The 288358-nt window shown below is 44.0% G+C and overlaps 2 protein-coding genes across 3 annotated transcripts in view; one reads left to right on the forward strand and one right to left on the reverse strand.

The window, feature by feature from the left end:
- Positions 1–3986: 3986 nt before the first annotated feature.
- Positions 3987–162288, forward strand: ADAM10 (ADAM metallopeptidase domain 10). Of its 2 annotated transcripts, XM_008143193.3 has the most exons (16): positions 3987–4296; positions 37637–37787; positions 66335–66453; positions 68576–68734; positions 88393–88493; positions 95468–95623; positions 99467–99559; positions 103718–103901; positions 112878–113041; positions 125303–125486; positions 132466–132616; positions 134314–134497; positions 135760–135868; positions 137015–137235; positions 156463–156589; positions 158636–162288. In XM_008143193.3, the coding sequence occupies exons 1-16, from the start codon at positions 4242–4244 to the stop codon at positions 158728–158730; spliced, it is 2253 nt and encodes a 750-aa protein (XP_008141415.1). In that variant the 5' UTR covers positions 3987–4241; the 3' UTR covers positions 158731–162288. The 2 variants fall into 2 exon arrangements, with proteins under 2 accessions (XP_008141415.1, XP_054572171.1); XM_054716196.1 differs by lacking the exon at positions 156463–156589 and having other exon boundaries at positions 158636–158717.
- A 28755-nt stretch (positions 162289–191043) lies between these two features.
- LIPC (lipase C, hepatic type) overlaps positions 191044–288358 on the reverse strand; it is a 115868-nt gene continuing 18553 nt past the window's right edge. The window contains exons 2-9 of the mRNA XM_008143192.3: positions 218624–218811; positions 216038–216220; positions 215430–215547; positions 212758–212991; positions 210347–210592; positions 199475–199592; positions 197751–197969; positions 191044–191155 (exon numbers count right to left, since the gene is read on the reverse strand). Coding sequence (XP_008141414.2) covers positions 191044–191155; positions 197751–197969; positions 199475–199592; positions 210347–210592; positions 212758–212991; positions 215430–215547; positions 216038–216220; positions 218624–218811 — 1418 coding nt within the window. The remainder of the gene's footprint in view (positions 191156–197750; positions 197970–199474; positions 199593–210346; positions 210593–212757; positions 212992–215429; positions 215548–216037; positions 216221–218623; positions 218812–288358) is intronic.

Here is a 288358-nt window from a genome sequence, read left to right on the forward strand (position 1 = left end):
CCCCTTTTTACACAGAAAAGTTTTATGAGTTTATTGAGTAAAAATTGATTAAAATCAGGCAGTATCCAATTTAGCAGTTAGAAAGGAGACACATTGGCCATGGCTAAGGGCTAAAATGATATATTTTTTTAAAAAAGATCACTCTGACTCTAACCGGGTAGGTCAGTTGGTTGGCGCATCCTCCCATTCACTGAAGGGTTGTGGGCTGGATTCCCCGTTGGGGCAGGTGTAGGGGTGCAGGAGGTGGGGAGTGGCTGATAGTGTTTCTCACATCAATGTTTCTCTCTCTCTCTCTCTCTCTCTCTCTCTCTCTCACGTTCTCTTGTTCTCTTTCTCTCTCTAAAGTTAATGTACTATCCTCAGGTAAGAATAAAAAAAATCATTCTGGCAGCAGTGGTGGCAAAATGTCAGGGAGTGGGTATTGCAAGACAAGGAGATCAGAGCTTGGGCTGTGGCAGTAGAGGTAGGCGGGGAAACTTCGTAGGATGGAGATAAAAGCTGACTTAATGACCTACTGGGATGGGGCAGCAGTTTAGGTAATTGCACGGATGGTGTTGCCACTAAACAAAATAGAAAATGTAGGAAGAAAGAAATGATTTGGGTAGATTGGTGTAGGGGCTTGTTCAGTTTGGGACATATTGAATTTGGTGTGGCTGTGTAACTTCAGGGAGGAGTTAGCTAGTAAATGTTGGATATGTAAGGATAACAACACCTAAAATTTTATAATGCTTACTATGTACCATATAGTATTCGAAGTACTTTACATCTCTTAATTTATTTAACTTTCACAGCAACCCTCTGAGATAGGTATTACTATTTTCCCCACTGTAGAGACTAGGAAACTGGCACAGGAACCTTAATGTAGTCAAGGTCACACAGCTAGTAAATGGTGCAACTAGGATACAGGTCCGAGGCTTGGAGCACAGGTCCAGGAAAAGTGCTGAATATCTGTGAGGCAATGGGGTAGAATTTGGGACAAGACACACCCAGGCTTTGTTTCCAAGGAGTTTTTTAGCTTAGCGAGTCATAGACTCTTGGGGGTAGTAAAAATATAATCATGCAAGTGAAGAATGAGAAGATAAGAAAGCCAAAGATAAAATCCCAAGGAACAGCTATATTTAAAAAATAAAGGGAAGAAAAAGGCCCAGGGAAAAGATGCAGTTAAGAAGTAAGGAAGAAAATCAGGAGACGGCAAGGTTTTGGGTAATATTGGAAAAGGGAATTTTGAGGAAAGAGTGTTAATTGACCAAGAGATCGAGTTACATAAGGAGTGAAGGAGTACAGTGGCATTAATAACTAACGGATCTTTTTTTAAAAAAAATATTTTATTGATTTTTTACAGAGAGGAAGGGAGAGGGATAGAGAGTTAGAAACATAGATGAGAGAGAAACATTGATCAGCTGCCTCCTGCACACCCCCCACTGAGGTTATGCCCGCAACCAAGATACATGCTCTTGACCGGAATCGAACCTGGGACCCCTCAGTCTGCAGGCCGATGCTCCATCCACTGAGCCCAACCGGCCAGGGTTAACAGATCTTTGAAGGCCTTACAAAGAGTAACTTCTTGGGAATGATGGGAATGTAAGTAAAGTGCAGTGGCTTGAGGTGGGGTTTGAAAGCATGTGGACCAGAGACTGGAGTGAGAGAGGCTGTAGCAGTTTAAGCAAGAGAAAATAATTGTGTAAACCAGAGACAGTAGTAGAAAGAGAAAGGTTACAGGCACAAGAAAGACAATTTCAGGGAATAATTAATATTTGGTGACTGGTTATGAGTCAACAAGAGAATCAGAGAAGAGTCCAAGATGATTCTACTCTCCACCAAGGTTACTGGTGCCATTATTAGAGATAAGAAGTTAAATATGTTGAGTTTGGCATGACAGTGAGACATCCAGCAAGCAGTTAGTTTATTAGTAGTTGTAAGTTTAAAATGTAATTGTTGAAACATTTGCTGGACTCTGGCCAGTTTGGCTCAGTGGGTAGAGCGTTGACCTTCTGACTGAAGGGTCCCGGGTTCGATTCCGGCCAAGGGTACATGCCTGGCTTGTGGGCTCGATCCCCAGTGTATGGCGTGCAGGAGGCAGTCAGTCAATGATTCTCTCTCATCATTGATGTTTCTGTCTCTCCTCCTCCCTTCCTCTTTGAAGTCAATAAAAAACAAAACAAAACAAAACAAAACAAAAAAACCCCGAAACATTTACTGGATTGGTTTCAAGTTGTGCAACAAGCTTTTTTTCTGTAGTATTAGTTGTATAATATACTTTACACGGCCAGACTTATTTGCTGAACTTCTCATTATTAAAACTTGAGGAGCACATTTATTATACTGGTAAGGAAACAATGCTATTAATTACTCTTTTTTAATGGATGTTTGAGTGTTCATGGAAGGACCAAGGTATTTCTATTATTATTATTATTTTTTGCTTAACAACCACTTATTGCCTGCCAGGCACTGTTCTAATCACTTTATAAAGGTTAACTAATTTAATTATCAAAACAATTCCATGAGCCCTGGCAGGTGGGGCTCAGTTGGTTGGGCATCATCTGGTGCACCTGGGGGTTGCTGGTTGCTTCCCAGTCAGAGCACAGGCCCAGGTTGCAGGCTTGATCCCCAGTAGAGGGCGTGCCTCTATATCGTTTTCTGTATTGGCTGTACCACTTTCCATTCCCACCAACCACCGTGCACAGGGTTCTCTTTTATCCACATCCTTTACAACACTTGTCTTTTTGGTCAGAGCCATTCTGACGGTGAGATGATACATCTTATTGTGGTTTTGATTTGTGTTTCCCTGATCATTAGTGGTGTTGAGCATCTTTTCATGTACTTATTGGTCATTTGAATATCTTTGGGAATACGTCTATTCAGTTCCTCTGCCCATTTTAAAATTGGATTGTTTGCTTCTGTGCTATTGAGTTGTAAAAATTCTTTATATATTTTGGATATTAACCCTTCATCAGATATCCGACTTGGACATATTTTTCCTCATTCAAAGGTTTTAATTTTCTTGTTTCCTTTGCTGTGCATAACCTTTTTGGTTTGATGTAGTCCCACTTATTTAGTTTTGCTTTCATTGCTTGTGCTTTTGATGTCATATCCAAAAAAATCATTGCCAAGACCAACCTCAAGTACCTTCCTTCCTTCCTTCCTTCCTTCCATTTTATTTTAAAGTTCTCTAGTTTTAGGTCTTCTGCTTCCATCTGTCGTCCATGAAATACGAGTTTTAAGAACCAAAGTGAGTTACTAAGAAACAAAATATAAACTTTAAATAAGTTAGGAAGTTGAGATGAGGGAGATTTGAGAGTTCTTTCAGAGATGGGACAGAGAAAGTGTTAAAGAGGACATTTTTGGGGGGCTGGAGATTTAGGACCTTTGTGGTTTAGGCTGAAGGCTTTTAGAACGGCTAAGGCCAGGGCTGTGACACAAATCTGTAAAGAGCTCAGAAAAATATGCCTTAGGCTGTGCCTTTCCTCTCTGATGCTTGAAGGTGTTTACATTTGTGTTCTGATCGCCGGTGACTGTCGCCAGTATAATTACCGCTTGCTGGTACCTTGCTTTTTGTTTACTTATTAGCTGTAGTGCATCACCAGAAGCCGAAAAAGAAACAAAAATCTCCGTTCCTTGTTAAGAAGTGGAAAGCGGCCCCTTAACCTCCTTCATTCTCCCATTTTTACCCCAATTGACAGTTCTTAGCAGCTGTAAGAACTAGCGGAGCTCGATCCGCGAAGACGCGCTCCCGCTGGGGGGCGGGACCAGAGGGAACCCCGCCTCCCAAGCCCAATCCCAGCTCTCCGCCGGCGGACAGGAAGCGGCGGCGGGCCCGGCCGCCCGAGAACCGGCCTCCGCGCGCATGCGCGCGTCCCTGGGACGCCTCGGGGAGGGGGAGGGGCGGGAGGAAGGGGCGCGGCTCTGCGTGCCCGTTGGGCGCCCGTGCATCACGTGGTGAGGAAGGAGGCGGAGGTCCCGGGCTTGGGGGAGGGAGATAGGGAAGAGGAAAGGAGCGAGGGAAGGAAAGCGGGGAAGGGAGGAAGGAAACGAACGAGCGGGAGGGAGGTCCCTGTTTTGGAGGAGCTGGGAGCCTGTCGGGCCCCTGAAGTGGAGCGAGAGGGAGGTGCTTCGCCGCTTCTCCGGTCGGCGGGAGGTCCCGGCTTCCCGTGGAGTCTCCGGACCAAGCCCCTTCAGCTTCTCCCTCCGGATCGATGTGCTGCTGTTAACCCGTGAGGAGGCGGCGGCGGCGGCAGCGGAAGATGGTGTTGCTGAGAGTGTTAATTCTGCTCCTCTCCTGGGCGGCGGGGCTGGGAGGTGAGGCACGACCCGGAGTGTCGGGGGCGCCGTGACCCCCGCGGACCGCGCGGCGGCAGCGGCGGCCCGGCCGAGCGGAGCCCGGTGGTGCCGCGCGGCGGGCGCGTCAGTCAGCCCGACCGGCCGGCGGCGCCACTCAGGCGCGCAGCGCTCCCCGCTCCCTATTGTCCCTCGTACCCCGACCGCGTTCCCTTCCGTGGTGGGCCGAGGAGGCTCCGAGCCTCCGGCGAGGCCTTCCCCGCCCTCCACAGCCCCGGTGGCAGGGGATGTGGGGGTCGCCTCCCAGAGAAGCAAAGTTGGGAGATCCGGGTCTCCGGGAGAGAGCCGTGGAGCCCAGGCCAGTGGCTCCATCACTCCAGCCCGCTTGCCTGGCTCCGGGGCAGCCGCCGCGGGCCGGCGGTCTTTGCCGTCCTGGCAGCGCGCTCACCCTCTCCCGCACCCTTCCGCCCTCATCCCCTGCCCGGCGGCGGATTCCGGAGTCTGCCCCGCGGCGCAGGCTCGTGGGAAGTTGCGGGATCTGTGCGGCGGGGCTGGTGAATTGTTCTTCACCGGGGGTGGCGGTCCAGACCGACCCGGTTCTACTGAGGGGCCGCGGGCGGCGGGGTACCCGTGGTCTCCTGGTTGTCTGAGCCGAGTGGCTTCCGCTTTGCCCTGCCTCTGCCCGAGTGTTGGGAGAGGGTTCGCCGGAGGGTGTGTTGACGTTCAGTGAAAACATTCTGTTGCCCAGGGGAAAGGGTTTGGTGGGGAGGAGGTGAGCCGTTTCGGGATGTTCTTTTACCTTGTAGGCTGGATTGGGTCTCTCAGAGCGACGGTCGGTGGGTGGCCCAACTTTTGAAGAGTTTTCTTCAACTCCCAGGTGGAACGGACAGGGTAGCTGTCAAGACAGAGGCAACCCCCTGACCCCCAAGTGGGAGTTATAGTTACTAAAAGCACATAACACTCTTGATTACATGGGTTTTTGAAGATTTTTGTTTCTGTTGTATCCTAGGACCAGCTGCATCATTTTGTTGTGTAAATGCTTTATTTTAGGTAGGCTTAAAAAGTATACTTAAAAACTCGAATGTATTTTTTTAAAGCATTGAATTGAAAAAATTTCCGGAATGCTTTGGATGCGTATAACCTAATTTGATAATTAAAAAAAGTATCTGAATATTTCATGTAGTATATATAGTTTCTGTTCTTTTTGTCTGTCACTTTGACTTATGATTGGAGAGCCAAGCATATTTTTGTCCTGTATTCTACTTAGTCCGAGGTCGATAACTTTGTAGGTAAACTTTGGCTGTAGTTTGTGGTGTTCATTTATTAGATAATACATTTTAGATTAAGAGCTTCTAGTAGATGTTTAGTGTATCATGTGCTAGAGACCCTCTATAAGAGCCTTTTCATTTAACGTTTGTATATACCTTCTAAATGGGGCTTCCAGTAAATCACTTTTCTGTCAGTTTTCACTTTTTGTGATTATAAGGCGTTTGTGATTTATATGAGGTAGTAAACAGTAAGACAAACACCTGAGATACTTTAAACTACTGATGTGGTATATAAACTGTCCTTTATTTTTAAAGATTTAAACAGTAAGAATAAAAACTGGGGTAGTCTGAGGGTTAAAAAAAAGAAAGTAACAGCATAATCTTTGTGGGTTAAGACTCTTGTTACACATTTTCTTTTTTTTTTAACAGTAACTTTTTAAAAATTTTTATTTACTATGAGAGAGAGAGAGAGAGAGAGAGAGAGAGAGAGAGAGGAACATTGATTTGTTGTTCCAATTATTCATGCATTTCATTGGTTGATTCTTGTTATGTGCCCTGACCCGGGATAGAACCCGAAACCTTTAACCAACTGAGCTACCTGGCCAGGGCAGATACACGGACATTTTCTAAATTCAGAACTCTGAAATCATTTATAAACTGTCATTTTGCATTACACAGTGGTTAAAAGGTTACACTTTTTAACATTTGTTTTAAGCAGAACTTTAAAAAACAACATAAGTATTTGATTTTAAAATCTGCATCAAGATTGTAGCTTTTGGGTACATGGAGATATTTGTAATTTGATGGTAATACAGTTTTTTCATCTGTTCTGAGATATTTATGATCAAGTTTGTAAGAAGTTTAAATGATGAGATATGTAGAATAAAATATATTAAAATGAAATTCCATATTTGTCTTAATGTGTGAGAGAATGATTATGATTGTGCAGGTTAGGAGAATTAGTAGTGGAAATATGGGTTTAACTTTAAAGTGTAAATAATTTTTAGGTACTTAATAAAACCTTTTAATTGCTTCCCCCTTTCTGACTTATCAATCACTGTTTTGTTTTAATTATTTTTCCTCCTAATATGATGGAAGCTGGAAGAGATAAAGTGTTTGAAATGATAAAATTTAAACTTTTCTAATGTTGTCTGTTTCTAGCACATATCCCAGCCTATGCTATATTTGTAGGAAGGTAGTGTAAAATTTCTAGAGTTCAGTGTCTATGTAGACATATACTCAAATACATACATAAAATGCTTTTTAAAATTATTTGTAACTACGTTAGAAATTTATTGGACCTATTTTTATTAAATATAGCCCAAAGAATTTTTATGTATATGTGAATATTACTTTTTAACACAGATATGTTGCAAGTTGATGTCTTTTCTTTTTAAAAAAATTAAGTAGTTTGTTTGAGAGGTCCAAAGGTGTTTTAGCTGTAGCAGTACATGTTTTGGTTTCATGAAATTAGACATAAAATGAACTGTACAGTATGACATTTTTAATATTTAAAAATCTGGTGTATATGCTTTGCTTTGTACCATGGATTCTATAGAAATAAGTCTTCTGGAAGTTTGGCCCAAAGTATTAAAAGTATAAACTATTTCTTCCATTTCTACCAGCAAGTAAAGGTCTATGAAATTAATTAAAGAGACAGACACTTAGTCTTTTTTTTTTTTTTTTTTTTTTTGGTCTTTTCTTTAAGGAGCTCTGATTCTTTATCTTTTTAACTGGAGATTGACAATCTAGTTAGCTGTAGCACTTTAAGAAGGCCCATTTCAAGCCATCCCCTAAGTGAGCGATTTTCAACCAGAATGCCACAGGATTTTAGTAATTAGTTTATGTGTGCTATGAGATGAAAAAGCTGGAAATTGCTGCCCTAAGTTAACAGTATCTTCTCTGTATTTCTACAAGACTTCTCTGAGTAGCAGGGGATTGAGAGCAATGGACATGGCAGGCACCTCTGTTTTCTGATGTCCTTTTTATAACTTTTAAGGTCTTTAAGGGTGTTATTATCTGATATATTTAAAATTTTCCTAAGGACTTGCAGGGTTAAGTAGGAAGAGTAAGAGCTATTTCTGTAATGTGTGTTGTGTATCTGGAATTGTTTTAGGAGTTTTTCATCATTAATGAGAGAGTGGTGATATATACAGTTGAAGAAACAGGCTTGAAGAAATAATTTTTTAGCATCATTCATTCAAACACAAGCCTGTTTGACCTCAAAGCTTGAATTTTTTACTCATTACCCTCTCATACTTTTATGAAAGCAGTTTTCACACATTAGTTTAGAAGTGCCCTCTGGACTGAACCATCCTATAGATGTGTTTTCTTTGATTTGCAGTATTTGTAAGTTTCAGCTAGTGATCGACATTGAAAAATTGGGAAATTTCTCAATAAAATTCATGGATTTCTTGATTTTTGGGAAGACTTGAACATCCAGGCATTACTTAGCTGCATTCCTATTGTCTGCAGAGTAGTAGAACAGTAGCTGCCCTCTTTAGACTGGGAATGTGCTTACCAGTCAATGCAGTTTCCATCATTTCTGTGGGTAATAGAAATGGCCTATTTCACTCATTTTCGTTACCTGCCTGGATCCTGTAGGAATGATATTCACAACTTTGCCTTGACTTCATCTTTCATAAACTTTAAAAAATGCTTATTTTTTTACTGTAACCTCTTATCCAGCTTTTAATATATAGGGTGTCCCAAAAAATGTATACACAGTTTGAATGATTATAAAGTTAGTGTTTATTAACATACAGTTCATTTTTAAAATTTGAAAGAATCTACAGAAATAAAATTTTTGTGTGTGTGTGTGATTGCCTGTTTTCAAACTGATGACCGTTCTGGTCCAGGCATTGCTGATACCATGAAGCAATGGAATGGCAAACATCAAGAATCATTTTGTTCAGTATTTGTGTGTCTTCAATTTGTCAACTGTTGCTGATTTTGTACTGTAAACTTCATTTTTTATGTATCCCCATAAAAAAGTCTGGTGGATGAATTTTCTTTGTTCAAAGCTTAGTCTGGCTTCACCCATTATTTCAAATCAGTTAAACCTGAAAAGAAGTGAAAATTAAGTGAGTTATCAGCTGTTAAAAATGTTCACTAGTATTCATTTTTTTGGGGACATCCTGTGTGTCTCTCCCCCTACCCTCCAAAAAAATGTATACTCAGAGTAATTTATAAAGGCATTGTTTGTACTTCAACTGCATTTTCAAACAGTAGCATTTTAGGATGAATTTCCTTTGTTCAAAGCTTAGTCTGGTCCAGCCGGTGGGGCTCAGTGGTTGAGCGTTGACCTCTTGCATGGTCAAGGCACAGGTTGCTGGTACAATCCCCAGTAGGGGGCATGCAGGAAGCAGCCCATTGATATTTCTTCTCTCCCTCTCCCTTTCTCTCTAAAATCAATTAAAATATATTTTTTTAAAAAAGAAGAAAGCTTAGTGTGGTTGAAAAGAAAGAAATAGCAATTGAATTGTCAGCTGTTAAAGTGTGTATACATGTTTTTGGGACACCCTGTATATTTTTTGTAATTTATTTTTTCATAGTCTTAAAAATTTGTTAATAAAAACTGTACTGTGACATATGATTTTATCTAGCATTAGGTTATCAGATATTTAAAATTCCTGTTTTCATAATACCAACAATTTGAAGATCTTAAAGAATGGTTAGTTTTTCTAAATATCTTGATCTCAGTTAGCAAATATTATTAAATAATAAATCATTTCTTTTCCTACCGAGATAAGACTTAGAAAATTGATTGAGGGTCATATCAATAAAAACTAACTTAGGGCCCTGTGGGCTTGGGTCAGTGGTTGAGCTGTGAACCTATGAACCAGGAGGTCATGGTTCAGTTCCCTGTCAGGGTACGTGGCCCAGGTTGTGGACTCGATCCCCAGCCAATCATTGAATCTCTATCGTCATTGATGTTTCTATCTCTCCCTTCCTTCCTTAAATCAATTAAAAAAACAACCCCAAAACCAACCAAACAAAAACCAGAAAACAAAACCCAACTAAGGCTTTTTTTTCCTTGAAGAATGGGTTATAAATATAAACTATGCTTTTGAAATAAAGAACATTGAAATGAAGCAATAAATTCAACAAGTTACATTTTTCTTAAAATGTTGGGAGATGACAGGTTCAGATATGAGAAGATTCCCATATAACAAATCTGGGACCAGGCTTAAAATTGTGGCTGTTTTTTTTATTTATTCATATGGAAATTTCCCTAAGATGTACACATTTACTGTATTTAATACTGAATTTAATATTTTCTTAAATGATTGAGGTTTAGTCTAAGTGCAACTGCTATTGTTCTGGGTTCTGTTGTAGTTGCTATTTTTTATTTTTTCAGAAACAATTGAAATGGGCATTCTTGGTGATGGTATTTTTCATTCCTGTAGCTAGTGTTAACCTTTTGCACTCGGATGTCGAGTGTGACTCGACACGGTTAGCATCGGTAGCAGCTCATATGTCGAGCCACACTCGACACGTAGTTTCACCGCGGCGGGGGGAAGGGGGATTTTTGTCTATTTTTCCAGTATCTTTTCTTGTTTTCATTAGCATGAAAGGACAAGTAAAATGTAAATGCCGTCTCAACTGATGCCAAAAAATAAAAAAATGAAAAACCGATAACGCATGTGAAATTTATTAGGAAACTAGTACATGATCTTGTTGGAGAATTCAGAGATGGTACACTAACTTCCAGGGGTAGATTATTATCCACTAACTTAGAGCAACATTTAGATGGAAAGCTCCATATAATCACACCTCACCCTAACAAAAAACACAAAGATTGTATTGTTTGTTCTAACAGAAAAATCAAAGGAGGAAGAAGAGAGACGATTTATATTTGCGAAACATATGAATGTAAACCAGGTCTTCATGTGGGTGAATGTTTCAAAAAATATCACACCATGAGAAATTATAGAGATTAAAATTACTCTTTGAATGTATCAATAATTTGAGATATAAAAAAATCCAAATAAATAAGTTTGTATGAAAAGAAACTTCAGTTTTTTATTCTACTGCCGCGCTTTGTAAAATCTGGGGTATTTAAAAAATTAAATCCCGAGTAGAATAAAGGAATCGAGAAAAAAGCAAGCGAGTACAAAGGGTTAATAGTATTTCCAACTTTTGGGTTAGATTTCCTGGCTTTCTTGCAAACCTTGAGTATATCACCTTTTAATTTATTCTATCTAATATATTTTCTGTGGGGAAACTATAATCATGCTTGATACATTTGTATGTAAAGTGGAATACTTGAGCTTTAGATAAGTTGTTTTTTTTTAATGTATATGTTTTGGCTTTATAGAGTTTAGTATTGAGATTGCCCTATTCTTACATTCTGAACACCTGGGATCATGATGTATTGTTTTGCTACTTAAAGTGAGGCAAGGTAGAATGGAGAGAAGAAATTGATAAATAACCAGGAAGACACAGCAAATGAAGTGCACAATCATTTGGTTGCCTGTAGATCATTTTCTAGATTTGAATCTTAAGTACTCTGATCTGAATCTAATATATTAGATTATTGATATTAAACATACCCTAAGATGTGCAATTGTAATATTCTCTACAGGATGTAAGTTGTAAGTTAAGAAGTATTCTCTGTATTTAAAGGAAAGATTAGGTGAAAGTTAGATGACAAAGGTTGCTGATACTGTGTTTTATTGTTAGTTTGCAGTAAGTAGCTGTTGTGTGTTACAGTTGGTGACTTTATGATTTGTATAAATTTAAATTTCTAGTCTGTCTTGAATTGTATCACATTCTAATAGAAAAATTTTGCCAAAGTTGGAGGTATAGTTTCGGGACGGTTTAGCTTAAAATATAGTCTACTAGAGGCCCAGTGCACGAAATTCGTGCATGGATTTGTGTATTAGCCTTTTATATATATAGATGTAGAACACCAAAAATGGAGTTTGTGTGTGTGGAGAGGTTTGGGTGCAGGAAAGGGGAATCATTGAACATAGTTGCTAACATGAAGTTTCAATGAGGGGCCTATGTGGCCACTAATTGGGGAGACAAATTATAGATATGAAAGGCTGTGGACAGAAAACACACAGAAATTTCCAGTTCGAGCCCCAAGTCACAAGGGCAGACACTAAAATTGTAGGAATTGATTTGCATTTGATCTATTTTCACATAGGCATCTCAATGTGACATGCTTGGGTAAAGAGTGCCAGGTTTTTCTGTTGTTTTTGTTTGTGTGTATTTTTTTAAAGGAGGAGTTGATTTATTTAATGTTAGTGATTCTTCCAAGCAACTTAAAAAAAAAAAAGTCTGATTATTCTGAATAAAAATACAGTAGTGGTAATTCTGATTGTTTAGCTGTCAATTTTTATACTGGGAAAAGGAAGCAATGTTAAGGATAAATGGAAAAACTAATATTCTTATTAGTTAGATTCTTATGAGGGTAGTAACATTGCTATCAGGAGTTTGAAGGCTTTTCCTTAGTACTGGTGGGGATAGTTCTGTCCTAGCTAGGTTGCAGGAAATAGCAGTGCTGGGAACAGTTCTTAGGAATTTAGACTCCCTTTGATATTGGGTGAATTTATTCTGAAGCTACTACAATTCCAACTAAACAATGTGAGAATGTATAGCGAGAACATACTCTTTAGTCATCAGAGTTTATTGTATGTCTGCAGCTAGTAGGAGTCATGAAGCCACATAGTTCTAGTTCTATTTATGTATTGTAATTGCAGTTGAAATGAGGATTTATTAAGCTGGAGGGACATCAGCCAGTTGGGGAAAGCTTTTTAGAGATATAAGGGAATGGCTTATAGTATAACTAGAGGCCCAGTGCATGATTGAATCATGCGCGTGTAGGGTCCCCTACACGCTTTCCCTTTCGATCACGGGGAGCTGGGTGCCTGTCTGCTGGTGCACCAGGCGCCAGAGGCTTCTGAAAGGCTTGGTGCCTGAGTGGACAGGCACCCAGCTCCCACGCTTTTGCTTTTGATCACGGGGAGCTGGGTCCCTGTCCGCTGGTGCACCAGGCCTTTCAGAAGCCTCCGGCGCCGCGGAGGCTTCTGAAAGGCCTGCTGCCTGAGCGGACAGGCACTCAGCTCCCCCGCTTTTGATGCTCCGCGCGGCGGGACGTCAGCTCGCTGCACCAGAGGCCCCTTCTGTGCTGCAGCACAGCCATGGCGCAGACGCTGAGCTCGTGCCGCTGCTGGCGACGCAGCTCAGCGTCCCACCGGCCCAATCAGCTACCCCGGCCATCCCAAGTCCTGCCCCCCCCCCGCGCCTCCTGGCCAATCATGGGCATAGCGAAGGTACAGTCAATTTGCATATTTGTCTCTTATTAGGTAGGAAGGATAAGATGCTTGTAAGTTTACTTGCTTGGAATGGAGAGTCCATGCAGGAAATAAAGGGAAATTCTAACTGGGCCAGGATAACCAGGATTCTAATTATTAATATTTTAGATCATAATAACTGTGACATAGAGTATTATGGAATGTTGGTTGGAGTTCATGTTGAGGAGTTGGGATATGATACAGTAAGGAATAAATAAGCTGCTTGATGAACTGGGTGATTGAGTCTTGCATTAGGTAGTGATTGTAGAAATAAATTAGGATAGAACAAATGACATGGAAGAAAAATTGGTAAAATTTGGCAAATGTTTAATGTAAAGATAAAATTTATTGAGGGCTTACTCGGTTGTTGAATTTAGATCTTATATGCTGTTGCATTGGAAGATGTGGCTTAATAAAACTTTGAGGACTTCAGTATCTGAAGTTGAAAATATCTAAGGTTTTGAATTTAGATAGAAGGTTATAGGTTGGGATATGTGTTACGAGTCTGGGATATTTTCCTGCTTACATGCTTATACTTTTGTTGGGGACTGATTAAAACTTTGTACAGCCCTTCAGTAATCCTTGACTAGTCATTTGGGAAGCACTGCTCCAGATAGTTGGGAGATAGAAGTTTGGTGAATTTGGAGTGGAGGGGAGAAGTTAGATTTAATATATTAACAAGTATATTCTTACTTACAAATATATATTTACTGTCCTTAAGTTTGAATTATACTCTTTAGTTCAAGAATATGCTTGATACTCTTGATGACATGTGAATTGTGAACTTTCTATTTCAGAGTAAAAAAGAATGTGATCTTAAGCTAAATGTACATATAACAATTTGTGGAGCAGAATTTCTTTCCATTGATCTTTGTTTCTATTGATGATGGCAAAGGGTATACACACATTTTGAGCTATAAACTTTGGATTTTTTTTTCCAAAGAATACAGATAGAATCCTACACTTACGTGTTGAGTGAGATATTAATTTGCTCTCTCATTTCCTAAGAGTTAAATGGGATGCTGAAGAGACTGTAAACTGCTATACAAATATTATCATAACTATGATGTTTCCAGGCCTACTTTTGTTTGCAGTCTATTAGTTGCAAAATATAGATGGATAAAATGTATTTTACAAAGTTGAAGTACCAGAACATCATTAACAAACATCATAAAATAGAATTTAAGAAAATCCGTAATTCTTTCTCCACAATTTTATCACATTTTAATATTAATCGTTCAATCTTTTAAAATGCCTATTATTATGAACTTACATCATAGTGTTTATGCAGTTTTGTGTCCTGTAAAAAATTAACATGTAATTGCCTTACCTGGTTTGGCTCAGTGGATAGAGCATTGGCCTGTGGACTGAAGGGTTCTGGGTTCGATTCCAGTCAAGGGCACATGCCCAGGTTGTGGGCTCGATCCCCAGCAGGGGGCATGCAGGAGGCAGCCTGTTATCATTGATGTTTCTATCTCTTTCTCTCCCTCTCCCTTCCTCTCTGCAATCAATAAAAAATATATGTATATTTAAAAAAGAAATTAGCATAGTTAAAATGTATACATAAAGCAGATACTAAAATATTCATAAGTAGTCTAGAGAAAGTTTTGATTGTCACAACTGGAGGGATGCTACTAATAAAAGAGTAATAATCTAATTAGACCTGATAGACCAGACGTATTCTGGATGTTCTTCTGGATGTCCTTCTGTACAAAGCCATGGTAGCTGGTGCCGAGGCAGAGGTGGTTAGGGGCGATCAGGCAGGCAGGCAGAGGTGGTTAGGGGTTATCAGGCAGGCAGGCAGAGGCAATAGGGGTGATCAGGCAGGCAGGCAGGCAGAGGCAGTTAGGGGTGATCAGGCAGGCAGGCAGGTGAGCGGTTAGGAGCCAGCAGTTCCGGATTGCTAGAGGGATGTCCGAGGGGTCCCAGATTGGAGAGGGTGCACCCCCTCGTGCACGAATTTTGTGCACCAAGCCTCTAGTCCATAATAACCTATAATAATAAAAGCATAATATGCTAATTAGACCAGACAGCCAAACAACCTTCCGGATATCCTTCCGGATGAACTTAATCTAGACGAAGCCGGGGCTGCAAGGGCCGAGCCCCTTGCATGAATTTTATGCATTGGGCCTCTAGTTATCAATAACACTAAACAATTGGCAGAATTGTTTTATTTGCACATCCAGATTTCTGGAAGGAGGCAGAGGCAGATGGTTTGGAATATAATATGGGAGAAGGATGAAGTAATAAGAGTGGGTTTAGGATGAAATGCAGGGTCTGGGGTAGATAAGGTGATGGATGGCTGGATCCAGTGTGTGTGTGTGTGTGTGTGTGTGTGTGTGTGTGTGTGTGTTTAGGTAGGGTGAATGTAACAGCCTTTTCTATGGGTTACTGTCTGTACTTGTGTCTACACTTTTTGAAATGGTATAAAGGCATTTCAAATTCGCATAGAAATCTATGTACACATTTCTACTTTTGGATTTTTAAGTTGTACATAAGTCAGTGGTAGAAATTTAACACATTTAATATGTTTTAATCATTGATGTTTTGTGTTCTTTGTGATTGATTTAGTTTATAATTAAAAAAACTACTTTCACTTCAAAGTCACCTAGCTTTATTTTTAGTTCTTAGGGACTAGCTTATCTTGAAAAGTTGGTGTGTTGAAATATGCTTTTAATTATAGACACACCCTCTTATCTTGAACTTTTCCTTGTAACTGTTAGGTATAGATATTCACTTGTAGAAAATTATTTGACTGGTTTCTAGTGAAGAAATGGATACTGTGGCTTAACCTTTTGCACTTGGATGTCGAGTGTGACTCAACACGGTTAGCATTAGAATAAAGGAATCGAGAAAAAAGCAAGCGAGTGCAAAGGGTTAAGTTTGAGGTCATGTTGTAGAAGTAGTGTTTCTAAGATTGCAGTAAAGGCACTTAAGTATATTACTGAAATATACTTAAGAACATGTATATAACATATAGAACATGTTAGTTCTTGGAAGCCTACCTTTGTCATATGAGAGAACAATTTTGTTAATGGTATACGGACTTCAAGATCATAGTGAATACATATCCTGTCTAATAAAGAGGTAATATGCAAATTGACCATCACTCCAACACAAAAGATGGCCACCCTTATGTGGTCAAAGATGGCCACCACAAGATGACCAGCAGGGGAGGGCAGTTGTGGGCGATCAGGCCTGCAGGGGAGGGCAGTTAGGGGTGACCGGGCCAGCAGAGGAGGGCAGTTAGGGGTGACCAGGCCTGCAGGGGAGGACAGTTGGGTGAGGGACCCAGTCCTGCAGGGGAGGGTAGTTGGGGGGGGACCAGGCCTGCAGGGGAGGGCAGTTGCGGGGGACCGGGCTTGCATGGGAGGGCTGTTGGGGGCAACCAGGCCTGCAGGGGAGAGCAGTTGGGGGGGACCAGGTCGGCAGGGGAGGACAGTTAGGGGTGACCGGGCTGGCAGGGGAGGGCATTTAGGGGCAATCGGGCTGGCAGGGGAGGGCAGTTATGGGTGACCAGGCCTGCAGGGGAGGGCACTTGCGGGCAACCAGGCCGGCAGGGGAGGGCAGTTGGGGGCAATCGAGCTGGCAGGGGAGCAGTTAGGCGTTGATCAGGCTGGCAGGGGAGTGGTTAGGGGGTGATCAGGCTGGCAGGCAGGAGCGGTTAGGGACAATCAGGCAGGCAGGCAGGCAGGTGAGCGGTTGGGAGCCAGTAGTCCTGGATTGTGAGAGGGATCCCAGATTGGAGAGCGTGCAGGCTGGGCTGAGGGACACCCCTCCCCCTGCACAAATTTTGTGCACCGGGCCTCTAGTCAAATATAAGAACCATTGGTCAACACTGTGTGATGCTTAAGACAGTTGGTAACTAAGTTCCTTAGGAAGGAAATACACTTTTCTTAAAAATACTTTTTAAAATTGATTTTTAGAGAAAGAGCAAGGGCGAAAGAGAGATAAACATTTATATGAAAAATGAAACTTTAGATTGGCTTCCTGCATGCCATGTCATCTACTAAGGATTGGGTGGCAACCCAAGCATGTACCCTGACCGGGAATCAAACTGGCAACCTGGCAACCTTTTGGTACATGAGATGATGCCTAACCAACTGAGCCACACTTGCTAGGGAAGGAAGGAAATACTATACACTTTTATATTGGGGTAAAATGCTCTTGGTGCCTAATTTTAAAATTATAGAAGTGAAACATCTGTTGAAAACAGCTTGATCATAAGGAGTTTTTCTGAGGAATGAAAATGTGCCAGCCTTATTACACATCCTCTCATTTATTGTAATTAAGTTTTTCCATAAATAAGGAGATCTATAATGTCAAACATTTTTACAGATTTTTCTCTCCTATTCTTAAGATTGTAGAATCAACTTTCCCTTTTTTAAAATATATATTTTATTGATTTTAGAGAGAAAGGGAGAGGGAGAGAGGTAGAAACATCAGTGATGAGAGAGAATCATTGATAGGCTACCTCCTGCACTCCCCCTTCTGGGGATGGAGCCTGCAACCTGGGCGTGTGCCCCTGACTGGAATCAAAACTGGGACCCTTTAGTGTGCAGGCTGATGCTCTATCCAGTGAGCCAAACCAGCTAGGGCAGAATCAACTTTCTTTGACATAGAGAAAAAAATTAAGCTTATCCTATATAATAAAAGCTTAATATGCTAAGTATCCCAACTGTTCGTTTGACCGACCAGTCGCTATGATGTGCACTGACCACAAGGGGGCAGACGCTCTGACTGGTAGGTTAGCTTGCTGCTGGGCTCCGGCTGATCGGGACTGGGCGAGATGGTCTGGACACGCCCTGGAGCCCTCCCATGGTCCCTCCCCGCCTCCGCTCATGCACCGGTGGGGTCCCTTGGCCTGGCCTGTGCCCTCTTGCAATCTGGGACCCCTTGGGAGGTATCGGAGAGCCAGTTTTGGCCTGATCCCTGCAGGCCAGGATTTGTGCACATAATATTTTGTATTCCACATAATATTTTGTTATATAATATTTTGTTATATAATATTTTGTATTCCACATAAAGATGGTGACATTGGCCCATCATCAGGAAGCTATTCTCTGATTGTATTATTCCCCTGATGTTAATGTAATTTTCATTCTGTTTTGCCCTATTTTTATTTTCAATTTAGATTGGAATGAAGATTGTAGGTTTTGGATTCAGGAGTTTTTTTGCAAGTGTTCCTGGGAGGTAAGATGCTACCTACCCATGGAATATGGAAAATAATCATTAATAGCTTGCACTTATAGGATACTTATGTGCCAGGCACTGTTCTTAGGGGATTTTGTGTACTAACTCAATATTTTTTGCAACATCTCTATAAGATAGGTTCTGTTATACTTATTTTACAAATAAGGGAGCAGGTTCAGGGATGGTAACTTATTCAAGGTCAGAAAAGTCATATAGCTATTAATTGGGGAAGCCAGGATTTGAAAATAGCCTGCTCCAGAATTCATGCTCTTAAACACTATACTACCTCTTAGAAACATATCCTATGCTTTAAAAAGTATAATGAGATTGTCACATTCTGTCATTGTATGAAATATTGGATCATTTTACCAAGAGCAGAATTAGGTTTTTTGTACTGATAGTATTTGAGCCATTTGACTTTTGGTTAGTCAAGTTCTTACAAGCTATTTTTGTTTTTTGACATTAGAAAATGTTTATAATCAAGTGGGGGAAGTACATTATAATAGTAGAACATTTATGCACAATATCATTTCAGTTTGGTAATAGGTAAATTTACATATTCATTTTTAAAAAATTGAGGATAGTTACTAAATTTCTGGATGGTGAGGTGTAAGGTATATATCTTTATAGTAATCACTTTTGTAATCAGGAAAAATAATTTTCTTTTAAGGCAGATTATTGTTAGTAAATGGTGACTTTGAAAAGTTACTGGAAATAAAAATATGGTTGGCCCTGTATATCTGTAGGTTTAGCATCTGCAAATTCAACCAACTGCAGATTGAAAATATTCAGGGGAAAAAAATCTTAAGTTCTAAAACTTGAATTTGCCATGTATTGAGCACTATGCTGAATCCATGCAAATGAAGTGATGTGTAGCCATTCCCTTCTGTAGCTTCTATGCAAATATACGTTATATGCAAATACTGTGCCATTTTATGTAACATCTGTGGATTTTGTTTTTTTGCAGGGTCTTGGAACCAATCCCCTATGGAAACTGAGGGACAACTATACTGTTTTTAGTTGTAAAAAGGGAGAAATCTCCTAAGCTCTCTTAGGTTACATTTTTTTCTACTTCTTACACCTGCTGGTCATATTAGACTCTTTGTGTGTAGGTGATTTTTTGGTATTGCATTACTCCCCTCCCCTGGTTTTTCTTCTAAAATTTTAAATCTATTTTCTCCATCTTATAGATCCAGTGCAGTTATTATTCTACTAGTTTTATACATAGACATTTGCTTGATATACACTGTTACACTTTCTTTTTTCTTTTTTTTAAATATATTTTATTGATTTTTTTACAGAGAGGAAGAGAGAGGGATAGAGAGTTAGAAACATCGATGAGAGAGAAACATCGATCAGCTGCCTCCTGCACACCCCCCACTGGGGATGTGCCCACAACCAAGGTACATGCCCTTGACCGGAATCGAACCTGGGACCCTCCAGTCCGCAGGCCGACGCTCTATCCACTGAGCCAAACCGGTTTCGGCACACTGTTACACTTTCTGAAAGATTAGCAGTATGTATAGTTCAACTAACATTTGTACACCTTTCATTTAAATTTGTTAATGGTTATCTTTTGCCGTATTTGCTTTCTCTCTCTAATATGCTCAACACCCCCCACCCCCAACCATTTGAAAGTAAGTTGTACCCCTAATACTTCAGTTTAGTATGCATCTCATAAAGTTAAGGACATTGTCTTATATAAACAAGAAGATTATTTTCTCTTTTAAGTTTGGAGATGTTTAAATAGTCCATGAAGTTTGTAAGTACTAGGTATAATGTAAATTTGTTGTGTGCTCTGTGAAGGCCAGATTTCTGGCAACTACAACTAAGGACTAGAATGTAAATGCTGTTGGTATGCATTATGTATAGGTATAATAAAGTAATAGTCGAGGAATAACTTAATAATATTTGAAATAACTGGCCAAATAACCACACTGCAGGATGGAGCTATGACACGCACTGGCACCAGGCCAGCCAAGGCTGGTGTGATGTGATTGGTCGGGGGTGGGGGGCTTGCCATCACCCCACGATTGCCCCACAGAGGGAGGCTCAGGCTACCGGCCGGCGGGGCAATCGGTCGGGGGGGATCCGCGATGGATTGCCCCAAAGAGGGAGGCCCGCTGTGGAGGGTGGGCAGGGCCTCCCTCTGCAGGGCGATTGATTGTGGGGCTTCTGGACTGCGGGCAATGGCACAATCTTCTATATATATAAAAGCCTAAGCAACTGTTAACACCCAATGACGGGAACGACCGTTAGGGCAGAAGCTCAATGCAGGAGCTGCCCCCTGGTGGTCAGTGCTCCCACAGGGGGAGCGCCCCTCAGCCACAAGCCAGGCTGACAGCTGGTGAGCGCAGTGGTGGTGGCGCGAGCCTATCCCACCTCTGCGACAGCGCTAAGGATGTCAGACTGCAGCTTAGGCCCGCTCCCTGGACATCCCCCGAGGGCTCCCAGATTGCTAAAGGGTGCAGGCTGGGCTGAGGGACAGCCCTCCCCAACAATGTCATGTACTGGGCCTCTAGTAACATATAATAGTATAGAGGTTATCACATCAGTATGACCTCTTAGGATTAAGATGTTAATAAGGATGAGCCTAGCTCAAGAAGGTGATAAGGTAGAGGAAAAAAAATCAATGTTTCAAATGGAAAGATATTTGGCACATAGATAAACTTCAGTTATCTAGAAATTTTTCTCAGTGGAAGCTGTCATTTTCCACTGATGTCAGATTACTAACATCATACTGTACTCTCTACAGCAGCGGTTCTCAACCTGTAGGTCGCGACCCACAGGTTGAGAACCGCTAGCACGGTCACCTAAGACCATTGGAAAACACAGATATTTACATTACGATTCATAACAGTAGCAAAATTACAGTTATGAAGTAGCAACGAAAATAATTTTATGGTTGGGGGTCACCACAGCATGAGGAACTGTATTAAAGGGTCGCGGCATTAGAAAGGTTGAGAACCACTGCTGTAGAGTAAATTGAGCCAATTTCAGTCACTGGCTCTGGAAATCAAGGGTATGCATACATACATATATTTTTGATCTATAAACATTCTTTGGTATTTCTTTACATGTTTTTCCACATTTTAGGTAGATGTCAGTTTAGGTTTTGAAAGGTCCCTGCCATGTGCTGTGTTTGATAATTTTTTCCTTTTCAGTTTTTTGTAGTCACATCAGAAGTGTGAATGGTGACTTACCTTGCTTATGATAAGGGTAATAGAATTATTTTAGCAAAATCACAAAGTCATTGAAACCAAAATAATCTCCTTGGTATTGTCTCTTATTTGCTCTGTGACCTTGGGCTTTTTATATATCTCTCAAACCTCAGTTTTCTTTAAAATGGATTGATAGTTCTTACTTTAGGGTAGATTAAATGAAAATGTGGAATACTGGGCTTGGCAGATAGAATGTGCTCAATAAAGTTATTACATCCAATTTATAAATATCATTTAATACTTTAAAAAGTTTATCGAGTCAGGATATTTTTTATACATAAGCTATCAATGTACATTTTGAAAAAGAAGGAATACATTTTAAAAAAGGCATATGTAGTTTTGGGTTTTTAATTTTTCATTTAAAGATGTGAAGCTTTTTAAAAAAAACAAAAATAAATGTCTTTTAGCCAGATTTTCATGTGAATTTTAAAATATTAGATTTCTAAGAAATGGGAAGAAACAACCTTAACATAATATTATGAATATGTTATATGGTGAAAAACTAAAGATATTCTTATTAAAGTTAGGAACAAAGTGAAAAAGTCCTCACTTATAGTTATTCAGCATAGTTTGGAGGTTAGTGTAGTAGGTTAAAAAAAGATAGAATTATAAATAGATGAACAAACTATTTAAATATGAAAAGCAGAATCAACAAAGTGCCAGCCACAAACACACACACACACACAACAAAGAATATTCGTAGAAATTTGTATGCAAAATCAAGGGGCTCATGAATCCCCTGCAACAGAATATGGATCTTAGGTTAGAGCTGTTGCAGAGGAGAAAAAGATGGGTTATAATCAGTCAATACTAATGAAACTAAATGCTTAAGTGATTTCCTGAAGATTTGATACCTATTTTGCAGTGCTCTGCCCATTCAATTCTGACGTTTTAGTATGAAAGCAGTGATAGAAAATAGTTAAATGAATGAGCAAATAGCTATGTTACAAAAACAGTTGGCCAGCTGAAATAGGCCTATGGGTTATAGTTTGCCTATCTCAGTTATATATTATTTGGGAACTTTTTCTAATCAGTACATTACCTGTGACATTAGTTAAGGTATTTTTTGCTTAAATGGTAGCACCAGTGGTAACTAGCCCTGTTAATATGCTGTTAAAACCTTAGAGTAAAGCAAGCATGTAGAAAAAGAAGGAAATAGCTTCTGGTAGAAGTGAAGGAATTTCTGTATACAGAAAAGTTGCAGAGCTTCTCAAACTTGAATGTGTATACATATCACTCTGGGAATCAGGTAGGTCTGGGTAGAGCCTGAGTCACTTTGGGGGATCAGTAGATTGGAGGGGAAGGAGCCCAAGATTCTGCATTGCCAATAATTTTCCAGGATATGCCCATATAACTCATTCCTCAGAGTTTGAATAGCAAGGTGTCAGGAAAACACAAAATGCTGTACATAGAAAAATATTTAATTGGGTAAGGGCTGAAACATTAACAAACAAATTCCCACTCTCAGTGGGAATATATAATGAATGAATTTGTTATTTGAACATGTGGTGTGGATCCCAGGTTTTCTTAGCTTTTTAGTTTAGTAGAGTTGGGACCTTCAGTACTGCTAAGAAGTTCTTGAAATGGTGTAGTTGTCACTGCCTCAAGTGATGTTTTTCCTTGATGCTTGGTTTCTCTAAATGTTTTTCTTTTTGTACCTGTGATCACTGGTTGTCATTTATTTTTTTATTTATTTCCTTCATCTCATACTACATATGTCCTATTAACAAAGATATAGTTATTTATGAATAATGAGTCATTACAGGATGGTTTAATTCTTGGAGCGAAGTAGACTGTTGATTTCATTTATTTTACTGAAAGAAGACAAGTTGGAATGTTTAGAATTGTCTTTGATTTTGGACTTTTATTTTGAAAAGTTTTATAAATTAGGGAAAAGTAAAAAAAAAAAAAAAGGTTAAATACTTAATACCCCAAAAATGTTGACTCAACATTTTTCTTTTAAAAAATTTAGTTAGCTTTACTGAGGTCTGAATTCAATAAATTAAAATTCAACAATTAATTTTGAGAAATGGATATAGTCATATAACCACTATCATAATCATAATATAGAACATTTACATCAACCCTTAACGTTCCCTCATGCTTATTGCAGTCAATTCAAAACACTTTCAGATTTTCCTTTTTTGGTATGTTTTTATTTATTTATTTTTTATTGATTTTAGAGAGAGGAAGGGAGAGACTGAGAGAGGGAAAGAGACACATCCTACATAATAAAGAGGTAATATGCATATTGACCATCACCCCAACACACAAGATGGCCACCCCCATGTGGACACAAGATGGCCGCCACAAGATGGCCAGTAGGGGAGGGCAGTTGTGGGTGATCAAGCCAGCAGGAGAGGGCAGTTGGGAGGGACCAGGCCTGCAAAGGAGGGCAGTTGGGGGCGATCAGGCCTGCAGGGGAGGGCAGTTAGGGGCAACCAGGCCTGCAGGGGAGGACAGTTGGGGAGGACCCAGGCCTGCAGGGGAGGGCAGTTGGGAGGGACTCAGGCCTGAAGGGGAGGGCATTTGTGTGGGGGGCCAGGTCTGCAGGGGAGGGCAGTTGGGAGCCACCAGGCCTGCAGGGGAGGGCAGTTAGGGGTGACTAGGCCTGCAGGGGAGGACAGTTGCGGGCGACCAGGCCTGCAGGGGAGGACAGTTAGGGGCAACTAGGCCTGCAGGGGAGGGCAATTAAGGGTGACTGGTCCGGCAGGGCAGGGCAGTTAGGGGCAACCGGGCCTACAGGGGAGGGCAGTTGGGGGTGACCAGGCCTGCAGGGGAGGGCAGTTGGGGGTGACCAGGCTATCAGGGGAGGGCAGTTAGAGGCGACCAGGCTGGCAAGGGAAGGCAGTTAGGGGTGACTGGGCCAGCAGGGGAAGGACAGTTGGGGATGATCAGGCCTGCAGGGGAGGATAGTTAGGGGCAACCAGGCCAGCAGGGGAGGGCAGTTAGGGGTGACCAGGCCGTCAGGGGAGGGCACTTAGGGGCAATTGGGCTGTCAGGGGAGCAGTTAGGCGTCAATCAAGCTGGCAGGGGAGTGGTTAGGGGGTGATCAGGCTGGCAGGCAGAAGTGGTTAGGGGCAATCAGACAGGCAGTCGGACATCCCTCGAGGGGTCCCAGATTGGTGAGCGTGCAGGCTGGGCTGAGGGACACACAAACACCCCCCATGCATGAATTTCGTGCACCGGGTGACTAGTTCATATGAAAGAGAAACATGGGTCAGTTATCTCCTGCTGGGGATTGAATTCGCAACCTGGGTATGTGCCCTGACTGGGAATTGAACCCACCACTTTTTGGCATACAGGACAATATTCCAACCAAGTGAACCACACCAACCGGGACTTTGATTTTCCTTTTGATTTCTTTAATTCACGGTTTGTTTAGGAGTGTATTAAGTTCCTAATGTTTGAGGATGTTTTCAAATACCTCTAACTGATTTAGTGGCATTATAGTCAGAAAACATACTCTATGATTTCTACCTTTTAAAATTTATGGAGAAAGGAGAGGATCCAATGGAGAAGTGGAAGTTACACTCACCTCCTGCTAGGATCATATCAAAATTACAGCAAAATTATAGAACAGTGAACCTGGGTAACCATCTGAAGACTAGCTGAACTGAAGTGTTACAACTAAGGATATACAGAAGAAGCCACATTGAGACTGGTAGGAAAGGCAGAGACACGAAAAGGGCTGGCACTGCACCTACATGTGGGGATCGAGAATCTGGAGGTTTATTTCAGCTGTAGAGGTCCCCCCCTGAGGAGCATGGGTCTCAGCCCCATACTGGCTCCCTAGCCTGTAACAACAGTGCTGAGAAGAGGAGTCCATATAACATCTGGCTGTGAAAATCATCGGGGATTCCATGTGCCAGGTGAAACAGGATACTGCTGGAATCCCAGATACCCTATTAAAGGGCCAGCCCACAAAAATCTCTCTTGCAGGCACTCACCTGGGCTCAGGAAGAGTGATGGTGGCTCACGGGACTGGAGCCATACAGGGAGAGATTGGGTTGTATGCTTTTAGTGAAAGTGCTGGAGGTGAATGTGCTTGTTCTGAGTCCTTTTCCCACACTGCTCACAGATGCTATCTTTCCTGGGTCCAGCACTGCCTTCCACATGGCATCAACCTGGGGAGATTCAATAGCCATATATTTCTGACTTTGAGGCCCCATCCTAGCCAGGCTTGCACCCTGCAGAGGAATCTGTTGGCTGCAGCCAGCCTGGGTCCATGTTGCAGTCCTTGAAAAATTCTTGAGGAAATCTGGGCAAACTCAAGGATTTCAGAGACTGAGTTATGTAACTTTAGGATGAGGGCCATTTTCCCTGAGTGCCCCCCACTGATGCTATTGTTTCTGTTTTGGTACTCCCCCCACCCCAATGGCATTAGCCTGGGGAGATGCACTAGCCCCACCCTGCCAACTCTCTGAGGCCCTGCCCCATCATCAAGGTGTGCAGACTCCAGGAAGATGGCGGTTGCCATTGGTGTACACTGAGACTTTGTTTGGCCTTAGATGCAGTACTGGTGCCAAGTTTGAATCTGCATCAATCTGGGGAACACCACTCACTCCTACCTGGTGACTCACTGAGAACTTGCTTCATGCAGCTCACATACTGCCAGAGGCTATTTCAGTGGCTGAGCCTAATAGGTAGCTGGCAGGCAAAGGCAGATTTTGGGATGTCTTGGTCATTTTGTAGACCTGTCCCAGGCATGGTACTGGTGGAAGTTGGCTTTGGTCTGCAGCTTGACCCCTTCCACAGGGACCCAGGCCCAGCAGACGCAGCCACCAATGTGAATCACTTAGTAGCTGCTAACAAGAAGTTCAGGGCTGGTCACATGCAGTGTTTGATGTGGACCTGTGCAGGAGTCTCTCCCAAGGGGCTCTAGAACCAACACAGTGGCTGGCTTCAGACCACATCAGATCATGGACCAATTAGCACCACAAGTGGCACAACTTAAGGGAGGTCACAGCAGGCATCAGAACCTGCAGGGGGGAATTCACTTCGTGGGGTCAGCCCCTGCAGAGCAACTCAATACACTGTGGTCAGGATCAATCTTCCCAGTCAGCCAACCTGAGGGTCAGCACCAAGAGCCATCAATTTCAACTACAACAGGGTAGCTCACATACCCCACACAAGGACACTGTTAGTGATAGGGTGACAGCACCAATGAGCGCCACAGGATACCTATTATATAATCCCACCCTACCAAGGCTGGGAGACATAATAGATCTATCTAATACATAGAAACAAATACAGCCTAAATGGGGAGACAAAAATACACCCCAAATGAAAGAACAGAGGACATCTCCAGAAAAACAACTAAATACAATGGAAGTGAGCAATCTAGATTCAGACTTAGAAACTGGTTCTAAGGATGCTCTAGGACCCTAGGGGAAGAATGGATGAACTTAGAACGCTAACAGATAGTAAGTATAAGAAAGGATATTGAAATAATAAAAAAGAACTAGTCAGAAATGAAGAATACAATATCTGAAATCAGTGGTTTGGAAGACTAGGTAGCAGGAAGCACCCAATCAGAGGAGCAGAAAGAAAAAGAATGAAAAAAATGAGGATAGTATAAGGGTCTTCTGGGATAACATCAAACATAACATTCACATCATGGGGTTACCAGAAGGAGAAGAAAGAAAGCAAGGTATTGAAAATCTATTTGAAGAGACAATGACTGAAAGCTCCCCTAATTTGGTGAAGGAAAAAGATGCACAAGACCAGGAAGCGCAGAATCCCAAACAAGATGAATTCAAAGAAATGGCAGAGTTTGAAGACAAAGAGAGAAACTTAAAAATAACAGGAGAAAGGCCATTCGTACTATTGAAGTTGTCTCAGAGTTACCAGTTGATTTCTCAATAGAAGCATTTTATTTTATATTTTTTATTATTTAAATCTTACTGTTGAGCGTATTACAGATGTTCTCCTCCTTTTCCCTCCATTGTCCTCCATCACCAAGCTCTTGCCCCACCCCAGGCCTTCACCACCTATTGTTTGTGTCCATAGGTAATGCATGTATGCATGTAAGTTCTTTGGTTAATCTCTTCCTGCCCCTCCCCTGTCCCTCTGAGATTTGTTAATCTGATTCATGTTCCCATGCCTATGTTTCTATTTTATTCATCAGTTTATTTTGTTCATTAGATTCCTTTTTCATTTATTTTGATTTTTAGGTTCAATTGTTAATAGATATGTATTTATTGCCATTTTATTGTTCATATTCTTAATCTTTTTTTCTTTCCCCCCTCTCCTCCTCCTTGTTCTCCTCCCTCTTCTCCTCCTATTCTTCCCTCCTCCCTCTTCTCCACCTCCACCTTCCTCTCCCCCTTCCCTTTCCTCTCTTTCTCCTCCTTCTTCTCCCTTCAATATTTCCTGTAATACTGGTTTGGTGATGATGAACTCCTTTAGTTTTTTCTTGTCTGGGAAGCTTTTTTATCTGACCTTCAATTCTAAACGATAGCTTTGCTGTGTAGAGTAATCTTGGTTGCAGGTTTTTGCTTTTCATCACTTTGAATATTTCTTGCCATTCCCTTCTGGCTTGCGTAGTTTCTGTTGAGAAATCAGCCGACAGTCACATGGGTGCTCCCTTGTAGGTGACTGACTAACTGCTTTTCTCTTGCTGCTTTTAAGATCCTCTCTTTGTCTTTAACCTTTGACATTTTAATTATGATATGTCGGTGTGGGCCTCTTTGGGTTCGTCTTGTTTGGGACTTTCTGTGCTATCTGGACTTGTAAGTCTATTTCTTTCACTAGGTAGGGGAAGTTTTCTTTTTTTTTTTAAAAAATATATTTTATTGATTTTTTTACAGAGAGAGGAAGGTAGAGGGATAGAGAGTTAGAAACATTGATGAGAGAGGAACATTAATCAGCTGCCTCCTGCACACCCCCTACAGGGGATGTGCCCGCAACCAACATACATGCCCTTGACTGGATTCAAACCCGGGACCTTTCAGTCCGCAGGCCGGCGCTGTATCCACTGAGCCAAACCAGTCTGGGCAGAAGTTTTCTTTAATGATTTTGTTTGTTTGTTTGTTTGCTGTTTGAATTGTTGATTTGAATCTTGGCGTCCTCTACTCTATTGTTGATTCCCTGTAAATTATTCTTCATTTCAGTTAGTGTATCCTTAATTTCTGAGTGGTCCTTTTCATGTCTTTGATGTTCTCATTAAGACCCTTGAAATTCTCACTAAGTCCCTTGAAGCTCTCATTAAGTTCCTTGAGCAACCGCATAACCATTGTTTTGAACTCTGTATCTAGTAGTTTCCTTGTTTCCATTTCATTTAGTTCTTTTCCTGGAGATTTCTTCAGTTCTTTCACTTGTGACATGTTTCTTTGTCTCTGTATTTTGACTGCTTCCCTGTGTCTGTTTCTATGTATTAGGTAGAGCTGTATGTTTCCTGGAATTGGTAGAGTGGCCTTGTATAGTAGGTGTCCTGTAGGGCCCTGTGGCTCAGCCTCCCCAGTCACCTGAGCTGGGCACTCTAGGTGCATCCCTGTGTGGGCTATGTGCTCAGTTTGTAGTTGAGCCTAGATAGCTGTTGGCGTCACGGGTGGGATTGACCCCCAGACCAATTGGCTGTGAGGACCTGCTGTGATTACAGCAGAAGAGCTGCTGTGCAGGAGGCACCCCTATGGGACAGGACTTGCTTTAGTGGGGCTTTGGTGCTCACCGAGTCTGCCCCTTGAGTGTGTTACTAGTGGATGTGGAGAGTTGTAATCTGGTGTGGTCTGAAGCTGTCCATAGGATGTACTTGTTCTGGGGCCTCCTGTAAGGTGCAAAGTCAGCCACAGCCTGTACCTTGTCTGGGGCCACCCAGCACAAGCTACAGAGCAATTTGCAGATGGCTGCTACTTGAGTTGGGCTTGGAGGTGCCCAGGAGAGGCCAAACTGTGAACCAAGGCAGGCTGCTGTAGTGCCTGACCTGGGACTGCTTATCGAGAGCTATAGGATGTGCTGAGGTCAGATGCTGCTTATTTGAGAAATTTTAGGCAAGTCTAAAACCTGAAACAGGACAGGCCATTTATATGGAAAAGCCAGTGCAAACAGCTTGGGTGGGGTAGGGTCTTGAAATTACCAGGGCAGGGCAAACAGTGTGAGCAGGGTTGATGTAGACACCTGCCAGTCAGCTGTGTGGTGGGGGAGGTTTCAGTATTCAGAAGGAACAATGACCTCTGTCAACCCTTTTGTCTGGGAGAGAGCTGCCCCTGAGTTTTTGCCCTGATGCCAGACAATTTAGTTTTCCCCATATGTCCCTGGATCCTTTCAAGCTGCTGCCCCAGAACTGGAGCTCAGAGGGAGTTACTCTGAGTAAGTCCCTACACTGGTCCTTTAACCCTTTGCACTCGCTTGCTTTTTTCTCGATTCCTTTATTCTAATGCTAACCGTGTTGAGTCACACTCGACATCTGAGTGCAAAAGGTTAAGCGGAACTGTCTGGTTCTCTAGTAGCCTTTGTGTCACTCACCTACAATCTCCACTGTTTTTTATAGCATGAAATTACAGGACTTCTCTTCCCAGCACTGGAACCCACCCTGGGTTGAAGGGTTTGGTGTGGGGCTGGAACCTCTTGTTCCTCACGGGCCGCCTCTGCAGCCTAGATATCCCTCCCAATTAAAAGAAAGTGACACACATGGGTTTTGGACCAGTTTGTTTTGCACCTCCACTCCTGCCAGTTTTAGTGTGCTTTCTTCTTTAATTCTCTGGTTGTAGGACTTCCATTCAGCCACATTTCAGGTGGTTCTGAATGATGGTTTTTCTGTATTTTAGTTGCAATTTTGATGTAGTTGTGGGAGGATGCGATTACTGTATGTACTTACACCACCATCTTGGTTACTCAATGGGAACATTTTAGGGTAGAAGGGATTGGTGTGTAATAATCAAAGGGATTAAAAGCAAGGACCTACAATTAAGACTACTCTATCCAGCAAAACTACCATTTAAAATTGAAGGAGAAATAAAGAGCTTCTCAGATGAGAAAAAGCTAAAGGAGTTCATCACCACCAAATCAGTATTTAAAAAAAATATTTATTTTACTTAATTTTTTCTTTTTTTACAGAGAGAGTGAGGGAGAGAGAGATAGAAACATGATGAGAGAGAAACATCAACCTGCTGCCTCCTGCATGGCCCCCTACTGGGGATTGAGCCCACAATCCGGGCATGTGCCCTGACCAGGAATCGAACCAATGACCTCTTGGTATGGGTCAACCCTCAACAAGTGAGCAATACCGGCCATGCTCAAATGAGTATTTAAAATTATTTATTGATTTTTTTTTTTGGGGGGGGGGAGAGGGAGAGAGAAACATCAATTTGTTGTTCCACTTATTTATGTATTCATTGATTGCTTCTTGTATTTGTTGGCACTGGAAATCAAACCCTGCAACCTTGGTGAATTGGGACAATGCTCTAACCAACTGAGCTATCCATCCAGGACACCACCAAACCAGTATTATAAGAAATGTTAAAGGGGCTAATTTAAAAGAAAAGAAAAAAAAGTGGGGAACATAAATATGCAAAAAGGGGAAAGATAAATTTCTATACTAATAAAAGGGTAATATGCTAATTAGACCAGACATCTTCCAGACAAAGCCACAATGGTGGGGCCAGGCAGAGGTGATTAAGAGTGATCAGGCCAGCAGGGGAGAGCAGTTAGGGGCGATCAGGCTGGCAGGAGAGGGCAGTTAGGGGGCCATCAGGCCAGCAGGGGGGGTGGGGGCAGTTAGGAAGTAGTCAGGCTGGCAGGGGAGGGCAGTTAGGGGGCGATCAGGATGGCAGGGGAGGGTGATCAGGTTGGCAGGGGAGGGCAGTTAGGGGCTCAGGCCGGCAGGCAGAGGTGGTTAGGGGCGATCAGGCAGGCAGGCAGGCAGGCAGGCAAGCAGTTAGGAGCCAGCGGTCTTGGATTGCGAGAGGGATGTCTGACTGCCAATTTAGACCTGATCCCGCAGGGATCTCTGTGGGATCGGGCCTAAACTAGCAGTCGGACATCCCCCGAGGGGTCCTGGATTGGAGAGGGTGCAGGCTGGGCTGAGGGACAACCCCCATGCACGAACTTCACGCACCAGGCCTCTAGTGTAGAAATAAAAAAGGAAGAGATTCGTGCAACTGTAAGTCTATATGTGGCATGGTCAGACCTCTGCTTACCTGTCTTTAGCACATAAAGAATATATGACATATAGGCTTTGAAGTCCTGGGCTACAAACAAGGTCAGGGAGTTGTGAAAAGAAACATTGAACTAGTTTTCCAGACTAGAGCAGCTGGTGTGACAACCTACACTAAATATTTCATATTTGAATACTTATAGGCTCCACCTGCCTACACCCTTTTACACAGACTTTACATTTAGTTTTATACTACATCATTTAAAAATATTTATTGATCCCGGCTGGTGTGGCCATTGAGCATTGGCCTATGAACCAGGTGGTCACGGTTCAATTCTCAGTCAGGGCACGTGCCCAGGTTATGGGCTTGATTCCCAGTGTGGGGTGTGCAGGAGGCAGCAAATCGATGATTTTCATCATTGATGTTTCTATCTTTTTGTTCCTCTCTCTACCTCTCTGAAATAAATTTTTAAAAAGCCAGTCTGTTTAAAAGTAAAAATATTTATTGACTACAAAGATATGCCAGATATTTGAGGAAAACCTGTAATGTGAAAGAGACCAAGATGAACATTTTTAAAATGACTATAAAGAGTAGAGATAATTTAACAAACAGAAAAAATATTTTAACCCCCCTGTAGCCTTTACTCGCCCCCCCCCAACTGTCCTCATCCATTGGTGTATGGTTTTTGTCCAGACTCTTCCCACACCACCCACACCCCTTTCGCCCAGAGAATTGTCAGTCCACTCCATTTCTATGCCCCTGATCCTACTATATTCACCAGTTTATTCTGTTCACAAGATTTTTTTTTATTGACTTGATTTTTGGATTCACTTGTTGATCGATATGTATTTGTTGTCACTTTGTTGTTCATAATTTTTATCTTTACCTTTTTCTTCTTCCTCTTCTTAAAGAATACCCTTCAGCATTTTATATAATCCTGGTTTGGTGGTGATGAACTCCTTTAGCTTTTTCTTGTCTGTGAAGTTCTTTATCTGACCTTCAATTCTGAATGATAGCTTTGCAGGGTAGAGTAATCTTGGTTGTAGGTTCTTGCTGTTCATTACTTTGAATATTTCTTGCCACTCCCTTCTGGCCTGCATAGTTTCTGTTGAGAAATCAGCTGACAGTTGTATGGGTACTCCCTTGTAGGTAACTAACTGTTTTTCTCTTGCTTCTTTTAATATTCTCTCTTTGTCTTTTGGTCTTGGCATTTTAATTATGATGTGTCTTGGTGTGATCCTCTTTGGATTCCTTTTGTTTGGTGTTCTCTGCATTTCCTTGACTTGTAAGTTTATTTCTTTCACCAGGTAGGGGAAGTTTTCTGTCATTATTTCTTCAAATAGGTTTTCAATATCTTGTTCTCTCTCTTGTTCTGGCACCTCCACAATTTGGATGTTGGTACATTTAAAGTTGTCTCATAGGCTCCTTACACTATCTTCATATTTTTGAATTCTTTTTTCTTTTTGTTTTTCTGGTTCGGTGTTTTTTGCTTCTTTGTATTTCAAATCTTTGACTTGATTATTGTGATCCTCTAGTCTACTGTTGGATCTCTGTATATTGTTCTTTATTTCAGTCAGTGTATGCTTAATTTCTAGTTGGTTCTTTTTCATATCCTCGAGGGTCTCACTAAGTTTATCGGCAGTTTCTAGAAGATTCTTGAGTAACCTTATAACCATGGTTTTGAACTCTATATACAGTAGTTTGCTTTCCTCCATTTCTGTCATTTGTGACCTGTTTCTTTGTCTCCGCATTTGGCTGCTTCCCTGTGTTGTTGGAGTGGCTTTGTGTGCTAGGTGTCCTATAGGGCCCAGTGGGTCGGCCTCCCCAATCACCTGAGTTGGACACTCTTGGTGAACCCCTTTGTGGGCTGGGTGCACAGTCTTGTTGTAGTTAAGCCTTGATTGCTGTTGGTACACTGGGAGGAATTGACCTCCAGGCCAATTGGCTGTGAGGATCAGCTGTGTCTATAATGTAAGAACTGCTGTGCTGGAGACACCCTTATGGGGTAGGACTTGCTTCATTGGATCTTTGGTGCTCACTGAGTCTGCCTCTTGAGTGTGTCGCTTATGGATGTGAAGAGTTGAAATCTGGTGTCGTCTCACACTGACCATTAGGTACACTGGCTCCTGCATCTTCAAGGAGGTGCAAGTCAGCTCCTGTCTGAGGTCACCCAGCAGGAGCTACAGCAAGATCGGCAGATTTCTCCTCTTTGCTTGGGATTTGGAAGTTTTGGAGCGGACCCAGCTGCAGTTTGTTAGGTTAAGCTGCGATAGGGCAGGCCATTCATATGCAAAAGCTGCTGCGTACAGTTTGGGTGGGTTTGTAAATTTTGCAGGGCGTGGTCTCAGGGACTCACTAGGGTGTGGCAAACAGTGATGGCTGTGAGTCAGCCTTCTCTGCGTCTCTGCATTTCTGTGTCCCCTTGTCCCGCTCCCCAGCACAGTAAACAATGATTCCTGCGAGCACCTCTGTGAGAAAGCCACCCTCACTTTCCAACCCGATGCCAGACAGTCCAGTTTCTCCCTGTAGGAGTCTGGGTCCCCAGAGTCTCGCTGGAAACTGGAGTTCAGAGCAGTCGGGAGCTTGTGTCTCCCTCCCGCTTGAAAACGACAACCGCGTCCTCAGTTGCCAGCCCTCTCCACGCGCGCCTCCGTACCTCTGCTTTTTCCCGGCTCTGCACCTCCTACACAGTCTCAATGCGCTTTTTTCTTTCTAGTTGTAGAACTTCCACTCAGCCAGCTTTCCCGTGGTTCTGGGTGATAGTCGTTTTGTCTATTAGTTGTAGTTTTGGTGTGGTTGTGAGAGGCAGCACGTACATGTGTATACCTATGCCACCATCTTGGTTTTTCTTGGATGAATTTATTTTGTAAAATGATTCTATTTCATTTCTGCAATTGGCTTATCTGATATACTTGTTTGTTATACTTTTTTAGAGGTTGTTCCTGGGCTGTACAATACACATCTATAACTTATTGTATGCCTTCAAATAATATAGTAAGCCATTTCATTTATAGTATAAGTATACTTTCATTTCTCCTATTCTCCATTTTGCTTCTATTATCATACATTTTTATTCTATACATGTTGTAAATGTCAAAATACATTTTTTAAAATATAGCCTGGCTAGTGTGGGTCAGTGGTTGAGCATTGACCTAGGACCAGGAGGTCACAGTTTGATTCCCAGTCAGGTCACATGCCTGGGTTGTAGGTTCAATCCCCATTGTGGGCTGTCCAGGAGGCAGCCGATCAATGATTCTCTCTCTTCCTTGATGTTTTTATTTCTCCCGCTCCCTTCCTCTCTGGGAAAAAAATAAATAAGTAAAAATTTAAAAAAATGTAGTCACTTAACTTTTTAAGAGATTGAACATTGAGAGAAGAAATCATTTTTTTTTCTCACATATTTATTAATTCTGGCACTAGTCTTTGTGTGAATACAGATTGTCTTCTGGTTTCATTCATTCTGCGTCAAAAAGCTTACTTTAACATTTCTTGTAATGCAGGTCTAGCAATGAATTGTTAGCTTTGTTGTTTGAAAAAGGGCTCATTTCCTCTCCCCCCGTTTTATCCTCATTTGTGAAAGATATTTTTACTGGATATGGAAACTTAGATTGAGAATTTTTCTTATACTTTAAAAATGTTGTTGTATTGTCTTCTGACTTACATAGAGTTATGCTGTCATTTGTACGTTTGTCCCTCCATATGTAATGTGTCTTTTTCTAACCCACCCACAGCTGATTTTCAGCCATTAATTTATGATTTGCCTCAGTGTGGTTTACTTTTATATTTATTCTTCTTAGTATCTGTTGAGTTTCTTGGATCTCTAGATTTATAGTTTTATCTTTCCCTCTCCCCCCCCCAATATGTTTCTTTTCTTGTATGTTCTGTAAAACATGGAACATATTTATAATAGCTGTTTTAACCTCTTTGTATGCTAATTCCATTATCTGTAATTTCTGTTTCTAATGTCTGATTTTTTTTCTCAGTTATGGTTGAAAAATACATACTTTTCTGATTTTTTTATATACATGGTAGTTTTTGATAAGATGTAGAGCATTCTGATTTTTACTTTTTTTTGTGTTTGATTTTTGTCTTTAAACACTGTTAGACTATTTTGTTGTACAGTTAAGCTACTTGGAATCAATTAAATTCTTTGGATGATTGCCTTTAAGCTTTTGTCAGGTTAGCTCCAGAGCACCCTTTACTTAATCTGTGGTTAATTTTACCCCTATGAATACACTGCTTTTTTCCTGAGGGCTATACCCAAAGCTTTATATATTATAGGTCTTTCTTCTTTGGATGGTAGGAATTCCTTAATATCACCTAAGACTGATTCCAGTTTATTCAGGATTGTTTCCAAATGTTTTTTTTGTTTCTCAATTGGGTTCTCTTTTGTTTTGTTTTTATTGTTTCTTTCATTGTTTTTGTTCTAGTATGTTTGGACAGTATTATTTTCATGGTTGTGTGGCTCTTTTCTGTCCTGTTCTTTTTGCTGTGATATAATGTGGCAACTCCTTTTTTCCTTGTCTCTGAGCCAGCGTATTTTTTTTCCTTCAAGTCATAGTTTGAGGGATTGTTTATTTTGTATTTTACCATTTTCTACAGTCATGGGACCATGATTATATACAACATTTTTGAGAATTCCAGAACTTTGTTCTCTTTGGGAATTTTTAAAAAGTGAATTGTATGACTTCTGAGGGTTAGGGGCAGCATCAGAAGTCCTGTGTGCTAAGCTTTTCCACTTTCTCATTATAGTAGACTGTATATTTCCTTGGCTGCTTGTTTGAGAGATTATACCATCAGGTTTTAGCCAGTGTTGTATTAGTACACTGGCTCTCTTGAAAAAAAGAAAAACATTTTCTGATTTGTAACCTTTTTTCATTTTAGTGGTGTAAATACTCCTCCCATTGCTGATTTCAAACTGTCAACATAATGCCACTGAACAGAGTTGGGAATAGAATTGGAATTTATGAGCCTGTTTCAGCTCCATAAACACTGGTTATATCCTTTTCTTCTGTAGTTTTAATTCTTGAGGATATTTCTTAAGTGAAAGACTAGACTGCTTTTTATAGTTTCTTTGTTTTCATGATTCCCCCTTCGTTTTACTAAGTATTGGGTGAGAAAAGTTATGTAATACAGTTTTAATACATGATCTTATCTTCAGTGTGTTTTTTTTTTAACATTACTGGAATTATAAACACTGATATTTAGGCATAGTTAGCATAGGAACATAGATCTTTTATAGAAGATAATAATGAAGTATACTTGATAACTCTATGTCCCTGGGTAACATTTTAAACTTTCCCAATTAAGCCCTGTGAAATATGTTCTGTTTCAGTTATAAAGATTCAGAAATCATTACTCAGGTCCTTTGCCAGTAAAAGTAAACATTATGTTGCTTTATAAATTTCTTTGTGTGTGGGACAGAGAAAAGATGACTTTGTTTAATAACTCTCCCAGTTTTGTTCCATCCATGCAAATAATTGAGCTTTTATCACACGTGCTTCAATGGCACAGCAGTAGTTATTGTTCTAAGTTATCAGAAATGGCAAAATACTTTATCTGAACTGTGAGAGTGGCAAAATACTTACAAACTCACAACCTTTTTCGTGTATGGGACAATGCTCCAACCAACTGAGCCACCCAGCAGGGGCCCCAACTCATTTTTTACTCTGATATCAAAACTTGACAAATACAGCAAGTACAAGAAAACTATAACCACTGTCTCTCATGAACATAGATAAAAATTCTAAACAGAATTATAGCAAATTGAATTCCCATGACTATGTGGGATTTATTTCACTAATGCAAGATTGGTTTAGCATTATAAAATTAGTCAATTTGCTATATTAATAAGCTAAAAAGAAAAAACACATTAATAAAATCATCTTAATTGATACTGAAAGAACAGGTGACAAAAGTCAACATTTGTTCCTGATAGTTTTTATCAGCAAAATATGAAGAGAAGAGACCATTCTCAATCTGATAAAAGACATCTAAACTTATAACTAACATACAAACTTGTGTATGGTTGAATTTCCATTACAATGAGTTTTTAAAAAATGTACATACATCTAAGATAGACCTATGGCTAACATCCATATTTTTGTGTATGGTTGAAATTCCCATTACAACAAGTTTAAAAAAATATGTGAAAGTAAAGTATTAGGATTAGTGAGAAAATTATTTTATACATATTTGTAGATTTGAATCATGGAATCATAATAGAACTAGAATGAGCCTTCAAGAGGATTCTAATTCAAAGTGTTTATTTTTCATAGGTCAGTACGGAAATCCTTTAACTAAATATATTAGACATTATGAAGGATTATCTTATGATGTGGATTCATTGCACCAAAAACACCAGCGTGCCAAAAGAGCAGTTTCACACGAGGACCAGTTTTTACGTCTAGATTTCCATGCCCATGGAAGGTGAGTAAATTAACTGCTGACTGTGTTTGAATTTCACCTATATTCAATCTAAGTTAAAAGAAGAAATTTATAGCCTTAATTTACCTTTTCTAATGGAAAGGTCCTTATTTAGAAATTTGGCCTACACTGGAATTTGGTATATACATTAAAAAATGTTTTCTTATAAAATATATTGCCCTTTTTATATTGTTAAGGAAACAGTTATTTAAATACTTTTATATTTATGAATTAGATCCTCTATTGTGTTATTAGAGGATATGTCTTTAAAGAAGAATTTATGGTAGGATTATGCCAGAATGATTTCTTTTTTATATGCAAAATGTTTTTTTACTAGGAGATGGGATAAATTCTTGGTGCCATTTAAAAAAAGAAAAGATTTTATGTTCATAGTTTTCCACTACTTTTTATGTGTTTTATGGTCAGTATATCTGTCTCTGGTACGAATAGTGAAGGCATCTGGTTGTATGCCATTGAATAAGTCATTTAATATCTCACAAACTCAATTTCATCAGCTCTAAAATGACAACTTGTGGATAGATTGTTTACATATTGCTCAATTCTCAGATAGAATTGTTAAGGGATAAAGAACAGGGAGCCAAGGGGGAGAGGTAAAAATCAGTTATTAGTGTTTGTTGTGTTCCAGGTGCATAGATACCTTATATGCATTTTCTTATTTAATCCTCTCAGCACCCAAACATGGTAAATATCTTTTTATATCCGAGGAAACTAAGGCTCAAAGAAGTTTAACTTCTTTAAAATTACACAGCACAGATTTGGCCCAGACCTGGCTGACTTAAACACCAATTTTTTTTTTCTTTCTGCCTGTCAGGGGTACTTAGATACAAAATTTTTGAATATTCTTGTCAGACTCTCTTACTTGCCTGCTGTAATTAGTAAATTTACTCTTTTTGTACTTTTTTTTATTGGTGTAATCTTGATTTATTACTCACCTCTTAATAGGTTTCTCCACTTCCACTCCATTTATCATTTAAACTACATGCTATGAGATGACACTTCCTTAAACGCTTCCTTTTTCATGCTAGCTTATTGCTTTGAAGTCTTCAATTTACAATTATTAGCCAGATTTCTTAATTTGTCTTTCAGTATTCTCTGTAAATTAAATCTAGTCTAATATTCTAAACTTACTCCACTTCCCAACATTGTCTGTTTCACCCAGAATGATCTTCTGATTGCTTTTTAAACCAGGTACAATTTATTCTGTGTCATTTATCTTAAATAATTTTAACCATCTTTTTTTTTTAAAAAAAATATTTTATTGATTTTCTACAGAGAGGAAGAGAGAGGATCAGAGAGTTAGAAACATCGATGAGAGAGAAACATCGATCAGCTGCCTCTTGCACACCCCCTACTGGGGATGTGTCCGCAACCAAAGTACATGCCCCTGACCGGAATCGAACCCGGGACCCTTGAGTCCGCAGGCCGACGCTCTATCCACTGAGCCAAACCGGCCTCGGCAATTTTCACCATCTTTTAATGTGCAGTTCAAGTTTTACTTCTTTGAAGTTTACCTACACCTTCCTTGGAACTTTTAAATTACTTCTCTGTATTACTCACATTATATTCGTTATCTCTTTCTTTTCATGTATGTATTTCTTGTTTATTTTTCTATGACTGTGTTTTTATTCCTCACAGGCAAAGAACCTGGCTAATATTTAATGTGTCATTGTTTACACTTATAGTAAGATGCTTAAGAAGTATTTTAATGGATGAAAAGGCAGATAATAAGAAATACTATGAAACAAAGTATTTTGTACATGGAAATAAATGTATTACTGAAAATAACTTATTTTCTATATTGCAATGTAATGATCATTGTAGGGAAAAGTATTTAAGTTATAAAATCTCCTACTTTGATTTGAAGGAGGGAAAAATGATTCAATTCAGGGTCTGTTTATTTTCTAGGTAAAAATTTTCGTGGCAGCATTTCATTTAAGTTTTTATGACCCTTAACTTCAGATATTTTAAAATTACTTATTCTTTTTTAGTACCATGAAATAATATGCAAGCATTAAGCCTCCCTAAGTTTTTAGCCACCACCTCAAAATAAATTTAATACTATATTCCAAATATAGTGGGAATGCCAAAAGGAAAAGTTGAGATTCTAGCTGCTTTTGATTTGCATACTGCATTCCTGTTACATGACTAGATTTTTATTAGATCTATCACATAATTCATATTGAGTATGTGGAGAAACCAATTCCCGACCTCCTTTTGTATTTTTGCCTGTGTATGTGTGTATGTGTGTTGTGTGTGTGTGTGTATGTGTGTTGTGTGTGTGTGAGAGAGAGAGAGAGAGAGATTGAGGAATGTTAGAGAGAGACATCGGTTGTTTTCCTCCCACACATGTCCCAGCTAGCACCGGGGGATGAACCGGCAACTCAGGTACATGCCCTTGACTGGGAATCGAAACCGTAACCCTTTGCTGCATGGGCTGATGCTCTAACCTTTGAGAAAACTGATTTTTAATTTCTCAGCAAAGCTAAGATGTGTTTTTATCTTAGTATTTATTATCAAGAATGTGGTCGATAACCTGTAAAAGGCATAAAAATTTCCTTTGATGGTTCCTGACTGGAGTTGGGTTAGTCTGGAAGTGTCTTGGGCTTTATTTATTTATATGATTATTATTACTATTAAATTTTTTTAAAAATATGTTTTTATTGATTTTAGAGAGAGAGGAATCTAACCTCTTGTTGTATGGGTTGATGCTCAATCACTGAGCAACATTGGCTGGGCTATATTATTATTTTTTAATCTTCACCCAAGGACATGTTTCTATTGTTTTTAGAGAGAGATGAAGAGAGAGAGGGAGAGAGAGAAAGAGTAACATCCATGTTAGAGAGAAACACTGATCAGTTTCCTCCCACACTTGCCCCTACTGGAGATCAAACTCGAAACCTGGGTATGTGTCCCAACTAGGAATTGAACCTGCAACCCTTCCATGCATGGGATGATACTCTAACCAAGTTACAGTGGCCAGGGCTATTTTTGTTGTATAATGAATGGGGTAGCAGAAACCTAGGATACTTTTTAAAAAAAATATATATTTTATTGATTTTTTACAGAGAGGAAGGGAGAGGGATAGAGAGTTAGAAACATCGATCAGCTGCCTCCTACACACCCCCTACTGGGGATGTGCCCGCAACCAAGGTACATGCCCTTGACTGGAATTGAACCTGGGACCCTTCAGTCCGCAGGCCGATGCTCTAGCCACTGAGCCAAATGGGTCAGGGCGACCTAGGATACTTTTAACTCTGTAGACAGACCAGCAGACTTTGAGAAGCAGAAGTAGTTTAGGGAGCACAAATGGATGCCAGCTCATAAAGAAGAGCAATAGAAAACATTTGAACTCTATAAAAATACTATTGTTAAAGATGTGGCAAGACAAAATTTTGAAAAATATTGACTTGGTACTTAAATCTTTCCCAACAAAATTTGAGCATGTTTGAGCAAAATTTCCTAAAGGAAATGCTATTTATTTAGTACTAGTTTATGTCCGGTACAGTGCCTATTAGCATATATTATTAGTTTAAGTATATTTCACACTGCTCTTTGTCTCAGCAGTGAATCTTCTAGGTTGTGATTTTTTTTATTCTTTAAAAAAATTAAAAAATATGTTTTTATTGATTTTAGAGAGAGAAAGGCAGAGGGAAAGAGAGATAGAAACATCCATGAGAGAGAAACATCATTTGGCCGCCTGCCTCCGGCATGTCCTCTACTGGGGATTATGCTCGAAACCCCTGGCATGTTCCCTGACTGGAAATCTAACTGTGGACCCCCTGGTACATGGGAGGACGCTTAACCAACTGAGCCACACTGGCCAGGCATGATATTTTTTATTCTTGCTTGATTCCTCTTACATAGAAATTAAAAGCCTATAAATATGTTTTTAAAAATTCTGAAAGGACACTGGCTAAATGAATTACTTACTGAATCATAAGAAAAAACAAGAGCTGAGTTGTATTCATGTTAATTTTGTATTTAAGAAGCTAATTAAGAGCTGATTATTGTTCTGAGTTTAGCTTCTTAGATATGATTTCAACAAAAAACATTTTTATTTTACAGGTTTTTAATCATTAACTAGGCTTTATGTGGAAGATATTCAATGAGTTGTAAGAAAAACTTAAATGGAGCTTCCTCCTATTTTTAAAAGGGAAGGGAAGAGTATAAAAATGTTTTTCTGACTTTTTAATTCTTTGGGTATATCATTTGCTCTAAATGTTGGTCTAAAGCAGGCTGCGTCTGATAGAATATTTAATGTCAGAGTTTCTAGATTGGTGACTTAGACAGTAAATGTCAGAAATTAGGTATATGTCTAGTAGAAAAGCCCATCTATCATTTTCTTTAATTGTAAATTATATTGCATACTAAAATGTGGCATATGCATTTGGGTCTTCTGTGAGATAAGCACTTTAGCTCAGGTGTAATTAGGATTCATAGCTTTTTTTTTTGTTTGTTTATTGTTTCTTTCTTGTTTTCCAAGTGATTAGGCTCCAGGTAAGTTGCTGCACTATTTTTTAAAAGTGTAGTAAGGATTTTACATGACTAAAGGTTATTTAAATATTTATCCTGTTTCATTATACTGAAAATTCTTTATATAATTGTTTTGAATGAATATTTTTAGTTTATCAGTTTTATAATATTCTTGTTTGGATTTTCTATTAAGCATCAGTGAAATCTCCTTATATAATAGCGTGAAATTTTTAAACTGATAAAATATGTTAAAAATTCACATCTACAGTTTTTTCTTTTTCTTTTTATACTCACCAATGGATATGTTTATTGATCTTAGAGAAAGGAAGGGAGAGAGAGAGAGGGAGAGAGAAACATTGATTAGTGGCTTCCAGAGAAACATGGATTGGTTGCTTCCCATATGTTCCCCACTGGGGATCAAACCTACAAACCGAGGTGTGTGCCTTGACTGGGAATCAAACTCACCACCTTTTTTTCCCCCTTTAAATTTATTTTTATTGATTTCAGAGAGGAAGGGAGAAGAGATAGAAATGACAATGATGAGAGAGAATCATTGATTGGCTGCCTCCTGCATGCCCTCCACTGGGGATTGAACCCGAAAGCTGGGCATGTGCCCTGACCAGGAATCGAACCGTGACCTCCTGGTTCATAGGTTGATGCTCAACCACTGAGCCATGCTGGTCGGGCAAACCTGCCACCTTTTTGGTGTATGGAACAACATTCTAACCAACTGAGTTACCCAGCCAGGGTTACAATTTTTTCTTGAAATAGTTTCTGAACGTTGATTCCTTGCTTGATTGTATCATAACCTCTTATACAACTTACTAGAGCTTTTTTCTTCTCCTTTGGGTTGCCAGATATTTTTGATATTTGTACAGAGGGATAAAATTAAGTTGTTAATTTGTGCTTGGTTCTGAAATCTTAAATTATATTTAAACAGTTTGTACTGGGAGAGTGATACTGAACCAACAAATCAAATATAAAGACAAAAATCTAACATATCAAACTTAGAGGGCAAAGATATGATGGTGTGGAACAAATTGTTGTGTTATGTAGCAGCAGTAACTTTTTTTAAGAAACCTAAACCACAAATTTAGTTAAATGGAATTTTGATCTTTGGATGGAATGAGCAAATGTGTTGTGTATTTCCTTTTGTTTAAGTTTGTTTGAGCTATAGGAGATGTTTCTATAGTTTTAACATGCCATAATTTAAGTCCAATTTCATGTTTTAATTGGTTTTAAGCCTCTTATTGTTTTATGTATTTATTAAGTATCTACTGTATTCCAGTCATTTTAGTAGTCACTAGGATCGGAATAGCTGAACAGGACAGGCTCTTGCTGTTAATGGAACTTATGGATTCATGAGAAAGACAGGTATTGAATTAGGAATGAGAATGTGATAACTGTTAAGAAAGGAATGTTCAGAAGATTGCTGTGGGAACACAGGGGGATGCCAACTTGTCTGGAGGTCTGGGAAGACCACACTTAGGAGATGGCATTTAAATTGGTCCTGGAAGGATGACTAAAGGAGGTGGTTAGGCAAAGAAGGGAAGGAGATGTGTTCTAGACAGAGGAAAGAGTATGTGCAAAGATACTGAGATGAATGAGAAGTGGCATGCTGATGGAATTGCCTTGTGCTTAAAATGTGAGGGAGAAAGGTTTCAAATGAGGCTGTGCATGTAAGCAGGAGCCAGATCTTTGAGAGTTTATGGTGACAAGTTTTACCTAGCCATGGGAAGTTTTTAATAGTAAGTAATTTTATATACTTTAAAAAAGTTCAGTCTGGCTGCAAATGAAGACTAAATGCATTGAGATTAGGTTGGAGGCTGTTGCACTGGTCCTCATGGGAATGGTAGCCTGGATTAAGGTGGCACAAGAGGTAATGAAGGAGAGTGAGTAGATTTGAAAAATATTTTGAAGGTAGACTATATTAGACTTAATTGACATGTAGTGAGGTATAAAGAGAAGGAGTCAATTATGACTGACTGACCACTGGATTGAGCAACTGAGGGGCTACTGGGACCATTTACTGACATAGGAAATACTGGAATAGATATGTTTGAGGTGAAATCATAAGTTCAGTTTTGAATATGTTATGTGAAGTATATGAGGAGGACCTAGGAGAGAGAAAGCCCTGCTAAATGCCAACATTTTCAGGGAGAGGTGGAGGAGAGGATGCAAAGACTTAAGAAAGGTAAGAATAGTAGAAGAAAGGCTGGGAGCATGGTATACTGGAAGGCACGGGACAAGTGTTTCAAGGAAGTGTTGCTGCTTGCTCTTATCATGCTGAACATTAGCAGTATTCTTTGTCCATGTTATTCATCCTTTGAATTTCTTTAGTTCTGTTTGATCTTGCTGGATCTAATTACACAGAATAGTCCAGATTTGTATACATGATAGTTATGTATAAGGGTAAAGAAATAACATTTTTGGTTTGAATTTTGAATGATTCATGATAATTGCTAATACATTTTGGTTACAAGAGCATATTGGCCCACTATCTTCGAAAGACAGGTATTGGATTAGGAATCCATCCCTCCCTCTTCTGTGGTGATTGACTATAAGGACCCAGTTATCTTTTGAGTATAGCTTGGCTAATTTTTCCCTAAATGTATGAAGTACAAACACATTTGCTCATAGTCAAGCTGTTCTGGCCATATACTTAACTCCCGAAATGTGTATTTTTTTTAAACTGACCTTTTTTATTTTTTAAAATTTTATTTTTCAATTACAGCTTACATCCATAACTATTTTTAGTTCCAAAATCTCTTTATTTTTCATTTTGACAAATAGTTTAGTCTTACCTGTCAAACTGAGTGAGCCTTTCACATAGTTTATCTTTTCTATTTTTATTAAAAACTAGAGGCTGGGTGCACGAAATTTGTGCACGGGGGTGTGTGTACCTTAGCCCAGCTTGCACCCTCTCCAATCTGGGACATCCCTCTCACAATTCAGGACTGCTGGCTCCCAACTGCTTGCCTGCCTGCCTTCCTGATTGCCCCTAACCGCTTCTGCCTGCCAGCCTGATCACCCCATAACCACTCCCCTGCCAGCCTGATTGATGCCTAACTGCTCCCCTGCAAGCCTGTTTGACCCTAACTGCCCTTCCCTGCAGGCCTTGTAACCCCTAACTGCCCTCCCCTGCAGGCCTGGTCCCCCCAACTGCCCTTCCCTGCAGGCCTGGTCACCCCCAACTTCCCTCCTCTGCCGGCCTGGTCACCCCTAACTGCCCTCCCCTTCAGGCTTGATCACCCCCAACTGCCCTCCCTTGCAGGCCTGGCCCCTCCCAACTGCCCTCCCCTGCTGGCCTGATCACCCACAACTGCCCTCCATTGCAGGCCTGGTTCCTCCCAACTGCCCTCCCTTGCTGGCCATCTTGTGGTGGCCATCTTGTGTCCACATGGGGGCATGATCTTTGACCACATGGGGGCAGCCATCTTGTGTGTTGGAGTGATGGTCAATCTGTATATTACTCTTGTATTAGATAGGATAGAGGCCTGGTGCATGGGTGGGGGCCAGCTGGTTTGCCTTGAAAGGTGTCCCGGATCAGGGTGGGGGTTCCCTTGGGGCGTGGGGCGGCCTGGGGGACAGGCCTGTGGTGGTTTGCAGGCCGGCCACGCCCCCTGGCAACCCAAGCTGAGGCCCTGGTATCTGTGATTTATTTATCTTCTATAATTGAAACTTTGTAGCCTTAAGCGGAGGCCAAGGCAGGCCAGGGCTGCAGAAGCTTGGCTTCCTCCATCGCCAGGGGCAACCCTAGCCTCCTGCTCTCTCCAGCTCTGTGGCTGCTGTCATTTTTGTTGGGATTTATTTATCTTCTGTTATTGAAACTTTGTAGCATTGAGTGGAGGCCTGGGTGGGCAAGGGCAGGCAGAAAGCTTGGCTTCCTCCATCGCTGGGGAAACCCAAGCCTCCCTCCTGCTCTCCGCGGCTGCAGCCATCTTGGTTGGGTTTATTTGCATATTCAATCCTGATTGGCTGGTGGGCGTGGCTGGTGGATGTAGCGGAGGTACGGTCAATTTGCATATTACTCTTTTATTAGCTAGTATTTTCTTTAAATATGTTTTTATTGATTTCAGAGAGGGAGATAGAAACATCAGTGATGAGAGAGAATCATTGCTTGGCTGCCTCCTGTATGCCCCCTACTGGGGATTGAGCCTGCAACCCAGGCATGTGCCCTGACTGGGAATTGAACCGTGATCTCCTGGTTCATAGGTGGATGGTCAATCACTGAGCGATGCTGGCTGGGCTCACATTGTTTATCTTGAGACTTTAAAGGTCACTTTATACAACTTAACCCTTTGCACTCGCTTGCTTTTTTCTCGATTCCTTTATTCTAATGCTAACCGTGTAGAGTCACACTCGACATCTGAGTGTAAAGGGTTAATATTGAATGAAGTTTTTGAGACTGGGTCATTCAACTTCACTTGTATGTGTTGAAAGTCCCCAAATAGGAGATTTTATTTAACTATGTTTTCTGTGAACATTTAAGATTCTGCTTTACTAAAACAATTGCTATTATATGCTGTTTTTTTCTTTTCTTGTTTTATTAAACTTTAAAGTATAGGATGACAGTTGTTTCTTCTCCCTAAGTTCTTATCACTTCATCATCAACCATAAATATTTATAGTTTACCAGTATTAGATGTAGAGTAGAAGTTTCCATCATTGTGTTCTTTTTCTTCTGGAGGTTGGACTTATCACAAGACAAATAAAAAGCTATCTATGCCGAAACCGGTTTGGCTCAGTGGATAGAGCGTTGGCCTGCGGACTCAAGGGTCCGAGGTTCGATTCCGGTCAAGGGCATGTACCTTGGTTGCGGGCACATCCCCAGTAGGGGGTGTGCAAGAGGCAGCTGATAGATGTTTCTCTCTCATCGATGTTTCTAACTCTCTATTCCTCTCTCTTCCTCTCTGTAAAAAATCAATAAAATATTAAAAAAAAAAGCTATCAAACACTTTGCTATAGCAGAGCAACAGTGCCTCTGCTTCTTCAGAAACTTTAGGTGGGAGGGAGACTGAAGATGAAAAGTGAATATTGTACCCACTTATCCACAGGAAAGGTGACCAGAGCTACTTTATTTAACTATAGTTCGATGGGTGGAGCTTGGGAGCAGAGCTTAGAGGAGTGATCCTCAGGCCTCCTGGATGTGGAAAAGTAATAAGGGCAGGAAAATATGGATGGGAATGAATAATTGGGGAGTTTAGGGAGAGATGATAGGTTTTATCTTTAAAAAGGAGAGATCGGAAATGATGAAAATGGCAAGAGGGCATTACCATTCCTAACAAAAATTCCCAAAGGGGAATAGGGAATATTGTAGCTTGAAGTGATATAATCACAGAGATGTTTTAGAGAGTTTGCCACATAAAGAATAACCTGCTAGCTGCCCACACACATCTTCATTAATTCAACAAGGTTTTGGAGTCCCTTCTGTGTGCCAGATTCTATTCTTCTATCTTATTTCCTCTCTTTTCTCTCTTTATACCACTGTAGGCCTAGGGATTTTTCTTCAACACACAATACATTCCTTTGCACCTGTAGTTCCTCTCTGCCTGAAACCCTTCCCCATCTCTACTCTGTAGTCACATGGTTCTTGCTCCTTCACTGAATTCAGGTCTCTGTTCAGATGTCATTTATTCAGAGAAATCTTTCCAACCACCTTCTGTAAGATAGCATCCTTCTTCCACTCTGTTATTTTATCCTGCTTTGTTTTTCATCATAGTGTTCATTACTGTGAGACCATCTTCCTTTTTTCTTCCCTCTAATTGATTTACATTAAATATCTGAATAAAGTCTCACTCTACTGTTAAAATCCTGTCATTGTTTCATTGTTTTATATACAGTAGTTTTGCTTGCTAATTGTGTAGTTACAGTTACTTAAGGTCAGAAAGTATTTACAGAAAGCTTTTTTTCCCTCTCTAATTGATAAATGTACTTATTCTGTAATCAGCGATAATGCATGTAATCATGTGCTGTTATCACATTATTATGGCAGATTTTCCTCCTTGGCTCTTCTGGTTAGGAGAAAGCCTCACACTGATGATCTGCTTGTCTTCTTACACAGATTAAAGTTACTCATTTTAGCTTAAGTTTTACTTTTATTTTCCTTGTGTACTCTTGAGGATTTTTGTTTATGTATTTTTGCTTATTTGAGGTAACTTGTCTACCTCAGATCCATTAGTTAAACCTGCAACTAATGTTTTTCAAACTGTTGAGCACTAGAATTTCTGTGGAGGATATTTCAGGTGCTGCTCATTGGGGTACACATGGGCTGATTCTGCTCTTTCCCCTCTGCCAACCTGTTATACTCTTCCCCCCCCCTTAACACTGGCTTCTTTATGATAATTTGAGGAGACTTTTCTGTTTCAAAAAGTGAACTAATGGAAATAAACTAGGTATTTGACTCAGCGATATTTGATACTAATATTGGCAATTTGTCTTACAATAATTTGAATGTGAGTTTCTCTCAAGCATCTTTATTAAGAGGAGGTGAAGGAAATGGACATCTAAAGATGCCAGGAATACCCTATTAAGTTCAGTTTTTTTCTAGGAATCACTATCTTAGATCTGCCATTGACGTGTTCCATTTAGACATGATAGACTTCTGTTCATGAAGACAGTCTTGGTGTCTGGGACTGCTGGATTACACTCACATGGTTTTTGCTGTCAGGTTTCTTCCCTTCGTTACCAAGGTACTTCCATCAGTTGAGGGCCTTGGTATTAATATGACTTCAGTTTGAGGTATGCACCTTAAGCCGTTGCTCTGTTTTCTTCTGAGAATCACAGCCATACCATCTTTAGCCAAAATAACAATCATATAAGGAAAGGCAACTTTTTGCTCTCTATTCTTACGGTTCTAACTGTTCTAGAGTATAGAAAGGTACCTTTTTACATAAAGATGTATAAAGTACATGACCTTCCAGAACTTATAGAATCTCATCCTAGCATAATTTATTTTCTTCTGCACCAAAGATGGTCTGGTACCTCTGTTATTTGTTTTCTTGAGATGTAGAGTGCTTTTCTAAAGCCTAAAAAAGGAAAGCAGCTATTTTCACCACCGGGTACAACTGCATCTTCATATCACTGAGGCTGGAAAATTGGAATCTGGTGTATTTTTTCAAATTGCTGTCGTTTGTTAACTGATTGTGTCCTCCTATAATCACTCCATTCTTTATAACATTACTACAGTTCCACTGAGGGAAAAAAGGAATTATAATAGAACTACTATAATCAAGATAAGAGATGAATACTATTGATCCTTAGAATCAATATAATGGTTAAATCTATAGGTAGAAAAACATTTCCAGTGCAGATAGTGTTATTTATATAGGAAATTTAAAGTTTAATGATAGTACAGTATATTATAATAATAAAAAGAATGAAATCTGATGAATGAAACATAGTGAAGTGGAACAGAGTTTAGCCTTAATCCTAAATGTGGATCAGGCATTAATAACTAAAGAGAATTTCTTTCCTTTTTTTTTGTTAATCTTCACCTGAGGATATTTTTTTCCATTGATTTTTAGAGATAATGGAAAGGATGGACCGAGGGAGGAAGGGAGGGAGAAAAAGAAAGAGTGAGAGAGATATCAATGTGAGAGAGACACATTGATTGGTTGCTTCCCACACCCACCTCGACTGGGGCCAGAGATCAAACCTGCAACCCAGGTACATGCCTTTGATCAGAAATCAAACCTGAGACCCTTTGATCAGTGGGCTGATGCTCTAACCACTGGGAAACACCAGCCAGGGTTCAAATAGAATTTCTTATGGTGGTGTTGCAAAGTACAATTTTCAGTGAAAGTCAGATAAGGTTAAATTTTGGTTTCTTTTTTTTTCTTTATTCATTAAGGTATTACATATATGTCCTTATCTCCCCATTACCCGCCCCCCCCCCCCCCCCCACCTTAACTCCCCTCACTTATGCCCTCATCCCCCTGGTGTCTGTGTCCATTCATACAAGTCCTTTGGATGATCTCTCCCCCTTACCCCCACCAAATTTTTGTTTCTGAATCTTACTTGCATTTGTGTAGATTTTAAAATAGGTAATTTGTTGGTAGAGACTGATAATATTACATTAAAGCTACTATAACACTCAGCATTTGTGGCATGGTAGAAAGAATAATATGCAGCAATAACCCAGTACTGCGATTCTATTCCTAATTTTAGTCTTGTGACCTTGTGACCCTTTGATAAAATTATGCATCATGCCGTTTTTGCAGTGTTACTGTGAGGATGAAATGCAATAATATATGTAAAAATGCTATAACATAAAAATTTATAAACCTATATAAATTTATATATAATTTCATCATTCTCAATATAATACCACTACCTTAATCAAATCTCTTTGAACTTTTACCACTAAGAAAGGTATGGCTAGCAACATAATTTTATTTTATATTGCATCTTTTTGGAATACAGTGATTTAAAAAATGTATTTGTTTATTTCTATTGTGGTAAAAATAGCTTGTAACTTATTATTTTAACCCTTTTTAAGTGTATAATTCATTGACATTAAGTACATTCTCAGTGTTGTACAGTTATCGCCACTATGCATTTCTAGAGTTTTTTCATCATCCCAAACAGAAACTATATATACCCATTAAATAGGAATTCCCCATCTTGCCCTTCCACCAGTCCCTGATTACCTCTGTTCTACTTTCCATCTTTATGAATTTGCCTAGTCTAAGTACCTCATATAAGTGGAATCATAAAGTATTTGTCCTTTTATGTTAGACTTACTTAGTGTAATGTTTTTAAGGTTCATCCGTGTTGTAGCGTGAATCAGAATTTTGTTCCTTTTTAAGGCTGAATAATCCATTGTATGTGTTTACCACATACTAGTATATAGGTTTTTATCCATCTGTTGATGGACATTTGGGTTGTTTCCATCTTTTGGCTATTATGAACAATATTGCTATAAATATTGGTGTACAAGTATCTCTTTGGGTCCCTGATTTCAGTTTCTTTGGGTATATACCTAGAATAAGAACTGCTGGATCATATGATAATTTTGTGTTTAACTCCCTGAGGAACCACCAAACTGTTTTCTCAGAATACAATTTTTTAAAAATCTTTGTTGTTGAAAGTATTACATATGTCCCTTTTGTCCCCCCATTGACCCCTTATAACATGCCCCTGCCCCTGCCCCAGCCCTTTCCCACCCTATTGTCTGTGTCCATGGGTTATGCATATATGCATACAAGTTCTTTGTTTGATCTCTTTCCACCCACCCAACCTCCCCTGTCTTCCCTCTGAGGTTCGACAGTCTGTTCCTTGCTTCTATGTCTCTGGATCTATTTTGTTCATCAGTTTATTTTTGTTCATTAGATTCCATATATGAGTGAGGTCATGTGATACTTATCTTTCTCTGACTGGCTTATTTCGCTTAGCATAATACTCTCTAGGTCCATCCATGCTGTTGCAAATGGTAAGAGTTTCTTCTTTTTACAGTTGTGTAGTATTCCATTGTGTAATTATACCACAGTTCTTTAATCCACTTATCTACTGATGAGCACTTGGGCTGTTTCCAGATTTTAGCTATTGTAAATTGTGCTGCTATGAACATAGGGGTGCATACATTCTTTCTGATTGGTGCTTTGAGTTTCTTAGGACATACTCCCAGAAGTGGGATCACTGGGTCAAATGGCAGTTCCATATTTAATTTTTTGAGGAAACTCCATACTGTTTTCCTTAATGGTTGCACCAGTCTTTATTCCTACCAGCAATGTACTAGGGTTCCTTTTTCTTTATATCCTGGTCAGCACTTGTCATTTGTTGATTTGTTAATGGTAGCCATTCTGACAGGTGTGAGGTGATACCTCATTGTCGTTTCAATTTGCATCTCTCTGATGATCAGTGACTTTGAGCATTTTTTTTCATGTTTGTTGGCCTTATGTATGTCCTTTTTGGAGAACTCTCCGTTCAGGTCCTTTGCCCATTTTTAATTGGATTGTCTTCCTTTTGTTAAGTTGTATGAGTTTCCTATATATATAATAGAGATTAACCTGTTATCGCATGTATCATTGGCAAATATGTTTGCCTATGCAGTGGGCTCTTTTGTTATTTTGTTGATAGTTTCTTTTGTTGTGCAGAAGCTTTTCATTTTGATGAAGTTCCATTTGTTTATTTTCTCCTTAGTTTCCATTATTTTCTTCTTAGGAGATGTATCGGTAAACATATTGCTACGAGAGATGTCTGAGATTTTGCTGCCTATGGTTTCTTCTAAGATTTTTATGGTTTCACGTCTTACATGTAAGTCTTTTATCCATTTTGAGTTTATTCTTGTGTATAGTGTAGGTTGGTGGTCTAGTTTAATTTTTTTGCATCTATCTGTCCAATTTTCCCAACACCATTTATTGAAGAGACTGTCGTTACACCATTGTATGCTCTTGCCTCCTTTGTCCAATATTAACTGAGTGTAATCGCTTGGCTCAATTTCGGGGTTCTCTGTTCTGTTCCATTGATCTATATGCCTGTTCTTCTGCCAGTACTAGGCTGTTTGGAGCACAGTGGCTTTGTAGTATTGATATCTGGTATTGTAATTCCTCCAACTGTGTTCTTTCTCAAGATTGCTGCAGCTTTTTGGGGTCTTTTTAGGTTCCATATAAATTTTTGGAGTGTTTATTCTAGGGACTGGTTTTTTTTTATGAGGCAGTGTTCACTGCAGTTTTTATGACCTTTGGGCCAAAAGTTTAAACAATTAAAGAAAGAATCAGGTTATGTTTTCAGACTTTTTATTTAAGGTTTGTTGAGAAAGAGGGAAGGCAGAATGTTGTTAGCTAGTTATTATTTTATAATATGTCATCCAATAGGAATATTGAAAAAAAATAACATGTAGATATTAAAATAGTATAAAGATATGACCTATCAAATGGATGGTAGTGGAATCAAAATTAGGGAATTGGAATTTAGTGGCTTAGTTAATAGAATTCATAGATTATTAATTTATAGTTTTTCTTATCTATTTCCTAGATTGTGACAGACTTAATTCAGTCTGGCTTTTTTCTACCATTTCTAGGCTCAGTCCTGTTTCATTCCCTCATTTGTTGATACATGTTTTAGTTGCAAATTTATTTTGATATAATTAATAAAAAAAGTTCATTTTGGGGGTATGGTCAATTTATCTATTTATTTATCTTATTTGCTACTTCACTCTGCATGGATCATTGAGATCTGATTTTATATATGGTTTTAATGCAATTTAAGTCAATACTAAGAGTAATGTTCTGTAAATATGAAACAGTTTTCTTTTTTTTTTAAAATTTCTTTATTGATTAAGGTGTCACATATTTGTCCTCATCCCCCCATTCCCATCCCACACCCCTCCCCACGGATGCCCCAACCCCCTGTTGAACTTAACCGTTGGATAGGCTCATATGCATGCACATAAGTCCTTTGGTTGATCTCTCCCCCCTCCCCCCAACCTTCCCTATCCTCCCTTTGAGGCCCGATAGTCCGATCGATGCCTCCTTGTTTCTGGTTCTGTTCTTGTTCATCAGTCTATGTTGTTCAACATTTCCCCTAGATGAGCGAGATCATGTGTCCCTAGAGATATACTTATAAGAACTGAATGTGAGACGAGCAATAATAGTTATGCTGACAGGCAAATGAATCAGTCTGTAGTGAGTTTCTTTCTGGACCAACAGTTCTTTAGAGACCCAATTTCAATGTCCACCAGTTCCTTATGTGTACATGTCAGCACTGACCCCTCAGCTCTGGATGGTGGAGAAATGGTGGTAACGGAGGTCCGACTCCCTCTGGTTTGGTCTCAGCTGGACCCAGGGGCACGGCTTCACCTGGACTCAGGGGCATGTGGCCTCACCCAGACCCAGGGGCGCGTGGCGTCACCCAGACCTAGGTGCGCGAGACCTCACCCGGATCCAGGGACACATGGCCTCACCCAGACCCGGGGGCGCGTGGCCTCTCCCAGACCCAGGGGCGCGTGGCCTCACCCGGAGCCAGGTGCGCGAGGCCTCACTCGGACCCGGGACCCAGCCTCACCCGGATCCAGGGACACATGGCCTCACCTGGACCCGGGGGCGGGTGGCCTCTCCCAGACCCAGGGGCGCGTGGCCTCACCCGGACCTAGGTGCGCGAGGCCTCACCCGGACCCAGGGACACATGGCATCACCCGGACCCAGGGGCGCGTGGCCTCTCCCAGACCCAGGGGCGCGTGGCCTCACTCGGAGCTAGGTGCGCGAGGCCTCACCCGGACCCGGGACCCAGCCTCACCCGGATCCAGGGACACATGGCCTCACCTGGACCCGGGGGTGGGTGGCCTCTCCCAGACCCAGGGGCGCGTGGCCTCACCCGGACCTAGGTGCGCGAGGCCTCACCCGGATCCAGGGACACATGGCACCACCCGGACCCAGGGGCGCGTGGCCTCTCCCAGACCCAGGGGCACGTGGCCTCACCCGGAGCTAGGTGCGCGAGGCCTCACCCGGACCCGGGACCCAGCCTCACCCGGATCCAGGGACACATGGCCTCACCTGGACCCGGGGACGCATGGCCTCTCCCAGACCCAGGGGTGCGTGGCCTCACCCGGACCTAGGTGCGCGAGGCCTCACCTGGATCCAGGGACACATGGCCTCACCCGGACCGAGGGGCGCGTGGCCTCTCCCGGACCCAAGGGCGCGTGGCCTCACTCGGACCTAGGTGTGCAAGGCCTCACCCGGACCCGGGACCCAGCCTCACCCGGATCCAGGGACACATGGCCTCACCCAGACCCAGGGGCTCCAGGCCTCACCCAGACCCAGGTGCGCGTGGCCTCACCCGGATCCAGGGACACATGGCCTCACCCAGACCCGGGGGCCAGTGGCCTCTCCCGGATCCAGGGACACATGGCCTCACCCGGACCCGGGACCGCGAGGCCTCACCCGGACCCAGGGACCCATGGCCTCACCCGGACCCAGGGACTCATGGCCTCACCTGGACCCAAGGGCGCGTGGCCTCTCCCAGACCCAGGGGTGCGAGGCCTCACCCGGACCCGGGTGCCAGCCTCACCTGGATCCAGGGACACATGGCCTCACCCGGACCCGGGCGCCAGCCTCACCCAGACCCAGGGGCGCGTGGCCTCACTCGGACCCAGGGGTGCATGGCCTCCCCCGGACCCGGGACCCAGCCTCACCCGGATCCAGGGGCACATGGCCTCACCCGGACCCGGGCTCCAGCTTCACCCAGACCCAGGGGCACGTGGCCTCACCCGGACCCAGGGGCACATGGCCTCTCCCAGGCCCGGGTCCCAGCCTCACCCGGATCCAGGGGCGCACGGCCTCACCCGGACCCGGGACCCAGCCTTACCCGGATCCAGGGGCACACGACCTCACCCGGACCCAGGATTCAGCTTCACCCAGACCCAGGGGCGCATGGCCTCACCCGAACCCGGAATCCGGCTTCTCCTGGACCCAGGGGCGCGTGGCCTCACCCAGATCCAGGGGCATGAGGCCTCACCTAGACCCAAGGGCGTATGACCACACCTGAGCCCAGAGGCTCGCAGCCTCGCCTGGACCCGGGTCTCAGCGGGGTTTCGTCTTCTTGATCCCAATTCCTGTTGGTCAATTCCCTCTCAGCAATTTCTTCGGTCATTTTCTCAGAGCTCCAGGGCGGCTGCTGCAGAGCTCGTTGGGCGGCGGGCTCGGCGAAGCTCCGGTATGCCCGGTGTGCGGCGGCGGGCTGGTCCGGTGTCGCTGCGTCGGCCCTTGGGTCTGCAGCGGTGGCCGGTCGCCGAGCGTGCGCACCTGGCCGCTTCCGGGGCGTTGAGATTCTTGAAGGACTCGGAGGTCAGCAAGCGTGGAGTCTCCCACCCCATGTCTGCCAGGGGCTCGTCTGTCCGTGCTCGGCAGCGAGTGGAGCCATCCCCTCAGCCAGAGACCGCCGGGGGAACTGCGCCGAGCACGTTCCAGGCCGCCATTGTGTCGCCTGAGCCGTAGTTCTTAAAGTGTGGACTTTGGGTCACCGGCGTCAGCATCATCCCACGTACCCCTCTCTTTTATTCTAGTTGTAGAGTATCTGCTCAGCCAGCCCTCCGGTGGTTCTGGATGGTGTCTGCTCTGCTCTCCCATCGTAGTCTCAAAATTCTTGTGGTAGGCAACGATCAGGCTTCCGCCCTATGCCTCCATCTTGGTCCTCCTTTGTACAGTTAAGTCTTGATTGTTGTTGGGGTCACTGGGAGGAATTGTCCTCCAGGCCAATTGGCCATGAGGACCCTCTTTGTCTATATAGGAAGAGTTGCTGTGCAGGAGACATGTTTATGGGCCGGGTCTTGATGCAGCAATGCTTTGGCGCTCACTGAGTCTGCCTCCTGAATGTGTCCCTTGTGCGCGTGGTTGAAATCTGGTGTCATCTCACACCGACCACTAGATGCCCTCGTTTCTGGGTCTCCAATGTAGTGTAGGTCAGCTACTGCCTGAGGCACTCAGCAGGGAAAAGCCTCTGCTCAGCTTGGATGGGGCGGAGCTACAGGGTGGAGCCTACAACCTTGGCTTCCTGTCAGCCCCGCCCTATGAGGTTCCTGTGTCTGTGTCCCTCTGTACTCCTTGCAAACACCTCTGAGAGAAACGCGCCCTGGAGTTTTGCCCGCTGCCAAACAGTCTAGTCTCTCCCCTAATGAATCTGGATTCCCAGATTCTCGCCTGGATCTGGGTTTCAGTGTAGTTGGAACTGGGTCTCAGCGCAGTCTGGCGCTTCAGCAGCACAGGCAACCTTCCCTCCTCTGCGCACCTTCCCGTGCGCGCCTCTGGAGCTCTGCCTTCCGCCGCTCCTCTGTGCCTGCGCCCCACAGCCCAGATTCATTCCCCCAGCGTGCGCCTGGCTTCCCAGGGTTTTGCCCGGAACTGGGGTTCAGTGCAGTCGGAGCTGGTGTTCAGCGCAATCTGGAGCCCCTATCTCCTTCCTGCTAGTGAACGCCGGCCAGGCCGTCAGCCGCCCCTTCCTCTCCGGATCCGTTCTCCCTGCACGCGCGCTTGCTCGTGTCTCCGCCCGTGTCTCCATACCTCAGGCTTTTACGGCTCCTCTGATTATCCTTGTGGTTTTCTCTTTCCTTCTAGTTGTGGGCATTTCAGTCCGCCATCTTTCCTGTGGTTCTGGATGATGTCCGTTTTGACTTTTAGTTGTATTTTTGAAATTGTTGTGCCCAGCTGTAGGTTAGGTGTTTAACCTATGCCGCCATCTTGGTTTCTCCTGATCTTTATTATTTCCTTCCTTCTGCTTACCCTGGGCTTTTCTTGTTGCTCTCTTTCTAATTCTTTGAGTTGTAGGTTTAGGTCAGTGGTCGGCAAACTCATTAATCAACAGAGCCAAATATCAACAGTACAACGATTGAAATTTCTTTTGAGAGCCAAATTTTTTAAACTTAAACTTCTTTTAATGCCACTTCTTCAAAATAGACTCGCCCAGGCCGTGGTATTCTGTGGAAGAGCCACACTCAAGGGACCAAAGAGCTGCATGTGGCTTGTGAGCCACAGTTTTGCCGACCACGGGGTTAGGTAATTTATTACCATTGTTTCTTGTTTTTTGCAGTAGGCTTGCAGAGCTATGAACTTCCCTCTCAAGACTGCTTTCGCTATGTCCCATAGAATTTGGATTGTTGTGTTTTCATTGTCGTTTGTTGCCATGATGTTTTTTATTTCTTCTTTGATCTCTCTGGTAACCCAATCATTGTTTAATAGCATGCTATTTAGTCTCCATGTGTTTAATTTTTTTGGATTGTTTTTATTGTGGTTGATTTCCAGTTTTATGCCACTGGGATCTGAGAAGATGCTTGATATGATTTATATCTTCTTGAATTTGAAGAGACTTTGCCTGTGACCCAATATATGGTCTATCTTTGAAAATGACCCATGTGCACTTGAGAAGAATGTATATTCTGTGGCTTTGGGGTGAAATGTTCTGAAGATGTCAATTCTATCTGGTCTAGTGAGTCATTTAGGATTGATGTTTCTTTGCTGATTTTTTTGTTTAGAGGATTTGTCCAGTGGTGATAGTGGGGTATTAAAGTCTCCTACTACGATTGTATTGCTGTCTTTCTCTCCCTTGATATCCTCCAGGAGGTTTTTTTATGTATTTGGGTGCTCCTGTATTGGGTGTGTATATGTTTACCAGAATTATTTCTTCTTGTTGGATTGCTCCCTTTAGCATTATGAAGTGGCCTTCATTATCTCTTTTTATGTCCTTCATTTTGAGATCTAATTTTTTAGAAATAAGTATTGCTACCCCAGCTTTTTTTTTTTTCATTTCCATTCGCCTGAAAAACCTTTTTCTATCCCTTCACCATTAGTCTATGTGTGTCTTTTTTCTGAGGTGGGTTTCTTGTAGACAGCAGATATATGGGTCATGTTTTCTTATCCAATCCATTACCCTTTGTCTTTTGATTGGGGCATTTAATCTATTTACATTTAAAGTTATTATTGATAGGTACTTGTTTGTCGCCATTTTTATTCTTTCCCCCTGTGTTCCTTCTTTGATTCCTATTTCTTTTCTTTCTTTTTTTTTTTTTACATTAGACCCTTTAGCATTTCTTGCATTGCTGGTTTGGTGGTGATAAATTCCCTTAGTTTTTTTTTTTTTTTGTCTGTGAAGCTCCTGATTTCACCTTCAATTTTGATTGATAGCCTTGCTGGGTACAGTATTCTTGGATTCAGACCCTTCCTTTGCATGACTTTGTATATTTCATTCCATTCCCTTCTGGCCTGATGTGTTTCTGTTGAGAAATCAGTCGCTGGTCTGATGAGGGATCCTTTGTAGGTAACTTTCTGTCTCTCTCTGGCTGCTTTTAAGATTCGTACTTTGTCGTTTGTGTTTGCCAGTTTAATTATAATGTGCCTTGGTGTCGGTCTTTTGGGGTTCATTTTGCTTGGGATTCTGTGAGCTTCTTGGATTTGTGTGGGTTTTTTCTTCCCTATATCTGGGAAGTTTTCTTTCATTATTTCTTCAAACTAGGTTTTCTATTCCTTGCTCAATTTCCTCTCCTTCTGGCACCCCTGTTATGCGGATGTTGTTTTGTTTCGTGTTGTCCCAAAGTTCCCTTAGGCTCTCCTCCTGCTTTTTAATTTTGTTTTCTAGAAGCTGCTCTACTTGGGTATTTTCCCCCACCTTGTCTTCTAGCTCACTGATGCGGTCTCTGCTTCTTCTAGTCTACTCTTGATGCTTTCTATTGAGTTCTTTAGAGTAGCAATCTTACTTTTTATTTCTTCTTGATTCTTCTTCATTTCCTCTTGGTTCTTACACATATTGTCGAATTTGTCTTCCATTCTTTTCAGCCACCTTATGACCATTTCTCTGAATTCTTTCTCTGACAGGTTGCTTGCCTCCATTTCGTTTACTTCCTTTTCTGGTGATGCCTGCTTTTCTTTTATATGCAGGCTATTTCTTTGTCTCCCCATGTTCTCTCTTCTCCGCATGTCTGGTTATATAGTTCTCTCTCTCCTTTCCGTGGTGAAGTGTAGAGCTCCTCTGAATCCGCGTGCTTGTGCCACTTGGGAACCGGTGTTCTCGGGTTTGCAGCTCTTCGATGGGTGCCGTAGTTGCAGATTTAAGAATTTTCTATATTTGGCAGAAGTAATTTTATGAAAAGATAGAATGTACCACAAGAATTCAGGCAGGATTCCTATTTATTCAGGATAGGCTATTTTTAAATTTGTGAAGTTTTCATTTAGATGTGTTTGACTTAGTTGATTATTTGCTCAAATAGATTGTAATGTTAATGCTCTGAGGAGGCCTTTCTTAGCCTAGAGTCTTTGTCACAGCTCCTGGGAAGCCCTAGCAATTTTTTGGTAAGAGTTTTTGGGCAAGTAAAATGTGAGTACATCCTCAGAATAAAAGGATGCCAAGATTGATGAAATTAGGGAAAATATAAAATAGACATTGTTGAAAAAGGAACACACTTTCTGAACTCAATCAGTATGTCCTGTTGACTTCTATTCACTTGAAAAATTAGTTGTTTTTTTTTTTTTGTTTAAAATCAACTTTATTGAAGTATCTATATTCTAGAGGCCCAGTGCACGAAATTTGTGCATGGGTAGGGTCCCAAGTGGTTGCTGACCCCTGGCCAGGGCCTCCTTTCCCTGGCTGCTGGCTGTGGCCTTCCTTCATTGCTTGCACCCCCCCCCCACGGTGGTCAGTGCATGTGATAGCGAGTGATCTAACTCCTGATCGGTCGAACCCCCGAGGGGACACTTTGCATATTGGGCTTTTATGTATATATAAGAGGCCCAGTGCACGAAATTTGTATACTGGTAGGTCCCAAGCAGCTGCTGGTTGCCAGTCAGGTACTCTCTCCCTACCCACTGCTGCCGCTGTGGGCCGGGGCCTCCCTCCCTTCCCCCGGCCACCTGCCACTGCTGCTGGCCAGGGCCTGCCTCCCTTCCCCTGGCTGCCTGCCAGTGCCAAGGCCTCCCTCCCTTCCCTTGGCCACCTGCTGCCACCGCTGGCCAGGACCTCCTTCCCTTCCTCCGGTCACATGCCGCCTCTGCCAGCCGGGGCATCCTTCCCTTCCCCTGGCCACTCATCCCCAATTTGAACTCCTGGAGGAACTCTGGTTGAGGGGGCAATTTGCATACTACGCTTTTATTATATAGGATAGATATAAAAGCATAATACGCAAATTGACTAGATCGTGGAACAACCAGTCACTATGATGTGCACTGACCATCAGGGGGCAGACGCTCAATGCAGAAGCTTCCCCCAGCCTGCAGGCCCCGATCGTCTTATCGGGGCCTACGGGCCAACCTCTCGGTCCCTCCCCCCGGCTGGCAGGCTTCGATTGCCCATTGGAGAATGGGGAACTGGGGGTGGGTGGCAGAGGATGCGGGCAGCGTCAGGCCAAGGCAAGTGCAAGTGAGCAGGGCCCTGATTGCCCCGCTGGCCGTCCCACACACTGAGGGCAACCAGCAGTGGGGGGAGGGGCCAGCCAGTGGCAGGAATGGCCAACCTCTTGGTTTTTCTCCCCGGCCGGCATTCTCTGATTGCCTGATGGGGAACAGGGAACCAGGGGTGGGTGGCGGTATATGTGAGTGGTGCCAACCCAAGGGGGGTGCGATCGAGTGGGGCCCTGATCACCCCACTGGTCACCCCACACACAGGGCAACCGATATTGGTGGTGGTGGATGGGGCTGGCTGCCAGCAGCTGGGGAAGATGGTCCCTGATAGCAGGCCATGCCTGGGGATTCTACCTGTGCACAAATTTTGTGCGCCGGGCCTCTAGTCCTTTATATAATAAAAGGCTAATATGCAAATTGACAGAACGGTGGAATGACTGGTCGTTATGACGTGCACTGACCATCAGGGGGCAGATGCTCAATGCAGGAGCTGCCCCCCTGGTGGTCAGCGCGCTCCCACAGGGGGAGCGCTGCTCAGTCAGAAGCCCTGAGCCGGGGTCATGGCTGGCTAGTGCAGTGGTGGCAGTGGCGGGAGCCCCTCCTGCCTCTGTGGCATTGCTAAGGTTGTCCAACTGACATTTGGACATCCCCCTAGGGCTCCTGGACTGTGAGAGGGTGCAGGCCGGGCTGAGAGACACCCCCCTCCCTTCCGAGTGCACAAATTTCGTGCACCATGTCTCTAGTAATTTACATAAAATAAAATATACTCATTTTAAGTGTGTTGTTTGACAAATTTATACACTTTTGTAACCACCATTTAAATCAACATACAGAAACTAGAGGCCTGGTGCACAAAATTTGTGCACGGGGTGGGGGTGGGGATCCCCCTTAGCCCAGCCTGCACCCTTTCCAATCGAGGACCCCTTGGGGGAGGTCCGACTGCCAGTTTAGGCCCCATTCACAGGGCAGCAACAGTTAGACATCCTTCTCGCAATCCGGGACTGCTGGCTCCTAATTGCTTGCCTGCCTGCTGGCCTAATCGCTATCTAACTGCTCCACTGATGGCCCCCAATTGTCCTGCCCTGCTGGCCTGATGGCCCCCAACTGTCCTGCCCTGCTGGCCTGATGGCCCCCAACTGCCCTCCCCTGCCCACCTGATTGCCCCTAACCACCTCTGCCTCAGCCCCCACCACCGTGGCTTTGTCTGGAAGGAAGTTGGATGTCCAGAAGATGTCTGGTCACCTAGTCTAATTAGCATATTACCCTTTTATTAGTATGGATGGTTACTGAGCAGTCCATTCTGGGGAACATGGGGAAGTGGCCTTATGACTCAGAGACCAGGGACTCGACAGGAAGCTGGGAGGTCTGGTCTCACTCAGCAGAGGATGGGCCTGGGATCATGGGTGAGGCCTGGACTGTGTTTAGCTCCGAGGAGCTTCCCTTCTCCAGGCACCACTTGCTCAGTGGCCTCCCACACACACCCCGACATGGGTTCAAACACGCAACCTTTCAATGTACAGGACGAAGCTCCAACCAATGAAGCCACCTGGGCCAGGGCAGTTATTCTTAGCTTTTATTTTATTTTTATTTTTTACTCTTTTTTTATTAAATCTTTATTGTTGAAAGGTTTACATAGGTCCCCTTTGCCCCCACTAATCTTTTCCAGCCTACAACCCCCTCTAGGCCCTCACCACCCCATTGTCTGTGTCCAGGGATGTTGCATATATGTACGCAGATCATTGGTTGATCTCTTCCCACCCACCCACCATCCCCCACCTTCCTTCTGAGGTTCCACAGTCTATTCATGCATCTGTGTCTCTTTTTGTTCATCAGTGTATTTGGCTCATTAGGTGTTAAAAGTGCTCTGGTTGTGATCACTTGGGTTTTCTAAAGATGCAGTCATATCATGTAGAAATCTTTTTTCTTTTTCCAAATTTACTTGTGGACACATTGGGAATATAGATACCAGAAACAGAAGTCTGTGAATAAGTTGGGAATAGGATGCTTTTTCTTTCGTTACGTTGTGTATGTGATTCTGTGCTCCCGCCGTGTTGAGAACACTGAGTACTCTGGCTGCAGGGAAGCTCTCATTGGCAACTCATCCACATAGAGCCATAGCCTCCCTCTCCATCAGCCCTAGCTCCCAGGACAGACGCATGCACCCCTCAGCAGAGGTGGGGGCACTTGGCCACCTCCTGCAGGCTTGCCCCCTATCATCACCCGGTTGGGGCCCACCTTCTGCATATCACCCTCTTGTTCCTACTCCCAGGCCATTCCATGCACTTCCTCTCAACCAGCCCCCTCTCTCCTCCCATCATGTCCGGAGCCCCAGGTGCTGTCCCTGCGAGGTCTGTGACACTCCCTACCAAACCATTTCATCTCATTCTTTCATGGTGTCCAGTGTTTTTTCTGCCTTGTTAACTTGGTTTGAATCTGAACGGAAATGGCTCCATCTTCTATTCCATTTGTGTCCTTTCCACCCCTAAGTTAATGCCGTGTCCTTAGTATGTGGCTATGAGATGTCTCTATGACTGAGCTAGGAAACCTTTCATGTTTCTCTTTCCTTTTCTTTCATCTCAGGATAACTGAGCTCTGTAGTTTGTGTGGGACCAAAGGCTCTGGGAATACAATGCTGAGCCCTCTGAACTCATTTTATTCTTTATTGTATTATTTAATTCCTGGGGTTGAATTAAACATGAAAATAGAAGAAAATATACCCTTAGATATACAATCTGAGTTATTACCCGGAGATTTCTGCGGGAGCTGACACTGAGTTATGAGACCCATGTGTTTATTGGTCAGTTTCCTCACCTATGGAACGAAGGTTGAACCTGCCCCTCGGATCCTTTGGAGGTTGGATATGATGCATCCAGAGGGATTAACTGGCGGCTCGGAGAGTAAGATCAGAAGTCAACAGACACTTGTTTCCTTTACCTGGACAGAGTTAGAAAAACACAACTCTTTATCATAACACCTGGAAGGGCTATGCCTGTGGGAGAAGGTGCAGGGAACCGGGGCTTCCCCCTTGCTCCTGCCCCGCCCTTCCTCCCTCCATCCCTGCACTGGCCCAGCCGCCATCAGGGAGGAGCATGCGCAGTTTCTTGCAGACACTGAAGCAGCTGGGGAGTAGGGAGGTGGTGGTTTTTCCCCCCTGAGGAGGCGCTGAAGTCCTTGGTTGAAGTCTCTGCTCTGGAGCCTCTCACAGCTGTGAGTCCTCGTCCAGGAAGGCTGTGCAGTGGAGGCTCCATGTGCCTTTCAGAAGAATGTCAGCTGGGGGAGGGTGCAGGAGGTCTGCCTTGCGCCCGCTCGCCAATCCCCAGCCCCACTTCACTGCCACCCAGCCCGGTTCCCTATGGCTCTCCATTGGCCATCCAGCCTGATGGGAGCCTGTGGGCCAGGGGTGGGGGAAGTGGAGGGGAGGGACCAAGAGGTGCTCCATGCACTTCCTGGTTACCGGTAGGCCTTTCTGGTCGTGATGACCCTAGGCTTTTGGCCTGGAGCCGGGTGTCAGCGGCAGCCCCCCTCAGCGGCCGAGGATCCGGCCGTTGAGAGGTGCGGAGGGCGGGACTCCCGCCCCCCGCCCCCGCGCCTCTCAATGGCTGGATAGGCCACCCCGAGTCCCGCCCCCCAGCCTGCCGCTGCCCAATCGTGGGCGTAGCGGAGTGATGGTAATTTACATATTACTCTATTATTAGATAGGATTACTCTATTATTAGATAGGATTTCCATTGTAGCAATAAGTCCCTTCATACTTTGCTCTTCTTATCTCTTTACTTGTTGATAGACATTTAGGTTATTTCCAGTTTGGGATGGTTTTAAATAAAGCTGCTATGGACATTTGTGTCCAATTGTTTGGACATATGTTTTATTTCTTTTAGAGTGGGATTTTGAGTCATAGGATTTTTGTATATTTAACTTTATTAAAAAATCTTCCAGTTTTCCAAAGTAATTGTACCACTTGGTACTTTCAACAGCGATGTATGAGAGTTCCAATACTTCACATCCTGTTAACATTTGGAGGTTGGCTAATTGAAAACTGGGTTAGGTAACTGATAGAAATTGTGTTATGTCTAGACTTTTATAGAAATTATAACAGATACTTGATATACTTAGTAAAAGTTTAGTAATGATGGCTCATTTGGTACCATTTATTGTATATCTCCTATATGTCAGAAAGTGTGTTAATGATTTTACATACATTATAATCTCTAATCCTTAAAACAATTCCATAAGATAGAATATATTATCTTTATTTCACAGACAGGAATCCTGGACTAGTAATATTAGGCTTAAGATTTGATTTCAAGTTTGCTTCCAAACTCTAGTTTCTTTACTTAATTTCACTTCAACATTTTGGTCCTTCCCTCTCTTTTATAGAGCTAGAATGAGTATGATTTCAGTTAATATCATGGTCTTTTAGGGTTCCCAAATTGAATTGAGGAAGATCCAAAGATAATTATAAGAATTAGGACCCCCCAGGAAAAATAAAGGATTGAAATGTGTGTATGTGTGTTTTCAAACGAAAGAGCATGTATCTCTCAGATGTTAAGCATCTAATATAGATGCCATTTTCCCATGTATTATCATAATTTGAGTTGTGAAAAGAAGGGGAAAATGTCAAAGCTTCAGAATTACTATAGAGGGAAGATAGGTAGTGGTAATAGTGTGTTTATTATCTCCAAGCTAAGTAGTTGTTCTTGGAATGATCTTGTTTTACCATGTAGGAATCAGCCTATTGGCATTTACTTTTAAACTAGAGACCCGATGCACGAAATTTGTGCAAGAGTAGGCCTTCCTTCCTCCAGCTGCCGGCACCAGCTTCCCTCTGGTACCTGGGACCTGGGCTTCCCTCTGGCAGGTACCCAGGACCCGGACTGGCTTCCCTATGGCCACCGGCAGGGACCTGGGACCTGGCCTTCCCTCGAAGCCCCGGTTTCGTCCGGAAGGACATCTGGAAGGTCGTTCGGCTATCTGGTCTAGTTAGCATATTATGCTTTTATTATATAGGATATATTCTAGACAATTACTATTTAATTTTCTATAACTAGAATTGTGTCACAGCTACTAGATTGAATTTTAGAGCAGAATTTTTATAAGAAAAGTTTGGTCAATATATTTCTCACATAGACAGGTTGAAGTGAAACAGTCCACATTTTGCAAACTTTTCTATTTAAAAAGATAATTGTTTAACATTTGGATCCTTTAAATTTAATTTTCCTTTTCCCATCTCATTTTGCAGACATTTCAACCTACGAATGAAGAGGGACACTTCACTTTTTAGTGATGAATTTAAAGTAGAAACGTCAAATAAAGTACTGGATTATGATACCTCTCATATTTACACTGGACATATTTATGGTAAGTTGAATCTTTAAGAACCCTTTCTTTAATTTTTTTCTACACAGGAAATACGTTGAATCAGAGGCAGATATTTCAGAAAAGATGGGATAAATTCCGAGGAGGTTTGAATATATATCATGAAGAGTATAATTGTCTTTGAAGAATGAAGTAATCTTTGGATCTATGTTTGCATGTTTGTTTAATGTTGAACTATGCAGTGTCTGGCTTCTGAAAGTTTTGAATTTTTGACTCTCCCAATACCTTCAAACTTAGATTTAAAAGTTTTTTAATGACTTCTATAATTTCTTGATCATCCAAACAAGAAATAAAGCAGTAACTTTGCTATGTTTTATAACAAGAGGAAAATCTAAAAGGAAACTGTAAAGATCATCTAACAGCCAAAAATAATGTGACAGTCATTGATAGAAAAATCCTCCTAAGGCCTTCATCTTTACTTACAATGTATTTGCTTTTGTTTACAATTCTAACAAATCTCTCTTACTACATACACCAGATTATAAAGGTATTGGAGGGGTGGGGAACACACACATTGTTTTAATTTATTTTTTGACACACACATTTAACCCAATAGAAAGTTATATTTGACAGCTTAGTAGTTTGAGGAAGAACACAATAATTGTAGAAGTCATAAAAAAGCTTAAAAAGTAAGTCAGTCTTCTTGATGTATTAGAGAAGGGCAAAATATCATTGTGTTATAACTCTGTGCATTAATAAATCTCAAGGTGATTCTCAGATTTTAAGACAAAGTTAACTGAAAGTAAATTTTATTTCTATATATTAGATTTCCAATCAAAATTACATGAAAAATTAAGTGCTTAAAAAAAGTGTTTATTTTTTCATTATGCCAGATACATGAGGCATTTCTATGCTTAAAGTTTCTCACTTTTAGAGTAAACCTAAACTATTTAATAAAAATATTTTTGTATTCTTACTATTTTTTTTAAATATTTTTTTTTTCAGAGGGGAAAGGAGAGGGAGAGATAGAAACATCAATGATGGTAATCATTGATAAGCTGCCTTCTGCACACCCGCTACCAGGGATTGAGCCACTACCAGGGCATGTGCCCCAACTTGGTATTGAACCGGCAACCTTTTGGCACAAAGCATGATGCTCAAAACAACTGAGCCACACAGGCAGGGCTAAGTTTTTAATGTTAGACTACAGTTTTCTATTATTTTTATTATTTATCTTTCTGGACAAGTAACTTATAGTCTCTGCTTTTTATTTGCTAGGCACTGGTCGAGAAAAGTATGACAGCTTGCAGATAAAAACCTTGCCATTTAAAATACCAGTGTCTTGGGCTCTTACCTATAGTTCATGATTTTTTCAGAGGTTAGCTAATTAATTTTAATCTATAACTTAGAAATTGTAGAAAGCCTGATTTTTGTTTTAATGAGAAAATTTTAAGTAAACTCAACTTTTAAAGCTCCCTCCTTCTACCTTGCATTTCTTCAAATATTTGATGGTTAGTGCTCATCTTTTCTTTGTGACTGACTATATTAAGAACTAAAAATATCTTTTTTTCTGTTTTGTTCTTTCAGTAGGGAAGTATAATTGATGGGACAGAATTATAAATCTTTGTCCAGTATCATAAAAGAAATTGTTGGTATACTTCTGTTCAGATTGCTTTTGAAGTATTTGACAATATCTTATTTAAGAAATATATTTATAAAAGCTAAAGGTGGTAAGGAAGCCACATGGCTCATGCAGAATATATCAGATTGGAAAAGAGCTTTTTTCTTATAGTAATTAGAGCCAAATTTCATAAGAAACTTTAATATCTTTATTTTGAAAGTGTTTATTTTGTCCGTGGGTCTATTTAAGTTAATTTAGCAATTATTCATTGATTAATTACTACTGCATACATGCCAGGTACCGTGCTAGGTGCTGGGAATGTGATTTATTTCATTGTTGTTACTAATAATTGTGTACATTTTAATAAATACTAGTTGCTATTCACATCTCAAACTCAGTTTGATATATTTTATGTTAAAATTAATTTTACCAGTGAATTTATATTAGGTTTTAAAATATATATAAGAATAGCGTTTTAAAGAAAAATGAATTTAACATTCTAGGCAAATTAAATTTTCAAGAGTTTGTTGCTTTCATTAATAGGTGAAGAAGGAAGTTTTAGCCATGGGTCTGTTATTGATGGAAGATTTGAAGGATTCATTCAGACTCATGGTGGCACATTTTATGTTGAGCCAGCAGAGAGATATATTAAAGACCGAACTCTACCTTTTCACTCTGTCATTTATCATGAAGATGATATTAGTAAGTACTTAACTTTTATCAAGTAGCCTTTTGCAAAAAGACATATAAATAAAGCTATGTGGAGACAAGTGAAGCTTGTTGTTTTCTTTCCTTAGCTTATTAATCAGACTAGAAAGTAGTTCACAACCAAAGTTTCAATTTAATGAATAACAGATCTATAGTACAGTGATGCAATTTCCTTACCAATCCATGCCAGTCCTACCCTGTTGATATGATGCAATCACTTCTATTTGAACTGTAAGTTAACCAATTGTGATTGAACTGGAAATCCTATATTCTAATATCAGCGAGTCATTTAATGTTATAATGCCTTTGTGTCTGTATCCTATTCAAGCATCATTATCTTCTTATGTAAATTTCAGTGTGGCTATTTGTAGTGATTAAGAAATATTTTAGGTATTTTTAAAATTTTCTAAGTCCTTTGAGATTTTCTTTTTGGAATCTTGAAATAATGACTTCAGTTTGGTAAGATTCCAGATATATCATTATGAATTTTGTCCTCTACCATGGTCTTTTATATGATGGTGATTTGTTGGGAAAGTTCTTTTTCTGTGTGTTAAGAGTAGAAAATGTATTTAAACTTCATCTTTTAATTTCCACCACTGTCTATGAATCCATAGTCATCTAATCATGAGGACACTTTAATGAAATACCACAGAAATTCATTCCTCTGATTATATGCCTCTTAAGTAAGTTTTATTTTTGACTGTAATTAGACTAGTCTCTCAATTTTTGCCTGTTTTTAAAATTTGGCAGCTTCCTTCTAGTTTCATTTTCCTTTTTATAGCCAGGAATTTATTGTCAATAATAATATTCTCATTCCTAGTAATGTACTGGAAAGCCTTAACCATTTTGACTTTTTGTTCCATCAGCTATTCTTGCTTTTTTTCTGATCCTCTATTTCTACAGAAACTAGCATAATTATTCTAGATGGGATACATTTATGATTTTAGCTGCTTGCTAAATCTCAAATTTATTAATGCTACTTACCCACATTTTTTTAAATCCTCATCCAAGGATATGTTTTAAAAAAAATTGATTTCAGAGAGGAAGAGAGAGATAGAAACATCAGTGATGAGAGAGGATCATTGATTGGGTGCCTCCTGCATGCCCCCTGCTGGGGATTGAGCCTGCAACCCAGGCATGCACCCTTGACTGGAATGAATCCGCAATCCTTCAGTCTGCAGGCCAATGCTTTATACACTGAGCCAAAACGGCTAGGGCCAAGGATATGTTTTTTAATTGATTTCAGAGAGCGAGGAAGGGAGAGCAAGGGAGAATATTGATCTGAGAGAGAAACATCAATTGGGTGCCCCCTGTACATGTACAGGAAGCAAACCCATGACCCTTCAGTGCATGGGACAATGCTCCCACCAACTTAGCCATACCAGCCAGGGCTTATTTGCCCACATTTTTACTCATCTTTATTTGATTCACTTTCCAACTTCCTCTCCTTTATTTCAAACTCTCCTCAATCTCTAAGCTATAGTCCTCCTTCACAAATTGGATTATGAATTCCTTTGTTTTCTTTATTTCTGCCAACAGGATTATTACCTATTTGATTTATATGTTACTTTGTAATTTTCTTAGTAATTTAATATATATATATTTAATTTTAATCCTCACCCGAGGATATTTTTTCATTGATTTTAGAGAGAGGGCAAGAGAGAGGGGAAGACAGAGAGAAATATTGATGTGAGAGAAACACATCTATCGGTTGCCTCCTGCACGAGCCCCGACCAGGGCCTGGGCCGGGAAGGAGCCTGTAACCGGGGTGTACGTGCCCTTGACCGGAATTGAACCTGGGTCCCTGCGGTCCACTGGCCGATGCTCTAGTAATTGAATCGTTTTGCAGAGTTACCTTTTCTGTCCAGTGTATGTAAGTTCTCCAACTGCAGTTTCTGGTGTTTTTTTTCTTCTTCTTTTTCTTTAACATTACAAACATTATTTATGTTTGGAGCAGGTTCTTCACAGACACATAATGAAATCTTGAAACATTTTCCCTACAATGTTTTCTCAAAATTAAACACACCGTTTGGGAAAGGAAGGAGAGGAAAAGAGTAATATAAAAGATTTTAAACTCAGCTTTATCCTCCCATCATATTGTAATCAAACTTTTTTTCCCTTTGCTTTATACTTCCCACAAGTGCCCTCCACTATGTTTGTTCTATCCTTTATAATTTATTTTATTACATCTTCTCTCTCTTGTTTCTCTCATCTAGTTTTATATATAGTAGTTTAAGCATAATCTGTTCTTTTTTTCCACTTTTATTTCTTCCTCATCATATAATTGTATTTGATCACTTTGCATTTTACTGTCTTTCAACTAGTCTCCTTTATGTCAAACCCTCCCCCCCCCCCCCCCCCTTAAGATAATGAGTTAGCTTGGAGGATCAGTGACATTGGATGCAACTTTCTGTCTATTCCTTTTGGCATTTAACTTTACCATTGACTTTAGCTCTTTAATTTTTATTTGTCTAAGTAAATACATATTCAAAGAAAGGAGGCTTTTTCACATTCTTTTTATTATTACATGCCAATTGTGGTTTTAGAGCTTAAAAATAGTAATGTTTAGAGTGATTTTATTTGTAACTTTTTCTGGTAAATGGAAATGTAACTATATGAGGATGAGAGTATGGGAAGGAATTGCTTTTAAACAGAGTTTTTAATGCTTACAAATTAAGATGATTACCTTTGTGAAACTATCTGAAAATCAGTAAGATACCCATGGTTTAAGAAAACTATTTGGCCTGGTGGTGTTGCTCATTTGTTTAGCATTGACCTATAAACCAGGAGGTCACAGATTTGACTCCTGGTCAGGGAACATGACCTGGTTGGGGACTTGATCCCCAGTAGGGAGTGTGTAGGAGGCAGCTGATCAATGAATCTCTCATTATTGATGTTTCCCTCTCCCTCTCTGAAATTAGTATATATATAAAAGCATCCATGTGTTAACCTTTTAGTTTCTAAATAGTTGCTGTATTCTAAATTCTAGACCAAGGGCTGGCAAACCTTTGCTGTAAAGGGCCAGATATTAAGTATTTTTGGTTTTCTGGGCCATATGAGCTCAGTTGCAACTCAGTTTTATCATTGTAATGTGAAAACAACCTTAGACAATATGTATATGAATGAGTGTGGCAGTGTTCCAGTAAAACCTTAATACTTAAATTTGAATTTCATATAATTTTACATTACACAAATATTATTTATTTTTTAACCATTTAAAAATGTAAAAGCTATCCTTAATTTGCACACCAAACACAAGGATTCACTTGTCCAGCATACTAGTTTGCCTACCCCTTTTCTAGACCATAAAGTCAACAATTGATTCTGAAAAACAAAATAAATGAACAAGCAGAACAGAAACAGACTCATATATACAGAGAACATTTTTATGGTTGCCAAATAGGAGGGGTATTGCAGTGGTGGTGAAAAAGGTTAAGGGATTAAGAAGGAATTGGGAGTTATAGAATAGTCAGGGGGATGTAAAATATAGCATGGGGAGTATAGTCAGTGATCCTATTTAATAAAAGGTCAGGGACCATAAGCGCAACGACTGGAACGACTGCTTGACTAGTCGCCATGAGGTTCATTGACCACCTCTCGGTCCCTCCCCTGCCCCACTTACCCCACCCCCACTCCTGCCCACAGGTGAACGGGGAACCATGGGGAAGCAGGTGGGTGGCGGTGGGGTGGGAGTGGGGACTGGCGAGTGGGTGGACTGGCTGATCTCTTGATCCCTCCCCCACCCCCCAGTCCGCAGGCTCCAATGGATCAGCAATGGTGGAATGGGGCAACCGGCGTGGGTGGTGGTAGGACCAGGCTGGCTGTCAGGCCGTTGGGATCTCCAGCTCATCCCCAGCTGCTCGGGGGCTCAGGCTGGTGGGAAAGCAGGCACCAGCGACTTCAACTCCATGCGTGTGCGCTGGACCGGCCGCTGATGGAATGTGCTGCTCGCTTGGGGCCGCTCACACGGGCGCCGCCGCTGCCGCCGCTGCTGCCGCTGCTGCCACTGCTGCTGGGGCTTGTGGTGCTGATGGAAGCTGCAGGGTGCGCCTGCGACCTATCCGCCCTGGCGGCGGAGGCGGCCTTGGGACTGGCGAACAGGCAGAAGATGGCCCTGATCGCAGGCTAGGCCTAGGGACCCTACCTGCACCATTTTGTGCACTGGGCCTCTAGTCTATATATATAAAAGCCAAGTGACCGGAACGCCGGAATGACCAGAACGATTGGTCGCTGTGATGTGCACTGTGGCTGGCCGTAGCCGGAATGGGGGCAGGGCCGGCCAGCCAACCTCCCTTAGCTCCGTCCCCCAACTGGCTCTGCCCCTAGTTGGCTCCCCCCCCCCCCCCACTCCAATCAAGGGCAGGGCCGACCAGCCAACCTCCCCTGGCCCCTCCCCCTTACCCAGCCGGCCCAGTCCCTGATTTCCCCCCCAACCCCCTGATTGGGGGGCGGAACCAGTCGGCCAACTGCCTGTGGCACCTCCCACCAGCCGGTCCTGACTATGATCAGCCCCCTCCCTGATCAGGGGTGGGTTTGGCTGGCCGGCCGAGCCGACCTCCTGGGGCCCCTCTCCCCCACGACCCCTTCCCCTGGCTGGGCCGATCCTGATTGGCCCCCATCAGGGTGGGCCGCCCAGACCGCACCCATGCATGAATTCTAGTATTCAAATAGTTAGGTATGGTGTCAGATGGGTACGAGATTTATCAGGATGATCACTTAGTAAGTTATGTAATGTCTAATCACTGGGGTATACACCTGAAACTAATATAATAATGTATGTTAACTATAATTGGAAAATGAAAAATGATTTAAAAAAATAAAAGCTGACATGAAAAGAATATCTGTTATACAGTCTGTAAGCATATTTCTCCAGTTGCTCTAAAAAGGCTCTTTAAGAAAAAAAAAAAAGGTTCCCACATTGTATTTGGTTATCTCTAGTTAGTATTTCTTTTAAATAGCTTTATTGAGGAAAAATTGACACAATAAATTGCTCAGATGTAAAGTATACAATTTGATAATTTTTAACATGTATATAGCTGTGAAATTATCACCATAATCAAGATAGTGTTATGTATCTATCACCCCCAAAAGCTTCTTCCTGCTCAGTGTACTTTTCTTCTTCCCAACTCCTCTTTCCTCAGGCACTAATCTGCAGGTTAGTTTGCATTTTCTAGAATTTCATGTAAATGCAATTACATAGTATGTACTCTTTATTTACTTATTTTATTTTTTGTTATTCCTCACCTGAAGATATTTTCCATTGATATTTTTTGAGAAAGTGGAAGGGAGGGGGGAGAGACACAGAGAGAGAAACATCCATGTGTGAGAGACACATCAATTGGTTGCCTCCCGAATATGCCCTGACCAGGGCCAGGGATTGAGCCTGCAACCGAGGTATGTGCCCTTGATTGGAATTAAACCCATGACCCTACAGTCCTTGGGCCAACACTCTATCCACTGAGCCAAACTGGCTAGGACATTTTAAAAAGTATATGTTTTTTATTTCAGAGAGAGGAGGGGAGAGGATCAGAGAGATAGAAACATCAATGATTAGAGAATCATCGATTGGCTGCCTCCTACATGCCCCCCTATTGGGTCTTGAGCCCGAAACCTGGGCATGTTCCCTGACTGGGAATTGAACCGTGACCTCCTGGTTCATGGGTTGCCGTTTAACCAGTGAGCCATACTGGTCGGGCTACTTATATTTTTTATATATATGTTATATACACACATTTTTAAAAATACATATTTTTATTGATTTCAGAGAGGAAGGGAGAAGGGAGAGAGAGAGATAGAGAAACATCAATGATGATAGAGAATTGTTGATTAGCTGCCTCCTGCGTATCCCCTACTGGGGATCAAGCCTTCAATGTGGGCATGAGCCCTTGACTGGAATTGTACCTGGGACCCTTCAGTCCACAAGCCGACGCTCTATCCACTGAGCCAAACCAGCTGGGGCTATTTTTTATATTTTTGACTAGCTGATTTTTGCAAGGCTTCAAAAGAAATTCATTCAGTGGAGGAAGAATAGACACTTTTATAAAAGGGTGCTGGACCAACTGGGTATCTGTGACCAAAAAATTATCCATCTAAGCCACATACTTTGTATATAGATTAATTCAAATGGATCATAAGTAGATCTAAACATAAAATATGTTTTTATTGATTTTAGAGAAATTGAGGAAGGGAGAGGGAGAGAGAAACATCGGCTAGAGAGAACCACTCATTGGCTGCCTCCTGCAAACCCTGGGAATTGAGCCTGAAACCCAGGCATGTGCCCTGACCAGGAATCGAACTGGCTACCTCTTAGTGCATGGGATGGGCTCAATCAACTGAGCCACACTGGCCAGGATACACTATGTACTCTTTAAAATCAGGCTTCTAAGCATAATTGTTTTGAGATTTATTTATGTTACATAGTTTTATTTATAGATTTATTTATGTTATATAGTTTATTCCTTTTTATTGATGAAATAGAGGCCCGGTGCATGAATCATGTATGGGTGGGGTCAGGCCAGCCAGCCCCGATCGAGGTGCGGGGGGGGGGGGTGGGAGGGCGAGCAGGGGCGGGGCTGGCCCGGGGGAGGTTGTAGGGGGCCGATTGGTCCCTGATGTGGCTGGTTGGCTGGCTGCCGCAGTGCGCATCATCTCAATTAGTTGTTCCGGTTGTTCCGTCTTTCCAGTTGTTGGGCTTTTATATATATAGATTAGTATAATAATATTTGGGTTATTTGATTGGATTTGGTGATTCATCGGGTGTTATTTGAGTGATTACACCAAGTTTTGACTGTTAGAGAGTCATCTCATAAGCAAGGCCTTGGGCTTTGCAGTCAAATTCTTAACCTGTCAGTCAAATAGAGGGAAGGTTGCCTTGCTGAAAGTAATGAAGATGCAAAGTCTACTCTAGTTAGTATGGAGTGAGATGTGGGTGTTTTATGCATGGTTCTGTTGGGGAGAAAATCTGAACTGTAAATGTTCCCCCTTCTTGGAGTTGAGAGTTAACTAGAGCTATTTCCTGCTTGAGGCCATATAACAATATATGTATTATTTATATTTGCACCTCCTACAACAAGACAAAAAGCAAGAGGCTAGCATGCAAAGGAACTGGAAGAAAGGCAGTAGATTTAAAGCTGATCTTTGTTTTGAATAGGCCTACTATTCTACACCAATGACTCACTCTTTGTGAAAGAATATGCTGTTTGGCCTTTGCAGGGGAGCTAAAGTGCATCCTATGATTTAGCAGCTCAATGAGGGTTTATTCATTAGTTGAACAAAAGCTTTTCTAGAAATGGGATTATATTGTCAGTAATTTTAAAGGGAAAATGCCATTTAACATGATGACCAGGGAAAATAGGCTGTTTTAGAAAAGTTTTTAAAGTACTGTATATAGGAAAAGTTTTATGCATGATCTTTTTTTTTGTTCTTTCTATTGGGAGAGTTTTATGCTGACAATTTGATGCATATATAAATACTGCTTTGTTGCTTTGGAAATTTTTTATCCTAAATATCAAGCTTTCAAAAGTAATATATGTATTTAATTTATAATATATAAAATACAATTTACAAAGAATAAAACACTCTAATTTTTCTTTTTGAATATTCTAATTCTTGATGTTTCTAATTAGAATTTTTTTAGTGATTGATTTTTTTCTTTTAAGAGAGAGAGAGAATGAGAAACGTTGATCTGTTATTCCACTTATTCATGCATTCATTGGTTGATTGTTGTATATGCCTTGATCAGGGATTGAACCTTCAACCTTGGCATATGTGCATGACACTCTAACCAACTGAGCTACTAGTCCTGGGCTTCTAATGTTTTAAATTACAGTGTATGATATAGCTTTAGTATTTTTTATTTTCCTATATATTTAAACAGTATAAGAGAATTTTAGTATTTTGATAAAAAATTTTAAAGGTCATGGAACAATTTTAATTTCTCCCATTCATAGTTTCAGCTTGTATGGTTAATTTTATTGCCTCTAGTACTGTAGCTAAGTGAGGACTGCTAGTGGTTAACTAGGTATGTAGGATTGAGAATGGACTCTGAAAATAGAGTAATCATTGTCAGGTAGCATAAATGAACTGGTTTAGGTTATAGATTATGATTTTTGAGTGAGGGTAGTCATATTACCAGTTTTTCCCCAGCTTTATTCAGCTGGAGCAATATAGGTAGAGAGTTGAATTTAAACAGGATTTGGTTGAGGGTTGGGAGATGGGTGTCAAGGGAGATTAAAGCAAATGCAGTGGAGTAATTATAGTAATAATTCACTATGGGATTTAAGGTGAATAAGGAAAAGAAAGAGAATATTCAGTGATGGACAGTTGAACGAGGTGCTAGTATTGGTAGATTGAAGGGTCTTAGTGGTGTTGAAGGATTGTTGGAGTTTAGAGGGAATGTTCTGAAAAGATAAGTTGTAGAAAGAAAGTATGATTTAGCCAAAACCAGTTTGGCTCAGTGGATAGAGCGTCAGCCTGCGGACTGAAAGGTCCCAGGTTCGATTCCAGTCAAGGGCATGTACCTTGGTTGCGGGCACATCCCCAGTAGGGGGTGTGCAGGAAGCAGCTGATGGATGTTTCTAGCTCTCTATCTCTCTCCCTCCCTCTGTAAAAAATCAATAAAATACATTAAAAAAAAAAAAAGAAAGTATGATTTAGCAGTTGAGATGATGAAGAGGTTTCAGTTATCAGTAATGACAGGTTCAAAAGTATGACCATATAAGTGAAAAGTTGAAGTAGGAGAAGACTGGTGGTATGAGTGTATTGGAAGGATCATCAACATGAATATTGTAATCACTAAGAATTATGGGTAGCGTCAGAAAGAGTAACAATGAGTTAGGAGCTAAAAATAAGAAAATAGAGGGAAATAGGGATTTGTGTAGGCAGCAAATACCTATAATAAGTTGAAGTAGTTGGTGGTTTAGTCTCCTGCATCTGAAAGCCAGGCCACAGTGAGAACAGTCCTGATGGTCCCAAGGCAGATAGTGGTAAATAGCTGTGAGTGTTTAGTGAAGTGAGGGGCAGGGGAATTTCTTGTAAGAACAGGAAGAGTTCTGGGGTTCCCCTTTGATTCCTGCTACAGTCCTCCTGATGGAGGTGAGGAATGCTACAGAAGGATTCTCTTTATCCCTGCCAGATGATGGATTAGAAAAGGTGATTTTCTGAAATATAGGTACTCTCTTCTTGATTCCAGCCAAATGCTACCTATTGGGGTGGGATAGGTGCAGGGAATCTTATTATTGAATCTAGGCCATCTTTTCACCCTGGGGACTGATGGCATGCTAGGTTGTGGTTCTGTTCTTAAGTTTCTGATAGTCTGCTGGCTTCCTTTCGATTTCAGATTATATTAGCCTATAGGCAGTGTGGTATTGCACTGATACTTATTTGCCTTCTAACTGTGTGGAGGAGTGGTAGAAAGAAATCCACACATTGTGTATATATCAGTTACATGTATGATACAAACATATATGTGTATATATCTATATATTTGTTCAACTTTATATATTTTATCAAGTAGATTAGACACTCATTAGACACTGTGTTTGATTATCTTAATTTTAGGGAAGTAAAATTTGCTACCCCAAATGTGTCTCTTTGGCATATGAATTATTTAGACTGATTATTTATTTATTTATTTATTCATCTCCCAAGGATATGTTTATTGATTTTGAGAGACACAGAGAGAGAAACATAGATGTGAGAGAAACACTGATTAGTTGCCTGCCATATGTGCCCCAACCGGGGATTGAACGTGAAACCTATGTATATACCCTGACCCAGAATGGAATCCCCAATCTTTTTAGTGTATGGGATGACACTCCAAACGAGTCACTCAGCTGGAGCTAGGCTGATTATTATTATTTTTTAAAATATATTTGTATTGATTTCAGGAAGGAAGGGAGAGGAAGAGAGAGATAGAAACATCAGTGATGAGAGCGAATCATTGATTGGCTGCCTCCTGCATGCCTCCTACTGAGGATTGAGCCCGCAACCCAGAGATGTGCCCTTAACCAGAATCGAACCCGGGACCCTTCATTCTGCAGGCTGACACTCTATCCACTGAGCCAAACCAGCTAGGGCTAGGCTGATTATTTTTAAGAAACAGAAGATTTAGGAAATTTTTCTTTGGCCTCCCCCTTAAGTGCTTAAAAGAATTTAGATAGAGGGCTTATTCCAGGAAGGGAATTATCATCAGACATAACTACAAAGAATTTGAGCAAAGTGTGATGGTGTTATTGACGAAGTTGGGGTATCCCCTTCCCTACTGAGTGCTGGGGGTGGAGTCCTTACGATATCTCTAGAAAAAAATTTTCTGAGACCTGCGAAGGAGGATGAGTGATATTTATTTGCATGAAATTATATCCTTGGGTTTCCAAGGTCCCATTTCCCTTAATCCAGTTACAGAAAAAGTATAGTGGGGCTTCAGTAGAGCTAAAATCAGAACCAGTGTCCAGAGTTTTCGTTCCATATTGCAGTCAGGTCCAGTTCAGCATCAGACTAGTTACAGTCCATTAGTCCATTGTGTCCATATAGCCATGGGCCATGTAGGCAAATGCCAGGAAGCAGGGGTGAGAGCCCCATAAGCCAGGAGTCATGCGTACCATGCCAAGAACCAAGAGTACAAGAGGAACCACGAGAGCGAACTCCTTTGCTCAGGGGATTAAATAACCCAAATTTTCTTGCCCGTGCAGTGGCCACGCCTATTCTGGTCAATGATCTGTTCCTAGGTGTGACTGACAGACAAGTACCTTCCCATTGTCACCCCAATTTTACTGGGCATGCATCTATTTCCCCTCCATTGGACCTCTGGGGAGTGTAAAGTTGTACCTTCCTGGAGAAGTTGCCCAAATGATATACCTATAATATTTGGCCTTTCCTTTGCTTCTGTCCTGTTATTAATAACTAGGTTACACGATATCAGTGGTGGAGGTGGTGGGGGATTAGCAAGGCCTGTTTGTTCACATGACTCTCTGTGTTCTTTTGCCTCTATGTGGCCTGGCAAACATTTATTCTTTTTTTGTTGTTGTTAATCCTCACCTAAGGATATTTTTCCATTGATTTTTTTTCTTTTTTTTTTTTTTAGAGAGAGAGAGGAAGGGAAGTGGAGAGACAGAGAGAAAGAAATGGTGATATGAGAGAGACACACCTATTGGTTGCCTCCTGCACATGCCCTGACCACGGCTGGGGTGGAGCCTGCAACTGAGGTGTGTGCCCTTGACCAGAATCAAACCTGCGACTCTTGGGTCCACAGGCTGACACTCTGTCCAAACCGGTTAGGGCTAAACCTTTATTCTTTTATTTCCCTTGAATGTCTTCTTCCTCTTTGAAGACCCAGAACACTCCCCTCTTTCCCTTAGCCTCAGATGTTACATGGCTGCTCTTTGGGCCTCATATTCTTATGGAGCTCCTGTATGTAGAAAATTAAATTTGATTTTTTTTCTGTTAATGTATCTCATGTCAATTTAATTCCTATTCCAGTCAGAAGAACCCAGAAGGGTAGAGGAAAAAAATTTCCTTCCTGACATGTTCAAATGCCCAGCATCAGTGCCAATTATTGAATGCATAGAGTGTCATTGTATTTAGTATTATTAAAAACTGGAAAATATATTTTATTAAGATACTATACAGTAGGGATTGCAAATTATATATAAATCAGACATGTATACTCTTACATTAAAGAAAATAATGTTATACTGGTAATTGTTTACAATAAGGATTTTTTTGTTCTGTTCTTGAATTTAGTAAGATGTTCAGTTAAATGCCTTACATGGGGTTGGAAGCTATAAAATTCTCTCTTCCAGAATACTTTGCAGCATGTCTTTTGTGCCTGTGTAGGAGCAGATTCAAAATGTATTTCATAATATGCTTTTAATGAAGGTGAATTCTAATTTCTGTCATGATCAGCTTATGATATTTATTCTTTCTCAAATTTGAATAAAATCAGGCATATTGACTAACTTATGGAGGGCTTAAAACTTGATTGCTAATGAATCTCACAGCTTTTTGCTCTGAAACTGAAAATCTTGCATGGAGTAAACCCTTTTTTGAGAAACTGTTTGAAAATGATAACAGTACTTATTTCTCTAAGCATGCAATATATTTAATCTGGGTATTATAGAGTCTATTAGCTTCCATCTTTAGTTAAAAGATGGATTTAATTACTATACTCTGCCAGTCTTCAACTTAAGTGTATGATTGATTTTTTAGCAAAAGTTGTATTTTTTAGGATGAATGAAAACTAGTATAAATGAAAACATTTAGAAAACCATAACAAATAACACTGCTAAAAAAAAACTTCTGACATGCTAGAGCAAGATTATTTTGTTATTGTCTGTGATAAAAAATTTACCAGATCACTAGTGGAGAGCAGATATAAAATAAGTTCTGTTCTTGACAAAAGTTTTCACTGTGTATTAAGGTAATGCTAACTATAGTACCAAACAGCCCCCAATTCAGTGGCTAAGTGCACTAAAGCTCATTTCTCACTAAGTAACAGTTTAATGTGAGTATTCCTTAACAGGCAGCTTTTCTTCACCAGGTTATTTTATGCTATACTGTACTATAATGCTGTTCCCAGTTGTCTCCTACCGCCATTCAGAAGGGAAAAAGAGCATATAGGACGCCGGCTGGTGCACTTCCCTACTGCTCGTATTTCTTTATTTAAAAAATAAAATTTTTTATTGATTTTTTACAGAGAGGAAGGGAGAGGGATAGAGAGTTAGAAACATCGATGAGAGAGAAATATCGATCAGCCGCCTCCTGCACACTCCCTACTGGGGATGTGCCTGCTACCAAGGTACATGCCCTTGACCGGAATCGAACCTGGGACCCATCAGTCCGCAGGCCGACGCTCTATCCACTGAGCCAAACCGGTTAGGGCTGCTCATATTTCTTAAACTAAAAACTAGGTTATGTACACTTAGCTTGGATGGGAGGCTGGGAAACTTAGTCTGGATTTGTTCAGGATAGTGAGGAACCTGTTTGGTCAATGACTGCCAAACCTTGCCAATAATGAAATTCTTTCTTCAAATAAAATCTTTGAACATTTTAAAACATTTTTAAAAGTGGTTACGTGATTGATATACTTTTAGGAGGGGTTTTGGGGAAGATTGTATATTTTGTAAACAGATTATTCCTTAACTCCATATACTTTTTTTTTTTTTTTTTTAAATATTTGGTAGTGGTGAAGCATGTGGGATGGGGAGCCCAGATATGATAGACATTTAGGGGAAGTCATCTGAAAACAGGCTGTAATGATGTAACCACAAGGTTTTTCTTTTGAAAGGCTAAGCTAAATAGTCTTTTTTTATTTGGGAGTGAGGCCATGATGCCATGCTCTTGTATCTGTGTTCATGTTCGTGTGTGAAAGACAGCAATTTGGTTATGGAGGTTATTAAGATAATTTTATGAAACTTCATGATAAGTTAGAACTGTAGTTTAAATAGGCCTTTTTTAATATGTTGGGAGATGTCTAATTCAACTCTAAGAATTTCATCAAATGTTAAATACATGTTTATTTCATTGAACTTAAATTAGTATAAGATAAATGGTAAAATAGATTATTAACTTAACTGTTATCTTAATAAACAATCTAAATAAGGCACCACAAACTGATCCATAAAGGAAAAATAAGAACATAACATACTAATTGAATCATAAGTTAGTTGCTTATCACATTGGAACAGAAATTAAAATAAGCTTTTGAAATGTATTACTTAGTATTATTCATTTCCTGTGGCCAAATATTTTGTATATCAGTACTCTTAGAGCATGTTTTACTTATCTGCTTAGTTGCTGCCAGAGTCAGCAGAAGGATTCCTCCTCATTCACCTTGTTATCTTGTAATAAAAAGATAAATTATGTTCTTATTCATGATTTAACCCTTTGCACTCGCTTGCTTTTTTCTCGATTCTTTTATTCTATTCAGGATTTAATGCTAACTGTGTCGAGTCACACTCGACATCAGAGTGCAAAAGGTTAAGGGAAAAACTAGCCAGAGAATCTGGCCACATTTTTAGTTGCTGGATACTGGACTATCCCAATGTTGGGTAAAATAGCACAAAATAATATCAAACTATGAACTTGATTTTATATGATAACTAGAGGCCTGGTGTATGAATTTCATGTGGGGGGGGGGTCCCTCAGCCCAGCCTGCACACTCTCGCTATCCAGAACCCCTTGGGGGATATCTGACTGCCAGTGTAGGCCTGATTGGGCCTAAGCCGGCAGTTGGACATCCCTCTTGCAATCCGGGACTGCTGGCTCCTAACTGCTCACCTGCCTTCCTGCCTGATTGCCCCTAACTGCTTGTCTGCCTGCCTGATTGCCCCTAATCACTCACCTGCCTTTCTCATCGCCCCTAACCACCTCTGCCTGCCTGCCTGGCTGATTTCCCCTAACTGCTCGCATGCCTGCCTGATCACCACTAACCCCCTCTGCTTCGGCCGCCGCTGCCCCGGCTTCGTCCGGAATGACGTCTGGAAGGTCGTTCGGCTGTCAGGTCTAATTAGCATATTACACTTTTATTATTATACATTAAAACAATTAGGAAAATTCCAAGAGATCTAATGTCTGTTAACTGAATAAAGAACTTAAGTGCATATGTACACTTGTCTATGAGTTCGCTTTTGCATTGTGTTCTTTTTTAAAAAAAAATCTTTATTGTTCAGATTATTACAGTTGTTCCTCTTTTTCCCCCCCATAGCTCCCCTCCACCTGGTTCCCACCCCACCCTCGGCCCTTACCCCCCCCCCCCCGCCCACTGTCCTCATCCATAGGTGTACGATTTTTGTCCAGTCTCTTCCCGCACCCCTCACACCCCTTTCCCCCTGAAAATTGTCAGTTCACTCCCTTTCTATGCCCCTGATTCTATTATATTCACCAGTTTATTCTGTTCATCAGATTTTTTTATTCACTTGATTTTTAGAATCACTTATTGATATATATATATATATATATATTTGTTGTTCATAGTTTTTATCTTTACTTTTTCTTCTTCTTCCTCTTCTTAAAGAATACCCTTTAGCATTTCATATAATACTGGTTTGGCGGTGATGAACTCCTTTAGCTTTTTCTTATCTGTGAAGCTCTTTATCTGACCTTCAATTCTGAATGATAACTTTGCTGGGTAGAGTAATCTTGGTTGTAGGTTCTTGCTATTCATCACTTTGAATATTTCATGCCAGTCCCTTCTGGCCTGCATAGTTTCTGTTGAGAAATCAGCTGACAATCATATATGTGCTCACTTGTAGGTGACTAACAGTTTTTCTCTTGCTGCTTTTAATATTCTCTCTTTGTCTTTTGCTCTTGGCATTTTAATTATGATGTGTCTTGGTGTGGTCCTCTTTGGATTCCTTTTGTTTGGGGTTCTCTGCGCTTCCTGGACTTGTAAGTCTATTTCTTTCACCAGGTAGGGGAAGTTTTCTGTCATTATTTCTTCAAATAGGTTTTCAGTATCTTGCTCTCTCTCTTCTTCTGGCACCCCCATAATTCTTATGTTGGTATGCTTGAAGTTGTCCCAGAGGCTTCTTACACTATCTTCATACTTTTGGATTCTTTTTTCTTTTTGCTTTTCCGGTTGGGTGCTTTTTGCTTCTTTGTATTTCAAATATTTGACTTGATTCTTGCGATCCTCTAGTCTGCTGTTGGATCTCTGTATATTATTTTTAATTTCTGTCAGTGTATGCTTAATTTCTAGTTGGTCCTTTTTTATATCCTCGAGGGTCTTGCTAAATTTATCCGCCTTTTCTAGAAAATTCTTGAAAAACATTATAGCTGTGGTTTTGAACTCTATATCCAGTAATTTGCTTTCCTCCATTTCTGTCATTTGTGACCTGTTTCTTTGTCTCCACATTTTGGCTGCTTTCCTGAGTTGATAGAGTGGCTTTGTGTGATAGGTGTCCTATAGGGCCCAGTGTCTCAGCCTCCCCAGTTACCTGAAGTGGACACTCTTGGTGCACCCTTTTGTGGGCTGTGTGCACAGTCTTATTGTAGTTAGCTTTGATTGTTGTTGGTATCACTGGGAGGAATTGGCCTACAGGCCAATTGGCAGTGAGAATCAGCTGTGTCTATGCTGGGAGAACTTCTGTGCTGGAGACACCCTTATGAAACAAGACTTCCCAAAGCCTCTGTGCTCAGCTTGGATGGGGCGGAGTCTCAGGGCGGAGCAGACAGCAATGGCTTACTGTCAGCCCTGCCCTAAGAGGCCCCTGAGTCTCAGTGTCCCGCGGTAATCGCTTACGCACCTCTGAGAGAAAGCCGCCCTCGAGTTTTGCCTGCTGCCAGAAAGTCCAGTTTCTCCCCAAATGAGTCTGGGTCCCCAGAGTTTCACCTGGAACTGGAGTTCAGAGCTGTCGGGAGCTTTTGTCTCCCTCCCAGTTGAGAAAGCCAGCCGCGCACTCAGTTGCCAGTCCTCTCCACACGCGTGCCTCGATACCTCTGCCTTCTGTAGCTCCTCTGAGTCTTAGTGTGCTTTTCTCTTTCCTTCTAGTTGTAGAATTTCCACTCAGCCAGCCTTCCTGTGGTTCTGGATGGTGTCCATTTTGTCTTTTAGTTGTAGTTTTGAAATTGTGCGAGGCAGCAGTTTAGGTGTTTACCTATGCAGCCATATTGGTTTCTCCTCTATATTGTGTTCTTGACATAGAGGAACTTAAATGGTGGGCCAGGCAAGCTAGGTTCCATTAAGAATCTGGGAAAGGCTCATTGGGACATTTTCAGGTTAAAATTATAGTAGGAAGAGAAGGTAGAGTGGTGATAATACCCCAAATTAACTAAATGGTGAGAAAAACTTGGCATATTATACTGTAAGACTTTCCAGCCTTTGTGGTAGAGTCTTTTTTTAGAGAGAAAGGGAGAGGGTTAGAGAGTTAGAAACATCGATGAGAGAGAAACATTGATCATCTGCCTTCTGCACACCCCCTCCTGGGGATGTACCCGCAACCAAAGTACATGCCCTTGACTGGAATAGAACCTAGGACCCTTCAGTCCACAGTCCGATGCTCTATCCACTGAGCCAAACTGGTCAGGGCTGTGGTAGATTCTTATTAAATATATGTGGGATGGTACTATATCTTCACTTTGCTAAAATGCGCTTTTGAAATGATAAAGTAATAAAATGTATGAGTGTTTTTTCTTCTTTTAAATATATATGTATTTTTTTAAAATTGATTTTAGAGAGGAAGGGAGAGGGAGAGAGAAATAGAAAGATCAATGATGGGAGAGGATCATTGATTGGCTTCCTCCTGCACACCTCACACTGGGTATTGAGCCCACAACCTGGGCATATGCCCTGATGGGGAATCAAACCATGACCTCCTGGTTCATAGGTCGACGCTCAAGCACTGAGCCATGCCAGCCAGGCATGTTCATCATTTCAGTTGTGTTATTTTTCCACTTCAAAATAATTTAAACTTGTTCTACTGATATTGCAGGTTTTTAATTCTAGTTTAATTTTGAAAATTTCAAACGTAAAAAAAAAAGTTTAAAGAATTATACAGGAACACATACATCCTTCTCCCTAGTTTACCATTTTTAAAAACATGTTATACTTCCCTCAACACATTTTTTTGGGAACCATTTGAAGGTAGGCTGCAGACTGCATGTGCCACCACTGCTAAATACTGCAGCTCACATCTCCTAAGAATACATACATTTTTCTAAATAACAATAATAATGTTCCATCCCCTAAAAATGAACATTAATATCATTTACTCTACAGACTAAAATGAAATTTATCCAGTTCTAAAAATATTTTCTTTTTTTGGCATTTATTGTATCTCTTTTAAGTGTCTTAACTTCCAGGCTCCTCTACCCCCCAGTTCTCAGTTTTTTCTGTTTTTTTAAATTTTACTTATTTTTTATTTTTATTTGTTAATTCTCACCTGAGGATATTTTTTTCAGAGTAGAATAGAGGGTGGGAGAGGGGAGGGAGAAAGGGAGGGAAAGGAAGGATAGAGAGAGAAAGAGAAGCGTCAGTGTGTTGCACATGGACTGGTTGTCTACTGCACATGCCCTAACGGGGGTGGGGAGGTGGGGAGCAAGTCCACAACTTAGGTACATGCCCCTGACCAGGAATCTAACCGAGACCCTTCAAATCACTAGCAACACGAGCCAGGGCAACTTTTTCTGTTTCTTTAAATGACATTACCTTTTTTCAGATGTCTAAGGCAGTGACTTATAGAATGTTTCACATTCTTGGTGTGTCTGATTGTTTATTCGTGATTAGGTTCAGTTAACACATTTTGGCAAGAATATTGCATTCAGGTGAAGCTGAATGTTTCTTAACTGCATCACAGTAGGAGGGACATAATATCAAGTTGTCCTATTGGTAATGCTTAATTTGATCACTTGGTAGATGAAGTGGTAATTATTATATCGCTTTGATGTAAAGGTACATTTTTCCTTTATAATTATTAAGTAATCTGTGGGGTTATGCTCTAAGAGACTATGAATATCCTGTTACCTCCCATCTTTCACTCAGTGGTTTTAGCACCCATTGATGATTTTTGGCTTCATTAACTAATATACTAGTATGTCGGCTTGGAAGTAGTAACTTTTAAGTCTATCATTTCTTTCACATTGATTGATTAGAATTTTACAGCTGTTGTAGTCTTGACCCTTGGTAAAAACTAATTTAAAATGTAAAATCAGAGCTGTTTATCAGTTATAGATAGGTTGTTGGTAATACCTAGCTTCTACATGCCAGTTTAGATTTGTATAGTAGTATTTAATTTATATTTTCAATGAAATAGGTTACTAGTATGCACTTTAGGTTCTAGATTTTTCTTAATTAACTACCTGCAGTGTTTCTAATTACAATTCTGTGGATTGCTTCTGTAAGCTACTTAAGGATTTTTCAGTGCTTCCCCTTTCACTCATATCTTGGTATTTTATTTTGAAAATTCTCTTAATTATGGTTACTAGATTGAATTATAAAATATGTTCATGAACTAAGGAAGACCTTAACAATGGAGAAGTATGTGAACTTTGAGAGAGTGGAGTAAACTTTTAAATGACTAAACTAAATTGAACAGCTATCTGGAAATAGACCCAACTCATTTAAGAATAAATTAATCATTGCTTATGAATGAAGAAAAATGGTGATAAAATAGTTATTCATTTATAAAGTATTTGCTTGAAGTATACATTGAATAAATTTAAACTGTCTGCTTTTACTGTGCCATAGAGCTTGTTTCTGAGGCCATATGGGAGGAATTCAAGCCAAATATAACATTATATTAGCTTAATTGTAGTTCAGATTGAGGTGGTTTTGTGCTTTGCAGCATAGGAATTTAATTTGTTTGAAGGGAAAGTTACACACTACAAAATAAAGTAAATTGCAGTATTAAGATGCTCTGTATATCCAAGGTGGGAAAGGTGGGGAAACTTCAACTCAGAATAAACAATGATTATTGTTTATAGAATTAACAAATTATATGATAAAGTTCTAGAGAATTAACAAATTATCTGTATGATAAAGTTCTAGAGACCAGTGATATTTTATTGAGGGAGAACTTGGGAATGTACCAGGTTTAAAAATTAGAATGCCTAGCATAATTCTTTTCCTATATTACTTATGACAGTTAAATTTTCATTTATAAGATAATTCATAGTACCTAAATATATGACAAAAAATAATATTTTTCTTTGTGTTTTAGACTACCCCCATAAATATGGTCCACAGGGGGGCTGTGCAGATCATTCAGTATTTGAAAGGATGAGGAAGTACCAGATGACTGGTGTAGAGGAAGTAACACAGGTAAGGATTTTAGTACTAGCTTGCATTTAAGAAATAAAAATGAACTTGGGCATGTGTTCCTGCATTAAATATGTTTGTTCTAGAATTTCTGAAATATTTATAACACTGGAGAAATATTGATATTTTTTAATGCTTAAAGAAGCCAGTTAACTTGCCTATAATAAAGACATAGTGGTGAGATTTGAAAACAAATCTGTGTGTCTCATTAACATTACACTATATGTCCGAAACATAGTGAGTCTTAATTTAAAAAAACAGTCAGTTTGAACTTGTGTTTTTTATAAATGTAACTATTTGTATTAGTATAAAAATTAGACTGGTTAACTTCCCCTTGTTTGCCTGGGACTTTCCAGTTTAACATTGAAAGTCATGTGTCTTTAAACAAACTGAGACCATTAGCCACCCTAATAATAATCACAGTGCTGTTGATATTTTAATTGTAAGATTTTTTGCCATTTGACTGTTGTTCTTTTATTCTTTTTTTTTTAATCTCCTTTTTCCTGTGATAAGGGATAGGTTTATAGTTATTTAAAACATAAGTTTAGTCCTGTCCAGTGTGGCTCAGTTGGTTGGAACGTCGTCCCTTACCACAAGGGCATTTGCTCAGATTTTCGGGTTTGTGCTGCATTGGGGTGCATGCAGAAGGCATCCGATCCATGTTTCTCTTTCACGTCAATGTTTCTCCCTCTCCCTCCCCCACCCTTCTCTCCCTCTCTTCCTCTCTCCCTCTCTTCCTTCCTTCCTCCCTCCCTTCTTTCCTCCATCCCTCCCTCCCTCTCTTTCTTCCACTTTCTCTCTCTTAAAAAAAAATTCAAAGCAAGTTTAAAATAAAAAAAAATTTTTATGGTAAAACATTTATCATGTAGTTTAGACATCCTTCCTAAAAGTAATAGGCTAGAGTAATGTTTCTTGAGCTACTTGAGTTACAAATGCAGATTTGTGTGTTTCTTGATCTGCAACATGCACAAACCTGTTTCAGGTGGGACTTTCAAGTATAAGAGATTTTCTTCATTCATTGAAAAACTATGTGTTGATCTGTCATATTGTCAGAGACTGCTGGTTCTAGGAATATATGGAGATTAAGACCAAAAATGTATCCTCAAAAGTTTATAATTTGCTTGGAGACACAGAGAAACAATTGAGGGTAAGGGATAGAAGAGGATTAAGTATAGAATGATGCTCTATACGTAGGAGGAATTGTTAATCTAAACTGAGAAGTAATTGAGGACAGTAGTCATAAACTAAAAGAATAAGTAAGAGTTAGGTTGGGCATGAATAGATGGAAAGGCAGGATACAGGCATACCTTGTTTTATTGCACTTCACAGATGTTGTTTTTTACCAAATGAAGGCAAGACCCTCCACCAACAAAAAGATTATGACTCGCTTTATTGCTGTACTCACTTTATTGATGGTGGTCTGGACCCGAACCTGTAATATCTCTGAGGTATGTCTATATACCTCAGAGGTATTAGAGATATTAAAGGCCAGAGAGATAGTAAGCCTGGTGGATAATTTTTAACCCTAGGGTGAGGTGTAAGATTAGAGACTAGGAGACTAATTAGAAGTTATTGCAGTTATTCAGCAGAAAAGTGGTTTGTACTAAGGTATCAGAAGTGTGGAGAGGACAAGACTACAGATTGCTAGATAGAGCAGAGTTTAACAGTGGCTAGATATAAAGTTAACATACAAAAATAGGTCACATTTCTCTTTTTTTGTTGTTTGTTTTTTAAATATATTTTTATTGACTTCAGAGAGGAAGGGAGAGGGAGAGAGACAATTATTGATTGGCTGCCTCCTGCACACCCCCTACTAGGGATTGAGCCCACAACTGGGGCATGTGCCTTTGACCAGAATCGAACCTGGGACCCTTCAGTCTGCAGGCCAGCACTCTATCCACTGAGCCAGACCACCTAGGGCTAGGTCATATTACTTTATATCCAGTAATAGACTATCAGAAATGTAACAAAAGAGAAGACATTGTTAATAGTATTAAGAATATCATGTATTGAAGAATAAATGTGACAAAGAATTATAAGACCTAATTAAGAAAAATTATGAAACTAAATAAGATATGTCAAGATTACTTTTATTTATTTAAAATATATTATTTTTATTTTTAAATATATTCTTATTGAGGAAGGGAGGAAGGGAGAGAGAGAGATAGAAGCATCAGTGATGAGAGAATCATTGATGGGCTGTCTCCTGCACGCCCCCACTGAGGATTGAACCGTCAACCTGGGCATGACCAGGAATGGAATCATGAGCTTCTCAACCACTGAGCCACTGTGGCCAAGCAAGATTAATTTTAAATAAATGGAGAGACATACCTTGTTAATGGAAAGTAACATATCATAAAAATATTAATTTTTCTATGTTGATTAATAGGTTAAATATAATTTTGATACAAATTACAAAAGGGTTATTCACAGCACTTAGATGGGTCTAAAATGTTATTCAGAAAAGTAAGCACTAAGAAGAAGTAGGGCCAATCTAAGGTGATGAGCAGGCGAGAGGGATTTGCCCTAGAAGGGATTAAAATTTATTATACTAATTGAGAGTGTGATCTTAACATAGAGATGAAAACAATACAGATATGAAACTTTGTTATGTGGTAGAGTTAGAATCTCAAATCGGTGAGGAAAGTAAAGATGGTTGAATAGTTGAATAAATGGAACCAGAAATGAGTGTTTAACCATTTAGAAAAAGATGAAGTTGGATCTCTTACCTCTTACCATATTTAAAACAAAACAAAACTTCGGATAGATTAAAGTATTAAATGTCTAAAATGAAAACATTGAAACTTTTAGTAAAAATATTAAGTAAAGATTTCTCTTTTCAGCTGTGATAGAATAATGGGTATGCACCTAGCTTTCTTGTAGAAAACAACACGAAAACTAAACAAAACATATGAAACAGTTGTTTTCAAACATTGGAAGCAGGCAGTACAGGATGTGATGTTGAGAGGGAAAAATAAATATCTCTGTGATTTTCCTGACTTCATGACTGGAGGCAAAACTTCAGGTGTGGCACAGGGAAGGGGATCTCAAGAAGAGCAAAAAGTGCACAGCAGTCTTACTGAGTTGAAGAGACAGGTCAAAGTTCAAGAAGGCAGAGTTTGACAGGAGATAGCTACATGGAGAAAAAGCTCCAGATATCTGCATAAGTGTTTCCTTTAGTTTTAGATGAATACTAAGCTATACATGCGTAGGGTGAAATTCTATGAGGAAATTACCAGAGAAAGAAAAACTACTGTGGAATCAATGTACTATTAGAAATTATACTTTGTAGAGGTCCCAAGCCATATTAAGAGGAAGGCTAATTTCACCCTTGAGTTAAAGGCTACTGGAGACCTGCCCTAACTAAGTGGAGAAACCAAACTCCAAAAAGATCAAGTTGACTTTCAGGTAAATTAACTGTCTGTCAGAACAAAGTTCAATAATACTTGTTAAAAGAGTACATAGCTCTGGCCAGTTTTGAACATTGGTTAGAATGCTGGCCCAAGCACTGAAGGATTGTGGATTTGATTTTCCCGGTCAAGGACATGTACCTACGTTATGGGTTTGATCCCTGGCCCCGGTTGGGGCATGTGCAGGAGGCGATCGATCGATGTGTCTTTCACATCAATGTTTCTCTCTCTCTTTCCTCCTCCCTGCCTCCTTTCCACTTTCTCTAAAAATCAATGGGAAAAGAATATTTTAGGGTGAGGATTAGCAATGAAAAAAGAGTACACAGAATGTAGATACTCAATAATCTAACATTAACAGTGTCCAGCATTCACAAAATATTACTAGATGACAAAAAGGTAAAAAATGTGATCTATAATCCGGAGAAAAACCACTCAGATAAAAACAGAACCAGAAATTACAGGCATTAGCATAGAAGGACTTAAGATAATGGTTATAAATACACTCAAAGAATAACAGAAAAATATGAAAACAAAGAGGAGATAATAGAAATTATAATAAAAACTAAATGTAACTTGTAGAACTGAAAAGTACATTTTCTTAATTGAAATTTAATGGATAGGCTTAAGAGCAAATTATTTACTACAGAAGGCAACATGGGCAAATAAAGGACAGTAAAAAATAGAAACTATCCAGATCTAAGCACAAAGAGAAAATAATTGGGGTCTTGGGACAGCGGATACAGGAAACATATTTGAAATGTCTCCAAATATTTAATGTCTCCAAAATTTATGGCCCAAGAATCTCAATGAAACCCAGGTAGGATAAACACAAGGAAAACTGTATTAGTAGGACATACTACAGTCAAATTATTGAAAACCACTGAAAATGAGAAAACCATAAATAAAAGCAGTTAGAGAAAAGAAGATACATTTATATCCAGGGGAACAATTGTAAGAATAACTTCTGGCTTCTCATTACACAGTGCAAACTGAAGATTACATAATGACATATTCAAAGTGTGCTGGGAAAAAAACTACCAAACTAGGATTCTATATTTTGTGAAAATAATTTTCAAAAATGAGGGCTAATTAAAGATCTGTTTTACACAAACAGGCTGAGAGAATTTGTAAGAGATTTACACTGCAAAAATTGTTAAAGGAAGTTCTTCAGGTAGAAAAGGAATAGAGATAGAAATATAGATCTATGCAAAGAAGTGAAGAGCATAACATTGCAAATATGTAGGTAAATATAAAAGACATTTTTTTCTCATTTAAAAATTTTATTTAGAAGGAGTGAATAAAGATAATTTATGTAAGTGGAAAGGGGGAAATGCTGGGGTAGCAATACTTACATCTGACAAAATACTTTAAAACAAAGGCTATAGTAGGAGACAAAAAAAGGACACTACATAATGATAAAGGGAGCAATCTAAAAAGAGGATATAACACTTGTAAACATTTACGCACTCAACATAGAAGTACCTAAATATGTAAAGCAAATCTTGATGGACATAAAGGGAGAGATTGACAGTAATAAACTCACAGGGGATTTTAATACCCCATTGACTGGATAGATCTATACAAAAATCAACAAGGAAATAGTGGCCTTAAATGATACATTAGGTCATTTGTATCATTAATTGATATTTTCAGAGCATTTCCCCCCAGAGCAGCAGAATATACATTCTTTTCAAGTGCTCATGGAACATTTTCTAGGATAGATCACATGTTATGACACAAAACACATTTCAATAAATTTAAGAAAATTGAAGTCATATCAGGCATCTTCTCTGACCATAATGGTATGAAAATAGAACTTAATAATCACAAGGAAAAAACTGAAAAAACACACAAAGACATGGAGGCTAAATAACATGTTACTAAACAATGAATGGGTTAACAGTGAGATCAAGGAAGAAATCAAAAGTGACCTGAAAACATACAACAACTAAAAATCTATGGTACACAGGATAGCAGTCCTAAGAGGGAAATTCATAGCATTACAAGCCTATCTCAAGAATTTAATTTGAATTCTCTATTACTGTTTCATCAAAATTCATTTAAAATGGTTCTTTTACATGTGAACAACTGTTTAAGTACTTGGACTTAATTGCAGTGGTAATTCTTTAAACAAATACTACTGATTTGAGCATTCATTTTGCCTGCCAAGTGTGTGTTAGGTGAGAACAATCTATCTATATAAAAGCCGTGTGTGTGTGTGTGTGTGTGTGTGTGTGTGTGTGTGTGTGTGTTGTATACACACACACACACATATATATATATATATATATATATATATATATATATATATATATATATATATATATAAAAGCTAAGCAACTGGAACAACGGAATGACCGGGATGACTGGTTGCTATGATGCGCACTGCGGCAGCCAACTGGCCTGATTGGCTCCCTCCCAACCCTGATTGGGGAAGGGGCCAGTGGCCAACCTCCCGTGTCCCCTCCTCCCTGCTGGCCTGGCCCGATCAGTCCCCATTGGGGATGGCCGGCAGGACCCCACCCATGCATGAATTCCTGCACTGGGCCTCTAGTATAGTGATAAGCAAACAGAGATAAGTGTCTTTTTTCTAGAACTCATGAAGTAATAGGTGTGGCCTGGGGACAGAAATTAATCAAATAACCATACAATAAATTGTAAGATTACTCTATGTAAGAACATGGGTGCATGGTTTTATGAGGTGGTATAATGGATGAATTGACCTTCGCTAAGTCTGAAAGAAGATGTTAGATCAGGAGAGGTAGCATCAGCATGTGCAAGGACTAGCAGAAGCCAGACTGTGTGTTGGAGGATTGGAAAGAGGGCTAGAGTTGGGTAATGCAGTAGGGTGTCTCTGAAATAATATGGAATGGGAAGGAACTGGACAGGTAATTAGAGTTTGCAGTACTGATTTGATGGCATATACAGAATTTAGGACTTTATCCTTAAAGCAATGGGAAGTCATTGAAATATAGAGATGAGTAATATTTTCGAGTTTGCATTTTGAAAAGATTACAGTATAGAGAATAGATTAAAGGCTAATAGTGGCTGTGGATAGATTACATTGTTCTTATTCTAGTACTCTAGATAATAAGTGATGGTAGTTTGGACTAATGTGATGGAGACAGGTTTCTTAAGTATTTAGGAGACAAATTTGACAGGGATAGGTAATACATTGGGTTTATAGAAGTGAGGTGGAAGAAGGATATCAAAGTATTATAAACTATAAGACGCTTTATATTCAAATGATTACATATTAAAAGGTATGTTTTGAAAATATGTAAAAGTGAAAGAATCTCTTAAATAAGTAATCTCTGCAATAGATGTTAGGCTGAAAGTGATGTTTATGAAGAATTTTTAATGGCATGGGGAAATGTCTATGGTGTTACAATAATAAAGCAGGATATGAAATATTTTATAATGTGTACTCTTGTTTATAATATGAAATTTTTTATAATGTCTACTCATAATAAAGCAGAATATGAAATTGTTTATAATGTGTACTATGTAAAATTATATTAGTGAAGCATGCTAATGATTAGAAATGACTCTCTTTTTGACATACAGACACCTAAAGAAGAACATGCTGTTGTTAATAATGGTCCAGAACTCTTGAGGAAAAAACGTACAACTGTAGCTGAAAAAAATACTTGTCAACTTTATATTCAGACTGATCATCTATTCTTTAAATATTATGGTACACGAGAAGCTGTGATTGCTCAGGTACTTATAATTTTCCTACTATTTTAGGAGCTCTTGTATTCTAATAGCTATATTTTCCCTCTAAAATTAAAGTTAGCACATATCTCATTTTGGAAAAATAAAAAGTATGTATTTTCAATTATGATATGATGAAATATGTAAGATAACTATACAAATAACTGAAAGACCAGTTAGGATATTTCAGTGTCATTCAAAAGAGAGGTGTAAGAAAATGATTTCATGAAGGAGATGACACTGGAGCTTAGCTTTCAAAAGAGGATTGAATTTCATTCGTGGTCTTAATAGAGGGAAAGATAGAGGAATTGTTTCAACAAGAAGTATTTCATTTCTGTTCTGTATACCCATTGTACTTAGCACTTTCTAAGTTACATTATTATTTGCATTTGTGTCTTAATCCTTTTCAAAGTATAAAGTATTTAGATATACCCTTCAATATGTTCTCATGTTGAAGGTATCCAGTGAGAGTTTGATGAATGCATTTTGACTTTAAGGATTTGAGACTGAGAGGATGAATGTGCCATTGTGTAACTGGTGAATTCATTTTGGTGGTGGTGATGAGCTTAATTTTAGATATGTCTAAAAGCCAGGTGGTCATTCCATTAGAATATTGAAAATGGGATACTGGAACTTGAGAGAGGTTTGAGCTTTTTGCATGGAATTTCTTGGTATAAAAGAGATATAGGCAATACATTAAAAGGAGAGAGAATGAAAGGGGGAGAATGAAATCAAAAGGGAAGAAACTGGGAAAGAAAATCTGTATATAGTGAATAAAATGAGGAAGAGAAGCAATGGGCTAAAACAAAATAGTTAAAGAGGTAGTATTAAATAATTAGCCAAGTTAGAAACAAAGTTTCAAAGCAAAATGCACAGACAATAGTGTCATCTTACAGAGATATCAAAGAGAATGGTTAAATGTGTTAGATTGGCAGGAATTCTCAATGTACACATATATCAAGATATTTAAATATCTTACAGTTTTATTTAATTATACCTCAGTAATGGTGGAAAAAAGTAGAATTACTTTTGTAAGAAGATGGTATATAGATGTTTGAGCTGAGCTGAGTCTGAAGGATGATACCCTAGGCATAAGAGAACAGGTACAAAAGATAGTTGATTTTCAGTTACTAGAGATTATTGATGAGCTTTAGGCAAGCTCTCAATGGAATTGTGAAGGTGAAAACATTGCAAACCAGTAAGGAATGGGTTGGCAGTGAGATTCTAAGAAATGTGAAAAATAGAAAAAAATATGGTGGCCTACAATAATATAAAATATTTGGGAGTGAAAGGGAAGTAGGGATTACAAGAGAAGTTTGTTGGAAGAGGAATATAATCCAGTAGGGAAGCAGTGTTAAGATATAAGAGAAAGAAAAATTGATGTGAAAATGATCTTGAAGATCCAGTAAGAACTGAAGTCAGGAATAAAGAGACATTACTCTTTAAGGAAGGCATAAGTGAATAAAGATGGGACATCAGTAAAGTGTCCTATCTAATAAAAGAATAATATGCAAATTGACCATACCTCCATTACACTCACAAGCCACTCCCACCAGCCAATCAGGAGCAAGTGTGCAAATTAACCCAGTCAAGATGGCTGCGGCCACGGAGCGAGCAGGAGGCTTGGGTTTCCCCGGCAATGGAGGAAGCCAAGCTTTCTACACACCCTGGCCAGCCCTGGACTCCACTCAAGGCTACAAGTTTCAATTATAGAAGATAAATAAATTCCAACAAAAATGGTGGCAGCCACAGAGCTGGAGAGAGCAAGAGGCTTGAGTTGCCCCCAGTGATGGAGGAAGCCAAGCTTCCGCAGCCCTGGCCTGCCTTGGCCTCCCCTCAAGGCTACAAAGTTTCAATGATAGAAGATAAATAAATCCCAACAGAAATGGCTGCGGCCATGGAGCAAGCAGGAGGCTTGGCTCCGCTCAAGCCTACAAAGTTTCAATTATAGAAGATAAATAAATCCCAGATACCAGGGCCTCCACTTGGGTCACCAGGGGGCGTGGCCAGCCTGCAAACCACCACAGGCCCATCGCCCAGGCCACCTCACGCCCCAAGGGAACCCCCACCCTGATCCAGGACACCCTTCAGGGCAAACCAGCTGCCCCCCACCCGTGCACCAGGCCTCTATCCTATCTAATAAAAGAGCAATATGCAAATTGACCACCACTCCAACACACAAGATGGCTGCCCTCATGTGGTCAAAGATGGATGCCCCGATGTGGACACAAGATGGCCGCCACAAGATGGCCAGCAGGGGAGGGCAGTTGGGAGGGACCAGGCCTGCAAGGGGGGGCAGTTGGGGGGGACCCAGGCCTGTAGGGGAGGGCAGTTAGGGGCAAACAGGCTGGCAGGGGAGCAGTTAGTCATCAATCAGGCTGGCAGGCGAGTGGTTAGGGGGTGATCAGGTTGGCAGACAGAAGCTGTTAGGGGCAATCAGGAAGGCAGGCAGGCAGGCGAGCATTTGGGAGCCAGCAGTCCTGGATTGTGAGAGGGATGTCTGACTGCCCATTTAGGCCCAATCCTACTGGGATAGGGCCTAAATGGGCAGTTGGACATCCCTCGAGGGGTCCCAGATTGGAGAGGGTGCAGGCTGGGCTGAGGACCCCCCCCCCCCCCCCCGCCCCATGCATGAATTTTGTGCACCGGGCCTCTAGTGAAATATAATAACCTCTGGAGAAATGTTTGAACCACCACTGTTGAGAATGGAATAGACTCAGAAGATTGCTAGGCCAAACTGAGATTAGACAGCATGACTTTTTAATGTAATCTGTCAGCACTGTTATGATTTTCTTTATCAATGTTTGACTACTTTTGAAATCATCATTGTTAATGCTTCTTCTTGACTATTGCTTGTTTATATAATTTATTTGAAAATAGTATATATACAGGGTGTCCCCAAAAATGTATTACACACTTTTAATAATTATAAAGGCAGTGTTTTAAAAAATATTTTATTTTCAAAATATAATAGAATCTACAGACATTGTATGTATATATATTTTTGGGGATACCCTATGTATGTATATACAATATTACATATATGTAATATTTTACATAAATGGTAACAAGTGCTTTTTGTAAATGAAGATGGGAAGGTTGTGTACAGAGTGGTTTAGAAGGCAGAGAGTTTAGTTGATAGGTAGGTAAACAGAATTATTTTGTATTCTGTTACCATGTTAATCTCTTCCTAGAATTTAGCAAAATCTGAACATTTTATTTGTATTTTTATTATTCCCCTCCATCACCCTGGCAAATAAATTTCTGTAAATTTATAGAGATCTTTTCTATTTTGTTTGCCATTATATCCCTAGCACCTAAAACAGTGTCTAGTATATAGTAAATGGTCAACAAAACAAAAAATGAAAATATATTCTAAAAAAGTGTGGAGGAAAAAAGCCCAAAACTTACAGAAAAAACAACCCAAACTGTACTAGTGCAGCAATAGAAAGACCAAAGTCAGAGAATGACTGAGTGTCCTGATATTACCAGGGAAGTTCTCAGAGGTGTTTGAGCTGAGCTGAATCTGAAGGATGATACCCTAGGCATTAGAGAACAGCATGTGAAAAGGCGTAAAGGTATCACATTATAGGATTGATTGAGGAAACAAAGTTTATAGCTGAGAAGAGTGCAGATTTGGTTGGGACTAGAATCTGGAAAAGCACAGAATCTTCCCTTTTAGCTCTAGCTCACTAATCTGTTTCATTCTTTCATCTGGTATTTGGTGTAGACATTTTAAAATTTGAATGTGGTGGAACATGAATAATTCTTGGTTTGGGTGATGGAAATTCAGTCTTTTTCACATTTTAACATTGTGTCTAAAATGTTTTTCTTTTTTTCAATCTGTAGATATCCAGTCACGTTAAAGCAATTGATACAATTTATCAGACCACAGACTTCTCTGGAATTCGTAACATCAGTTTCATGGTGAAACGAATAAGAGTAAGGAGTTTTATTATTTATTTTTAAATTTTTTTTTGAGTAAGGAGTTTTAATAGTTAAGTGCGTTAAAAAAGAAAGAAACAACAGGACCATGTTTACATAAAGAAAAAGGCTTGCTTTTTTATGCATGCAATAGTTTACATTATATTTACTGATGCAGTTTATCTTTACTCTTGGCTTTTATACACACACATACATATGTGCACACACAGAATGGATACCTGGGTTTATGATTTAAGAATAAAATCTAGCCCTAACTGGTTTGGCTTAGTGGATAGAGCATCGGCCTGCGGACTGACGGGTCCCAGGTTCGATTCTGATCAAGGGCATGTACCTTGATTGCTGGCACATCCCCAGTAGGGGGTGTGCAGGAGGCATCAGACCGATGTTTCTCTCTCACTGATATTTCTAACTCTCTGTTTCTCTCCCTTCCTCTCTGTAAAAAATCAATAAAATATATTTAAAAAAAAAAGAATGAATGAAATCTAGCCCAGCTGGTGTGGCTTAGTGGTTGAACCTCGACCTCTGAACCAGGAGGTCACAGTTCTATTCCCAGTCAGGGTACATGCCTGTGTTGCAGGCTCGATCTCCAGTGTGGTGTATGCTGGAGGCAGCCGATTGGTGATTCTCTGTCATCATTGATATTTCTATCTCTCTCCCTTCCTGAAATCAATAAAAATATATTTAAAAAAAGAGAAAAAAAATGAAATCTATAGGACTTTAATCTGGGCTGCAAAGTGGATATGGCAGTACTGTTTTCTATCTGATTAACATTCTAGTTAGAAAGCCCTAACATCTCAATAACTAATGTACTTGACATTCTCACCCTGGTATTATTCCCCAGTTTTTTAAGATTTGCCTTGTGCAGTGTATTTTAGTGTGTTCCAGCAGAGGAAGGATAGATAAAGTGGTTACATAAATTTGGAAGTCGGAAAAATAATACTGTATACCATCTTCTTAAAATAATTTGGTATAGCAGTGTATACTAAAATATCTCAGGTTTTGAGAAGTCCTTCAGGAAAGAAACCCATATTTTTCTAAACAAATTTGACTATTAAAACTTTTTTTGTATTAACATCAACTAAGACTCCAAAGAACTACAGACACATTTTGAGAAATGCTGACCCAGAGCCACTAATTATTAATTGTAATCTTATAAATTACAAATAAGTAAATAATGCATTGCTAAAAAAATTAGGATAATTCTTTCAAAAAATTTCTGCATATAAATTCTTTCATTGTGTATAGCTTTTAAGAATTTTCATTTGTAAACTAGGTATATAATCTGAGGTTTAAAAAAACCATCTTATAAAAGTATTTGCCATAAGGTTTCTTGTGCTCTTATTTTTCTTGAAATATTATTGAGTAGATTATAATTTACTTATATCTATAATAATAAAAGCACAATATGTTAATTAGACCATACGTACTTCCGGATGTCCTTCCTTTCGGACAAAGCTACAGTGGGCGGGGGCCGAGGCAGAGGCAGCAGAGACCCCCTGGCGTCAGCGGCAGTGGGTGGGGGCCGGTGCCAAGGCTCTTGCATGAATTTTGTGCATCGGACCTCTAGTATCCTATACTAGAGGCCTCGTGCATGAAAATTCATGCACTGGAGAGGGGGTTCCTCAGCCCAGCCTGCCTCCTCTCACCTTGGAGCCCTCAGGGGCAGGAGGCGACCCAGCGATCTGGGGAAGGCGACACCCCCATCATAACTCTACTGCTGCCACTGCCAATAGCGCAAGCCTTGGCCGGCCCTGGTTACCTGAGCCTTGGGCGGCCCTGGGCAGCTGGGCAGCCGCCATCCGCCATCCGAGGCTTGTCTGCACCTCGGGTGTCGGCTAGACAGCCACCATCTGAGACTTGCCTGTGCCTCAGGCTGGCCCTGGGCTGATGGGGGGCTGAGGAGACTGGGGTACTCCAGAGGCAGGTGTGTGCAGTGGCCGGGCTGCCCTGGCGGGGCTGAGGGGACTGGGCGCCGCCATCTCGTGGTTGTGGGCGCTGCCATCTTTGAGGGTGTGGCAGTCAATTAGCATATTTCCTCCTTATTGACTGTGGGTGCTGCCATCTTTGTGAGGGCATGATGATCAATTAGCATATCCCCTCTTTATTAGATAGGACAATAAAATGATAATATGCAAATAGACCGAATGGCAGAACAACAGAACAACCAATCAAAGCTTAATATGCTAATTATATGCTAAGGCTGCTCAACCACTCGCTATGATGTGTACTGACCACTAGGGGCTACATGCTCTGACTGGTAGATTAGCTTGCTGCTGGGGTCTGGCCGATCGGGACTGAGCGAGATGGGCCAGACACGCCCTGGAGCCCTCCGTGGTCCCTCCCCAGCCCAATCATGCTCTGGTGGGGTCCCTCAGCCTGGCCTGCACCCTCGCTCAATCTGGGACCCCTCAGGGCATGTCAGAGAGCCGGTTTCAGCCTGATCCCGCAGGCCACTCCCCTTAGGTAGGCGCCAGATGCAGGGCTCATGGCTGGCCAGCACTGCAGTGGCAGCGTGAGCTTCTCCTGATTGGGCACGAGCCTGTGGCAGACACAGTGTGGGCCTGGGATGAGCGGGAGTGGCAGGTAGGAGCTGCAGGTGGCGTTGGACTGTGGGTTTTGGCCTGATCCCTGCAGGCCACCCAGAGGGACCCCACCTGTGCATGAATTCGTGCACCGCCCCTCGTGTGTGTATATATATCATGCTTTTTTGGATTTTTTGTGTATGTGTGTTAGATGACCATAACTGATTTTTTTTTTTTTTTTGGTTAATTGTTAATGGATAAGTCAGATGTTCTGTAATCTGTCCTTAGGCAATTGCCATTCTGTTTCTAAGCCCCTTGGTTTTACTGAAAGGTGTCGATCCTAAAAAGACCAGTAATTCTTATTTTATTAATTGTTATATCCTCCCCTTACTATTGACATTTTCAATAGATTGAGGTTTACCTTCTAAAAAATGTTTACTATCATACTTAGTCTTTTTACTCTCTAGCAACAATATTATATGTAATTCTCTGACTTATTTCAAGAACGCCAGATTGTTCTAGGACTTCAAAGGACAGACAGAAGTCTCTGAAATGAAGCAGAGGCTAATAAATGAAAGCTTTTGTTTAGCAGAAGTTTGTTATCAGAACACCATAATTCTTCAGATTGTAAAGGAGGAACCTGCACTGGGAGTATAATAGCTAGTGTCAAAAGAAACAGTCTAGCCTGGCCAGTGTGGCTCAGTGGTTGAGCATCAACCTATGAACCAGGAGATCATGATTCAGTTCCAGGTCAGGGCACATGCCTGGTTTGCAGGCTCGATCCCCAGTGTGGGGCACAAGGCAGCTAATTAATGATTCTGTCTCATCATTGATGTTTCTATCTCTATCTTCCTCTTTGAAATCAATCTTCTATTAATAATAAAAGCATGATATGCTAATTAGACTGGATGTCCTTCCAGACGACCTTCCAGATGATGCCGGGGCTGCGAGGGTAGCCCGGGTCCTGGGTGCCTGCCAGCGGCTGGAGGGAAGTCCAGGTCCCAGGTGCCGTAGGGAAGCTGGTGCCAGCAGCCGGGGGAAGGAAGGCCTACTCTTGCATGAATTTCGTGCATTGGGCCTCTAGTAAAATATATGTTTTAAAAAAAGGAAGAAACATTCTAGAGGAACTCAGCCTGAAATAGTAAGAGAAATGAATTGGCAGTAAAATATATGTATATATATTCACTTTTTTGCCACACCCAGGAGAAAAAATTGAACTTGTAAGGAGAACCAAGTTTGTTTTATATTCTAGTAATTAGCTGAAATACAGGGTTTTATGTTCTCATACTTGTCACCATAGTAGTATATAGGAGATTTTGCACTAAAAGAGGCTTGCTCAGATGAATAAATTTGAGAAACTGAACTTGATTAGAAGGACTTGTTTTTCCATCCCAAGTGTTCAACTATCTGGTGAATACTTGCTCAGAAATGTAACACATTCCACCTTGCCTTTTTTTCTTTTTGGCTTCTGAAATCAGCTCAGGGGTTGGGAGGTAGTGGGTACAACCGTAGAAGACTTAATTGAGGCCTGATTTCCCAGGGGCCCCAAACATATTGTTCAAGCAGATTCAGAAGGAGGTGAATAGAGACTTACACTAAGGCTGCGCTAACATTAATTGTTTTTGAATTTTAGATCAATACAACTGCTGATGAGAAGGACCCCACAAATCCCTTTCGTTTTCCAAATATTGGTGTGGAGAAGTTTCTGGAATTGAATTCTGAGCAGAATCATGATGACTACTGTTTGGCCTATGTCTTCACTGACCGAGATTTTGATGATGGCGTTCTTGGTCTGGCTTGGGTTGGAGCACCTTCAGGTAGTTTATCTATGTCTTGATGTAATGCTTGAAACGAAAAGCAATTTTCAGGGCAGAGTGAATTTTACACAGTATATGAGAAAGTGATGCCTGTACAAGATTCATTAGCATGATATATATAAATGGAAAAATAAATGAAGCAGCTTTTTATTTTGAAATGAGTACCAATAGGGAAATATCCTGATATTTTGGTATATTCAGTAGCTGAAATAAATAATTTTATGAGAAAAAGTGGTACTAATTTCCAAAATTAAAAGCAAAATAGTAAATGTTTTCACAAAAGTTAATGTTATTAATTATTTAAAAAATGTTTAAAAGAAAGTTTTATAGTTAAAAGGCAAAACCATGCTTTGCTTCTGTTCTATCAAGATAGGAAGGAGAGTAACTCTGGTCAGGTGGAGCAGGTAGAAGGAAAAAAACTACCTATATTATTATTTTTCTCTAGTTATTATTATTATTATTATTATTAAAAAAAATCTTCACCTGAGGATATGTTTGATTTTAGAGAGAGGAAGGGGGAGGGGAGAGAGAGAGAAACATTGATCAGTTGCCTTCTGTACATGCCCTGACCAGGGATTGGACCCACAACCTAGATATGTGCCCTGACTGGGAATCAAACCCGAAACCTTTTTGGTGCATGAGACGATGCTCCAACCAACTGAACCACCCAGCTAGGTTTTTTTCTAGTCATTATTATTATTTTTAAAAAAATACATTTTTATTTATTTCAGAGACAAAGGGAGAGGGAGAGAGAGCTAGAAACATGAATGATGAGAGAGAATCATTGATCAGCTGCCTCCTACATACCTCCTACTGGGGATAGAGCCCACAACCTGGGCATGTGCCCTTGATGGGACTCAAACCCAGGACCCTTCAGTCCGCAGGCTGACTCTCTATCCACTGAGCCAAACCAGCTAGGGCTCTAGTCATTATTTTAACAAAAGTGAAGATGTAGGCAAGAGGCCCAGTACCCACAACTCCACTGACCTCACCGTCTGGGCCAGCTCTCTTGTGGGGTCTTTGCTTTGGTCATGAAAGCTTCCATCACTGAGAAAACTGGGTTCGGATAATCCCCTTCCCATTGCAGTGGGGGTGAGCATCTGTGAGTTACAGTTTAATAAATTCAGTAGCCTAGTTTAGAGAAATGTGATTTTATTTATTTATTTATTTATTTATTTATTTATTTATTTATTTATTTATTTCCTCACCCAAGGATATTTTTCCATTGATTTTTAGAGAGAGGGAAAGACATAGAGAGAAATATCAATGTGAGAGAAAGCCATCAATTGGTTGCCTCTTGCATGGGCCCTCCAGGGCCTGAGCCAGGGAGGAGCCTGCAACCGAGGTATGTGCCCTTGTCCGGAACTGAACCTGGGACTCTTCAGTCCACAGGCCAATGCTCTATGCACTGAGCCAAACTGGCTAGGGCATGAATTTATTAATTGAAAGATCTGTAGAAAGAATCACAGACTCATTGAATATGAATTTTGCCATATATGGTTTGATAACCAGTCTATCATCTTCTGAGCTATATGTACAGCAATTCTTCTGATGCATCATTTTTATCTTTTTAAAAAAGAGTCAACCTCTGCTTTATCCAGGGTAAGATAGGCTTTTATATTCCTACTAGACGCTCGGTACACGAAATTCGTATACAGGGGAGGGGTCCCTCAGCCTGGTCTGCATCCTCTCCAATCCAGGACCCCTCGGGGGATGTCTGACTGCCGGTTTAGGCCATCCCTCTCACAATCTGGGACTGTTGGCTCCTAACTGCTCGCCTGCCTGATGCCCCTAACCACCTCTGCCTGTTGGTCTGATCGCCCCCTAACTGCCCTCCCCTGCCGGCCGGCCTGATTGCCCTAACTGCCCTCCCCTGCCGGCCTGATCGCCCGTAACTGCCTCTGCCTCGGCCTCTGCCACTGTGGCTTTGTCTGGAAGGACGTCTGGAAGATGTCTGGTATAATTATATTACCCTTTTATTAGTATAGAAGATTTTTATTAGTTTATTGTATGATTTATTATGCATATTTTAGCATCTTTTGTACTATACTTTTGCTTTTCTATTTCTTGCTCTCTTTTTAATTTTTTAAAAACATGTTTTTATTGATTTTTTTTAGAGAGAAAGGGAGAGGGAGAGAGAAACATTGATTGGCTGCCTCCTGTACTCCCCTTACTGGGGATCCAGCCTGCAAGCCCAGCATGTGCCCCAAGTAGGAATCGAACTGGAGACCTTTTGGTGCATGGGTTGACTCTCAACCAACTGAGCCACACTGGGCTCTTGTTCAATTTTTTAAGCTAGTAATAAATATCCTCTTAACAATTTCCAAAGCTTCCTTTATTTATTTATCTTTTTGAAAATATTACAAATGTCCCCTGCTTTTCCCCTTTGGCCCCCTCCACCCCAAACCCACCCCTCCCAGGCCTTCACCACACTATTATCTGTGTCCATGGGGTATGCATAAATGCATATAAGTTTCCTGGTTAATCTCCCCTCACCAGAGCTTCTTTTTTAAAAAAATGTATTTTTATTGTTGACATTATTAGAGATAGACCTCATTTTCTCTCCCCTTTGCTCCTCTCCACCTAGACCCCATCCTCTCCTACCTTTGGCCCTAACTACATTATTGTCAGTGTCCATGGGTTATGCATATCTGTTCTCTGGCAATTCTTTCACCTTCTTTCATCTCGTCCACCCCATCAACCTCCTCTCTGACATCTGTCAGAATACCATGTATTCATGACACTGGTTCTGTTTTGTTCTTCAGCTTATTTTGTTCATTAGATTCCACATATAAGTGAGATCATATGGTATTTGCTTTCTCTGACTGGTTTATTTCACTTAGCATTATAATCTCCAGGTCCATCCATGCTGTTAGACAAGGTAAGCATTTCTTCCTTTTTACAGCTGCATAGTATTCCATTGTGTGAATGTAACATAACTTTTTTATCCACTCACCTACCAATGGATATTTGGGCAGTTTCCAGATCTTGGTTATTGTAAACTAGAGGCCCAGTGCACGAATTCATATACCAGTGGGGTCCCTCAGCCTGGCCTGCGGGATTGGGCCAAAACCGGTTCTCTGACATCCCCTGAGGGGTCCCGGATTGCGAGAGGGCACAGGCCAGGCTGAGGGTCCCCACCAGTGCACCATCGGGGCCGGGGAGAGACTGTGGGAAGGCTCCAGGGTGTGTCTGGCCCATCTTGCTCAGTCCCGATCTGCTGGACGCCAGCAGCAAGCTAACCTACTAGTCGGAACGTCTGCTCCCTGGTGGTCAGTGCACATCATAGTGAGCGGTTGAGCCGCCTTAGCATACCATTAGCATATTACGCTTTGATTGGTTGAACGGACGACCGGACACTTAGCATAGTAGGCTTTTATTATATAGGATAACACTGCTATGACCACAGAGGTGCATATATTCCTTCTGATTGGAGTTTCAGGATTCGTAGATATTCCCAGAAATGGGATTGCTGGATCAAAAGGCAGTTCCATTTTTTAAATTTTTTGAGGAAACTCCATACTGTTTTTCACAGTGGTTGCACCAGTCTGCATTGCTACCAACTGTACACCAGGATTCCCTTTTCTCCACATCCTCACCTGCATTTGTTGTTTGTTGATTTATTGATGGTAGTCATGTAGGTAGGTGTGAAATGATATGTTATTGTGGGTTTAATTTGCGTCTCTCTTTGACAATTAGTGATGTTGAGCACCTTTTCATGTGTCTTTGGCCATCTGTGTGTCCTCTTTGGAGAAGATGAGAAAGCTTAAGTTCAGAGACTGACTAACCCAGTATCATACAGAACCTAGAATCTGGACCTTTGACTCCAGGTTTAGTGCAGTTGGTAGTTACTTGACTAGGTATTGTATACTGTAATATTCTAGCTGTGTCTTTCTAACACATTTCTTAAAAGTTGAAATGTTTCCTGTATCTTGGTAAACTGTTTTATATTGTTAGAATTCATTTTCTTCTTAAGAGAGAGCAGTATAAAATAAATACTACTCTATAATATTTAATATCATTTTGGTTAACTGTTATGACATGATGGAAAGAGCACTGAATTGGGAGCTATGAGACTGGGTACTTGTCCATTCTGTTTCTATAAATTCAGGTAAATCATTTTACTTCAGGTTGTTTATTTTTCACCTTAATATGTTCTATCTTTGCCCTTTCCTTTGAGACTTCATGTTTCTGCCTGTAGATCTTAGTAATGCTTGCTGTTATCTTGTTGGTTTTTTAAAATAGCATTTCATAGCTGATTTGCTCAACACATGATCTGTTTCTGTTTCTTAATCTTTTCTCATTTTTATTTGGCCTAATTAATTTTGATTCTGGTGCATTATTTAGCTTAACTTCACTTAATCCTGTAGATATTTCACTATTCAAATATATGGTAGTAGAAAGGATTTTATTGTGATATTATTATGTTAATTTTCACAGAACAGTTACTCAAATTATTAGTTATTTTCCCTTCACTGACTGACTCAGTTAAGCCAGGGAAAACAATGAAGGTTGAAACATTTGAATAGTAGGTTTTCTGTCTTCAGGTCTTTTTTACACTACTTTTTATTTGTTTGAATTTAATTTCATACTATAGTTGGGTGCTGTCTTGGGTTTTATTAATGAGGAAAATAGTACCTTCTGCCTCAATTCTGTAATAAGTAGAAACAGCTAACGAATTGGGCTGACTTGGAGGCTCCAGTTTTAAATTGTACTGTCCTCCTGGTTTGTGTGGCTCGGTGCTTAGAACATCAGCCTTTGCACTGAAGAGTCACAGGTTTGAATTTTGGTCAAGGACACACCTAAATTACAGGTTCGATTCTCAGCCCTGGTTGGGACAAATGCTGGAGGCAGCCGATTGATGTGTCTCTCTCACATTGATGTTTTTTTCTCTCTCTCTCCCCCCTTCCCTCACATTCTCTCTCCTCCTCTACCTACTCCTCTCCCTTCCACTCTTTCTAAAATATCAATGGGAAAAATATCCTTGGGTGAAGATGAACAAAAATATAAAAATTATACTGGGCCTTAAAGAGAGCCCACTAAAGGGAGTCTGGTCTCCAAAACAAAGTCAATCTTGAATATGAATCTGGAAAAATTACTCTGAACTTTATATAAGTACAGTTCTCTGTTAAGCAGGTAGCCTCTTATTTAATTTAGAGACTGAAACATTGGTTCCTTAACAAAGTAAATTATTTATATTAAATAATTCCTTTGTTCTATTTTACTTGCTATACTCTTGTAACACACCTTTTGAGGGGCCATATTTTAGGGGGGGATAATTAAGTACATTCTGCTCATATATTATCCATCTTAATTTTATCAGTAGGTCGCTAAATAACACTAGCTTTGGAATTCCTCTCATAGTTAATCCTGAACCATTCAGTATTCCTCTGACCATTTCTGAAGAGCATTTAAAAAAATTCTTTATTGTTTAAAGTATTACATATAGTATTACATATGTCTTCTTTTTCCCCCATTGACCTCTCCCCAGCCCCCAGCACATGCCCTTACCTCCCCCTAGTGTCTGTGTCCATTGGTTATGCTTATATGCATGCATACAAAACCTTTGATTGATCTCTAACCCCTCCCCTGCCCCCTTTCCTTTGAAGTTTGACAGTCTATTCGATGCTTCTATGTCTCTGCTCTATTTTTGTTCATCAGTTTATGTTGTTCATTAAATTTGAAGAACATTTTTTGAGACATTTCATTTGGTAGAAATAGTCTCTTCTATTTTTCTTATTTTAGAAACTTTCATTTAATTTTACATATTAGGATTTGAGGACACACAGAGCTCATCATGGGTTCTCAAGATAACCAACAGCCTATTGAATTCTTAACCTGTTGTTTAAAAGTCTAATTACAAGGCTAGGAGAATTACATCATTAGAATGTTGCAACAGAACACTTAATATTGGCATTTTGTTCAGGTCTGGATTGTCCTTTGCAGGATGTTTAACATCTGTGGTCCCTACTCATTACATGTGAGTACTGTCCCCCAGACATGAAAGACAAAGAAATGCCCTTGGATATTTCTTAATAACCTATCTGGCAGTGGTACTACTGTGTTTCAGAATTACAGCTCAGATCAGTATTGTATGGTCAACAGATTACTATTAAGTTTTAGGTACTTAGGCCTGCTCACATCAAAATTGTATTTTTAGAGTCTGTCAAGATATTTTATTACCTTTGTAGTTTTTCTAATTCTACATTTCACTCTTCTCATTGTTATTCACAATTGTGTTTTTCAATGATGACATACATAGTAAAATCTTAAATTTATAATATAAAGCAATTGCTCAACTTCATTTATGGTTTATTTATAAGTATATATGATACCTTACCAATAATTGAGTTTCTGGCATATCAAAACTAGTTAGAGTATTAAAAAATTAAACTATAACTTATAAAATTAGATATAGTATTTTATTTCCTTCTGTATAATTGAGTTATTCTAACATATTCTATTAGCCTGTAACAAATATTAACTTTTCCTATAATTAACAAACCAAAAGCAGTTGTTTAAAACATTAAATAAGATATGAATTACAAAGGCTATATTTCAGAAAAGTACACTCATGTATATGTCTGAACTTCTCTTATACTAGATCTTAAAAATACAGAAAAGTATATTATCAGAGTTTTTAATATATGCTCTCTACTTTTTTTAACTGATAAATTTGCAGTGTGGAGTCTTCTATGCTTAATTCAAGTTTGACAGTACTACATTGGACCAATTTGCAAATGACAAATCTTCGCTAAGGCAGGATATTAATTTACTATTTGTTCAAAACTATAACATGTATACTATTATTATTATTATTATATACAGAGTGCTGATTCCTATCTTTTCTACCTACGAAATAGTGATACAGTCCTTAGGACTCATCTCCAAAAGTAGAGGTATCTTAAGAAAATACATTAATTATTCACTAGCTGTTTCCTTTTTTCAGTTTTCTGTGTAGAAAAGATAGTAAGTTTTGACTATCATAAAGATTCTCAATCCCTTGCTGGTTAAAATCTACGTGTGCCCCAGTCTTTCAGTTTATTTTTCTGTTAAGCACATTATCATCTCAGCTTCCTAAATTGTATCATAACGGTAATTCAAATTTATGTTTTGCTGCCATATACTTTCTAATTTTAAAAGGAATAAGACAGCAGTTGTATCATGCCATTCTTGCAGATCTTTTTTTTCATTGCTTTTTATTATATGCTTTACTAGAGGTTATAAATATTAGGTTCTAAAAAATATATTTTTATTGATTTCAGAGAGGAAGGGAGAGGGAGAAAGAGATAGAAACATCAATGATGAGAGAGAATCATTGATCGGCTGCTTCCTGCACATCCCCTACTGGGGATCAAGCCCACAACCGGGCATGTGCCCTGACTGGGAATCAAACCGTGACCTCCCGGTTCATAGGTTGACACTCAACCACTGAGCGGCCGGCCTAAATATTAGGTTTTTAAAAATGATTTAATGGCTGAAACCGGTTTGGCTCAATGGATAGAGCGTCGGTCTGCGGACTGAAAGGTCCCAGGTTCGATTCCGGTCAAGGGCATGTACATTGGCTGCGGGCACAGTCCTGGTAGGGGGTGTGCAGGAGGCAGCTGGTCGATGATTCTCTCTCATCGATGTTTCTAGCTCTCTATCCCTCTCCCTTCCTCTCTGTAAAAAATCAATAAAATATATTTAAAAAAAAAAAAAAAAAAAAAAAAAAAAAATGATTTAATGACTTGGTTCTAACTTTGCATACACAGCTAATTTGAAGTAATTTGATCAGTTATCAGAATAATCCATTTGATTGTATTTTAACAAAATTCAAATAGAGAAACATTTTAAATATGAATATAAAGAACTTCTCACTAAAAATCTTCGGTAGTTAGGAAAACTATGGTTTTCTAAGTACAGTGTAAATAAAGACATGGATTGGCCAGCCAGTTTCTGAATTTCATGTTCTTTTCCTAATTTCTTACGTTAACTGCATTTAGATGTGAAAGCACTTTCATTTTGGAATTAAACTCTGAAGTTCAGGAACTACTAATGAACTATAAAATGACTTAATAAGTAAAAGCATGGGTTTCCTTTTAAAATTTGGAAGTATTCTCAAGATACATTGGAAATCATAATTTAATTTTTTGAATTTATTTTGAAAATATTGTAACCATGCCAAAAGGTTGCAAGAGTACTACAGTGAATATCTGATAGTTAACATTTTGCTACTTTTGCCCTCCCTCCCTCCCTTCCTTCATACACCTCCCTACCTTCCCTCCTCCTTTTGTTGTGCTTTTTTTTTACCCATTTCCCATAATTCTTTTTTTTTAGCTTTATTGAAGTATAATTAACAAAATTGTAAGGTATTTGAAATATACATTGTGCTGATTTGCTATTTGTATACATTATGAATCCTTATCTTATAACTGAAAGTTTATACCTTTTACCAACCTCTCCCTACTTCTCCACACCACTATACCTTGGCAATCCTAGTTCTTTAAAAAAAAAAAAAAGTGTATGTTGTTGCTCAGGATAGTGAATCACGTACATATTCCTGTGCATCACTGCTTTTATTTGTAGAAGCGAGTTTCTTAGAATCTACTTAAGAATATTTTATTAAACTTTCGTGCACTTAAAGTTTTCTTTGTAAAAGGTAAAAGGTATTTGACTCAGTGTAAATACTGATATATTCAAATTTAACAGAAATTTGTTAAATTTTTGGGAGCAAAAATCTGGGCACCTTTTGGTTATGAAGAAGAATATTTATAAGGGCTTTGTACTCAATCCTGGGAGTTTCTTCGTTAAAGCTTTTATTTGAAATGACTTCCTAATGTTGGACCAAAGAAACTTTTGAGTATTTGATATATGTGGGTACTAGTTGTATTTTGGACTCAAAGTATAAAATGTCTTAATTTAATATAGCACATATTAGAAAGTTATTTTGGGGTAAAATAGATATTAATTTAGCCATCTTTTGCTCTGAATTAGGAAGCTCTGGAGGAATATGTGAAAAAAGTAAGCTCTATTCAGATGGTAAGAAGAAGTCCTTAAACACTGGAATTATTACTGTTCAGAACTATGGGTCTCATGTACCCCCCAAAGTCTCTCACATTACTTTTGCTCATGAAGTTGGACATAACTTTGGATCTCCAGTAAGTATTGCATAATTACTACATTTTAAATAAAATAATAAAAGTTATTAACCTACCGTTTATGTCAGTGATTGTTTACAATGGAAGTATATATGTATGAATGCTTTTATGTCAGAACAGTCATGTACTTGACCATATGGAAGGGAAGGAAAATAGAATATTTGTGCTTAAAGTAAGAAAAGTCAACCTAACAATGCCAGAATTCTATGAAGGTAAGGGATTTTGTCTTTTGCATTCACTTCTATGTATCCTGGCCCTAGAACAGTGCCTGGTACATGATTTATTCAAATATTCATTGAATGAGAATAATTTTTATTATTTAAAGTACATTTTGAATGTTAGGAAATTGTAGATTAGGTGTTTTGCTTGGTTTCTGTTAAAGTATTACTGGGGCTTACTAGATTTGTCTTTCTCTACTGTGGAATATGATTGATAAGCAAACTTTTTTTGTATAGGGCTAGCTAGTGAGTAATCTAGGCTTTGGGGGTAACATTTTGGTTGTATATTTTTCTTTGTTGTTTTTATAATCCTTTATACATGGAAGAACCATTTTTAGCTTAGGCTATATTAAAAACGGTTGTGGCTTGCATTCAGATTCAGCCCCTGATTCAGATTCAACAATTATCAGGATTTTGCTACATTTCCTTTCTGTATTTCTTTCTTTTTCTTTGTGAGGTATTTGAAGCAAATTCATTCATTCTTATATATTTTAGTATACATTCCTAAAACAATAGACCTTTTTTTTTTACATAACCACAGTGTGATTGATAGTTGACAAACTTAATAATTCTTTGGTATCATTTAATATCCAATTCATTATATTGATTTTTAAGTGACCTAAAGATGAATACAGAAATGCAAAGTACTGAAATATGTTCTTTGTGATTTTGTTAGGATTTTAATAAGTTTGGGAAATTTTCTCTTGAAAACTATGTAAATTTATTTTACTTGTACCTTAACACTTGTAAAAATGAAAATTTTTATGAGTTTAGGAAAATATATACAGTAGTTTTGAATCCTCAAATGTGCTTCTCTAATTTTCTTCAGTTTGTAAAATGTAAGTGGCATCTCACTAAGTTGCAAGTCTTTTCTAAGTCCCAATCTGAAATTGATAGATTATTATCAATACTCTTGGGAAAAGTATTTAAAATGTATTTAAATCTCCCTACCTTTTGACTGCTTTGGTGATCTGTCTAAAAGGAGTAATTGAAATTTTTAGAGATGAGCAGAGAACTGTTGTTCACAGTTAATTTGTATTTTCCAGGACAATCAAATGTCCTCTCTTCTCTCCCTGCTCCTTTGATTCCAACCCTCACTAAGGGAATTGTAGCACCTTTCTAACTACTCTTCTATCCTTTAGTCTAGATCCTCTCAAAGCATATAAATTACTGAGGATCTTAAAATACAGATTGCAGTTCAATGAGTCTTTGGTGGGGCACAAATTTGCACATTTCTAAGAAACCCCTGATGCTGCTGTTGGTGCTGGTCTGTGGACCACACTTGGAGTAGGGAATTGAATCTATTCTCTTTTCACTTCCTGTCTAATCCATCCCCTACCAGTTGCTGGAGAAGTGTTTTTATTTTTTTTTTATTTTTTTTTTTTATATATCTTTTTTTTTTTATTTATTTATTTATTTATTTTTTTAAATTTCTTTATTGATTAAGGTGTCACATATTTGTCCTCATCCCCCCATTCCCATCCCACCCCTCTCCCCACGCATGCCCCAATCCCCTGTTGAACTTAACCGTTGGATAGGCTTATATGCATGCATACAGGTCCTTTGGTTGAACTCTCCCCCTCCCCCCACCCTCCCCCTACCCTTCACTATCCTCCCTCTGAGGCCCGATAGTCCGATCGATGCCTCCTTGATTCTGGTTCTGTTCTTGTTCCTCAGTCTATGTTGTTCATCATTTCCTCTAGATGAATGAGATCAAATGTCACTAGATATATACTAATAAGAACTGAATGTGAGACGAGCAATAATATTTATGCTGACAGGCAAATGAATCAATCTGTAGCGAGCTTCCCCCTGGACCAACAGTTCTTTTGAGACCCAATTTCAATGTCCAGTAGTTCCTTATGTGTACATGTCAGCACTGACCCCTCAGCTCTGGATGGTGGACAAATGGTGGTAATGGAGGTCCGACTCCCTCTGGTTTGGTCTCGGCCGAACCCAGGGGCACGGCGTCACCTGGACTAAGGGGCACGTGGCCTCACCCATACCCAAGGGGCGCGTGGTCTCACCCGGGCCTGGGACCCAGCCTCACCCGGATGGATCCAGGGGCGCACGGCCTCACCCGGACCCAGGATCTGGCTTCACCCGTACCCAGGGACGCTTGGCCTCTCCCAGACCCAGGGGCACGTGGCCTCACCCGGGCTTAGTTGCACAAGGCCTCACCTGGATCCAGGGACACATGGTCTCACCCAGACCCAGGAACGTTTGGCCACTCCCAGACCCAGGGCCACTTGGGCTCACCCGGGCCTAGGTGCACGAGGCCTCACCCGGATCCAGGGACACATGGTCTCACCCGGACCCAGGGACGCTTGGCCTCTCCCAGACCCAGGGCCACTTGGGCTCACCCGGGCCTAGGTGCACGAGGCCTCATCCGGATCCAGGGACACATGGTCTCACCCGGACCCAGGGACGCTTGGCCTCTCCCAGACCCAGGGCCACTTGGGCTCACCCGGGCCTAGGTGCACGAGGCCTCATCCGGATCCAGGGACGCATGGTCTCACCCGGACCCAGGGACGCTTGGCCTCTCCCCGACCCAGGGCCACTTGGGCTCACCCGGGCCTAGGTGCACGAGGCCTCACCCGGATCCAGGGACACATGGTCTCACCCGGACCCAGGGACGCTTGGCCTCTCCCAGACCCAGGGCCACTTGGGCTCACCCGGGCCTAGGTGCACGAGGCCTCACCCGGATCCAGGGACACATGGTCTCACCCGGACCCAGGGACGCTTGGCCTCTCCCCGACCCAGGGCCACTTGGGCTCACCCGGGCCTAGGTGCACGAGGCCTCACCCGGATCCAGGGACACATGGTCTCACCCTGACCCAGGGATGCTTGGCCTCTCCCAGACCCAGGGCCACTTGGGCTCACCCGGGCCTAGGTGCACGAGGCCTCACCCGGATCCTGGGACACATGGTCTCACCCGGACCCAGGGATGCTTGGCCTCTCCCAGACCCTGGGCCACTTGGGCTCACCCGGGCCTAGGTGCACGAGGCCTCACCCAGATCCAGGGACACATGGTCTCACCCAGACCCAGGGACGCTTGGCCTCTCCCCGACCCAGGGCCACTTGGGCTCACCCGGGCCTAGGTGCACGAGGCCTCACCCAGATCCTGGGACACATGGTCTCGCCCGGTCCCAGGGACGCTTGGCCTCTCCCTGACCCAGGGCCACTTGGGCTCACCCGGACCTAGATGCACAAGGCCTCATCTGGATCCAGGGACACATGGTATCACCCGGACCCAGGGACGCTTGGCCGCTCCCAGCCCCAGGGCCACTTGGGCTCACCCGGGCCTAGGTGCACAAGGCCTCACCCGGATCCAGGGACACATGGTCTCACCCGGACCCAGGGACGCTTGGCCTCTCCCAGACCCAGGGCCACTTGGGCTCACCCGGGCCTAGGTGCACGAGGCCTCAACCGGATCCAGGGACGCATGGTCTCGCCCGGACCCAGGGACGCTTGGCCTCTCCCAGACCCAGGGGCACGTGGCCTCACCCGGGCCTAGGTGCCCGAGGCCTCACCCGGATCCAGGGACACATGGTCTCACCCGGACCCAGGGACGCTTGGCCTCTCCCAGACCCAGGGCCACTTGGGCTCACCCGGGCCTAGGTGCACGTGGCCTCACCCGGATCCAGGGACACATGGTCTCGCCTGGACCCAGGGGTGTGTGGGCTCTCCCTGACCCAGGGGCGCTTGGCCTCGCCCGGGCACGGGATCCAGCGTCATCCGGGTCCAGGGGCACTTGGCCTCACCCGGACCCGGAGTCCGGCCTCACCTGGACCCAGGGGCATGTGGCCTCACCTAGACCCAGGGACGTGAGGCCTCACTTATACCCAGAGGCGTGTGACCACACCCGAGCCCAGAGGCGCGCAACCCCGCCCGCACCCGGGTCTCAGCGGGGCCCCGTCTTCCCAATCCCAATTCCTGCCGGTCAATCCCCCCTCAGCAATTCCCCTGGCCATCCTTCCGGAGCTCCAGTATGGCTGCTGCAGAACTCGTCGGGCGGCGGCTCGGCGAAGCTCCGGTGCACCCGGTGCATGGCGGTGGGCCAGTCTGGCGTCGCTGTGTCGGCCCTTGGGTCTGCATCGGTGGCCGGTCGCCGAGCATGCGCACCTGGCCGCTTCCGGGGCGTTGAGATTCTTGACGGACTCGGAGGTCAGCAAGCGCGGAGTCTCCCACCCCATGTCTCATAGGGGCTCGTCTGTCCGTGCTTGGCTGCCAGTGGAGCCGTCCCCTCAGCCGGAGACCGCCGGGGGAACTGTGCCGAGCACGTTCCAGGCCGCTGTTGTATCGCCTGAGCCATAGTTCTTTTGTGTCGCCTGAGCTGTAGTTCTTAAAGTGTGGTCTTTGGGTCACCGGCATCAGCATCATCCCACATCCCCCTCTTTTATTCTAGTTGTAGAGCATCTACTCAGCCAGCCCTATGGTAGTCTTGGATGGTGTCTGCTCTGCTCTCTTGTCGTAGTCTCAAAGTTGTTGTGGTAGGCAACAATCAGGCTTCCGCCCTATGCCTCCATCTTGGTCCTCCTTTGTATAGTTAAGTCTTGATTGGTGTTGGTGTCACTGGGGGGGCTCTCTTTGTCTATAAAGGAAGAGTTGCTGTGCAGGAGATACGTTTATGGGCCGGGTCTTGGTGCAGCAAAGCTTTGGCGCTCACTGAATATTCCCGTTGAATGTGTCCCTTATGCACGTGGTTGAAATCTGGTGTCATCTCCCACAGACCACTAGATGCCCTCGTTTCTGGGTCTCCAATGGGGTGTAGATCAGCTACTGCCTTAGGCACTCAGCAAGGATTACAGCAAATCTGTAGTTTCTTCCTCCTGTCTGAGTGGCCCTGGAGCAGTCCGACTAGAACAGCAGATCATCTGGTCCGCTGCCAGAGGGCAGTCCACCCACATGCATAAGCCGTTGCTTGGGGCGCAGGTGTGCCTGCAAGACTTGCGGGGCAGGTCTTCAAGACGTGCGGGGCGGGTCCCAGGGTGGGGCGGGGTCTCAGGGCGCCAACAGGCCATGGTGCGGCATGCCTAGATGGCTGTGAGTCTGGTCCTTCTGCCTTCCATGTATCTAAGTCCCCTCGTTCCGCACTCCAGCGCAGCAAACACTGATTGCTGGGCGCACCTCTGCAAGAGTCCCGCCTCTCCCCGCAGGCATCTGGGTCTCCCGGGGTTCGCCAGAAGATGGGTTTCAGGGTGATGGAGAGCTAATCTCCCTTAGGTTTGGAACAAAAGCCCCTTTCCCCTGCCACCAGCCAGACCCACGCACCTCCACACCTCATCCCCTCCGATTTCGCTGGGTGCGAGGCAACAGAACAGCCTTTAACCTCCGCCGCCATCTTTTTCAAACTTCTCAATTTGTACTTCTTAATCCCTTCATTTCAGTCAACTTTACTGAAGTCTAGCGCCGCCGGGAGGTGCACGGAAAGGGCGCCCGGGCCTCCGTCCGGTGCGCGGTGCGCGCGTCCCGCGGAACCAGGCGCGCGAGGGCCGCGCGGCTGGGACGGGCGCTGGGCGGCCGCCGAGCTCCAGGCACCACCATCGCCGTGTTCCGGACGTCGCCGCCGCGGCGTCCCCCCAATTTATACTTCTTAATCCCTTGAATTCAGTCAACTCTACTGAAGTCTAGCGCCGCCGGGAGGTGCACGGAGCGGGCGCCCGGGCCTCCGTCCGGTGGGCGGGGCGCGCGGCCCGCGGCACCAGGTGCGCGGGGGCTGCGCGGCGGGGACGGGTGCTGGGAGGCTGCCTGGCTCCGGGCGCCACCGCTGCGGCGGCGTCCCCAGCGTCCCGGGCCGGGCAGCCTGCGGGGGCGGCGGAGTTGCGAAAGTGAGTGAGTTTCCCAGGGTTTCGCCCGGAATGGGGTTCAGTGCAATCGGAGCCGGTACTCAGCGCACTCCGGAGCCTTTATCTCCTTCCTGCCAGTGAACTCCGGCCAGGTCATCAGCCGCCCCCTCCTCTCCGGTTCCATCCTCCCCGCAGGCGCGTGTGCTCGTGTCTCCGCCCGTTTCTCCATACCTCAGGCTTTTACGGCTTCCCCGACTGTCCCCGTGGCCTTCTCCTTCCCCCCAGCTGTGGGCATTTCAGTCCGCCAGCTCTCCTGTGGTTCTGGACGATGTCCGTTCTGATCTCTAGTTGTATTTTTGAAATTGTTGTGCCCGGCTGCAGGTTAGGTGTTTAACCTATGCCGCCATCTTGGTTTCTCCGAGAAGTGTTTTTAGTATATGAATGTTATATTACTTATTGCTTAATGGATAAATTGGTTGACACATTTTGTCTCTCTTGCCATCTTTTCCTGTCATACTGACTTGGGCATTTCAGGGGCCTGGGGATCTGATGATCTGCGACCACTGTGGGGTTCTTGGCTTGGAGCAGGAAAGAACTCAGTTTCAAGTCAGCATAGACTTTAAAGTGAAAAAGCGTTTATAAGTGAAATAGTGAGACAGAGTGGCTACTCCACAGTAGAGCAGCCATTCCCTAGTGGGATTTGCTCCTTTTATTGGAGCTCATTTAATCGAGGGGTAGGGCATTCAATAAGGGGAAAGAATATTCAGGATTTTTCTGGGAAAGGGGTGGAGATTCTTGGGAGAACAGTTGGCCTTTTTGTATCCTTATCCTTTTGCCACACACCCTATCTCAACATCAGACTAGCTTTAGTGGCTTTACCATTCTTAAACACACCCCATTCCTTTGTGTGTATTGTTCATTTACCATTCATATATACAGTAGATACTTAGTAAATATTTATTAAGCATTTTAATAGTTAGATCAGCTAGAACCATAAACTCTTTGAGCCTTTCTTCCTTCTTTACTTTACCTGAAATCTGCCTTTATCTCTCCTGTTGTAAATCTATATACTATGCCAATGTTACTTTCTCTCTGAGTGGTTCTATCCTATCTAATAAAAGAGTCATATGCAAATTAACCATCACTCTGCTATACCCACAAGCCATGCCCCACCAGCCAATCAGGAGCGAGTATGCAAATTACCCCCAACCAAGATGGCTTCAGCCACGGAGTGAGCAGGAGGCTTGGGTTTCCCCAGCAATGGAGGAAGCCAAGCTTTCCACACACCCTGGCCACCCCAGGCCTCCACTCAAGGCTACAAAGTTTCAATTATAGAAGATAAATAAATCCCAACAAAAAATGGCAGCAGCCACGGAGCTGGAGAGAGCAGGAGGCTTGAGTTGCCACTGGCAATGGAGGAAGCCAAGCTTTCTGCACACCCTGGTGGGCCCAGGCCTCCACTAAAGGCTACAAAGTTTCAATTATAGAAGATAAATAAATCCCAGATACCAGGGCCTCAGCTTGGGTCGCTGGGGGGCGTGGCTGGCCTGCAAACCACCACAGGCCCCTCACCCAGGCCGCCCCACTCCCCAAGGGAACCCCTACCCTGATCTGAGACACCCTTCAGGGAAAACCAGCTGGCCCCCACCCGTGCACCAGACCTCTAGCCTATCTAATAAAAGAGTAATATGCAAATTGACTGTCACTCCAACACAAGATGGTTGCCCCTATGTGGTCAAAGATCCTGCCCCCATGTGGACACAAGATGGCCAGCAGGAGAGGGCAGTTGGGAGGGACCAAGCCTGCAAGGGAGGGCAGTTGGGGGCGATCAAGCCTGCAGGGGAGGGCAGTTAGGGGTGAGCAGGCTGGCAGAAGAGGGAAGTTGGGGGCGATCGGGCCTGCAGGAAAGGGCAGTTAGGGGTGACCAGGCCTGCAGGGGAGGGAGGTTAGGGGCAAACAGTCTGGCAGGGGAGCAGTTAGGCATCAATCAGGCTGGCAGGCGAGTGGTTAGGGGGTGGTCAGGCTGGCAGGCAGAAGTGGTTAGGGGTAATCAGGAAGGCAGGCAGACGAGTAGTTGGGAGCCAGCAGTCCTGGATTGTAAGAGGGATGTCCGACTGCCCGTTTAGGCCCGATCCTATGGGCAGTCGGACATCCCTCAAGGGGTCCCAGATTGGAGAGGGTGCAGGCTGGGCTGAGGGACACCCCCCCCCCCCCATAACCCCCCCCCCCCCCCCGTGCACTAATTTCGTGCATTGGGCCTCTAGTCTATACTAATAATAGTATAATGTGCAAAGTGGTTGGGACGCTCTCACAGTAACGACCAATCAGCAGGCTGCATGAACCGTGGGTGGGGACTTACAGCATCGTGGATGGGGGCGGGGCCCGGCATAGAGGCATCTCTGCATGCCTGTGCGGGGGGTCCGCAGGCATGCGGAGAGGCCTCTCCACCGCGGGCCCAGCGGGATCTGTAGGCGTGTGGAGAGGCCCCTCTGTCGCAGGCCCGCCCGGGGGTCTGCAGGCGTGTGGAGGTCCGCAGGCTTCTACTGTGGCTTGGTCCGGGGGTCCGCAGGCCTCCCCCGGCTCCGGCCTACCTCTTTGGGGCAATCCATCAAGGAGCCTTGGGTGAGTGGGCAGGGCCTACCTCTTTGGGGCAATCCATCGAGGAGCTCTCGGTGGGTGGATGGGGCCTACCTCTTTGGGGCAATGGATTGCGGGACTCCCGCACTGTGACATGGCACAGGCCAGGCTGGTGGACTCCCCTCCCCTGCCCCGAGTGCACAGATTTTGTGCACTGGGCCACTAGTCCCTTACATTTATTATCCTGTCCCAAATATTTATTGCACACCTATTAACGACTTTGTAAGCTTTGTGTGAGAAGTTGTAATCATAAATGACACAAATTCTGTCTCAACATGAAAATTCTAATATGTGTCCACTATTACTAGATTAATCTTTGTCTAGGTATAGTTCTGATCATTCTGATCCTGTTACTTCTGTTAATAGCTTACTTCTAGTACCTATTGATACAATTTCCTTATCTTAGCATTTAGGGCAGTGATGGCGAACCTATGACACGCGTGTCAGCAGTGACACGCGTAGCCATTTCTGATGACACTCGGCCGCTGAGGCAGCCGCATGCCGAGGATGAAACATTTGCTGCTCCTGAGGATGAAACATTTGCGAAATAATGTTTTTTCCTCAAAGTGACACACTACCCGAGTTATGCTCAGTTTTTTGGCGAAGTTGGACACACTAAGCTCAAAAGGTTGCCCATCACTGATTTAGGGATTTCCATAATTTGGGTCCAAGTATACTTTCAATGTTTTCTCCCCTCTCTTGTCAAATTAAGTAATTTATAGGTCTTTAAAACTTTCCTTCTGTCAAGAAGCCAATTTCTTCCCATGTCTGCCTGTTGAAATCTTGATTCATGCTATTATATAATGTAAATTAGTATGGCCTTTTTGACAGGCAGTTTGGCAGTGTGTATCAAGATCCTTAAAATGTTTGACCTTTTTACTGAGTATCCACCTCTCGGAATCCAAGTGAAAGTAATAAATGCAGAATCTATCAAAGATTTGTTTACATTTCAACAATAGAAAGAAAAGGTATCCATGGCTATTTTATTTATTATAGCAAACAATTTTAATGATAAGTGCCTCCACTCTAGAAAGTATCATGGAATGCTTTGCCATCATTTAAAAATAAAGCGTTTAAATGCTTGCCTGATACTGTTAAACTGAAAGAAACCATTTATATAGCTAAACACAGAGTATAGCCCAAATTTTGTATTAAAATATGATATTACTAGATACAAGTCATGTAGGAAATAGACCAAAATGTTAATAATAGTTATTGTGGTTGGTGGATTATGATTGAATTTTTCTTTATCCATTTTTTTATTTTTTTAAATTTCTAAAGGAATATATGTTGTTTTCATAGTCAGGAATAAGCTTTTCTGTTTTCTTGTCAAACTAAGATTATAGTTTCTTTGTGAAACTGTATTCTCTTTATTTGATCTCTCACCGCACTTTTTTGGGGGTATAGTCAAGGTAGCTTTTATTTTCTGTTTTGCTTATTTGTGTGCTTGTTTATTCCCTATTATGAGGATGACAAATAGCTGGCATACTTATTTATAATTCGTTGGCTATGATCCATTACAGTTTCCTCTGGACTAATAAAATAATAATTGGTGATACCTATAATGAATTTATGGGGCAGGGAGCAGACTATGCAAAGATATCAAAATTTGCTAGCCCTTTAAAATAGAATGTGAGTCCTTTGAGGGCTGTGGACAGTGCTTAACTCATCTTTATATTGTCATATTTTATTTCAGTTTTTTCTTGTATGATATTGAACACAACCCCTATAGTTATTCAATTGAAAGATGATAATATATTCTGTGATTACATCAAGAGTTAAATAGTATTGGTATTTTTTTGTCTTTCTCTTTCTAAAATTCTAATGCTGAGAATAATTCTGGTGCCATATGTTATGAAAAACCAAATTGAAGTCTATAGAATGAAAACATAAAGCAAGAAAATATTGGTGAATAGTAAAGAGTTGTTAAATGCTGAACCTAGGTTCAGGAGAAAGGCAAGAGGTATCAGGAAGAATAAAGGTGAAAGTAGTTGCTTTAATAGTTGCTTCAGATCAGGGAATAAAAAATGAAAGTGACTTAGATGGATTCTGGGAAGAAACAGAATGCCTATGAGCAGTTCTTTTCTTTCTGGAGGGCAGGGTTGTCCGGCATTCAAAACAATTTAATTATAAATGGAAATTACTCTAGGATCCATTGTTTTCATCCTTTCTGACAAGTTCTGAATTGTTTGTGGAGCATGGTGTGTGGGATCCCCTTTCCACATCCCGCGTGGTTCAGGGTTCCGGTTCAGGGTTTGAGTTCTGGAGAAGGGCCGCACACAAATGAAAAGAGACTTGAAGAAATGTAATTTGGCGATATGGGGGGCCAGGCGGTAGTCCAACTCTAGTGGGAGAACTACTCACTGCTCTGGCCCTGCTATCCCTTTTATTGAGGCTATAGGGAAAACACCCATAGCGCTTAGGCAGGAAATAACAGAAATTTACATAGGACAAACAGAGGTGGAGGCTGCTTCAGCTAACAATGTCTCAACTAAAGGGTGAGTGGTTAGAGCAATTAATGTTGTTGACAGCCTTCCTGGCTTCCTGTCCACATCGCTTTATTAGTGAAACAGTAATTGGTTTCCGGCAATGGTGAGGTTGTTTTGTTTTTAAAATACATTTTTATTGATTTCAGAGATGGGGGGGGGGGGGGAGAGAGAGAGAGAAACATAAATGATGAGAGAAAATCATTGATTAGTTGCCTCCTGCATGCCCCATCCTGGGAATCGAGCCTGGGCATGTGCTCTGACTGGGAATCCGAACCATGACCTCCTGGTTCATAGGTCGATGCTCAACCTCTGAGCCAGCTGGTGGGCTGTTTTGTTTTTAAATGCATATCCCCCAGAAGCTGGGGAGACCTGCTGTGATCTGGTTGTGTTCTCTTTCCCAGTGTTAGTGCTGGCCATGTAAGTGTATTTACTTTGAGAAAGTTCATGGAGCTGTGGTTTGGTGCTTTACTGTATGTATCTGATACTTCAAGAATAGTTACCAAAACCATAAACTATTTCTGTACATAGACAAGTATGTCTCCTGTTTTATTCCACAAAGCAGTGTTTTGGTTTTACCTCTTGGCTTTTCTTAATTTTTATTTAAAAATAGATCATTGTGTTTCTATGTCTACTCAGCATTTACTTACCTTTCTTATATAATAGTAAATCCTCAACCCTCTTAGATGCTTATACTGTATGTACTTAACCCCATACCATTCTCTTTTGTTTCTGTTTTTCCCCACTTCTGTCTTCTCTGAACTGGCCATAATATGTATTTTAATGAATATTTAGTAGTTCTTAAATAGTTTATATTCCTTCTACTAGTTTTAAAAGTAGGTGAACTAATTTTTAATAGACTTTTATGAATTTGTCCTCTATTCTGCTACCTACTTACAAAGCTGTAAGTTGTGGTTAGAGATTCACTGATTTTTCCTTCCCTTCTAACACAGCAGCCTTAAAAGAGCAGATTGTTTTCTATCTCACAGTCTAAAACAATTGTAAGATCTTTTCTAAAGGAGAGTCTACAAGCTTTCATTGTTCTTCTGATGAAAAACTTATATTTAATCAGATGACCTGAAAACCTTATTTTACTTCCCTGTTTAAGTAACTGTGTATTCTGTTTGACAGCATGATTCTGGAACAGAGTGCACTCCAGGAGAATCTAAGAATTTGGGACAAAAAGAAAATGGCAATTACATCATGTATGCAAGAGCAACATCTGGGGACAAACTTAACAACAATAAATTCTCACTCTGTAGCATTAGAAATATAAGCCAAGTTCTTGAGAAGAAGAGAAACAACTGTTTTGTTGGTATGTATATTTTCCAAACATTTTATTATCAATATTTTCATACTTGAAATAATTATATGGTGAACACCTATGTACCCATCACCTATATTTTATGATTATTAACATTATGCTGTATTTGCTTATCACATTTATCAATCTACCCATCCCTAGTCCATAATTTTTGTTGCAATTTAAAGAATACTTCACCCCTAAACAGTTCAGCATACATATCATTAGAGTTCAGTATTTTTTGTGATTCTTTTATTTCTTACATAAGCTAAGTGCACAGATCCTTAGTCCATACTTTGATGAGCTCTGACAAGTGCATTTACCTGTGTAACCTCTCAAGATACAGAGCATTTCTATCCCCCCAGAAAGTTCTTTTATTTCCCTTCCCAATCAATCGCTGCTCCCAGCACACACACAGAAGTAACCGCTATTCTGATTTATTTTGCTTGATTTACTTCATATAAATGGAATCATATAGTTTGTATACTTTTGCTCTCATTCAGCATAATATTTTGAGATTTATCATTACTATTTTATTGTTATTGCTGAGTAGTGTTGCATAGTATCACAGTTTGCTCATCCACTCTCCTACTGATTAACACCTGGGCTTTTCAGGTTTGGGCTAATATTAATTAAGCTGCTATGAAATTCCTTTTTTTCTTGTATCAAAATATAACACAAAATATGTATTTAAACTAATTTTAAGTGTACAACTCAATGGCATTAAGTATATTCACAGTGTTGTGCAATCATCACCATTATCCATTTCCAAACCTTTTCATCACTCCAAATAGAAATCCTGCAACCATTAAACAATAACTCCTGTTCCGCTCTCTCCTTAGCCCCTGGTCACCTCTCATATATTTTCTGCCTCTATGTATTTGCCTATTCCAGATACTTCATATAAGTGGAATCATACAGTATTTGTGTTTGTGTAATTCTGGCTTATTTCACTTAGCATAGTATTTTCAGTGTTCATCCAAGTTGTAGAATGTATCAGATACTTTGCATAATAGTTTCAGAATTCATCCAAGTTGCAGCATGTATCCGATTGCCATATTTAAAAAAATTCTAAGCCTCAAAAATATTTTTTAAAAATTCTCACCCTAGGATATTTTCCCCCATTAATTTTTAGAGAGTAGAAGGGAGGGAGAGGGGAAGGAGGGAAGGTAGAAGGGTAAGAGGGAGGGAGAAAAAGAGAGAAATCGACGTAAGAGAGACACATTGATGATTGCCTCCTGCATGTGCCTCTAACCTGTAAACCAGGTACATGCTCTTGACTGGGAATCAAACCCATGACCCTTCGGTCCACAGGCTGAAATTCTAACCATTGAGCACACTGGCCAGTGCAGATTTGCATACATTTTTGTGGCTGAATAATATTCCATTATATGGATATGACACATTTACCCATTTATCTATTATGCCTCTCTGTGGCATTTAATATTCTAAATAATCTACCTTGCATTATGTTTTTTGGGGGGATTCTTGTCCTATTTCACAGAATTATAAATTACTTGAGGGCAAAATTGAGGCTGCTCATCTTGCATAAAGAGTTCACAGAGATGGTTTTAAATATGACAGCAAAGGAGAAAGAATTGAGGAAGATTTCCATATAAACGGCCTTTTGATTTTTTAGCTGGATTTAAAATAAAATCGAGGTATAATTGAATAACATTGTGGCCTTCTGTTTTTAACCTTAATTTTATAGTTTAGATTCATATTCAGTTATAAGAAATAGCAGATTCCATGTACCCTTCACCCAATGGTAACAGCTTGCAAAACTGAATAGTAGAGAATCACGACCAGGATGTTGACATTGATGCAATCCACAGATTATTCACATTTCCCTAGTTTTTCTTGTTCTCATTTCTGTGTGTGAATGTGTGTTTGGTTCTATACAGTTTTATAACAGTAGGTAGTTATATGTATCCACCACCACAGTCAAGGTACAGAAAAGCCTGTCACCACAAGGAACCCCCAGTGTTCCCTTTTATAGTCACACTCACCTTCCTCCTGCTGTCTCCTCACTTCCCCAGTAAGCTGTTCCCCATTTCTAAAATTTTGTCACTTCAGAAATCTATCTATATATATAAAAGTCTAAGCAACCGAATGACTGAATGACTGGTCAACTGGTCGCTATGACACACACTGACCACCAGGGGGCAGATGCTCAACGTAGGAGCTGTCCCCTGTTGGTCAGTGCGCTCCCACAGTGGAAGCGCTCAGCTGACTGACGGCCGCCAGACACTGGGCTTACAGCTGGTGAGCACAGCTGCAGTGTCATGAGCCTCTCCTGCCTTCGCAGCAGCACACTACTGAGCGGCGGCGGCTGCTGCGGCAGGCGCAGCAGGGCCGGAATGAGTGGGAGTTGCGTGGCGCCCAGCTGCCTGCCACTTTGCGTACTACTACATCCCTCGGGATGTCGGGGGTTGTGCCGAACCCGGCAGTCTGATGTCCCCTGAGGGTCCCGGGTTGCGAGAGGGCAGATTGCAAGAGGGCGCAGGCCAGGCTGAGGGACCCTCACCGGGCCTCTAGTATATATAAAAGCCTAAGTGACTGAATGACCGGTCGACCAGTCACTATGATACACACTGACCACCAGGGAGCAGATGTTCAATGTAGGAGTTGCCCACTGGTGATCAGTGTGCTCCCATGGCCAATTTCCCATGGTTCCTCCTCCCGGCCAGCCTGCCCCAATTGGCCCTGATTGCCAGCCAGGCCGAGGGACCCACCCATGCACGAATTCGTGCACTGGGCCTCTACTGTTATGTAATTGGAATCATATAACACATGTAAACTTTTGAGATTGGTTTTTTCATTCAGTATAATTCTCAGAGATTCATCCAAATTGTTGCCTGTATGAATAGTGTGTTCCTTTTTATTTCTGAATAGTGTTCTGTGGAATGTTTGTAGCACAGTTTGTTTAACTTGTTAAAGGACATCTGGGCTATTTTCAGTTCTTGGCGATTATGAATAAAACGGCTAGAAACATTCATATACAGGTTTTTTATGTCAACATCAATTTTTATTTCTAATCTAATTGATGGGTCATATAGTAATTATTTGTTTTTATTTATGTGAAACAGTCAAACTGTTTTCTAGAGTGGTTTTACTATTTTATTCTTTAAAAAAATGTTATTGATTGATTTTTAGAGAGAGAGAGAGAAAGAGAGAGAGAGAGAGAGAGAGAGAGAGAGAGAGAGAGAGAGAGAGAGAGAGAGAGAGAGAGAGATTGCTTTATTATTACAGTAGAGGCCCGGTGCATGAAATTTGTGCATGGGGCAGGGGGGTGTCCCTCAGCCCAGCCTTCACACTCTCCAATATGGGACCCCTTGAGGGTTGTCCGACTGCCTGTTTAGGCCAGGATCGGGCCTAAACGGGCAGTTGGACATCCCTCTCACAATCCAGGACTGCTGGCTCCCAACTGCTCACCTGCCTCTGCCTGATTACCCCTAACTACTTCTGCCTGCCAGCCTGATCACCCCCTAACTACTCCCCTACCAGCCTGATCGACGTCTAACTGCTCCCTGGCTGGCCTGATTGCCCCTAACTGTGCCCCCCTGCCGGCCTGGTCACCCCTAACTGCCCTGCTGTGCAGGCCTGGTCCCCACCCAACTGTCCTCCCTGCTGATGTGGTCTCCCCCAACTGCCCTCCTCTGCCAGCCTGGTCACCGCTAACTGCCCTCCCTGTTTGCCTGATCGCCCACAACTGCCCTCCCCTGCAGACCTGGTCCCCCCCAACTGCCCTCCCCTGCAGGCCTGGGTCCCCCCAACTGCCCTCTCTTGCTGGCCTGTTCACCCCCAACTGCCCTCCCCTGCAGTCCATCTTGTGGCATCCATCTTGTGTCCACATGGGGGCAGCCATCTTGTGTCTTGGAGTGACGGTCTATTTGCATATTACTCTTTCATTAGATAGGATTTATTTATGCATTCGTTGGTTGATTCTTGTATGTGCCCTCACTGGGTATTGAACCTGCAACCTTGGGTTATTGGGACGATGTTCTAACTAGTTACCTACCTGGCTAGGGAAGTGGTTTTACTATTTTACATTCCCACCAGCAGTATATAAGTGATCTAATTTCTTTGCATCCTTTCTAGCTTTTGGTATTTTTAGTAGTTTTATATTATCCATTCAGATAGATATATAGTGATACCTCATTGTGGTTTTAAATTTTATTTTTCTGATGACTAATGAATGATGTTGGACATCTTTCCATGTGTATATTTGGTGAAATGTCCATATTTTTTGGCCATTTCTAATTGTATTATTTTTTTGTTGAGTTTTGAGAGTTCTTTATACAGTCTAGATAGTTGTCATTTATCAGATAGTGATCTGCGAGTATTTTCTCCCAGTCTATAGCTCGTCATGTTATCTTTTTTCCCCAGACCAAAAATTAAATTTTGATAAGTTCCAAATGATCAATATTTACTTTTATTGAATGGTTTTTCTCTTTTTCTTTTAAAAGTGTAGATTAAAATTACACTGATGTTGTCATTTTTTTTTTATTATTACCAGTTTAGCTTTTCTAAAGCTTTTAACATGGAAGTGCTGCATACATTCTTGATTTTTCAACTGGGTTTTCACAGTAAACTTTCTGGTTGGATTTGAGTTTTAAAAATGAGCATATTGCTTTGCAGGTGTTAAGGGAAGGAAATTTGTTTCTTATAATGAAATACGTACCTATTATAATTTTTGCACTTAAAAAGCACCTTTTCTTTGTTTAAGCTGTTAGCAACTAGCTGATTGAAGTAATATTTCTATGTGAGTTGTAAATTAATGTAGTGAATGTGTCATAGGCTTTCTAACTTTATCATTTTTCCTTTCTTAATTATATGTCACATGAATTATAACTGATTATTACTAGGCTTTAGAAAAATCATTGTTTACTTAGCATATATATATATATGCGCATGTATCTACTTTTATAAAACAAAGGGATGATATAAAATGAAAGAGGGATAGAAATTTAATTATTGCTAAGATTCCCTTTAATATTCAATGTGGTTAAAGATAGGAATGAACTTTATGAATATAAACGTAGATTTCTAGATATTTCTCATGTTGAGTGCCTGCATTTTAGATGTGTTCCCTTCTACTTACTCATTTCTCCATTTGAAGCCTGTATACCACTGTTTTCTACATTGATTTGGTGTAGAAAGAAAAGAGCACCAGATTTTAGATCTAGACCTAAGTTTAGTCTTTTGCCCATACTGGGGTATATGGATTCCTGCAAATCACAAACTCTGGAAGTTAGTTTTCTTTTCTGTAAAGTGACATTTGATTCTTATCATTTCCCTGCAGGTGCTGATGTTCTGTAATTTTATGATCTTACAAAGAGTAGCATTCTTGTTCTAATTTTAACCTCACTGACAAAATCAAATAACTTGAAAAGAGATCCTAAAATTTTTTCCAAAAAATTATTCACTATGCTTAGGCTAGGCAGTATTACTTTAATGAGCCAAGATATTTGACCCAATACTAATAGGCTCTGTGGAAATACAAAAGATATAAATAATACATGGTTCTTCCTTTAAGGAGCTTGGTCTAGCTGAGAAGCAAAACTAAAGTAAATTTAAAAATAATTACTTATAGAATACTAGAGGCCCAGTGCATGAAATCCATGCACTCAGGGGTGGGGGTGTCCTCAGCCTGGCCTGTGGCCTCTTGCAGTCTGGGAGCCCTCGGGGGATGTCTGACTGACGGCTTAGGCCCACTATAAGCCGGCAGTCAGACATCCTTGGAGCACAGCCGCTGAGACGGGAGAGGCTCCCACCACCGCCACTGCACTCACCAGCCGTGAGCCTGGCTTCTGACTGAGCGGCACACCCCCTGTGGGAGCACACTGACCACCAGGGGGCAGTTCCTGCGTTGAGTGTCTGCCCCCTGGTGGTCAGTGTGCATCATAGCAACTGGTTGTTCAGCTGTTTGGTTGATTTGCATATTAGCCTTTTATTATATAGAAAGATACAACCAGCCAAATAAAATGTGGGAAATTCCACAGAACAAAATGACCGATTTCTTTAACGAATAAAGCATGTTAAAAAAAAAAAAAGGAGCAAATCTGCTATATATTAAAAGAACTAAAGACACATGTCAACCAAAAGCATTCATCAGGAGAGGTTGTGGGGGAGCCTTTTGTAGAACTTGGTTCATATAAACCAGTTGTAAAGAGATAGTTGAGTAAAACTGAACATGGATTGGCAATTAGATGCTATTAAGCATATGGTTAATTTTGTCAGGTATGATAATGGTATTATAGTTAGATTTTTAAAAGAAAAAACTTTTATCTTAGATTCATCCTGGAGAATTTACAATAGGAGTAGGGAATGTCTCGCTCCAGGGCCATATAAGGCCTGCAAAATCATTTGGTCTGACCCTGCCAAGGCATTAGGGGTGAATTAGCCAAATATAGCAGGCTAATTTTTAAGTTGATAATTTTGTATGGCCTGTGAAAAAGGTTCCCCACCCCTTATTTACAAGAACAAATGAGTATGCTGGTGGAGTTGTTTATTAATAGTTGTTAAAGCTGAGTGATTGGTATGTAGGAGTTTATTGTACCTATTCTATTACTGCTTCTATGTAGGTTTGAAATTTTCTGTCTAACAAAAAAAGTTTAATTTGTTTCTGGTTGATAAAACACTAACTTAATTTGTATCTGTGTAATATAAATAGTGCTGTCATTGTTCAGTGATATGGCCTAAATAGGATGTTACCACTTCTAGAAGGGACCTAAGAAGAGACTGTCAGGCCAAATCCCCTCACTATACAGATGAAGAAACTGAGGCCCAAAAAAGGGGAAGCAAATTGCCCAGACCATATTGCTAGTTAATGACTGAACCATTGTTAGTAATAGGTCTCTTAATTTCCACATTTCTAGGTTCTTCTACCTTTCTTGTCAAAGTTTTCCTGTCTCTAAAGAGTTTGTGAATTTTAAATCAAATTAATGTGTGCATACAATGTTTACTTTGTCTTGTTTATTTTCCTCAGAATCTGGCCAACCTATTTGTGGAAATGGAATGGTAGAGCAAGGTGAAGAATGTGATTGTGGCTATAGTGACCAGTGTAAAGATGAGTGCTGCTATGATGCAAACCAACCAGAAGGGAGAAAATGCAAGCTAAAACCTGGAAAACAGTGCAGGTGCCTTGCTAATTCCAGTCATGTTTATGTTCCTATAACGTCACCTGAAGGCAGTTATGGAAAATTTAAAACAAATTAAGAGATGCATATGGTTTTGAAACTTAATCTTTATTTGTTGTTGTTTGGCTTTATTCATGTGTTTTTCCCCCCACAATCTATACTAATAAAAGGGTAATATGCTAATTAGACCAGATAGACCAGACGTCTTCTGGATGTCCTTTGGACAAAGCCACAATGGCTGCAAGGGCTGAGGAGGGCCAGCAGCCACGGTGGCGAGCAGTGGCAGCAGCAGCAGGGTGATGGGGGTGGCACCTTCCCCTGATCGGCCTGATTGCCTCCCTCAGAGGGAGGCCAGACTGCGGCTTAGGCCCGCTCCCTGGGCCTAAGTAGGACATCCCCTGAGGGCTCCTGGACTGTGAGAGGGGGGCAGGCCAGGCTGAGGGAACCTCCCCCCACTCCAGTGCACAAATTTTCATGCACCAGGCCTCTAGTATATCTACACTAATAAAAGAGTAACATGTTAATTGACCGTACCTTTGTGATGTCCACCAGCCAATCAGGAGTGAGTATGCAAATTAACCCAACAAAGATGGGTTAATTTGCATATGCAGGCTCCAAGCGGCGGGGGGTGGGGCGGGGTGCTTGCGTTGTCGCCATGGTGATGACAGAGGCGTTCTGCGCCACCCCAGGCAAGCCTCCGGGCCAAAGCGAAAAGGAATTTCTGGCCAGAGCGAAGGTGGTGCCTGCAACCAGGGGAAGGAAGGCCCATTCTTGCACTAATCTTCGTGCATCGGGCCTTTAGTATATATATTTTTTCTACTCCGTAGCATTGGTTAGTGCACTGCTGTTGGCAGATTGAACTACATGTAATTGTAATTTGTGTGGTGGGTGTTAAAAAAAGGACATGCAAAAGATGCTCAATAAAATACATTTTATTTAGTTTTTAACTTTAAAAATATTATCCATTTTTATAGAATCTTAATTTTAAATATTTAAGTAATATGGATTCCATATAATCTTTTAAAAAAATATATTTTATTGATTTCAGAGAGGAAGGGAAAAGGAGAGAGAGAGAGAAAACATCAATGATGAGAGAGAATCATTGATTGGCTATCCCCTGCACGCCCTCTACTGGGGATCAAGTCTGCAACCTGGGCATGTGCCCTGAATGGGAATCAAATCCTGACCTCCTGGTTCATGGGTCGATGCTCAACCACTGAGCCATATCAGCTGGTGGATTTCATACACTCTAATAACTTAGTATCATATAATTGTTTCACTTGTCAAATTACTTTGCTAGTAATTGACATAAGCAATAGAATATTGTTTATGCAATACTGGTTTGTTTTTCCTACTTTGATTTTAGCATATAAATGTGAGGAAATTGATAAATTGACTAATGTATGATGTAATTATGAAGAACACTGATAACTTGCCTAATACTAAATCCATTTTTTATTATAGCCTTTCACTAATGACAAATAGAATAAGAATGCTTGCTTATAAAAATGAGACAATTACTTTTCTATACTTATTAGAACGTTGAAATTTAGTAGTCTCTTATTTCAATATTTGAAGTTGTATATCAATAACATAACATTTAAAAGATAAGATTTATATTTTAAAAATTAGGACCATATCTATATATATAAGAAATATCCTAGCAATTTTCTTTAATCATTTAATGTTTCTTCTAGTCCAAGCCAAGGTCCCTGTTGTACAGCACAGTGTACATTCAAGACAAAAACTGAAAAGTGTCGGGATGATTCAGACTGTGCAAAAGAAGGAATATGTAATGGCATTACAGCTCTCTGCCCAGCATCTGACCCTAAACCAAACTTTACAGACTGTAATAGGCATACACAAGTATGCATTAATGGGGTAAGCATTTGATGTATATATTTTTAATTTAGTTTTATAAAACCTGCTTTATCAGAATAGTTGTTGACACTTAAAGTTGTGTAGTTAAATTAATCTCAGTTCCTGTTTCAGTATCTATTTCCCCACAAAGTCAAAATGTATTATATGGTTGATGGCATCCTATTTGTTACTGAGTTGCCTTTTACCTTTCCACTGTGTGTGTTTGGTATTCTCTAGAGCTGTGGTCAGCAAACTGCGGCTCACGAGCCACATGCGGCTCTTTGGCCCCTTGTGTGTTGCTCTTCCACAAAATACCACAGCCTGGGGAGTCTATTTTGAAGAAGTGGCGTTAGAAGAAGTTTAAGTTTAAAAAATTTGGCTCTCAAAAGAAATTTCAATCATACTGTTTTTTTAAAAATATATTTTATTGATTTTTTACAGAGAGGAAGGGAGAGGGATAGAGAGTTAGAAACATCGATGAGAGAGAAACATCGATCAGCTGCCTCCTGCACACTCCCTACTGGGTATGTGCCCACATACCCAGTACGACGATTGAAATTTCTTTTGAGAGCCAAATTTTTTAAACTTAAACTTCTTCTAATGCCACTTCTTCAAAATAGACTCCCCAGGCCATGGTATTTGTGGAAGAGCCACACTCAAGGGGCCAAGGTACATGTCCTTGACTGGAATCAAACCTGGGACCCTTGAGTCCACAGGCCGATGCTCTATCCACTGACCCAAACCAGTTAGGGCACAATCGTTGTACTGTTGATATTTGGCTCTGTTGACTAATGAGTTTGCCGACCACTGCTCTAGAGAAAAATAGTTATACAACTAGTCATGTGACTTTGTGCTACTTTTAAGTTTTATAAATTAATATCTTTTTAATAGCCTAAATAAAAGGATATAAAGCCTTTGAAGCTTTCTTGACTAAATGGTTACTTCCTTCTACATGAGGAAAATTTCATTTTTCTCTTCTTATAAAGGAGCCATAATAACTAACATAAAATTGATGTTCATCTATTCTCTTTTTCTATTTTTGCTTTATAAAGATCTTGATATTTTAAGTTGCTATTTCTTTAAAAGATTTCTTACCTTATTTGCACTTATTCTTTTTCAAATTTGTTTATATTATCTGTTTCTGATACTAATTTATGCTTTTTTCCCCAGCTTATATTTCTACTTAATTATTTTACCATTGGAGGTTTATATCTGCCTATTACTGTGCACAATAGGCTTGACTATTTAGTGATTAAATAATTGATTTTCTATTTTCCTTTCAGCAATGTGCAGGCTCTATCTGTGAGAAATACGGCTTGGAGGAGTGTACCTGTGCCAGTTCTGATAGCAAAGATGATAAGGAATTATGCCATGTCTGCTGTATGAAGAAGAGTAAGGCTTTTGAAATACTAGAAGAGTATAAAATTTGCTTTGAAAATCTTATTTTCTCTTCTATTTTAAGTGTTAAACTCTGACATATACTTTGCACAGATAATTTCAGCTAACCTGATCCTCTTAAGAAAAACTTTAGATGTAGCATAGCATTGTGTTTTAGTATTAGGTCCCTATAGTGTTTTCAAAACAGTAAACTAGGCAAAAACCTGCCAGCTTTATGGCAATCCTATCTAATACAGAAGGAATATGCTAATTGACCCTCACACCCTCACAAAGATGGTGGCGCCCACAGCCAATAAGAGGGAATATGCTAATTGACTGCCTCGCCCTCAACATGGTGGTGCCCATAGCCACAAGATGTTCCCTATAAGTTGTTTGCCTCATTTGTGTTACCGCTCTGCACGCCTGCCTGCAGAGTCCCCCAGTCTCCTCAACCCCCCAGCCGTCCAGGGCCGGCCCAAGATGCAGGCAAGCCTCAGATGTCAGCTGCCCAGCCACCCAGGGCCGGCCTGAGGGATGACCAAATGACCAAGCAGCAGGCTGCGTGGGGCGACCAGGCTGGCAGCGGGGTTAGTGAGGAACGACCAAACGACTGAACAGCAGACTGTGTGGGGCGACCAAGCTGGTGGTCGCGGGGGGAGGGGGCGGCGTGAGGGGTGACTAGGCCGGCAGGAGGGTGTTGGGGGTGACCAGGCTGGCAGGGGGGCACAGTTAGGGGCGACTAGGCCTGCAGGAGGGGTTAGTTACGGGTGACCAGGCAGGCAGGCAGGTGAGTGATTAGGAGCCAGCCATCCAGAACATCCCCCGAGGGTTCCTGGATTAGAGAGAGTGCAGGCTGGGCTGAGGGGCTTCTCCCCCTGCACTCCCATGCACGAATTTTGTGCACCAGGCCTCTAGTAATTAATGTAAACACTGTTAGAAGATTTTAAAGCTATTGTAGGCACTAAGTCAAGAGTTGCTGGTTGTTTACTTATATTGTAACATTTAAGGTGAATTGCCAGTAGTGTTATCTAGCCTCACTAATGAAAGTCTTTGTAACATGTCATGGTAATGATTTTATGCAGTTTCTTCCTCCTCCCTTTCTCCCCAACTAGCCCCCTAGAAAATCTGATCTTCAATTTATATTTGGTACTTCTTTTCCAGTGGACCTATCAACTTGTGCCAGTACTGGGTCTGTGCAATGGAGCAAGCATTTCATGGGTCGAACCATCACCCTGCAACCTGGATCCCCTTGCAATGATTTTAGAGGCTACTGTGATGTTTTCATGCGGTGCAGATTAGTAGATGCTGATGGTCCTTTAGCTAGGCTTAAAAAAGCAATTTTTAGTCCAGAGCTCTATGAAAACATTGCTGAATGGATTGTGGTAAGTTGTTTTTATTTATAAAGAATCCTTATCTTAAAATGTTTTGATCATAATTTTACTTGGTCAGAGGTCACCAATGTTATGAGAAAATCACTTTTCTGTTTATACTGGAATTACTTTATCTCAAGAATGATTTTTAAATTTCAAATATTCCTGGGTATTAATTTCTTCTCAAGTGATCAGAATCTCTGCATGTGTATTGTTCATAGGTGATGGGAGTCATTCTGTTTTACTCTGCTCCCTAGTTCGTGTCCTGATGGGTTACTTCCTGCTTTGGTCCATATGCTTAGGGCATTTTCATGGGAGTTTTTCCTCTAGTTGTTTTGGAAAGCCCTGCTTGCTTTTTATACTTCTCCCTTGTCTCAATAATACAGATAGTCAGCTGCGGGTTCTACTTTGCTGAACAGGAGAGATGAAAGAGAAATTGGTGATTTTCTGAAGTTTTTTTCTGGTGTTTCAATATAATTTCTGGGTCTTCATCTTGTCCGTGATAGGAATGTTGAACAGGGTAAGATCAGATACAGAGCCTTTTGCAGATTTGTTAATGATTATGGATGTTCATTCCAACATAAATCCACTGAACTGTATTATTTTTAAGCCCACATTTCTTTAAGTTGTACAGATGTTAAATTACCTGAAATTTTCTTAGAAGATTTCTGAGAATGACTATCTTAAGTCACTTAAATATTCATGTTTCTAAATGATTATATTAAAATATAAGTAGAAAGCTTGCAAGTGATGTACTTGATAATGTGCTATACCCAAACTGAAAGAGTTTGCTTTCAAAATTGACTTAGAACTCAGCTCTTCCTCTTTCCCCCCTTTTCCAATTATTCCTCACCTTTTGTGTGTTTGTGTTCAGGACTGAATATGCCTCGAAAGCACACCAAAACGTTGTTTGTGTGGATTGTCCCTATTTTGGGTACTCTTAGAATAATAACATTCTACAATAACAAATTTGGAATTCTCCAGCATTAAATGGTGTTTATTACACATAGAAAGAGTAATATGTGGTTTTTAGATATGTGATGATGATGTGGTGGGGGGATCATTGAAGTTGGAATTAGGAGACTTAGAAATTAAACCAAATAATTGGGCAATTCTTTTAACTTAGTTATCTTTTTTTAAAAAAAATATTTTTATTGGTTTCAGAGAGGAAGGGAGAGGGGGAGAGAGAGAGAGAGAGAGAGAGAGAGAGAGAGAGAGAGAGAGAGAGAGAAACATCAATGATGAGAGAGAGTCATTGATTGGCTGCTTCCTGCCTGCCTCCTACTGGGGATAGAGCCCACAACACGGGCATGTGCCCTTGACCGGAATCAAACCTGGGACCCTCCAGGCCACAGGCCGACGCTTTGTCCACTGAGCCAAACCAGCTAGAGCTAACTTAGGTATCTTTAAAACATAAATATATTACTCATTTTTGTATTCCTGCACTTGATGCATAATAGGTGTTCAGAAAATATCAGGTAAAGTAAAGGTGCCTTGTGATACTTTGGAGAAGTGGAATGAGACAGGTTTTGGAATTACACAAGATTCAGATCATCTTTCTGGCCTTTGTTAGTTCTGTGACTTGAAGTATCTTTCTTTTCTTGGCCTTATACTTCCCTATTTTCAATTCAGATCCAATTCTTTTTTCAGATTACCTCTATTAAGAATAAGATGAGCCTGGCTCCCCAGTTCGATTCCCGGTCAGGGCACATGCCTGGGTTGCAGGCTTAATCCCCTTTATGGGGTGTGCAGGAGGTAGCTGGTTCATGTTTCTCATTATTGATGTTTCTATCTCTCTCTCTCTCTCTCCCTCTCCCTTCCTCTCTCTCTAGAAAATCAATAAAAACATATTTAAAAAAAATAAGTTGTGATCTAGTATACTTAACTACTATAGAGGACTATGTTCTGAAAAGAAATCTAATAATGGTGATCTCAGAGTTATGTTCCACAAAGTATATGTTGTGCCAGATATTTTAGGTTTTCTAGATAGGCTATTATGTAATCTAAAAATAATATTTTTTACTTTTCTTCATTACCTTTAATCTTGACTCAATTTTATTTAGAATTTCAAAAACTCATTCATTTATTCCTATTAAAATATTTAATAGAAAGGATCTTTTTATTTAAAGTATTTTCTTTTTGTTGTTAATCCTCACCCAAGGATATTTTCCCATTGATTTTTAGAGAGAATGGAAGGGAGGGAGAAAGACTCAGAGTGAGAAACATCAATGTGAGAAAGACAGATCAATTGGTTGCCTCCCTCATGCACCCCAACCAAAGCCAGAGATTGAGTCTGGAACCGAGGACTTTGTGCCCTTGACCGGAACCAAACCTGAGACCCTTCAGTTCTCTGGCTGACAATCTACCTACTGAGCCAAACCGCCCAGGGCTATTTAAAGTATTTTTAAAACCTTTTTTCATTTTTAGATTTGAGGATTTAGTGAAATGCTGCTTACAATGAATTAGCAATGTGAAGTACTTTCTTGTGCTCTGGAACTCATTAATCAAGCACTTTTAGGTTTCTATAAGTTTGCCTTGAAAGTAGAATGCTTTTATTTTATTTCATTGTTGATATTCACATGAACATTTTTGGATAGCATGGTCCATAATGCCTGAATGGTACCACTAGGCTGTGGCTGCATTTGTGGGCATTAACCATGTCAAACATAAGATAGCAAACTTCTAGTTCCCTATAAGTTGTTTGTCTCATTTATGTTATCTGCAGAGTTTACTTGCATAGCAGAGTTTATTTTGTTACATTAATAGCTCATGCTTTGGTCTTTCATCGTGTCCAGAAAGTAGCCTTTCAGTTATTCATATGGGACAGTGGTCGGCAAACTGCGGCTCGCGAGCCACATGCGGCTCTTTGGCCCCTGTGTGTGGCTCTTCCACAAAATACCACAGCCTGGGCGAGTCTGTTTTGAAGAAGTGGCATTAGAATAAGTTTAAGTTTAAAAAATTAGGCTCTCAAACGAAATTTCAATCGTTGTACTGTTGATATTTGGCTCTGTTGACTAATGAGTTTGCCGACCACTGATATGGGATGCTCTGGTGTAAGAAGGTATGAAAGAAATTGGGTTAGTTTCATTCACTTTTCTTTTCAGTGGTCTCTGGTAGCTTTTTGTCTCCTTTCTGTTATATATTGTTGCATCTTTTCTCCTCGTGTAGGGTAGGTAGAGTAGGAAGAATCTTAGTAGTTTAATATGAGTTACTGATTGCTACTGGTATCATGGAAATGATGGACTTTTACTTTGTTTTCGAACAGTGTTTTGAATATATTTCTCAAAAATATGTTTATTTCTTTTTTTTAAAAAAATTCTTTATTGTTGAAAGTATTCCATAGGTCCCTTTTCCCCCCATTGTCCTCTCCCAGCCTGTCCCCGCCCCCCAGTCCCGCCTTTACTTCCCCCACCCCCTGTTGTCTGTGTCCATTGGTTAAGCTTCTATGCATACAATTTCTTTGGTTGATCTCTTACCCTCCTACTTCCCCCTCCTGCCAACCATCCCCTGCCATCCCTCTGAAGTTGGATGGTCTGTTCCATGCTTCTGTGTCTCTGGATCTATTTTTGTTCATCAGTTTATGTTGTTCATTATAATCCACAAATGAGTGAGATCGTGTGATAATTATCTTTCTCTGGCTGGCTTATTTCATTTAGCATAATGCTCTCCAGGTCCATCCATGCTGTTGTAAATGGTAAGAATTCTTTTTTTTTACAGTTGCGTAGTATTCCATTGTGTATCAGTATCACCATTTTTTAATCCACTCATCTGCTGATGGGCACTTAGGCTGTTTCCAAATCTTAGCTATGGTAAATTGCACTGCTATGAATATAGGGGTGCATATGTTCTTTCTCATTGGTGTTTCTGATTTCTTGGGAGGGATATATTCCTGGAAATGGGATTACTAGGTCAAATGGAAGTTTCATTTTTAATTTTTTTTAGGAAACTCCATACTGTTTTCCACAGAGGCTGCCCCAGTCTGCATTCCCACCAGCAGTGCACGAGGGTTCCCTTTTCTCCACATCCTCGCCAGCACTTGTTTGTTGATCAGTTGATGATAGCCATTCTTACAGGTGTGAAGTGGTACCGCATTGTTTTGATTTGCATCTCTCAGATGATTAGTGATTTTGAGCATTTTTTCATATGCCTCTTGGCCTCCTTTCAAGAAGTGTTTATTTAGGTCTTATGCCCATTTTTTAAATTTGTTTACTACATTTCTTGAATGCCTATTGTGTATCTCTATCTGTCCAGTAGATAATGCTAAAATCCTTTGGATTTATCAAGGAGTTATCAAGTTCTTGAAAAGTTTGAGAGCATTCACCAGTAAATCTATTGAGACCCTGTATTATTATCTCCTTTTCTTTAAATGGGGGTTCGAGGGCATTGATAATTCTTTTTCAGTTTCTTCCAGAGTTATTGATATGTTCAGATTTTCTACATGTTTTGAGTTGTTTCATGTTGTAGAAACCATCTTTGACCTTGATTTTTTTTTTTTCAGATTTCATTGTAGTTTCATTTTTTTTTTCTGATTCATTGTAGTTTCCTCTCCCTTTTAAAATAATTGCCTGTTATTTGTGGCTTTTTGAATTTTTAATTTGTTCAGATTTATACGAGTTGGACTTTTAAAATTTTTGTTTTGATAGTAACCAAAACAAAATTTGAGAGATTTCTGCTCTCATATTTTACTATACTTATATGAAATTAACTATTAGTATCTGGTATTCTTTATGAAAGATTTAGAGCAGTGTTTTCAATTGCTTCATAGAATACTAGATCCGTGGGTTTAGTGGTCAAATTAATCTGGAAAACAGATTATTATATCCCTCTTATAGATTTGTGAGAATATTGTTAGAAATAATGCAATAAAAAAACTTTTTAACTTTGTTTTCAAACTTACGTGATCCCAGAAATCTTTTCATGTAAGGCTTATTAAACCTTAAATATACTAAGAAGTCACTTGGGGGAACATTAAGAGCAGTAGATCTCATTCTTGGTTGTACATGAGAATCACCTTAGGGCTTAGACCCATTAATTCAGAATCTTTTGGGATGGGGCGTTAAGTATTTCTGATGAGGAGCCAGGATTGAGAACCATTCATCTAAACAGGGGTTGGCAAACTGGCTCTTGAGCCAAATTGAGCCCACTGCCTGTTTTTGTATGGCTCACAAGCTAAAAATGGTTTAACTTTTTAAAATATTTATTAAAAAATCAAAAGAAATTATCAAAATAATATGCTTTTGAAAAATATTTGAAATTCAGATTTCAGTGTCCATAAATAATTTATTGGAACATGGCCACACCATTTGGTTACATATGGTCTGTGGCTTCTTTTGCACTTTAAATAGTTGCAAAAGAGACTATAATGGCCCCACAAAGCTTAAAATATTTATTTACTTGGCCTTTTATAGGAAACTAGTAGACCTGTGCAAGAATCTGTGTACCAGTAGCTCACCCGTAGCTCGTAGCTCGCTGCTACCCTCTAGTAGCTCTCTGCCTGCTGCCCTGCCCTCCTGTAGCTCCCTCCGCCCCCTGCTCCCCTCCCCCCCAATAGCTTGCTGCCCTGCCCCCTCCTGTAGCTCTCTGCCACCCACTTGTAGCTCGCTGCTCCACCCTCCTGCTGATCCGTGATCTGGTCATTATGTAGTCGGTCATTATGCTTCATGGCATAACAACCATTTGCATATTACATCTTTATTATATAGGATGTTTGCCAACCTCTGACCTAGAGCAGAGGATCCAGAGTTTAGTCCCCTGACCAGCAGCATCATCATCACCTGGGAACTTAATAGAAATGCAAATTATCAAACTCTGCCCTGGACCCACTGAGCCAGTAGGTGATGGTGCTTGCTAAAGTTTGGGAACCATTTTTTTCTAGTCTGTGCTATGTAATGACTACTTTTTGTAAAGACTTGTAACAGAAAATTTCTACTTTGTCATTCTAATATGTTTTAAATGGAAGATTGTTATGGTTCTCTAAAGTCCTTCATTGCCACATAGCTCATGAAACATGAACAACAGAGATGCAGTATTGTCACAGGGCTTAGCATATTGTAAGGATTCATTATACATTTGCTAGATGAGTGAAGCAGATTTCTTAAATGTCATTATTTATATGGAAAGAATAAAAATTGTGCACATTCACTTTGAGACTATAATGTTTTTAGATTTCAGTGGTATTTTATGCCAGCCCAGACAGAGCTTAAGAAACTGAAAGATTAGTACCCAGTTGCTTTCCTCTTGGCAGATTGGTGTTGAGGTGTAGCACATGAGGTGTTGAGGAATAGAACATTTAGTCCAAGTCCAGACTATAGTATCTTCTGAAGGGATAGAACGGAAGTTCTCTGCCCTGCAGGATGGCATAATCAGTATCACCACAAGGAATTGTGGGTCCCACATGGTTTTGTGACCCATAGGAAGTCTCTAGTGTGTTTGCTGAGAGTGAGAGTTAAACATTGGAACATTCACTGAAAAGATTAGATAGTTGACTTTTTTCTGGGGATCTTTAGAAACAACAAAGATTATTTTATGTCTGAAGAGACCGAGTACATGTCTTATTTCTTTTCCCTCACATTTTCTTTTTGGTAACACCTCGTTTATCATTTTGTTATCCTATAGGTCCTTTTTGTTTATTTAGATTATTAAATAACAAACCTATTATAATTGATACATAACAAATTAGATTGGTAAATAAACTTTTGAATGCCTTCTCTTTGTCTTTTTAAAATTTATTATTTATTTATTTATTTTAAATTTCTTTATTGATTAAGGTATCACATATTTGTCCTCATCCCCCCATTCCCATCCCAAACCCCTCCCCACGCATGCCCCCACCCCCCTGTTGTCCGTGACCACTGGTTAGGCTCATATGGATGCACACAAGTCCTTTGGTTGATCTCTCCCCTTTATCCCCACCCTCCCCTACCCTCCCTCTGAGGTCCGACAGTCTGATCCATTCCTCCTTGTCTCTGGGTCTGTTCTTGTTCATCAGTCTATGTTGTTCATCATTTCCCCTAGATGAGCGAGATCATGTCCTACTAGAAATACACTTATAAGAACCGAAAATGAGACAAGCAATAATGGTTATGCTGAAAGGCAAATGAATCAGTCTGTAGTGAGTTTCTTTCTAGGCCAACAGTTCTTTTGAGATCCAATTTCTATGTCAAACAGTTCCTTATGTGTACATGTCAGCAATGATATTTCATTTCTGGATGGTGGACAAATGGTAGTAATGCAGGTCCGACCCTCTCTGGTTTGGTCCTGGGCAACCTGCTGTGATGCACAGCTGCTGACTGCTAGTATGGCAAGGCGTTGTCAGCGTCTTCCATCTCTGGACTGCTTCTCTTCTGTCTTCATGGCTCTCTTTGTTTTTTAAGTTTCACTTAACACTCCTGTATCTATGAAAGATAAGAGCTTCGTGTATAATTTATACTCATTAAATGTTTGTTGGATAAATGGTAGCTCTTTCAGACTCTGACAAGTGGACAAATTGTGATCTTTTGAGATAGAACACATATTTTACATTTATTAACCTGATTGGTATTCTTTCCCTTAATTTTATAGTACTATATGTAAAAGAGAAGACATATGATTTAGCATTTAACAAACTCTGATAATTCTTTTTTTAATTTATTACTAGAGGCCCGGTACACGAAGTTGTGAGCAGGTGGGGTTCCTCGGCCTGGCCAGCAATTGGGGCTGATTGGGCTGTCTTGCCCAGTTCGGGGGGAGGAACTGCGGGAGGTTGGCAGGCCAGTCCAATCAGGGCCGTTGGCAGGCCAGTCCAATCAGGGCCAATCGGGTGGCCAGCCAGGGGGAGGGACTGTGGGAGGTTGGCCACTGCAGGAGGTTGGTTGTGGAGGCGCACTGACCACCAGGGGGGCAGCTCCTGCATTGAGCGTCTGCTCTCTGGTGGTCAGTGCGCTTCATAGCGACTGGTCAACTGGTTGTTTGATCTCTTAGGCTTTTATATATAGATATATAGATTATTATTTTAAAATACAGTTTTAATTTTTATTGATTTCAGAAAGGAAGGGAAAAAGATAGAAACATCAATGATGAGAGAGAATCATTGATGACTGCCTCCTGCATGCCCCCCACTGGGGATTGAGCCCGCAGCCCGGGCATGTGCCCCTGACTGGAATGGAACCCTCAACCCTTAAGTCCGCAGGCCTACACTCTATCCGCTGAGCCAAACCAACTAGGGCTGATAATTCTTTTTTTAAAGGGAGCATTAAAAATTCCTTTTACCAAAGGTAGCCATACTTACTAACACTCTCAATACACCATTGTTTTGTTTTGTTTTTCTTGCTATCATCTATCCAGGATGTTCTGTTTTCCTAGATATTAAACTCTAAACAGCTATCATTGCCATTAAAATATCTCAAGCTTTGTGTTTTTGAGATGTGTAGTTACCTAAAAATTTTGGAGGAAGTCCAAGAACACTGCTAGAAGGAACAATGGAAGTTCTCAAAAACCTGGGGGACATGTTTTAGTAAATATCTCTTGATCTGAACTGAGAGTACGTCCTTTTGACTTTTGTTTTCTACAAAGTTACTATAACTATCATTAAATCCAGGCATCTCTCCAGTCTGCTTCTCTTACTGCCATATTTCTTGCATCTTTTTTTAAAGACTCTATATAGGTACTGAAAAGCTAGCATCAGAGCTATCAAAACCACAATTTTTGTGGACATTGTAGAAATAATGAGCTGTTAGTAGTGTTTCAGAAAACGAGTATTTGGGAATAATGACTCAGCTGTAATAACTAATTCAACACATACTTTTTTGTGAGCTAGTTACTGAGTTGGTAGTATATAAATTCAAGGAACTCACAGTCTAGTTTGGGGTAGAGAAGACAAGCATGCACATTGAAATGCATTTCCAGTTCTTCATGATGTTTTCATAGAAAATAGAGGAAACTATTTGGGGAAGGTCTCTTTAAAGAGGTGATGCCAAAGCTAAGTTCTTAAGGACTAGTAGAAGTAGAGGGGTACAGATTGATGTTTTATGAAGAGGAAGTCCCTGAAAAAGTCACAGAACTATGAATTTTTGTAAGTAAACAATTTTCTTCTCCTTTTTTCCTTTTGAAAAGTGTCTTTTTTTTTTTTAATATTTATTTTTATTGATTTCAAAGAGGAAGGGAGAGGGAGAGACAGAAACGTCAATGATGAGAAAGAATCAACGCTCAGCCTCCTGCACATCCTCCCACTGTGGACCAAGCTCACAACCTAGGCATGTGCCCTGACTAGGAATTGAACTGTGACCTTCTGATTCATAGGTTGATGCTGAACCACTGAGCCACTCTGGCCTGGCTTTTCTTTTTTTTTAATTGACAGAGTAATATATTGAAAAGAATGCCTTCATTTTACTCTGGAGCCCAATCTTCTCAAAATGTGTTTCTTGTATATTCTTCAGAAACTATTTATGCCATTATAAGAAAATTTATTTAAAAAACAAAACAAATGGAATTATATATATGAATCATATGTGTTTGTGTCTATGTATATTCTATCTAATAAAGAGGGAATATGCTAATTGACGGGCACACCCTCACAAAGATGGCGGTGCCCACAGCCAATAAGGAGGGAATATGCTAATTGACTGTCACACCCTCAAAAGATGGCGGCACTCACAGCCACAAGGTGGGGGCACCTAGTCTCCTCAGCCCCGATGGGGCACCTGCCTCCAGAGTCCCCCAGTCCCCACACACTCCCAGCCGCCCAGGGCTGGCCTGAAGTGCAGGCAAGTCTCAGATGATGGCTGCCCAGCCACCCAGAGCTGGCTCGAGGCGCAGACAAGCCTCAGATGGCGGCTACCCAGCCGACGCCAAGGTGCAGGCAAGCCTCGGATGGCAGCTGCCCAGTTGATACCCGAGGTACAGGCAAGCCTCGGATGTTGGCTGCTCAGCCGCCCAGGGCCGGCCCAAGGCGTAGGCAAGCCTTGAATGGCGGCTGCCCAGCCGCCCAAGGCCGCCCAAGGCTCAGGTAACCAGGGCCGGCCAAGGCTTGTGCTGCCAGCAGTGGCAGCAGCAGAGTTGTGATGGGTGCGTCGCCTGCCCCAGATTGCTGGGTCGCCTCCTGCCCCTGAGGGCTCCCGGACTGTGAGAGGGGGTAGGCTGGGCTGAGGGGACCCCCCCCCCCCCCACTCCAGTGCAGGAATTTCATTTCATTGCACTGGGCCTCTAATATATATATATATATATATATATATATATATATATATATATATATATATATAAATAAAATATATATATGTGTGTGTGTGTGTAAGATTTTCCTGGGTTAAAAAGTCGTCTTATATGCAGGAAAATACGGTAATCCCATCAATAAAATCCCATATATCTAATCCCATATACCGTATTTTCCGGCGTATAAGACGACTTTTTAACCCAGGAAAATCTTATATGCCCAGTTGTCTTATACGCCGGAAAATACGGTGTGTGTATATGTGTATGTGTGTGTGTGTATGTATGTATGTATGTATGTATGTGTGATATATATTATCGTGGGCTCAAGTTTGTTTTTTTTTTTTTTTTTTTTTTTTTTAAATTTCTTTATTGATTAAGGTGTCACATATTTGTCCTCATCCCCCCATTCCCATCCCACCCCTCTCCCCACGCATGCCCCAATCCCCTGTTGAACTTAACCGTTGGATAGGCTTATATGCATGCATACAGGTCCTTTGGTTGAACTCTCCCCCTCCCCCCACCCTCCCCCTACCCTCCCCTATCCTCCCTCTGAGGCCCGATAGTCCGATCGATGCCTCCTTGCTTCTGGTTCTGTTCTTGTTCCTCAGTCTATGTTGTTCATCATTTCCCCTAGATGAGCGAGATCATATGTCACTAGATATATACTAATAAGAACTGAATGTGAGACGAGCAATAATAGTTATGCTGACAGGCGAATGAATCAATCTGTAGCGAGCTTCCCCCTGGACCAACAGTTCTTTTGAGACCCAATTTCAATGTCCAGTAGTTCCTTATGTGTACATGTCAGCACTGACCCCTCAGTTCTGGATGGTGGACAAATGGTGGTAATGGAGGTCCGACTCCCTCTGGTTTGGTCTCGGCCGAACCCAGGGGCACGGCGTCACCCGGACTAAGGGGCACGTGGCCTCACCCATACCCAAGGGGCGCGTGGTCTCAACCGGGCCTGGGACCCAGCCTCACCCGGATGGATCCAGGGGCGCACGGCCTCACCCGGACCCAGGATCTGGCTTCACCCGTACCCAGGGACGCTTGGCCTCTCCCAGACCCAGGGCCACTTGGGCTCACCCGGGCCTAGGTGTACGAGGCCTCACCCGGATCCAGGGACACATGGTCGCACCCGGACCCAGGGACGCTTGGCCTCTCCCAGACCCAGGGCCACTTGGGCTCACCCGGGCCTAGGTGCACGCGGCCTCACCCGGATCCAGGGACCCATGGTCTCACCCGGACCCAGGGATGCTTGGCCTCTCCCAGACCCAGGGCCACTTGGGCTCACCCGGGCCTAGGTGCACGAGGCCTCACCCGGATCCAGGGACACATGGTCTCACCCGGACCCAGGGATGCTTGGCCTCTCCCAGACCCAGGGCCACTTGGGCTCACCCGGGCCTAGGTGCACGAGGCCTCATCCGGATCCAGGGACACATGGTCGCACCCGGACCCAGGGACGCTTGGCCTCTCCCAGCCCCAGGGCCACTTGGGCTCACCCGGGCCTAGGTGCACGCGGCCTCACCCGGATCCAGGGACACATGGTCTCACCCGGACCCAGGGATGCTTGGCCTCTCCCAGACCCAGGGCCACTTGGGCTCACCCGGGCCTAGGTGCACGAGGCCTCACCCGGATCCAGGGACACATGGTCTCACCCGGACCCAGGGACGCTTGGCCTCTCCCAGACCCAGGGCCACTTGGGCTCACCCGGGCCTAGGTGCACGCGGCCTCACCCGGATCCAGGGACACATGGTCTCACCCGGACCCAGGGACGCTTGGCCTCTCCCAGACCCAGGGCCACTTGGGCTCACCCGGGCCTAGGTGCACGAGGCCTCATCCGGATCCAGGGACACATGGTCGCACCCGGACCCAGGGACGCTTGGCCTCTCCCAGCCCCAGGGCCACTTGGGCTCACCCGGGCCTAGGTGCACGCGGCCTCACCCGGATCCAGGGACACATGGTCTCACCCGGACCCAGGGACGCTTGGCCTCTCCCAGACCCAGGGCCACTTGGGCTCACCCGGGCCTAGGTGCACGAGGCCTCATCCGGATCCAGGGACACATGGTCGCACCCGGACCCAGGGACGCTTGGCCTCTCCCAGACCCAGGGCCACTTGGGCTCACCCGGGCCTAGGTGCACGCGGCCTCACCCGGATCCAGGGACACATGGTCTCACCCGGACCCAGAGATGCTTGGCCTCTCCCAGACCCAGGGCCACTTGGGCTCACCCGGGCCTAGGTCATCAAGTTTGTTTTTTTTTCTCCCACTTGGTCTATCTTGGAGATCATTGGTGGGAAGATTTTGAATAAGGGTTTTACATAGAGGAGTGACATAGTCAATTCCATTTTTTTTTAGGTAGTTCTAATACTGATGTCCAGGTAGAAGATGGTTTTGAGCAGGGAAGACTGGAAGGATAAAATGTGTTAGAGAATAAAATGAACATTAGGAATAGAAGTGCATCTTCCATTATAGAAATAACTCATCAGCCTAAAAATAGTGGGAAGACTCTTGACCCTTTATGCTTATGGATTGGGTCACATTAGTGGTGATACTGCCTCCCAGAGTGTACATAATTGTCAGAGTAACTGAGAGGATGTCCTGATTGATATGGCTCAGTTTATTGGGCATCATCCCATGCACGGCGAGGTTGCCAGTTCAATTCCCAATTGGCACATGCCCCTGGTAGGGGGTGTGCAGGAGGCAGCCAATCAATGGTTCTCTCTCATCAATGTTTCTCTCAAACCAATAAAAACATATTTTAAAAAAAGTAACTGAGGGGTTCTACTAGCATTTGATTGATTAGAGCCAGGGATGCTAAACTTGCATTGCTCAGAATGGTCCCGAACCACACCACCAGTGTATCTACGCTGATCTACATCCTAATCACTGGTGTGCTTGTTTAAAATGTAGTTGGTTGGGCCCTCCACCAACCAGAACAGCTGAATTGGGATTTGTAGGGTTGTGGCTTAATAATCTTATATATATACTAGTGGCCAGGTGCACGAAATTTGTGCACGGCGGGGGAGTGTCCCTCAGCCCGGCCTGCACCCTCTCCAATCTGGGACCCCTTGAAGGATGTCCTACTGCCGGTTTACAGGGATTGGGCCTAAAAATAGATTTCACATAAAAATTCAGATTTGTAGCTTCTCTTAAAAAACTAAATCTGATATATAAAAGGCTGGAAACCAAGATGGCGGCATAGGTAAACACCTGAAATTGCTGCCTCGCACAACCACTTCCAAAACTACAACTAAAAGACAAAACGGACATCATCCAGAACCACAGAAAGGCTGGCTGAGTGGAAATTCTACAACTAGAAGGAAAGAGAAAAGCACATTGAGACTCAGAGGAGCTGCGGAAATAAAGTGCAGAGGTACGGAGGCGCGGGCGCAGAAAGGGCTGGCAACTGAGGATGCAGTTGTCTTTTTCAATCCAGAGGGAGACACAAGCTCCCGACTGCTCTGAACTCCAGTTCCAGACGAAATTCTGGGGACCCAGACTCATACGGGGAGAAACTGGACTGTCTGGCATAGGGCGGAACTCGAGGGTGGCTTTCTCTCAGAGTTGCTTGCAGCGATTACCGAGGGACACTGAGACTGGGGCCCTCTTAAGGCAGGGCTGAGGATTAGCCATAGCTGTTTTCTCCCTCCTGTTAATTCCCTGAGACTCCGCCCCACCCAAGCTGTGCGCAGAGGCTTTTTCATATGAATGACATGGCCCTTTGCAATCTAAAATTACCTAACAAACTGCACCTGGGTCAGAGAGACCCAGAATATCCAAAAGAAGGCCCTACAGCAGTTTGTGTTGCTTCACAGCTGGGCCTCATCTGGGCACCTCCAAGCCCCAAACAAAGAAGAGGAATCTGCAGATCTCTCTGTAGCTCCTGCTGGGTGGCCTCAGGCAGAGGCTAAATTAACACCTCCTTAGAGATCCAAGAGCCAGTGTACCCAGTGGTCAGAGTGGGACCATCCAGATTACAACTCCTCAGATCCATAAGGGACACACTCCGGGGGCAGACTCAGTGAGCACCAAAACCCCACTGAAGCAAGTCTGGCCCTGTAAGGGTGTCTCCAGCACAGAAGTTCTCCCATCGTAGACACAGCTGATTGTCACAGCCAATTGGACTGGAGGCCAATTCCTCCCAGTGATACCAACAACAATCAAGGCTTAACTACAACAAGACTGTGCACACAGTCCACAAAGGGGTGCACCAAGAGTGTCCACCTCAGGTAACTGGGGAGGCTGAGCCACTGGGCCCTATAGGACACCTAGCACACAAAGCCACTCTGTCAACACAGGGAAGCAGCCAAAATGTGGAGACAAAGAAACAGGTCACAAATGACAGAAATGGAGGAAAGCAAACTACTGGATATAGAGTTCAAAACCACGGTTATAAAGTTTTTCAAGAATTTTCTAGAAACCACCGATAAATTTAGTGAGACCCTCAAGGATATGAAAAAGGACCAACTAGAAATTAAGCATATACTGACTGAATTAAAGAATAATATACAGAGATCCAACAGCAGACTAGAGGATTGCTAGAATCAAGTCAAAGATTTGAAATACAAAGAAGCAAAAAACACCCAACTGGAAAAGCAAAAAGAAAAAAGAATCCAAAAATATGAAGATAGTGTAAGGAGCCTCTGAGACAACTTCAAGCGTACCAACATCCGAATTATGGGGGTGCCAGAAGAAGAGAGAGAGCAAGATATTGAAACCTATTTGAAGAAATAATGACAGAAAACTTCCCCCACCTGGTGAAAGAAATAGACTTACAAGTCCAGGAAGCGCAGAGAACCCCAAACAAAAGGAATCCAAAGAGAACCACACCAAGACACATCATAATTAAAATGCCAAGAGCAAAAGACAAAGAGAGAATATTAAAAGCAGCAAGAGAAAAACAGTTAGTTACCTACAAGGGAGTACCCATATGTCTGTCAGCTGATTTCTCAACAGAAACTATGCAGGCCAGAAGGGAGTGGCAAGAAATATTCAAAGTGATGAATAGCAAGAACCTACAACCAAGATTACTTTACCCAGCAAAGTTATTATTCAGAATTGAAGGTCAGATAAAGAGCTTCACAGATAAGAAAAAGCTAAAGGAGTTCATCACCACCAAACCAGTATTATATGAAATGCTGAAAGGTATTCTGTAAGAAGAGGAAAAAGAAGAAAAAGGTAAAGATAAAAATTATGAACAACAAATACATATCTATCAACAAGTGAATCTAAAAATCAAGTGAATAAAAAAATCTGATGAACAGAATAAACTGGTGAATATAATAGAATGAGGGGCATAGAAAGAGAGTGGACTGACAATTCTCGGGGGGAAAGGGGTGTGGGGGGTGCGGGAAGATACTGAACAATAATCGTACACCTATGGATGAGGACAGTGGGGTGGCAAGGGCAGAGGGTGGGGTGGGCCCTGGGTGGAGGGGAGCTATGGGAGGGGGGAGAGAAAAGTGGAACAACTGTAATAATCTGAACAATTAAGATTTATTAAAAACAAAACAAACCTAAATCTTTCAGTATTAAGGCTTTACTCACTCTTTTCTTGAACAGTTCTTTTCTAAAGCCATTAGGTGAGGCCAGGCAAGGCAGGCATTCATGCCAGGTGGGGGAGCTACAGTGGCACAGAGCAGGATGTTGGGGCCTGACCAGAGTGGGGCAGTGACGGAAGGGGAAGAAGACTACTATGGTATGGGGTGTTAGAGCCTAAGCAGGGTGAGAAGGGTGCCCTGTTAAGGGGCAGCTGGCTTGGGATATCAGAGTACAAATGCTTTGAGGAGGATGTCTGCATAGGAGGGGCAGTTCCAAAAGGAATCAGGGCGAGGTAGAGAAATGGCTGATTCCAGGGCTGGGGCAGGGAAAGAACAAGATGAACCTAGAACTTTTCTTTTGTGTCGGAAAATAAAGTGCTCAAGGAATTGTGGGGCACGTTCAAAAGACACAATAATCATAGTAATGGATTATAACCTATTGTGTAAAATAGGAAACCATGAGGGAATAAATAAATGAATAAATTAAAGATTTGATGAAGAACAGGGTATTTAGAGTTCCAAATTATGTTCCTACAAAATATTCAGTGACTACAAAAGGGAAGAGTATCTTTATGATAGTTGACAGACAACACCTCAGTCAACTGATCAAGTTAACATCACTAATAATGAGATTAAAATCACGTGTCAACTGATAGGATGCAGTGAGAAGAACACAGCATCACTTCTGTGATATTCTTACCAAAGGTGTATGACCTGAATCTAATCATAAGGAAACATCTGAGAAATCCAAATTGAAGGACATTTTGATACAAAATAGCCTATACTTTTCCAGAGTGTCAAGATTATATAAACCAAGGAAAGACTGGAAATGTTCTAGATTTCAGGAGATTAAAGAAACATGGTACCTAAACGCAACATGTAATTCTGAATTGGATGGCATTGGGACAAATGGTGACATTTGAGTGGGGTCTGAGGATTAAGTGGTAGTAATGTATCTGCTGATTTCCTGTTTGATGATTGTGTTTTGGTTATCTAGGAAAACACCCTAATATTGTAGAAAGTATATGCTAAAATGTTCGGGTATAACAGGGCATCAGGCTAGCAATGTTCTCTTAGATCAGTGGTCGGCAAACTCATGAGTCAACAGAGCCAAATATCAATAGTACAACGATTGAAATTTCTTTTGAGAGCCAAATTTTTTAAACTTAAACTTCTTCTAACGCCACTTCTTCAAAATAGACTTGCCCAAGCTGTGGTATTTTGTGGAAGGGCCACACTCAAGGGGCCACAGAGCCGCATGTGGCTCGCAAGCCGCAGTTTGCCGACCACGGTGTTAGATGGTCCAGTTTTTAAAAAGTTCATTGTGTTATACTTACAACTTTTCAGTAAGTTAGAGACTCTTTCAAAATTAAGCAAATTAAAAATATGTGTATATAAGAAAGGCTTTTCACATATGGAAAAGTGACCTGGGGTATTTTGCCACAGCATGCATTGTTATTTTCGTTTCTATTACTTTAATTACATTGTTACTGATGGATAAAGAAATAGGCTGTTTGTAAGACCCCAGATCAGAAAAAATCTTCTTAAATTAGATTTTTATTTGTAATAATTAGCAATGACTATTATGTATTTTAATAGTCTGGGTTAAGCCAATATGAAAGTTCATAGTTTTAAACAGGCGTCCTCAAAACTACGGCCCACGGGCCACATGCGGGTGTTTTTTATTTCAAAATAAGATATGTGCAGTGTGCATAGGAATTTGTTCATAGTTATTTTTAAACTATAGTCCAGCCCTCCAACGGTCTGAGGGACAGTGAACTGGCCCCCTGCTTAAAAAGTTTGAGGACCCCTGGTTTTAAAGTTGTAACTATTTTGTACATGCTATGTTAAAATCTGAATATTTTGAATTGCAAAATAGACTTATAATTTATTAAGAATGGAAACAGTAACTTTCCTATAAATTATTTCAAACTTTGAAGGTTATTTTTTTTGTGTAGCTAATTGATTTATTTAATATGATTTAAATTAGAAGTAAAATTTTTAGGCCCCTTTTAGACTGAGTAAAGTTTGCCTGCTTCTAGAATATGTACATCCTCCACTTTTCATATTAAAAAGACCATTAACCTTTAGATAAATTAATATATATGTAAAACAGACACTATGATATATATGCATAATAGAATGAAAATTAAGATATCCTACCTAATAATAGACAAATATGCAAATTGACCATACCTTCGCTATGCCCATGATTGGCCAGGAGGCGCGGGAGGGCGGGACTCGGGGTGGCCGGGGTGGCTGATTGGGCCGGCGGGACGCTGAGCTTGCGTTGCCAGTGGCGGCGCGAGCTCAGCGTCTGCACCATGGCTGTGCTGCGGCACAGAAGGGGCCTCTGGGGCAGCGAGCTCACGTCCCACCTCAGACCATCAAAAGCGGGGGAGCTGGGTGCCTGTCTGCTCCAGCACCAGGCCTTTCAGAAGCATCCCCCGCGCCGGAGGCTTCTGAAAGGCCTGGTGCACCCGCGGACAGGCACCCAGCTCCCCCGTGATCAAAAGTGAAAGCATGTAGGGGACCCTACACGTGCATGATTTAATCATGCACTGGGCCTCTAGTATTAAAATAATTTTACAGCAGTAGACTGGGTCTCAAATTGCAAATGAAGTAGAGTAATAGGAAAAGGGGGCCTCAAAAAAGGTAAAACTTTAGTCTTTGATGAGTAGAAAAAAATAGAAAGAGTATAAAAATCTGTCCAGGAGTAGAATTTAAAGTAATATACTTTCAAGTCAGTGGAGCATATAAAAGCAAACATAGCATAGTCTATATGAGTAGTAGACCAAAAAAGGGGAAATATTTAAACCAGAAAATATTTAACAACATAGAAAAATACAGTATCAACATAGAAAAATACAGTATCCAGGATGACCCCAGTGTTGTGTTTATCCATGTGTTTGACATAGCTATATAGAAAAGAGACTTACAGGAAAATAAGTTTGAGTGGTTTCCTTTAGGAAGTGAAGTTACGGGTAATTTTTGTTTTCTCCTTTATACATTTTTTATACTTAAAAAATTCATATGTATGTGCTTATATATTATAGCTATACAACTTCCAGCCAACAAATGTTCTTTAAAAATTAAAATGTAATATATTCTATTCTGTATTTTATATAATACTAGAGGCCTGGTGCATGGATTCGTGCACCGGTAGGGTCCCTCTGCCTGGCCTGTGGGGATCAGGCCGAAACCGACCCTCTGACATTCCCTGAGGGGTCCCAGATTATGAGAGGACAGTTCTCGAGTGACACACCCTGAAATTGGGCTCCCTCTTCTCTGGTTCCGAGTGCGTCACCCGAGAACCGCAGCTGCCAAGTCACCTCAGCTAGGCAGCTCTGCATTGATCGTTTACCCCCTGGTGGTCAGTGCACATCATAGCTACTGGTCAGAGCGCCTGACCCCTGGTGGTCATTGTGTGTCATAGCTACCGGTTGGATGGTCGATTAGGCTTTTATATGTATAGATAAATATTCTAAAATTGAAAATCTATTTATTTCTAGGATAATTGGTGGGCAGTATTGCTAATGGGAATTGCCCTGATCATGTTAATGGCTGGATTTATTAAGATATGCAGTGTTCATACTCCAAGTAGTAATCCAAAGTTGCCTCCTCCTAAACCTCTTCCAGGTAAGACAATTTGAACAAGGTATGTATTTTTATAACACAGAACCATTCAGCAGAAAGGATTGAATTATGAATGAGTCTTTAGTAACTGATTTTATAGCACTTAGCACTTTCTCCTTGAGAATGGGATTACTAGATGAATTATTTACTTGATTTTTAAGTGTTGGTTTTTTAATTTTATTTTAATCAATCCAATCTAGCTAATGGCTGACAGTTTAATGTTAATCTACCCAGAGTGTCTAAAAACATTGAGAGCTTAGAAAGTTTTGTTTTTGCCTGGTACTTATTCACTTATTTTCTTAATTTTTGTTTTCTTTTCATATTCTAAAATCTTCTATTTTTGTTTTAGATTATTGGTCCTTTTATTCTAATAGCTATGCTTCTGTTATTGTTTTTAATGTTCGTGTTTATCAGCGATTTTCTGGCACATAAGCTCATTTCCCTAGGGATGATGCTTATGGGGAAATACAGTCTGTGGAAGAGTCTTAGGGTGGAGGCTTTTAGTCACCTAATGACCATTCTTCATCTCTGAAAATAACTCCTTCACCCTTCCCTCTCAGGGAGGATTTAGATGAGTTCCAGGGATTTACAGAAGAAAAGGGTAGGGAGCAACTGCTCCAGGTTATTTAGTCCATATTCATTTCTCCCTCACCTTCCCCAAGGTATTTGTGACTTTTATGCTGCCCTCCGGACTTCTGGACCAGCACTCTGTTCACTGTTGGTTTTGGGTAGACATTGTTACTGTTAGCTTTATACTCTAAAAACAAAGCTGCCATATCAATAAGAAAGGCTCTAAACTGGCAATGCCAGAGGAGAACCAGAGCTAAAGGACAGCAGTTGCCTCTTCTCTCCCCCACAGACTCCTCATGACACCTCTTGCCTTAGGCCAAATTCACTACCCTACAGAAAGCAGATTAAAATAGGGGGTTTCTTACAATGCTCTCCATTTTCCCTTAGTTGTTTTCCTGCATTTACCTATCTTTGGGCAAGAGAGCTCGGTATTCATGCTGGGATAGTATCTTGGTGGGAATCAGGAAATTTGATTTTTATATCATTGCTTTTCATAAATTTACAATGTTTAGCCCTCTGGAATTTTTTGTCAGTTTCTTAGGCACTTCTAAGGGCCTCATGACACATTTTAGATGAGTTACCAATTATAGTCTCATTTATTGGAACAATTCTTGTACTTGTTTTCACTTTAAGCAAATTCTACCTTTAAAACTTAAAAAACCCCACAAAACCCTTGCCACCATTTATTGAACTCTCACAAAAAGTGTTAAGCATTTTTACATTCACTATCATATCATCCTCACATATAGACTATATGAGTTCGTTATTTTCTCTGTTTTTATAGACAAGGCATTAGAGTTGCAAAGAGGTTAAGTCATTTGCTCAAAAAGACTCAGTAATTTCTTTGTCATGAATCTTGTCCTCAGAATTCACATTAGTTTAATAAGTTGTGGTTGTTGAGCACTTGAGAGTGGCTAGTCTTAATTGAGTGTGTTGTAAATATAATAGACATATCAGACTTTGAAAGCTTACTATACAAAAGAGACTGAAATATTTCATTATTTTATCCATCATGTCTTGAAATGATAATATTTTGGCTATACTGGATTCAGTGGAATAAAAAATACTCAATGTGCCCAGCCAGGTTTGGCTCAGCATTTGATCGTCCACCCAGGAACCAAGAGGTCACGGTTCGATTCCCGGTCAGGGCATATGCCTGGGTTGCGGGCTTGATCCCCAGTGTGGGGCATGCAGGAAGCAGCCAATCAATGATTCTTTCTCATATTTGATGTTTCTCTCTCTCTCTCCCTCTCCCTTCCTCTCTGAAATCAATAAAAATATATTTTAAAAAAATACTCAATGTATTTATTTTTTACTTTTTATTATAGTTTCTGAAAATTTAAAATTACATATATGGCTTATATTATAATTCTATTCGATAGTACCATTTTAGACCCTTTCTTATTGATATGGCAGCTTTGTTTTTAAAGAGTATAAAGCTAACAGTAAATCTATCTTACTTTTGTTTGTGACTCACAGGCACTTTAAAGAGGAGGAGACCTCCACAGCCCATTCAACAACCCCCGCGTCAGAGGCCCCGGGAGAGTTATCAAATGGGACATATGAGACGTTAACTGCAGCTTTTGCCTTGGTTCTTCCTAGTGCCTACAATGGGAAACTTCACTCCAAAGAGACACCTATTAAGACATCCCCAAACGAAACCCTCGCAAATAACAGTCAAAGAAAAAAATGTCAAGAGATCATGTCCTCAGACCAGGTGGAATTACTTAAATTTTAAAGCCTGAAAATTCCAATTTGGGGGTGGGGGGTGGAAAAGGAACCCAGTTTTCTTATGGACAGATATTTTTAACCTAATGGCACAAAATCTTAGAATATTATTGTGTGCCCTGTGTTCCCTGTTCTTCGTTGCTGCATTTTCTTCACATGCAGGCAAACTTGGCTCTCTATAAACTTTTATCACAAATTGAAATATATATATATATATATTTTTCAACTGCCAGTCAAGGCTAGGAGGCTCGACAACCTCAACATTGGAGACATCACTTGCCAATGTACATACCTTGTTATATCAGACATGTATTTCTTACGTACACTGTACTTCTGTGTGCAATTGTAAACAGAAATTGCAATATGGATGTTTCTTTGTATTATAAAATTTTTCTGCTCTTAATGAAAAATTACTGTTTAATTGACATACTCAGGATAACAGAGAATGGTGGTATTCAGTGGTCCAGGATTCTGTAATGCTTTACACAGGTAGTTTTGAAATGAGAATCAATTTACCTTTTTCTTATGATGGAGTTGGTTCTGATATTCATTTTGTCTTTATCAAATGGCTGCTAAGAGCACATGAGTGACTATGCTGAAGAACACAGTTGTGTTGTGCAAACTGGACATATGCAGCATACTACTTCAGAGTTAGTTCTTTATGTAAGTGTCTGATTTCTGCTTATTTTAAACGTTCTAATCAATTCCATTTTTGAATTGGTAGGTGACATTTTATTCATGATTCAGTAGAAATTATGTCAATGAAATGATTCTTTTTGTAACCTCTTATTTGTGTTTCCATATATCTTAAAGTATGCTAATTATGCTTTTGATTTTTGTCTGATAAGAAAAAGAAAAGTTGTCTTTTTTTTAATCAAAATATTTGAACAAATTTTTCTGTGTATCTTCACTGACCATTGGTAACCACTAAAGAAGAGTGATTTGCTCAACTGTTAAATTGTAGATAGGCCTTCTGACTTTTTTTTCCCCCTAAAATATTTTAACAACAATGGAGGTGAAACAGCACAATGGCCCATTCCAAAATTATTTTTTAAACAGATGTAAATAATTGGCTTTTTAAAGAAAGAAAGCAAAAGCATTTAATGTATTAACAGGCTTATTGCTATGCAGAAATGGAAGGGGGCATTACAAGAATATTTTAAGCTTGTGACATATTTATTGCTTCTGTTTCCAACTACATCACTTAAATTAGACATAAATAGCTATGATTTTCCTGGCTTCATGTAGGAGGCAAATTTAGGGAAAGTTGAAAAAATTTGTGTTTTGGCTTCTTTTTTTCCTTTTTTTCTTAAGAGTATAAGGTTTACACAATCATTCTCATAATGTGACGCAAGCCAGCAAGGCCAAAAATGCTAGAGAAAATAATGGGAACTCTTCCTTGTAAACTTGTACAGTACATGGTGACTTTTTTCAAAATACAGCCTTTTGTACATGATTTAGAGACAAATTTTGTACATGAAACCCCAGATAGACTATAAATAATTCTAAACAAACAAGTAGGTAGATATGTATGTAATTAGCTTTTAAATCATTTAAATGCCTTTGTTTTTGGACTGTGCAAAGGTTGGAAGTGGGTTTGCATTTCTAAAATGGTGACTTTTATTCTGCAAGAGTTCTTAGTAACTTCTTGAGTGTGGTAGACTTTGGAACATGTACATTTTTTGCTTGTAATGTTATCCTGTGGTGAGGTTTTGGCAGGTATACACTGCCCTGTTTTATTTTGAGTCTAAGTTAAATGTTTTCTGAAAAGAGATACATGCACTGAACTCTCCACGGCAGATCAAGATGTGGTAAAACAAAAGGATCAAGACAAATGAGATCTAATACTACTGTCAGTTTAATGTCCACTGTGTTTTATACAGTATCTTTTTGTTCACTTTGGAAATTTTTACTAAAAATTGCAAAAAATAAAGTATTGTGCAAAGATGTAAGGTTTTTTGAAACTTGAAATGCATTAATAAATAGACTTGATGAAATCAACTTGAAGGTTCCATTCTCTTGAACTCTGAGAACTACCAAAAGAAGCTTCCCACAGGCAACTTCTTGCTAAATGAAAGAGATTGTTAAGTAGAAAGAGGGTTGTCTCTTTCCACCCAAGTATAGATATCTCTATTTCTAGTTAGGAGTCCATGTGAAAAACTATGATTAGGTATCTTTGTATTTATACACTGAACATTTTCAAAACACTGAAATAATCTCAGTTGCTTTACATTATTTCCAGTCACTATTCATTTGTATTTAAAAGTGTTCTTGATGGAAGAGCTGGCATTTTGGAAACTGATCTTATTGACATTAAGTCTTCACTTAACTTGGTCCCTAGGTTCTGCAACTTAAAGCAAAACGATGTATAATGAAACCAATTTTACCAGAGGTTAATTGACATAAACTAGAGTTAAGTTCCTACAACATCTCATCCAAGTTATAGTAAAATGTTGAAGAAACGATGTTATTTGAGAACCTGCTTTACCAGTATATAGTTTGCAAAGTTTGCTAAGTACCTAATTTTTAAAAAAGCCTAGTTTAGTAAGTATATTTTAAATTTTTGAGTCTCATTTTCCTGCTTTGTCAAATTCATAGCAAATAAGGAAAGACTTGACATTTCAGTCTTATCTAGAAAAAGAATTATAAGCCCACAATGGTGCCCTGCATAGAATAATCTGCCCCCAATTTTTTTTAAATTGAGGCCAGTTATAAGTAAGTAGTATTTGTTAAATGAATAAACATGCCCTACTTTTTAGTTACTTTAATTTAGAAACATTAAAATGTATATTATGTTTAGTTTTGTTTGTTCATGAAACCGTCAATATTGATTAATTCAGATGATTGCATATTGGTTGTTTTTAAAATTGAATGCTTAGATTTTATTTAGAATTTTTTCAGTTTTCTAAATTCAGGCAACTTACAAACAAAATCATCAGTAAAATCAGTTATTACAGTTTCTGGACTTAGTAATTCTTATGATATCAGGCAATATCATATGGTTTGGTAAAGGACTTCTTTAAGGGAAAGACAAACTATCTGATCAGTTTTGTTTTCTGGGGTGTCTTCAGCACTTTGTGCTTGGGAACTTTATTTTTGTCATATTCACAGATTAGTAAAAACTGAAGATTTCTCCAAGTTGAGCAAACTACTCCTCTTATAAATCCTGACATCTGTTTCTATGATCTGTACATTTTAAGACCTAATGTTATTATTTCTCTAAGAATGGGATTAGTATCCTTGGCAGCTATGCAATTATGGGTGCTTGTGCTTGAGAAGGCTTTTAATTTCTTTTTTAAAAATATTGTATTTATTGAGGTGACTTTGGTTTGCAAAACGATACAGGTTTTATGTGTGCAACTCAATAAAACATCGTCTGCACACTGCATTGTGTGCCCATCCTCCCAGGCAAAGTCTCTTTCCATCCCCATCACCCCCCCCCCCCCCCCCCCCGCCCCCTTCCTTCCCCTTCCTTTCCCTCTGGCTATCACCACACTGTTGTCTGTGTGTTATGTATTTATGTGGGGTTTTTTGTTAATCCCTTTAATTGAAAGTCTAAGAGAGTCACTGTAGCAAGAGCATTACAAAACTAGACAGCCATTTTCAGTGGTATAAAGAGGGAATGTTCATGATCCAGATTTATAGGGTCAGGTCTCCCAAAACTAGAAAGCAAGTTGGGTATAGTTTTAAGCAGCTACCAGAGACAGTTCATCTGTAGAGAAATTATTAAAATTGTAAGAAATCATAGTTTTTTGAAAACCATGTTTGATTTCCAAGTAACTAAACAGATGATCACATGGCTCAGCTTCAGTTTCAGCACTTCTGGTTTTATGTTCTTGATTAAAAACAACTTCCATTTGAATCTCTTTTTCCATTTATTACCACTTTAGTTTTGCATTATTGTTTCTGTATCCAACCCTTTGTATTATTAGCATACAAGTGTATTCTGTACTATTATATTGTGTGACATATATATATACATGTATGCACTATTTTCAGTAGAAATTCATATGTTTTATAGCTGACAAGCTCTTTGGAGTGTTTTTTCCTATAAAAAGGCAACAAGATGATAGGTAAAAATGGAGTGCTCAGCAAAATGTTTATTAGCCTCTGCTCGCTCTTAAAATCTCCACTATAATCACAGCAATTGGAGAAAGAAAGAAGCATAATCCATCAAGGACAAGGAGTACTGGAGAAAAGATAAAAACAAAATGAAACTGGAAAGCAGTTAGAAGAGGAGTATCTGACTTGGCAGACAGACCCAGGGATGCCAAATTCTAAACCAGCAGTGGCAACATGAGAACAGCCATTGCACTGTTAAGATTTTGGAATATAGCCTTCAATACACTTTTCTATGCATGTGGCTAAAGGCATAATATGCACACTTTTGTGATCCACCTTTCTTGTTTAACAATACATTGGTACCTACATAATTTTAATGACTAAATACTTGATTCTCTGAATGCATTGTACATTTAAAAATTAACCAATTCCCTGTTTGGACATTTGGGTTTTCAGATTGTTCATTATTTTAAAAAATCCTACAGGGGAAATCCTAAGCCTGATAATTCCTAAAAATGTAATTGTTGGGTTAAAGGTTTTTTAAATGTCATTGATAAAAATTACGACATTGTCTTCCAGCTGTATGTACCAAGTTATGCTCCTTCCATTACTATGTAAGATTACTTCCACCATTAGCATCTTGTCATATAGGCAATGTTTTTCTTTTAAATCTGAGGGCTCCATGCTTAAAAATTCACAGGTACACAACCACATGAATTCATTAGAAACAAAAGTAGAAGACTCTTCCTTAATTGACTTTATTAGCTTTGGACATCTTTGGATAAAAGGCTAATTCCAGATCTAGGGAAAGGAATACCTAAGAAGAGCCTAGAAAATACTATCTCCTAGAAAGCAAAGAAGCAAATTCAGATCAAAAAGATTCAGGAACCACCTTGATGTTCCCACTAGCCAAAGCTGAACTAATTTTAGCATCAGTAAGGATAATATCTGCAAGAGATTGAAGCTCCTGTTTTACTCCACGAGTTAATAATGATAGTTTACAAAATCATAGTTACCTTTGAAGTATGATCTTAAAGAAATATCCTAGCTGATAAGTTGGAGAGTGATAGATTATCACCATTTTACCCTCCAACAATTAATGGATTCAGACAATGGTCACCAGTGACTTCTAATAACTTCAAAGAGATAGCAGTTTAACATTTTGTGCCTCCTAATGGAAATACGCCACTTATGAAGCAGTCCTGCCAAAAGTCAAATCTGATCCTGATCAAGCCTCTGAATCTAATCACCTCTTTACTAGAAATGTGGGAAACAAAGGAACATGTTAAATAATGCAATTCACAAGGGATTCAATAGGAAAAGTCCAGACTGGAAAACTAGGACAAATGACCCTGTTTCTTCAACAATGGGATTGCAAAGAAAAAGAAAAAGATAGATTAAGAGAGACTTAAGAGATATATCTACCAATATAACTTATAGACTTATTTGGATCCTGATTTGAACAAACAATAAAAAATGAGACCATTGGGGAAATAGGAAAACTAACTGAATGTTCGATGATTTTAAGAATTTTTACAATTATTTTTAGGTGTGGTGATGGTTAAATTTTTATAAGGAGCCCTTTTAGAGATGTAAATTAAAATGTTTAAAATGATACAGTATTTAGGCCCTAACCAGTTTGGCTTAGTGGATAGAGCGTTGGCCTGCAGACTGAAAGGTCCCAGGTTCAATTCCGGTCAAGGGCATGTACCTTGGTTGTGGGCACATCCCCAGTTGGAGGTGTGCAAGAGGCAGCTGATCGATGTTTTTCTCTCATCAATGTTTCTAACATTCTTTCCCTCTCCCTTCCTCTCTGTAAAAAATCAATAAAATAGATTAAAAAAATAAAATGATACGGTATTTAGGACTTAGAAATAATTAAAGAGTTAGAATTGGGGAGTGTGTTGGAATATAGTTGAAACAAGATTGATATGAGTTGTTAATTGTTAAAGCTGGGTGATGGATACTTGGGGATTCATTATCCTATTTTCTCTCCCAGTGTTTATATTAGAAAGGTTTTTAAAAAATGTGAATAAGATTCATTTAGAAATTCATTCATTACTGTTTTTATTCTAGCAATAACTCAGGATAATGACCTATATTCATAATGATTTTTTATAATGATTTTTTAGTGGAATTAAACTTGAACCAGCCAAGCTAACATAATTAATTATATTCTGTTCCAGTTATAAGGAATGATTAATTGATTTTAACTGCTAGGGTGAATGCTTGAAGCTATCAGTCGCTCAGCACTTTTTGCAGGCAGGCCATTAGCTCCCTCCTTGCTCACTGGTTATTGGGGGGATTGCTAGCTATTTAAAGAAAATGTTTATTTTCTGTTAAAACATGTCAGGGAGTGTGATCAGATTATCCATATGTAACCTGTGTGTCCCTTATTAGAATAAATGTTAAGTAGCTCAGTACAGTAAACTAGATTATACTCTTGCTGAAATGATCATGATCCCTGGAGGTAGAAATCTCTCTTTAAAAAGACACCTTGTTTGATCTCAGCATAGAGGAATTAGAATAATTTGATATAGTGTAGGTTGTCTTATATAAAACGTGCTTCCATTGCATAAGTTTTAGAAAACATTTCGGAAAAGTGAAGGCTATTTGGTAATACGAAAAAATTAAGCCATCATTTTTCATTCTAAGTATATTACTAGAGGCCCAGTGCATGAAAATTCATGCACTGGAGGGGGGGTCCCTCAGCCCAGCCTGCCCCCTCTCACAGTCCAGGAGCCCTCAGGGGTGGGAGGCGACGCCCCCATCACAACTCTGCTGCTGCCACTGCCAGCAGCGCAAGCCTTAGCCGGCCCTGGTTACCTGAGCCTCAGGTGGCTGGGCAGCTGCCATCCAAGGCTTGCCTGCACCTCGGACCCACCTTGGGCGGCTGGGCAGCTGACATCTGAGGCTTGCCTGCGCCTTTGGCCAACCCTGGCGGGCTGGAAGGATGAGGGGATTGTGGGCTCCGGAGGCAGGTACGCAGAGTGGCCGGGCCCGCCTCGGGGTGGGCCTGGCCGTGCCACACGCCTGCCACCCCGGTGGGGCTGAGGGGACTGAGCACCACCATCTTGTGGCTGTGGGCGCTGCTATCTTTGAGGGTATGAAGTCAATTAGCATATTCCCTCCTTATTGGCTGTGGGTGTCACCATCTTAGTGAGGGTGTGCCAGTCAATTAGCATATTCCCTCTTTATTAGATAGGATTAGCCTTTATATTTCTAAACACAAAAGTAAGTTTTTATAAATTAAGGTGTCAATATGTTGTGATTAATTTATCATTATTTAGTTTTATGATTAAGTGAATTGTCCTGTTAACCATTTTATCCCCTTCTCCCTTGAAATCCTCCTATAGGCTGTATGGAATTCTTTGGCTCCTATGGCATGCATGTGCTGATTTGCATGGACTGTTTACCTCAATTATTCATTGGACAGATATTTCTTAAGCACTTGGCTGTGCCAGCACCTCTGCTAGATGATAGGAATACAATAGTGAACTGAACAATGTCCCTGCCCTGTGAAGCTTATGGTCATTAATCAAAGAATTGTGAATACATGTGCAATTGTAACCAAGATAAGTGCTATGATGGGAGCCTTTGGGGATCCATGCACATCATGCAGGGATGGGACTGAAGGAGGAGGTGGGACCTAGTCAGGCAGGGCAAGGAATGCTTCCCCATGGCAGTGATGCTTGAGCCCAAATCTGAAGGATGAAAAGAGATTAAATAGCCCAACCAGTGCGACTCAGTGGTTGAGCATCGGCCCATGAACCTGGAGGTCACAGTTCGATTCCCAGTCAAGGAACATGCCTAGGTTATGGGCTTGAACCTTAGTAGCGTGCAAGAGGCAGCAGATTGAAGTTTCTCTCTCATTGATGTTTCTATTTCTCTATCCCTCCCCCTTTCTCTCTGTAAAATTATATATATATATATAGTAATATATATATATATCTGTAATATATATATATATATAAATATATATATATATTTAAAAGAGGTTAAATAGGGTTTTAAATCCTGATCTTATTATATATAAACCTAGCCTTCGTGTATTTTTAAAAAGATTTTTCATTTTTGCCTAGTACTTGTTTACTGAAGAGCTGGCTTCTACTGTGGCAGATATTACAGCCATATACTGAGAATGAGGACATTAAACTGAGTGAAGGGTGCCTCTGATCTGCTCTCTGGCATTCTGCACATCTTTGTGATAGCACATACCACATTGCAGTGTAATCCTGCCTCGTGTAAACCACGCTCTTGAAAGAATCATCTGTTCCCAGTGGCCACTTCCATTTTCATTCACTTATCAACTTAACTGCATCTTGTACTGACAGCCTCCAGGGAATGTAATCCATGCCCTGGGGGAGCTCATAATTTGGTGGAAAGAAAGAGCCCAACAATTATAATACAGAAGGATTTGTGCTGTGAAAAATACACACACAGGGTACCTAGGAGCTCAGGGGACATGCATATGTGAGCCAAGACTTGCCCAAGGAGATAGGCTCGAGCTGAGTCTTAGAGCTTCGGTGAAAGTTTGCTCTACCGAACTTGCTCTAACAAAAATCTTGCTCAGTCCAAACTTCCTGTCACAAGCTTTTAGAAACAGTGACATTTCAGGGCAGTTCCCTGACCATGCTGTCATGCCAGTGGGGATGCTTTTCCCTCTGCCTGGACGCCCCTCCCTCTTGGTTCTACAGGACTGCACTTTATTACTGTTTCCTTGGACTTGGTTATAGTAAGTGTTCAATAAACACTGGTGTTTTAATAAAGCCTGTGTGTTTTGTAAACAGGCAATGAAGCTAATTTCACAAGATAAGCTCAAAAGTTAGTCTCATCATCACATGTTTTCAGCACCATACTTCTGACATCTCTGGTTCTAAATCCTCTTAGCAGAGCAACCTCCTCCTCTCACTCCCCGGGAGAAATTTTCTTTCAAAATCTAATATGCACTTGTATTTATAGAACGTAAAATGAGCGCACCATGTTTTGCACAAATGGGAAAAGCACAGCTTAGCTCTGGAATGTGTAAGTAACAAATTATAACTCCTGGCAGAGGAAGTGGATTCAGAAAGCTCGACTTAGAAGTTAAATTTGGAGGTCCTTGTTCTTTGTGTGTGTGGACAAGTGTTTCTTTAGCTAATTATGATATGCAACTATTTCATAATGGAAAGTGGAAGTTAACCATTTTGTTGATGGTATTTTCCTGCAGGAAACCTCCTGATCAATATTTCTGTACAAAGTTTTTCCACAAAATTCTAGTTCCTTAGGTTTATAAACAAATATTCAGGAAAAAATAAAGTTGGGAGTAGGTATGGATTCCAGAGTCAAATAGAAATGCTGAGTTAAAATCAAACAGGTTTTTGCTTTTTTCATTTATTGACATGTTTTTGTTTTTAAAATGAGGTACTTAGTTTAGTAACACTGATCATGATCTGTAAAATGGCCTTACATGCTCCCAGACCAGCTAACTTCTGTTATTCCCTCCCCCCAGAGAGCCCGGGGTCTGCAGAAACATTTGGGAATTGCTGCGTAGATGGCAGGTACTTCTGCAGGGTCCCCAGTCAGGAACAGGTTCTCCTTGCCTATGGGATTCTCACGGGGCTTGGAGCACCGAGGAGCGTGGGTGGCAGAGCTTCAGAGGACAGGCCAGGAAGCGCCTGCACTCTCCCAGGCAGCACAGATTCTGTGCTGCTCAACACAGCCGCCTGGGACAGGGGGCTCCCTTTGTTGGCCTTGTACTCCAGACTGAAAAATGTCGAGTACATACCTCGCATACGGAAATGTTTATAAAGTATACAAATGTATTATTGCACTATTAGTCTATATATTTTAAAATATGCAAAAATTTTCAGGGATGGTATAAAAATTAATGGAAGTTATATTTCCCCCCATACTCCAGTGGATCATTTTGCATCCACTTGGGTGTGTACACAACCCACTTTGTAACTCTGGCTTTAAGAGACAGATTTACTTAACCAAATCAGTGATCACCTCCCCCGCATTCCTGGGTTAGGTGTGCTTTCTAGTGGGATGCTGTAGCTGTTGGAGAATGCCCACCAGCAACACTTACTCACTTCTAAAGGAAGGCTAAGGTTTAGAAAGTGGAAGAGCAAGTAGTAATAAGCATGTCTGGTCCGATTTCTTGTGTGCAAAATTTTAAGTTTGTGAAAATATAGAAAATATCTAGATTGATACATTGACAACTTATTTCTGAGCATTGGAATTAAGGGTCTTGGGAAAGGAAGAGATTTTTATTTTTTACTTTTTATCTTTCCATACTGCTTTAATCTTTTATGAACTCAGGTTCTTTTTATAATAACTTTTAAAATCACTAAGTACATTGTGATGTCAAATGCATTGTAAATGTTGATTGTTGACACTGGACTAATGGGAACATTGGGCTTCATTATACTATTTCTACTTTTATGTATATTTAAATATTTCCATAATAAAATATTAAAAATAAATAAAGATAAAGCATTGCTATGGAAGAGTCTATGGAAACACACCATGTAGTTAAGTGATTATCTTGGGAGTGGGAGGAGAGTTGAGGAGGAGAACTTTGGGATCCTTTCCTCAGATATGTTCTGTGAGCATCTGTTGCTTTTATAAAGGGAAGAGAAAACAAGTAAACACACACTGCAGAGCCCCCATGGCAAAGAGTTTCAAATGTAGATGGGAGTATGAAACACTTGTTTGACTTTCCAGATTCTTGTTAGTTTCTTCCTTTTTTTTTTTTTTTAATCCTCACCTGAGGATATTTTTCCATTGATTTTTTTTTTTTTTTTTTTTTTTTTAGAAAAAGTGAAAGAGAGAGGGGAAGACAGAGAAGCATCTAAGTAAGAGAAACACATTGATTGGCTGCCTCCTGCAGGAGCCCTGACCAGGGCCCAGGCCAGGGAGGAACCTGCAACTGAGGTACATGCACTTGACCGGAATCAAACCTGGGAGCCTTCAGTCCTCAGACCAACACTATCCATTGAGCCAAAATGACTAGGGACTGAGGGAATATGTAAAATAAATGTGCAAGCCAAGAGTGTTTAATGTATAGGGCTCAGCTGTTCCATAATAAGATTTGAGGATTGTTTTGTAAGAGGATCCTTGAACCTCTTATATAATAAGTGAGGTGAAACTCCAAGGCAAAGCCAAATGCCTCCACACATCCCAGCAGCTCTTGGGAGAGCTCAGCTAGTCGTCTGCCACGCAGGATTTGCACTGTTAGTTAGTTACCAGGCTCCGAAATATAACAGTGTCTTAAAGCAGAGGACTAATTACAGCTCTCACATGCAGTCCAAGACAATTAACAGGTAAAGGGCATTTTCTGCTGGCGACTGCCTTGCTAGCTGCATTTATATACTTATAGAACCTACTAGAGGCTTGATGCATGAAATTCATGCAAGAGTAGGCCTTCCTTCCCCTCCTTCCCCCCCCCCCCCCCCCCGCTGCCGGCACCAGCTTCCCTCTGGCACGCAGGACCTGGGCTTCCCTCACAGCCCTGGCTTCGTCCGGAAGGTCATCTGGAAGGATGTCTGGTTTAATGAGCATATTATGCTTTTATTATTGTAGACTAGTGGCCCGGTGCATGAAATTCGTGCAAAGGGGGGGTGGGTCCCTCAACCCAGCTTGCACCCTCTCTAATCGGGGACCCCTTGGGGGATGTTTAGGCCTAAACCGGCAGTTGGACATTCCTCTCACAATCTGGGACCACTGGCTCCTAACCGCTCACCCGCCTGCCTGCCTGATTGCCCCTAACCTCTCTGCCTGCCTTATCGCCCCTAACTGCCTCTGCCTGCCTGATCGCCCCTAACTGCCCTCCCCTGCCAGCCTGATCTCGCCCCCAATTGCCCTCCCCTGCAGGCCTGATCTCACCCTCAACTGCCCTCCCCTGCCGACCTGGTCACCCCCAACTGCCTTCCCCTGCTGGCCTGATCTCACCCCCAGCGGCCCTGCCCTGCCGGCCTGATCTTGCCCCCAACTGCCCTCCCCTGCCGGCCTGATCTCACCCCCAGCGGCCCTGCCCTGCCGGCCTGATCTTGCCCCCAACAGCCCTCCCCTGATCTTGCCCCCTGCCCTGCTGGCCTGATTTTGCCCCCAACTGCCCTCCCCTGCCAGCCTGATCTCGCTCCCAACTGCTCTCCCCTGCCGGTCTGATCGCCCCCAACTGCCCTCCCCTGCTGGCCTGATCTCATCCCCAGTGGCCCTCCCCTGCTGGCCTGATTGCCCCTAACTGCCTCTACCTTGGTCTCCACCACCATGGCTTTGTCTGGAAGGAAGTTGGATGTCCGGAAGATGGCCAGTCAACCTGGTCTAATTAGCATATTACCCTTTTATTAGTAAAGATAGATTATATAGTATAGGATTGCTTAAATCGGGGGGAAAAGCTTTTTTCAGCAGGAGGAGATGCTCCTTTCAGACAAAAACACATAAACCCTATATCTGGACTGATAGCCAGCCATATGCACTATTCTGCCAAACTGGTCATTAAAAAATTGAACTGCTTTCTTACACCTTACACCAAACAGCTGTTGCCCTTAAAACCCCTCCTCAGCCCCCACCTTAGGTTCTGCCTTCGCAGTTCACCCAGATTTGGTTCTGATTGGTCGATTTCTATGCCAGTCAGCATCAAAAGCTCTGCCTCCTAGGCAGCCATTGGCTCCTCACAGTTCACCCAGATTTGGTTCTGATTGGTCAGTTTCTATGCCAGTCAGTGTCTCCGGGCCTATCTCTGGGCCTGATCAGAGAGGCAGGGCTGATTAGCATCTGCCCCAGGCTGCTGGCGAGCGGGCTGAACTGCTGACCTATCTGGGCCTCACCAGCAGCCTGGGGTGGCTGCTGATCAGCCCCACCTCTCTCTCTCTCTGAGAGGTCAGCAATTCAGCCTGCTTGTCAGTCCCCGCCCACCTGAGCCTGCTGCGTGGGCAGCCTGGCATTCGGTCGTCCCTTTGTTTGTTTGGGACATTATGAACCCTGGCTCTTTATATATATAGACAAGGAGGGAAATGATGGCTCATTAACTGTGTGACCTTGTAAAAGTTAGTTAAGCTCTAGGTACCTCATCTGTGAAACAAAGATAATACTATTTGCCACCTCAGGGACTGTGATGAGGACTAAATGAGAATGTTTGTAAGGAACCTTGAATATAGTGAGCACTCAAATGCCAGCATTCTCATTTCCACGTGAAATGCTGCTCGCTGAACTGAGAACATTTAGCTTGTGAGCAGGTGTTCCCTGATTTTGAAGTGTCTTCTCAACAGCCATGTGGTTAGGGATGATTGGTGTTTGGTTGTCTCATTTCCTGTGCCAAGATTAGGAATGGGCATGGAACCTGATCTGGCTAATAACATAAGAAGGGGTTCTACTTTTCTTTTTATGGATGTTGTCATGTCTAAGTGTGCTGCCTGGAACCACAGCAGCCAACACCAAGGATGGCCAAGCAGAGCAAAGAAAAGACACAGCATCTTAGAACCCAGCCTACCTTGGGACTTCTTTTTTGTGATATTAAAAACAAATTTTTAAAAATTTAAACCAGCCCTAGCTGGTTTGGCTCAGTGGATAGAGTGTCAGCCTGTGGACTGAAGGGTCCTGGGTTTGATTCTGGTCAAGGGCACATACCTAGGTTGCAGGCTCAATCGCTGGCCTTGTCAGGGCCAGTGTGGGAGGCAACCAATCAATGTGTTTCTCTCTGACTTTCCCTCTCCCTTCCACTCTCTCTCTCTCTCAAAAAAACAACAAACAAATTAAATCAGGCCCAGCTGGCATAGCTCAGTGGTTGAGTATCGACCTATGAACCAGGAGAACACGGTTTGATTCAGGGTCAGGGCACATGCCTAGGTTGTGGGCTCGATTCCCAGTAGGGGGTGTGCAGGAGGCAGCCGATCAATGATTCTCATCAATGATATTTCTATCTCTCTCCCTCTCTCTTCCTCTATGAAATCAATCAATAAAAATATATTTTAAAAAATTAAACCAGTTTGAGTTAGCTTCCCAAAAAATCACAATTAAACAGACTGTGCTCATTTGAGGTAGGTGGTGGCATTTATTCAGTCCTATCTATTGAGCAAAAATAAACAAGAAGTCAAGAAGTTCCGAGGGATGGGGAGCAGAGGCTCCTGGAAAGATAGCAGCTTGAAGGTGTCCTGCCTCTCTTCTCTGTGCAGTTTAGCCCATCTGCCTCTCCCGGGGAAAATCGGGTGCTGGGACTGCAGGAGGCAGAGAGGCCTGGGATGTGGGTGAGGCCTCAGGAATGCTGACAGAGAGAGCTGGGGCAGGACAGGCTTCCTGCCTGAGAATGATAACAGGGAGGGGTGGGGGCAGGCCTGTGTGACTGCACCTAGCCTCATTGGTTCCTGAGGAGCTGACCGTGCGGGCTGTGTGGCCACCACCCCTGTGATGGCGCGGTGAGGAGACTGGGAAGAGGACTGGCAACCCATCTGCTGCTCAGCTGGGGCCAGAGGAGGCTGTGCCTGTTCCTTCTCCTGCTTTGGAAATGTGGCCACTTAAGATAGCACAGTGGCTGAAACAGAGCCCCAGTGAGCAAACAAAGGAAAAGAAGATTCCTAGTGTGGCCCAGCAGCCAGGGAGAAGAGTTACAAGCAGAACCCTCAGTCCAGAAATAACTGCTGGCGTAGATAACATGAGCAAAATAACAAAACAAAAAAACCCCAAAACAAGACAAAAAAGAAACAGAACTTGAGATCTAAATGCAGCACACACACACACACAAACTTTATTCTGAGATCAAAAAAGAGGGTTTTGATGTAAAAATGTCAAGAGAAGAATTGAAGGAGAAAGTGGATTAGTGTCCTGGAATATAAGAAAATGATGCACCTCCAAGCACAGAGCAAAAATAGAAAGAGACATGAAGATGAAGAGGAAGGGCTGGGGGATGTAACGGAAGATGGGGGATGCAATCGATAATATAATATAAGGTTCTGAGCTGAAGAGAGACTTTATCTCACAGAGTTCCAGGAAGAATTTATAAAAGCCTCCTAGGTGTGCTGTATCTCTGAGCTATACTAGTAAGAGCAGAGAAAAATCTTACAAGTTTCCACAGAGAAGAACCAATTACTACCAAAGGAGAATCACCCTAACATTGGACTGCTTATCTACAACACCAGACGCTACAATATAAAAACTGCTGAGCACTGAGAGTAGGAGACTGTATGGAAATGGATCTAGGTAAGAGCCTTGTATCTTCCGATCACCCTGTCTTGCAAAATAACCTAAGAATAGATTACCAGTTGCTGTTACTTAGTGAGCAAATATACTCAAAAATCTCCAGAAGAGTGGAGAAGGGTCAGGAGAATATACAATCTTAGGAGAATATCACCCAAGTCAGGGTGTATTGCCCACACCTGGATACTCTAAGACCGTGGTCAGCAAACTGTGGCTCGCGAGCCACATGCGGCTCTTTGGCCCCTTTGAGTGTGGCTCTTCCACACAATACCACGGCCTGGGCGAGTCTATTTTGAAGAAGTGGTGTTAGAAGAAGTTTAAGTTTAAAAAATTTGGCTCTCAAAAGAAATTTCAATCGTTGTACTGTTGATATTTGGCTCTGTTGACTAATGAGTTTGCCGACCACTGCTCTAAGTCCAGAGAATCCCGTCCATCTGACTGTTGAGTGTGGCTGGGTCCTCCACTCTGTAAAAGACTATTGTTTTCCTGAAATGATCACCGTCTGCCTTGACAACTCTTCTAAAAACAATCTGAAACTAAAAAAAAATAATAAGCAAATCTCAGCAAATCCGGGCATTGGGGGTGGATTGAAAAGAGGGAAGCATTCCGAAGGTCTCATCTGGGAAATGGCTGTGGAACTGGTGGGGAAGTGAAAGTATTCTAAAGTTTGGCGTGGACGCAGTGGACAAATAGAGTATTTTGGTGGGAGAAATAGGTGTCTGACTTTCATATAATGGTAACGAAAATTGTATCTGATTATGAGCATCAGGGAATGGAAGTAGCTAAAAATAGAATGGGAATCTACAAGAGGAGTCACGTTAACAAGATGGAAAGGAGAAAATAATGGCAATTTGATCAACCTGCAAAAATAAATACAAGTAAAAGGAGGAAATAAGTAAAATAAACCAATAAGTAAAATAAGATAGGAGAAGTCCAATCATTACACTACATGTGAATGGACTGGATTTTCCCATTAAAAGTCAGAGTCACTTAAATTGAGCTAAAAATATAAACCAGCTATACACAATCTAGAAAAAAATACCTTTAAAAACTTTATAGAGGCCCTGGCTGGGTAGCTTAGTTGGTTAGAGCATCATCTGATATGCTGAGGTTGTGGGTTTGATCCTTGGTCAGAGCACATACAAGAATCAACCAATGAATGCATAAATAAGTGGAACAACAAATCGATGTCCCCCTCCCCCGATATCAATAAATTAAAAAATAAAAAGAATACGTATAAAAACTTTATAGAAATGAAGCACAAAGTTGATAATAAAGGGATTTACAAAGATACCAATTAAATATAATAAAAAAGAAAATAGGAATAGTAAAATTAATAGCAGACAAGGAGGAATTTAAGATTAAAAGCACTATAGGAGGGATACTAAAAAACAACATAAAATTCATGCAGAATTAACATTGGTAAACCTGTGTATACCAAACAATGTAAATTCAAAGACAACTTGATAAAAATATTGTAGACTTGAAAACCTTTTTTTCAGGATCTGATCTAATATCCCAAAAAAATAAGGAAAAGAAGAAGTGAACAATACAATCAACATACTTAATTGAACAGATATATAGATCATTATTAAGTCCCTCAAGTAAAAAACATAGAAATTTTTTATATATCCAATAGAACATTATAAAAATTGATTGTGTGCTTGATCACAAAGAAAGCCTTAGAAATGGGAAATTTCTGTAGCCACATTCAATAAAATTAGAAGTAAGTAATTTAAAAATGTCTAGAACAGTCTATTTATACATTAAGGAATACTTTCTGGATAACCTTTGGAACAAAATGGAATTTAGAGCTAAAACTGCAAACTGTCTAGAGAGCAGTGGAAAGGCGAATACTTTATATCAAATTCTGTACTTAGAGGAAAATGTATAAATTTACATTATTATTAAAGAAGAATAGCTAAAATTTGTAAACTTACAAATAATTATTATTAAAGAAGAATGAAAATAAAAGGACTTGTTTTTCTATGGAATAAATTCTATGGAAAACAAAATAAAGCAAAAGAAAGTCTGAATAAGAAATTAATAGAAACAGATTTGAGGCTATGAGAGGCAAGTGAGGGGCTCAGGGTATAAAATTCAAGAAGACAAACTTGCTCATGTGCCAACCCTGGCACCCTGGCACCTCCCTCTCGGCACAGTGAGGAGCTGGCACCTGCACAATCCTGCCTCCGAGACCGTATGACCGAGGTGCCTTGCTTGCCTCATTAGTCCTGGCCCAGACTATAAAAGTAAAAACTTCCTTTCTTAGGGAAAAAACAACATTGTTCTGTTGTATTTCTTTCTCCTTTTAAAAATTAATCAAACTGGTAATAATCCAGATATAACTTATACTTGCTATTGTGATCTTTTAATTTTACTACTTTATTCCAGCCTAGAAGAGAGAGTAGAGCTAGAAGCGTTCTTACAAAAAGAACTTAGTGTCCATTAACTGTGTCGTTTTAGAAAATTTTTTCTAAGTGCATTGGATTCCTTAACTTACTTTATATTCCTAAATTAATGATTTTATAGGTGGACACATGTCATTCTATGTCATTATTTAAAATACTAATAGTAATAGATTCACTGTACATTGTATTCCATTTGGAATTTCAGGGTAAAAGGTAGAAAACAAATGCATGTGCTGTTCAGAGAACATCAACCTTGCAACAAACGAACCCTCCAACCTATCAGGGATTCTAAGAATTTAGCATTACTCCTAGTATACTTTCTTTTTTAAAAAAATCTTTATTGTTCAGATTATTACAGTAGTTCCTCTCCCCCCCCCCCATAGCTCCCCTCCACCTGATTCCCACCCCACCCTCTACTCTTACCGCCCCCCCACCACTGTCCTCATCCATGGGTGTACGATTTTTTGTCTAGTCTCTTTCCACACCCCCAAACCCCTTACCCCCTGAGAATTGTCAGTCCACTCCCGTTCTATGCCCCTCATTCTATTATATTCACCAGTTTATTCTGTTCATCAGATTTTTTTATTCACTTGACTTTTAGATTCACTTGTTGATAGATATGTATTTGTTGTCACTTTGTTGTTCATAATTTTTATCTTTACCTTTTTCTTCTTCTTCCTCTTCTTAAAGAATACCCTTCAGCATTTCATATAATACTGGTTTGGCAGTGGTGAACTCCTTTAGCTTTTTCTTATCTGTGAAGCTCTTTATCTGACCTTCAATTCTAAATAATAGCTTTGCTGGGTAGAGTAATCTTGGTTGTAGGTTCTTGCTATTCATCACTTTGAATATTTCTTGCCACTCCCTTCTGGCCTGCATAGTTTCTGTTGAGAAATCAGCTGACAGTCATATGGATACTCCCTTGTAGGTAACTAACTGTTTTTTCTCTTGCTGCTTTTAATATTCTCTCTTTGTCTTTTGCTCTTGGCATTTTAATTATGATGTGTCTTGGTGTGATCCTCTTTGGATTCCTCTTGTTGGGGGTTCTGTGCGCTTCCTGGACTTGTAAGTCTATTTCTTTCACCAGGTGGGGGAAGTTTTCTGTCATTATTTCTTCAAATAGGTTTTCAATATCTTGCTCTCTCTCTTCTTCTGGCACCCCCATAATTCGGATGTTGGTACGCTTGAAGTTGTCCCAGAGGCTCCTTACACTATCTTCATATTTTTGGATTCTTTTTTTTTGCTTTTCTGGTTGGGTGTCTTTTGCTTCTTTGTATTTCAAATCTTTGACTTGATTCTTGCGATCCTCTAGTCTGCTGTTGGATCTCTGTATATTGTTCTTTATTTCAGTCAGTGTATGCTTAATTTCTAGTTGGTCCTTTTTGATACCCTTGAGGGTCTCACTAAATTTCTTGGAGGTTTCTAGAAGATTCTTGAGTAACATTATAACCGTGGTTTTGAACTCTACATCTAGTAGTTTGCTTTCCTCCATTTCTGTCATTTGTGACCTGTTTCTTTGTCTCCACATTTTGGCTGCTTCCCTGTGTTGATAGAGTGGCTTTGTGTGCAAGATGTCCTATAGGGCCCAGTGGCTCAGCATCCCCAATTATCTGAGGTGGACACTCTTGGTGTACCCCTTTGTGGGCTGTGTGCACAGTCTTGTTGTAGTTAAGCCTGGATTGCTATTGGTATCATTGGGAGGAATTGACCTCCAGGCCAATTGGCTGTGAGGATCAGTTGTGTCTATGATGGGAGAGTTTCTGTGTTGGAGACACCCTTATGGGGCAAGACTTGCTTCAGTGGGGCTTTGGCGCTCACTGAGTCTGCCCCCTGAGTGTGTCTCTTATGGATCTGAAGAGTTGTAATCTGGATAGTCTCACTCTGACCACTGGGTACACTGGCTCTTGGATCTCCAAGAAGGTGCAAAGTCACCCACTGCTTGAGGACACCCAGCAGGAGCTACAGAGAGATCTGCAGATTCTTCCTCTTTGTTTGGGGTTTGGAGATGCCCAGATGAGGCCCAGCTGTGAAGCAATGCAAGCTGCTGTGGAGCCTTGGGCCTTCTTTTGGAAGTTCTGGGGCTCTCTGACCCAGCTGCAGTTTTTTTAGCTAATTTTAGATTGCAAAAGGCCAGGCCATTCATATGCAAAAGCCTCTATGCACAGCTTGGGTGGGGTTGTAAATTGGGTGGGACAGGGTCTCAGGGAATCACCAGGGTGGAGCAAACAGCAATGGCTGACCGTCAGTCCTGCCCCGAAGAGGCCCCTGGGTCTCTGTGTCCCACAGCACTGTGCAGGAACAATGATCACTGCAAGCACCTCTGAGAGAAAGCTGCCCTCGTGTTTCGGCCCGATGCCAGACAGTCCAGTTTATCCCCATATGAGTCTGGGTCTCCAGAGTCTCGCCCGGATCTGGAGTTCAGAGCAATCGGGAGCTTGTGTCTCCCTCCCGATTGAAAAAAAACAACAGCATACTCAGTTGCCAGCCCTTTCCGCACGCATGCCTCTGTACCTCCGCACTTCACTTCCGCACCTCCGCTCCTCCTCTGAGTTTCAGTGTGCTTTTCTCTTTCCTTCTAGTTGTATAATTTCCACTCAGCCAGCCTTCCTGTGGTTCTGGATGATATCCATTATGTCTTTTTGTTGTCATTTTGAAGTGGTTGTGCGAGGCAGCAAGTTCAGGTGTTTACCTATGCTGCCATCTTGTCTTTTCCCTAGTAAACTTTCTAAAAGGATAGTATTTAAATATACTCTTAGGAGAGTATCTCTAAGACTTGGGAGAAATATTACTGTTCTTCAACATAGTTTCTTTTGATAGTTAACTGAGCTTCTTAACCTTATAATCTATTGGTTTCCTGTGCCACACCAGCACAGCCAAGGGTGAACCTGAGGAGGGGCGGTGAAGGATTAAAGAAGACAGACAAAGAGAATACAACTGGGGCTTGGTGGACCTCCCATGCCTAGATGAGGACACAGAAAGATCCAGCCCACAAGCAGAGGTTTTATTTTATAGTCAGAGATAAACAAGGAGTGGTTAACATAGTTACAATGTTCTTGTGAGTTTCTCTTGTTTTGGCAATTCTTGCTGCACCTCCCACAGCCCATTAGCTACTTAGAAAGGAATTAGGGAGGGCTACAAGGTCAGGCTTAATTATGCTAGGAGAGCTCTGCCTTCCAGGCTGGGACTTGTTTGTGGCCCTGCCACAGGTCAATTCGAGGCTTAACCCTATAGCCACTCCCTACAGTTTCCCTTCTTCCCCTTTTGTTTATGTCTAACTTAATGCTTTCCTATAGCTTAATCTTATTTTCCATGAAAAATGTGTGCATTTGCTTTAATACCTCAGGAAGAATTCTTAGAATTTCAGAGTTTTGTTGTGGAGCGGATGCAAGTGAACGACCACTGGAGCCCAGACCAAATTAAAATTTAGGGAGCCTTTATTAGCCGGGCGGCCGGACGACCCGGCAACTGCTCTGCCATTCTCCACGCAGGGAGACCAGAGAGCAGCAGCGACCCTTTGTGTAGGACCGCTTTTAAGCACATTAACCACATCCGGTTTTTGCAGAACAAGTAACCCAAGACAAAACAGTTTTTCCCAAGCAACGTCCGAGTCATGCCATTGACAACCATGTTGTTCACAGGGTCATCCTGTTCTTCAGAAAGCTGACAGTGTTCTATGAAATAAGGCCTACGTGCTGGGAAGGGGCCATGAGACCCTATCTCAAGGCCTGGCCTAGTGTCAGCACTGACAACTCTATCTGGGGCATAGTCCACGGCCTCTCTGGAATGCTCAAAAATTCCCACTCTCCAACAGTTTACTTGGTGATTTTTCCATTTTTTAATGTTATACTTTCATTTACTCATTACTGAGACCATATATAACTTTGTACTTCTCTTGCTTAAAGGTATTTCACAAAATAATTTAAATAAATTGTTATATACAATCAACAAGTAAAAACTGAAAACCTAAGAATATTATATGCAAAAGCACAAGGACCAATGGTTTCAGAACTGAGTTTTTCTCTATTTAAAAAAATGAAAAGATCGTCACAATATTATCTAAACTATTCAAGGCCATTGATGAAAGCCGTAGAATAGCAAAGCATGAAAATGATAGGAGAAAAAAAAGGCATGGATCAGTTTCACTTATGAAAATAAAGGCAAAATTCTAAGTAAAAATTTAGCACGACAAGTCCAGCAATGTTATGAAAAAGTACATTGTAACCAAGGAGGATTTATTCCAAGGATGTAAGTGTGGGTCAGTATCAGGAAATCTATCAACATAATTTATGAATAAATTAAAGAGGAAAAAATATATTACTAAGGCATTTCCTAAATTTCAGCAGCCATCTCTAATAAAAATAGAAGAAAAGAACAAAACCACATAAATCTAATAAAGTCTACTTGCAAAAACTAAAAAAAAAGTATTATAAAGGCAACACATTAAAACTTTTAATATCAAGAATGAAAAGTAGTGTCCCCTAACAACATTTTTAGCTAACATTCTCTTAGAGCTTTTGGCCAATTCAGTAAGGTGAAAAAATAAAATAATCAATGAAGATTGTGTTTTTGGTGATAAAATGATTGTGCACCATGAGATTCTAGTAAAAACCAAACCAAATCAAATTGAGTTAATAAGATAACTTAATAAGTGGACAAATATAGAATAAACAAAAACCCAAAGCTGTTCATTATCCTATCTAATAAAGAGATAATATGCAAATTGACCATCACTCCAACACACAAGATGGCCACCCCCATGTGGTCAAAGTTGGCCACCCCCATGTGGACACAAGATGGCCACCACATGATGGCCAGCAGGGGAGGGCAGTTGTGGGTGGTCAGGCCAGCAGGGGAGGGCAGTTGGGAGGGACAAGGTCTACAGGGGAGGGCAGTTGGGGGGGGGGGAACCAGGACTTCAAGGGAGGGCAGTTGGGGGGGGGTGACAAGGCCTGCAGGGGATGGCAGTTGGGGGGGACCAGGACTGCTGTGGAGGGCAGTTGGGAGGGACAAGGTCTACAGGGGAGGGCAGTTGGGGGGACCAGGCCTGCAGGGGAGGGCTGTTAGGGGCAATAGGGCCAGCAGGGGAGCAGTTAGGTATTGGTCAGGTTGACAGGGGAGTGGTTAGGGGGTGATCAGGCTGGCAGGCAGAAGCAGTTAGGGGCAATCAGGCAGGCAGGCAGGCGAGTGGTTGGGAGCCAGCAATCCTAGATTGTTAGAGGGATGTCCAACTGCCCCGAGGGGTCCCAGATTGGAGAGGGTGCAGGCTTGGCTGAGGGACACCCCCTCCCCCCCATGCACAAATTTCTTGCACCGGGCCTCTACTACTAGTAATAAGTCCCATTAAATAGAAATGGAATCAATAATTCCATTCTCAATAATGACAAACATTAAAATACTGAGCAATAAATTAAAATGAAAAATAAATACTATAAACTCTTATGAAGGACATGAAGCAAAATCTGAACACATGGAAAACATACGATGGTCCTTGATGAGAAGCTCTCATAGAACACAATGGCCAATCCCCCTTGTACTAAGTTCTGTATTTCATGTGAGTTTCAATTAGGATATTCACAGAGATTTTAGGGGAATTGCACTAAATTACCTTAATGTCCACATGAAAGATTAGATCTCTGAGAATACACAGAATAGAAAGCCCTTATAAGCAAATAAATTAAAGACTTTGAAATCAATTAAGTTTGATTAGAATAGAAATAAACATGGAGATCAGTGTAACAAAACAGAGATTTAAGAAATAGTTCCCAGTATGTACTTTAAATTTATGATAAAAGTGGGATCTCAATTCAGCAAGGGAAATTTAATTTAGTTAATAAATAATGTTAGTTTCACTTTTATCCATATAGAAGAAAAAAGTTGGCATTGTATCTCACACCATATACGAAAATTATATTTCTGATTGAATAAAGCCTTTAAGGGAGAAAAACAAACACAAATCTCAGAAGAACTACAATTCAATTGTGAAAGAGACTATAACTAAGTCAGGAAATCCATCCTATATAATAAAAGGCTAATATGCAAATTGTCCCCTCGACTGGGAGTTCGACCAAGAGGCGGGGCCATCTGGCCAACTGCCCATGGCCCCTCCCTCTGGCCAGCCCAGATTGGGGCAGGCCGGAAGGACCTCACCTGTGCATGAATTCATGCACCGGGCCTCTAGTATGTTATAAAATAAATGTTGCTACTGTATAGCAAAGAAACACTATAATTAAAAGCAGTAGAGGCACTCAGGATGGTGTGGCTCAGTTGGTTGGGCACTGTCCTGTGCACCAAAATGTTGCCAGTTTGATTCCAGGCCAGGGCACATGCCCCGGTTGTGGGCTCAGTCCCTAGTAGGTGGCATGTAGGAGATAGCTGGCTGATATTTTCTCTCACAGTGATGTTTCTCTCTCTCCCTCTCCCTTTCTCTCTCATTAGAAATCAATAAAAAATATTAAAAAATAAAATCAATAGAGGAGTAGATTTGGAAAAATATTTGCAAAGAAGCTGAAAGATAAAGGCTTCGTATATTTCATAAAATATGTAGTTCTTACAACCTGACAAGAAAAAGACAAGAATTGTAACAGAAAATGGGATTTGGACAATTAATTCACATTAAAGCAAATCCAATAAACATATGGAAAGATTCTCAATTCTAAAAGTAGGTAGGGAAATGTAACAATGAGGTCATCACTTACACTCCTCACCAGCCTGACAAAACTTAAAACGAGCAATAACTATTTCTGCCCAGAAGGAGGTGGGGAGAGAATAGGTTCTCATACATTCCTGGGGGAACTGCAAACAGTTGCAGTGTTTTAGGAAAGCAATATGCCAACATCTATTAATTTTTGAAAAATGCATATCTATACTAATAAAAGCCTAGGTGGCCCTTGTGCCCTCACATCATCACAATATGGCTGCCTGATGCCATCACAAGATGGCCACCCCCACATCATCACAAGATGGCCGCCCTCATGTTGTCACAAGATGGCCGGCAGGGGAAGGCAGTTTCGGGGGGGGGGGGGAACCAGGCTGGCAGGGGAGGGCAGTTCAGGGCAATTGGGCTGGCAGGGAGAGCAGTTGGGGGCCATCAGGTCAGCAGGGGAGGGCAGTTGGGGGCGATTGGGCCGGCAGGGGAGCAGTTAGGTGTCAATCCGGCCAGCAGGGGAGCGGTTAGGGGGTGATCAGGCTGGCAGGCAGAAGCAGTTAGGGGCAATCAGGCAGGCAGGCAGGTGAGTGGTTAGGAGCCAGCAGTCCCATCTTGTGAGAGGGATGTCTGACTGCTGGTGTGGGATCGGGCCTAAACCGGCAGTCAGACATCCCCCGAGGGGTCCCAGATTGGAGAGGGTGCAGGCTGGACTGAGGGACACTCTTCCAGTGCACGAATTTTGTGCACTGGGCCTCTAGTATATAAATATTTGACCTAGCAATGCTGCTGCTAGAAATACTTCCTATTATTAGACATATATGGTATATATGTATAAGGATGTTACAGGCAGCATTTTTCAGGGGGGCAAAAATCTGGAAGCAGAGTGAAGGCACATCATTATGAGACCAATTGAATAAATTAAGACACCTCTGCATTGTAGAATATTACACAATCATTAAAAATAATGAGATAAACCAATTGAGCTAGAAAGATTTGGGGAAGTACTTTTGATTAAGAAAATCAATGTGCTGAAAAGAATGTATAATAGAATTACATTTCTGTAAAACAGTGACAGCTCCCCTGTGTATGAGAATGGGCTTCTATGTTAGGATATATGACCATACAAAAATTTTAATTACAGCTCTAGGTGTTAACGTGGGTCAGGGGACAGGGCACTTGGCCAAGCAAGAAGAGCAGAAAAAATATTGCACTAACCCCTCTAGCATGTGTAATTCTACTTATATAGAAACTAGGGGCCCAGTGCACGAATTTGTGCACCTCGAAAGGAACTGTGGGCTGTGAGGCTGCGGTGGGCACAGGGGCAGGTCTCGGCCCATCCTCTGCACCCCTGCCCGGCCCCTCCCACTGTGGCTCCTGGTCGCCTGTCTGCCAGCAGCCCCAGTCCTGCCACCACCACTCCCATGTGCTGATGGTGCCGGCCCTGCTCTCATCTGCTGACGTTGCGGAGAAATTGGGGCTGGTGCCAGCAGCAGGTGCGAGCTGTGGCTGCTGCCCTGATTGCCCCTCAGGAGCAGGGGAAGGTGGAGAAGCCGTCAGGGGTGATCAGGGCTGGCAGCCGCCGCTCACACCTGCTGATGTCGCCGAGTGATCGAGACCGGCGCTGGGCACTGGCAGTGGGTGTGAGCGGGGCTGGTGTTGGCAGTAGGTGCAAGTGCCAGGTAGGATCGTGGTGTGCGGGAGCAAAGAATTTTCAGTAACCACCAGAGGCTTGCCCTGATGACAGCGACCGGCGCCCACCTTGGTCTGGCACCCCCACTCACCTGCTCTACCATGCTGCTGCAGCCAATGCCTGTCATGCTCTGCACACGTCCCCTGGTGGTCAGCACATGTCATAGCGACTGGTTGTTTGGTTGTTCCACCCTTCGGTCTATTTGCACATTAGCCTTTTATTATATAGGATTAGAAAAAAGATGCATCTCTACTGACTTATAGGGATGCTAACGATATATCATTAACTGAAAAATAAAAAATAAAAGCAAGCTGCAGAGTAACCTGTGGCCTATGATTCTGTGGCTGATGAAAACAAGAGAGCCCTGTGTCGGGTGGAAAATCCTTGTTAAATGATCCCTGATGCAGTAAGAGCTAAGCTGGGGCTGGAAGCACATACAGAAGCTGGGAGAAGGGGAGGTGGTGTGAGCCACAGAATGGAGAAGGCCCAGAGGCAGGAAGAGCGTTGCTCTTTTGAAGGAACGGAAACCCATGTTCTCACAAGTAGCCGAATGTAGCGCAGGTTAGAATCACCTGGAAAGGCTGGAAGTCAAGCCCTAGGCCTTGCCCCAGACCAAGTAAGTCAAACTCTCCAGGGGTGGGGCTGAGACTGGGTGCCTTATAAAGCTTCCAAGGCCGGTCCAATGTGCAGGCTGGTTGGGACCTGTGGACGATGGATGATGTCGTGAAGAGGGAGCAGTAGGGGGAGACTTGACTGGAGGCCTGGGCTCTGGGGTAATGGTTTTGGAATTTTTCCAAAGGGTATTGGGAATTAATCTGAAGGGCTTAACGCAGGAAAATGATATGATCTTATTTTAAAAAAATTTATCTATCTATCTATCTATCTATCTATCTATCTATCTATCTATCTGAGAGGGAGGGAGAGGGAGAGATAGAAACATCAATGATGAGAGAGAATCATTGATCAGCTGCCTCCTGCACGCCCCGCACTGGGAACTGAACCTGAAACCTAGGCATGTGTCCTGACTGGAAATCTAACCATGACTTTCCTGGTTCATAGGTTGATGGTCAACCACTGAGCCACACCAACCGGGCAGATTTTTTTTTTTTTTCCCAAGATCACTCTGGCTGCTGTGATGAGAATGGATTGAAAGGGAAGAGCAGACGCAGCAGGCAGAGTTGGAAAATTGTTGCAAACGATTGGAGAGAGTGGTGGGATGGGATGGCAGCAGAGGTGGAGATATGTAGACACATTTATGAAGAACAGGTGGAATTCACAGGATTTGGTGATGGCTCGATGGTGAGGGGCCAGAGAAGAGGAAACATAATGGACGACCCCCCAATGTCTGGCATCAGCAATTGGGGGGTGGTGATGACACTCACTGAGCTACAGCATAGAGAGCATGGGGAGGAGCAGGTTTGGGGGTGCAGGGAGGACATAGGGGGTTCAGTTTTGAACATTCTGAGCTTGTGAGACAACAAAGGGGAGAACTCTAATGTGGGAATGGTTGGCCACAGCAGTGGGCGAGATTGCCAGAGACAGGGAGCCGAGTGAGCAGAGGGGTGTCTACTCTGGAGGGTTGAGGAGAGGGCAGAGGGCAGAGAGGAGTCTGAGAGGAGGAGGAGAACCAGGCACGAGTAACTGAGGGCCAGTGTTACAGTGAAGCTGAGGAGAGAGAGGTCCCGTGGGCCGGCTGAGCTGGGAAATGACTGTTGAGATTATGGGGCCTGGAGAGGTAAGTAGGATTCAGCTAGGCACAGGGAGGACATTGTGGAGGAGAGAGGAAGAGGGAGGAAGTATAATAAGAGCAGAGATGGGAAGGCATGAGGTGCGTTGGGGGCCAATAGGTAGTGGAAGATTAGGTAAGCAGGTAGATGGTGACCTTGGGATTGACCTCTTTAGTCTCTCTCTTGTCTATTTATTTTTATTTTTTTAAATATGTGTGGGTGTTGTTTTTTTTTTTTTTTTGGTTTGTTTTGTTTTTTAAATATTTCTTTATTGATTTCAGAGAGGAAGGGAGAAGGAGAGAGAGAGAAACATCAGTGATGAGAGAGAATCATTGGTCGGCTGCCTCCTGCACGCCCCCCACTGGGGATCAAGCCCACAACCCAGGCATGTGCCCTTGGCTGGAATCAAACCCGGGACCCTTCAGTCCGCAGGCTGATGTTCTATCCACTGAGCCAAGCCGGCCAGGGCTCTCTTGTCTATTTAAAAATTTTTATTTCAATTACAGTTGACATACAATATTATATTGGTTTCAGGTGTACAGCATAGTGGTTAGACATTTATATCCCTTACAAAGTGATCACCCCAATAAGTCCAGTACCCCCCAGGCATCATGCATAGTAGTTTACAATGTTACTGACTATATGTTCTATTCTGTATGTTCCATCCCCATGACTTTTTATAACTGCCAATTTGTACTGAATCCCTTCACCCTTTTCACCCAGACCCACACCTCTACCCATCTGGTGACCTCCTGCTTGTCTCTTTATTTCTCACCTACTTGACTTTCTTTACTCCTGACTTTCCTCGGGGGGAGAGCAGGCATTGCACTGGGCCGCTTAGCCTCTTGCTTTGCCACCCCAGATGTGTGTAAGTGCAATCAAAGCTTTTGCAATATCTGCGGCAACATCATCAAGGTGAACGCTGAGGGTGTCAGCTTTGCCGTGGAGGAGAGAGCATTCATTTCAGTGTTGAACGGAGGGCTTGTTTCCTCCTCTCCAAGCCAGGCACCTCAAAGAGCCCAGCTGCAGTGTAATCGACGCTCCCTTTTCTTCCTTTGCTCTCGTATAAGTAAAAGCACCAATAGACATTTGCCTGAAAGGCTAGATGCAGGTATTATCTTTCCTGAGTGGGCTCCTAAGTACGGGTTCTTTGGAGAGAGGTGCGTGTAATCAGCGCATGAGCCAGCATTTTGCGCGTGCGATGGAAAGATGTGGCTGCATTGTTCAGTTTCCCTGTTTGACTTCCCTACGATGATGTACTTCAGAAAGTGGGATGTCGATGAGCACATCTTCCCAAGTGAAAATGATCCATTGCCGGGAGGAGCTGCAAGCGTTCCAGTTAACCATTTGTTATGTTGTTGCTTATTGCATTCTCTGCCCACGATGTTATGCTATGCTGTGGCACTTCAAGTTTTCTTATGAAAGATGAATATTTCCTAATTATATTTTGTGTGAAACTATATTAACAGAGATACGCATCACACTATTGTAGAAAAATGGTGTTAATTCTGCCCTTTATTTTCTTGTTTGTTTGTTTTTTATATTGTGAAATGTGACCTTCATGCCAAAAATGAGTGCATTAAATGGACAGGTCCAGTTGGAACACGGTTACAAACATGAACACCTGTGCAACCACCACCCAGAGTGAGAAGCACAGCCTTGCCGGCACCTGGAACTCTGGTGCGCACTTCCTCCTTCCTGGGGTTCCCACAGTGTCACTGTTGTGCTAGTGATTTTATTGCTTTTACTTAGAATTTTACCACCTATTTATCCATCCCTAATGCTATAGTTTAGTTTTGTTTGTAGCATACTATACATATTTTTTTGTGTCTTTGTGCAAATGCACAAGCCCGTGAGTGCTTCTTTAAATTTTGTACCCTGAATGCCTCCTGGCCTCACTCCAGAGTCAGTGCTGTGTGTTTAGCGTTGGCTCATCTTTTCCACTGCTGTTTAATATTCCGTTAGTAAGCATATGCCACGGTTCACTTATGCATTGTATTTATGGATATTGGGGCTGTTTCTGGTTGTGACGATTTCATAGAGAATACCATGGATAACGCCAAACTTTATATATGCTATGTTTTTTTCCTATACATATAAACTGTTCCACTTAAGCAAAGCATTTACAGCTTCCCTTTGGCATATCTGAATGGTCAGCTTCACTACCCTTGGGCTTTGGGGCCATTATTATTAAGTAAAATAAGGGTTACAAGCACTGAGATACCTGAGAGTGGATCTGATGTCTGAGACAGCTGCTAAGTGACTAATGGGTGGCGAGTGTAGACAGCATGGAGATGTTGGACAAAGGGACGAATTCATATCCCATACAGGATGGAGCAGGACAATTCAAGATTTAATCACGTTCCTCAGAACAGCTCACGATTTAAAACTTGTGAATTGTTTATTTCTGGAATTTTCCATTTAATATTTTTGGAGTGTAGTTGTGCAAGGGTAACTGAAACTGGGAAAGTGAAACCGAGGTTAAGGGGATGGGGGGGGGGTGGGTACTGTATTTCAAGTTTGTTCTGGATATTTAATGGTAAAACACGCCAATCCAATGCAAACATGATTTTATTGTAAATCTAGTATTTTAGACATAATGGGAAATATTGTTCATTTTAATATCTATTTTTTCTAGACACACATACACTTTACCTAAAAGTGTGGTCAGATACTTTTGCAGGCAACAGCAGCGTTCAGGACACAATCCAACATGGACACAGCTATTTTTCCTCCCCCTTCCCCCATACCCTTTAGTTTAGTGGGTCTTTATAGGGGAAATAAGGGGGAATCGTGCAAGATAATCTCACACTGACTTACAGGCAGACGTGTCTTCAGGACTCTTGTGCTCACCAGCCCTGGTTTACCCGGCCCTGGCGAAGAGCTTGTGAACTAGGAGCTGCGTAGAGCTGAGCCCATGCAGATGTCAGGTCAGGTGGTGAAATGTGCATCATGTGCTCCTTCTCTCCGAATTACTTGAAACACATACTCAAGTGGTTACCATACCTGGTATTTCCTTCACATGCTCTGTGATGGAATTTGCTGATCAAACATCGTTATTTCATTTATTGGACAGTTGGAGGTTTGATACCTCTTTGAGATATTCCAAGTTTTCCATTACATTTTTATTTATTATTATTATTTTTAATCCTCATCCAAGAATATTTTTTCCATTGATTTTTAGAGAGAGTGGAAGGGAGAGGGAGAGACAGAGAGAAACACCTGCTGCAGTGTTTTCACAGCAAGCGTTCAGTAAACTGGAGAAGGGGCTGTGACATAAATGGATATATTAGACAAGAAATATAAATTTGGAAGGTATTTGGGGGAGCCAGACAGAAACCCTTTTGTAGTGGAATGGGCTCCTGAATGTCCGGACCCACGGCTTTTTATTTACACATTTTTCCCTTAGGAAAGCAAACACACATATCAAAGGTAAAGTTTGGTAAACAGTAAAAGATTATCAACTTAGGGGAATTGCCTACAGCTGTTCAGCAGCAGGTAATAATATGCAGATTTTTAGCCCTGCTGAAAATGTCCATCAGCCTTCTGATGAACTTCTCACATTTATTATGCTAACTACTATCCTTAGCCTCCAGCAAACACTGATGGGACAGAGACACATTGATTGGTTGCCTCCCGCATGACCCCGACAAGGGCCACAGGCCTGCAACCGAGGTACATACCCTTGACCAGAATTGAATCCGAACCCTTCAGTCTCCGGGGTGATGCTCTATCCACTGACCCAAACCAGCTAGAGCTCCATTACCTTTTTTTAAAAATATGTTCTTATTGATGTTTTTTTTTTTTTTTTTTTTAGAGAGAGAGATAGGGAGAGATAGGGAGAGAGAAACATCAATTGGCTGCCTCCCTCATGACATCCCCTGGGGGTCAAGCCCACAAGCTGGGCATGTGCCCTGACTAGGAATCAACCAGCAACTTCCTGGTGTATGGAGTGATGCTCAACCAACTGAGCCACACCCACTGGGCTCCATTACCTTCTGTTGTGAGCATTGTAAAGAGGAAAATTGGGACAATTGGTAATTATTTTCATTTATTGAAGCACCAGTTATGTAATAAAGAAGTACATTTCCAGCATGGTTCAAAAACTGATCAGAATAAACTAACAAAAAATTATGGAAAATTTGACTTAATTGGAAAAGACATTTTAAATTAGGACAACAGATCTAAAATGGGTTTTACATTTGTACTTATTTGCATATATTACCATTTAATCAGAGATAAAATTGGAAAATATTTGGTTACATTAATATTTGAATAAAGTTACATAATATAGTTATTAAAAGCTTAGTTTATAATAGTGAAATGTACTCTCCCTTTAAGTCTAAACTTTATGCAAGATTATTTTATATAACTGGTTTCCAAATAAGGCAACCATTCCAGATAAGGAATAGGATCATTTATTCTTTACACTGGGTCTTCATTAAAACTCATCTGTTCTTTCGCTTCTTTTTTTTAGAGCTTACGTCACATCTCACAAAGGTTTTCTCCTGGGTTGGGTGAAGTTGTAGGTCTTCCATGTTTTCTGAGCAAAATAACATTCTGAACAGAAAACATAAAGCAAAGACAGCATTAAGTTTTAGACGGAGCTTATTGAAGTGTTTCATCTTTTGTCAAATACTCAATTGATATAACACATGCTATTTAAAAACAAACAAACTAGATTCTTATGTTTGCAAATCTTATAAAATAAAGAGGTAATATGCAAATTTACCCTCATGCTGTCACAAGATGGCTGCGCCCACAGCAGAGGCGGGGTTCCCGTAACAAGCCATAACGAGTGATCAGTAGGGACCTGAGGCTGCGTGACACCGGGCCAGGGTGGGGGACCTGAGGCCGTGCCCCCTGCCCAGCGGGGCTTGACAGGGGACCTCAAGGTGCAACCCCCACCCTGGCGGGGCTTGATGGGGGACCTCAAGGTGTGCCCTCCACCCTGGTGCCAGGTCGGGGGACCTCAGGCCATGCCTCCCGCCCCAGAGCTGGGCTGGGGGACCTGAGGGTGCGCCAGGGGACCTGAGGCTGCACCCCCCACCCAGCGTGCTCCGGGGAACCTGAGGCTGCACCCCTCGCCTGGCGGGGCTTGACAGGGGACCTGAGGCTGCCTCCCCCGCCTGGCGCTGGGCCAGAGGACCTGAGGCTGCTCTCCTCGCCCAGCACTGGGCCAGGGGACCTGAGGTTGCACCCACTGCTAAGTGGGGCTTGACAGGGGTGGGGCTGGCCGGGTCTGGATCTGGCCCAAAGGGGGTGGGGCTGGCCGGGTCTGAGTCTCATGCAATTTCAAGGCACGTGTGGGTGGGGACTTGTCTCTGGGCCCTGCGGCGTGCCCCAGACTCTGACAGGAGGAAAATTTTCATATGCATTTTACTAATTTTCTTTCATCTCTGACACTTCTATCATAGAGAAAGGGCAAATAGCAATATTAAAATATTTCCTCTAATTAATTCCCTTTTAATGTGCACTGATTTTGTGCACCGGGCCACTTGTATTTTCATAACTTCAGAGAAAAGCAAAACCCAAGTCAGTGACCCAATCCACGTCAGGCTCTGCTCTGGGCTGATTTCAGTTCTATAAAACGCAAAGTCCTAGGGGCAGTCCTCCTTTGTTCTCCCTGATGACCGCTCATCAAAGATTTGAGCGTAACTACTGTTCCTTTCAAGACATCGTCCTGGCTCCTGGGCAAACATTCGCAGTTCCTTCAACTGTTCTGCTCAGACAGTCTTACCTCCAGTCTTCCTTCTTTGGACCTGCTCCAATTTGTCAATGCTGGTCTTAAAGGTCCCTGGGCATGAGGCCACTGTCACCAGCCCCTGCCTGGCTATCATGTAAGCCCTGCCCTTCCTCTCATTGATGCTGTCCAGCCAAAGAGGACATCACTAATGTTTTGGGCCTCTTTTGGAGACCAGCTAGCAGCTAGTCTGTTTTGACCCATAGCTTGGCCTGAGATGCTATTTTGTGTTACCAGCTCCAGTGGTCACAGAGAATTCTAGTTCATGGCTTCCTTTTCTTTGAATTGCATCTGAGGTCAAGTCTTGACTCATAAACTTTTAACATTAAAGTAGTATATAAGGTAGACAAATACTACATGGTATCACTTATATGCGAAATCTAAAAAAAAATCAAAAATCAAATTCATAGAAAAGTAGAGAAAAGTGGTTCCCAGGGGGCTGGGAGAAGGGGACTAGGGAGTGGCTGGTAAAAGGGCATAAACTTTCAGCTACAGAGTGAATAAGGTCTGATGACCTAATGTGAAACACGGTGACTATAGTGGGTAACAACATGACATGGTATCAATGAAATTTGCTAACAGAGTAAATGTCCATATTCTCAAAACAATGAATATGATAAATATGTGAGGTGATAAATGTGTTAATTAACTAGATGGGGCAATCCTTTCACAGTGTATTTGTACAGTGTGGGACAAAAGAAGGTTTACAGTTGTAATACAAATAAACAAGGCTACAGTAAACTCTGTTTTGTGCACTCACAATTTGAAACTACTTTTGCCCCACTCTGTATATCAAATCACAATGATGTACACTTTAAATATCTTAACAATTTTATTTGTTAAATACACTTCAATGAAGCTGAAATAAAAGTGATATGAGTAATCTATAAATGCATTCTTGAAAAATTCAAGTAGTAAAGAATGAAGTCAAATAGTAAAGACCCTTTTCTCCATCACCCTTCACCAATGTCACTTCCCTCCCCGCTTCATGGTTTGGTTTCTGTCTTCCCAGGACATTTACTCATATCCTGATGCTCATATGCAAACATAAGGGTTTTCTGTAGGTATTTTTCTGAAATTTTTCCTTGTCACCAAATAATGAACTTGGAGACCAGTCATATCCTATATAATAAAGAGGTAACATGCAAATTAACCCTCACACCCTCACAAGATGGCTGTCTACGACCAGGCCAGCAGGGGGGTCAGTGAGGGACGATCAAACGACTGAACAAGCAGGCTGTGTGGGGCAACCAGGCTGGTGGGGGTGGGGGGCAGTTGGGGGCGATTAGGCTGGTGGGGAGGCACTGAGGGGTGACTAGGCCAGTGGGGGGGCAGTTGGGGGCAACCAGGTCGGTAGAGGGGGTCAGTTGGGGGCAACCAGGCCAGCAGGGGGGGCAGTATGGGGTGACTAGGCCGGTGGAGGGGGGAGTTGAGGGGAGCAGTTAGGAGCAACCAGGCTGGCAGGGAGGGGGCAGTTGGGGGCGACCTGGTTGGCAGCGAGGGGCAGTTAGGGGTGACCAGGCCAGCATGCAGAGGCAGTGAGGGGCGATTAGGCCAGCCGGGGGGGGGGGGGAGACAGTTAAGAGCGACCAGGCAGGCAGGCAGGTGAGCAATTAGGAGCCAGCGGTCCAGGATTGTGAGAGGGATGTCCGACTGCCGGTTTTGGCCTGATCCCAGGATCGGGCCTAAACTGGCAGTCAAACATCCCCTGAGGGGTCCCAGATTGGAGAGGTTGCAGGCTGGGCTGAGGGAACCCCTGCTCCCCATGCATGAATTTCATGCACTGGGCCTCTAGTTAGTACATATACATCTCTTTCATTCCTTTCCACCTGCTGCACGGATTCTATTGTACACATAGAGCTCAATGCATTTAGCCATTTTCCTATTGATGGATAGATACTGAGATTTTTCCCAATGGTTTACTATTTCCAAATAGTACTGCAACAAACATTTTGTACATATATAGCCTTTGTGGACATACTTAGTATTTCTCCAGGATAGGCACCTGGAAGTAAAGTTCTGTGTCATGTCATATTCTCGGCCATATATATTATGGGTACGGAAATTTTTGATAATGTAAGCTCCATGAGACCAAGGGTGTTGTCTCTTCTGTTCACTGCTGTATATCTGGGGCCCACAGCAGTGCCTGGCATAAGGTAGATGCTCACCACGTCAGTTGCTGAGTCAGTTGCCGCAGACGCTCTGTAATTTCACTCCCACTATGAGTAGGAGAAAGCCCATTGCTCCATACCTTTATCATCTCTGCATGTTATCTCTTCTAATTCCTGCCCAACTGATGGTTGGCCAGAGATAATCTCACTGCTTTTTGTTTTGAATTATATGATTATTGTGGAAATGGAATATCTCATTATGGTTAGCCTATTGCTTTTTATGTGCTGCGGGGCTATATTTTCTGTCCTTTCTCTTCACCCCACAACAACCCTCTTGTCCCTGACTTTGTGCCGTGGGAGAGAGGAATCAGCCGTGGAGTCACAGAGCAGGTGACTTAATCAATTTCCCTCTCCCTCCGGCCCCGCCTTGTAGTCAGCAGGGAGATTAAGAGTATGAGGTTAAGCGTTTGCATCCTGGCTCTGGGATTTTGCTTTGTTGAAGGTAATTAAACGTTAGTAATTGTTATTAGTCTCATGAGATACATAATATAATTCCCATTTATTATTAAAGAACCGAGCTTCAGTGAGGTGCAGTTGTTCTCAGAATTATCCTACATATTTGTTCTACGGAGGTGGTAAGCAGTGAAGTCAAAATGAGAGTTTAGGACGGGTTGAGGCAGGGCCACTAGACCCTGCTCACCTAGTGCCTTGCTCCCTGCCTCTCTCTGGGAACACCTCCTGGCCTCCCCAAAGCTCAGCCCCAGCAGCACCAACCTGAACTTACTTCCTAAACTTCCTGGGCCACGCAGTACTAGGCCCTGGCTAATCAACGTGTGGCCTATGACCAGCAGCATCAGCCGCGCCAGGGACTTGTTAGAGAAGCAGAGTCTCATGCCTCCCCCTCCCCCCACCCCCGGACCTACTGAAGCAGAACTGCATTTTAACAGGATTCCCAGATGACCCGTGTGGACACTGAGGCTGGGGAAACTCTGAGATGGAGCACATTATTATTAAAATTAACGCATCTTGTTTTCATTTATGCCAACAGCCCAAACGCAGATTTTTTTTGGTCTCCCTCCATGACGTCTGGTACTGTGAAGACACATAGCAGGCGTTTTGTGCTTACTGCTGGGAAACTCTAGGTCCCATAGCCCTTCCCCTCGTTCCAGCATGTGCCTCCTGCAGCCACAAAGAAGGGCTTGGTGTGCGTGTATTAATGTCCAGCGCGGCACTCTGCTAGGTTCCACTTAGGAGAGTCAGATTAGTGGGCCAAGAGTAACGGAGGAAGGACCTGCTGGGAACAGTGTACGGGCAACAAATGGGCGATGAATCAGGCAAACCCGAGTGGGAACTGGGCTCGGACAATTACTAGCAAAGTCCCCAAGCTGTGTAGTTTCTGTGAGCCTAAGGTTCCAGGTCTGCGCAGCCAACACAGCCCACTTCAGAGGGTTGTTGGGAAGATTCCGTGAGATGACTGCCCTGGAGCATCAGTTCCAGGCCTGCCTGCTGCAGGAGCTCCGTGAGTGCCGTCCCCGCCCCTCTCCTCTTTCCTTCTTGTATGTATGCATGTATGTATGTATGTATGCATGTATGTATGTATGTATTGACTGTTTAGAGGGACAGAGAAGGGGGGCAGAGAGACTGAGAGAGAGAGAGAAAGAGAGAGAGAGAGAAATATGGCTTTGTTGTTCCACTTACTATGCACTCACTGGTTGATTCTGGTATGTGCCCTGACCGAGAATTGAACCCACAACCTTGGCATATAGGGTCGATGCTCTAACCAACTGGTCTACCCGGCCGGGGCCTCCTCTTTCCTTCTTGAGAACCGTGCAGTTAAGCACTAGTGGAGAAGGTAGCGTTGTCTTTCTTACAACCTTTCAGGCCAAGTCATGGGACTGTCCTGGGGAACAGCCACCGCCCCGGAGGGTTCGCTCTCTAGCTGGGAGCACGTGGGAGGGGTGGCGCTCAGACAGCTGATGCAAAGGGCCAAAAACTCAGGCAAGAACAGCTAAGCGTAGAAGAGGAGAAGCAGTTTAATTTTCCAAGTTGATCATGTGGAGAAGTCTGTTGGCAGACTGCGGAGTGTGCTCTTCGTGATGGCCAGGACCTTGTATCCCAGGAAGATAGGCCCTCAGAGTGGGGCTGTGGAAGGGCCTCAGGGGGCATACATCTGCCCTGGTCCCCCTCATCTTCCCCCCGCACCCCCGGCAGAGAAACCTGGAGTGTAGTTTAGGAGTGAGAAGCCTGCTGTTTTCTGTCCCTCCTGGGGACAAGCCAAAGAGAGAGAAATGAGCTTCCCAACACAGAAGTGGGAGAAGAGAGGCCAGTGTCCTGAACACGGGGGCTGGTCGGGGGAGTTGGGGAGAGACAGGAAAAGGTCTGGGAGGACAGAATTCTCCTTTCGTGGAGACCTGCACAGCTGCAAACAAGTATGGTTGCCATGGTAAAATATGTTGGGCATCTCTTTGCTCTGCTGAAGTAGCAGCTGGACAACCCTTTCTTCCCCATCCCCTCCCTAACCCCTCATTGTGCCCGAGGACCTTGGGGCCAAGGGAGAAGCTAAATCTGCAGAGCAGGTTTCTTAAGGGCAACCCTCGGGTCCACGTCAAAAGGTCTCAGTAACAAACGTGCGTCCCGGCTCCCTTCTCAGACCACAGTGAGTCAGAAGCTCTGCGTGTGGGGCCGGACATGATGCATATTTAATACGCTTCCCGTGATTCTCTGGCGCTCTAAGATTCGAAACGCACCACCACAGAGTGAGATGTTAAGATTATTATCTGTTAAGAGCATTCCTCCGAGTAAGGAGCGAACAAGAAATGTCGAATCTGGGGCCTTGCCACCCAAAGTGTGGTCCCTAGCCCAGCAGCACTGACATCACCCCGTGATGCATCCACAGGCTGGGATTTGAGGAGTGTTGGGCTAGTGAGGTGGTCCTTAGACTCCGGAGGCAGGTGGCTATTACACCCAGGCAATGGAAGAGGCTAGCCCGGTCCTTCCTCCTGTGGCTGGACATTTCACTTTTCTCAGTGTCAATCCTCCATTATTAGGACATAATAAGGTCCACCTCATAGGATAAATGCAAGTATCCTATATAATAAAAGGCTAATATGCAAATTGTCCTGTTGAACTGGGAGTTCAACCAGGAGTTCGATCAGGTGTTGGGGGGCAGGGCCAGCCCAGCCTGGTAGGCCCCAATTGGGGCGGGCTGGCCAGACCCCACCCATGCATGAATTCGTGCACTGGGCCTCTAGTGACATAATAAAAGTGCTTACTAGATGTCAGGAGTTGAATGAGCACTCACCTTTGCTGGGTCTCTCCTGCTTTGACTCGGATGTTCTTTAGGATGAGGCCTGAGTAGAGGGGCCCTCTGCCCCACGGGATGATGGTCTGGACCGTGTTCCAGACATTGGCCCACACGGCACTGTTTTCCCACTTGAATTTGATTGTGAGCAGCTCGCCAATATCCGAATCCAAGGTGATAAGAAAGGAGTAGGTTTTGTTACTAGTAATTCCTTCGCCCCTTGAAGATACAAAGGAAACCAGACACAGTCAGTGTATTTGTAACAGCAAAGTGATGCTTAGATACATTCAGGGTGTGTTCGGTTTGCCTGTGTGACTTGCATGGTCATTCCTACAGTATTTCTCAAATTCGTGTCAGGCAGATTATTACTAGAGGTAGCAATAGGATAAAAAAGGGTTTTCTAGTAATATTGGGAAAACCATACTGTTTCCTGTGACAGCATATTCTAAAGGCTCAGAGAGTTCCACAATGAAAACCTAGTTAACTTTGTTTAGCTCAGGCTTCCTAGCTTTTATGTTAACAAATCGAGAAAACTGCCCCCGATGGGACAGTGGGGCTTTGGCAATGGCCTCTGCCCAGGTCGGCTCTCTGTTGGTTTGATGGACACCACAGAGCTACACCACCCTCTCCTCTCCCCAGCAAGGCTCCTTTCTCCCCGTATAAATAAATAGAAACGTCTATTTAAACAACAAAGCACAACAGTAATAGAAAACCATATATTAAAAGGATGCACCAATTTAGATCAAGATTTAAACGCATCTCCCCAGGCATCACCAGTATCAGTTTGCTCACTCATCTCCACGACATTAACCATGCCCAACATCGACAGCACCCAGATGCCCTTTGCACTCTTTAGAACAACCCCCGCCCCCCCAGGGAGAGGATTGGGAAATGCGTGGGTAACACGGGATGTAGTGAGACAGCGGATGGAGAGCTTCCTTGCACGGCTGCTCCTCTAGCCCTTCCTGCCGGATGCTACTGGGACTCTTTAGGAATGCCTCACCCGCTACACGGAGGAGCCTCCAGGGCCAGCACCGGCACAGACTTCCCGAGTGGCTGAAGCCGTGTGAGATCAGAGATCAATGCCTGGGGGCCATTTTCAGAAGCAGAGGACCGTCCCTGAGCTCCCTGAGCGAGTGAAGGGCTAGGGTCACTTCCCAGGAAGAGCCCACGCTGAGAGGGGAGATGCTGAGAAAAAGCAGCTCACGGGCCTCTTCTGGCTGGTGAAGCTGAGGCTTGTGCTGCGAGCAGGTGTGAGGCAGGACGAAGGACAGATGGGAAGGGCTGGCCGTGCAGGCAGATTGGCATGGAGAACGGGTGCCACGTTGAATGATACCAGTTTTATTTCTGGGCTACTTTTTTCAGAAGTCACTGGACAGGCAGGCACTCGGGGCCCTCCTGTGGACACCTGCTCTGGCCTCACCCCTCCTCCCTGCAGGGACTGGGCCCTCTGGTCTCTCTGCTCAGCCCACAGGCAGTGGGCCGGTCACAGGCACAGGGAGTGCCAACGTAAAGCAAATGGTGGGCCTGGGAGAGGCCGGGGAGGGATGACAGGGCGTTGGGCTTGGGTGGATGTCTCATCTGATGGTGTGTTTGGGGTAGTCCTGTGGGCTGAGAAAAGTAGGTTGTATCTGGCCTGACCCTTGAGAAGTGCAGAGTCCATCTAGTCCCTGCGAGAAAACTCAGGCCGCCATCACCATAGACGGGCGGCTCCTCGTACTCACAGAGTGATGGGGATTTTCTCTATTTCGTTTTCTGTTCCCAGGAGTGACATGGTAAACGTTGGTTCCACTGGCTTCTCAATTTGGTTGAGGAACTGGATCTTGAACTGATAATGATAAACTGGGAGCAGGGGAGGGGGAGGAGAGGGAGAGAGAAATGGAATTTAATCAGAAAAAATTTAAATTTAAAATGCAGAGGGAAAAGTCTGGATAAGTAGATACCCCTTCCCCCCCACCCCATAATTCTATTCACAGGTGATAGAATTATGAATGCCTTTTATTTTCTTCTTTTTCTTTCTCTGTATTTCCTAAATGTCTTGAGAAGACTTCCTTTGTGTTTGTAAGTTAATAATAATAAGTATTATCCAACAAAAGGAGGTAGAACAGGAGTACAGTATATCTGGCATCGTCCCAACTTCTGGATGCGATTCTGTTGGACTACCCCATGCGTTTGGTAGGGGTCCCCTTTCATAGATCAAAGAGTATATGCCTTTTGGGCACCGACAAAGGCAAGAGGACACACTGCCATGTTTACGTTTGCCAGTTTGACGGGGTCAGTGTTGGGGTGAGGCAGAATTCTAGCTGAGACATACGCCTCAGTGACCACAGCCCTATATTCCGGGGCAGTTCCTGGGAACTAGCTCTGGGGGGGTTCAACGAGCACATTTTCCAATGGAAATAGATAACTCGAGTTCTAGTACTTGGTCCCAAAAGTTTTCTATCAGAGCAAATGTCCAGAATGTCCTTCTACTGGGTTGTTTGGAAGAGAAAATGTATTTTATTTCTTTTTTACCTAAATACAGTCTATATTTCATTAACAAGAAACCACGTTGCATACTAGTAGGCAGGTGTTGTTACATATTTCACATTGCATCATCTCAATAACTTGTCATAACAACTCTATGAGGTAGGTAGTGTAATTATTATCTTCATTTTATAAGTCAGAAAATCAGGGCTCAGGGAGGCGAAGTGACGAGCTCAAGGTCACACAGCAGCACCTGTGCTCTTAGCCTGGACCCATTGCCAAGGTTCCTACGATGGCCTTGGCTTTGCCTGCATTGTTATACCAACCAGCTATGAGGCTGTTTTCAAAATTCCCCTACCTCATTCCAAATTGGCTGATGGCTGCTTAGACTTCTTTTTCTTGTTGTGCCCATATTCTGGAGCGTTTTAGCTCCAAGATTGCAAACAGGCTTAATGTGGCATGTCAATTTGATTGAAAGGACTGCCTAGAGCCCTACGTTGAAATGGGTTCTGAGACCATGTCCAGGATCTTGAGAAGGCTAGCGCCTGTCTGGGCAAAGGATAGGGGATTTATGGTGTGCTTGCTGCGTACTTGCCTTTCCTGCTGTAGATACTGACTAGTCCACTAGTCCTGACACAGTGCCTTGCACGTAGTAGGTGCTTACTTAACATTTGTGGGATGAATGACCTGATAGTTCGCTTGGGAGTATCAGGATATGTATTAACATTTAGCAAGATGGAAAATCACCTCTAGAATTCAAGGCCTGCGTTTCAAGCTTTGTTATACGAGAATTCCTACTGGGAAGTAGAGATCCTAGAGCTAGCCACATGGTCATCCATTACGTGTCCCAGCATGTGGAAATTCATCATCCTCATGAATCATTCTACTAACTCCTAAATGGCGCATTTCCACTGGAGGTTGGTAGCTGCACACAAACCTAGCAGCTGTGGCTAATGGAGTGTTGCCAACACCCCAGCTGCAGGGTGTGCCTGTATTGCTGGGTTTCTGGGTTATTTATACAAACCTACCCTTTGGCACAAACTGACCTTCCCATTGGGCTTTGCGGTGGATTTACTCTAGTGACCTGTACATCACAGGTGTTTACATCCTCCAGCCCAGAATAAAGTAGTTTGATAGTCTCAGGACTATGGGACGGTGGGTGGGAAGTAAGATAAGGGCTGTGGGTCAAGTCCCTGGAAGGGTCCCCAAACCTTTGGGTGGTGGTGGTGAAGACAGGGACTCTGTCCTATGATCCCAGAAGCCTCTGGAGAGGTCTTACACTATTTAAGGTCGGTCTAGGGAACTCTGTTACAAGAGAATACTGTTATAGGTTGAACAAAGGCCAGAAGGGAAGGTCTACCCCAAGATACTGGCCATAGGCATGGGTCCAGGACGTGGGGATGATGTGGACAGCATGAGGTGGGAGGACTGAACTCGGGGCAACCTCCTAATGAGGAGGCAGAGCATCTTCCAGAGTACCCAAGGAACACGACTAGCAACCAATGTTTACCTACACTGAGTGGCCAGATTATTATGATCTCTGAACACATAATAATCTAGCCACTCAGTGTATATCCTATATAATAAAAGGCTAATATGCAAATTATCCCCTCGACCAGGAGTTCGACCAGCAGGCAGGCCGACCAACCGTCCATGTCCCCTCCCCCTGGCCAGGCTAGCCGGACCCCACCCATGCACGAATTCATGCACTGGGCCTCTAATATATATATATATATATCTATATATATATATATCTATATATATATATATATATACACATACACACACACACACACACACACACACACACTGAGTGGCCAGATTATTATGCATTCAGAGATCATAATAATCTGGCCACTCAGTGTAGTTTACTGTGTGCTCAAATGGAAGTCTCCTGGTGCTCAGCCCAGTGCTAAAAGCTGTCAGAGGTAAACAAGCGAGGGTGTAACGGGCAGTATGCATGATAGCAATGTTGGCTAATATTTATGTTAACTGCCAAATGTTTTGCATCTATTATCTCATTTAATTCTTATGTCATGATCTTTTAGAGCAGGGCTAACTGAAGCACAGAGAGGTTACAGGTAGTAAGTAGTATAGCTGGGATATATCTGGCTCTTAGAATTAAACTAGTAAAATATTTAAACCTGAGACCAATAGCTTTATGTACCCTAAGGAAAAAGCTGAAGTGTGGAAAGAAGATTTAAGTTAAAAAATGTCATAGCAAAATTATCTAATTAAAAATAAACCAGAAGCACCCTAAATATTCACGAATAGAGGAATGACTATGGACTCTTAGTGACAATTATGATAACTACCATTTAGCTCTTTGCTATGTCCCAGACACTGAGCTAATGATTGCACATAAATAAATATTTCATTTCTCTTTGCAACAACTTTGTAAGATGCCTACTTCATTCTCCCTCCAGCATCATTGCACAAACAGAGAAGCCGAAGGTAAGGAACTTGCCTGTTGTCGTGCGGGAAGAGCTGGTAAGCTGCAATTAGACGTTAGTCTGCTGATTCCAAGCTCATGTTCCCAGCCATGTGATTTACTCTTATGAGCTCATTAAAAGATACTTTTGGAATGATTTCAATGCTTATGAAAGAGGGGGTGGGGGGACCCAAACAGCAACCAGGCTATTAAATTGCATATGTAATATGAGACTGACTCTAAAGCAGAGTGCACAGGAGGGGGGGCAGCCACAAAACGGTTAAGAGTGCTTATCTCTGGAGAGGGTAATTTCTCATCTCTGCTTTTTTTACAAGTTCCACATTTTCTGCAATAAGCATGCATTCTTTTAGACTCTCGTTGGAAAAAGAAAAGCGTTAAAAAGTATTAAGAAAGAGGGCAAGAGAGCCAGAGCTGTGGCCCTGGCCCGGTGGAGCGTGCCGCTGGGAGGGCTAGCGTGCCTGTGTCACCCCCTGCCTCATGGGCACCAGAGTCCATGTCTTATCTCCCGGAGGCAGCCTTGGTTATATTAATGTTGCATCTCCACAGGGCACAGCACACTCCAGGCATGGAAGGACTGCTAGGGCCCTTTGTGTGAAAACAAGGCAATAAAGACCCTACAGGTGAATAGAACTAATGAGAAAATAGCTCCTATTTGTTGAAATCTACTATGCATTCGGCTACATACTGTTTCACACACGTTTTTGTCCTCATAACAAGACTAAATAAGGACAACATGCTGGTTAGACAGCGTGTTCTACACCGACCCTTGCTATCTCCATTCACCCTCTGCCCGCTCTGAACCCCAGGTGTGACCCCACAGCCTACACTGCCCAGGCTGCCTTGCAAGATGGTTTGTGGTTGAGATTGACCTCTTGCGAGGCATCAGCAGGAGATCAGAGAGAGGTCAGGGTGTTTTTCTCAGCTCCTTCCTGCTCTGGAGCCTGACAACACAGTAACTGCACCCAACTCCTCCCCAGCTCCTATTCCCCTGGGCTATTCCCACCCCTCGCTCTTCCTGGCCTGTTGTCAGATTCGGGGTGCAGTGACACCCTACGTTGGTTGCTTTACTATTGCCTGCCAAGTGCAAGGAGTCCTGCATGCTCTATTTTGGTGACCCAGGCCAGTGGAGTCCTCGTTTCTGCTGAAACCTAGACAGATAGGGTGTCAACGATCCCGGAGAATCACAGAGAAGGAGGCAGAGGCTTGGCGAGCAGTCCAAGGTCACCCAGATGGTCAGAGGTGGAGCAGAATTTGAACCCAGGTGTCTGTCTGATTCCAAAGACCCTTCCTATGGTCTCCTGGGGCTCTGGCTCCGTCAGCGGGATCTGCCCTCTGAACACAAGGGCAGACACTCAGCCCCTGAAGGAAAGCAGTGGTCAACACCTGCTCGATGAAGCCGCCAAGACCAAGTGGCTGCCGCTCTCACCGTGGACATCCATCCTGGGCTGTCACTGCTGGGATTCCTCCCACCTGTCCCGGAATGTTCGCCTGAGCGGGGATGAATGTTCCCTGTCTCTGTGCTGGAGATGGGTTTTTGTCTTCCTTTGCTCTTAAATTGCCAGTCGGAGGAGATTGATTTCCATGTCTTGGTTAGACGCCATGGTTCCCTGACTCTGGGGAAGGTGCTTGTGGAAAACCCAGGTCCACTTAGAAGACTGCAAAGGTCCCTGCAGCTCTCCATCCTCGGAATGAGAATTATCTGTCCCTCGTCTCCAGCCCACCGGGTCTCCCTGGGGTGGGACCTTTGCAGAAAGTCGGGACCTGCAGTGTGTGTAAGCTGCAGGGGCCCCAGTGAGCTCACAGATGTGTGGACTGCGAGGAGGGACAGAGGCAAGGGAAGGAGGGCCCCTCGTGTCCGTGGGAGCCTGCACGCCGATAGACAGGGACTCCTGTGTTCCCTGCACGAGGAAAGTCACTCTTTTGGAGAAGCCTTGAAATTAATATTTTTAAAAATGAAAGGGCCGCCCTAACCGGTTTGGCTCAGTGGATAGAGCGTCCGTCTGCAGACTGAAGGGTCCCAGGTTCGAATCTGGTCAAGGGCATGTACCTCCGTTGTGGGCACATCCCCAGTGGGGGGTGTGCAGGAGGCAGCTGATTGATGTTTCTCTCTCATCGATGTTTCTAACTCTCTATCCCTCTCCCTTCCTCTCTGTTTAAAAAAAAATTCAATAAAATATATTTTAAAAAAATGAAAGGGCCTTTCATACTGAGAACTTATGTGTTATTTATTCTTATTTTGAATCTTTCTATGTGTTTTTCTTGGGGAAAAAAAGAAAAGACAATTTGCCTATCATCCCCACCCCTCCTTCCAGAGCAATGATGCCGTTACAAAGATTAAGGGGGAAAGCGTGAGTAATTTTGCTCACTTTACTTTATGACATGTTTAACAAGGATTTTAAAAAGTGATGCAGGGAAATGCTTTTGACCCTGTGAGCACAAGGAGGCCAGCCAGCGAGCACACCCCTCAGGGTAGCAGGAGAAACTATCTCAGGTCTGAAAGGCGACAGCCATGAAACAGTCCAAGAACCCCGATCGAGATCATGCAAACCCCACCTGCGGCAGGGATGCCGGCCCCGAAAAGCCTCCTCCCCAGCCCTCTGGGTTCAGACACCCTGGGGTTCTCATCCCGGGTGAACCCGCTGGCGCCACTTCAAACGGCTTAAAGTGGTTTTCACAGGCAGCACGGTGCGCACAGGCTGTGAAACTGATGAAGAGAGAACATTTTTCTTCTTCTTTTTGATTTTGGTCTCATGGAAGACATGATTCTGAAGCGTTAGATACCGGCTCTGGGAGACAGCATGACTCCCTCTGCGAACATCAAAGCGGCCTGCTTTCCCGGGTGTGGACTTTCTCCGGGGAGGTGGTAGGTGGGGCTCCTGCTCCTCCATCTGAAATGCCTCCAACCCAAGAGGAGGCCAACCATCATGGGACTGAGAGGCCCACGGACCGTGTTGCGCAGGAGGCCACCACGTGAGGCGGCCAGCACTTGTGGGGGCGCTGGCGGGAGGAACCCGGAGCAGGCTCGGAGGAGGGAGAAAAGGGGCGAGTGGTGGTGTTAGCGTGTGTGTGTGTGTGTGTGTGTGTGTGTGTGTGTGTGTGTCTGTGTGTGTGTGTGTGCACGTGTGCTTAAGTTGGTGACTACATTGGGCTTAACTGTAACGCCCTACTTAAGTGGTGCCCGATGTAAGATTGGATGCCTGTTCCTTCTGTGGGTAGCTGCTCTTGCTAGGGGTGAGGACAGGGGAGTGTGTGTGTGTGAGTGTGTAGGAATGCTGTGTCATGTGTATGTGTGTGGCTGGTGTCCTGCTGCCCACTGTGCCGTGGTGCTTCATGGGGGATGTCCTCACCTAGGCTGCAGTTCAGCTCTGCCACCTACCACTGCGTGGCGGGGAGCACTCACAGCCTCTTGGGAACTCAGTTTCCTCCTCTTAAAAATGGGTGCTGTGCTCCCTCACGGGGTAGTTGCGGATGCGACGGCATGTGCAGAGTGCCTGGCTTCTAGAAGGTATTAACCCGGTGACACCTCTTCCTGTCCCACGTGCTGGACTGACCGGACACGGTTCCGAGCCCCACCCACTGGTGCCGGCTTCAGTGGCTCACCCCATTCACCCACAGTCACTTCATGGCCCGCATAGGTTTTGTCACTAGGTCACGGACACGTACGTGGTTGGCAGCAAAACCCAATTCTGGACACGCCTTGTCCTAAACCCACGCCTGCACTCTCTCTCCGGTATGTGCTCTTCCTCCGGAGCGCTCCCTGGAAATCAGTGAACACCTTCCAAAGAGGAGCTGAGAAAAGCCAGAGACACAGACTCCCCCAGTCACAGCTGGCTGGTCATCTCACCAACCAGGAGAAGAGTGCTTTGCCAGCTGCAGCAGCAATGCAAGCAAGTTCCCATGCTCCTCGGGGCCCCAGCGGAGGAAGGGTGGGGGGAGGGGAGAGAGAGAAAGTAAGAGAGAGGAAGAGAGAAGAAGAGGGAGGGAGGAAGAGAGAGGGGAAGAGAGGGAAAGAAAGAGAGGGGGTAAGGGAGAGAGAGAGAGTCGGGAGAGAGGGAGAGGGAGGGAAAAAGGGAGAGGGGGTGAGAGAGGTAGAGACAGGAGGAGAGAGATGGAGAGAGAGATTGGGGGAGGTGTGTGGGGTGAAAGGGGCAGGGCAGTGAGATCAGAGGCCTGGGATCAAACACTGCCATGTGCTACTCACAAATGATATGCTTTGGAAAGATTTAACTTCTTTGAAACTCCATTTATTTATTGGAAAAGTTACCGCCCTCCCCACCCATCTGTCTCTGCCTGTCACCTATCTCTCAGTTGGTCTGTTGCTCTGGGTCAGTCGGTTGCTCTGGGTCGTTGTGAGGACTAAAGAATAAACGAAGTAACTTGTGCCGCACATCCCGCTTGGAGCCCCGACAGGGCGCCCCTGAGTGCCACTTCCCTCCCCTCCAGGCTGCCTCATCTGGCTGCCACCAGGACTAATTAGATACAAGGAGGATTTACTCAACGCGGATTCGCTTCCCACCCCTTCTCTTAAGAAACTGGCTCCAAACTGGTAAAGATTCCTCCTGAGAGAGTGAGAATGGAAGTGGGCGATACATCGCCTCGGTTCACTCAGCTCCTGCTTCCCAGTTCCCTGCCACTCTGTCCCTCCCAGTGTTCTCCCGCGTTCCGGCGGACGGTTGTAGAAAATAGACCCTTGGATGGTTGTGTTGAAATATTTTGGCACCCAGAGGAATGAGGGCCTAGCTAGTCATCCTCTGTGCAGCTATAACCGGGAGGTGATTTTTATCTTGCCCAGCCAGACCCCGCACTAAAACATATAGTGCAATTAGATGTCCTTGAAGAATATGGGCTGTGGGCTCTCTGTAACCAGGGCTGGGCAAGTCTGTTCTTTCACGAATTGGTACCCATTCATCAAACGCTGGAGGTGGCCAGCGAAACAGGCTTTGGGGGCCTAAACAGAGATGATGGTGGCCACGGTGGGAGGGGAAGGGTGCGGTTCTGGTGGCTTGGATTACAAGCTTCCTGCCAGCACAGCCATGAACTCTCTGTGGCGACGGGATCTATTTCTGTGCTCTCTGCTCCAGCCACCGTGTACTTGAGCACTTGAAGGGTGTCAAGTGTGATGGAGGAATCACATATTTTATTTAAGTTACTGTAAATGGTTTAAATAGCCACGTGTGGTTACCGGCTACCATACTGGATGACAGCGTTATGCAGACTGCAGCACCCGGTGAGCCGCTGCTTCCACACAGGTGGAGGCTCACCTGCGTGGGGTTCCCAATAAGGGGTTTAGGACTTGGCGCACCGGAAGGACTGAGGCAGAACTGGGGAGGGTTTGGAGGGCCCGAGGAGGGGAGGGTGCCACGCAGGCCACAGTGTATCACTGGAAGCTCGGTCAGGGGCTGGGGGTTTGGCTTCCGACCAGTTTCAGGCCGCCCTGCCTCATAGCCCTGCCTCCAGGATCACCGGCCCGGTAGGTCCGATTCTCACCCATATGGGTAGTTGGTAATAAAGAGACCCGAGTGCAGTCTCCAGGGGACTCCTGGCCGGTCTTCCTGGGGCAGCACAGAGCACATACTACGTGGCAGGGGTTGGTCTCCCCCTATCCCTCTGAGGTAGGGACTCTGCCGGCCCTGGCTCGGGAATGTTTGAAGAAGAAACGAGTAAGGGATCACATCAGTTTGGATAGCTGCTGTGTGAGTAATGCTGCCCTAACGCGATTCTCTGGTCTCCTTAACAGGAAGGGAGCTCACACCGCAGCCTGGGGTGGTCGGGCACGCGGGACCTTGGCAAAGGGAGGAAGGAGCTCAGCCTGGCTTGTGCCTCCTGCTCTTCCTTCCCCTCGTCCTTCTGTGGACACGCTTCTCCCTCCCCCATCTCCAGGCCCCACGCAGATCTCCTTAGGCTGAGCCAAGCTCCTCACTTCAGATGCACAGCCCAGCCCTGGAAGCAGAAAATGACCCTTCTTCCCAGCTGATCTCAAGAAGAAAGCACCCGCCTCCGCCCCCCCCCACCTCCTGCCTCCTTCACCTGACAGGCAGACCAGGGCAGGTGGCTGGGGTAGTGAAAGTCACTCAGCACTTGTTTGGAGGTCTGGGTCTGAATGGTGGCGCTGCTAAGGATCCACTGGGTGATCCTGGGCAAATGGTTCCCCATTTGGGCCTCGGTTTCCCTGTCTGTGAAATTGACGGGTTGAACAGTCCCTCGAAAGGCTAGTATTCCAGGATTAAAGTAGATCCAGTGAACTGTGATGATCAGAGAGGCTTAATCACTCCAGGCGGCTTTGCTATGTGAAGGAGGAGCTGGTTAATCCAAACGGATGTCTCACTGGCGACCTGTGGCCTGTGGCGGGGGAGGTCCCGGAAGCAGGAGGCCTTCCCCGTTCCCTCACCTGCTCCCAGGTACAGGCCTCTCCACCCGAGAGGCAAAGGCAGCAGAGGGGACCCTCTGCCCTCAGGTGGGAAAGATCCTGTCCTCACTCTAAGCACTCTCAGAAGCTACCAACCACCCACAGCGGATTTCTGTGGTTCCTAGGCTGGCTGGGCCCAGGGAAGGGAAATCTCACTGGCGGGCACAAGGTCAGATAAGCAGAGGAATCCTGCACCTAGAAAATAAGTGGCTGGGAGCTTGAACTTGGGAGCCTGAACGGAGCTCTGGACTGGGAGCCGGATGTGCCTGGTGCTAGGCCTCCCTCCAGGCTGTGAGCAGGTCGCTCCATCCGGGTTTTGCTCTCCTTTTAAAAGGGGACATACAGCAACAAGCCCGGCCAACTTGCTTGGCTGATGTGGGAGCCACAAGGAATCCATGGCTGCATCTAATGTTTTGCATAAGATGCTGCACAAATGCAAAATGATGGTGACGATGCATTCACCTTCTGCAGGAACAAATATTTGCATGGAAGCAATCAAACCGTACAACACAGGTTCACTCCCCCCTCCTCCCCCCCCTCCCTCCCCCCTCAGAGCAGGTGAGCATGAGCTAACTCACTCACGAGCTGGTTTAGGGATTAGGCAGAAATGTGAACGGCAACAGATGTCGCCTGGCTCCCTCCAGGAAAATGTAGGCTTCATTGGAGTATTTCTCTGCTGGCTGTAGCCCAAGCCGTGGCCACAGCCCTTTCTCTGACCTCCCATTCAACCCAGGGAAAGGCAGGGGCTTGGTTTCTGCCCGAGGTGAGGGTCTGACTGGGAAACATTGGCAGCTGAAATTCATGGCCTCGACGGCCATGATCTCCTGTGACACCAGCTAATTCAAACTTTTGGGGAACAGAGGAGCCACAAATGTAGCCTGGAGCTGTGTTTCTCATGGGGGCCAGGGCAGAGGGAAGCACTGGGTCCTAGCCAGGATTTGGAGACACCACCAGGTCCCTGTAACAACGAGACCTGGGTGGTCCAGGCACCCCTTCAGGGCACCCTGGAGATGGATGAAGAGAGGCCAACCCTGGGGTAACGGGCCTGGAACACCAGCATGGATTGTCCCAGTTCAGGCTTTTCTTTTAGCACTTGGCCGCATGGTGGCTACATTCTTGGGAGAAGCGAGGCCTTGTCAGTATCACTGTATGGAATCTGTGCAGTTTCAGAAACACTGAAATGGAACCGGAAGCCATTCCAGGAAAAGACTTCGGGGAAACTTCTGGGCCTTCAGGTAGCGCGAAGGCTGCGGGCGCCCGCACTGCACTCACCTTTGAACGGGGCCTGGGCTCGCGTCACCAGGAAGAGCTGCTTGCTCTTCTTGCTCTGCCCGCCCTGGCGGGTGTGGTAGCCCAGCGTGTTGCAGCGGCCCTTCTTGCAGTCCAGGCACAGGCCCTGGCTGAAGCTGTCCATGCCGCTGCACAGGTAGGCCGTGCTCTGCAGGTCGGGGTGCACCAAGGAGTCGATGAAGAGGTGCACCGACCGCTCGTGGGCGCATTTTATGGTCTGGGCGAAGGCTGGAACACAGGGCAAGAAGGACGTTAGCAACCTTGAATCCAACGTCCCTTCAGTGCCGAGTAGCAGCACGTTAGGACGGGGAGGGGTGCTGCTGAGGTGGACCCGCTGACAGTGGTGCATGTCCTAAGTGGCCGAAAACGTCAGAAAGAGGAGCCCCTCTCAGTCGCTTAGTGCGGAGGCCTAGTCCCAGTGTGGGACCACGCGTGCTACATACGGTAGGTGTTTTGAAAGGAACTCCAAGTCCCTAAGAAAATACCAGATTATTTACGAAAGCAGGATAGCGTAATTCCACTGGAAACATTTCTTTCTAAAGTGGTTGAAAATGCACATGCTGATGCCTCGGAGGGCTGGGTGCACTAGTGGCTCCACGAAGGGTCTTTGAGAGCCCACTCTGACCGTCTCCCTTCTGCCCCGAAACAACCATTGTGTCCCTGAGTAACTGGCCTGGAACACCAGCTCGGGGACGGGCTTCCGGAGAACACACCCCAGGGACCAGGTCCTTATGGCCCTAACCCCTCCAGCAAGCTTAGGAGGTTTCGCTACCTTTTATTTTCTTCCCCTGAAGTCTCCAATAACCTAATCTTTAGTAAATGATGCTCAAAGAATGTTGAGGAGCCAGCACCAGGCATGGGAAGTACCTAATGGGAAGGTAGAGCACAGGCAACTTTGCCCAAAGCTCTTTCCCAGAGAGCCGTCACCTCGGTTCTTGGTCCCTAGCGGCTGCATGGGCCAAGCACCTAAGATGCGGCAGGTACTCTGCGGAGTGTCCCCTGCTCATCCACTCCCTGCGTCTTCACACAGTTCCTGCCTCTACTCCTGCATCTGCACGCAGCTCCTCGAGGCAGCTGTTACCAGTGAAGACATTCATGAACTCCCTTGAGCTCACCTGGCCTCACCCAGGTGGTGAGGATGGTAAAGCAGTGATCAACTTCCCTTCTGCCCAGCGATGGTGGTGAGAACCACCCCGGAATGGGATCACTCTCCAACATAAGGATGAAGAACACGGAGAAGAACCACGCCGAGGACAGGCAAGCTAAGTAAATGGACTTGGTCCCATCACTTTGAAGTTTAGCACAAGAGCCAATAGCACTCATTGGTCAGAGAGGCATGCTGCACTCCGGGAGGCGTGGGTCTGGGAGGAGGGCTGGATGGGCAGGCAGCGTGGAGGGGCGATGACTCCAGGGAGATGTAGGGAATGGCAGGGCAAGTTCCCAGAAGGTTCTCTCAGGCGTGGGTGGCTGGAAGGCCGGGCGTCCGGCCAAGATGAGATAATGTCGAACGTAAAGGCCAGCCTGATACGGGAGAGGTGGCGGTGACGCACTCAGAGAGCGTGTTCTCAGCGGGGTTTCGGATGATCGGGGTGAGACAGTGGTCTGCGGGGGTGGGCGTCGCCAGCTGGCTTTCAGTGAGTTGGCATGCTTTAATTAGGATAATATTTTATAATAATGAGACATTGGGAACGTTTATGGAAAGTGTGGTATTTGCTGACAGTTTTGTTTTTTAATCCTGTGCATGTTATCAATGTACATGTTAATGCTTTAGATTTGAGAGAGACGTGGGCTCACAACGCAGATAACGCCACATTCGGTGTTTGCCCTGAGCTAAAGGAAGTCATGAGGACGTATTTAGAGCTGAACTTCGAACGGGAAGACTCTCAGTGCTGTCCGGGAGGACCGGCTGATTAAACCTCACCGGTGGGAGGAGGATTCCCACTCTTGTGAGACCAGGGATCAAGAAGTCCCGGTCTGTTGTGTGGATCCTCATGGGAGCCAGGACAGTGGAAGCCGCCTGAGCGAGGGAGGGTCTGGAGAAGGTAGAATAACCACAGGCATCGGGACTCCACTCTCAGAAGGACCACGACCCCAGGAGAGACTTTGCACCGAGTGGGGTTCAGGGTGGGGATTCCTGGTGGTGCCCTCAGCTCATCCTCAGAGCCTGGGCTCTAAGGACCCCTGTCTGAAAAGAGGAGGGGCTGCTGGGGGAACACCAGCCCTTACTGCCACAGCCCCCCTCTGAAAGGACTTGGTGAGCACACACCCTGGGCCCCCATCCTTGCCCAGTGCTTCCCAGAATCCACACAGTGGGTAGATTCCATGGGATCCAGAGGCCCCATGTGAGCGTGGGGAGTGCAGGCCAGTGCTCCTGGCTGTGTCTCCTTCCTCACCATTTAGGCCGTGCTTGGTGATGTGCTTGTAGAGATCTAGGAAGTGGCAGCCAGGCTGGAAGGAGCCCCCATTGGGGTAGAAGTCATAGTGTGCGATGGGCTCCTTGATGCCCACACTCAGGCCCATGTGCTCCCGGGTGAAGGTGTGGATGGCGTCCACAAAATTGGCGTCATCCGGTGAAAGACGGTCATTGGAGGAAGTTCCTTCAAACAGAGGGCCGGCGGCGTCCAACCCTGGCGGAGAGCAAGGGCAAGGTTCAATGGCACCAGGAAGGAGAGGAAAAGTGCTCTTTTCAGCTTTTTCATGTTGTTACACATTCATGAGTAGCAGGAAGGAGAAAATCCTAGGGCCTAATCTTTCTCTAGGAAATCTTGCCACAACCTTTGCGCAGTAAAACCACAGTAATTCATGGTGCTGAAAATTGAACACAGGCTGCGCATTATCTATGGGGAAAAGAGGCTTGCAGGAGCTATCCAGTGGTGGAAATCAGGTTATGAGGGAATGCTTGATTTATTTAAGCAAATCAATTTTAAGTACCTCTCAAGCTACTTTCAGGAGCATCTGTTTGCATACAAAAAACCCACTGTGCTCCTTGTAAGTAGCTCTTGCTTACCCATCGAACACGAGTTTATTTTCCAGCATGTCGTCAATAATTTTTCTAAACAAGCTGGCTTTTCTCCTACACTCATGTCATTTCATTGGACTGTCCCCCACAGCCTCAGGACACGTTCCCTGGTGAGAATACTATGAGCAGATAGGACTGCCCAAGCTCAGGGCCTCCAGGGCCAGATGTGTTTGCCTGAGGCGAGGGGCAGCTCCTGGCTGACCCCAGGTGGGGAGCATTTATGCACAGCAAGGTTTTTTTCTCCTTCTTCTTTCACCTTCTCTGGAGGGCCCTGTGATGTCCCACATCAGCCCTGGCCTTCATCCCTGCTGGAAGGAATGGGCAGGAGGCCTGAGAGCGCCTGTTCTCCAGCACTCTGCAGTTACAAACAGAATGTCTTGGTAATTTATATTCCCATCTCCGTCAGGCTGACTGCAAGATGTCAACAGAGGAATCAGCTGCCTCTGACGTGTGGGCCTGGATCATGCTGATGTGCCCATGACCCCAGAATGAAGATGCGGCCTCTGGGGTTCTGGCTCAGCCTTTAGGCCTGGTTCCTGTGCAGGGAGGGTCTGCTCACACCCAGGCTACTGAGTGTTACATCACAGCCGTGGGGGCACAATGATTGGTTTGGGGACTAGGCCTCCCAGTCACCAGCAAGATGAAAAAAAAAAAAAAAAAAGGATTCTCATAATGACAAATTTACTTGGTTTACATGTCTGCCATTATCCCTATCTTTTTTCATATTAAGTTAAATGTCTTCTTTTATGAAGTAACTAGAGGCCTGGTGCACGAAATTCGTGCGCGGGGTTAGGGGGGCGTCCCTCAGCCTGACCTGTACCCTCTCCAATGTGGGAGCCCTTGGGGGATATCCAACTGCCAGTTTAGGCCCAAGAGGACTCCGGTGCCAGGGGCAGGGAAGCGAGCCTCACACAAGTTCCCCTGCTGCGCGTGCACCGGCTGGTCTGTCAATATGCAAATTGGTTGTTACTGGGACACCGTAATGGACAATTAGCATATTACCTCTTTGTATGTATAGATGATGATAGTAGGTAGTAGTTGCTAAAAATGTTCTTACTTGATAAAATAAAAGGTCATAGCAATGTTATTCATCTTACATTTCCTTTGGATTGTTTTAGCTTGTGAATGTGGTTTTAGCCTGCTTGGTCTCGAAGGATGAGTAGGAGTTTGAGGTAGACTAGGGCTGGGTGGGTGAGTGGCAGTAAGCTATTCCAGGCAAAGGGAACAGTACACGCAAAGGCCTGGAAGCACTAGAGGCCACAGCGTGTTTGTAAAGTGGAGAAAAGTCTGGTGCTAAGGCAGCCTAGAATGACAGGAAGGGAACTGCTGGAAGAGACCTTGGAGCTGTGGGGACACTGCACTGAGAAGGCCTTGCCTGGGCCATTATGGGAATCGCTGGCCTCGGGGCTTGGCCAGGGAACCATCGGATCAGGCGTGTTTTCCTGATGTGACTATGGGGCAGCCTGGGGTGTGAGGCTGGTGTCAGGGACACCTGGGAGGAGAGGCCTTCTTGCATATTTTTATCTCTTCCTGGGTATCCAGGGCTTTCCGAGTTGGTGTAGAGCTCGGTGAGGTTTTTGGTGCAGAGCTTCCTCCCTCAATCCAAACGGGTCCCAGAGGAAGACCAATGTGTTTCACAAATGTGGAAACTGAGGCACAAACATAGCTGATGTTACAGCGGAGTTAGGGCTGTGATTTTTTAACTGGTTCACGTTAGGCTTTTTAAACTATGGGTTGAAAAAGAAACTCTTTCCTGCTACAAAAGTGTACAGAAGGTCTGCTTTTCTGATCCTGTTTGGCCTGACGACGCGAGGCATTTGTTTGCGGGAAGGCAGTGGGAGTGGAGGCTGTGATTTCCGCATTCTCTCCGAACAGCCGCCTACGGCAGTGCTCACGTTTCAAACGGTGCTCCCAGTCCTCCCGTGAACCCCAACACAGCGCCAAGGAGGCTGGGCGTGTTCTTTGTGAGACTGTTGGAAAGCGTGTGCGTGCCCCACGCCCAGCCCAGCTTGGAGATGACAGTTGTTAGCCATCAGGCACGGTTACCTGTGATTCTCCCGATCTTGTGCTTCCCGCCGATGTAGCTGCCAGCAAACCCCGAGACGTGCGCGCCCAGGCTGTACCCGATGAGATGAACATGGCTTCGGGAAAACGGAGCCGATTCCTGGAAGGCAGGGGAGACGGCTGCAGGCAGGGAAGAGCTGCCTGGATATAGGCCTCTGTGGGTGCAGCTTGTTCAGGCTCCCACCCTGTTCTTTGCACCTGACCACAAACCAGTTGCTCATTCATACTCTGGTTGCTCCCCTTTCGGACTCCCTCCTCCCTCCTTCAGGCTCAGCGGCCTGGGCCCTGCCTGGTCTTCCCTGGATATGAGTGCCCTGCAGAAGCGACCCCACCTGCTCCTGTGTGTGGGGTTAGGTGGTTTCCAGGGTGTGTTTAGATCCCTTACCTTAGGGTGTCCAAGGGCTGAACATAAAGGAATAGTGGATGGGGTGGGGGGAGAAGAACAGGGGATGGGGATGGGGTTCAAGGGGCCTTCCCATTCCTACGAGTGTGGCAGAGAGGCTCTGCTGTCGGGGCTGCGGTTGGAGACCAGCTTATGCACTTGGCCTCGGGAGGGGAAGGGAGAGGCAGGGAGGCTGGCCAGGTCTTACCTCCAGCCACCGGAGAAGTGCCGCGACCTCCTGGCCCACGAGACGGGTGTTGCGGACGGCGATGGCGTAGTGGTTGTGGGCCTGGGTGATCCAGTCTGCCAGCGCCACGTTCACGGGCTGGGCCCCCTGGGACTTCAGCGCGGCCACCATCTGCCAGATCCAGTCTTCCAGCAGCCCGTCCACCTGCCGTGGGCCCACAGGGCAGGCAGCATCACCAGGAGGGGCACTAATGTCCTCTTTCTCCCTATCCACCTCCTTTTCTTCTCCAACTCTTGCCTAACGCTGGGTCCTTCTCTCCCAGAGAAAGGGCTTGGCAAGGGGTTTCCCAGCCTCAGCACTAAAATGACATCTGGGGCCAGATGCTTGTACGCTGTGGGCTGTCCTGTGCATTGTAGGAGGTTTGGCAGCATCTCTGGCCCCCATCCGAGATGCCAGCGGCACCCTCTGCCCCCAGTTATGAAAACCAAAAATTCCCCTGACTTTGCCTGATATTTCCTGGGGGCTACCACCTCCAACCCCCAACCGAGAACCATTGTGTTAGCATTTCCCTATTTTAGGACTCGCCAAGCCTTGAAACAATGGAAACATTTGTGTCAATCGGGTACTGAAAGCGGCCTTCTCCTTCCAGGGTCGGCTGCCACACCAGCCCCTCCCTCACACCTGCTCTGCTGTACCTCGGAGTACCCCCCAGGTCCTCCCCCGCCCCCCGCCCTCACTGCACCCTGCTTGCTTTAGAGGGACTAGCACCATGAGCCAGAACGTAGAAGGAGCTCAATAAATGTTCATGGGGAATTGTTCTATGTGTGCACCTTGTTTGAGAACCAATTTGCAGGGCACTTCTGATGGGTTCACAGAGCAAAGACATGTGTGCTGTGTCTTAAAGGATAACTAGGGGTTCTCTGAGAAGAACGAGGGTGGCAGTTGGATGTGGTGGTGGTGGAGGGGGGAGGTATCTAGGGCGTTCCGGGCAGAAGGAAGAGCATGGGCAGAGGTGCAGAATCGCAGAGGGAAGGTGTGGTATGCCTGGGAAGAGGAGAAAAGGAAGGTGTGGTGGAAGACGAGCCCGCAGAGGTGAAGAGCAAAGCTGATGGCTTGGCATGTCCCCCGGGGTAGGATCCATTCATTTAGTGAAGATTCCCCAGCCCTGGCCGGGTAGCTCATGGGCCTCGGTCTATGTTAGGCTCCTTCTCTAGGGGAAGAAAAGTCCCCCACCACTTTCACTGCCAACCCCCGCTTCTCTACGGGGACCCCTTTAAATCCTGGGGGGAAGTTGCTGGCGGGCTGCAGGAGCCTCTGTGCTATTCTGGGGTGGCAATAGAAGCCACCCCACCTCGTGGCTGCACCCACGTGGCGGCATGTGGCTCCCTACTACCCCCGGAGGCCAGGCACGGGGTCTGTTTGGTGCATGTGCGGTTGTTAGCCTGCACGTGGCAGGCCCTCGGAGAAGCATGTTGAAGGAGTGGTGTAGTAGATGGGCCTCTTTTGTTCTCTAGAGCAGGTAGTGAGGATGTCAGGAGTATTTCCAACTAGATGGCAGGGAAAGGTTTCCAAGTCATAAACTAGACCCCCAAGTCCTGGAGGTTTCTTATTGTGCATTTAGCTTGAAATTGTGGGTGGGCTGGTAACCAGGGAGTCAGGATTTCCTCTTGGAGATAAGGCCTCACTTAGTTTGGCTTCAGTTATTGCCCACAATATTCTCCCCCTTTCTTCCATAGTAATAGCAGTCTTAGCGTCACTAAAGGGCTACACTTTCTCTGAGAGACCACACATGTCTCAGCCACCTTGCCATCGAGGTATGGCCAATGGGTGCAACTGGAGGCACTTCACAGATGGCCGACCTAAAAAAGCACTCTTTTATACCAAAGCCACTGAATCGTACACTTTAAATGGATGAATTTATGGAATGTGAATGATATCTCAATAAAGTTGTTGTTGAAAAGCCCTGCTCTTTGACTCCTTGGTATGCACCCTTTACTATCTGGAGTAAAGAGGTGATGGCTAGTGCTCCAGCTGCCGTCTGGGACTTAACGGGGCCGAGGGCTGCATTGAAGGCAATGAGCTGGGTCCTTGAGGACTTCACTGACCAAGGCCATTTGCCCAGTTTTGGATTCCATATCTCTGGATTGTTACGTGACACAGAAACAAACTTCTGGCTTATTTTAACCACTGCCAGTTGGGTTTCTGCTATTTGCAGCTGAACATTACGCTGACAGAGACAGCATTTCATTGAGAGACGATGTCCGTGGCTTCCTCCCTCCTCTTGCGAGACATGCAGCTTCACCTGCAAGGACCGCAACCCCTGTGGGCCCTCATGTGTGGGGTGACCTCTTTGAGTCACATTTCATCGCCTGAAACGTGGAGATAATGATAGTTTTCCCTCCCTGCTTACTCATGGAATCGAGATCATCAGTGAGATAGTGTGTGGGGAAGCACTTGGAAAATTAGAATGTGCTTTACAAAAATTATTATGCATGAAGCTGTTATCACCAGCTCCCTATCTTTTTATTAAAACTGAGCACACGAGGGAGGGAGGAAAAAAAGAGAATGTAAGAGCAGAGAGCAAAAAGATGTGTCAGCTTTTCCTACCGACCACCCGTGGATGATCATCACCAGCGGCAGAGAGGCGTTGAAGCCGCACTGCTGTAGCGTGTCTGGGCGGTGGAGCTGAATCTGACAGCCCTTATCAGTCTCCCCTTCAAAGAGCAGGAATCTGGTCTTCGTCTCCTGCAACGTTTCATTTTTTCTAGCAGCTCGAGCTCCCCTTCCCAACGGCTCTGCAATAGAAGATGAAGGACAGTGCTTAGCCTGGCACCTCTCCCACCTCTGCAGCTCTGGGACAACCCAAAGGTTCTGGAGAACACCGGCCAATGGGGTTCCTGTGAGGGGATGGAGATAGTCATGAGCCGCAGCTTCGGGGAACCCCAAAGAACATTTCCAGGAGAATGACCACTTCTCTCCTGGGAGATGATGGAGGGTGGCCTAGGAGGACCCAACACAGAGGGGGAGTGGGCTATCCTTCATCCTGCCATCCCGATGACCCTAGGACCAGCCTGTCAGCAGCTAGAGTAACTGGAGGACAGCAGGAATATGGGAGAGGCAATAGGGACAGAGGCTCAGGAGGACAAGGATTTCACCCCAAATCCCACTGCCAGTAAGTGGTAAAGTTGGGATTTAAACTCAGGTCTCTCTGGTGTCTGGCATGTAATTAGCAGCTACGTAGGCCTGTGTGGTTAAAATAAGGAGAGTGGAGCACCCAGCACTTTGCATTTTTGATCTGTGAAATCCTTTCTGTGAAAATTCATCCCAGTTGCCCTCACAGGCCAATTCTGTCTTATATGTATTTACTCTGGATTTAGCTGGGAGAATTAGGAATCGATGGATGGGCATGGCATGGAAGAAACATTTTTTTACTTTAAGTAGTTCACAAAAATTCATGGTAGAAGACATAGAAACGAAGAGAAAATAAAGGCAGTAAAACCTTTACAAAGACAGAAAATGTAAACAGATGAGCACCCTAACACGCACAGTATGTGATCCTAGCAGGCTGCTGGAGATGAGCCACAGATTTTATTCTGAGCTTCCTACTGGCCGAAGCAAAAAGGGAAACAGGAGCCGTTATAGGATTCGTGGCGTCTAGTTGCTCACACTCTCCTGACCCTGAAGCCCCAAACAGTTTCCTTATGGGTTACTGTACAAAGGTCACCAGGTGGGGCCTCTGCATTGTCTTGAGCATCGTTCCCACACAGCAGCAAGTTTCACGTGGCTGACTCTGAGCGCCGTCTCCAGTCCTCACGGGAAGCAGTGGCTGCGGCGCCAAACAGCATTTACGTGGCAGTGAATCTCTGCGAGGCTCTTCACTGTAACCCAGCAGTAGCCTTGCGATGGAGGGAGGCAGGACCACTTTGGGTCACATTTTGGGTGGGACGAGTGGAGCTCTGGAGCCTGCGTGTCTGAGCCACCATGACTGTCTGGATGTCCCCGTCGCAGAACACACAGAATACTGGATCCTCCTCAGCCACACCACGGCTTCGAGGGCTCAGTGCTGTCGCCCACACCCACACCTTCACTGAAAACCCTCCCCCAAGTGTTAGCCCCGTACAGAGCCAGGTCTTGGCTGGGCATCTCTACCTGGGGACACTCTGGTCACTGCAAACCCAGAGAGGCCAAACTGGATTGGCTTTCGTTCCTCCCCACCCATTCTTCTTCCTTCTTTCCACATTTCCTATTGTGGTTTGTAACACCATCATTTGTCCATGCAACTTCTCAAGCGAGGAAGCTTAGAGCTGTCCTGGAATGCCCTTTTGGTCCCCTTGGCAACACCCTGGGGCCATCAGGAGTATTCCCACTGCCTCTGCTGCTGGGCGAGTCTAGGGCCATATCTTTATGTAGTTGTGTTGGTGGTATTGTAATAGACTCGTATATGTTTTCCATTTAATTTGTTTACTTGTAGAGTTAATACATGCTAGTCATATGTATACAATCTGAAAAATGCCCAAGTGAATAAAGACTCTCACTATTCAGAAAACCACACAAGTAATATTTGGAGTATTTCCTCCTAACCTTTTCTTATACGGGTATGTTTTTCATGGATACTTATGTGGAGTGTCTATAACTAAGACCATATTATGTGAATGGTTTTCACCTGGCATAATAATTTCTTATAGCATTACAATACTTCAAAAATTTGCTTTTGAAAAGTGGCATAGTTTGCTTACTTGTTCCATTTTTGTTGGACATTTAGGTTGTTTCTGGGTTTCTTTTCTTTTTTCTATTACAATGTTCCGATGACCATTTTTACACATAAATTTTTATCTGAATCTATGAGAATTTTCTTAGTATAGATTCCCGAAAGTAGAATCATTAGCTCCTTAGGTGTGATCTTATTTACCTCTCTTTTTATATGCATATATATCTAAATTGATTTTCAGTATCTTTTAAGCTAATATTTATTGAGGGCTTGCCCTGTGCCAGGGACTTTTCTAACAGTCTTGTTTGTATTAACCTATTTAAGCCTCAGAGCAAGTCTGTCAGTGAGCTGTGAGGACACCTGTTACGAGTGAGGAAATTTCTTGCAATGGTTTTCAGTAGGAGCAGCTCCCTCCCCAGGCACGTCTTCTGAAATCGTCATTTTCTCGGGTCTTTGGAAGAGATAAAGACACACCAATGATAAGAATCTAGGGGTGTGGAAGGAGACTTGACTTGGGATAGTGACCACACAATACATTATACAGATGATGTATTATAGAATTGTACACCTGAAACCAATACAAGTTATTAACCAATGCTACCCTAATAAATTAAATTAAAAACAAACACACACACAGAATCAGTGATGAGGTGGTGGTTTTGAGAGGGAGACTATTAACTAAGGTAAGTGGTCAAATCCTTTGAGGGAGTCAGCCCCTTGTCACCTGGAAAGTGAGATGACAGGCTGGGGGGGGGCTTGGGGTTCCCTCCGTGTGATGGCAAGATCCCGAGGCAGCGAAGCTTCCTCACATTAGTCAGAAGAAGCTGGGTGCAGCCATTACGTTTCTAATATGAGATTCCTTGCAGCAATGATTTCTCTATTCCTAAGTGAGCCCTCAGGGTTGAGGGGTCCTAATAGTTCACACAAGAACAAATGATTTCATTTTCTTTTGGGTAAGGACATCATTAGGTGGGTGACTGCAGGCAATGAATGAGCTGGCACAGGAGACAGCCAAAGGTTCTGCAGTAGAGGCTCCCGGAGTCAGGCCCTCTTCTGCCCGGGTGCCTGGGCTGGGGCCTCCACTCAGTTCAACATTTATCCCACCCCCACCAGGTGCTGGCTGCAGCTGGGGACACAAGTGCCTAAGACAGCAGCCGCAGGCATTAATATGCCCCATCTCTTTGTGAAATATCTTCACATTTGTGTTGTAAATTGCTAACGTGTGTGTGTGTGTGTGTGTGTGTGTGTGTGTGTGTGTGTGTGTTGATTTCCTTTTATTAATTCAACTACTGAAAATATTCTCAGACCTGGGACTAGGGGGAGAGGGCCTCTGCTCAGGGTGGGACAAACCTGAGATAAACACAGCCATAGCTCTGACCTTGGCTGCTGTGGCCAGGCCCACGATCCGTGTATATCAGCACTGACTTTGTAGTTTCTAGGACGACTCATTCATTCTTCTTTCTGCCCACACTTCCTGAATACCTGCTCTGTGCCAGGCATTCTTCCACAAATGAAACTTGCCTACAGCTCAGTAGCTTTTGGAGCAAGTATCAGGTTTTCTTTCTTATTCTTTAAAAAATGTAGTTGGTGCACAACAGTGGAGTAACAGCAGAAAACAAAATGCTAAAAAATACACTCACTCGCATTCTCATCATCCAAATGGATTGGCTTTTTATTTTCCTGTATCCAGAAGCAAATATATTTTTCATGTAACTGCACAGATATAAGTTGCTTTTTTTCATTTCACATTACATAATAAGAATCTCTCCATATGCCTACAGTGTTCATACTCATCATTTTTAAAGGCTGAGTAATATTCCATATGGGAATGTTTTGTAATTTATGATTCCATTTCCCTCTCTGGGACAAGCAATATGATTCCAATATTTCACCCTCATAAAGAGAGCTGCAATGAACTTCAGCAGAGAGTTTTTCCTTCCAGAGAATTATTTCCGCCAGGATGAATTACCTGGTACGGAATTACTTGGTTAAATGGTGAGATCGTTTTGCTGACATGGGAGTTGAAGCAATCTTACAAATAAGTCCCCCACAGGGTGTCAGCCACGATTATTACTGACCTAAGAACCCATAAGACCCACATGTTCTCATTCAAGGTGATGACGGGGTGCTGGGGAGCAGGTGGGATTGGGATGGCAGGTTAAAGGGCTGTTTATGTGGCTATCACGTACTTTTTGCTAGTAACTCAGAATTCCTTATTTTATTCAATCCTCATAATGCCCCCACAAGTCGGTTATCCCAAAAGGAAACTGGGTCTCAGAGAGAATAAGTGTCTTGACTAAAGTCACAGGAAGTGACTGAGATGAGCCTCATGACAAGAGCAGCTCCTTTGCAGTCCAGGACGTTAAAGTCGCCCATTGGGGCAGACCCATGAACCTCCTTTGCCAGGCCCTCAGCACCCCACTGGAGGCTCGCTGACCAGAGGTCATTGAAATAGGTCTTTCACAATTGCGCTCTCAAGGTCTAGAGCAAGCATGTCAAACTCGCGGCCCGCGGCCTCATGCGGCCCACAACAAATATTTTTGCGCCCAGCCAATATAACGGTATGTAAGAAACATTTTAATAAAAATTTAATAACTTAATTTTTACAATATCCTGTTATATATAATTATTAATAACGAACTACAACGTTCGCTAATGACTGATTACTATAATCATGTTGCATTCATTTCCCTTACGCACCCTACGCGCAGGCGCACCATTTCTCTCCACTAATACTAGCAGCGAATATTTTAGCAGCCGATGGCCACGTCATTAGTCTTGGACTGACTTGTTTGGTGTGAGCAACAGGAAATATTTTGCTTTCAGAGCACAAGAAAAGTAGGTTTAATTGCATTACACTTATTAATTTGTGCAGTTATTCAGTGTCTGGTAAGTTAATGTTCAAGAAAAATATTAATTTTTATTAAAATGTTCTATTATTTTATGTTAACGATTACTCATTTATTTCAGCCCCTTGTATTCAGCGTGTCTCTATTGAAATAAACCTACATTTCTATGAAAATTGAAGCTTTTGTTTTTTTGCAGCCCACATAAACTTAAACCTTGTTTATTTGTCCCATGTTAGCCTTTGAGTTTGACATGCTTGGCCTAGAGCATGGCTGTGTTGAATTGCCTTTATGTGCTGACTTAGAAGAGAGCTCAGAGCCTGAAGCGAAGGCATGGGACACGAGGCGAGCAGCTGAGCACGCTCGTGTTTGGGTCTGCAGCATCTGCTTGCAGAGACAGCGTGGCCTTAGACACACAGGAATACTCAGCTATTGGTGGATGACATATGACTGTGTGTTGGCAGATCTTTGTGAGGCCCTAGTTCACTTGTCCTGGTTGATTTGAGCAAGTCATGTAACTCTCTAGGCCTAAATCCTCATCTGGAAAGTGAGGCATTTGGACCAGCCGGATCTGAGACCCCCGTGGTGACACAGTGAGATGTCCTTGGCCCTTGAGTCAACTGGACCAGGGGTCGAGACCTGGCTTTTCCTCCAAACCAGCTTGGCCTCCGTTTCCATCTCTGGAAAATCAAGAGGCAGGGCGAATATGCCAGATCCCTCTGGTTCTGAGGTGTGTGGGTCCTAAGTCTGTCCTATCTCTGACTTTCAGTAAATAAAAGGTGCTGGAGAGAAGTGTTTTTGAGGCCAGAGTTAATCAGCCAAAGAGAAAAGTGAGAGTCGGAGCTGGGCCTCCTGGCTCTGTTCCCAAGGGACGCTCTCCCCTGTGTTGGAATCTGAGCCTGACGCTTTGCAAAGATAAACACTTGCAGCAGGAGGAAAGCGGCCCAAGGTTACTCTTTAAGGCAGAGTGGATGGTGTGTATGGAAATGTGAGTGAATACATGGAACATGCTCTCTAGGGCAGGGGTTTGGGGGCTCCCTGAAGAGGAAATGATCCTGACCTACCAGTGTCCCTGGGGCTTCCCTGTGTGGTGGTATGGGGCTGAGAGGGCAGGTCATTGGCCTCTCTTAAACCTCCCATCTTAGAGATTGAGAGGCCATAATGATCCCATTCATTCATGTATTCATTCTTTCATTCCACCGCACATTTAGTGAGCACCTACATTGTGGCAGGATGTGCTTAATATTGCAGATGCAACAGTACATAAGAAAGACTGTGCTTTCAAGAAGTCCAGCGTTTACTATGCTGGAGGCAAGTAAGTAGACAATTGTTACACAGCTTGGTAAGTGTTTCAATGAGTGAATAATAGTAGAGGCACCTACCCAGCTATAGGGTGGCTGGTGTGAAGGCAGCCAGAGTACCTTACTGGTGAGTAATGTCACCAATTCCCCAGGTAATCTCGGGGATTCCAAGTCAAAGGCTAGTCCTGATGGGTGGGAAGGTCTATAGAATGTGGAAGATGAGCCCATGTGTGATCAATATGTCACCTCAAGGCTCACAGAATTTGAGGTCATGGCTGTAGCCTATTTTCCTGAGACCCTTGGTATCCCTCATCTCCTTTGAGACTCCCCTGGGGTCTACAGCACAGCTGTTTTCTAGCTTAAAAAAAACAAACAACCAAGACCAGAATCCCAGTTCTCTATGTCACTATCCATACACCTAGGTCCTGAGACTGCAAACCTTCTCTGGGCATGTGCTTTCCTCCTTGTTTCACTCTCCCTAAGATATTCTTTTGGACCCATGTCCTCCCTTCACATCTGTGTCTGGAGGCACTGCTGTCTGCCCCCTTCAGACCATGGACATGTACCCCAACAATTTCTGGGGCACCATGGAAAACAATGGCAGAGGCAGGATAGTTTAGCGGAAAGGGCACTGGCTTTGGAGCCAGTTGGCTCTGTATTTGATCTATCATTTATTAATGAATAACTCTCTAGTTATTAGCCGTGTGACCTTGGGAAGCTCACTTAACCTGGAAGCTTCAGTTTCTTTCTCTTAAATTGCAAATATGATAACTGGATGAAACTCAGTGAAACGTCTGATACGGAGCTTGGCATTTAATACCTCATTTTTTCCCGTCCTTTTAGAACTTACCTAAGATCTCTTCCATTTCATGTCTGACCCAACATAGTTTCTTCCGGATACTTTTTGGTACTTATCTACCAAGGTCTTTGCCAGCCTATTTAGTACCTTTCTGTGAATTCTGCGCACTCCTTCAGGCAGCATACTGCGTGTCTTGGCAACAGCATTGTGCCTTTGTGCCAAGAAGGGGAAGCCCTCTCCTTGGGGTGAGGATCTCAGCCTCCCTCCTCCCATTTGTCCAGGCTCTTTGGGGCAGGAGAAGTCTATTGACCGTATGCAGCAGCTCTGGAGACTACTAGGCTGGGTGTCTGCCTCTACCAGCTGGGTGCTCCAGCCATGCCACCCACATTAGGCAGCTCCAGCAGCCAAACCAGCCTGCAGGTCAATGGGCAAATAAATCTCTGACTGCAAAACACACCCAGCCAGAGTTCTGCCCTTAAGCCACTGCTAAATGAATACTTCCCTTTCAGGATCTCTTATGTTTTACACAATCTTCTATATTGGGGGGCAGAATTCTTTCATAGCCATACGCTAAACATCCCCAAAAGCAGCTGATTCAGTAGGTCTGGTGAGGCCTGAGAACCTGAATCACCCCAAGGTGGCACATCATTCTGAGAATAACTTGCCTAGTGGTTAAGAATATAAGCACTGGATATCCCTGATGAATATAGATACAAAAGTTCTCAACAAAATATTAGCAAACCAAATTCAACAACACATTAAAAGGATCATACACGATGATCAAGTGAGGGTTATATCTGGGATCCAAGGATGGTTCAATATACACAAATCAATTGCGACACCACATGAATAGAAAGACAAAAATCATACATATAATCATCTTAATAGACACAGAAAAACATTTGACAAAATTCAACATCCTTTTGTGATAAAAACTCTCAACAAATTGGGTATTGAAGGAACCTATCTCAACACAATAAAGGGTATGTATGACAAACCCACAGTTAACATCATTCTCAAATGGTGCAGTGTTTTCCTTTATAAGATCAGGAACAAGACAGGATGCTCATTCTCTCCACTCCTCTTTAACATAATATTAGAAGTCATAGTAAGAGAAAGAAATAAAGGCAAGAAAAAGAAATAAGAGGCATCCAAAGTCAGAAAGGAAGAAGTAAAATTGTCTCTCTTCGCCGGTGACATAATCTTGCATATAGGAAATCCCAAAGATTCCACCAAAAAACTGTTAGACTTAACACATGAATTCAGTAGTTTCAGTATACAAAATCAGCATATAAAAACCAGTCGCATTTTTATACACCAAACAATAAACTATCTGGAAAAGAAATAAAAAACCATCTCATTGTTCAATTCAATGCCTATCAAAATCCCAATGGCATTTTTCACAGAAATAAAAAAAAAAAATTCTAAAATTTGTGTATAGAACCACAGAAGATCCCAAACAGCCAAAGCAAGCTTGAGAAAAAACAGAACTGGAGGCATCACACGTTCTGATTTTAAACTATATCACAAATCTATAGTAATCGAAACATTATGATAGTGGCATAGAAACAGCTTCATCAAGCAATAGAACAGGCTTAAGAGCTCAGCGGTAAACCCATGCCTGTATGCTTTCATGGAGTTTAGCCCCAGGGGCCCTTGACTTCAGCTGTTGAATAGGTCAGAGGGTCAAGCTCCTTCCCATGGGCCCTTAAGTCACCTGAAAGGCTAAAGGTGATTCCCAAGCAGGCAGCTTCCTCTAGGGCAGAAGTGGGCCTGGCAGATGCCAAAGTGCTTGGAGCCATGGGGAGCCAACGTGTGAGGAATCCTATGAAAGGAATCTGGCTTAGAGCTTGGAAGCGGGCAGTGAGGTGCCCACATGGCTGGCTTCGCTTTAGGAGGGGTGGGGGGCGGGAGGGAAGGAAAGCATGTGCTTCTCAGCCAGGAAGGCCCTGCCCGGGGCCCCTCAGAGGCCTTTCAGAGGCCTGACGCATCTCCTCAGCCAGTCCATCCCGGCTGGTGCTCAGGGAGTGTTGGGAGCGAGGATATTTTGGATGTGTCAAAAGTGACGAAGGTTGAAAAGTGCCATCAGCATTTCTGGGGACTCACAGTTCACACTGGCAGCTAAGACGTGCCAGGCTCTTTGGAAGAAACTCTGGAGGAAAGTGGGAAGTCTTTAACACAGGCAGCTCCTGCTCGCCCGTCCAGGTGTGGGTGGCAATGAGATGGCCTCTGTACGTGACAATGAACCATGGGATCAGTGAAGACGGGGCTGGGATGCCTGAGGTCTTGGCAGGAAAAAGTGGCATTCAGAGAGGCCAGCAGGGAAGAGCAGGAGCATAACAAAACAGGAGTGGGCAAGCGGGGGCCTGGGGTTGGAGTTAGCAGAGCTCACTGCCCACAGCACTGGGGCTACCATCCTGGCCTATTAAGTGGTCCTGGCCAGATCTGAACAGGGGCAGCAGCCAGAGCTGGTTGGAGGCTGGAGGTAAGCCCGGGCCTTGGCCCAGAATGAGGCTGGAACAAGGCTCCAGTGTGTCTGGCTTTGGATACACCCCAGGGAATGTGCTACTAGAATACAACATCTACCCTGAAGATAATGCATCCCAAGAGGAGGGAGCCTCAGTATTTTATTTTATTTTTTTTTGCATGGCCCTGCTCTGTATGTAGTGGTACTGGTTCTCTGCTTCTGCAGGGAGATGGCTCACCGGGGCTCCTTAGAAGCTGGGGGTCAGGACCAGCCGGACCAGCCCGGAATGTCTTCTGCAGAAGGATGAATGGGTGGAGGGTGTCAGAGGTGGATGGGGAAATTTGCCCCCAAGGGCTCTCTAGAGAAGACAGAACTCTTGTCTTTTGATCATTGTCCTCTGCTATTTCCCTGCACAACCCCTACAGCCAGGAGAGAAAGAGGGAGGAGAGAGTGCACAGTCATCTTTGTTGCTGTTGTTGTCATCGTAGACATTATCGTCATCGTCACCAATGCTTAGGCTTCTTATATAACCTGTTTAACTTGTTGAGGCCTGAACTTGTCTTCCCACCTCCTTCCTGCATCCAGATTTCTCAGTCTGCTCCCACGTCTCTCTTCTTCTAGGCACTCCATCACCCCCCTGAGTCATCTCCCACTCCTCCCTCCTTTTTCTTCCCCTCCTTATCAGCAACTGCAACTCTCTGTAGCAGTAACCAGCTCCATTGCTTACTTCTGGGCAGGATCCGTTCTACCCTGTCTGTCCACACCCTCCCCATCCTGCCAAACACTCTGCTCCTAGAGGTCCCAGGCCACGCCTCTCTCTCCCGCCTCCACGACTTTGCTCTTGCAGTTCTCTCTGCCAGGAGCTTTCTCTCCCCTTCCTACACCTCAGCCTGAGGATGTGTGCTTCACGAGGCCCCAAACCAGTCCCTTTCCCTCCGTTCCCTTCCTGTCCTGTAATTCCTCATTCATTGCAAGCCTTATAATTCAGGCTTTAAGAGTTGCCTTTCTGAAGCTGTCTTTGGTCCTGACCTGTGTGTTGAGATATTAATAGAGGTCACGGGGAAAAGAGAGTTTTGTGGTCAACTAAATTAGAGAAATATTGTATTAAGGGACACTAATCAGGCTTTCTGATGGCCGGAGATGTTAAGACTCTTTACTGCTTACTGCGTATTCACTCTCGAGTAGGGGCTATTGAAACGCAGTGTTCTCAAACCCAATTACTTTGGAGTGGACTCCCTCCCTGCACCTCCCGAATTCCTACTTGTAGCCACGCATTTCTGGGACTAACACCCCCTGGGTCACACTTGAGGAAATCCTGTCTCAGGACATGATCCTGCTGAGCTGCGTCTTGTAGACTTGCGCTCACCCCCATCGCTGCGTGCTGGTGTCTTGGAGGCAGGGCAGGTGCTAGCAGCTCCAGCGAAGGCAGGGCTCTGTGTGTGGGAGGCAGGCCCGGGCACTTTGAGAGGCGCCAGCATCTTCTCAGATGTTTGCTGTAGGTGGTGATGCAGAAAGGTGCGAACCACACAACATCCTGCTGCAATTACTGTTGTGGGAGTCCGGTCACCTGGAGATGACTACTCTCCTGACGTTTGTTTTTATGCATTTCCTTCCAGTCTTTCCCCATGAAGATATAGATCATGTAAGATTCTACTTAGGGGTTTTCTTAAAGTACAGAGGGTCTCTTGATTAAAATTTATGGAATGAAGAGCAATGGGGCGCTTTAGAACAAGATTTTAGCTGCCTGGGGAATTGTTTTTTTTTTTTTAAGATAGGCAAATGTAATGGCTCTCAAATCATACTGCTAGGATGGGAAGCCCCACAACCCTACAGAGGTACCCTGGAGGCTGCTGGGGGGTGGGGGAGGGTGGGGAGGAGGTAGGGAGAGATGCAGAAGTGGAGAGTGCAGACTCCCACTGCCCACACCTGTTTCAACCCAAACAACAGTGCTTTCATGTTTTAATGTTTTCTGCTTGAGATTCTGTTTGTAGGAGGGCTTCCATGGCTGACATATGTTCAAAAACCACAAATCTAGACCCATCACTCATTCAACAGATTAAAACAAAACAAAACAAAGACTGGGGTGCGGAGAAGTTAAAATGTATGCTAGTCAATTACACCTGGATACTGAATCTAGGACCCGGGTTTCCGGACACAACATCAAATGCTCTTTCTACACCCTCTTGCATGTGTTTATTTCCTTCTGACTCAGCCAGCTTCCAAAGAGAAGGCTAAACTGTAGCAAGAAACAAATACTGCAGTAAATCCACCAATAACCAGTTGGGAGAAAGGTATGGGGCAGCCCCATGCGCTCCTCATTTCATCTGTTTCACTGCAGGTCGTCAGCTCGGCCTTGAAAAATGTAAAGAAGCGTATGCTGAGAGCAAGAGCTGCTTCTGCCACCGATATCTCATATGATACAATACCCCAATCTGCAGTGAAACGAACTGTCTAATTACAACTGCCATCCTGTAAATATTCAGTTTATCGATGAAAGAGTTCTGCAAATAGAGGCAGCTCTTCAGCAGGCCTCCTGCGGGAATTCTGGAGGAACTAAAGAAGAGAGAGAATGATGGAGACATGCCTGTCCTGATTGTTGGAGTCGTGGTACCTACGGAGGAGGGGGCTAGTGTGTATGTCACATGCACCACTTCGTGTTCAGTGCAGTGGGGGTGGGGGGGGGGTGGGGAGTGGGAGTGAGGCAGAGGGGACAACAGAGGGGTTCAGAAGCATCTCTCTCTCTCTCTCTCTCTCTTTTTAAATTCCTTACCCGAGGACAGGGAGAGAGAGAGAGAGAGAGAGAGAGAGAGAGAGAGAGAAGGGAGAGAAACATCGATGTGAGAGAGAAACATGGATTGGTTGCCCTCTGCACGCTCTCTGACCAAGGATCAAACCCAAAACCCAGGTAGGTGCCCTGACTAGGAATTTGACCTGCAACCTTTCGATGCATGGGAGGACGCTCAACCAACTGAGCCCCTCTCTTAATCCTTCACTTTGAATGGCTGGTTAGAAGGGTGACCCCTTTAATGATAACGATGCTAATGCTCATTGTGCACCCCTGTGCCCCGTGCTATTCACTAACTTCTCATAAAACACTCTGAGGTAGCCAGAGATAGCCTCAAACCCAAGCAGTTTGATGCCAGAGTTGACATTCTTTTTTAAAGGTGATGAAGCTTATTTACTTATTAGAGGCCCAATGCACGGAATTCGTGCAAGAGTAGGCCTTCCTTCCCCCAGCTGTTGGCACCGGCTTCCCTCCAGCACCCGGGACCTGGGCATCCCTCACAGCCCCGGCTTTGTCCGGAAGGTCATCCGGTCTAATTAGAATAGTATGCTTTTATTATTATAGATATGAAGTATAATTCATGCACAGGAAGGTGCACAAATCCTAAATAGATTGCTCCATGTTCCTGGAAGGTGCCCTCCAACCTGTCTCCCAGCAATGCCACCAGCGATGTGACTACTATTCTGACCTCCATCATGAGAGATAGGTCTTGCCTATTCTTGAATTTCATGTAAATGGACTCATATAGCACATGCACTTGTGTGCCTGGCTCCTCTTACTCAGCAGGATGTGAGGCTCATCTGTGATGCTGCATATACAGAGCCTGCACCTTAGCTATTATGCCTCTCCTTGGGTTAACTAGCTCCATGGTACCTCTGGGAAAGGCCTCCTTGGAAAGTGGTTTGGGTTATGCAGAGTGGGTTGAGCCTGAAGGGGTGCTGGCTGCATGAATGGTCGCCCTCACTTCTAGGCTGGCTGGAGAAATGGCCATTCTCACCTGCACACTGGTGGGGGAGGGAGGGTGGTCATCCTCGCTTCAAGGCTGGCAGGGGGAATGGTCACAATGAGCATTTGAACTGAGACCTGGAGCATGAGGATAAGTCAGACTTTTCATTTTTATTTCATTTTTTTTTTGCATCTTACAGATTTTCATTTTGAATAAAGTAAATATTAATCTTTAACATCCCACATAAGCAAAAAGCTCTTTGGGGGTCCTTTTATTTATTTATTTTTTTACCAGACTAAAAGAGTCATGAGACTCAAAAGTGAGAAAAACCACTGTGGTTTATCTCTAGCCATGATTGGTCCATTTCTTGCTCTGACCTCATAAGGTTCTGGAATTGCAAACCACTCCTGCATTTTGCAATTCCAGAACCTGGCTGGGCTGAGTTTTCAGTCCATTAGAGTCCAGGAAGCTGATTGGTAGTGACCTGCTGGAGTTGGACTAGTTGGCTTGTTTTCTCTCTTTTCTTCATTTAAAACATTTTTTTCTTGTGTCTCTTCTTCTCCTTCTCCTTCTCCTTCTCCTTCTCCTTCTCCTTCTCCTTCTCCTTCTCCTTCTCCTTCTCCTTCTCCTTCTCCTTCCCCTTCCCCTTCCCCTTCCCCTTCCCCTTCTTCCCCTTCCCCTTCCCCTTCCCCTTTCCCTCCTCCTCCTCTCCTCCTCCTCCTTCTCCTCCTCCTCCTCCTCCTCCTCCTCTTCCTTCTCCTCCTTCTCTTCCTCCTTCACCTCCTTCCTTTTCCCCTCCTCTTCCTCCTTCTTTTTCTTTTTCTGTTTTCATCACTGATCCACTTCACTGAAGCCACAGTGATCTCAGAGGAGCAGATCTCAGAGAATATTTTTTATTTTTTTAAGTGACCATGTCTGATGACTTTGCAGTCATCTCTGCCAACGAGCAGTGCCATATTGGCAACTGCCTCATTCTCAACACCATTGGCTAGGGGACCTTTACAGAGGTTAGGCTGGCTGGCACATTGCCCCCAGCACAGAGGTGGCTGTGAATGTTATGGACCGGCAGGGCTCTCTCAAGGAACTCAATCATCCTGACGTGGCCAAGTTGTTTGAGGTCGTCACCACCCAGGACAAAGCGTATCTCTTCATGGAACATGCGAGTGAAGGAAGCTTATTTGGCCACTTGGAGAACGGTGGCCCCATGACGGAGAAGGAAGCCCAAGCCCGTTCCGACAACTGCTGTCAGCTGTCCGTTACTGCCACTAGAGACACATCGTACATCGGGACTTGAAGCCGGAGGACATATTTCTAGATGGTGAGATGAATGTTAAATCAGCAGAGTGTGGCTTCAGTGGGGAATTTACAGAAGGGAAACTGAGCACCTTCTGTGGCACTGCCCTCTATATGGCCCAGAGTAGTTCTGGTTCGAAACCTATGAGGGCCTGAAGGGGGGACGTCTGGAGCATGGGGCTAGTGCTCTACAGGATGGTGACGGGGGAGCTGCCATTGGTGGGGAAGACTTTGAAGAACCTAGGGAGTACATCTTGAGTGGGTGCCTCTGTATACCATACTTCCTGTCTCCACAATGTCAAAAACGGTTACAAAATTAATGACCCGCGACCCCAACCAAAGACCAACCCTGAAAGATATAATAAAAGATCGCTGGGTCAACATTGGCCAGTCATAGGAACTGAGGCCATACAGCGAACCACCTGGGGTGACTTAAGAGTGAACCCTAATATAAAGCATGGGCTTTGTGTGATAATGACGTGTCAATGTAGGATCACCAATGGTAACAGATGCACCGCTCTGGTGGGGGATATTGTATGTTCCTGGGGACAGGAAATATATGAGTACTCCCTGTAATTTCTGCTCCATTTTGCTGTAACCAAATGTGCTCTGAAAATAAAAGCACTGACATGTGGTGGTCAGATGAAGATATAGCTCCATGACCACACTTAGGAGAGAACATGGAGAGAAAAAAGAGTAACGGAAATTTCACACTGATGCTAACTAAGCCAGTCCTACCGAAAGAGGTGCAAGTTCCAGGAAACATTAACTACATTATTTTTCCTAGAAATGTGCTGTGTCCTCTCTATATCCCCAGCCCAGTCAATGGCACCCTCAAGCTATGAACTTTAGGCAGCCTTGATTTCTCCATCTCTTTAACCCCATCTCAGGCTGGTTACTAAATCCCACTGATTTTTGTCTCCAAAATACCTCTCAGTTTGCTTTTCTTCCTCCAGTTCTAATTCAGGCCCTCAATCTCCCACAAAATCGCTATCTGACACTGGGGTGTCATATTACCACTCTGGATCAGAGTCTGCCTCTGTAAAATAGGATGATTGGCTAATGGTCTCCCCAGGTCCTTTTCACTTTTAAAGCCTGGGTTTCAGGCTTTAAAACCTCCTTTATTTTTCACTAATGAAGCTTGATTCTGATGCAGTTATATCTAGAGAGGAGCAGGTTATAAATTATACATGTGCCCTGCACACAGTATTTGCTGAGTAAATAAATGCAAGTTTAAAGCAAAACAAAAACAAAAGCAAATGAACAACAACAACAAAATGAACCAACCCAAACCCAAATGTTCTGCAGGACAGGATTCAGCCTGGTTGGCTGGACAATGATTCCCCCCACCAAGATGTCTACATGCCCATACCCAGAGCCTGTGAGTGTACGTTTGTTACCTTATATGGCAAAAGGGACTTTGCAGGTGTGATTACATTAAGCATTTTGAGATGGGGAGATTATATCCTGCATTCTCTGGAAGGGCCCAATACAATCACATGGTCCTTCTAAGAGAGAGACAGTAGAGTTAGACTGAGATGGGAAGATGCTATGCTGCTTGGCTTCAAAGACATGGAAAGGGGTCATGAACCAAGGAATGCAGGCAGCCTCTAGAAACTGAATAAGACAAGGAAATGGATTCTCTCTTCAGAGACTTCAGAAGGAACAAAGCCCTGCTAACGCCTTGAATGGAGGACTTAGGACTTCCAGTGGCTGTGAGGTGATAAGTTGTGTTGACTTAGAGCAAGCATGTCAAACTCAAAGGCTAACACTGGCCAAATAAACAAGGTTTAAGTTTATGTGGGCCACAAAAAAAAAAAAGCTTCTATTTTCATAGAAACGTAGGTTTATTTCAATAGAGATAGGCTGAATACAAAGGGCTGAAATAAATGAGTAATCGTTAACATAAAATAATAGAACATTTTAATCAAAATTAATATTTTTCTTGAACATTAACTTACCAGACACTGAATAACTGCACAAATTAATAAGTGTAACACAAATAAACCTGTTTTTCTTGTTCTCTGAAAGCAAAATATTTCCTGTTGCGCATACCAAACAAGTCAGTCCAAGACTAATGACGTGGCCATCAGCTGCTAAAATATTCGCTGCTAGTATTAGTGGAGAGAAATGGTGCGCCTGCACGTAAGACGCATAAGGGAAATGAATGCAACATGATTATAGTAATCAGTCATTAGCGAACGTCGTAGTTTGTTATTAATAACTAGTAGCCCGTTTGCACGAAGATTCGTGCAATAGACCTTCATTCACCTGGCTGCCTGCACCAGTTTTCTGCCGGCACCGGGGATCCAGGCCTTGGCTGTGGCCACCGCCTCCTACCTTCTTTCAGGGTCCCGGCTTGGCCCTGGGCGGTGGCCTTGGGCTCGGCTGCACCCAGCGTCCCTGCTACCCGATCTCAGGAGCGAGCCGAGGGGGTCGGCTCGCTCCTGCGATCTGCGAAGGCACCCCACTGGCACCCAAGGCCCGGAAAGCCCTGGCGCCCAAGGCCGGGAAAGCCCCGGGCGCCTTTCCGGGCCTTGGGCTCTGCCGCACCCCAGCGTCCCTGCGACCCGATCGGTCCTGCTTCCCTGCAACGGTTTCCTGGTGGGCGTGGTTGGTGGGCGTGGCTTGGTTGGTGGGCGTGGCTTGGGCGTAGCGAAGGTGCGGTCAATTTGCATATTTGTCTATTATAAGGTAAGATTATGTATAACAGGATATTGTAAAAATTAAGTTATGAAGTTTTTATTAAAATGTTTATTACATACCGTTATATTGGCTGGGCCGAAAAAATATTTGTTGTGGGCTGTGTACGACCCGCAGGCTGCAAGTTTGACATGCTTGACTTAGAGGGTTAATTTTGTAGTAATTTGTTACAGAAGCAATAAGAAAGTAATACACAGTTCTTCTTTCCCATTAACTTCCTATATTGACTGGGAAAGACATTTAACCTTTCTGGGTCTCTGTTTAGTTTTCAACCAAATAGGGTTAAACTCTCCTAAGTGAGGTAAAGATAAAATGAAATAGTACTTAATACTAGTTGAAATAATAGAAAATACTATTTATAGTACCAACACTACCACTACTGTTGCGCACACCAAACAAGGTGCAAATGCTTTACAGACATTATTTCATTCAAACCTCTAAACAAGTTTATGAAGGAGAGATCATTACCCACCCTTAACAGATGGGACCCTGAGGCTCAGAGAGGCCCAGCAAGTTCCTCGGGGTCGCACCAATAGAAAATGGAAGAGCCAGAATTCTGTCCCAGATCTGTCCGACTATGCACAGCTGATCTGCTTGCTCATTTTGTGGTCATGACAATTAAAAATGTTATATAAATGAGGGCTATGATGATGATGATGATGATTACTGTGCCCCTCTGTGATTATTTCTCCTCGTGCCTCTTTCCTGTAACAGCCTCTGATTGCCCCCCACACCATATTCCCTCCTGTCACCAGCCTGTCGCAGAAGTGCTGGAAATGCTACTCATTGAGCATCACGACTTCCCGGCTGGGCGGCGTTGGCAGAGGCTGAGATGTTTGTTTATCTGACAGCAAAGCACTCTGAGGTTTGGAAACGGAAACACCCATCCCACCACGCCCAAGAGAAAGGCGGTTGCACATGGTGAGGCCAGTGCTGGGGTGTTGTGAGTGGGGACAGGATGCAGGTGCTGCTGGGGTCTCTCCAGACTTCTCAGTTGCATGAGGCTGAACTAAGGGGGCTTCCTGGAGGGGGCTGCACCATTTGAGCACTTTATCCCCCCCCCCTTTTTTTTTTAATAAAACAAAGCACATGCTAATTGCAGCCGGTTTCAAGTCCCCCTCCCCTTCTTTCATTTACCTGCTTCCTCTTCCCTTCCCTCACCTCTGATTCCCCCCCATTGTTCTGAGGTCTCTTTGTTCTTGAGGGGTGGGCCTGGCTAACAGGAACCTGGCAAAGGGGCCAGCACTCCCTGCGCGGAGCCTCCAGGAGCCCAGAGGAGAGGTCTGCTTTGAAGGTTGCTGCGACTACCTGGATTAATCACACTCGTTCTCACATTTCCACTCATTTCTGATCCAAGAGCTCAGAAGGGTTTGAGCTGGACCAGAGTTTCCTCTAGTTTGTCCTCGGGAGCAAGTGTCTGGAGCAGGGTGGATCTAAAAATGTTTTCTGGAACTTTGTTAATGGGGCAGGCTGCAAATTCACAGCACGGGAGTGGCATCATTCAAATCAGCCTCTCAGCAGACAGGGATGTGGAATTTTAGAGAAATCGGAATCGCCTGAGCTCCCATTAAATGAACTCCTTGATTCCAGGCTGTTCGGCGTGGAATTTGGGGCCCGTAGGCCATGAAATACCGACCTCTTCAGTGGCAGGACGCCTCAGACAGGTCGGGTGGCCTTTGGGATGAAACAAACCAGTTTGGAGGAATCTCTCACTGCTTTTCTGTGTTCCTTTCCTATGCCCTCTTCTTTGGACCTTTTTTGGTTGGTGTTTTTGTTTTGCTTAGTTTAAAGGAGGTGAAAGACCAAACTTTTGCACTGGGGTCTGGAGCATGTTTGCGAAACGAGCCTCTCTCTTCCATGGCCTTGCTCACTTGCTCACATTGATTGTAAGCACCTTGAGGACGGAGGGAGGGGGAAGCATGACTTAACCTTTCACCCCTGCCCTTGCCTGTAGCCCATATTTGGTAACTGACTCTAGGCCCTGTGCATCTGCTGAGACGCCACCTCCACGTCAAGATGGGGTGGGCAGGTCCAGGGCTCCATCTGCCTTCTTAAAAGACTCTTGGTTCTAGAGAGGTCACCACGTGGCCTTTTCCACGCAGCTGACTCAAGTCACTCACCTTCCTTCCTAACATCTCGCCTGGGTTAAAGGCCCGTCCTGGTTTTTCACACCCAACCCCGCCTCTGACTTGTCTTAAAAAGCAAAAGAAAACAACCCAAAAGACCTAAACCAAACTCTTGCTGAGTGCAGGGCAGCTGCCTTCGGGCCTCGGAGTTCGGACCTGCTTGGTGCAGGCCATCAGAAACTGACTAACGGACACACATGGACACCTATTTGTCCTACGGATGCTCTCAGCACAGTCATCTCCGCAGACTTTGAGGTTTTTAGTAAAGGAGACATGGTCCCAGGCCTGGTCACCCATGGCCTTGGGATCTTTGCCTCAGAGCCTCCACTTCCTCACCTGTAAAGTGGGTGACAAGGCCAAAATGAACAGGGTCCTTGCATTCTGTAAGATACGTCCAAATGTCCTGCGGAAGCAGGGCCAAGTTGGAGAACACACACACACACACACACACACACAAAAAAACAACAATGAGAAAAACTACTATTTTTTGAGTGCCAGCTATGTGCCAAGCATTTTATGAATGTCATCTCCAATCATTCATTGATATACTCCTAATATTCTTTTCTTTTTTAAAAAGAACTTACTTTGTGGTAGGCTAGCTGCTAGGAATAAAACAGGAAAAAAGATAGACAAAGTTAGTGCTCACGGCCTCATTCTAGTGCTTTGTATTACATGCGAAGTTTGTAAAATCCTTAGCACAGTGCCTGGCATACGGAGGTTCAGTTTTCTATTATTTCGTATACTTGCAGATTAAAGAAGCTAAACTAATTTTTCTACAGTTGGGACAGTGCGAAGGTTCAGGGAAATGTGTGAGAATTCCACCCTTCTCTCTGAGAATGCTACTGGAAAGAGACAATCTTTCTTATGAAAGCTGGTCCCTCTGCTAAGGAAAAGCCTGCCTAAGCCACAGAGACCGCAAGGCATGCGCTGGGCCCAGGGCAGGGACGTGGCTGATGGTTCTGCGCCCCAGAGGTCTCTCCCAGCTTTGGCCGGCACTCACACGCGGTGGGCACATGGTTGCGTGGCTCAGCTGGCTGGTTATCTGGCTTTGGGGAATGAAATGTGCCAACAAGGCCTCTGGTTGGAAAGCTGCGGACGGTTGTGAGCCAAAGAGAACGTGCCTGTCCTCGTACTGCAGGTCTCCCGTTTCTCCGAGGCAGCTCCAGGTGAGGAGACAGAGGCCGAATGAAGCGCCCATTCAGTCGGAGGGGGGCCCAGAGACGTGCTCAGTGTCCCAGGACCAGTCCGTGGGAGAACAGAGATTTGAGCTCAGGTCTGTCTGATTCCAGGCCTACAGGGTCAATCTAAGTGTCTGAATGCAAGGAAGCCAATATAGCAGACCATTTTGCTATGGGATATTAGCTAGTTTATTCATTAATAATCTGGTACATTTGAGGTTTATTTGCTTCTAAAATCTTGTTCTAAGTCTCTAGACCCACAGTGTCTATTGGATTGAAGGAATTTATGGCATTTCTGCAAAATGTATGGTTGTCAAGGACACCAAAATAAGAGCACAGGAGAATAAAACGCTCAAACTGAGATCAGAGAAGTGGGGTTTGCCTTGTCTGAATTGGGTATTCATTCCCCCCGCACCCTATGGTTATTTAATGTGGAATTTTTTTGTGGGCTGCCAATGGGCACTTCCTTTACCAAAATAATTAGTCTAAATTAGACTCTACATTCATCAGGATGAGGTATAATAATGTTTTTGAAATTTTCAAATTATTTTTATTATAGTGCTTGCGATGTGTCAGATCAGCTATTTGTCAGAATGGCTTGTGGCCTCGTGACATTGTCACGACTTCTAAGCAGGCCAGGACATTATCAGCAGTGATAACATCCCCCTAGGTCACAGGGACTCTTTCCTACCCCAGGGCCTTTGCACTAGCAGTTCCTTTGCCTGGAATGTTCAGCTGGTTCTTTGTAGGACTGACTTTTTCCAACTCCACCTCCTCAGGGAGGCCTTTCTTGACCTCTCTATGTAAATTAGGTTGTTCTGTTATTCCTATCACAGCATCCTGCTGATGGTTTCATAACACTTCAGGACCTGTAATGATTTTATGTGTTGCTTACTTGTTTATTACAGTATTTCATGGAATCTAACATGCATGGCTAGAATGAAACATGGTTTTGTGTACCATTAGAAAGGAAAAAAGACAGCTACAAATTAAACTGTGACCTGATGCCTTGATGACAGTCTGTGTCAAGCAGAAATTGGTCACAGCAGCCTCTCATTGCTTTGAGCTTTCTTTCATCTATTTTAAGAGTTGGCAGTTTCTCCCACTGTTATTTGCTTTGCCTAGAATATGCTGGACAATTCTTTTGCATATGAAAGAGTAAAGCATAACTTCATATATTGTGATTATCTTTCCATAAATGCTAGTTTGTTATGGTGTAAGGAATTATTGGATGGCAGTCATTTCTCCAATGAGAAATGTAAGAAGAATTTTTTTAAATCCTCACTTGAGGATATGTTTTTAATGATTTTTTTTTTAGAGAAAGAGAAAGGGAGAAAGAGAGTGAAACATCAGTGTGTGAGAGAAACCCTAATCTGTTGCCTCCTGTATGCACCCTGACTAGGGCTCGAACCTGCAACCTAGGTATGTGCTCTGACCAGGAATCAACCCATCAAACTTTTGGTGTATAGGACAATGCTACAACCAACTGAGCCACCAGCCAGGGAGATAAATATCAAATTATGCTTTACCACCATCTCCATACCTTTTTGCAAATCATAGATTAGTTCTTGGAAAACAATTTAACTAGCAATTAAGCTTGACCTCTGTAGTCCCAACAATGTATATAACTCAACTGAAGTGATGACAATCTGAGCACATCTGAACAACCTCACAACATGGCATTGCCCACAGCATTTATAAGATACTAGAGGCCCAGTGCACGAAACTCGTGCAAGGGGCTCGGCCCTCACAGCCCGGCCTGACCATCACAGCCCCAGGTTTGTCCAGAAGGTCATCCGGACAGTTGTCCAGAATGTCGTCGGGATGATCATTCTGCTGTTCCGTCTAATTAGCATATTACCTCTTTATTATATAGGATGTTCCAATTTAAAAGATATTTTAAATATGAAGAAAAAAATACAACTAAAAGACAAAAACGTCTACCACCCAGAACCACTGGAAAGCTGGCTGAGTGGAAGATTTACAACTAAGAAGAGAAAGAAGCACAATCGCTGAAAAGCTGAGGTACGGAGGCACGCGAATCGGGCCGGCGGCGGGCGGCTGGGTGCGCGGCTTTTCTTCAACCCGCAGGGAGACAAGCTCCCGATCACTCTGAAATCCAGTTTCTGGGGACACTCGGGGGACCCAGGCACCTATGGGGAGAAGCTGGACTCTCGGCCATCGGGTCGGAAAGTGAGAGTGACTTTTTTGCAGTGGTGCGCCCAGCAATCATTGTTTACTGCGCTGGAGCGCGGGGCGCAGGGACTTGGAAACGTGGAAAGGCAGAGACGGCTGACGGCAGCCATCGCCGTTGGCCACGCCCCAGCCTAGTGACGCCCTGAGACCCCACCCAGCCCTGAGGCCCCGCCCTGAGGCCCCGCCCCGCACATTCTACAAACCCGCCCCGGCTCCACACAGCGGCTTTTGCATATAAATGGCCTGTTCTGGAGCAGCTTAACCAACTGCAGCTCCAGTCAGACTGCTCCAAAACCGCCCAAGCAAAGGAGGAGAAAACTAGCCCTTGCTGTAGCTCCTGCTGGGGGTCACACAGTACACAAGGGTACACCAAGAGTGTCCACCTCAAGTAACTGGGAGGCTGACCCGTTGAACCAATAGGACACCTTGTACACAAAACTACCCTACCAACTCAGGGAAGCAGAGAATATGAGAAGGCAAGGAAACAGATCACAAACCAAAGAAATGGAGGAGAACAAGCGACTGGACATAGAGTTCAAAACCACGGTTATAAGGTTTTTCAAGAATTTCATGGAAAAGGCCGATAAATTCCATGAGGACCAACTAGAAATTAAACATACACTGACTGAGATAAAAAATATTATACAGAGACCCAAAAGCAGTCTAGAGGATTGCAAGAATCAACTCAAAGATTTGAAATACAAAGAGGCCAAGGACACTCCTCCAGAGAAGCATGAAGAGAAGAGAATTCAGAAAGTTGAAGATAGTGTAAGAAGCCTCTGGGACAACTTCAAGCGAACCAACATCAGAATTATAGGGGTACCAGAAGAAGAGAGAGAGCAAGATGCTGAAAACTTATTTGAAGAAATAATGAACGAAAACTTCCCCCACCTGATGAAAGAAATAGACTTACAAGTCCAGGAAGCGCACAGAACCCCAAACAAAAGGAATCCAAAGAGGACCACACCAAGACACATCATAATTAAAATGCCAAGAGCAAAAGACAAAGAGAGAATCTTACAAGCAGCAAGAGAAAAACAGTTAGTTACCTACAAGGGAGCTCCCATACGATTATCAGCTAATTTCTCAACAGAAACCATGCAGGCCAGACGGGAGTGGCAAGAAATATTCAAAGTGATGAATAGCAGGAACCTACAACCAAGACTACTCTACCCAGCAAAGTTATCATTCAGAATTGAAGGGCAGATAAAGAGCTTCACAGATAAGAAAAAGCTAAAGGAGTTCATCACCACCAAACCAGCATTATATGAAATGCTGAAAGGTATTCTTTAAAAAGAGGAAAAAGAAGAAGAAAGATAAAAATTATGAACAACAAATACATATCTATCAACAAGTGAATCTAAAAGTCAAGTGAATTAAAAATCTGAGGAACAGAATAAACTGGTGAACTTAATAGAATCAGGCATAGAATGGGAGTGGATTGATAATTCTCAGGGGGAAAGGGGTGTATGTGTGGGGAGTATGGGAAGAGACTGGACAAAAATCATACACCTTTGTATAAGGACAGCGGGGGGGGAGGTAAGGGAAGAGGGGGGGGTAGGAACTGGGTGGTGGGGAGATATGTGGGGAAAAAGGAGAAACAATTGTAATCTGAACAATAAAGATTCATTAAAAAAAATATGAAGAAATGTGTGCCTTAGACTTAATGAAATAAAGTATCTATTTCCTCTATCAGGAAGCTGAGTCCTTGCCAACGTGTGCCCAGCACCTACACAATGTTGGCACACATACAGCACTTAATAAATATGTAACAAATGAGCGGAGGAATTAGTATAATTGCATGCTTATACATTTTTGTTAACTGAAACTGATTGATGTCTTATAGAAATATAATAGCACATATATAGTTTCTATTATTTTTATAAACTCCTTTGTTCTGAATTTATTTAATCCATAGCATCTTGCTGTTGATTAGTTAGATGTGGATTTAGTTAGAAAGTGGATTTAGTCCAATTACAAGGACTAAAATTTTGACTGGTTGGTAAAATGGTAGCTGCCCATTGATAGAATTCACTGGTGATAGAAAGGAGTGATTATTGATGACCAAGCAGTGTAAGTGGGGGAGTACAGGAGACAGTCGTATCCCTGTCAAAGTTGTGGCAAAGCACAGAATACACGGAGGGTCCTGGCTTAATGAAGAATTGGCCGGCTATAGCATGGCTGTTATGCTTTAGAATGGCATACATGAACTAGGGCCAAACCAGTGGTGATGGGAAGTGAGTTTTGAAGGAGAATATATATATTTACTGCATTAGGCTACCATGTGCTTATTTAACCCTCACACGAACCCTGGGATAAGATGTCATTGCTTCATTTTGAAAACGGGGAAACAGACTCAGAGAGAGTAAATGTGTGCCTTAGACTTTAAAGTATCTGTTTCCTCACCAGGGAGCTGAATCCGTGCCAACGTGTGCCCAGCACCGACACAATGTTAGTGGATATTAAGGAATTAGAATGGAGAAAAAGGTGCGTCTTCAGAGAGAAGTCGAGGTGTTGAATATGACAGATTTATTCTGTCTCAACCACTGTCAGAGGTGTTTTTCCCAGAGAGCATTGAGGAGAACTTGGGGTTTGGGTACAGTAACAAAGAGAGGATTCTGATAATGTGGCCCCGCCATTGCCAGCATATCCTCTTTTTGTACTTTACTTGGCTCATATTCACCCCCCCCCCCTCCTGCCCCTTTGGGCTTTTTATCAGTTGCCAAAGGAGTGGCTGCACAAGGTCTGCTTTGATATAGGACTGGACGTAATTGACTGATGTTGTCAATGAAGGAGCACCAGCTACACTTGCCCTCAGAAGAGAGGTGGGCTCTAGCCGGGTTGGCTCAGTGGCTAGAGTGTTGGCCTGCGGACTGAAGGGTCCCGGGTTTGATTCCGGTCAAGGGCACATGCCCAGGTTTCGGGCTAAATTTCCAGCAGGGAGAGTGCAGGGGGCAGCCTGTCAGTGATTCTCTCTCATAATTGACGTTTCTGTCTCTCTCTCCCTCCTCCCTTCCTCTCTGAAATCAATAAAAATATATTAATTAAAAGAGAGAGAGAGAGAGGCGGGTGAGAGGCTGGGAGAGAAGAAAGGCAGGTGCATAGAAGAACGGTGAGAAAAAGTAGCAAGAGTGAAGTGTTAAAAAACCCCCTCATGGCCCTTTAACCAAGATCAGGACATACTGAGTGGCTCTTCACACATGGGGCTGGGCAGGGTGCAAGGAGGAATGGGGAGAAACAGGCGTCAGAGAAGCCAGGACTAATGAGAACCTGGTGGGAACTTCAGCCTTGAAGGCTTTCCCTCAGCCCTCAGCCCCAAATTTAGGGATGAATGCAGCTTTATTTCGGAGCAAAGTTGATGCACCCAGATGTTCCCATATGAACGGATGTGTTAATAAAGGGGGTAGGGAGGGGCCTGTAAGAAAGGCCAAGAGCTAGGCTAGACATTTGCTATGTTATCCAAGTCTGAGTGTGAAGGGTCTCCCCACCCACAGTGACCTCTGTGCACTAGTGGGCCTCTCTGAGGCCCGTGCTCAGGTCATTGTCATGAAGGGGGCTGGGCTGGACTGACTGCTTCGGATAGGAAGAGAGGGTAGCAGGGCCTGGCAGAGCCTGGATTTTAAAGTGACTGACAAGTTGCCCTTTCTGTATTCCAGAATTACAGAGACTGAAATGTGCCCCCTCTCTGTTTATTTTAGGAGGGACCACTTCAGTGAATTCTTTTGGTTATCCAAGGAAGGCAAGCAATCATACCTTTTGGGGGAGAGAGGAACCCTGATTCAAAGAAGTAATTCAATCATAGTTATGCCCCACCATCTGCATGCCGATGAACGATCTCATTCCATTTATAAGCTTAATCACGAGCTACGTCAAGTCACTTTGGCATATATGGCTTCCAGTCTTTCAAAGAAAGAAATAGGAAAGACACGTTTTTCTCTTTCAGTGAGAAAGATACCAAGGTGGATAAGAGAGAGAACGAAGCAATCCCAGACAGCCCAGCCATCGCGAAAACCAATTTCCTTTCTGAGCCTATCAGGGCAGGTACACAGGCTGCTGTTTGCCTGCTTGGCCCTGCACACCTGTAGCCTCTTCCCTGGGCAGGGTGGGGGTGGGGCAGCCAGCGAGGCTTGGGAGTCGGGGAAACAGAGCCGGCTTTGAGCAGAACACAGTTTGAGCCTGTGTCTCCAGGGAGAACTGTGCTTTATGGGAGGGGCCTCTCAGCAGCCGGTGTCAGCTGGAGAAAGGAAGTATTGCCGCCCGCGTGGGTTTCTCAGAAGCCAGGGGTCTGGCTTTAGACTTGTGGGCAGAGCTGCCTGGGAATGCAGGGAGAATGGGCACAGGTGTCTGGGCCCCTTTGCCTCGCTTCCTCCTCAGCCCCTCCCCTGTGGAAGGGCCTCGGGCTGTCCCTGGAGCAGCTGGTCAGTGTCTTCTGTGGATCGTGCCCTTCCTTCCTGCCGTGGCAGAACTGGAGCCAGAGCGCCAGTCGGGCAGGCTAGGGGTGGCTGCTCTTGCTGGGCTCCAGCATAGCTGTGGTTTCAGAGATCTAGGAAGGCAGAAAACAGCACCCTTGTCCCTAACCAGCGAAACCATGGGGAGTGTGGCGCCTTCTTCCAGGACAGTCTCTTCTCTCCCGGGCTGAGGAGGGCCCCGCTGAAGGCACAGGGGCTGGGGAGGAGTCCCCCAGCTTCTCAGTGACTCACGCTCGGAGGTCTGATATGCCCGAAGAGAGCTGACCGTGTGAGGTCGGTTCTTTCTCTAGTTGCGCCTGGTGACCCCGGGGCCTCGCCAGAACTGGGAGATCATTTCATTGTCACCAGGAGCACAACAGGCCTTATACACGGAGAACAGCTGACCCAGCTCTCTGGTTCTGAGACCCCGGGGCCACCGGCTGCTTGAGCGGATCGGTTCCTCCCGTGGCTCCTGTCTCCATGAGGCCCCACACCTTCTGGCGCCAAGAACACCGGTGTGTGGGGGCGGCCTGTTCTTTTCATCCTGTTTCTGATGATAATGGTAGAAACGCCCTTTCTGGGGATGCATAGTAGATTGCCAGGAGGAGAAAGAAAGGAAGAGCAATCCAAATGTGTTCGTAACCAGAAGCCGAGGAAATGAGTTGTTAGAAGTGGCGAGGAGAGCAGGCAGCCCCGGGGCCCTGGCTGATGCCGGAGCAGTGCAGTCCTCAGGCCAGGCTCGGCCTTGCCTCGGCCTGTCCAGGGCTGCCCCTGACCCGAAAGCCCCCTGATCCTGGGGGTGAGGTGGGGGAGTGTTGGCCTCTAGAGATAGAACTGGGTAAATGGGAATTTCTTTATAGCCCTGCTTTGACGAATTGCCCGCGTGAGACCCAGAAGCCATCTCTTTTCCGAAAGGTCCAAAGGTGGCCACAAGGTATAAGAGAGAAAAATGTAGAAGGGGCAGCTTTTATCACTTTTGCCCTGGAGTTTCCGGACAATAGCGTATTTGTTTTCCCCTGCTCGGAGAGGTCCCCACCCCCGTGAGGCCGGAATAAGCCCACTGTATGCTGGGCCTGGGGTTTCGGTGGATCTGATGGCGTTGGTTCACTCCGGCAGGCGGCCACACGGCCTCACCCTGGCCTGCTCTGCGGGAGAAGACTTCAAACTGGGGTATGGAGTTCTGCAGTAAACAGGGCTTTCTGAGATTTTTTTTCTTCTTTCCACTTGGAAATTATGTCCTGTCAGCTCTTGAAACAGATTATGGGCTTGGTAGTCTGGTTTCTGTATGAAAATGCTCACCTGAGGAAACAGGATGGACTGGGGAGTGTGCATGTGTGAGCATGTGTGTGTGTGTGCGTGTTTGTCTGTATGTGAGCACGTGTGCAGTCTATCCTGGGTTTTCCCAGTGGTGTGGGTCCTAGTGCCTGGAGAGTCACGGGCTGGGGAAGACCTGTCTGACGTGCCACTTCGCCGTGGCTTCTGCCTCTGCTCTCTCTGCTCAGGTGACTTGCTCTCAGGTGCTCGCCCTGTGCTTGGTCCCTGGAAGGTGTGGGGCCTCATGGAGACAGGTGCCAAGAGTGTATTGTATTCCAGGAGCTGTAGATACTGAGGCCCATGCTCTCTGCCTTTGGTGGGCACCTGGGGGCTGAGCCCTGCTCCTCGCCCTACTCTGGATCGAGCCAGTGCATTGAAAGCCTGACTTACTGGTGACAAGACACACCAGTCTTGTGGAGCTTGTTTGGATGGCAGGTAGAGTGATGATGGGCCCAGGACCAGGTGTGAGGCTCTGTAAACAAAGCCCTCACCTCCTGGGGTCCTGGCAAAGATGCCTGCTGTCCCCCAGGTCCCAGTTACCCAAGGGCCTATGCTGTACCAAAAGTCCTATCACAAACCACCTCTATCAACTTTCAGGTCCCCGACCTTGGCCTCTGCCTTCCTTCTCCAGCCTCTAAATTGACAACTGGCCCCCCTCGCCCCCCCATACCCATGACAGATTCCAACTGGGGTGTAAGGGACACATCAAGTTCTCTTATCTCAGAAAAAAAAAAAAAATCCTGATTCTACCACTTAACAGGCTGTGTAACTCTGGGTGCGTTAACTTACTTTCCTGAGCCTTGGTTCCCTCATTTTTGTCACAGGACTAGTAATACTGTCCTCATTCAATTGTGAATTGAATACATAGTGGATGAATGAATACGTTCCACTCACTTTATACTTTTAGTATTGAAAGTCTTAGCTTTAGAAAACTTACTTCTAATTTTGAAACATTATACCCTAATGCCCAAAGCTAACTACTTTGATATTTGTGACCCCAAAGCAAGAGTGATGGCCGGATCAACGATAAGGTTTTTGCAAAAGAGGGCGACATTTACATGGAACTGAACACAAAATTGACAAACCTAAGTGCAGGAACTGAGTAATAACGCACCACAAACATTTCTTTCTTTTCATGGAATGTATGCTTAGCACCTACTATGTGCCAGGTTTTTGTTCAGGACACAAACAAGCCTGTGACGTACAGTGTGGTGGGGCCAGGCACGTACAGTGTGGTGGGGCGGGTGGTCCTGTGGGTGAGAGCAGTGTGGAAACTCTACTGGGCAGGTATAGGCAGTGCGGTGTGGCTTTCAAAGAGGGAAGGGCTGGTGGGTTTCTGAATGGGAGTGGGGCACCTGGGGAACAGCAGAGGAGGAATGAGAGGACGTGTATTCATATTCCAGGAGCTGTATTGTCGCTAAGGTCCACGCAAGGCTCCGCCTCCCAGGCCAAGGCCCTCAGTTACTTAGCCGGGCCTCAAGTCCAGGCTTGAGCGTCTCAGGTACTGCCTCTCTCTTGGCCCACACATCTCAAGAATCCCATTAAATTCTAGCCTACGCTGGAGTGCGGCGGAGCTGGGATTTTACTGCCTCCTCCTAACTGTTTGTCTTTTCACCCTTAGGTTTTCCTATCTAAATTCAGGCTACGGAGAGGTGGAGAGCCAGAGTCTCCAAGATTGCACTGATGTCTGCGCTCAGAGCACAGTGTGAGCCAGATGAATTGATTTAAACTAGGAAAGAAATATTGGGTTTGCTTATTCCAAAAAAAAAAAAAAATCTTAGTAGGGTAATTTTCTCGTGAGGAAAATGGCTTCTGCAGAGAGTTTAAAAAAATGGTATTGTTAAAAACTGGTATATATAGTCATGGCAATATAATGTACCTTTCCTTCTTGTGATTAGACCCAGTCAGATGTCACATCCCAGTTCAATCAGCATGGATGAAAGTTCCTCTAAAAGCTAAAGCTAATTAAGTTCCTTCTTCCTCCCTCCCCACCCCTGTCACCAACTATGATTTCTTTGTTCACTGATGCTGATGTTAAAAATAAATTGAAAATCCTTTGTTATTTTGGGAGAAGATTTGTCATCGCCAAAGAGATACTAGAGTGTAGAACTGAAAAAAAAACAACAAAAAAACACCCAAAAACTTAGGGTATAAAATATAATAAGAGTGACTTCCAGGTAATAATTACACTGGGACAAGTTGGATGCATTTGAACATACTGATGCTGAGCTGCCTCAAGTCTTTCCCAAAAAGAGTCTAGGTATAAAGGGAGAAGACCAGTTAGGAAGCTACTGCAGTGGTCCAGGGAGACAGCAAAGGCCCCGATGAAGTGTGGCTGCAGATGTGCAGGAGAAAGGTCCACAGGAGGCATTCTGGGGTGGAATCAATAGGACCCAGAGGCTGGTAAGTGTGGGGGGAAGGATGAAAAAGGAGAGGAGGCCTTGAGCAGCATATTTGATAAGGTTTCTCAATGTCTTTGTGGAAAGGTAAGTTGAGGGGTAACTAATTGGACCAACATATCCAAAGTACCAAAGCATGCCCTGGTGGGTCGTTGTGCTCTGACTTAGGGTCCAACCATTGGCTTTGTCTTAACAATTTTATTTTTGATTTGCATAATAACATAGAATGTGAATTCATCAAATTTCAGATGTCAAGAATCTATAAGTGATGCCAGAAACAAAAAACAAAATCCAAAATGTCAGAGAGAGAGAGAGAGAGAGAGAGAGAGAGAGAGAGAGAGAGAGAGAGAGAGAAACTGAAACAAAATATATATTTAACAGGGTTACCCTTGGAACCTAAACCCAACTGCTTCAGGAAAGGATGGTGAGCTGTGGCTTCACAGCAGCACGTGTGGAAATACCCACGGGTTTAGTATTGAAAGTCTTAGTTTTAGAAAATTTACTTCTAATTTTGAAACATTATACCCTAATGCCTTGATTCTAATTTTCAACAGGAGTAAATACTATACAGTCTCTTCTGCCAACCCTCATGCGATCTTAGACTGCATGGTCAGAAGCTTGTGTTTTGGAAAAGGGAGGTGACAGTCCTGTTCAAGTCTGTGCTGGTTAAGTGACAAAGGGCATCACACTCAATCTAAGAGTAGCATGGGACCGCATGTTCGGAGGAGAGCAAGCACAATGGTGAAGGGACTAGAAGAGTCCCCCATCCCAGCATCATCAATACCACCACATCTCACTCAACCACAACCAATGACATAGACACCATCCTCCCCATTGTGCATAGGAGGAAACTCGCCACAATTTGCATGAGGGAGAACTGATATCCCAAACCCACGCTCCTTCCACTCTTCTTCACTGCCTGAGAGACTGTTGGGGGATCTAGGGGCCCCCAAGTTTTGGTTAGAACCAGAGACGGCCCCTTGCCCAGTCCTTGTGGTCCAATCACCTTGTCTCTGCAATGCTCTCGTCTCCCACCTGCAGCTGGATCCTGCTTTTGCATCTCTGGTTCCGAATCAGACCTCCCTGATCACGACCCTGACATCTACCTCTGTTGAGAAGTGCTGATGCCTAGAAGACCTTTCACAAGGCCCATCGTATTCACCCCAGAACATAATTGACCTGGAGCATGCGTTACCCATCCTTGGGCCAGAGCCATGCAGCTGTGACAATCCAATCTGCCCAACAGGAAGACAGCTTTGGAGCCTGGGTGGCCAGGGTGGCTGGTGGGCTAGGCAGCCAGATCTGGGGCCTCGATGAGAAGTGGAAGCTCCCTGGAGAGACCAGAATCTCCTGGAGCTCTTGTTAAAACAAAGCCCCTGGGCCCACCCCAGAGCGTCTGGTTGGCTCAGTAGGTTCCAGGAAAGACTGAGGATTTGCATTTCTATCAAATTCCCAGGTGCTGCTGCCCCTGATTGGAGTATCATACTTTGAGAACCACTTTGAGTCCATGCAATCTCAACAGGAGTGACATTGTCCCCAAGGGGCTGAAAATTGGTTCTTGAGGGGGAACAAAAACATCTCACTCTTTTTACTATAAAGTAGATATGCTCACAGTGCATAAAACAAGGGCATGGCTGAGTAACAAGAGATGGAGTTTGAGAACCACTGGACTAGCTGATAGAGGACACCATGGGTTCCTTTTTGTTCATGACAGGAGAATTATTAAAGCCTGGCTGAGGGACACACAACTCTTCCCTATCCTGTCACCCACTGATTCCTCGTCAATTGTAACCATAGTCAGGATCCATTCCAGGCCGAACTAAGCACCTGTTACGTGCAAGGCAAGCAGGGCTCCGTGGAGGTAGATCACTGCGGGCGGGAAGAGCCAGGCTCTGTGGGGACTCAATCATAGATACAATGTGGGGTCCTCTCTAACACACAATGAGGCAGGGGGCTTTGGAAGGGGCTTGTACAGGTGAGGGGTCTTGAAACCTAAGCTCCATCGGCTCCATGGCAGGTCAGCACAGCAGAGGAGCCGGTGGGTGGTGACGGCACTGCAGGTGGTGGCAGAACAAAGCCGGCAGCCAGGCAGGGCTGGGCTACTGCCCGCCAGGGGCGCGCAGGGGGCACCTGTGCAGTTGGGATGTGCAGTGGGGCGAGTGCCGCCCTACTGAGGAGCCTGGGAAAGGTGTGCTGTGGGACATCCCTCATTGGGTTTGGGAAGAGGCGCACCTAAGGAGAAGAAGCGGGGGGCGGGGGAGGGGAGGGTCCTCAGATGTGGGCACTGGGGACATTTGCAGAGCAAGGGAGGGAGGGATGAACAAGGGGGTTTCCATCGGATGGTGCCCGGGTATGTTCTGGGTGCTCCCCCTGCCCGGATGAGAGCACAGAGAAACACTGTCCTCTAGTTGGTCACGGAGCCTTAGTTCCACAAAGGGCAGGAGCTGCATTTCCCAAGAAGGTCTCTGGGCTCAGAGACCCCTTCTCCTTGCCCAGGAGCCACAGCTGACTCCCCCTTCCCCATCCAGCCCTGAGAATTAGCGGCTGCTGACAGACTGTCCCACCGCGGCGGGCGGGTGGGGGCGTGGAGCGTCACCTGCCAGCTCTGACAGGGGAGCCATTTGTCATTTGGTCGGTGGCCGATTTGGATTTACAGCCCACTGGCCAGGCCTCCTCCGCAGCCCGGCTGCCTTGGAATGAGAGCTGTCTATTATGTCCTCCCCGGTGGCAGCTGTAACGACTGCAATTTTCCCAGTGGACACCTCAAAGGAACCGGTTATTTTTAAAAAGGGCAGTGCATTTGTTCCTCACCGGCTCCCTCACATCCATCAATCAGGGCTTACTCTAACGGGGAAATTTCTGCAGCAGGGCCGGGCCGCTCCTTAATGCACTTGGCTAGTACTGGTTTAATTTATGCTGAAACGCAATGGAGGTATTCAGAGTTAGTCTTCTCTCTGGACAGATGTGCAAAAATTGATTTCAAACAGTCAATAGTCTTCTGTTTTATGAACCGAAGTCTTGATTTATAGTGTTTGGCTTTCTTTGTCCAGCAGGCAATCCTGATATCTTTTTCTGTCAGCCTCTCCCTTTCTCCCTCTCCACCTTGCCTCTTTCCTCCCTCTCTCATGCGGTGAGCTCTCACTCCATGCCAACCACTTTGTCGGGCACTGGAACCGAGGTTGAATAAGGCAAGGTGTCCAACTGTAGGTGAACACCAGTGAAGAAACAGGAGCCAGAGCCTCACAGGGAATCGGCGGGTCCCCTAGAGAGGCTTTCTCAGCCTCAGAACTATGAGCATCTGGGACCAGCTAATGCTTGGCTGGCGGGACCATCTGGTGCACCGTAGGGTGTTGAGCAGTTTCCCTCTTCCCCAGTTGTAACAACCAAAAATGTCCCCAGGCGATGCCAAATGTTCCGGAGGGTTAGGGGCAAAATCGCCCAGCTGACCACGGAGGACCCTGTCCTAGACTGGCCTCCTGACAGGACAGACCTGCCCCCGCGCTGGCGCGGTGAGCTGTGAGCAGCAGCAACTCGCTTCTCTCTTCAGGCTTCTCTTTTCTTATTTGCAAAATGAGAGCTGGGAAAAATCTCCATCTAAATCCCATGAGTCTGAAAAGTTGTCTGTATAACATATTGGACCATATGCTCTGGACAGGCAGGGATAGGGTCTATGCTTCACCATACAAAGTGCCCAGCGCAGAGCCTGGCCTCCATGAGCAAACACTTGCAGACGCTGACTGTGTGTAAAAGAAATAGGGCCTGTGATCAAGAAGTTGACATTCTCTGTGGAGATAGAGGTCTTGAGAGCCTGCCCAGGTCCCAGACTGCCTGTGTTTGCATCCTGGCTCCGTCTCCCACAGGCTGGTGGCTTCCAATACCTTGCTTACCTTCCCTGAGGGTCACTTTCCTCATCTGGAAGATGGAGATGATGATAGTTGGGACCTCAGGGCTGTGGCGAAGATTCAATGAGGCAGAACAGTGCCTGGCACGCAGTGAGCGCTCAGTAAGGGGTAGCTATGGTGGCCGCGAGGATGAGGCAGACTACCCAGCACAAAGCCATGATGGTGCCACGCCCAGCGTGTGACACACACGGGTGAGTCCTGCCAGTGCCCAGGAGGGAAGAAAACCCCAGAAGGTTGCATGTGCTTTGTTTCTGGTGGGGGGCTGTAGGGCGGGGGTGGGGCTTTGGAGAAGGCTGGAAAGTACTCGGAAGTACTGGAAGAATGATCGAGTCCTGGACAGCCAGATCTAAATTGCTCAGAGCAGTGTAGTGACCCGCCCACAGCCACACTATGGCAAGGATCAGAGCCAGGATGAGCACTCTAGTTTCTTGGCTCCCACCCAGGGCTACTGTTATCTGGTCAGCACTGTGGGGGTTCTAGAAACAAGCATTTCCTAGTGAGAGAGATCTCTGTGTCCTCACTGTCTAGAGTTAAACCAGGTCTTGTATTGAGAGCCCTTAAGGCAGGCAAGGGGCAGGGAAGAGCAGAGAGTTGGGTGGGTGCCAGCTGTGATTGAGGACACAGCGCTGGGTGGTGTCCTATAAATTCAGAGAGTGCTGGGCCGATGCTTGCTTTCATCTTTCCTATTACACAGAAGAAGCAGAGTCGCCAAGTAAATTGGAAGAGGGAGGACATGTAAATAGGGGGACAGATCATTTCCAAGCAGCGAGCAGCAAGAACTGCAGGCGCCCTGTCTGCATTCAGATGAAAGGCTAATCATCAATCAGCTCTAACAGGTCATTAAAGCGGTCCTGCCCACGCCATGCTTTGCGGCACTTCATTGTCTGACGTTGGGTACTGGCGATCTGAAACGCGCCCTGGCAGTGACTTACACGTGGGCCGGGCCTGAGGCTCACCAGAGTAGCAGCCCCCGGAATGCGTGCCGCAGCTACTGCTAACAATCATGCTGCCTTCACTTTGTTCATGTGCCTTCATGGACATGCTGATCCCTGGCAACTCTGTTACCCTCATTTTCTATAAGTGAAAGCTGAGGCTGAGTGAGGTTAATATGGGGATAATCTGGATACCTCCTCCTTATGCTCTGTACCCTCCTGGGGAAGGCAGCCTCCGGGAAGGCCCCGAAGGTCCCCGCCTCCTAGTATTCACATCCTCGTGTGGTCCCCTCCCACATGGTACCACGGTGGGTCCGTGTGCGCAGTAACATACAGTGGAAGTGACGGCCTGTCACTGCTGGGATTAGAGTGTAAAGGACTGGGCCTCCCTCTCGTATTGCCTCTCCTTCTCCCTGATCTCTCTCTTGGGGGGAAGATGGCTACCATGTCTTGAGGGCTCTATGGAGAGGTCCCCATGGCAGGGAACGGAGCCTGCCAAGCACCCTCATAAGTGATTCTCCAGCCCCAGTTGAGTCTTGAGGTGACGAAAGCCCCTGCTGGCTTGCAACCTCCTAAAAGACCCTGGGTTAGAACCCCCAGGAGGCTGCTACCAGATAGATGTCTGACCCTAAGTAACTTGAGATAGTAAATGTTTGTTGTTTTATAGATGCTAGATTTGGAGGTAATTTGCTCCACAACAATAGATTATTGGTGTATCTGCTATCCTGGGCTGTTCCAGGGAATAAAACCTACCACAGGGGATTCATCCCTTTGGGTTAACCGTGACCATCTCCACAGACGTCTTAAAAGGAAGGTGCCCCTGGGAGATGAAGTCACTACTTAAGAAGTATCCTTTTTATGTTTACAGTGAGCCATTTATATGTGGCCATGTATTTTTTTAAATTCAGAACCATAGCACCTAATGTACACATATTGGGCAAGACTCAAATATGGGTCCAATATATGTGGAGTCTTTACTGCTTGTCTGTTTTCCTTTGTTCCTCATGATGCCCCAGTTTTGTGACATAATTTTTGCAGAATTGAACTTGAGCTGCTCACAATGATACGCTGGATCCTACAACCCCAGATGCTTGTCCAAACAAGCAGATAGAAGGCAGGCTGTGTGTGTGTGTGCGTGTGTGTGTGTGTGTGTGTGTGTGTGTGGCGGGGGGGGGCACCGGGAAGGAACTGGCCAGCAAAGAGGACCTCCTTGCCTTGCTATTCATGTGAGCTTCCTAATCATGTGAATTTTATTTTCCAAAAACATCTTGGATGAAGTTGAGTGATGCTTTGGGTATGAAGAGGATGTGGGATATCGCGGTGGTGTGTGTGTGTGTGGGGGAGATGGGAAGAATGAGTTTATTTATTGAATCTGTTTTCTTTATGCCAACATGAAAGTTCTGAATCGTTGGGAGAATGGAAAAACATGAAAAATGAGAGGCACCCGAGGGGGAAAAAGGAAAAATAAACTTTGATGTGGTTCTGCAGACTGCGAAGGGCCCCTCTCTCCTGCACGCAGCTAGCTGTCTGGAGGAAAAGGCCTCATAAATAAGTCTTACTAAGGTGTCTGAGTGTGGATTTTGAGCCTATCCGAAGAGTATTTGCACATCAGAAGGGTAGAAAGCTTGGAAACAAAGGAACACAAATAGAGGACTTTGGGCACCCGGTAAAGATGAGTAGAGAGACATTAGTGGACCCCAGCACAGCCAGCTTGTGGGTCTGGGTGCACGCACAGACAGAGTGGCAGAGGGTAGAGGTCAGAGTGTCTGAGTGGGAATTTGGGCCCTTTTGGACTGTGCGTGGTCTTAGGTGAGTAATTTAGCCTCTCTGGATTGTCCTCATCTCTAAAATGGGATGCAATGGAAGTTCCTACCTCATACGTTTAGAGTGAGATAATGCTTAACACAGACCTGCCACACAGTAAGACTAAAGGTTAGCTATGACAGCTATATTGTTTTACTAGAGGCATGTAATAGTGATATTAATTCCAGCAGTACTAGTTAATTATAGTAATATTAGTATGTTACAGCTATCTACACTAATAAAAGAGAAACATGCAAATTGACATACCTCCGCTACGCCCACAAGCCACGTCCACCAGCCAATCAGGAGCGAGTATGCAAATTAACCCAACCAAGATGGCTGCGGCCACGGAAGCTTGGGTTTCCCCGGCAATGGAGGAAGCCAAGCTTCCCGCCCACCCTGGCAGGCCCTGGCCTCCGATCAAGGCTACAAAGTTTCAATTATAGAAGATAAATAAATCCCAGATACCAGTGCCTCCGCTTGGGTCATAGGGGGGCGTGGCCAGCCTGCAAACCTCCACAGGCTCCTTGCCCAGGCTGCCCCACACCCCAAGGGAACCCCCACCCTGATCCGAGACACCCTTCAGGGCAAACCAGCCAGACCCCACCTGTGCACCAGACCTCTATCCTATCTAATAAAAGAGTAATATGCAAATTGACTGTCACTCCAACACACAAGATAGCTGCCCCCATGTGGTCAAAGATGGCTGCCCCCATGTGGACACAAGATGGCCACCACAAGATGGCCAGCAGGGGAGGGCAGTTGGGAGGGGACCAGGCCTGCAAGGGAGGGCAGTTGTGGACAATCAAGCCTGCAGGGGAGGGCAGTTGGGGGGGACCCAGGCCTGCAGGGGAGAGCAGTTGGGGGGGACCAGGCCTGCAGGGGAGGGCAGTTGGGGGGGACCAGGTCTGCAGGAGAGGGCAGTTGGGGGTGACCAGGCCTGCAGGAGAGGGCAGTTAGGGGCAATCAGGATAGCCAGGGAGCAGTTAGGCATCAATCAGGCTGGCAGGGGAATGGTTAGGGGGTGATCAGGCTGGCAGGTAGAAGTGGTTAGGGGCAATCAGGAAGGCAGGCAGGCGAGCAGTTGGGAGCCAGCAGTCCTGGACATCCCTCGAGGGATCCCAGATTGGAGAGGGTGCAGGCTGGGCTGAGGGACACCCCCCTCCCTCCTCCCCCCCTGCCGTGTACAAATTTTATGCACCGGGCCTCTAGTATAATAATAATGCCTAGAAAGTCTCTCTGGTCATGAGCAGAGAGCACAGTTTAGGTTTCACACACACGCCTGACTGCCCCTCCCCCACCCTTCACAAAGCTGAGCAGACTGACTAGGGGATCTTGCAAGAACTGAGAGCCAAGTGGGGTGGTTGTGCTTCTGGGAGGAAGGGTTGGAGAGCTTCCCCTGCTGCCAGAATCTGGGTGTTACCTCTGAACTTGGCACACACAGTCCCTCTCTGAACAATGGGTGCTCTGTGGCTTGCTGGGACCGAGCCAAGATATCCAACTGGGTCAGAAATGCAGCCACAGAGAGCGGGCTCCCAGCTTCAGGTCATGCGTGAGAATGCGGGCACAGAGGCCTCCCAGCCTCAGGTCTGCGGGCACCCAGAGGGTCGCCCTGGAATCATGGGGTAGGCGGCTTTTCTGGCACCACTGAGCTCTCACGGGGGTACAGTCCTGCACAGCCCCAGCCACCACTGAGCTCTCACTGGGGTACAGTCCTGCACCACCCCAGCCACCACTGAGCTCTCACTGGGGTACAGTCCTGCACCACCCCAGCCACAACTGAGCTCTCACTGGGGTACAGTCCTGCACCACCCCAGCCACCCTGAGCTCTCACTGGGGTACAGTCCTGCACCACCCCAGCCACCACTGAGCTCTCACTGGGGTACAGTTCTGCACCGCCCAGCCCTCCATGATGACCATCTGTGGTCAGTGCCATCACAAGGGGCCTGTGTGTCCCTGGTCAGGCAACAGTGGGTTCCCACTAAAGCCTGGATCTCTGGTTCTTGTCCCCGAATGACTGGCCAAAGCGGGTACAACTGTGGAGCCGCTGCTGCCTGACGCCCGCTTACAGAACTGTAACCAGTCCTCAGCAGAGATCTCACTTAGGAATGTGCTTGCTGGTGCCTGGGGGTGGGGTAGAGAGGAACAGACTAAACTAACCCTGGCGCCTCTAATGTTCCAGATCATCTGCCAGGCACTTCACATTCATTTTGTCTCTTAATCCTCACAACCAAGACAGCAGTAAAATTACTCCCCCTTTACAGGCCAGAAAACTGAGGCTCAGAGAAGTTGAGCGACTTGCCCAAGATGACACAGCTAGTAGGAGGAGGTAGAGTCAGGATCGGGACCCATGGCTGTCTGGCTCAAACCCCCATGCTCCACCACCCTGCGGCAGTCCTTGCTGCATCAAGCCACTGTTGTTTCTCTCCTGGGCTTGGAGGGAGGGCACTGTCACCTCTTGAAGTGTCAGCGTCTAAGCTTCCAGCTTTGGGGCTTCTCGGGCTGTGCAGACAGGATGTCTGTCCTCGTGTGGCCATGCTGTCAGGAGCAAAGGACAGGGCGGCCCTCCCTCCCGACAGGGTTCCCTTTCCCGGCTCTTAAAGGGCGCTTTTGTTCCTTCACCTCTAGATTTTAGGGGATAAATTTGAGAATGACTTCGGGGCTGCAATCTAGAAATCCGATCCCCTGTGAATGCCATTCCTTCCCAGCTATTTAACCGGATCTCTCCTTCCTTAGCAGGTGAGCTGCGGTCAGGTCAGGCTTCACCTGCCTGTAATTATAGCCCTGCCACTTCCCAGCTCTGGGCTCTCGGAGACCTGAAGTTTTCACAAGTGCCTTTCCCTCCCTAATCACCGGTTGGCAGTCATTCCTCAGAGCCGGAAGGGCCAGGTACCACTCCTCCTGCTGCCTCCCTCTCCCTGTTGCTTTGGAGACAAATCCAGGGCCCCACCCACTCCTGGCCTTGGGTTCAGAGAGCTGGAGACTGGGGCGGGAGAAAGTATTTCTTCATTGTTCATTGTTGTGTTTTAATTTACATTCATCTGGAGAGTGGCAGATTAGAGGCTGTGAAACTATTAGGGAAAACAGCTTCTAAAAATACAAGTGTCGCTAGCATGACAAGCCAGACTTGGAAAAAGGGCGTCTTGCGTTTTCTCCCGAGGTGAGAAGACAACAGAGTAATTATCCAATGAACGGTGCCCGCTCTCCGAGGAGCGGCCCTGCCAAATATTCCGATGCCTCTCCACCCACTCAGCGACAAAGGGGCATCCGAGGGCCCTGTAAACAATACTTCCCGAGTAGCCCGAGGGGATCGCTGTTTCAGAAAATAAGCAGCGTCAACATTCTTTCTTTCTTTCCCGGCAGGAACTCTGGTTGTCTTGGTGGAGGCGACCCTGGCGTTTGGGGATTCCCAGCTAGCGAAGTGGAATGAGCATCGCTGGTGCTGGCGTCTCCTGCAGGCCCCGCCCCCCTGGCTGCTGTCCTGTGTGCTACCTGGGCCTGCCACCTCCCGACCCCCCAAGTTAAATCCTGACCCCACCACGCATGTGGGCCATTCTCTGAAGCTCACATTCCCATTTAAAAAATATATCGGGTAATAATCCCTATTTTGTGTATTTGTTTGGGGTAAAAAAATAAATAAAGTATTGCAAATGGCAAGGGCCCAATGAATATAATTTTTCTTCAGAATGTAAGCAGGTAGGCCACATCTGGCAACGCTATTTAATAGGTGCTTAAGTGAATCACAAACAGTTGAATCTCAGGCCACGGGGAGATATCTTTGGGCAGGTGACACTTTCTGGTGTCCTCCAAACTCTCTGGAGATGACCCTCTCTTCCGCTCATTTGTGGGGTTGGTTCTGTAATGTCACGAAGCAGAAGGCGGCCAAGAGGGACCCCGGTGATTGTTTTTAGAGTTTACAGTGCACTTTCAAGTGCACACTCGGCTTTATCGAGCAGCCACCAATGCCACATGCACTTTGCAAAAGACAAAACCAGACGTCAAGGTTAAGGCCCTTCCTCAAGTGGTGTAAGGACTCCCAAGTGCTGTTTTCCTCCCCCAGTAAGATTTAATTGGGAGATTCACCCCTAGGTTGATCAGAGACACTGGGGTGTGGCCCTCGCAGAGCGGGTCCCCAGGCATTAAGAGAATTATTCAGGGCAAGAGGCTTGCTCGCCTGGTCCTTGTGTCCTAAGGCTGGGGCAGGTCAGAGAGGCAGCCCCTGGAGATTCCCAGCAGAGTCCAGAAGGCAACAGAGCTTGGAACAGAACTTGTAAGAACGAAGACATTCGTACAGGTTGCCGAGATAGGAGGGATACGAGAGAGACTTCCAAACACCTATTGCAGTGCCAGTGCCTAACTGGGATGTGATAAATCGCTGTTGGGTGCATGGCAGAGATAAGGAAGCTGAGGCACAGGGGTGGCTGCATGGAATTCAGTGGCTAACCCAACGGTGGGCACTGGTCTCAGAACCATCCAATTCCCGAGTTGGAAGGAGCCTTAGGGATCAAGTAGTCTGCCTGCCTTACTGTATCGACGGGGAAACCGAGGACCCAAGTTTCAACAACCTTCCCCAGGCCACGCAGTTACTTGGGGGCAGAACTTGGCCTTCCTGATCTCCCAGTCTCCCTGCCACCCCTCATGCTGCTCCTGGCAACAGGATTTCAGGATGTATCCACGGCAGACACAAGATTACCCCAAACCCCACAAATACCTCAGCTGAATTTCCTAAAAATAACTGTTGTGATCAAGTTAATGTGTTGTAGGTCCTGGGGGAGGGAAGGGGGGAAGAATATCCTGTTAAATCTGCTAATTGCCCATGTATCTCAGTCCCAGCTCCTGTGAATGAGTGTGCGCGCTAAGGAAATGCTATAATTGGCCTGTTTGGGCCACACTGTTCTGGAGCAAGAACTGTCAGGTAGGAAATTATAGGACTGATAAGCAAGAAATACAAATGCAGTCAGTGTTAAATGACAAATGCCTGGAAGCTATTTATTAAGGGCCTGTCTTTTGCTTTAGGAGCATGGTGGACGGCCCAGATTGACTAGGCAGTTTTTTTTTTTCATTGAGAAAAAAATGTAAGTGCCAAATAAAAGCAATACTATTACCTAAAAGCAATAGCACTTACTAGGTCCCAGGCGCTCTCCAAAGTGTTGTGCACGCATTCTCTTCCTTTTATCCTCACAGCAAGATGTGAGGTGCAGCTGTTGCTCTCAGCACCATTTACACAAGAAGGAAATCGAAGTTCTGCAGGTTAAGCCATTTATAGACTTAAGGCCACTTAGTAACTAAGCAGAACCGCTGGGACTCAAACTAAAGGGTGCAGTCAGAATTACCCTTGAAAGCCTCTTCATCACTCGGGAAGTGCGGGTTCATCCTATTTTTCCAAGTTGGTCATCCGATGGAGGCATTCCTTTCAGTGTAGGGGCCAGGTGTGTGACATGTAAGAGTATTTGTATGTTAGCGTCATGCCCAGAGCAGCAGGATACTCACATGGCTAGGGACATGCAGGAGGAAAGTGCGCCCCGTCTCCCACTTCACACCCACTTCGGGCACCTGCTCACCGAGCGGTCTGGCGAGTGAAACCACCCCCGGGTTCGCTAGGCCTAGTCAGTTCCCCCCTCTCAGGTTGCTCACTGGTGGTTTGTTTGCCAAGCACCTCGAGTTGGATCCTTTCAAGGCAAATGCATCTAGGACGTGGTTCCACTAAATTACCCCCCAAGCTTCCAGGTGGCAAAGGAACCAAACAAACAAAAAGCAAAGCCAGTTGTTTGGCTTCCAGGGGCCAGGGTTCCCTCTCTCTCACCGGAGCTTTGCTCCTGTGGCGGCTGGGTGGTGGGAGCCATCCTCTACCACGCCCGCTCTGGGCTGTGCTCTCATCGTATATTCAACCCAGGCTCTGACTGCACACAATGCCCAGACTCCAGGGGGTGGGGACGCACAAGGCACAGGACCTCAGAGGAGGGGACAGAGGAGAGAACCAATGAATGAGTACAAGCCCATTTGGACATTTGCTGGGCTTGCAGTAAGTTGAGGCCATCCAGGTACCAAACTAGGGTGACTGTCCTGGTTTACACGGCCTGCCTGATGTAGCACCCACAGTCCCCCCACCAGGAAATCCCTCAGTCCCAGCAAACTGAGGCAGCCTGTCCCCCTGCACCCAGCCTAAGGAGACGTGGAAGGGATGCTGCGGGCGAGACTGACCCAGAGTAGGACCTGTCCAGGCACATAAAAGGCAGAGGGACAGAGGTCGTCTCCTTCATTCCAGTTTTATCCATTCCTCTCCCCCCGCATCCAAGGGATCATGAGCTCTCTTCTGGCTGCTGCCTCCCGTGGGTCTCCCGGCTTCCACTCTTGCCCCCTTCCAGGCCACTCTACACAGAGCAGCCGGAATTATCAAAGCAGTGGATGATGCAAAGCTGATGCTGTCATTCCCCTGGCCACGCCCTTTGATAGATGCCTATTATTCCCGGAGAACCCAGTCCCAAGGCGACCCGAGCCTGTAGGAAGGGTGCTGAGGGATATGGTCCCCGCCCACTTTTCAGCCACCCCTCGGGCTACTTCCTCCTTCCTCCCCACTCTCTGCCACGTTGGCTTTGTCCGTTCCCAGAACACTTCTCACTCCTTCCCCACCGGGAAGCTTGACTTGAAACCCCCTTCCTCCCCGTTAGCCCAGTTAGCTCCTGTTCATCGTTCAGGTTTTGGTGTAAATGTCACTTCCATGCTGTGTTCTGTAGCATTCTCAGTGCACTCCGTTTGCAGCTGATTTTAGTGACGTGTCTTCGAATGAAGGGGAGAAGACGTTGTGAGAGTCAGTGTACCCAGTGGTAGGAGCGTGAGCTCGGGACCCAGAGAGCCTGGTGGTGACTCCTAGTTACTGTGTGACCTTGGGCAAGTTACTTACCCACCTTGTGCCTCAATTTCCCCCTAAGTACAAAGGGGATAATAATAGCACCCACGTCAGTTTGTTGTGAGGCTTAAATGAGTGAATATTGGTAAAGCCTTTTCTAGCACCATGCCCGGCCTAAGGTAAGTGCTACATAAGCATTTGTTACAGAAGTAACATGAATTTCCCCCTAGCATTTTGCTCACACCTCAGGTTGCATTTCATCAAATGTGCTTGTCTCCTCTTCCCTTGGATCATATGTTCCTTTTGAGGGCAGGGACTATGAGGCATCTCTCTGTAGGTGGGTGGCTCAGAAGGTGTCCAGTTACCAACAAACAGAGTTGGAGAGGAATGACATGTGATGAAGAAGAGTTGCGATGCCAAGGACAGAACCAGATACCAGAGGCAGGCTGCATGCTTAACTGCTCATACTGGTTAGCACAACCACAGAAGACAGGGTCACAGGGTTGGTCCCCAGGGAGTTAGTGGCCCGCACTCTCAGCTAGATGCAACACCACTGCAGATTCACCCAACGTTTCCATAGGAATGTTCTCAAACAGCTCGTCCTCAAGAAGAAAACCCATGCGGGCCATGCATTTTAAAACAGCCAATAAGACTCCGGGAGTGATCTGGAATGGCTGGGAATGTCACTTAAAAACGCCCTTTTTAAGTATGGAGGGAATTAAGATTTTTGATTAACAGATAAATCTCCCAGAGAATAAATTAGAAAATACTCAGCTTTCTTGCTTTTATAGCACTTTTTGCAGAGCTATTAAATTACCGATACTAAGTAGGGAAAAAAAGAGGACTCATTAAAAAAAAATTGATTTAGGACAATTTGCTAAGAGATGTTTTTACTCAATGAGCATGGTATTATAGGAGGCAGCTGGCCATGCTCTTTAACTCCTCAAGTTTACTTAAAAAGTAGGTGGCAAACCATCTTCTTGCTTTAAGTCTGTGGTTTATTTTGGGGAGAGGAGTCTGAATGCTGAATGGTGATATGACAGTGAGAGAGACACGGGGAGGGAGAACAGGGCTCCCTCCACCCCCACCCTTTTCCCAGGTGAAGCCATGAGGCCCAGAGAGGGCAGGTCACTTATTGAAGACTCAGGCCTGCCTGACTCGAAAGCCCAAGGAAGCTCTTCCCACGTCTCTACATGAGTAAGACACCCGTCCACACGCTGACTTGACTGTGTAAGGGAGAGTGGGGAAGCATGTTAGCGGGAGAGGTGACAGGTCGACAGAGGCGTTCCCCCAGTTCACTTTATTATGATGATTTAAGTGCACAGACTGCCTCTAAAAGGGGGCAGAAGAAAGGACTCCCATCAGTCGCCTGGGTGGCCGACATCGGGAGGCTGGGGGCTGGGCTGGAGGGGTCATTTTTTTACCATACCAGTTTGTGTCTTTTATAAGTTCATACATGTGAACGCATAGCCTTGTTAAAAATAAAGAAAATTTTAAGAAGGAAAAGAAGAGAAAGATAATGTATGCACTTGCTAAAGAATTTTTTCTGTAGCCCAGCCGACATAGCTCAGTGGCTGACCTATGAACCAGGAGGTCATAGTTCGATTCCCGGTCAGGGCACATGCCTGGGTTGCAGGCTCCATCCCCAGTGTGGGACTTGCACGAGGCAGCCGATTAATGATTCTCTCTCATCATTGATGTTTCTATCTTTCTCTCCCTCTCCCTCCCTCTCTGAAATCAATTTAAAAAAAAGAAAGAAAAGAATAACAAATGGAATACAAAGCACGGTGATAAGGCTCCTCCTGCATCCAGCCCCAGGCTCTCCTGCTCCCCCCTCCCCCACTGTAGCCACTGCTATTGTTCCAGGGACCCTTTCTGCACAGACAAGCACACATGTGCACATGTCCTCTTTTGACACCAGTTAGACTAGGCCATACACATGGGTGGCATCTTGACTTTTCACTTAATACATCTTGAAGGCTATTCCACATCCATGCATACAGGTCTGCTTCATTCGTTTTAAAGGCTGCACAGTGTTCTTCTGTGTGGATGCCCCATGAATTATTTATCCAGTTCCCTGTTACTACACATTTAAATTATTTCCAGTCTTTGTTACGATAGATCACCCAACAGTGAATATTCTTAATATGCCTTTCCATACACGTGCAGGTCAATCTGTGAGATAAATATTTAGAAGTGCAATCGTCGGCTCAAAGGATAGCTGTGTGTCTTTAATTTATAAAAATTGTATGTGCAGTTTAAAATTTGAGAGCTTTGCCGTACGGTTTCCCTTCACCACGAGGATGTCGGTTGCTCACAAATGGGAAGCGGAGCAAACCGTCTGTGGAAGAGAAGTCGTTAGAAACACCGTGCACTCAGCTGAGAGCTGTGAGGGTTGGTGCTGCGGCCTCCCCAGGGCAGGGTCGGGAACCTGGGAACCCCCTCTCCCAGGGGTCTTGGCCTTCCCTATGTCAGTCAATCTGTGGATATTTGGGGAGCACCCATGGTGTGCCATGCACTTTACCAGGAGGTACAGGAATGAAAGACTCTGAAACTGCCCTCAGGAAGCTTGTGGGCAGCTGAGAAATCCCTTATGAGAAGAGAAGCAATAACACAAGTGCTAAGGGAGGCTTATGGACAACCAAGGAGTTGTTGGAGAAGTCAGATCACTTTTAGCTGGCGTGGTCTTGGGAATACGTCTGAAAGGAAGCAGAAGTTGATGCTAGATTTGAAGAATGGCTAAGGTTTTGCTGGGCCAAGAGGAAGAAGGTGGGTGTTAAGGTGGGGATCTAGATTCTTAGTTTTTAAGTGACAATTAACTTGAGCTGACTACGTGCCAGATACTGTGTGAGACAGTCACTCATTCATTTGCTTCAGCAACGTGTCCTGCGCTCCTACTATGGGCCAGGCACTGTCTTGGGAGCCTGGGAACTTAGGTAATAGGCACTTTCATATGTATGTGCCTCATTTTAAAGATAAACAAACCGAGGCCCTTGGAGGTTAAATGACTTGCCCAAGGTCACCCAACTAGTGAGTGGCCATGCTGTGGATTTAACGTTGGTCTTTTGATCCTAATTGTGCTGCTCTCCCTCGACAACTGCTGAAGAGCAACGGTACAAATGGAGAAACGCAGAAGACACATTTGGGAGACAAAATATAGGTCATTCTGTGAAAGGCAAATAGGGCACCAGACCCGAGGTCTATTCTAGTTGTCCAAGCTGCATACCCTTGTAACAAAACAATTCTGTAAAAAAGATGACATTTCTGTGGTCTGAAATTTCACGCCTCATGCAAGTGACATTTATTTTTTCCTGCAAATTACAACCTGCATTGACATTATTAAGGAAATCACATGGACCCAGCAGAAAATGAAGAATTCAATTGATTATTTTTATTGCTGTAGAAGTCCTTTGTAGGCGGGCTGGGCAGAGACCCAATTTCATTTGCTTGTAATATTGCAAACGCAGCTAATTGCCTATCTTTAGTGAAGGAGAGAGACAAAGGAACAATCAAAGGTATTTATTAGAAATTCTGCTTGGACAAATTAGCTTCACATTTCAGTGGTCTTCATCTCGGTGCTGTACACCAACACTCCATGTGTTATTAAATGGCAGTCGTGACATCACCTTCCTACTGTTTGGACAGTTGTTTCTGGCAATGTCTGTAAAATACGGTTGAATTGATTATTTTCGGGCTGATTTCTTCTTTCTGCAGAGGTTGAACTATCAGTGGATTGCCATTCAATTCAATTTAGTAGTTATGACAGTTGGAATAACTACACTGCATCTTAATGTGTGTGTCTCATGCATAAATCACATTGTTTGCCAAGTGATAATGAGCAGAGAAGCTGCTAGGAGGCTGAAAATCAGTTCTCAATAGACAACTGGATCTTATAAGTTGGAAAGTAGGAATTTGTGGACCATCTGAGAGTCCAATGAACCTTTGCATTGACTCTGGGGCTAGAGACCTTCAGAATGTGGGCCACATGGTCAGTGCAAAATGAATCTTTATTGACATGACATCTTTTTAACGTTTATAAAAGTTGCCTTAACTCTAACCTGATGATTCATTCATTCATTCCTGAGAGGTCAGTGCTGTTGGAGGTATGAAGAATCATGCATGGTCTTTGCTCACTGAATTATAATTCTGTAAAGATTACAAAACAAGTGCACAGTAATTCTGCTCATGCAAGGTGGGAAGTGGTCCAGGCATAAAAGCAATGTCCTTGGGAGAAGCAACGTGCCATGGACTTAGATCCAGACCCTGAGTTCAACTCTTGGCTCCTACAATTACCAACTATATGGGCAGTTGGCATAACCCCCCTAAGTACTGATCTTCTCATCTGTGAGATGGAGCTAAATCACAGTTATACCTACATGATGGGGTTGTGAGAACAGTAAATGAATGAGAGCTTGTAAAGTGTCTGGCACTCAGCTCAAGAAAAGCAAGTTGTACTACTGCTAATTACTATTATTGTTTCCTCTTGGAGTTCAGTTATCACTTCTAGCTTGGAGTTAAGGCAGGTGGTGGTGGAAGTTATCAGAGATGGCTTTAGGATGGGCCAGACTTGAGTATGCTGAGCTGGCAGGAGGAGGTGAGCCTTTTGGGGGCAGGAGCTGAAAGCTAGAACCTGGGCAAGTAGGATGGGTGGGTGCAGGGTGTATGTCTCTCTGACTGGAGTGAGGGAGGTGAAATGAAACTGGAAAGGTAGGTGGATCAGATCATGGAGGAACTTGTGGATCCTGCAGAATGTCCTGTGATTCAAATTTTCCCAAAGAATCAGGCCAGATCTCATAGGTCAAGGGGAAGTGACATGGTGCTTGAGGCCTGGATCCTCTGGAGATCAAGTATTTTATCATTAAAAAAAATATCCATCACTACATAGCCAGGCAATTCTCTAAATTAAAGCTAGCAGAAAACCCAGGCATTTTCTAACTTTCACATCATCCATCTTTAAGACTCTGGGAGCTTCTAACAGGGACAGGCAGGGTGAACGGAGACACGTTTTCTATAGGCTTCAGGGGAGAAGCATTAGTAATGATATTCCAATCCTTTAATTTTCCTCTGGGTGGAGTTTTGTGCCCTTTAAGATGACGTAGTGAACATCCCCCCCCCCCCAAATTATTAGATTTCAAAAGCTCTTTGGCCCATAAGATGTTTGTGAGCTCCACCCACATGTCCTCTCTCTCAGCCCTTTCCAGTTCTGTCCCCAGGAGCCCAGTCCACTGTGGATGAGCCGTGGCGGTTCTCTCACCCTGCTTCCTTCCTTCATTTCTTTATTCAGATAGAATGAGGCTCACGGAGCTTCAGAAGCACCTTGCCCCACCCAAAGATGTATCTTGGCAGAGAAAATCAAGGTGGATTTCCTTTTTTAAATGTATGAGATGGCTGAGCCCCTTTTCTCCCTGGCAGCAACTCTAGAGATAACCTTCTGGCTTCATCATCTGATGCCTGTGGACCACAGTTGAAGGGAAAATATCTTTAAAATGCAAAGGAGCCTGGGTGGGGGCGGGGGGGGGGCGGGCAGGTGGAGGTGGGCGGGGACACCTACCTAGAGCTCAGCAAACACTGACTGAATGGGAACTCGGTCTGATGCCTCGGTGGTGTAGGACCCACTGTTCCTAAACAACCCGCTCCTGACTGGTGCAGATTGAGTCAGAATGAGCCCAATTGTTGTGGGGGTTCAGGAAGAACCCTGGGCACAGTGCAACTCCACAGAAATAGAAAGGCTACAGAGTTGAAGGCAACATGGATTTTCTCTGAGCTAACGGCTAACGGGCAGCAACTGAAGAACATTTTGCAGCTCCCCAAACGTGGGGCACACCATCCATCTGATTCTGACCACAGCCCTGTGAGGGAGCCCGTCTCCTAGGGGAGGACACTGAAGCTCAGAGAGGCGAAACGGCTCGTCCAAAATGTCACAGCTAGCACCTGGCAGCATCGGGGCTTCTGGGAGTCCAACGGCAAACCCTGTGCTCCTCCCACAGCACCAGGGGCACCATGCCACTGCCACTTGGTAGGCAGCCAGCAGAATAGGGCCCCGACCGGCTGAAGGACTGACCCTGTGCCTTAGCTCGTGTGCATCACTGTCGCTGTTTGGACCTCAGCGTATCCAGCTGTGTGAAGGAGGGGACTGAGTCAGATTTACATGATGATGCTGGCCTAGAGGGAAGGCGTCATTACTTGGCACAGAGGGGAACTCATGAGGAGCTAGTCTACATCACTTCCTACGGATTGGGTCCCTTGGAGGATGGTATGTAAGATGTGATGGAGATCAAATGGGACAGGAAAGGACGCCCCCCACCCGGTGCCACGTGTTTCCCCTGGATATCGCATTAGTCTCTGCCCTGATGAGCCTGGTGTGCTTCCTCCCCAGGGAGCTCTGGGAGCAGCTGGCTCTCGGCGGCACCAGACATGGGGAACCTGGACGCCAGAGCGGGTGGATCTGGGCTGGAAACCCAAGGCCATTACTTCTGTGCTGACCACTCAGCCCAGCTGAGACTCAATATCTTCATTGGTAAAATAGGGACAAATAAGAATACTCTCTTCCCAGGGTTGTGGGAAGTGAGACAATGCGTGGAATGGGCTTGGCACGCCGCCTGGCACGAGAAGTGTCCCCTAAGTGATCTGTCACTTTTATTGCTAACAGTGGTTCCATGTTTACCCTGTGCCAGGCCCTGTGCTGATCACTTTGTATAAATCAACTCACTCAATCCTTTTAAGAATTGTTATCTTATTGATTTCTAGAGAGAGAGAGAGGGAGGGAGAGGAAAATGGGAGTGACTGGCCCTGTACAGCTTGTATAGGTGGGGGTGGTCAGGACGCTTGATCTTATTGAAAGCAGCTTGGAACATTGAAATGAGCAAGACATTCGGGTCAGGGAACCCGACTGGATGGAGCCCCGCCTTTGTCCCTTACCCACTGTGACTTCGGCCAGGTCACTTTACCCCTGAGGCTCACGGTCCTCTTGCTCAGTGTTTACAGTACTGCAGGAGCTGTACGCAAAGCCCCTCACTGCGCCTGGCACATAGTAAGTACACAGGACATTTCAGCCAAATCCATAGCTGAACCAGCCATGCCGTGAGAAAAATATTAACTGGAACAGTTTCTTCTCCTCCTACCGTGGCTGCTGTCCCCTGGAGCTCTGTCTGTGGGTTGTCATTTTGTCTGCTTGCCTTTCATCCTCCTAAAGTCTCGCTAATCGCTAATCGCACAGGAAGTGGGTGGGTAATGTGCTTCTCTGTTGTTCCACTGGCCTCCCAGTGAGTCTCACTGTTTTGCTTTCCTCACCACGGGGGCTTCTCACACCCTCTAATGACTGTTTTCCTTTCAGAAATGGCATATTTTTAGACAAAAGCATTTCCTGTAGCTCATCTCCAACGCTCTGGCAGATCTCTGCTTCCTCATCTGTGTCCCTGCCTCTCTCTCTGGTCACATAAAACCCACCCAGCAGCCTGAGCCAAGAAATGCAGGAGCCATGTGCTCCCAGCTGCCTTCTCTGTTCTGAGCTGACACCCAGCGCACAGGGGCCGGGCGGGCGGGGAGATCCTTGGTTGAGGTTGGGCCTGAGGGGTTGGGACTGTGGTCCTATCCCTCCCCGGCTATCCAGCTCCCCTCTGCCAGTGTTGGAGGGCGGTGGTTTCAAAGTTACTCCAAACACGCACCTTTCTTAGTTAAACCCAGATTGAGTGACCCCCCCTTCCCCTCTTATAACAACTGGACACAATGGGTTTGAATCAAGGCTTCTCCGTGAGTGACTTAACTGCTCAAAGCCCCAGTTTACTTGTAAAAGGGGGATAATACTAGTAAACCTCACAGGGCCATTGTAGAGGTTGTAGGAAATACAGTGTCAGTACAATGCTTAGCACCATGCCTGGCACTCAGTTGCTCTTATCATTTCTCATTTCAATGATAATAATTTTATTATAAATGCATAACATTTATAGTTTTATAATTTCTTAATTATAATTATGTACGTGCCTTACTCCCCACCTCAGACTAGGAGCCCTCCAGGGGATGGGCCAAACCTTCTCCACATCTGAATACAGAGGGCAGAGCAAGTCCCTAATACATGTCTGAGGGGGGGGTGGGGGGAGTGTGGCCCAACACCTGCAGCGCCCCTAAGAGCTTAGTTACTTTTGGCAAGTGTGGACCGCTCCCGGCCTGGGCAGGGACACTGTGCAAGGCATGGGCCCTGCCCCCAGCGAGCTCTAGTGGAGAGATGGCAAGAGTCAGAATGAGAGCAGCCCAGCGGGTATTCGGAGGAGGGAAAGGGCATGTGGCTGGGCTGGTGGAGGCAGCGTTACCAAGGAGGACAGCTGTAGCTGGGAGGGAGGGAGAGGAGAGTGAAGGACCCTCAGGCACCTCCCCTAAGTCTCTACACAAGAAGGATTGGATAGTCATGCTTTTCTGTTTGGTTTCATTCATTCATTCATTCAGTTGATTCACATATTTGCAGCACTGACTCTAGATGGTTCTTTTAGACGAATCTCCATTCACCATCAGCCCACTCCTAGATCACTATGACGTGTGTGTGTGTGTGTGTGTGTGTGGCACTGAGACTGTCCCTCCTTCTCCCATGACCATGACAGACATGGCTAATGGACCACAGCCTTCCTCTCCATGGAGCCTGGATTCATCTCGTAGTCCCCCTGCGCAGTCATCCCTGCGGAATGGGATTGTTACTTCAGCCGAAAGCCCCTTACCATCTTTGTCTTAGATTCTCAGATCACCTTGAGGCCTCATAAATGTCAAAGGCTTGTAATTTCCCCCCAAAATGCTACCATGCTTCAATTCTTCCCGCCTTTCTTTATGGAAGCCCATGTTTCGCCCACAGCTTGAAAGATGAGAGTGGCGTTCGGTGTTAGGAAGATGAAAGGCAGGCAGACAAAAGGACAAGTCTTCACCTTAATCTACTCATATTTGGAAGGTGTTTGCAAGGATCTTAAGTTCGGCTTTGGATGACAGGGTTAAATTGTGTCCTTCTGTATTTTTGTTTTTTAAAAATTCTGCATTAGGCAAGTATTGCTTCAATATTAGAAAAATGTGTTTTATAAACATGCACTTAAAAAAAAGTTTATAAAAGTAACTCAGACTTATCGCTATATGCCCTTTTGTGCCTTTTGAAGAATTGACCATGTGAACATACTACCTAATAAAAATTAATGAACAAAAAGCTGGTCTTTGTGTTTGTACATGTGAAATACCCTCTTTTATGAACAAATTTCCCATTTACAGAGTCTTTTAAAATTCAAATAACACATTCCACAGAAATAATGGAAAGTCAACTAGGATTGGGCAGGATGTTCATCTGCAGATGATCAGTGAGACACCCCCCCCCCCCCCCAGAACAGCTTTAAAAAGATGGAGTCTCGGTTGGGGTGGATTTACCCTGTAGCAAGTGACATGTGAACTGAAGCCCTCACTTGCAAGGCACCTTTGGTACTTTCCTACCTGATTTGGTATTTATAATTTTATATTCTTTTTCTTAAAGGGAGCGTCCCCTGCCCAGCCCAAACCATATGGGGCTTCAGGCGCCTGAACCTGCTCTGCCCACCTCCGGAGGGAAGTTCTTCCCCGAGGTCTGCACAGCCTCGCTGGCCACCAGCAGCCCTGTGCTCCGGCGGGTGTGCTGGGGGCGGAGCACCTGCCTTTTCCTCTATTAGTTTCTTGCTTCTTCCCCACGAGCCTTCTTTGTTAGTAACTAGAATCCAAGGGCCATGTTTGTTCCAGAGGGCAGGATCACATCTATGGACAGTCCTGCAAAGGCTGGGTCTGCTTCAGCTCTGGGCTGTAAGCACCATGGCCAGGCCTCCTGGGGAAAGCGAGGCAGCCCCAAGCTTCTCAGCCTCCTCACTGAGCCAGGTGGGCAAGAGGGGGTGAGAATATTAGTCAGCCTCCGAGGGCCATTGTGAAGGTTGCAGGAAATACAGTGTCAGGAAAATGCTGACACTGGGGATGGAGCAGAAGGCCTCGCCGTGGCCTCGGGTCCAAGTCAGATGCTCCTGGTCACCGTGAGGGCAAGGAAGGCTGACACACTGGTCTCTGTTTTGGTGACCAGGATTCTGTGTGGGTGTGACCCTGGTGGGCCAGAGCGTAAGCTTAGTATCCTTAATACTCTGACATGCTCATAAAACTATTTTCCCTTATGCCTTCTAAGTCATTAGAAGAAAAATAAGAACTACAGTGAGTCAGTGTTTAATATTTATCATATCTTGTCACTGTCTTTATTTTTAAATATTTTTATTGATTTCAGATAAGAAGGGAGAGGGAGAGATAGAAACATCAATGATGAGAGAGAACCACTGATCAGCTGCCTCCTGCATGCCTCCTACTGGGGACCGAGTCCGCAACCAGGCATGTGCCCTTGACCAGAATCGAACCTGGGACCCTTCAGTCCGAAGGCTGATGCTCTATCCACTGAGCAAAACCAGCTAGGGCTGTCACTATCTTTTTAGATCAAGCAGGAGCACCCTAGTGTGTGGACAGAGGCAGTAAAGCTGAGCTATATTAAGTAAATACTCTGTACGAATGCCAGCAGGTGTGCAAATAAGCGGGCGGTAGAGGACTTGACCAGTCGGAGAATCCCAGGAAGGAAAGAAACCAGCTTATGGGAAGTGGGTTGTAAAGCACACAAACCTTAATAAGGCGAAAATATTCCCAGCCTTATTAAATATTAAATATATTTAATTATTCCCAGTAGAGTTCCATGGAGTCTATCAAGGACAGCTCTGTAGTTTCATGGTTTTTAACCCAGGTTATCTTTATAACAGAATGCTGACTGGCTTGGGGTGGGCCTTTGTGTTATTTTAAAATTTCCTTAGATGATTCTAATGTACATCAAGGGGTAAGAACCATCCACAGTTCAATAGTCTCAGTAGGTGTTCATCTCAAATCCCAGGTGGGGATAATGTCACAGGGCTGGAAGGGTTAACTTTTATAAGGAAGTTATAAAATGTTTATAAAATGCATTTTTCTATCATTATCCTCAAATCCCTGGTGAGGATAATGTCACAGGGCTGGGATGTTGGGGCTCACAGCTGGATTTGTGGATTGCCCATCTCAGGAGTGAGATCAAGAGAGAAATGATTACTCCACGGAGCAGGGGTTCTCAAACCGGAGCACACATCTGAGTACCTGGAGGGTTTGCTAACACCTAGATTTGCTTGGCCCCATCTTCAGAGGCTCTGATTCATTAGGTCTGGGACCCCCCAAACTGACAAGTCTGACAAAGTCCCAGGTGACGCTAATGTTGTGGGCCCGGGGTGCACACTTGGGGAACCACTGTCATAGGAGACTCAGGTCTTGGCTCTGAGAAGCATTGTTGGAAAAGTGGAAAGAGTGCGAGTCTAGGAGGCAGAGAACCTGGGTTCAGGTTCCGGCTCTGCCGTGGCTCATGCATGTGCTGGGTGGCATTGGGTGAGCCATGTGACCCCTCTGAGCCCAGTGTCTTCACCCCTAACCTGAGATAAAATGAGCTGCTCTGTCTATCATTGGATACTTACCCAATATTCAACATTTTCCATGCATTATTTCAATGAATTTTCTCTACATTCCTATGAAGTAGGCCCCATTAGTAGGCCCTGTTATTTTTATTTCACAGGCACAAGGACTGACGTTCAGGAAGCTTAGAACGTGGTCAAGAGCATTGTGTTAGAGGTGGTTCTGGCTAACCCCAGAGCTCAAGATCTCCACTGCCGAGCCGTCAGCCCGAGCCCTCCAGGGAAACCCTGTGACCGCTGAGAATGGCCCAACACCCTTCAGCTGTGGTTTTTCTAAGTGGTGAGCAGGGTTTGATGTATCAAATCACTTTACCACCACGAGCAAACCCCAATTAATTCAAGCCTGGGCAGATGGGGAGGGTTCTCAGAGAAAACACAACACAACACATCAATCACTCAGTTACTCTGAGAACAGGCCCCTCTTGATAAGACGGACACATTAATTAGGAGGAAAAAGGAGCAGAGCAAACAGCCAGCAGGAGACCAGAGGGCTCTTTAACAGCCTGAGAAAGCCCGGGAATCTTCCTCCCCGAAAGCCTGGCTGCAGATCACAAACGCTGCTGCCGCTGATTCATTAAAGTCAAAGCAGCCATCGTGGGGAAGGGACAGCTTTGAAGCAGGAAAAAAAGTGCTCACAAGGGGGGCCAGGAAAAGCTACCCAGTGGGACCCAATCTGTGCAAATCAGAACTGTGAGCTCAGGAGTGACTCGGGGGAGCTTACAGAGATAGGAGCCCATGATCAAAGCTTCTGCACCTCCAACCAGGAAGCCCCTGAAAATGAGTACCTTTTGGTCACTGGGGACAAGATCCCACGTTTAGGTGTGGGAGGGACAGGCGATCACTGAAGGCCATTTCAGCTCTTACTTCCAATGACCCTCTGTAAGTTGGACCCTCCTGCTTCCTTGGTCTACCAGATTTCTTTTCCAGGTAAGCAAGCATTTGGGTAGGAACACAATGAATAATAATAAAAAAATGTAACTATCAGAAAGAATTTGATGAAATTTCATGCCAAAGTTTATCAGGAAGGAAAGTTGTTACAACCATTATACGTGGGTAGGAATGTTGTGTAACAAATTACTTTATTTAAAAAATGGGATTGTTGTCAGAAGTCAGATAAGGCAATGGATGTTTGAAAAGTGCTTTGAAAACCGGAATTGTTATTCATTAGAATAAAAGCATGCACAAAAATTGGAAGAATTTTGTAAACGAAGAGATGTGAAAAGCGACTTAGTAATTGCAATAATTATCACATAACAGTTTTGAAAAGAGAAGAAAGAATCCATATGAATTCTAAGAGGTAAAATACTCAGTTGATAGTGATGATGGAAGAGGGCCATGTGAATGGGCAGAAAAAAATAGAAGATGACTTTCAGTGTGGACAAGGTCATGATGTGTTTAGCAACAAGTAACCCAAATAACACAAAGTGGTTGGCTCTAACCTAATGGGTATAAACCAGAGGGGAAGTTTGGTCTTTGCAGCCTGTTTCTCACCTGTGATGCTAGTTTGGTCAAGATAGCTAACAAAGTACTTAAAATTACTCTAGATCCTTAGTACTTAAAGGAACCACGGAGATAATGTAGTCTATTGAGCACTTTAATTTTATAGGTGAGAAAACTAAGACCCAGAGAGCTAAGAAGCTTGTCCAAGGTCCTATAACTAAGTAGGGAATACACTGTACACAAGATGGGAGACATTAGCCTACATTCCATGAAACCAAGGTATCTGATAAAGGCCGCCTTAAAGAGTGTGGGGGATTTCTAGAACCTTTTTAAGCTGACGAGGTGGAAGGTTGACCAAATGCTCCTTTAGAATGACCCACTCATTGCATTGCTGTAGAAGACAAATCATTGAGATGGCTAGATGCCTCAGGACTAGTAAGATCTCCCAAATAACCGTTTTCAGGTGATTCCTAATAAATCACACAGACAGAGCTTCACAGTGAAATCACAAGTGAGTTTAGAACAGGCGTGATGATGACAGCCCAAACATCTGTTGGTTTGGGGAGCAAGTCTTCCTATTTTAGAACTGGCCTTTAATCGTCAGGAGGTGGGCTCGATAGAACGTCAGAAGATTCTTAGACATCCGCCAGGAGGTCTAAGTCCTCTGCCCTTGTGTCAATTAGAGGCGACAGACATCGTGGGCTCTGACTCTCTGGTTTCATGTGTACCTATACCTAGTGTGACACACACTGCAGAGAGTAGGGGAGATGATGGGGACAGAGAGCCTTGGCGCTCTTCAGATGTGTTGTGGGCGATGACAGCACTCTCTGACCCTAACGTCCCGGGTCCAGACTTGTCTGAACCTTCTTGTTTTTGCTGATTTCCTAGGCGCATGGGCTCCTGACCCGTGCCCTGAGCCCTCTCCCTCCAGCTCGCTGTATCCTCTTTGAACTTCAGCCATTAGGGGGTCTGATCTGTGAATCCTGCGGTACTCACACCTCACCTCCACTCTTGGTTGGACACTTGGTCTTTGTCTCTTCTGTCCAGCCCAGCCCTGCATGTCAGTAATATCATATAATCTTTACTTAGTTCATCACTTTAATCCTCCGGTTAAAACCTTTCCCCTTGTTCATGTGGAATTTCATGTTTTGTTTTTCTAAGTCTTAAATCTTCATTATGGAAGAGCACAGTCTGTGTCAGAAGCCAGGGGTAGAAACTGTCGACGTTTATCAGTACAAACTGTAAATAAATATAATCACTCAATAAAGACAAAGGACAAAGGGCTGAGGGTAGGGAGGCAGTAGAGTGGGGAAAACGACCTCTTCTGATTGGAAGGACGGAGTGACACGGGCAAATGTAAGGTATAGGAGACAGTCCTCTTCTTGCTTTGGTCCCGGCGGGATAAGATATAGACCCTCCGAATGCCCAGAGAAGTGATAGGCCTGCGGTAATAGCGCTTTTCTTTACTCTGGTGGAAACCGATAATAGCAATAGTCTTTTATTTAGACTTTAAAGGTAAAGTAGAAGAAGGACCTCACCTGTTTTGATGTCTGGTAAAGTCACTGAAAATTCTAGAAAAACAAGAAGCCCGGAGGGACTGACCCCAAAAAGGTGAAAGGTGAGTTAGAGAAATTGCATTCTACTAAAATTTGAGAGGACTCAAGGACCGGCCTGGTGAATAGCAATAAAGAACAGTGTTTTGGATGCTTGATGTTCATTTGTCTTTCAACCTTGCTCTAAATAAGATGCTTGATCTGTTCTAGTTAAGTGTTTGCCACTCTGTGCTCTTGTAGTGCAGCCCCGTGGAGCTCTGGATGGGTGGGAAGCAGGCTGGTGTTTGGCTTGGCTCACCCTGTGGATGGAGGTCATTCAGTCCCTCAGGTGGCAACACCCACCCACAGCACTTACATTCCCGGCGTGACCAGCCAGGAAAACTAAGTCACAGCCGAGGCCCAGGCACTTAAAGACGGAAAGGGACATGTATGTGGGGGATGAACACTCAAGTAGGCCCGGCTGGTGTGGCTCATACAGGACAAAGGGCTGAGGTTAGGGAGGTTTTAAGTGGGGGATGTTAAATGTTTACCCATGAACCAGGAGGTCAGGGTTCGAATATGGTCAGGGACGTGCAGGAGGCAGCCGATCAATGATTCTCTCTCATCATTGATGTTTCTATCCCTCTCTCCTTCTCCCTTCCTCTCTGAAATCAATAAAAAAAAATTTAAAAAAAGAAAAATCAAGTAGGTGGCAAGTGATTGTTCCTTTCATCATGATCTGTTTCAGTGCTTTTGGCAATTCTTTCCTCCAAAAGGAAAGCTTTGGATTTCAAACGGGGTTATACGCCTTTCATCTGTGTTTTCTCTGCTGCCTTATTTTCTAATCCATTACTTTCCTCTTTGAAACCTGTCATGGTGACTCAGGTATCAATGTAACTATCACCCAAAAAGCTTTTTACTCTTTGGGTCAGAAGTGCGTACTATTAGGCAATTTAAATGATTTTATTTGTATTGACTTTATATTTGAGAGTCATGCAAGATGTACTGTGAAATCAAATGTTCAGAGACAATTACTACCTTTATTTGATTTCCCCCGCTCCCCAGGTGAGCATAGCACTGAGGGTTCCCCAGGGAGTGATGGGAAACTGGAAAAGCTGGTAAGAACCCAGAGCGGGGTCCCTGAGGGAGAGGAGGAGAGGGGCTGGAGACAGGGGGCGGGACAACATGAGCACAGGCCCAATCTCACGGGAGAGCAGAGACCTGATGGGTTTTTCTCTCATTTTCCTGGTGAGAGGAGGTCAGTGACTGATCCAGGGAGAAAAGGTAAAGGACTTTGGGATGGAGGACAGTCCCCCTGGGACATTGTGTGTGTGTGTGTGTGTGTGTGTGTGTGTGTGTGTGTGTGTGTGTAATTGTAATAAGCAAAGAAGTAAGGCATGTTGGATGGGAGAGAGGGTGGTGTTTCTGGGCCAGTCCACATGCTTTCACTGCGTTAGTAACTATCAGTTTTCCATACTTTTCTGTCCCCTCTCTCACACCCAGCACAGACTGGCACGGGGCCTCACTAGACATATTAAAAAATTAGATCATTGCTACAGCCCCCCACCTAACACCCAGACTTGTTTGTTTTGGTTGTGAGAGGTCCTAGCCCCAGGCACTCGGCACTTCCATTCTCTCCTTCCCTTGGTCTCCCATCCCTTGTCTGAGATGACCCGGTGGGGGCACCTGCTCAGGGCCCAGGGAGAGCCACTGCCCAGGAGTCTTTCCTTTGCTCTTTGTCTTCGTGGTTAAAGTGCCCGGCGGGCAGCGGGAGGAACCAGTGCTTTGGCGCCGTCCTGACAGTCTGCCGTGGGGTGAGGATCTGGCTTATCTCCCTCTCTCAAACTGTCTGCTCCAGTGCAGTGAGAGCACAGAGCTTTCTGTGACCCCCAAGGCCGTTGGCATCATTTTTTGTCCTTCAGGGCCCACTCCATCTGGGATCACAGCTCTCTCCACCAAGGAGGCAGGGCAGGGACTAGAGATGATTGTTCAGCGGGGCTGAGCCCCTTTCCCGAGTTCCCAGAACCCATTTGAACTGGGACCCAGACTGCAGGCCCGCCAGCACTCTTCACGCTGAGTGAGTGGCTGTTGGGCCCCTGCAGTGAATGACACATGATGCCCTCCCACCCCGTCCACAGAAGACAAAGACAAAGCGGCCAGGGAGGGAGGCCCTTTGCCAGGGTGTTCGTCTGTCCCTGGTAACTGGCCCCGGCTTCCACTCCATATAACAGCCGGAGGCCCCCCCTTGCTGCTCTAGCAGGGTCCCTACTGGGAGGAAGAGTTAGAATCAACTTCTTGGATTCTCCTACAAGGACTTTGAAAGTAAGTATGAGGCTGCAGCATTCTGGGGTCCACCTAGGAATATAGAAACGATTCAATAATTTGTATAAATGCTGAGTGCCAAGAATAACCCCGCTACCTGTCTCAGCAGGCAGGGCCACTGCGGAGGAGCAGAGCTGGGCTGGCCTCGGAGGGTTCCCCAGGCCTGCTCCCTCTGTCCGGGCCAGCAGAGGCCCGCCTGGGAGGGAGGATGCTCGGGAGCAGCCTCTGAGCCAAGGCTGGGCCCCTCCCACAGGAGGAGGAGGCCAGGAGCTGCCATGGAGGTGAGAAAACCAAATGGGCAATTACGGTGCTCCATGGAGCCGCACTTCTAAGGTGCTGGCTACTGCGCAGCTAGCCTGTTCCTGCCCGGTTCGAGTTCACTCCTCTCGTGCTTAGAATTAATTTGTTTTAGTGGGAACAGAGCAGGGGAAGGACAGTTCTTTCTTTGGCTTTGATCTGGGGGTCCAGTCAGGGAAGAAGTGTGTGTGCGTGTGTATGAGTGTGTGTGTGTGTGTGTGTATGTGCGTGTGTGTGTGTGTGTGTATGTGTGTGTGTGTGTCTAAGCCAATGGGATGGATTACAGACAGGGCAGAAAGTGGAACACTGGTACCAACTATTAAAGAAGGACACAGAAAGCCTTTATGATAAACACTACACATGATCCTGTTGAGTGGGATGGGGTTGGAGCCAGAAGGACTCTTCTTGCCTGGGCCCAGATTCTTTCATTCATGCAATCCATCAATCATACAGCACCCACTATATGCCAGGCACTGTGCTCAGGCTGGACTAAAGCCCAGCCTCTTTTTGCCTTCAAAGGTAGAAATATGAACACACAGACAAAAATACATAATGCATACAGTGTGATACATCCAAGAAACTGGTAAAGAGATGAGAGGAGCAAAGAGAAGGTGGGCCTAAGTCTGGGGGCAGAGGGATGACGTTTGGCTGCGGCTTGGATGAGGTGTGGACACCAGAAAAGTGGGGGAGGGAACAGGTGAGCATGACACATTCCAGGACTCCCAGGAACAGGCCTGGGCGGTGGGAAAACAGGGGCAGGTAGGTGTGGAGGGGTGGACAGAGAGGGCAGGAAAGTTTGAAGGAGGAGCTGGAATCTGGAGTTGGAGGGGGATTTGGACCAAGGAGAGGTGGAGGCACCCTAAGAAGGCCAGTGTGACTGGAAAGCACTGAGACTGCCTGAGTTCAAATTCTGACTCCGCCATCTACCAGCTCTGAGCAGACGCAAGTTCCTTTGCTTCTCTAAGCTCCAGCTTCCTCACCACTGGGGTTGATGACTATTCAGCGGCGGCCATTATGCCGACTCGTAGTTGAGCACTTGGTGGGGTAACCGGCAAAGCCCTCAGTAAATGTTAGCTTTTATTGCTGTTATTATTCCAGTCCCTCTCTGAATGCTTTGAGTTTCCGCTTTGAAGGGTTCCTTGTGTCTTGCTTTGACCTCTCCGTTGCCATAGAGACCACCTTAGCCTCTGCACCTGAGTGCTACTCTCTCCACCTCACATCTGGAGTTCTGCACATCTTTGAAGCTGGCCTTGCTGGCTGACTTTCTTCCCTGCAACCCATCTGTGGACGGGCCCCAAACAGAGCCCCCTTAGCATTATGTTCCAGTTACGTCTTTGCTCAAAAGCTTGGATGCTTCCTGTTCCTGAGAAGCACCAATCTGGCCTGTTGTCCCATTACAGAAGAGAAAACTGAGGGCCAAAGAGGCAAATCAGCCAGGCCACACTACGAAGCCATGTGGCACAGGGTCTCGGGTCTCCTGGCTCCTGCTGCTGACCCCTTCCCCTCCAACAGGCTGCCCTGTTTCCCCAGCTCCCCATGCTGGTGCCCTATTATTTCCTGGCTCCAAGCTTCTCCAAACCCTCCCTGGGTGACGGTGGCAGGGTGGAAGTGGACCTGCAGGGCTGCGCAGTCAGTCCCTTTGTGTCTTCCCCCCAGCACTGCCCTCTTCCTGGCTGAGTGACCTTGAACAAGAAAGGTAAGTGTCCTGCGTTTCCCAGGCACTGAGCTGCTGTAAGAGCTCCTGCAGGGTGGCGGCGAGGGTGGCACATGGGACCGTAACTTAAGTGGAGGGCGTGGTAGGGCGTCTGGCGCCCAGCACAGGGCTCAGGAATGTTGATGCCTCTTCTCTCTGGTCAGGTGGTCCCAAGAGCCCACCATGACTGTTTGCCACGCTGACTCCCATTCGGCCCTTCCCTCTTCCATTTTACCCCCGACCCCAGGCACCCTGACAGCTCAGCATCCTCCTTCCCCACGAGCTGTTCTCTCCCTCCCAAGTTCCCCAAAGCCCCTAGCTCACTGCCTCACATAGAGTTAGAACTCCAGGGAAGGGCCAAAACCTTATATCAGAACTGTCTTGAACGTCCTTAAGGACAGAAGCAGCCAGACTGTTCGTGGGCCCAGGCTCCAGGAGCTGGGGGTTTGGGGATTTTGGAGGAGACTTGAGTGGTGCTCATTAGGAGATGAAAGGCCATCCAGAGCGGAGCCCATGGTGCCGTCCTGTCATCCACCAGCGGGCTTGGAAGCAAAGAGGCCAGAAACCACGAGGCCTCGCACGGGAGCCCTCAGGATGGACCCCAAGGGGGATTCTCCCTTCTTCGGAAAAGGAGAGGTCTGTTCTTGTTGGTGTGAGCCAGCTGCACCCACATCTGGCTACTGCTCTGATTTCAGAGGATCCAGGGCCCCGCCAGGGCCATCCCGGGCCCTCAGGCCAAGGAGGAAGCCACGCAATCGCCCAGGCCTGTGAGGCTGTAGGTTAACTCTGTCCCTCCCCAAAGGGTAAATGGAGCCGGAATCTGTTCCCGTTCAGTGTCCTGGGAAGGGGGTGTGGGTTTTCCGGTTCCTTCCTGTGACAGCTGCAGGCAGCGCACAGAGCCCAGACTGGCTTTCTGCCTTACTACGGGCCAAGCCCAACACGGGGAAATGTTTGTTTTCTCATAATCGTGAAAATTACTTATGTGGTTCAAGGGAATACAAAACACCTGTTTGCTGGTGGACTCCCATCTTGCATATTTTTTCCGTTGTTAGGCGTGCGTGGGACTTCCTCCAGAAACTGCTGCTTTCCTGAAAGCCCAGGCCAAGTCAGGACTTAGGTCGTTTTAGATCTGATTTGATTTGTGTATGCGTGAGTGTATTGTTATCTCTCTAAAAGGGACCTCCAAAAGGAAAAACAAACAAACAAGGAAGCAGTTCTCCCAAAGCTTTGAAAAGATGGTTTCACTCAGATTTAGCAAAGGATTGAAATACAACCTCACCCACAAATATTTGCCCCTTCAGGGAGCACTACCCAAAGCAGGGTCTCCAAGGGACACTTTCTGTGTCACTGCCTACTCCCTGGGAAAGGTCAAAGGTGGGGCGCTGGATTTTGACCAGACTTCCCAGCCGTCTTCCCGTGCCGAGAGAGGCCAGCCCCACCTCACACCCACCAGGCCGTTGGCTTTCAATGACTACAAGCTGGTTTTGTCCCAGCAGAACTAGAAAACACATATCTCACCTAGAAAATATGAAGCAAGTCGCCCATGTCTCCCCCCCTATTGCTTCTATAGCCAAAGGGAGATTTATGGCTTTCTTTACATTCTATGATCTTTTCCTTTATTTATTTTTTAAAATATATTTTTATTGATTTTTTACAGAGAGGAAGGGAGAGGGATAAAGAGTTAGAAACATTGATGATAGAGAAACATTGATCAGATGCCTCCTACACACCTCCCACTGGGGATGTGCCCGCAACCAGGGTACATGCCCTTGACTGGAATCGAACCTGGGACCCTTCAGTCCACAGGCCGACACTCTATCCACTGAGCCAAACCGGTTCGGGCTTCCTTTATTTTTTTAAACACTCATTAGTAAAATGATAAAGCCATGGATGGAGGACCTCAGAATACTACTGATGGCAGGCTTTGCAGTTGACCTGGTGCACAACTTACACCACCTCCTAAGACCAGAGTCCTGCTTTGCCAGGGGCTCTTTTCAGAAGATGCCGTAACTCCCTTTATCCCATTCTGTTGGGACACTGGGGTCAAGGACAAGAGACAGGGGTGGTTCTGAGACAGAAACAGGTGGTACTTGGTAAACATTCCTGGGGCATAAGGATGACCCAGATTCTACTGGGAAGAGCTTGGACACTGGGAATTGTTTGGTTTCTGAGCTTTTCTCCTGGGGAAAGGAACCACAGGGTGTTTTTTGTTTTGTTTTGTTTGTTTGTTTGTTTTTGGCTCTGAAGGCGTCCAAGACAGAGAATTTAGAGGTGAGAAAGCTCAAAAGAGACTTATTCTTTGGAAGGTATCATCCTAGAGGTTTCGTCTTGGAGGAAAGAGCCAGGGATGAGGACCCTCTCTGCTCTAAAGGATAAAACAACCTGCCTGGGTGATGCTGTAATTGCAGGAGGTGGAGGGACACGGTAGGGGAGGCTCAGCTGTTGGTGTAACCATAGCACATGCTGGCCCTGCTCGTGGGTGTCCCTTTCCAGCCGTCAGAGGCTGGTTGGTGAGCATCACATTCAGTAAGCTCTCCTGGTGACCCCATGTAAATTTTTATTTTATTTTTTGGGGAGGCATGGCACAAGATATATGAGCACACATTTTTTTTCTGCAGAATGTCCCGTCTCTGTAGGAGTAAGAAACTGAAATAGATGCTTATTTAGTTTTTTTTAAAAGCTCTCCAGCTCCTGGGAGACTTTTGCCATTTAATTTTTATTATTATCCAGATCATGAAAATGTATTTCCTAATCCTGTAGCCGCAGATGCTCCTGATCAGAAAAGGCTTAAACTGATATGTTCCCTGTATGCCAGGAGCATGCAATTTAAGACTAGCAACACGGCATATACACAGAGAGATGTGCAGAGGATGCCCAAAGAGCCAGCCGCAGTCGCAGGAGGAAGACATGGGCTTTGGCCCCGAGGGAGAGGAAAGGAATCGTGCGGCTCACAGAGGCTGCTAGCTATTTAGGTGCAAGATAAAAATCCTCACCTGATATATAGTTTGGTCAAATTTATACAGAGAAAATAAGCAAGCTAATGTTTTTAGCGTTTTGATGACCACATGGGACTACCTGGCTGGTTGGGCAACTAAAGATAATAACAATGAAGGTGACTGATCACAGGATGGCATGGTCTTCGTGGTACAAAGACTTGAAGGAGAAGCCAGCTTTGCAAGCCTCACGCAACGTGGCGGGGTAGGAAGCAGCCCGATGCCCAAGGACGATATTCCAGGTGTGTGGCGTGGAGGAAAAAAGCACCACTCCTGCAGCTCTGCCCTGGAGAAGCGAGGGGCATGCAGTAAGCTGGGTGACTGGGAGGCATGTCTGCTTTCCATGGGGAAGTGCGAGGAAAGACTCCAGTCTTCCATGCTCCCGCGCCTGGGGCTGCTCAGCCTACATCACTCGGCCGTGCACCCTGGGCTCATTTCACAGGACGAGGGTGCTGATAACGGAGGTGCCGGGCCCTGGGTACCATCTCTGCTGGAGACCAGTGTCCACTTTGCTCTGCGCCCCTGGGAATGTCCTTGCCCTCGGTAGTGTCTATTTCCTTATCAGTAAAAGAAACGAGTTGGACTAGATGTTCCGTAGGATCCTTCCCAATTTTCCAACTCCATGCATCAGACGCACTTTTAAACAAGTTTACTTCTGCTCTGGCCGGTAGCTCAGTTGGTTAGAGCACCGTTCCGAAACGCCAAGGTTTCAGGTTTGATCTTCCATCAGGGCACATACAGGAAGCAACCAGTAAGTGGGACAACAAATCTCTCTCTCTCTCTCTCTCTCTCTCTCTCTCTCTCTCTCGTTTTCTCTCTTCCCTTTCTCTGTCTTTCTAAAAATCAATTTAAAAAAGTAAACTTCTTCAGTTGGGAAAATAGCAATGGTGAAACCCTGAAAAGACAGAGGATCTCTTGTTTATCTCAATTTGTTCTGCATTTGTGAGTGTGGAGGGGAAACCTTTGCGAACTAGTGCATAGGGGAGGAAGAGAGAGAAGACATCTGCCTTTGGCGAAGGGTGGGGCAGATCTCCTGTGTGACAGGGCTCCTTGAGGCCCATGGGACTGGCAGGGGGCGGGGGCATGAGTGGTGGTTACCCATGTGCTCCTGCAATCCTCCCAGGACAGGGGATCACCCTAGTCCCCACTACATCCCTCCTCAGTCCCTTGCTCCAGGGCCTCTGAGCTGCGTCGGGCTGGATGCACCCTGTCCTGCTCCAGGGCTGCCTGCTTTATGCCCTTCATACGAGAAAACCTTATTTTTTTTCATGATTATCAGAGTAATATACAACACTTCAGAAAAATAGGAAGGTACAGAGAAGTATTAAGAAGCATGAGAATAAAGTCAGCTATAATCCTATTGCCCAGAGCTATTTACATTTAAGTGCATTTTCTTCTAACCTATTTTTTTTTATCCTTAACATGAATGCATACATTTTGTAACCTGCTTTTTCTTTTGCTCAACCTCATGGCATGTTTCCATGGCATTAAATGTGTCTGGCCCCACTTCATCTCCCACTACTTCACAGCTAACCCTATTCTCTTGGTAGCCCTGACCAAGTCAGGACATTCTAACCTCCACTCGTTTGCCCACACTATTTACCTGCCTGAAGCGCAGCCACTCTCCATTCATTTTCAGTCCTGTGACTCCTTAGGGCAGCGGTCGCCAACCGGTGGTCCGTGAGGTCCGAAAGGTTGGTGACTGCTGCCTTAGGGCCCTATGCCCTCCATGAAGCTTTCCAGGACACCGCAAAGGGCTCTCCTGATTGTCCCTCGATCCCTGACACTGTGCTGTGGACCATGCCTCTGGTCCGTAACGTGTGGTGGTCTGTACACTTAGGTCTCTCTTTATGTAGGCAATGGTGTGATGGGAAATAATTAACAACTAGCTCCTTGGAAAAAAATGTATGCATATATTGAGAGACTATATGTGTGTGTGTGTGTGTGTGTGTATTATTATTATTATTAATATAAAATGTATTTTACACAATTTTAAAATAATAAAATATCAAATATTCTTTATTGTAAATACCATATAGCCAATAGATCCTTGCAGAATGATGTCAGCAATTTTTGCTGAACTTTTGTGTTGTTAGCCAACCCCTGGTCTCAAATGACAAACATATAATTCTGACATGAATGTTGGTTGATATTTTCATTTACATTAAAAAGTAAGACAAATATGACAATGGAGCTGTGTATCAGAACTTCATTCATTTAACGATAACATGAGCTAATTCTTTGCTGTATCAGATAACAGTTTTTGAATCCTAGAAGAATAATTCCTCATTTTTTTTGTGCTATTTACAATTGGAACAATTCCAGATGCAATAGTTTTGAGTGTAATCTTTATTATTAACATGGCTTTAAGTCTAGACCAGGGCCCAGCAATTTATGGGTTGGCAAATTTGGCCCACCACCTGTGTTCAGAAATAAAGTTTTATTGAAACACGGCTCTGTCCATTTGTTTATTGCCATTGTCTGTAGCTGCTTTTGTGCTGCAATGGCAAACTTGAGTAATTACAACAGAGACTGCATGACCTACAAAGGGAAAATACTTACTCTCTGGCTCTTTCTAGAGAAGTTTTGCTGATCTTTTCTCTACACAGTCAACAAAACAATAAATCAAATCTTTAATTTTATTTATTCATCCATTTATTTATTTACCATGTAAAATAAATTTCCATGTGCGAATACAATCATCATGGCTGCGATTAAGCTACCAGGGTGATGCTACTAATGGGAGTTGGGAAGAGATGCACTTTAGCTCATCATGAGATAGTATTTCCACCATAAATGACAATAAACTTAAAAATAAATATAACAGTAAAATGTAGTAAAATAATTTGGAGCAGAGGAGTTTTGAATGTTTACTGCTGTGTTTTTAACATAATTTATTTTAATTGTAAGGTTTTATAATTTAATTTTTAAATAATGGCTGTACTTAACAATCGGCTTGCAAAATCCTTGAAAATTTAACAATGGCTCTGTCAAGGGTGAGGGCTTTGATCTTTGCGGGGAGGGGGGGGGAGGGCGGGAAATGTGATCCTAGCCCTTCTGGGTGGCTCCCACTGATCCCCAGGCCTGGGGGAAATTCTGCCCAGGACGAGGGCATGTGAGCATCTCATGCTGGTCATAAGCCTTTACTTAAAGAAAGAAGCCTCTTGTGTATGGCTGGGGTGCCAACCTCATCTGCTGATTAGAAAATTGCCATGCACTCTGGCCACTATCAAAAGCACAACCACGAGCTTCCACCCACCATGCAAGGAAATGAGTCATTCTGGGCAGAGCCATCTAGATGGCCCAGATGGTGCCCTGACCTAGTCTGACCTGGGCTGGGTGTTCTATGGGGTGGAGCACAGGGTCTGTCAGCCAGCCAGTCCTGTAGCTCGGGCCCAGCTTCCTGCTTTGAAAGTACTAACTTATATCCCCCGAAGGGGCTAGCTGACTGAAGCCAACTCAAGGTTCTCTGGGGTCATGTGGCTTTGGCCTGGGAAGACAAGGGGCGGGACCCAAGATCTGAACCAGTTGGTGTTTTCTCTAAGGAAATCCCATGCCCTACCCTCCATGT

This window comes from Eptesicus fuscus, chromosome 5 (genome assembly GCF_027574615.1).
Source record: "Eptesicus fuscus isolate TK198812 chromosome 5, DD_ASM_mEF_20220401, whole genome shotgun sequence".
NCBI lineage: Eukaryota > Metazoa > Chordata > Mammalia > Chiroptera > Vespertilionidae > Eptesicus > Eptesicus fuscus.

Bases quoted from the DNA above. Each gene is read 5' to 3' on its own strand.
- ADAM10 (XM_008143193.3), top strand. From the start codon at position 4,242: ATGGTGTTGCTGAGAGTGTTAATTCTGCTCCTCTCCTGGGCGGCGGGG. The intron at 95,624-99,466 runs GTACTTATAATT...TTCAATCTGTAG, and splicing joins GAGAAGCTGTGATTGCTCAG to ATATCCAGTCACGTTAAAGC. The intron at 132,617-134,313 runs GTGCCTTGCTAA...TGTTTCTTCTAG, and splicing joins AAACCTGGAAAACAGTGCAG to TCCAAGCCAAGGTCCCTGTT.